The sequence below is a fragment of the Sabethes cyaneus genome, chromosome 2 (genome assembly GCF_943734655.1).
Source record: "Sabethes cyaneus chromosome 2, idSabCyanKW18_F2, whole genome shotgun sequence".
Lineage (NCBI taxonomy): Eukaryota > Metazoa > Arthropoda > Insecta > Diptera > Culicidae > Sabethes > Sabethes cyaneus.
Genome location: NC_071354.1, coordinates 99,650,104 through 99,938,461, shown reverse-complemented (window position 1 = coordinate 99,938,461; position 288,358 = coordinate 99,650,104). Strand labels below are relative to the sequence as shown.

General features: G+C 39.1%; 10 protein-coding genes and 1 long non-coding RNA gene across 15 annotated transcripts; 5 read left to right on the top strand and 6 right to left on the bottom strand.

Moving 5' to 3' along the window:
• Positions 1 to 39,171: 39,171 nt before the first annotated feature.
• LOC128735429 (dimethyladenosine transferase 1, mitochondrial) lies at positions 39,172 to 40,416 on the bottom strand. The gene is made up of 2 exons (XM_053829914.1): positions 40,307 to 40,416; positions 39,172 to 40,239 (listed from the first exon to the last, which is right to left on the bottom strand). The coding sequence occupies exon 2, from the start codon at positions 40,217 to 40,219 to the stop codon at positions 39,200 to 39,202; it is 1,020 nt and encodes a 339-aa protein (XP_053685889.1). The 5' UTR covers positions 40,220 to 40,239; positions 40,307 to 40,416; the 3' UTR covers positions 39,172 to 39,199.
• Positions 40,417 to 48,493: 8,077 nt separating this feature from the next.
• LOC128738966 (F-box only protein 25) lies at positions 48,494 to 87,511 on the top strand. 3 transcript variants are annotated; one of them, XM_053834475.1, is made up of 6 exons: positions 48,494 to 48,621; positions 54,065 to 54,597; positions 84,393 to 84,446; positions 84,512 to 84,935; positions 85,000 to 85,271; positions 85,339 to 87,511. In XM_053834475.1, exons 2-6 carry the CDS (start codon positions 54,494 to 54,496, stop codon positions 85,547 to 85,549), a joined length of 1,065 nt encoding a protein of 354 aa, XP_053690450.1. In that variant the 5' UTR covers positions 48,494 to 48,621; positions 54,065 to 54,493; the 3' UTR covers positions 85,550 to 87,511. The 3 variants fall into 3 exon arrangements, with proteins under 3 accessions (XP_053690450.1, XP_053690449.1, XP_053690448.1); XM_053834474.1 differs by having other exon boundaries at positions 48,494 to 48,793; positions 54,148 to 54,597; XM_053834473.1 differs by having other exon boundaries at positions 48,494 to 48,793.
• An 11,755-nt stretch (positions 87,512 to 99,266) lies between these two features.
• LOC128736967 (ribonucleases P/MRP protein subunit POP1) lies at positions 99,267 to 101,681 on the bottom strand. Its single transcript, XM_053831488.1, has one exon. The coding sequence runs from the start codon at positions 101,613 to 101,615 to the stop codon at positions 99,267 to 99,269; it is 2,349 nt and encodes a 782-aa protein (XP_053687463.1). The 5' UTR covers positions 101,616 to 101,681.
• Positions 101,682 to 106,451: 4,770 nt separating this feature from the next.
• Positions 106,452 to 109,643, top strand: LOC128738520 (acyl-protein thioesterase 2). 2 transcript variants are annotated; one of them, XR_008412120.1, is made up of 8 exons: positions 106,452 to 106,740; positions 106,832 to 106,863; positions 107,993 to 108,206; positions 108,264 to 108,437; positions 108,512 to 108,667; positions 108,727 to 108,789; positions 108,854 to 108,987; positions 109,054 to 109,643. XR_008412120.1 is itself a non-coding variant. In XM_053833726.1 (7 exons), exons 1-6 carry the CDS (start codon positions 106,690 to 106,692, stop codon positions 108,757 to 108,759), a joined length of 660 nt encoding a protein of 219 aa, XP_053689701.1. In that variant the 5' UTR covers positions 106,452 to 106,689; the 3' UTR covers positions 108,760 to 108,789; positions 108,854 to 109,641. The 2 variants fall into 2 exon arrangements, 1 of the variants encoding a protein (XP_053689701.1); XM_053833726.1 differs by having other exon boundaries at positions 108,854 to 109,641.
• A 6,297-nt stretch (positions 109,644 to 115,940) lies between these two features.
• Positions 115,941 to 117,250, top strand: LOC128733880 (uncharacterized). 2 transcript variants are annotated; one of them, XR_008411956.1, is made up of 5 exons: positions 115,941 to 116,044; positions 116,119 to 116,274; positions 116,334 to 116,396; positions 116,461 to 116,594; positions 116,661 to 117,250. It is a non-coding gene; the product is annotated as an uncharacterized LOC128733880 (long non-coding RNA). The 2 variants fall into 2 exon arrangements; XR_008411955.1 differs by having other exon boundaries at positions 116,461 to 117,248.
• Positions 117,251 to 141,091: 23,841 nt separating this feature from the next.
• Positions 141,092 to 142,611, bottom strand: LOC128737717 (zinc finger protein OZF-like). Its single transcript, XM_053832413.1, has 2 exons — positions 142,525 to 142,611; positions 141,092 to 142,465 (listed from the first exon to the last, which is right to left on the bottom strand). The coding sequence occupies exon 2, from the start codon at positions 142,463 to 142,465 to the stop codon at positions 141,104 to 141,106; it is 1,362 nt and encodes a 453-aa protein (XP_053688388.1). The 5' UTR covers positions 142,525 to 142,611; the 3' UTR covers positions 141,092 to 141,103.
• A 25,216-nt stretch (positions 142,612 to 167,827) lies between these two features.
• On the top strand, positions 167,828 to 245,270 carry LOC128734569 (ATP-binding cassette subfamily G member 4). The gene is made up of 9 exons (XM_053828833.1): positions 167,828 to 168,411; positions 216,847 to 216,953; positions 232,424 to 232,773; positions 233,036 to 233,165; positions 243,037 to 243,575; positions 243,633 to 244,037; positions 244,098 to 244,214; positions 244,282 to 244,538; positions 244,601 to 245,270. The coding sequence occupies exons 3-9, from the start codon at positions 232,713 to 232,715 to the stop codon at positions 244,940 to 244,942; spliced, it is 1,851 nt and encodes a 616-aa protein (XP_053684808.1). The 5' UTR covers positions 167,828 to 168,411; positions 216,847 to 216,953; positions 232,424 to 232,712; the 3' UTR covers positions 244,943 to 245,270.
• Positions 245,271 to 245,277: 7 nt separating this feature from the next.
• Positions 245,278 to 247,477, bottom strand: LOC128734568 (serine/threonine-protein kinase RIO1). Its single transcript, XM_053828832.1, has 2 exons — positions 245,948 to 247,477; positions 245,278 to 245,502 (listed from the first exon to the last, which is right to left on the bottom strand). Exons 1-2 carry the CDS (start codon positions 247,446 to 247,448, stop codon positions 245,288 to 245,290), a joined length of 1,716 nt encoding a protein of 571 aa, XP_053684807.1. The 5' UTR covers positions 247,449 to 247,477; the 3' UTR covers positions 245,278 to 245,287.
• Positions 247,478 to 250,244: 2,767 nt separating this feature from the next.
• Positions 250,245 to 251,541, top strand: LOC128737170 (DNA-directed RNA polymerase III subunit RPC8). Its single transcript, XM_053831744.1, has 2 exons — positions 250,245 to 250,572; positions 250,637 to 251,541. The coding sequence occupies exons 1-2, from the start codon at positions 250,462 to 250,464 to the stop codon at positions 251,207 to 251,209; spliced, it is 684 nt and encodes a 227-aa protein (XP_053687719.1). The 5' UTR covers positions 250,245 to 250,461; the 3' UTR covers positions 251,210 to 251,541.
• A 4,824-nt stretch (positions 251,542 to 256,365) lies between these two features.
• On the bottom strand, positions 256,366 to 284,177 carry LOC128737168 (F-box/LRR-repeat protein 16). Its single transcript, XM_053831742.1, has 5 exons — positions 283,347 to 284,177; positions 262,825 to 262,998; positions 262,597 to 262,714; positions 261,151 to 261,346; positions 256,366 to 256,663 (listed from the first exon to the last, which is right to left on the bottom strand). Exons 1-5 carry the CDS (start codon positions 284,175 to 284,177, stop codon positions 256,366 to 256,368), a joined length of 1,617 nt encoding a protein of 538 aa, XP_053687717.1.
• On the bottom strand, positions 269,557 to 270,306 carry LOC128737169 (gametocyte-specific factor 1 homolog). Its single transcript, XM_053831743.1, has one exon. The coding sequence runs from the start codon at positions 270,153 to 270,155 to the stop codon at positions 269,664 to 269,666; it is 492 nt and encodes a 163-aa protein (XP_053687718.1). The 5' UTR covers positions 270,156 to 270,306; the 3' UTR covers positions 269,557 to 269,663.
• Positions 284,178 to 288,358: the final 4,181 nt, after the last annotated feature.

The following is a 288,358-nucleotide window of genomic DNA, read 5'->3' as shown; positions in this document are numbered from 1 at the left end:
AGTGGGGTTCAGATTAAAAAGTGTTCAGATTAAAAATGGTCAAACGAACGGGGACCACGGTAGCGTAGCGCAAAGCACCGATAATGACAAAGACCTCCACCAATGGTCATAAGACGACCAGGCCTCGTGCTGAAATGTACAGATATAAGAATCAAGGTATTTTCACAGACGACTACGCGATGATCGAAAAGTAGAGCAGTTCTATTTCGAACCAGTGTAAGTGTAGTGTGAAGGAAGCAACTTCATTGATCCAGCAATCGACAGAGATGTATCCTCTTCATTGACCAGCGAAATACAGCGGCTGAAGAATCACAAAGCATCAGTAAAGGATGATATTGAACAGAACTTATCAAAAAAGGGTCGTACAGCAGATGATCTGCTATCTACATGAATTGGTTGTTATGATTTGGGATATGGAACGACCACCAGAAAAATACGAGGATGGGATTATCTGTCACACCTACAAGAAAGGCGACAAGCTGGGTTGTGAGAACTACCGAGCGATTGCCTCCTAAATGTTGCATACAAAGTGCTCTCGCGGATCATTTTTTACCGTCTGTTCCTGTTGCCAATATCCGAAATTTTTGTCATGCAGTAGGGGAAGGGCGGTAAAGACGGACACTGCAGGAAAGACGGACACTTGTCATATTTCATAAACAATAATTTTTTGAAGCAAATCAATGATGGGAAATGTTTCTATAGACTGAATGAACACTTTTGAAATAAACTGCCGATTTTTAGCAGCGCACCTGTCCAATTTATAAGAAAAACAAAGAAAAAATGCGGATATACGAAAACCGATGTAATTTTGTGTGTGAAGCAAATAGCTGGTAAATCGTTGAAAAACAACATATTCATGCTAAACCGACGACATTGTGTTAGTTTGATCCTTCACTGAATATCCATTGGAAGCCTGGTGAATTTTTGAATATTCAGTAAAAAGTTATTGAAGTTTGAAAAAATGGTATCCAAGTCGGGAAAGACGGGCACCCAACGGTAGGGAAAGACGGACACACACATTTTGAACCCATTTTGCCCAAAAACGATTTAACATTGCAAATACTTACATATTATATATGTACAAGTAACCAGAAGTCATATAACAGATGGAATGGGCCAACTTTTAGAAATGATTAATTCGTTACCAATTAAAATATTGAAGGGAACCATTTTATTTTCTCGCTCAAAGGGGGGATCGGGAAGGGGGTTTTCCCAAACCAATTCTTTCCTAAATACATGATGAAATATGTTAATCTTTCTTATTACTGATAATTCGACGACGTGTGACACCTTTTTGCGAGTGTCCGTCTTTCCCATATCAAGTGTCCGTCTTTCCCGCCCCTGCACAGAAACTCTGATTTGTACATAATGTTTATAATATTAAGAAAAGCATACATTTTGGAAGAAATTTTCTAGCACACGTTGTAACTTTATTAGACAGAGACTTAAAGGTTCAATTTGTATGAAAATTGCGATCAATACAGTTATAACTGAGTAGATATTGAGTCTCTACCTTAAGGTGTCCGTCTTTACCGCCCTTCCCCTAGATGCACCAGAAGTGGCACGAGTTCCGGGTCTCTACCCATCTCCTGTTAATTGATTTCAAAGCCACATATAGCCACATATACTTTTGAAAGTTATGTAAAATTTTGGACGAAACAAATTTCTGAGGAAGCTGACCAGACTTATCGATTTTCAATAAATCCAGTCAATTTATCTACTTCTCCGGTGAATCCTAGGAGTTGACTACCCTTGATGAAAATCGTACCTCTCGTTGCGGTGCCCGCTCGTCGGATAAAGCCTTAAAGAGCGATGTTAAATAACGTGCAGGTCTCAAAGGGGTTCGAGAGTATTCCCGGAGATGCGCACGAGACACATCACTTGATCCCATATGTAGATCTGATCAGTCGCGTCAGTTTATCCGGAAAACCGTGTTCGCGCATTATCTGCCATAGTTGGTCTCGATCGACTGTACCCTCCATGAAACCTGTCTGGTAATTTTCTACGAAATCTTGTGCAATCAGTGACAGCCGACGCAACAGGATTTGAGAAAGTACCTTGTAAGCAGCGTTAACCAGCCGTATGCCGCGATAGTTGCAGCAGTCAATCCGATCACCCTTTTTATAGATGGGACAGCCAGGCTTGTCCTGGCACCTCAGTCAAGCAAAATTCGAAAAAATTAAGTATGGTGCATTTATAGAGTAAGTTATTATCCATGAGATTGCTGAACTAAGTATTCTATCTTTAGTAATTACGGGGCGCTCTCAGTTCACACTGGCTGGTTTACCAAGGTGCGCTCCTAGTGTGAACTGGGAGTGCGCCGTAAATACTAAAGATAGAGCAATACTTAGTTCAGCAATCTTATGGATTTGACCAAACTCGTGATTTTAGTCATGACCTTGAAATGCGGTCAGGCATATATTAATATTTTTTTGAAACGATGATTCTACAATTGATGCAGGGACGGTAAGGGAAAGTAATGAAGAAGGATTTTTTAGGGAATGAAGGGGAAAGAGTGGAAAGGAAGGGGGGGTAATAGATAGCTATGCTTAACAAGTTGTCGTTGTGACTTCTATCTTTTGTCCAATGCTGGAAGGTGCATGGGTCGAACCAAGCTATAATCAGAGATTATAACCGGATTTGAACCAACAACACCTGCCAGGGCGTGTGGCTCGCTGGTACCCGTATACCTTTGAACCATAGAGAAAGAAGTCTGCACAACCCCCCTTATTAACCAACCACGCCCTGGCAGGTGTTGTGGGTTCAAATTCGGTTATAATCTCTGATTATAGCTTGGTTCGACCCATGCACCTTCCAGCATTGGACAAAAGATAGGAGTCACAACGACAACTTGTTAAGCATAGCTACCTATTACCCCCCCTTCCTTTCCACTCTTTCCCCTTCATTCCCTAAAAAATCCTTCTTGATTACTTTCCCTTACCGTCCGTGCATCAATTGTAGAATCATCGTTTCAAAAAAATATTAATCTTATGGATAATAATTTACTCTATAAATACCCGGTATGTAATATTTTTGAATTTTGCTTAGTTGAGGTGTTACAGTTAAAAAAAGCAAAATAAGTTCACTGAGTGCAGGACAAGCCTGGGGACAGCCACTCCTACCATCCATTCCTCCGGTAGTTTCTCTTCCTCTCAAATTTTGGAAATAACCAGGGTATGAAATGGGGAAGGCAAATGAGCGTCCAATATAGCTCTAGCCATCCCAAGCCCCTACCTAGCGCCTCCACGTGGCCATACCTGGTAATGCTCTATTGAGTAGCCAAGCTAGGAGGTGCGTTGCTGGGTGGTTCCCGGATGCCTGGTCTCAAAACCGCGGTTTTGGGCAGACGGCGGAGCCACACGGCCTAGCTAATAGGTAAGCCTAATAAGATATTTTAATTATTTTTTTCGTTTTAGCTTATGAAGCATCTCCTGCTATATAGTAAAAACTGGCCAAAACGAGTTTTAATACTGCACATGGATACCAGAATGAAAAATTAAATTAACTTTTAAAAATTAAAATTAAATAAGAAGCATTTATGGAACCCAAAGGATGCTACTCTATTCCATACGAAGGACTGCTGGTGAGATTGTTCTATTTTTATCATTTATACCACATTTCATCTTAATATCATATCATATATTAACAGTATTATTATTGATATCATAAATGTGGAAGGCTGGATGACGGAGTGGATTGCCAACCTGAATCCTTAAGGTCTGAAGCAAATATGGCACTTCTCAATTCAAAACAAACAAATCATCACGTGGGTTAAAGTTGGTATAGCGAAATTGATTATTACATGGAAGGATCCTAATGCTGGAAGGCGACTCTTATAACCCCGGAATGCGCACAAGTGCCTCTGCTTGTGGGTCCGCCCAATCCCTTTTGGCCCTTCTGTAACAGCATTAGTGTGAAATTCATTTGATAATCAAATTTGGATCTACTGTAATTCTACCCACATACATTGACAAGTCCTTGAAATGATGGTGGCTTTCCCCTACTACTACTACTACTACTACTACTACTACTCTCAAATTTTGGAAATAACCAAATGTAGAATCGTTGGCAGCGATTCTCGTCCATGTTTATAAAGCTCTGCTGGCAAATGGTTCTTACCAGCGGCTTTGATGGTCTTAAACAATCCGATTTTTCGTTTGATTTCTCTATGGTTAGGTACTTAAACATTTATATCTATCATGGGCACTCCTAGCCCTAGTTTAAGTTCCGTTTCACCACCTTATGCAACTTCGCCATTGACGTGTACATCGAAGAACTGCTTCCACCTTACACATGTTAGGTTTCGGTGTGTAATATCGCAACTACAAAGCTGTTTATATTCGTTTGGTTTTTGCGCGAATTAAGGAGGAAAATATTTTATGGAAAATATACACTGAATTCTTTCCGGTTTTCAGTTTCCAAAGGTTAAAATATCTGGAGGCCTAGTCCCCCCTGCACCCCCACTAGTTATGCCAATGGAATTATTTAGAACAACTAAGTATGTAATATTGCAAAACTCTTGATAAGTATACATATTTTAAGATATGAATTTCCATTTCTTATAATTTTGCCTTTAAATTGGAAATAGTTTAAAAAATCTTCGAAATAAAACTTTAATAAAGTTTTTATATAATCTAGAAACCAATATTTTATATGTTTTCTACTAATAACATATGGGTAGATATGCATCTGACTGGATGGTTTATTGTTACATGCCATTGATTGTTTGAATAAAACTTACCGGTAACCGTGCTGTGAGAAACCATATTTCTCCTGCTCTGTTCGTATAATTTTTGAAAAAAGTGAAAAAGTAGGTCTTATAGGTATTGATTGTTCTTCTACAAACCAAATATCCAGTAGAAACTTTCAAAAACTTTTCAAAACTAGTCAGTACTTTCCACTATCAAACCAAATTTGTTGAAATGGCAATTTATATTGCTGTAATAATATATTGAAGCAATCCGCTGCATGTGGCGGTAGATGCCCACCTACCACAATTTCTCTGATTTTTCCAATCAATTTATTTGGTTTTCGGTAGGTGACAAGCTTATGTTAGCGCCAAATTGTATAAAAAAATTAGCTCTTTTAGGGTTAGAATAACTGAGAAATTACGGAAGGTGGACAGCTCCACCCACCACCTGATTTGCTGGATCACTGTATATTATAAAACAATTTATATAATATATTTATAAATGTTTGTAGGCGTTTATTAGGAACCTGTGAATTGATTTGTTCCTCCCTATTTTGTCGTTGCTTGTCGATATTTTCAACGTAACGATGAACTACGCTTCTGTGCCATCAAGTCAATCATCCATTAGGACGCATCAACCGTCAAAAGATTTAACTAGTTAAACATCTAACAGCTGACAGTGTCATAATAATGAGATTATATTGTCACATGCAATGGTCTTGCGATCGAAATGCCACTAACAGTACTAACTACCTTCTCGACATCCGTAAATCTTGGTTTACAGAGTTTAACAGCACTCCCATTAACATGAACCCCTCGATACTGAACCCCAAACAACAATGGCCGTCCCATAGATTTTCAATGAGGTGATTTCCAGCCCAGTGTTTTTGACTCAATCACAGAAAAATGGCACTATGCTGGGGGGTCAGTACTAACCAATTCGTGAAAATTCTGGGAAAATTTTGTAATAATTTTGTTTGTCATATTTGTAATATATATTTCACCATCAATAAGTTTAAGGAATTTCCAATTGTTCTATTTGCCTCCTTGTTAGCTTAAAGTAGGTATGAGCTACGACAATGGCCTAACAAATCAACTCTGAATCACTCATACGCATACAAGCATTCATAACTTTTTGAAGAAGATCGTACTAAACATCGCCGTGCATTAATAAATACATTAATGTAGTAACAAGAGCATTCCTTATACAAGCGATTGTTTTGCAAACGGTGACTATTCCCTTTATTTTCCCTCCGTCTATAGATATAGGTTAGGTGATCATAAAAAAATTTTCAAAGTAAACATCACTGTTTGTTGTTACGCCTTTATAAAGCATCAGTCTCAAAAAACTAATCAAATGGAAATGAAAAATGCAGTTTGTCTGTATAATCATGGGAGAATATGTAGCAGCCAGCAAAGTATTGCATATGAATTTGCAAAAGATACAACGAAAACCCAATACAAATCGCGAAATCGGAAAATAATTCATCGGATGAGAGTATGCTTTTTACAGGCTCAGGTGCTGCTAGGTTCTGACTTATAGTCACAGTCATCAGGACAAAGAGCCAAAAAGGTTGTGGAAAAAAAACATTTGCCTATACGTCCCCGTTAAAAACCCGTCCCTAGCGCTGGGTTATGAATGAAGAGACTAAATCGGTACGCTACTTTGTGATGTATGTATGATGGATGTATGATGTATGCATGGAAACATTCACACACATTTATCACATGCTTGTTGAGACGCAGTTGAGATTGATGTGACATATTTCCTCATTTGATTGGAAAATATAAGCAGCACTGAAAGAAAGTTATTCAGATTAGGAAACAAACTAATCATTGAATTGCGTTGAAATAGCCTGCGTACGTAATTTTTAAATGTGAGATTAGAAAGCTTAAGATAAACTATTAATTTAGTTACATGATGCTAAGCTAATTAACACTAACCTATTAAATTCAATGGAAAGTAAACAAAATTCACTGCCACACCTAGTTAAACACAGTCAAATATTTTATTATTATACACTTAGTTCATAATCTATGTTAAAATAGCATTTGTCAATACACGTTTAATGGAGGAGCATGGTACATAGTAGGTAATATAAATGGTTGTATGTAGAATTTCGGTTTTCATTGAACTCTTCATAAACTCGTATAAATCAATCTGATAGCATGATCGAATTATTTTATGATGTGTTTTCACCACATCATTGTGAACAAATTTTAAGCAAAACACGTTGTATATCCCTTTAAGTCCGAGCCCTCACAATTGTGTAGGTGAGACATGACTACTTTTAAAAAATTTTCCTTTCCTTTCTAAACGTCGTACTTTTACATATCTCTTGTGTAAACATCGTAACACGTAACAAAATAGAAAATAGCTGAAAAGAAGTTTTCTTTTGTGTTTGGATTAATTATTGTCTAGTCTTCAAAATCTTGTGAAAACAGCAAAAAGTTTTATCTGTCGTATTTTCTTATTGGATCCGTATTTCGAAATTGCTTAGATAAAAAATTATTGGTAATAAGTATTTCTAATTGATGTAATTAAAAATTTACGCGAAATAACTTTTACAACTTACTTATGCACATTGTTTTTCATACCTACACAATTGTGTAGGTTCGGCCTTATTGCATACCTACTTTAACCTTTACGTTCCCGCCGGGACTTCAAAAATTAGTGTACTTGCCGTTACACCTTTGGGTCTATCTTTACTATTTTTTGATCGATTTTTATACAACTTGTCTTCAAAGAACCACCTTAGATTGATTGAATTTGCTAATATATTAGCAAATTTTGGATCCATTTTCCCAGAGATATTCCAGATCGCAGTGGGATTATTTTTTCACGTCATAAGTAACAGATGAAATAAAACGAAATTTGCTGCTGCCATCTCATTTTGAGTCAGTTAGAATGAATACATTATACTGTAGAGCATTCGTTCATGCTCCACACTACGGAACCTCCGTTTAGAGTACTACCAGAACCTAAAACTGGTCATTTATAAATTGTAAAATAATAAAGAAGTGTGGCAAATGATGTATTCAACTACGATATTTTCTAAGACAAATTCTTGGATCAACATTTGAATGTTTTAAGCCAATCTGGACGTTCCGGTATATCTGTTGTATTAAGATTAGTAAAAACTTAACTTGCAAAAAGTTGCGCGTATTTCGATAGCTACGTAGCGACCGTTCCGCTGCTTCAGAAGCTGAAGTTTATGAGCCTCGAAGCGATGATCTCGCTCTAAACTAAACGGGGTCAACCCTATTCAATTCTGTGGACTTCTTTACACAAAATAATTAGGTTGTTCATGTTTTGTTTTTTCAAAACCTGGCTTGGTATAGTCCAAAAAGGGTAAAAAATGTTAAAAATAGGGGAAAATGAGCAAAATGGAGCACTTCCCGATGACAAACAGGAAAGCGGTGGGCACCATGCGATTCTCCGGAAAATTTTACATAAGATCACCGACATTTTATCAGCCTGCAGGCCATATCTTAATTGCATCCGTTTTTTCGGCTCGTTTTTGCCCATAGTGCAATGGTATAAGATAAGGCCGAACCCACACAATTATGTAGGTTGCTAAATTTAGCAAACATTTATTGCAATGTGTAGAATACACTGGTTTTGGTATCTCGAGCGATAAAAAAAATTTATATTGATCCAAAAACCAAAACTATCGTAACTAAAACCCTCCGTTAAAGGGATATAGGAAAGAAAATAAAAATTTGAATTCGGAGTTGTCGGTTTCCTTAGAAAACCATAATTAACCGCAGAAATAATTTTTACTAATAAAATTCAAGCTGGAGTCATTTAATATCTAGACACAAAAAAACGGATCTATGTCGAAACCACGTGAAAAAAAAATGTAGAGAACACAAAATGAATTAAAAGATAAATAACGAAATTGTTGCGATTTGATTATCATGGAATCTCGAACTTTTCTTCAAATACCTGAGCGGTCATTTTGTTCGACCACCTCTTCATCTCTGTCGCAACACAAGTCACCTTCCACTCTTCTTTAAAATCTGTATGACAATTTTCAATATTTCTCAATTGGGCGAAATTGAGGGTGGATTGATGTCTTTTCTGAAGAAATCTACCCCGTACCCACGATACCACTACTGATTGTACTGTTTCTCCACAGTAGTGGCTTACCAAATCAGGCCAAAACTTTACAGGTCCTTTGTAAGCTTTTATGTATGGAAGAATACGTTTTCAGGCACTCCTGCTCCTCCAGGCACTATGGCTGGAAACCTGGATTTTTTGTTCGACGGTTTAATTACCTTGCCAGATCATATACTTTCTTGCGAATTTATCAGCAATAACGAATTTGAACTTTGCTGGGGACATCACCTCGATCAGTGGCTTTATAGAAGTTTTGTCAGCTGCTTATAGTTCAGTTTCACATATGTTTCGTCGTCAATGAGGAAGCATCGGGCGTCTTTGCTATGGTTGGCTTCAATTTGAAGTAGAACTCAATCGTATTCTTCTCGAGAACGTTGTCAGTAGACTCATCGTGGTCGCCTGCAACAAATATGACACCCTGCTGATGTAGACTTTCCGGGGGGTTTTGTCCAGGAAACGTTACGCCTTGTGATCCTGGGAATATCCAACGAACGTCTTCCTTCGGGACTTCTGGTTTTTCTTGTGCTGCTTCGGAATGTGTACCCAGACGCTAGTACTAAACACTCGGAAATTGCCAACGTCAAGTTTATGGCCACTCCACATTTCGTATGGCGTGACTGGAACTGATCTTGATGGTGTTATAGTTTCAAAATGCATTGCTCCAATCCGCAATCGAATGCACCGTAGGCACCGGCTCATATCGATCAGGTATCGGTTTCGTCGCTCTGCTACCTCGTCTTGCTGCGAACTTTAGGCCGCGATGTATTGCGCCTTGATGCTCTCTCGATGGTAAAACGATCGTAGCCTCTCGCTGCTGTATTCTCCTGCTTGGTCGGAGCGTAACGCTTTTGGTTAACAACTGAACTGAACTTTGGTCGCCGCTTCCGCTTTCTTTCTCAACAGTAGGTATACAACGTGCAGTACATCGAAAAGTCGTCGATAATCGTCATGAAGTACCGTAATCCTGTTACTAATGGTATCTTCACCGAACCGCACACGTCTGTATACAACAACTTCAGTAACGCTTTAGCGCTCGATTAGCGAACGAGTCGATCATTGCGAAAGATGTACGGGAGCTTTTGCCTTTGCTGCAACATTCGCAGGTTGCCTTTAATCCGCACTCGTGGATCTCCAATCCGGTGACTAAATCGTCCTTCTCCCTTCAGGAAATCGCGTTCAGGTCCCGGTGACCGCATTTCCGGCCAGAAGGGTGACCTCTTTCGGTTGCACCAGGTAGTAGAGGCCTCGTTTGAGCGTTGCTATGGTTTGATGTCACGCATCACCCGGCAACCGTAGATGTCGAAAATTACATTTGCATTTTTCTGCACCAGCGACGAAACAGACAAAAGGTTCATCGCAAAAGGTGTATAGAGTGCCTTGCTCACGGTCATCACGGTCCTTAATTTGGTCGTTGTAGCATTGAATCACGCCTGATCCTTTTCCTTCGACGAAAGCTCACTTCCCACCGACAAGTGTAATATGTTTCACCTCACTTTCGTGAAGCTCCGAGAAAAATTCTCGGCTTACAACGGTGTAGCTATTCGCTTCTGAGTCCACGATCCACGGCTCGTCTGCGCCGCGATCCTTGTGCCGGTTGTCCAGAAATGCAAACGAAACGAAATTGTACTTCACATCTTTCTTGGACGATGAAGGCTTTCCGAGTTTTCTAAGCTTCGGTTCCTTCTCGTTGTGCCGGGTAAATAACCGGTAATCCCTCAACATGTAACTAACTTTCTTGCCGGCGATTTCATTCTACCCTGTCCTGTCCGATTTTCATCGCCGAATCCGTTTAGATCCCTACCGTTTTGCGGCTTTGTCCAGAAGTTTTCGCTTAATAAATACCAGGATCAGGTCCTCATCCGACCGAGTCTCCAAAGCGGTAGTGGGGGTGTCGAACGACATTGAAAGACTCCACAAGATCTTCGCGACTATGATATTATCCCCCAGCTTTTGTCCGGCAAAACTTAAAGAATTTTGTTTATTCCTGTGCTAAGTTGTGGAATATACGGAATTGCGCGGTACGCGTATTGTTTTTGGCTGGACGGTGCAGTTGTAACTTACTTACTTACTTACTTAATCAGCTCCAGACCGTGGTTTCCTCTGCTGTACGAAGAAGTCGTCTCCATTCCACTCGACCCATGGCCGCAATTCGCCAGCCACGTAGTCTACGTAGGGTCCGCAGGTCTCGTTCCACTTGATCGATCCATCTTGCTCGCTGCGCGCCCCCCGTTTCGTTCCAGTCGGATCGTTATTGAGAACTTTTTTACCCGAGCAGTCGTCCGACATCCTCACGACATGCCCAGCCCATCGCAGGCGGCCGATTTTGGCGGTATGAGCGATGGGTGGTTCCCTAAGCAGCTGATGCAATTCATGGTTCATTCGCCTCCTCCACGTTCCGTCTTCCGCGCGCAACACCTTCCGTTCGAAAACATTAAGGGCGCGTTGGTCCTCCACGAGCATAGTCCATGTTTCATGGCCGTAAAGGACTACCGGTCTAATCAGCGTCTTGTAGATTGTTAACTTCGTGCGGTGGCGAATTTTGTTCGATCGCAGCGTCCTACGGAGTCCAAAGTAGGCACGATTTCCTGCCATAATGCGTCTTTGTATTTCTCTGCTGGTGTCGTTGTCTGCGGTAACCAGTGATCCCAGATACATGAACTCTTCTACCACCTCGATTTCATCACCGTCTAAATAAATCCGGGGAGGGAGGTCAGCATTCACTTCTCTAGAACCTCTTCCTTTCATGTATTTTGTTTTCGATACATTAATGACAAGTTCAATCCGTTTGGCTTCAGCTCTCAGTCCGATGTACGTTTCCGCCATCCTCTCAAAGGTGCGTGTAATGAACTCAACGTCGTCAGCGAAACCAAGAAGCTGGACGGACTTCGTGAATATCGTGCCACTCGTGTCTATACCCGCTCTTCTTATCACACCCTCCAAAGCGATGTTGAACAGCAAACATGAAAGCCCATCACCTTAACCCTCTTCAAGATCCAAAGAAATTCGAGACTGCCCCTGATACTCGAACAACACACATTACTCGATCCATCGTCGCCATGACCAATCGCGTTAGTTTATCCGGAAATCCGTAGTAGTGCATAATCTGCCATAGCTGATCTCGATCGATCGTGACGGTGCAGTTGTTATCTGTAGTAAATTTTGCTGTTGGATTTCTGCTTTGGCAACTTCATCGGATCGGGGTGGTGGTGGTGGTTCCAGCTGAGGAGTTACATTGCTGTTTTTAGTGCGGTTTAGCAATCTGTTGATCAATGTTGTCGGATATTTATTTTGACGTAGATGTTGGAAGATGACATGTTTTTGCTGGTCGTAGCTCGTGTTGGTGGTCATCTTGATGACGCGATTGATGAAATTAATTGCAACGTTGATTTTCATGTGCATAGGGTGGAACGAGCCGTAGTTAAGTAGACGGCCGGAGGCGATACTTTTAGAATACCATTCAGTGGTGATGTTTTGGTTTTCGTTGCAGATAACTAGTATATCTGAAAACAGTAGGCGGTTTTCGATTTCGTTTTTTACCATCGTAAAACTTAAAGTAAGTAAACGCAAAAACTGCGGGTACTTATTAATTGCTGCCTGCGATATATCGCTCGTGCCTGGTGACCTGACAACTGGATATTCAATGAGGAACTCCATCGTCAATGTCAGCAACGACCGATAGCAACAGAAATTCGTGAACGCAGGTGGAAATAGATCGGACACACCCTGAGGAAAGGAGCGTACGAGATCTGCAGAAACGCATTTGATTGGAATCTGCCAGAATAACGTAGATGAGGCAGACCAAAAGGCTCATAGCGATTCTGCTTAGCCAACGACATCCGAAAGCCATGGCGGGTAACCGTCGGCAATGGAGACCTTTGATTTCATCCCTTTGTTCTGCTTATAGTAATGGCTATAATTGTAGACAATACTGCTATGAGGGATAAGGTGGCCAAATTCAGACAAGCACGCATAAAAAATTAATATTTAACATGTCGCTCACTCAATAGCGATTATAGCAAAAAGAAATGCAGAGCGGAATACCGTATACACCAGATATCACAATAGACCAGTATTGGTCGAAGTGAGTTCACACAAGAAAAAAACAATTCTGGAGTACCACAAGTAAGTAACCTGGGTTCGTTACTATTGTCAATCTTTTTTAATGATATTTACTCGATTTTGTAGATAGATTCAATAGTATAGAGCCCTTATATAAACTACTGGATTACTGGGTTTGAAGCTGCCCAAAACAGGTTTATAAAATTCGTTCTGAGGCTGCTTCCGCGGAATAACCCGACGTGCCTGCTGCCGCACGAAGGCCGCTGTCGTTTGCTTGGAAAAGAAACCTTACACCATCGCTGAAATTAATCCAGAGCCATATTCGCAGCTAAACTATTGCTCGGAAATGACAATTCTCCGCAACTGGAGGTTGTACTTCCGACGGACGAAATTTGGGAAAAAAGATCCTATTTATGCTATTTGTGTCAGTGAATTTAACAGTGTACCAGACATGTGTACCAAGTGGTACCACGACTTTTCAGAATCCTCTTCAATTTTTCAGAAAAGACTAAAAAACTATAATTTGTTCAATTAGGTAGTACATATAACTTTCTAGATTTGATTGTTAGTCCGTCGCTAACGCTCGTATGCAAGCCGTTAAGCAAGCCGTGTAGTACTTGCATAGAAATGCATAAATATTCCTTTTAATTTTACTGTATTTTATGCAACTTATTTATCAAATTAAATAGGATTTTTGGTTGAAAAGGTTAAAAAGATTTTTCAAGTTAAAAACGTTGAAAAGGAAATATGCGTATCTGAGAAAGTCACATAAAATATAGTAGAATGAAAAAGAATTTCTTCCATTTTTTTCTCATTTATTTCGGAACTCGAAACTAAGACGCTCGAAAATAATTTATAATTATAAATGTATTGCCAAAGCCGCACAAGGATTCAATAACTGAGGCGGTAAAACACCGCCGGAAGCTACGATATACGAAATGTTAGCGTTGCGTCTTATCAATTCTCAACATTTGTGAATCGTGTGAACATTTTCGCAAATTTTTCTCCCTTTTACCTGTTTTTAAACCCCACTAGCTTTGTTTGCAGATTGCCGAATGCTCATTAATTAAAGCTTAATATAATTAATTAAAGTATAGCACCCTTGGCGAAAATCCGATTTGGTGCCTCCTCGTTTCCTCAATCAGTGTTGCTTCCAAGTTTTTCATTTTTTCGAGTTATACAATCATGCATGATTCGTATAGCATCCCTTATTCATCGTTATGGCAATGCAGGTAAGTATCATTGATTAATTTTGATACATTTTAAAACCAGCTCAGTTTTAAATTTGCCCTACTTTATCACATTGCAATAATTACAGTTCACTGATGATTGCAGTATTTATTAATCTTTTTCGAGCATTTGGATTGTGAACTAAATTATACAATAATTTTATTATTGTCAGTCATGACGCAATGGTTCAACCGGTAAATAAAGTATAAATCAAAGGTAAAGGCGCAGTCTGTTTCCATAAATGTTGAGTTAATGCAGTTCAAATTTTACAGAATGAATACTGACATGCCTGAATATAAATATTCATAGTGGAAACCTCCTGGATTTTATTTTAAACAAAATTTAAAAAAACGAAATATGTATTTGGTACTGTACAACAAGAGCATAGCATTATAGACTACTTCATGATTCAAAATTTTACACACCAGCACCGCATCATGCTGTTATCTTCCACCAATTTTCAATCACAATAAATCTCTCTACTACCCACCTCCATGAATCTTGCCGTGGATCACTAGAATCGTTAGTAGTTTATCACAACGGACTTGAGCTTCGGTAATAAATTTTACTGCGGCTCCACCTGCTTTTTCACTCGAGACTGTTCTGCTGGTCCCGAAATCACCGACCAACGCACTCTTTTCTGATCTGTTCTGAGCGGTGCAGTTACGCCGACTAGTTGCACTGGTGGCGGCCCGATTGCGACAAATCTTACAGATTTACAAATTTATTCATAGACTTTCCGCGTCATAAATTCATTCACTCGTGACGTGCCTTCCGGAAATCTGTAGTTTTTTTTTTGCTTTTTTTCTGAAATACTTTTTTTTCGCCTGGTTCAACAAGACTAGCAAGTGAGTGGTGGGTTTGGAGTGGACCTGTATAAAGATCCACTCGAGTTAACCTCTCAGAGCTGGTTTATTGTTAATCTAGCGAAAAAAAGTTTCAACGTTCCTTTTGTTTGCACAAAAATGCGCGCTTTTGAATGGGACTCTGGAAAAATAATAGTACTAAAGTGCTTGCTCACTACAATTTGATACGATGCTAACTTTTTCACACTATCGCACAGTCTATGCAAAAATATGTTGTGAAACTGTGATTCTGAGAACTTTTTGTTTTAGTTTCCGTGCGCGTACACTTTTCACACAATTTCCTCTAACTGTTGCTTTTTGTGACCCAATTCTACGAACTCTAGCTACCACCTGTGATCACCGACTGCAGCTCTATTTTTGTCACCTGTTTGGTTGAGATTACCAGAAAGGAGTGCTTGCCGCTCAAAAAGATCAGTTCCTTTTATTTCCTTTACATCCATCATCACCATTAGCCTCGTCCCTATCGGAGGGAATCGGCACCGTCGTTCGTAGAAGTCTTATTATCATCGTCATCGAAGCTGTATGCAACATTTTCATGCTGTATGCAACCTGAAAGAAGGCATGCTGCAAAGGATTTGTCACAAAAAATATTGTTGCACCTGTTGAAAATATTATTAGAGTATTCGTATTTACTCAGCACAGCATCAAAAAGACTATTCGTTACATTGATAACCAAGATTAATTATAACTTCGGCTATTAAATATGGGTTATCTCGGCACTCAAGAAGATAATTGTAACACTCAGCAACTGTGTTCAAACTACTTTTGGTGGACAAAATACATTTGATAAAGCGCATTGATAATTTGTCATGTCACAGCAACATAGCCGCGTTGGGAAAGCGTCTTGTTGCGTTGCATCACTGTTTGGTCCAAGTGAACTTCGTGTGGCAATGCGCAACAGCGCAACAGCCGAAAAAGCACGTGCTGCGACCGAAATCGTCATTCATTCGGTGGCGCGAAATCGTGCCGTTAATTCTTGATATCATCCTTCGTCTCCAGCATGTACGTCCACGTAGTACTAATATACAACAGCAACAGCACAATGACAAAACTCGTGGGTTGGCATATAGAAACCAACTCCACCTACTGCACTCCCACAATACATGCCACTCCTAGTGAGCTAATTTTGCTCATTCAGAAAAGGAAAATGTTAATAGCTTTTACAAAACATTTAATTGTAACATTTTATGCTAAACTTGCACAATTTTGAATTCTATATCTACATTCAAAAGCTTCAACATTATGTTTACTTAAGAAGGATAACATTTTTATACATTCAAGTAACAACTTTCACCGTATCGCAAATAATATAACAACGTTTATTCTCTAATGTGCGGCTTTACAGCGGAAAAAATTGCAGTTAAGGGAACATGAACGACTACAAATTTTGAAAAAATCATTATTTTTTTATTTCAGATTTCGATTCTTCAATCTTTTCCGCTTATTTTGATACTAACTTTGTAATGATCCGACCACAGGAAGTGGTCGAAAAACGATCATACACATAAGCATTCCAGTGCGGCGTGGAACAACTTCGGCGGAATAAAACGCCACTCCTGAAAAATCATGATTTTTAAACTTTATGTACCTTTTTCTCAGAAACTACACAACGTATTGGAACAAACTTTTTTTTTGTTGGTAGTAGCTTGGCAAAGACTTTTATAATTTTTCAGTTTCGTAAATAAAACACAGCTAGAGAAAAAAGAAAAAGAAGACAAAATTTTATTTTTTCAGGCATCTATTTCTCTTCTTTTCTACAAACGCCCCATACATCACTTTTTCAAATTTTGCTTGGCTGAGATGCAGTAATCAAAAGAGCAAAATCGAAGCGAAAAGTGTATGCCAAGCCTGACCGAAAATGAAAGAAGAAATCTCTCCGGATTATTGGCTTTAGCATGAAAACACGGACACGAATCGGAACATGGAATATACTGACCCTTGCCCAGCAGGGCAAGCTGGCTCAACTTGCAAGGGAAGCTAGCCGCCTGAAGCTTGAAATCCTGGGGCTGAGCGGGGTCCGCTGGCCGGGTACTGGCGAACACAGGACATCATCCGGGCAAGTCTTGCTCTACTCTGGCATACGAGGTGAAAATGCTACTCGAGAAAGAGGAGTTGGATTCCTACTGAGCCCAGGGGCATATGCGGCCCTGATGAAGTCGGAACCAATAAATGAGCGAATAATCGTTGCCAGATTCAGAACACGGGTTAGGAACCTTACGGCATCCAGTGCTATGCGCCAACAGATGCTGCCGACCTGCAGGAGAAAGAGAGTTTTTACAGCCAGCTGAACAGCGTGGTTGAGAAAATCCCGAAGGGGGACATCCAAATTCACATGGGCGACTTCAACGCGAAGATTGGCTCAAACAACGCGGACCTTAAACGCGTCATGGGACGCCATGGCCCAGGAGAGATGAGCGAAAACGGGGAGCTGTTTACAGAATTCTGTGGTAATAACGACATGGTCATTGGTGGATCGCTCTACCCCCATAGACCAGTACATAAAGTCACGTGGGTTTCCCGCGACGGTCGAACAGAAAACCAAATCGACCACATCTGCATCAGCCGGAAATGGCGAAGGAGCCTTCTTGATGTACGCAACAAACGCAGCGCTGACATTGCATCCGACCATCATCTTGTTATCCGTGTCCAACGACGAGAGGTGAAAGTTGGGTGCCGCTACGACGTCCGCCGATTGGAGAATCCTGAGGTGGAAAGGGCCTTTGTTGAACAACTTGAATCTCTAGCCTCGGAGTTGCCACCTGGTGGAACCGTCGAAGAGCAATGGACCGGCATCAAGAACGCCTTCATCACGACCAGTGATGAAACCCTCGGCAAAGCGCGCAGTGGGCGGAGGGAGTGGATTTCGGATGAAACTAGGAGGAAGATCGACGAGCGGAGAGAGGCGAAAGCCGACATTGAGCGAGCGCGGACCAGATCGGCTAAGACAGCTGCCCGTCAACGATACGCCGAACTGGAGAGGGCTGTTAAACGTGCTTGTAGGCGGGACAAGAGAACCTGGACTAACTCCCTAGCCGAACAAGGAGAAACCGCCGCCGCCAATGGTGATATTCGTTTGTTGTACGATATTTCTCGCCGCCTTAGTGGTGCCAGGATGAATACAAAGATGCCACTAAAGGACAGAGCTGGTCAGCTATTCACTGACCGTACAGAACAGCTTAAGCGATGAACTGAACATTTTGAACAACTCTTCCGAGTTTCAAATGTCAGAGACCAACAAAACCAGCAGCGTACGACGCCTACAGTTCGTCGAATAAATCGCGTGAACTCGGAGGCTCCATCGCTGGATGAAATTGTAGCAGCCATCAAGAGTATGAAATCCAATAGAGCGCCAGGGATAGATCGTATTTCAGCCGAAATGCTCAAAGCTGACCCATCTTTGTCAGCCCAGATGATGCATCAGCTTTTCAGCAATATTTGGGAAACCGAAACTTTTCCGGTGGACTGGATGCAGGGCATATTGGTCAAAGTCCCTAAGAAAGGAGAGCTAACGGAATGCGGTAACTGGCGTGACATCACGTTGCTCTGCATTACTCTCAAAGTACTCTGTAAGGTAATCCTCAACCGGATCCAGGAGAAGATCGACGCTACTCTCCGGCGGCAGTAAGCTGGATTCCGTGCTGGCCGATCATGTATAGACCATATCACAACGCTCCGCATTATATTGGAGCAGATCAACGAATTCCAGGACTCTCTTCTGCTGGTGTACGTTGACTTCGAAAAGGCGTTCGACCGACTCAATCACGAAAACATCTGGGGCGCAGTTAGGCGTAGAGGAGTTCCAGATAAGCTAGTCCATCTCATCGAGGCTCAGTACGAGGCGTTCTCGTGCAAGGTTTTGCACGACGGCGTCTTGTCCGACCCCATAAGGGTTACTGCTGGTGTGACAGGGCTGCATTTTATCACCGCTCCTGTTTCTCATCGTTATGGATGAGATATTAGTTGGAGCAATTGACAGTAGACCAAATCGAGGATTACCTTGAAATCCTCTAACGATGGAGCAGCTAAATGACCTCGACCTAGCCGACGACATTGTCTTGCTCGCACAACACCGAAACGACATGCAGAGCAAGTTAGATGACCTCTCCAAGAGCTCCCAAGCAGCAGGTCTCACAGTCAATGTAGCGAAAACTAAGTCTATGGTAGTGAACACTGACAATGCCACCAACTTCACAGTAGCGGGATAACAAGTTGAGCAGGTAGTCGCCTTTCAATATCTTGGTAGCCAAACAACGCCCGATGGTGGTACCAAGACTGATATAGCCACACGGATCAAGAAGGCCAGTCTGCGAAACATTTGGCGCTCAAACCAGATCACTCTACGTACGAAAACCCGAATCTTTAATTCAAACGTTAAATCCGTACTGCTGTATGCCTGCGAAATGTGGTGCGTCTCAGCGGAGACAACGCAAAAACTGCAGGTATTCATTAACCGGTGCCTGCGATACATTATTCGTGCCTAGTGGTCTGATAATTGGATATCCAATGAGGAACTCCATTGTCGGTGCCATCAACGGCCGATAGCCACAGAAATTCGTGAACGTAGGTGGAAGTGGATCGGACACACCTTGAGGAAAGGAGCGAACGAGGTTTGCAGAGAAGCACTCGACTGGAATCCACAAGGACAGCGTAGAAGAGGCAGACCCAGAGGCTCATGGCGACGGAGCTTAGCCAACGACATCCGGGCTGTAGACGAGAACCTGTCCTGGCGACAGGTAAAAGCCATGCAGTGGAGTCAGCAGCGGAGATCTCTGATTTCATCCCTTTGTTCTCCCGGACCGGCGGACATGGACACATAAGTAAGTAAGTAAAATGCATTGTCTCGATTCCAAAGGATGCCAAAAAGTCGGCAGCGATCTTCATACGAAGGCAGATTCAACGGATCTCTCCAGGGCAGGTGACGAAACTCGTAGGGTATGAACTTTATCTGCACCATTTCTAGTCCATTCTAGTGTGGAGTCTGGACCATTCTAGTAGTTCAATTAGCAAAAAATGGGTACCACACAACGGAATTCGTTTCGATAAATTAATCTGACAAGGGAGCAATAAAGTGATTTGAGGCATAGAGGATCGCGAAACTCATCAGCGGTTTTGAATCCCAGTTGACGGTTAGCCCGGGATATAGTGGTTCCTGAATGCCAGTTCATATTATCTGATAGCTATCTAGTTGATGTTTAAAATTAAGGCATGAAGATCAAAAAGCCACGCTTTTACCAGTTTTGAATTGTCTTTTGCAGTATGTCCTTTTCCTTTAGGTGGCTTGCCGTCCTAAGACAAAGCCTGTTGAACAACATTTCTCCATGTAACTCGGTTGAGGGCTACCGCTCTCCAATTCCTCGGACACCGAGTACTCTCCGCCAGATCTCGCTCCACCTGGTCTAACCATCTTGCTCGCTGCGCTCCTGGTCGTCTTGTTCCTACCGGATTTGAGGCGAACACCATCTTTGCAGGGTAGTTGTCCGGCATTCTTGCAACATGCCCTGCCCATCGCATCCGTCCAGCTTTAGCCACCTTCTGGATACTGGGTTCGCCATAGAGCTGTGCGAGTTCATGGTTCATCCTCCGCCTCCATACTCCGTTCTCCTGTACGCTGCCGAAGATCGTTCTTAGCACTCGTCGTTCGAAGACTCCGAGCACTCGTAGGTCCTCCTCGAGCATTATCCATGTTTCATGCCCGTAGAGAACAACCGGTCTAATAAGCGTCTTGTACAGGGTGCACTTTGTACGGAGACTTAGTCTGCTCGACCGCAATTGCTTGTGGAGCCCATAGTAAGCACGACTTCCGCTGATAATACGCCTCCGAATCTCACGGCTGGTATCATTGTCCGCCGTTACCAGTGAGTCAAGGTAGACAAATTCATCGACTACCTCAAACTCATCGCCGTCGATCAATATACTACTGCCCAAGCGGTGTCGTTCGGCCTCAGTACCGCTGGCCAGCATGTACTTTGTTTTAGACGTATTTACCTTTAATCCAATCTTTTCTGCTTCGCGCTTTAGTCTGGTGTACTGTTCAGCCACCGCCATAGATGTTCTGCCGATAATATCCATGTCATCGGCAAAGCAAACGAATTGACTAGATTTGTTGAATATCGTGCCCCGCGTGTTGATATCCGCTCGGTTCATAACACCTTGTAGCGCTATGTTGAACAGCAGGCATGAAAGACCATCACCTTGACGAAGCCCTCTGTGTGATTCGAATGAACTTGACAATCCACCCGAAATCCGAACACAGCACTGTGTACCATCCATCGTAGATTTAATCAGTTTGATGAGCTTCCTGGGGAAGCTGTTCTCGTCCATGATTTTCCATAGCTCTTTCCGGTCGATGGTATCATATGCGGCTTTGAAGTCAACGAATAAATGATGCGTGGGAACTCTGTATTCACGGCCCTTTTGGAGGATTTGCCGCAGTGTAAATATTTGATCCGTTGTAGACCGACCTTCAACGAAGCCGGCTTGATAAGTTCCTACAAATCTATTCGCAATTGGTGATAGACGGCGGAAAATGATTTGCAGTATGTATTGTCTTTTTATAAAAAAAAATCTGGACCCATCAACATCTCACCGTGCTCAACCAAACTTTCCTCCAGCATTTATCGTGATTTATGTTAACAGGAACTTCCGTTTGACAAAAAACGGTCCCCGAACCATCAATGTACCACCTAAGGGCAAAGTCCTTCGGAACGAAATGTAACGCCAAGACTGCTATGCTATCTTTGCGAAGATCACGCTATTAGTATTGCCTCCAAAGTCCATCAAGGTTGATTTTTTTCCATCCGCAAGACTCTACCATTCATCACGTTTTTCGATGCAGTCACATTTATTGCCCTATTTTATGTAACTTCCGACAACTGACCGGATTCTCTATTAGAGAGACTGCATCATGTTTGATTTTACCTTTTCTCCGAACGTAAGATACTTTACTCGACTATGCAGAAAATCCAATTTCACTATAAATTGAGCAAAGCTCAGCTGATATTAACTGGTTTAAAAATCAAAACAAATATCGTTCAAATGCTCCCTCAAGGCTACGGTGGGCCGGACACGTCGTAAGGATGCCGGACGACAGTGCGACGAAAATAATACTCTTCAACAACCCCACCGGCACCAGGAACAGGGGGGCCCAACGTGCACGATGGCTCGAACAGGTCGAAAGCGATTTGCGACTTCTGAGACGACTAGGGAATTGGCGACGAGTGGCCCAAGACCGAGTTGAATGGAGACGAGTGCTTAAAACAGCACGAGCCACCCCGGCTCTATGCTGCTGAAGAAGAAAAAGAAAGCTCCCTCAAATTAGCAGAATGATAAATCCGAAGGATGGCTAGTAAAATGCTAATATACCAAAAAAGGGTTTCATTGTTATTCCTTAGAAAATTCTAAAAATATTTACAGAAAATGTGGTGCTATTTGTGTTTCGCTGAGTGTATAAGGGCCCAGTGAAGGCCACATGTTCAAATTACTAGCTGATGGTTGCATTTCGATTGCAAACTTTTCACTGAATATCTAAATGTATTGTTTTACACACAGTATTTCCATAAAATTACAATAGGGATATTCATATAGCGAGTTATTTTTGCCAGAGCGTACATACTAAAAGTTTAACGCTGCTTTTATGTAAACGTACCAATAATGTGCCTTTGGATTATTATTATGGGGCTATCATAGTTACTTCAGCTATGATTTTCGCTCGAACACAGTAATTCTTGGAAACGAAAAGTTGATCGGTCGCACTACCATTTATCACAGACCACTAGACGAAACAAGCATTGACAACAACAGTCGTAAAGCAACAGTCGTTCGGCGCCGCTATCACATAATTCATGAGTCAATTTAAAGCATTTTAGCGAAAACCCCATTATTAACAAGACTGGCCTCCCTGTTATTTTTTCATATAAACGCCATGCGTCAGCATCAGCGACGCTTCTATTTGCGAAGGTGGTAAATTTTTCATGAGTGTTAGTAAACTCTTCAAAATTCTGTATTGGTGTTTGTTCGACTATGTTGGCATGGCTGTATGAATATTAGCACTCAGTCACACAGATGCATCCAGGGACCACCTTGGCCGGCAGAGCGTGCTATCATCCAGTGTCTTCCGAATATTGGCAAAGCTGCCAGTCTTCTTGTTATGGGGTCTTCGATTATAGCTAAATTTATTTATGACGAGCCGCTTTGTAAAGACTGCGCTAGATGACGCTAGCGTTCGGCAGCTAACATGCTGATTATCATCTAGTACTATTGCATCTTTTCTCGAAACAAGTGGTGGGTTACATCTATCAACACTCGGAACAGAACGAAAACAAGTCTGACATGATTTTTCCAACAAATATAAACTGTAAAAATCCAACGATGCTGGCACTCCAGAAGCGGCAATACTTGTCTATGAGCTCTATTGTATAAATAAATATTCATGGAAATCGAGGTGTATTGACACTAGAGAAAGGTTGGTATTCGCTATTTCTACTGAAAAAGCGAGCTGGTAAGTACAGTTTGGGCTAGATTATCCGGGGACTCAACTAACCTGGTATCAGCCACGTAGCCAGAGGTGGGGGCCAGGAGCCGTATCTTGGCTCCTAATACATTATATGCATATCTTACTGCTTATAAATATAATAAATTACAATACATTTAATGTATTGTAGTTCTAAACGAAAAAATATGCATATAAAACAGTTAAAATCAAAATTGGGCCCCCCCCCCTTCTGGCTACGTGGCTGCCTGGTATTCGATTATCCGAAGATTCGATAATTCGGGTTTTTAGACTAGATTATCCGCGTGAAAAAAAAACATTTTTTTTAAATAATTTATATTAAACACAAATGTCATAGTTTTCACGTTAGATAATGATTCTATCAAGACAGATACTTTTTTTTTTTTTGGAGTGGAGGGGAAAGAGCGGTAAGCAGGGATGCCACATATAATTCTGTGTTTTTTGTTGGAAAAATCTGAAAATCTGCACGGCGCGGAAAAATATCTGTGCAAAAATCTGTCCAATGCAAAACAATGAGAGTGAAAGAGATAGAGAGTCATTTTGCTGACTATTTCCGCCTCTTTCACTCTCATGTAAAAGCTCAAAAATCTGTTTAATCTGTGTAATTTGGCGAAAATCTGTATTCTATGCATACAGATTCTGTACAGGCGATTTCTTTCAAATATCTGTTAAACACAGAATAATCTGTGCATGTGGCAACCCTGGCGGTAAGGTGAGGGAAGGGGGTTGGTAGCTACGCTTAACAAGTAGTCGTTATGACTCCTACCTTTTGTCCAATGCTGGAATGTGCATGGGTCAAACCAAGCTATAACCTAAGATTATAACCGGATTTGAACCCACAACACCCGCCAGGGCATGTGGCTCGCTGGTACCCGTGTACCTATGAACTACAGAGGCGCTGGATAAAAGAAGACTGCAAAACCCACTTATCAAGGTAGCGACGCGTCTGGTTGGGTTTTAGACACAGATTGTGCCTCTTCCTCCGTCTACTGTAGATAACCACCGACCGAGAAGTTTAAATCTAACCAACCCCCCCCCCCTCACCTTCCCGCTCTTTCCAAACCACTGCAAAAAAAAATCATTACTTTCCCCTACCATCCCTCCATCAATTGTAGAACCACCGTTTCTAAAAAAAATATCAATATTAATGCCTGACCGCATTTCAAGGTCAAAGACTAACAACACGAGTGGTCTATATCAAAATAGCGGGAAAATACATTTTTCAATAATAAAAATATCAATAAAAATATTGGACAATGTGAATGACTCCTCTTTCAGGTTAAGCGATGTTTAATGCGTACGTATTCAGATTACCGGGGTTCATATTAAAAATGTTCAGATTTAAAAAGGCCACAAAAGCGAGGGTTCATGGTATTATGCGTAAGGCATCGAATCGACTACCCGTTAATTAGCCATCGTTCTAAAACAGAATAAAATCGATGCTAATTTATGGCAGTACTGGTGCGTAGAAAAGTGATTAAACTATAAAATTCATCTAACACACCACAGATAAATGTCTCCGATGTCTAAACCACCAGCTAATTAAATCAATCGAAGCGTAGGTTGCGGCGTACAACTTACTTCCATTGACTTCAATTGTGCCGATAAGCATCCATTTTGCTTCGGGAATGTCAAGACGAGCACCAAACTGTACAACTTTATGAAAACGACACTCTGTTACCATTAATGGGGGTATGGAAGGTCCCACATTCATAAAATTAATTTCATAAGTGGCAAGCACTAAACTGCTTTCCCATGTGTTGTAGGACTTACTTGATTGGATATGTTTTTGATTTAATTTTGTGTAAAATTTTAGCATGACAAGTTCTTCATTTGCGGCCAGAATGGTAATACTGTGCAGGATATATTTTTGCATTTTTTATTTTTAGATCATCCCAAATAATGTAAGATATGCATATTAACGTTTGTACATGTGCATATTTACCATCATTCGTGATGTGCTGATTAAGGCTTGAAACCAAAATTTAATGTCTTTTAGGGATTTTCGTCTGGTTCTTTCTGAGTCCGTGTATTTGACAACAATTACGCGAATTCATAAAATTGAACGATGGTAAAATAAAAAATAGATAATGGCTCTACTGGAAACGGCACAGATGAAAACAAGCTTAGGAAAATTCATTTAATGTGACATGATAAATCCTCGCTAACTGCCCTCCGATGAGAAACGTGTTTGGGTGGTAAATATGGAGCCACAAGTTTCTTCATTAAATGCATGCCTGATTAGAAAACATTTCCGTGTTAATCTGACTGTCAAAGCTATCACAGCAGCGATAAACTGGCATACCTACCTATCGGCATTGCAGCTGCAGGGCAAATTAATAACTTTCATTTAACAAGAATGGCTACACGATATTGTTAATGATTTAATATTCGTGGGCGGTGGCTACCCAAACCGGTTTTTCGTAAAGGTTATTTTTGACAACCTAAGTTATTTATTTATTTATTCGTCAAGCATTTGTAGACTACATACAATAATATTATTACAATGTTTACTTATATACCATACATTATTCCTACGGCTAAGTTTAATTTGGATTCTAGACATAGTGGTGTCAATTATTTCGCAATTTTAAAATATAATGACGCATCATGTTATTGGCTGGTCCATTTCTCGCATAATTGGTTTTATATGATTTTTCCATAAATATTTTTCGAGATCTAAGGTACGGACACGACGCATAAAAGTTTAATTGAGAAAGCAATTCTGCTGATTGGATGCGTTGAGAAATAATATCATTGAAAAAGTAAAGCATTGCATGTTCGCGACGTTCTTTAAGTGTTTGTATATGGATGAGCAGAGCATGCAACGTGCTTCATAAGATGGTAATGGAAATACTGTCCGGTTAAGTTTTCGAAGCGCGTATAGTAGAAATTGTTTCTGAACAGATTCAATGCGTCCTTCGTGTAACGCAGTGTGTGAGTGCCATACAATATGGCAATATTCCAGAATAGGTCTTACGTATGTAATGTATAATAATTTTATTGTGTACGGATACTTGAAATTGTGACTGAAGCGTTTGATAAAGCCCAGCATTCTATTTGCTTTGTTAATAATGGTATTGTAATGAACGCTGCGCGGGCGGCCAAGATGCGCAGTGCCACACGTCAGAACGTGGAAAGACACAAACAGAAGAAGATGCTGCGAAACCAAATCTTTCGGGAGAAAAAGCGCAACCTGGAAGAGCAGGAATATGCGGAGTTGGAGCGGCTGCATCGTTCTCAGGAAACGCGGAAGTTCTACCAGAAACTGAACGGATCCCGCAAAGGCTTTGTGCCGCGAGCCGAAATGTGTCGGGATAAGACTGGCAGTATTCTGACGGACGATCGTGAGGTGACGGATAGGTGGAAGCAGCACTTCGACGAACACCTGAATGGCGCCCAGGCGGAAAACCATGGCGGCGGGGAAAGCGATTTCGACGGTGCAGCAAACGGGGAAGAGGTGCCAGCCCCAACGATAGGCGAAGTTAAGGAGGCCATCATGCAGCTAAAGAACAACAAGTCAGCTGGAAAAGATGGCATCGGAGCGGAGCTTATTAAAATGGGACCAGAAAAGCTGGCCGTTTGTCTACACCGACTAATTGTTAGAATTTGGGATACGGAACAGCTACCGGAGGAGTGGAAAGATGGGGTTATCTGCCCGATCTATAAAAAGGGCGACAAGTTGGACTGTGAGAACTATCGAGCGATCACCGTTCTCAATGCCGCCTATAAAGTGCTGTCCCAAATCATTTTCCGCCGTCTATCACCAATTGCGAATAGATTTGTGGGAACTTATCAAGCCGGCTTCGTCGAAGGTCGGTCTACAACGGATCAAATATTTACACTGCGGCAAATCCTCCAAAAGGGCCGTGAATACAGAGTTCCCACGCATCATTTATTCGTTGACTTCAAAGCCGCATATGATACCATCGACCGGAAAGAGCTATGGAAAATCATGGACGAGAACAGCTTCCCCAGGAAGCTCATCAAACTGATTAAATCTACGATGGATGGTACGCAGTGCTGTGTTCGGATTTCGGGTGGATTGTCAAGTTCATTCGAATCACACAGAGGGCTTCGTCAAGGTGATGGTCTTTCATGCCTGCTGTTCAACATAGCGCTACAAGGTGTTATGAACCGAGCGGATATCAACACGCGGGGCACGATATTCAACAAATCTAGTCAATTCGTCTGCTTTGCCGATGACATGGATATTATCGGCAGGACATCTGTGGCGGTGGCTGAACAGTACACCAGACTAAAGCGCGAAGCAGAAAAGATTGGGTTAAAGGTAAATACGTCTAAAACAAAGTACATGCTGGCCAGCGGAACCGAGGCCGAACGACACCGCTTGGGCAGTAGTATATTGATCGACGGCGATGAGTTTGAGGTAGTCGATGAATTTGTCTACCTTGGCTCACTGGTAACGGCGGACAATGATACCAGCCGTGAGATTCGGAGGCGTATTATCAGCGGAAGTCGTGCTTACTATGGGCTCCACAAGCAATTGCGGTCGAGCAGACTAAGTCCCCGTACAAAGTGCACCCTGTACAAGACGCTTATTAGACCGGTTGTTCTCTACGGGCATGAAACATGGACAATGCTTGAGGAGGACCTGCGAGTGCTCGGAGTTTTCGAACGACGAGTGCTAAGAACGATCTTCGGCGGCGTACAGGAGAACGGAGTATGGAGGCGGAGGATGAACCATGAACTCGCACAGCTCTATGGCGAACCCAGTATCCAGAAGGTGGCTAAAGCTGGACGGATGCGATGGGCAGGGCATGTTGCAAGAATGCCGGACAACTGCCCTGCAAAGATGGTGTTCGCCTCAAATCCGGTAGGAACAAGACGACCAGGAGCGCAGCGAGCAAGATGGTTAGACCAGGTGGAGCGAGATCTGGCGGAGAGTACTCGGTGTCCGAGGAATTGGAGAGCGGTAGCCCTCAACCGAGTTACATGGAGAAATTTTGTTCAACAGGCTTTGTCTTAGGACGGCAAGCCACCTAAGTAAGTAAGTAAGTAAGTAAGTAAGTAATGATCTGTGAATGTTAGTTTTGAGTCTAAGATTATTCCTAGATCCCTTACAATTTTACATTTTGGTACAATACTGTTTCCTAAATATATGGCAATAGAGGGAGTCTGAATTTTCCTGCCAAATGCTATTGAGTTACATTTTTTTTACATGCAGGTTTAGTAAAGATTTGTTGCACCAAGTGTTGAATACATTGACTATATTCTGAAAAACTGCGACGTCATGGGCATTTTTCATTTCCATATATATTTTCATGTCGTCTGCATATTCAAGTACTTTTGAGCGGTTAAATATAAAGGAAATGTCATTTACGTGTAAAACGAAAAGAAGTGGCCCTAAGTGGGAACCTTGGAGACCCCCAGAGGTGACTTGGATAGGGTTCGAAAGGGCATTTTGAAACCGAACAATTTGTTTGCGTTCCGTTAAATATGACTGCCATTTCAAGAGTTCCGGTTCTATTCCAATTTTTGCTAATTTGAAGATTATCAATGGTATGCCTCCCAATTGGCCTCGAGGAATGACGCTGGCCTAATAAGCCAGTCGTCGTATGTTCAAAACCCGACTGGAAGAGGCTGTGAGAGTCAATAGGATCGTAGCAACTGGCCCTGCAATTGTCCTGCACTTTAACAGCTGGCTGCGAAGTCTGTCGTATAAACACAGAAGGGCAAGTTTCGATAACGGAATGTTGCACCTAGGCTTTGCTTTGCTTTGCAATGGTATGCCAATTCTGTCAAATGCCTCACTAAAGTCCATGTAAATAACTTCTACGTGGTTGTCATTATCCATTGCATTCAGAGTAAAAATTCCAGAGGATTTGAGGTAGCAGGGCGGCCTTTAAAGAAGCCGTGTTGCTGAGTTGTAATTCTGTGTTTTACTCGCTGAAATTTTTGTTCATTTACAATTGATTCAAATAGTTTAGGAATGCAAGAGATAATGGCAATTCCACGCTAGTTTCGGATGTCTGATTTTGTTCCTGATTTGAAGATAGTGACTAAATACGAAGATTTCTCCTTATTTCCTTATTTCTGGGAATTTTACATTTTTCTGAGACATGATAAATAGGCGTTGTAACGGTGTAGTAAGTTCTTCGGCCAGGCGGCCAGGAGAAATATGGGTGCTATTCCGTCAGGCTCAGGTCTTTTTGACAAATAGCACATGATTGTGAGGAACGTGCTGCTCGAGCCAAATATGCTGATAATAGCCAACGTAAAAAATGAACTACATATTTGAACTTATTCATAGTTTTTAATTCAAGATATTTTCACCATTGTAAGATTGAAAGTCAGCCAATGAGAAAAAAATATTTAAAAAAAATTCCATTCCGATTTCTTAGAAAATAGGAGACTTCGCTCTTTTCAAATGCTTTTTTTTTGTTCATATGTTCATTACAAAATTTTGTTAACGTATTCAAAAATATCGTTTCTAAATAAATAAATTTCCAAAATATAAAAAAATTTTAAATCCAGTTAAAAAGTTAAATTGTTTCTTTATCTAATAGGAGCACTATGATGAGATAATGAAAGAATAAGGTATTTTTGCATTACTAATGATGAAATTCCTCGTAATGTAGACTTTCTTAAGAATATATTTCAAATAGATAAATGGGAATAAAAGTTTTAATTATCGAATACACCGGATATGGTCTGATAGGAAAGATGATTACGTTGAATTCTATTTCTTTTAAGATGAAATTAATCGTCATCGGTTCTGCAAATTTCAAAAGCAGTTTTTTTTTGTTTGACACCAGCATTTTGTTCTTGAAGATATATTCGCTGTGTTCAGATTGGCAAGAAGAATACAGTGAATACATTTATATAAACAGAACCCCGCTTTTGGGCCCAAAAACTGCTTTCGAAATTGAGCTCTCCGACGAAAAGTTAATGAATGCTAGTTTCCCGTTAAGGCAAATATCTGATCTGAAGATCTGATAAAACTCAGTTTTTCCATTTAATAATTTCTTATGTTAGATACGGACAGCAGGGAAAAGCCCATAGCTGGTAATCATGCCACATAACATTCAAAATTTGCTATTCTCTATGGCAATAGCACAAAACCTACAAACCAGCAACATTTCATATTCATATGGTTCACTATGCAAGAATGACAAGCGTACATACGTCAACTCGATGAAATCGCGCTGAACGCGCTGATATGAACATAAATGACGACACATATGTTTGCATTTAGTTAAACTGGAATTGATGTAACACGTATAAATTTGGAAAACAGCAATTGACGACAGCGCTTAGACGGAAGCAACTGTAAATTTTTTGCAGGAAAAGGTCCTGACAACATAGCTGCTAAAATTTGCATGCAACTTGATTAATTTCATTTAGGGAAATCCGCACAGCCTTCATTCCACTGACTTGATCCGTTTTGTTCTTCGTTCATCGTCTGAAAATATTTCTCCAGTAGATGCTGCGCACTACAACAAAGAGCTGCACCCGTGGAAAACACTACCCCTACTGAAGAGGTGAATATAAAACTCTTTCTGTGTTAACGAAAGTGCTGCAAAAATCTATGGTAATCAGTGTAAGTAACGTAAAGTAAATACCATCACCCACCAACTGCAGCAAAGCAGCTTTTTTCACTAGAATGCAAACCAGGGCTCAATCCTGTCCCCAAATTGCCTCCACGTTTGGTTGCTGTCAACAAACAAATCTAGGAAAGGTTGTTTGCACATCTCCCATTCCGGACCGCTTTCTTTAACGGTCATTACAGTCACACAGAACTTATTTCATTTTTCCTCTTCTGAAGTGATAAATAAGTGATTCATAATACTAACTTAACACAATACAATAACTGCTAATTAAAACGTTCAAGTCATTTTGAAATGAAACTAGTTATATTGCGACATAATTTGAATCCAGACATAATTTATCATTTAAAACAAGTCAATATTCAACACTAACTCGAAAACATCTTTACAGCACTAATATATAATGGAGCTAAAAATGTTCTTTCCACTATTAACTCTGTTGTGCGACATGTTTAGATAACCTTCACCAAAATTGGTCAGCAATAAAACATCTCCAAACTAAAACCCTGCAAAGTTTTCGCATGCCATGTTGCGTGCGATAAAAACCGCCAACCCCGCCTGCCTTAGGTAAGGGTAGTCTCGTCGAAAGCAAACACGTGTCTGGCCAGATATGAGAGATGCACTGAGTTGCTAGGCTGCCACCGCCACACAGCATGCAGGAAAAAAACAGTTGTTCGCAGGATTGGAACGGAGGAGACTAATGTGGTTAAATTTATTCTAATAAATATAGTAATCTGTATGATAAATATTGTCATACCCTTGGAAGGATGGAGCCGCATCGAGCATAAAAACCGGTTTATGACGAATACCCGACTATAGCGAAAAGCCCATTTAAGGCCCAATTTGCGCACGGCAAGAGGGCAATACTTGTACCAAAATTACAACCAACAGATGTGTTATCCTTAAAACATAAATAACTTAGCATGCAATTCATTTTCTGCAAAAAAAAAGTTGAATGACTATTAGTACAGAAAAAAACATCTAGTAAAGATTTAGCCCCGGGGGCTGCGACCGATCCAATTCCTATGCTTATGCTTGTCAACAAACAAATCTAGAACATGCTTAGTTTGGCTATCTGTTCGTCGACTTCAGTTATTCAACACTTCCGACAATCAGCACCGAGCTACTCGGCAGCAAATTAAAAAAATCTCCAGTGAAAATGGACGCTACTTGGATCTTTGCTTCGCTAGTGTTCGCTATCAGGCTCCAGAGTATGCGTTGGCGCCTGCTCCACTCGTTAAGGATGCTCTCCATCATCCTCTGCTATGAGTTGCAATTCATCACCATACATCATATGCAAAATGACGCCATTGCCCGTTTATCATTATTTCAACTGTGCCGAGCCGATATGGACGCGATTCAAAGTCTAGTATCGATTGGGATGCAACTTTGGACGTACATATATCGTTGACCACCACGTGTCTAAAAAAATATTACGCATAGAGCATCTGCCTTGGACAAATACTTGGTTACTTCGTCTTAAATCCGAAAAAAAGGTTACTTTGAGGATTTCGTAGATTTCAGAGCAGCATACGATACAGTTCAACACGAAAAGATACGGCAGATAATGCACGAGTACGGTAATACGGACAAAGTGACGCGACTGATCAAAGCTACGAGTGTTATGCGTCGTGCGCGTTTCGGGGACACTCGAGTCCTTTCGAATCGCGCAGAGGGTTGCGGCAAGGGAATGCGCTGTCTTGTACGTTATTCAATATCGCTATTGAAGGTGTGATCTGGGAGCAGGCATCAAAACGAGAGGAACGATGCTCGGCAAAAGTAGTCAACTCTAAGCCTTCGCAAGCGACCTCGACATCATTACTAGAAACCTTGGGACGGCGGAGGCATTACTTTTTCCACCGCGAAACGCTTCGATCAAGGAGCATTCGCCGCCGCACAAAGCTGACGATGTACAAAATGCGAACAGACCGGTAGTCCTTTACGGACTAAAGATAAGCTTTGTTTACGGAAGACAAACGTGCACGTGCCGTATTTGAACGAAAGGTGTTGCGGACTATTTTTGTCGGAGTACAAACGGAGAGTGGCGGAGGCGGATGAATCATGAGCTACAGTCACTACTTGGAGGCCACTTGGGGGCGAGGGGGGGGGAAGGGGGGCTTGACCTAATCGTTACGATTGTGACGATTTGTGACGTGTTATTCGCAGAATTATAATTTAGACTTCATTTTAAGATATAACTATTGAAAACTTCTATAAAATTAACGTACTGATGGATTTTAAAACAAATAGTTAAATTTTTTGAATGATATCTTTTTTTAACATATATGTGTGCACAGTATTCATTTATTCTTCTAGTATGAACTCTCCATTAAGGCTTTACAGAATATGCGGTACACCACTGAAGACCTTCTATAATACCGTCCTGCCTAGAAGATTTTTGCAACCGCAAATAGCAGTCGCACAAACTCTTGAGGGACTACGGGGTGTTACCAGAGATGGCCAATGTTTCCCCTTGATGTTCGTACTGAACTCAATCGATAAACATAAACTCATACCGAAGTTCACGGCAGGTTTTAAGGTTCTTTCTCATAGCCTATACTGTCTCTTACTCAAAAGCTCCCTGTAGGATAGAGTTTGTACCACTTGCGAATCAAATTGTGCATCTAAAAAAGCAAAGCCGTGAGCTTAAACCGTCATTAGACATTACCCTTCTTTATCAACAGACTTCGCAGCCGGCTGATAGAGTACAAGAAAATTACGGGCCAGTGTAACGATCCTACTGACTCTATCTAGCATGCACCGCCTAGCCGAGATTCGAACATACGACGACTGGCTTGTTAGACCAGCATCGTACCTCGAAGCTAACTAGGCGGTTGATTAGCATCTAAGGTAATGTTGTATGATTGCAAAAAATATACAAAATGACAACATCTGGCAGAAAAGTTCTTCTAAAACGTGTTGCTGCAAGACGTCAGCAGGAAGTCCTGATTCTTTCAACTTTCATCATTGTGTAAGTGCTCATCATGTGCATTCTGTGTATTGGTATTGGTGTTAACTTTAGCCTTATATATAGGCTAACCGACGCGCAAGGTGTCGACTTGATGTCATTTGTTATTTGTTTACCGCGCGCGATGAAGGAGTACCGCAACGTCGTAGTAAAGTTTTTATCGAGATGTGAGCGACCCGGCGACATATTTCAGCGGTTGAAATCCCACGGGGTGGAGCGGAATTTCATCTATAACACCATTCGCCGGTACCGGGAGACGGGCTCGGCCAAGGACCGTGCTAGATCCGGGCGGCCGCGTTCGACGAGGACGCCAGCAGCCATCAAGGTGGTGAGGGAATGGGTTCGTCGAAAAACCGTAAAATTGGTCATGAAAACCACTATACGAACGTATAATAAAATTTGAAATTGTTACTTGGGAAGGCAAGTGCAATAAAAGAGGGGAAAATTTTGAAGGTCTTTCGAGGGGATGTTTCAAATTCGCGGAGAGAAATAGATGAAAAAATTTATTCAAAATGTGTAAAGTCTAACAAAATGAGCAAAATAAATTTTCTTGATTTGGGTATTCCGGGAAAATTTGGTCTTTCGTGATTCGGCCATTCGTGATTCGGTCTTTCGCGATTCGGCCTTTCGTGATTCGGCCTTCTGTAACTGTTGTTGGAATTCGGCCGTTTCGATTTCGGCCATTTGTGTTTCGGCCATTAAGTATATTTTGCCGTTTGTTATTTCGGCCATTTGTGTTTCGGCCATTCGTGATTCGGCCATTTGTGTTTCGGCCATTCGTAGGTAATCCGAAAACTGAACCGCTCGATCCGGAAGACCGCTGTTGATCTGGATGTGTCGATCGGGACTGCCCACATTAGAGATGGTCGGGTAGCGGAAAATTTGCCCGAAACCCGCACCCGTACCCGTACCCGCCGGGTTCGGGTATCGAAAAAAAATAATTTGCGGGTTCGGGTCGGGTACGGGTTCTTAATTTTTGTTTTTAAAACCGGGTACGGGTCGGGTCGGGTATCTCTATTGACCATATTTAACACTAAAGATGGTCGGATACCCGGGCCCGTCCCGTACCCGTCGGGTTGCGGTCGGGTTCGGGTATCAAAAATAATAAACTTGCGGGTTCGGGTCGGGTACGAGTTTTTAATTTTTTTCTTGATCGGGTACGGGTCGGGTTCGGGTATTCAAATTTTCATACCCGACCATCTTTAGCCTACATCATCATGGCGAAGGACCTGAGATGCAAGCCGTACAAGAAACGCAAGGTTCATGGGGTAACGGAGGCTACAACGAAGAAGAGGCTGGACAGAGCAAAAGTGATACTTTCACGGCACGCTGGTCAGGAGTTCGTGTTCGTGCCGACTTTTAACCGGACTGGAACCCGGACTTCAATTTTCGTTCCGATGTCGAACACTAAACAGGAGTATCCCAGGACTATCGCGGCATAACCAGCCTTTCAGCGTCGTGTAAGCTATTCGAAATAATAGTAAGCTCTGTTGTTCTTTCGCATACGAAAACGTGTATATCGGTTGACCAACACGGATTCATGCCAGGACGATCCGTTAGCACTAATCTGCTCGATTTCACGTCGACTTGCATCCTGCATCTAAAGCAGAAAGCTCAAATTGCTGTAATTTACACCGACTTAAAAACTGCGTTTGACCGAATAGACCATCGAATACTCGAAAACTGTCTCGACTTGGTGCATCACAACATTTTATAGAATGGCTGAGTTGCTATTTATGCGATCGAACACTTCGCGTACAGCTTAATTCATGCCTTTCCCATTCTCAAACAAATCGGGTGTACCACAAGGCAGTATAATGGGGCCATTGCTGTTCTCGCTGTACTTCAACGACGTGGCATTACTTTTTGGTGTTGGATGTAGGTTGGTGTACGCCGACGATCTGAAATTATTTCTAGCTGTACGATCCATTGAAGACTGTCGTAATTTGCAAAAACTTCTGGATATTTTTGTTAACTGGTGTCACAAGAACTGACTCACCGTTAGTACTGCAAAATGTCAGATTATGACTTTTCATCGTATTGTCAGCCCAATACTGTTTGAATACAACATTGATGGTCATGTTCTTAAAAGAGTCGAGCATGTCAACGATCTGGGTGTTGTTCTTGATGCAAAGCTTAATTTCAATATAAATCCCTCGTCTATCATCTCGAAGGCAACCCGACAACTAGCTTTTATCTCCAAAATTGGACGGGATTTTACTGCCTAAAAGCACTGTACTGCTCTCTGGTTAGACCACTGTTAGAAAATGCATGTCTCATTTGGACACTTTACCAACTTGCTTGGACTTTGAGGATTGAACGAGTGCAGAAGAGGTTTATTCGACTGGCATTACGTGATCTACCCTGGCATGATCCTGTGAACTTACTACGTTATCCTGATCGGTGTAAGCTTATTGCCCTTGATACACTTAAACGTCGGAGAAAAATCCAGCAAGCCATGTTTGTTGCCAAGACGCTGAATGGGGAAATCGATTCGCCGAGTATTCTTTCGTTGTTGGACTTTCGTGCTCCTCAGCGTTCGCTTCGTTCTGCTGGATTGCTACAATCTCGACTGCACCATACAACATTCGGTTTCAACGGACCTATCGCTGCGTGTATTCGTACGTTCACTTCAGTTGAGCACCTGTTCGAATTCGGTGAATCGTCGCATAAATTTTACCAAAAAAATTATAACTCTAGAATTTTATAGGCTGACCATGAATTTTAGTTGTATTATATGTATTTTAGTTAAGTGTGGTGATATTTGCACTATTGTAACTTATTTATGTATGTTCTGTGAAAAAGATGATGGGGTTTTTATGCCCACATGAGGATGGCCTCAATTAGGCTTTCCCCCGTCCAATTCAATCCATTGAGCCCATTCAGGTCGGATGGATATAAATAAATAATGAATAAATAAATAAATAAATAAATCCCTCGAACTAGCAAGTATTTTTTATGGGGCCTTGGGTTAAAATCACGGTAGAATTGAAAAGCCAAGGTTAATTAATTTAACAGAAAAAAGGTTTATTAATAAAAACGATCTTATCACATTGAAAGTACCTTTACGAATGAAAAATAAAATGGCTACCGCTGAAAGTTTCCGCTGCAGCTGCTCTGTTGCCACGTTTGCTTCGCATGTAGTTTGGTGGACACACATATGCACACTATGCGCAAAACGTAACAGGGATGCTATGAATGTTGCTTTTTCAATACTCCTCCTCAACATTTGTTGTCATCACGTGCAGCTAACCCCATCTCAGCAAATTTCTTTCGTCTGACAACACCAAGTGGTTTTGTTAGAATATCAGCTACCATGTGTTCCGACGGACAATATTTCAGCTTCAGCTCTCCGTCGTTGCATAAGTTCTTGACGTAATGTTCCCTCGTCTCCACATGCTTCGAACGCCGACTTGTTCGTTCCGTACTCACGTGGTCGCCGGAGCAGTTTGGCCGGATGCTAGACGTGCTCATCGACGAGCTCACGGGCCGCAAGCCCGTTGTCATTGGAGGAGACTTCAATGCTTGGGCTGTCGAATGGGGTAGCAGGTGCACTACCCCTAGGGGACAAAGCTTGCTGGACGTTTGCAACGACAGGACCTGACATAGCTTAGCTAGGGTCAGTAATGGGCTGATTGGGCAGCCCAGGCCCTAGGTGAAGGGTAGTAGCGGTATGAAGTGACAAGGGTGTTGTGTGAACCCACATACGCAACGGATAAGTCGGAGTGCTTAGGCACGTCCTCCCTCCTGAAGTAAAACCTAACGGTAGTTCCGGGAAGGGTTCAGGAATAGGCAGCAGGAGAGTTTTTAGTAGGTAGGTGCATGTTGGCACCTTGCGAATCCTATTTGGCACCGTGAGGGTGCTGTCTATGAAGATTTTCTCCCTGCATAAACAATATAAAAAAGGCCCTAGGGGAAGGGTAGTGGCGGTATGAAGTGACAAGGGCAGGGATGGAAGATCAGTGATTTTGATCAAATCTGTGAGTTATCGCCACACGCACAAATCATGATCCGTACAGATCATGACAAAGAGTGAATCTGATCGCTTCTATGATTTTGATCGCCAGAAGCGATTTTTTCCATCCCTGCCTATACACGGTATGGATAAGTCGAAGTGCTTGGGCACGTCCTCCCTCCTGAAGTAAAACCTAACAGTAGTTCCGGGAGGGGTTCAGGAATGGGCAGCAGGAGAGTTTCTAGTAGGTATGCGCAGGTAGGCACCTTGCGAATCCTATTCGGCACCGTGAAGGTGCTGCCTATGAAGATTTTCTCTCTGCATAAACAATATAAAAAAAGACAGACAGACAGACAGAAATCCATTTTTATAGGTATAGATTTGACACTATGATTTTACCTAAATAACATGTCCTTGAAACTTGTGTCAAACTTTTAAATGTAGAAAGACGAAATCTGCATGTTGGTGTACGAATTCTAGTTTGTATCACTGTAAACCTCTGTAAGACTTGACCCTTGTTTAACGACTGGTTTCGCAGCCAGTTATTGCACAGGAGAATTACGGGGCTAGTGCAACCACTGGCACCGGTCCGCAGCAGCACACCACCCAGTCGAAATTCGAACATATGACAACTGGCATGTTAGTCCAGCATCGTACCTCGAAGCTAACTGAACGACTTTTTTTTTATAAACACGAACACTCTTCCGGAATTACAGATTACCGAGAACTGTTGCGATTTGATTTTTTTTATTGATTAAAGAGATTAAAGAGATCTCTATGTTGCGATTTGATGACAACATTTAATTTGTTCAGGTATACCAAAACTAAATAAATATGTGCGAATCACATGCCACTAGAATCGTCAAAATTGGATGGAAATCGCCGAAGTTATGATATTCACCTTTATTCTACATTCCGATCAGAAATCATATTCTGACCTCCGATCAGCGTAGGTTATAGTATACAGTTTGATTCTGATCGAAACGAGAATAGGTATGCAGAATAGAGGTGAATATAAAGAAGTACACGAAAAATTCACTTAACTCAAAAATGGTGAAAGTTGAGCAGTTTTTAAGTAATTATTTTTACGAAATTTTCGGAATTTACGCGATGTTCACGCGTATTTCAAAACTTACGAGTTTACGCAAATTTTAGAATTTACGCTTACAATAAAAAAAGGCGTATCTTTTAATAATCACTAACTTTAATGCTACATGAAATAAGTTTTTTACAAATCTTCATCATTATTTTTCTGTGCTCGATAGTTATAGTTCTCGATCTCCGGATTCGCCCGCACTAGTTGTTCATATGCTCCAGCAATTCTCAAACACTCGTCCGTCGAAAGCTGAAAGGGTCGTGCCAATGGATCAACGTCCGCTATTCGGAAAGTAAGCTCCGTTAGTTCTTCTCGCAGCGGTGGCGGATACAGATTAGACACGCCTCGTCTACAATATTTCTGTCTCATTGAGAAAATGTGGCGCACAACTTTCTCCACGATATCAAAGTGGATGGTGGTAAGCGGTGTTTTCAACGGAATAATAGAAACAACTCCAACATCCACGTCTGGCTTAGGGACGAAAGCTTTTCCCGGAATAAGAAACTTTAGTTCGGCGCGACTCCAGATTTGATTCATAACTGAAAGACGGCACCTATTCTGGGCTGAAATCGGCGCTATTATTCGCTCAGCAACTTCCTTTTGAAAAGTAAGAGTCATACTGCTTCTTCCGAATGACCAAGCTCCAGTTTTTAGACTGATATCCCGAAGCCAATTAATAAGTAAACGAGTTGAAATGGCAAACGGTAAATTGCCAATAAGATGAACTGGTGCACGTTTGTCATTCCAGTCGAATCTAGGACAGTCTGGAAATGCAGTTTCTGTTTGATACTGTAGTATGTCTCCACGAACGATGTCCATCTGCATAAAACCGTTTGAAACTTCCGATAAAAGCTCCAGGGTTGGTAGAAAACGTCTATCTTTCTCAACCACCACCAAGTGGCGTGGAAATTTTTTAATAATGGATCTGGTTATTCCACCAGGGCCCGGTCCAACTTCGAGTACATACCCATCAGTTATATTTCCTGCTGCTCGAACAATTTTGTTTGTCAAACGTTCATCCATAAGAAAGTTCTGGGAAAGTTGTTTGATAGCACGGAGTTTGTACAAACGCACCAGATCGCGGATAGTTGGTAAGGGCGGAAGCCGCGCACCTGCTCTAACTGCTGAATTGAGAACGGCAGATGAAGTCATATTGAATTAAACAAAAAAAACTGGAATTTGAGAAAAAAATACGCATTTAAGAAGCCGGAAAACTCAAAATCGATTGTCAATACTTACAGTCGGTTATTATATTTGAAAGGTTAGATTTATCAAAATGACACTATTGCTTCTCCGGGACTTCTACTTTAAGTGGTTCTTCAAAATCGTCCAAGAACTTTTCCTGCTTCACAGATAGCATAGAATAAAGGTAAATTCCAAGTACAGTGCCACCCAAAGTAAAGGCAGTGATTTTATTATTTCGTCTCATGCGCTGCAATTTTTCCACCCGCTGCAGGTTCTGTTTTTCGATAAGTCGCATAAAATCAATTTCTGATTGCTTAAGCTTTCTGCTGCTGTCACTGATTTTAAAGTCGTGCTTCTCAGGTCCGCTAGACATTGTAAACTTTGCACTCACAGTAATGCTGAAACAACTCGTTTAATTACGAAACTTCGTTTGCTTTACATTGACGGAAACGTCTCCAGCTCCAGTTGGTTCGGTTCCGATCGTCTCTGATATTTTCCTGCGATTTCCTTTTCTGAAGTAAGTGAATGTTGGAGAGTGAGAAAACTGTGACATAACACACAATGTGAGCGGAAAATCTCATGTAGTCATGTCAGTTTCAAGGAATTTCTCAAGGGGATTCCAACAGCTGTGATTACAACGCACCACAGCAAAAAATAATTTTAATTAAAACCATACGGGGTGAAGTGGCTATCAAACTCGTACATTTTCGATGTCCCACGCATATATAGGTACCAAACTGATAATTTTAAAAGGTACCAAAAAATTTACTGGGAATTCCCCTTTACCGTGGACCACTTGAAAGTTGCTCTCTTTACTCCTACATGAGAAAGAGATAGCAACGCACCATAAAGCATTGCACGCAGATGTCAGTGCGTTTTTTTCGTCCCAGGTTTGACAGTGTTGTGGGGTTTATTTTGATTACTTATTCGCAAGACCCAGAAGCAACAAACTGCAAAAATAACAAAAATATATGTTGTGCAGAACTGATATCACTTTTCTGCTTCGGAAAAGTCGGGCATTTCCGGTTTCCGCAAACAAGTGGTACGAATTACAAGAAATAAACCCACTAGCAATAAAATTAGGTTACAAAGGGAATCAAAACAAAACACACAAAAACGTCAAACCAGAGTTGAGGTTAAGCACCGTGCAAAGGTTTATGCCCTTGATTGAAACCACCCCATCGACATCTCTATAACGAGCTGCAGTGAACGTCAGCGACAGCATGTCCTGGGCTCAAAATTTGACAGCGGGCCCAAATCTGACTGCAGGCAGTTGAGTGAAACGCAGTGCTGACATGCTATCTCATTTTCGCACACACGAGATATTGGCAGCGAAAACATGTTGCCTGCCGATGGGGTGATTGAAACAAAAGGTTTCCAGCAAAGATCTGTGTTTCCAGTAAAGCGTTTAGTACGTATACCCGGAAAAAAATAACACGAAGATAAAAATTATGGTAACAGTAGGATACAAAATACAGTAAAAACCACCCCATTGGCAAGCAACCATGTTTTCGCTGCCAACATCTCGAGTGTGCGAAAATGAGATAGCACGTCAGCACTGCGTTTCACTCAACTGCCAGCAGTCTTATTTGGCCCCGCTGTCAAATTTTGAGCCCAGGACATGCTGTCGCTGACGTTCACTGCAGCTCGTTATAGAGATGTCGATGGGGTGGTAAAAACAATAAAAAAATTTATCGCCCGAAAAGATAACCAAACTATCAAATATATTGTTGTCCACCATAACTTTCATAGTTTTCAGAGATTCTACCACAAAAATGACGGGTCTTAAAGTATCTTAACAATAAAAAAAAATCTAGCTTTTCGCTAACAAAAATTTTCATTTACAGTAAAAATCATCGTTTTTTTATGGTAATTTTTTCAGACGATGACTTACTGTAAATAAAAATTTTTGTAAGCGAAAAACTAGATTTTTTTATTGTTAAGATACTTGATAGTTTGGTTATCTTTTCGGATGATAAATTTTGTATTTTGTATCCTACTGTTACTATATTTTTTATCTTCGTGTTATGCCCAGATAACACAAAATCGTAATAGAAAGTTCATAATAAATCGTTTTCATGTCAATTTCACATTGGAATTGTATAATAATTAGAGTATGTCAAATCGAAGTGAATAATAAATTGTTTTGCAGTCGTGCGTGCCTTCATATACAATTCATGACTGTGAATTATAAAGTAGTATAGACGATTGCAATATTTGATTGTATCTTAATCATATATTCAGGAGTATTTAGTTGCGTGTTAAAAAAATTACGCAAAAAAGAATTACAAATAATTGTCAAAGCTTTCGCACGTATATCGCCTCCACTTTGGTACATATATGTTCTTATATGGCGTGAAATATCCAGCTTTCCACGAGCGATAATGGCGGATATTGAGCACAAGTGGGCACAATCTTTTAACATTCATTGGAGGAGCGTCGAGTTCGCCCTGACGGAGTTACTATGGAAACATCCATGATTGTTTGTTGTTCGAGTGTAACAATGTAAACATTGTTTAATTTTGCAGATCAGCTGAAGTGGAACATAATTGAAGATTGAACGAACAACATGTGTTATGGATTGAGTCCGAGGATGACGATATGGGCTTTGGCTTTTTCGATTAGAAATCTGTCGGGTTTCTCACTTGCGTGGCATTCGCGTGTTATACCATCTTTTAATTTCTTTCTTGCAACTGGTTCATGTTTGCAGTTTGGGTCAATCGTATCTATTCGCCCTGGATTTGTCACAACAGGTCCTCATGGTGATATAGGATCGAAAGTGAAACGCGACCCAGTTTCTGTTCTACTTATTGAGGATGAATAAGCATAAAAATATGAACATCTATTTGCCCAAATTAAAAAAAAAGTGTTTGCGGTTAAAAGGTTTAACTGTAATAAAGGTAAGTCTTGCATTGACATATGCATAAGCAAAATTTGATGCATAGTGATTTTCATTATAGCAGTGAAATCACCTGAAGCATAATCTGCTGACCGTTGCCGCCGTTCCGAGAATCCGAGCAAATTTGCGGCTGCTGCTGCTCCGGTCGCTGCCACCAAGGAGGAAAAGATCAAAGAATCCGAGTCCGAGGATGAAAATATGGGCTTTGGCTTTTTCGATTAGAAATCTGTCGGGTTTCTCATTTGTGGCATTCGCGTGTTATACCATCTTTTAATTTCTATTCTTGCAACTGATTCATGTTTGCAGTTTGGGTCAATCGTATCTATTCGCCCTGGATTTGTCACAACATGTCCTCATGGTGATATACGATCGAGTGAAACGCGACCCAGTTTCTGTTTTACCTATTGAGGATGAATAAGCATAAAAATATGAACATCGATATATATTTGCACAAATTAAAAAATCCCAGATGCAATTAGCTATAATCCTGGTATATTCCATTTTTACCAGAAGGCAAATAGGCACGTTGTAAATTATATAGATTCAGGTGCTATGGTCGAAAATCGAGCCATCGTTTCTGTCTACCTAATCTTACAACTTGGCGCCAGTATTCTACCGCATCGTCAACTTCTGGGTCATGTTATTGGAAAATGAAGAAAATTACAAACTATAGTACATATTCTGTATATATGACCTAAAAAAGTAAAATAAAAATGACTTTCAAGAAATCATTTCTAGTTATTTTTGAAACATGTCCTTATGGAACACCTAACAGCATCTGAATTGAGATATCGCACAATTTGGCATAAAAACTGGATATATTGAAGATCTGAGACCAGTGAAAGACACCATTTGGTCGGTGTTAAGTCAGACCGAACCAAGTGACAAAATTCTGATTTCGAGAAAAACGCGTTCAAAGTTTGCTGCTCTGTATGGTTTAAGGCTATCAATCGTTCGAAATCATCTCATGACTCCGGCTGTTTGCAACATTTATCTAGTCTGATTAGATTAAAATGTAGCTAAGAAAATTCTTGATCGTTTGCAATCATTAACTCATTTTTTAATATTTTGTGACTTGGTCCGGTCTGATTTAACACCGACCATTTAATCCTATCATTCGTCTTGTTTTAAACTAGTCTACTCATGATAAAATATATAATGTACTGATATGTAGAAGATATTCAACTGAAAAGATTGTTGCTTGTTGGGTATTATAGTTTACTCATCTAATGATGGAAGGACACAGATTTACTAACGCACATGAAACTACTACACACATATGAAGCACATTTTCACCATTATGCTCGTGATTTAAAAAGGTGATTGGTATCGGGCCGTAAAGGACTCCGAATTTTCCACGGAGGGTTCCTATAAAGCGTTCAACTTCATTGCGTACAGAAGCTAACGCCCGGGTCTTCTCGACAGCGACTGCGCTTAACTGTTTTCGACTACTTGAAGAGTCAGGTACTCTCAAGATCGCTCCCTTATCTTCAATCGCTTTTTGAACAGTAAATCCACGATCGGCCAAAATTATATCATTTTCTTCAATATAGTCTAGGTAGCCGCAGGTTTCCGTTATGTATTTATCCGATGACCGTCCAGAAAAGGGTTTCGAGACATAGGAAACTGTTCCAAAGGGAGTTATACTAACGAGGATTTTCGCGGTATAGTGATGTTTGTAGTTCGAAAACATTTTTATGGCTGCATCTTTCATGCCAGGTTTTTCTGTATAAATTTCAAAGCAATCTATTATGGAGGTGATAATTTCGTTTGGAAAAACCCTTAAAGATTTTAGCGGGGAATTACTTTTCAAAAGCTCTTTTGATGGCCATTTTATGAGTATTTTCAATTTCTGGTATAACGAAACCAATCCCGAGTAGAAATATTTTGCAGCTGTGGTCACGCAAACATTGTATAAATACGCCAAAGTTTGAAAGCACAAATTCAACCGCAGCTTCATCAACACTAAAATATAAGTTTGTTTCTTCGATAGTATATTTGATGCAGTGAATATTCCGTTTTTAACAAACTCGAAGACAATTTTCAATACCGTGTAATTTGGTAAACCCGTGAAATGTCGTGCTTTCTTGTCGTTTCCTTCAAAATACTTCAAATCGAACCGAAATCCTGGCAGCTTAGTACGCTCACTTTCTAACAACATTATAAGTTTTGCTATTTGCCTATCTTTTTCGGCGATTGTACGATGGAGAGTTTCGATTTGATCATCTTTCAACAACTCGACCTGAGTTTCTTGATGATGCATTGACTTTCTAGTTGCAGCGTGTTCATCAATGATTTCGAAATGTTCTGCGCGTAGAAAATGATTGTAATACGTGTAACGGTGTAATACCTCGTGTAATACGGTTACGGCAGTCCCGCAAACAAGGTAGTGGGTGGTGCTGTACGCCTACGGCGATTTCTTAGTTGCCCATTAACCAATAAAGTGGATTGCTGGTACATTATTAGTATTTGTTATAATCTAGTCAACTATCAAAAATCAACCTTATTGGTTATTAAACAGCTGAGATATTGCGTTGGGCGTAGAGCACCACCCATCGCCTTATTTGGGGGACTCTTGTAATTCATGTGAGAAATGTTTTAAAAAATTGTTACCTAAAAGCTCGTCATGTAAATTTTCTTCAAGCGGTAGATCGTCAGCCATCAAATTTTGCGATTCGTTATCTTGTACACTATTGTCTGCAAAAACAACATCTAGTGCAGCACAGTTTTCAGAATTTTCATGTGACATGATGGTTTGGAGTGAATTTTCGGATAATTCCACATCCTCGACGTCATAGCCAAACTCTTCGTATTCATTTTCATCTTCAGTATTTCTGAATTTTTGATATTATGCAGAAAACTTTCAATTAACTAAAAAATAAAAAAACAGTTCTGAATACTCAAATAAATGCAGCTATTCAGTAAACGATGGCTCGATTTTCGACCATAGCACCTGAATCTATATAATTTACAACGTGCCTATTTGCCTTCTGGAAAAAATGGAATATACCAGGATTATAGCTAATTGCATCTGGGATTTTTTAATTTGTGCAAATATATATCGATGTTCATATTTTTATGCTTATTCATCCTCAATAAGTAAAACAGAAACTGGGTCGCGTTTCACTCGATCGTATATCACCATGAGGACATGTTGTGACAAATCCAGGGCGAATAGATACGATTGACCCAAACTGCAAACATGAACCAGTTGCAAGAATAGAAATTAAAAGATGGTATAACACGCGAATGCCACGCAAATGAGAAACCCGACAGATTTCTAATCGAAAAAGCCAAAGCCCATATCGTCATCCTCGGACTCAATCCATAACACATGTTGTTCGTTCAATCTTCAACTATGTTCCACTTCAGCTGATCTGCAAAATTAAAAAATGTTTACATTGTTACACTCGAACAACAAACAATCATGGATGTTTCCATAGTAACTCCGTCAGGGCGAACTCGACGCTCCTCCAACGAATGTCAAAAGATTGTGCCCACTTGTGCTCAATATCCGCCATTATCGCTCGTGGAAAGCTGGATAACTTTTTCGTTCAGATATGATTTCGTATATCTCAGTTGCAATCGAGATATACAAACCAAATGGTTTACTGGGTGGTTATTTTTTTCCGGGTATATACACTTAAACGCTTTACTGGAAACACAGATCTGTGCTGGAAACCTCCATAAATCTTCATCAATTATAGAACCATCGTTTCAAAAACTATTATTATTTCCGGGCATTTAAGTGCTCACGTACACAATAACAATGAAGGGTAGAAATGTCAACTTGACGTAAACAGAGTTGCCAAAAGTTTGTTAATATTTTCCGAAGGTTGCACGCACTAGCCGCCATGAATCACGCGAAAGGGTTGTTGATAGAAATGAAATCCTTTGTTCAACTCTTAAACATCTAAATCTGGTGAATTTGTCAAGTTTTGGCTTCATAACCCAAACAACCAAAAATTCGAATTTCACTTAAAGCCTAGTATCCAGCTGAAAAGAAAATAGCTCAAGAAAAAATCCTGGTATTTACCGAAGAAATTTTGACAACTGCAAGGCAAGCAATTATCTGTCATTTTTTCTTGTGGTAATAATTGCGCCGGATATTATTCCGTACGGAAAAGTGACGTTTCAATTCACTGGCATGTAAAACTGCGCCATCTGAGAGTAAAACAATATTTCTTGTGAGGTGCATACTGGTAGAGAAATCGCAAACGGAAAATCTTTTCTTCAGCATTTCTTGGCCTATCTTTTTGCCCATTTCTTTTCAGGTCGATACTAGGCTTAAGGAACGAACTTGGAAGTTCATATTTGGTTCAAATTTAGTTCCGTGGAACTTTTTTGCTAAATAACAAAACACTACATTTGTAAACCGAACTATATTCTCAAAAAAGTACAGTTAATGTTCGTAGCAAAGTTGAAAGTTCAGTATGCAATTTGAAAGTAACCAAGAGTTCGGCCAATGGTGTCTAAGGAAGGTTAACAAGCTTTATGTCTATAAATCTATTGAAATTGTTAAGCCGAGTGCAATAAAAACTATAAAAACTTTTCGTTTCTCCTCGCGCCGTATGTTTTTTTACCGGTGAAAATCAAACAAACGTGCAAAATATACAAACAGCAATAACAAATGGATCTCCAAAGCGTGCATAAGGTAAATGTCAGCAACCTCATAACTTACTAAGTAGCTTCACTTATACGTAATTAACCGAACCTCAAAGCTGCCTTGATTTCGCTGCATAAAACGCTAAGCAGCTTTTAAAAAAACTTTGTCAAAACTTTATAAAATAGCCCTTTTAGTTCTATTTTTATACTTTCTACCTTCTACCTACTCCTAACTTTTGTAAATTCGTTTCATGCAATTAAGATAGACCAAATAAAAAACTTCAATCATCACCTGAACCTGAATTAATTCAAATCTGGATAGACATAGAGCTTTCTGACAGCTCAAGCACCCATACTAGCGAACACAAAATTTGCGTGTATACATAATATTTGCCTCATTTTGGGGGAGAGCTGATGCCTGTTTGCCTCATTTTCAAGCACCAACACACACATAAATGGAAAGGTCTATAAAGCTTGTTTACCTTTCTTAAACACCTTTATCCAAACTCTTACTCGCAGTTTCAAACTGTCCAGTGATGTCCAGTGAGGTGCAAAAAGCGGAATAATTTCTTATGTAATTTCCCGGTTTTTGGTGCGTTGTAATCTCACTTGTCAAAGGCCCCTTGTAATTCCGAAAAAAATCGCAAAACATCGAAAATATCGCACACAGGCAAATGCAAAATGACAACAAAGCAACTCGAGCTCAGTCAGTCGTCGCGAGCAGCTGAGAGCGAGTATACAGTGAGGTTTTTGCTGTGAATTTAGTGTTGTGAAGTTGCAATGCAATTACAGAAAAAAGAGCACTAAGAGCAGAGTATTTTTATTGGTTTTATTACCTATTGGTATTGCAGCAGTAAAGAAAATAGTACGGAAAACAAGAACCAGCTGAGGAAAAAATAGCTTGTGCAAAGTGTGGAAAATTTTGCGTCTTCCCTTTTTTCGCTGAATCCAGTCGTGCTAAAACAGATTTCGGTCATTGGCATCAAAAAGTTGTGCGAGTGTAAATCTGAAAATTGCTTCACTGGTGCTACCAAAAGGTAAAAGGAGACCGTAGCATAGTGTCGATTTCAGATGGCTGTAGAAGCCATTTTTAAATTTAAATTCGCAGTATAAAGGCAAGAAAATCATGAAGAATTGCAACGTTGAAATGTACAATATCTAATCGACGAATATAATTTGTACGCTATTGTAGAGTGCGGGTGAAATATCGCACATTGTACATTTACCTAGTTGAAAAGTGACAAAGCAATATACCTACTTCCATGTTTCCTAAATCAGCTGATTGTATCAACAAAGCAAAATAACATAAAACTTTTCTGAGCAACAATTAGCAGCAGTGAATCAGTGTAGGGCATCGCAGAGCCATTTTTCATGTTATATATTGGAACTTACATAATTAGTACCTAAGCGTTATTCCAAATAGAAATTGCAAATCTACAGTTTGGTTTTCGTAAAGTCGAGAATGAGCATTTGTGGCTCGGACGGAACGTTCCGCATATAAGTCTGGCATTGTTTGACACGTTTTCATGTTAATATAATTTATTTTTGCATGATTTATCTTTGTTGAAGACTTTGCCTGTTTTTCTTAAAAAGGAATAACCAGATGCCTATTGCATATTATTTCTAAATTTTTGATGTTTTACAAAAAAAATAAGCTCTCTAGACAATAAATTGAGGTCTCTTTGTTGCTCAAACCATAAAACCTCAAAAAAAACACAAATGTTTTTGCAATTAGAAAAAATAAGCTTTAGCCCGATTTTTCTAAAAATCTCATTAAAATACGTTTCATCGTTTAAAATTATCAAAATTGGTTCAGCGGTTAAAAAGTTATAATTTTTTTTAAAAATCAGTAGAGTTGTATTGTAGCTGCTATAAAACTTCGAACAAGAAAACTTTAACGACTTTGACCTTTGATCCAGTATATGTAGCGTATCTTCGGCGGAATTTTTCGTTATATTCCAGGCAATAAATGCGCCGAAGACGCCAAACGATTGAATTAATTAGTCTTATTTATATTGACATATGTAATAGCGGAAATTCGCCAACATTTATAGACTACATTCGTGATGGAGTTCTTGATCCTTCGGTCTACACTACAGTGGCCTTTTGTCAGAAAAGATTGTAAAATGGTATGTTTCTGATAAAGAATCACTGTTCGACCGCAAGCATATTAAGTTTAATTATTGTTGTTGCAGTTGAAAAGCGTAATAATCGACGTGCGACATTCGGTTTTATTCTTGTTCTGTATATCACGAGATATTTTGGAAATATACCTGAAAAATAAAAAGGGAATTTTATTTTCGCTGGATAATCGACACCCTAATAAATCGACGCTAGTGTGACAATGCAATCACTCTCCTAGGCAATTGACAGAGGTGGGCATAATTCCGCTAATCCGCTAACAGCTAATTAGCTCAGCTAACATTTTGGTTAGCGGTTAGCGTTTTCGCTAATTTTTATAACCGTTAGCGTTTTTCTTAGCTTCCGCTAAATTTGTATACCGCTAAATAAACCGCTAACTTTTTTTTGCAGAAGGAAAATTTGTAAGAAATATCGCACAGGCTTCGGTCGAAGGATTCCAAATTCCAAACTTTTGTATGTACTTTACCAGCCAAGAGCCGGGGTGGCTCTTGCCGTATCAAGAATTCCTCTCCATTGTACTTCTGGGTCCTAGGCTACTCGTTTCCAATTTGTTACGCGTCTCGGCACATGCAAGTTGGCTTCAACCTGGTCAAACCATCTAACTCGTTTGGCCCCTCTATTCCTGTTGCCGGTGGAGCTCTTGAAGAGAACGGATTTTACGTTCGGTATCCTTGCGATGTGGCCGGCCCACCGTAGTCTCCCAACTTTTTCCCAAATAGTGACTACAACTCATAAGTCTATGCCACTCTCCGATATCCGTTTGTACTCCGCCAAAAATAGTCCGCAACATCTTTCGTTCAAATACGGCAAGTGCACTTCCGTAAACAAAGTTGTTGTCTCAAGTCCGTAGAGGACTACTTTTGAACGCGGACTCAAATAAATCGATATTTAAAAACTTCGAGGCCTCTTACATTCACTGAAAACATCAAGGGAGATTTTCCGATTTTCTCGGACATCACTCGTTTTATAAATGCATAAGTGCTCGGCCAAATTTCAACGCAATAAATTTTTCACAACAACCAAGGAAAATTATTATCTACAAAATATTTTTTTACAAATTTTCTACCTTCTGATTCTGATTCCTTTTATTTTGATTTCATTGTATTTTTACTAAAAACTTGAAGTTTTATTACTAGATGCGCCACTACTGGTACGGTATAAATAACTTTTTATTAAGCAATCCAGAGAAAATATTATTTGGAAAGCATTTACATAAATTTTCACAGCAATGGAAAACTCCAATAAAAAATCGAGGAATCTATGTCATGGAACATGGAAATGTTTTGTACCCTTTTAATGTGATAATATGCGAAGTGATAATGTTCTTTAAACATTTGTCATGAATGCCTGCAATTCTTTGCACGGAATTATCTCAAGAATTTTTTCTTAGACCTTTGAAACAAAAATTTTCTTTTATTGCCGAAATCAGCGCTTATCGAAGTAATGCTGATACTACAGTGCTAACAAATTTAGCTGTTAGCGGTTAGCGTTAGCTTCCGCTAAATTGTTGGTTGATTTAGCGGTTAGCGGTTATCGAAGCTAACGTTCTGATTTAGCGGATTAGCTGTTAGCGAAGCTAAAATTTCGGTTAGCGGTGCCCACCTCTGGCAATTGACCAGTAGGAATAAAGTAACTAAGGTTCTACATCAAATTTAGTTGACCCGGTTTTTGCCGATTTGAAATAGAAACTGCTGTACATATACTCTGCAACTATGGAGCATTATTCAATCAAAGAATGTCAATATTATTGAGGGTTATTAGAGCCCCTCGAAATTTGGCAAAGCGATCCTGATAGGGCATTAGACTTTAAAAAAGGTGTCGAGCCTAACTTGAAACGTGTGTTATGTCAACCAGTGCCCATAATTGTAACAGAATATCTAACTAGCACCAATTTAAATATTATGACCCATAACAATATACCTCATCAATGGACGCAGTTGCAGAGGTGGGCACCGCTAATCAGCTAATCGCTAACCTTTTAGCCAGCGAGTAGTGCGTTCGCTAGGCTTTAAATGTGTTAGCGCTTTCATTAGTTTGCTATGTATAAGTTAAAGTGCACTAAATAAACTACTAGCCGCTAATTTTTTAAAATAATAGCAAAAATAATTGTGCGATTTTTTGCAAATTGATAAAGTTGGTCGCTGCTGTTCGCGTTGCGAGTAAATATAGTTCATTCATGACTAGTTGTACTATTTCAAAAAATTAGTGGCTGGTAGTTTATTTAGTAGTACTTATATTTATCGGACACTAATAGAAGCGCTAGCACATTTAAAACTTTGCAAACGCGCTACTCGCTAGCTGAGATGTTAGCGGTTAGCTGATTAGCGGTGCCTACCTCTGCGCAGTTGCAATGTGGCTCTACAGGAAAGGAAAAAGTACTTTTATGAGCGATAACGCTCTTTTACAATTACAAGTTGCCCAATAGCCTTTCGGTGTGCTGGTGGCCGACCAAATAAAACAAAACAATTACAAGTTTTTTTGCAATTACAGTATTTACCATAAAGAAAACTAGAGACAAACTCGAAAAATGTCTCTAGCATAAAATTAAGAATGCTGCTGCCAAAAAATTAGAAAATTCAAACCTTGAAAACAGAATTATTAAATAATTAATGGCAACAATAAAGAAGTGTGTACAATTGTATCGCCTGTACTTGACAAATTAGGAAATTGTGTAGAAAATGATTTAAATTATCTGAACGAAAATTTTAAAACAGAGAAAAACTCATTTTCTTTGCGTTAATCCGCAGACTGCGGTTTTATTTACAATGGTCGAGAAACAAACTGCTTCCGTTCCGTTCGAGCATGTTTTGATTAGCTGCAACCGTTATAGCACGAAAATTGCTTCACTGTAGTCAGATGATTGACTCAGACCGTGCAAACAGAGCTGTAGAGGCAATCAATCTGATGTATGTGTTAACAAAAACACTTCCTTCTTTTAGTCAATGTACCTTAAACGACAAATGTAAAATATGGCTCAATATTTGGCAATATTTCAGAAAATCGCTCAAATGCTGGCCACCTTTTGTTATGCTCATACAGGTCGGACTCGATTATATATGATTCGATTATATACAATTTTAGACTCAATTATATATAGTCAAAAAAAAATTTGCTCCGATTTTCTTAAATCTCGCTCTATTTTATCTTTTTTGAAGATAATTACGCCCGTAATTTTTTATTTGGCCCCTAGGGTGGCTCTTTCTGAGTTAGTATGGCTCCAAAAATGCGATTATTACCTTCCTTCCTTGATAACTTTTGAACCACTGGACCGACGTCCAGTCGAGGCAGCAAATCCTAAAATTTTCTTCAAACGAACAAATCAAACAAAAACACACACCTAAATTTCGATAGAATTTTTAATAGAATCACTAAAATTTACTGCGTAAATACTAAGACATAACAAAAACAATATTCAATTTAAGATAAGTCATTTGATGGTTTGCTCACGCGTTCGTCGGTATATTGAAGGTGAATCGAACCTTTATTCATTTATTTATTTATATCAAAAAATCCTGTAGAGTAAGGACTTCTCCTTTTTAATTTCTACAATCGGTGTTTCATTGACCACATATTTAATAACTATTTCATTCCTATATGGGCTGTCTCGTCAAATAAAATGAATAAATATAAAATAAAATGAATTGATAACATTTATTAGGTCAGGTTAGTATGTTACCTGATTTATAAAATAAACCTCTTTCACTCTTCACATTGTTTTTATTGAGAACGTCAATTGATTGTATCGCAGTCGAAGTTCAACTTAAAAATTCAACTTATCGAAAATTAAATTTGCTTCAAAAAGCACATTAATTTTTTCCACTAGGTGTCTAAGATAGATTTTGCAAATCGAGCTCTGTTACTTTCCTTATTACGCGCAAATACAGTCTGTGTACGAGCACTGCACTTTCGAAAGAACTTGCTCTAGTAAAGCAGCAACTAGTATAGGTAAATGGATCATTAACGCACTCACATAGTACATGCTCTATATTTAAACTTGATCCCCTTTCTTAATTTGACTCTTTTGCGATTGAGTACGACAGTATTTTAGAAAAGGGAAAGCTTTAGTAGGTACTATCTGAGACAGTACTATAGATTTATTTCATAATCAATATTGTAAAAGCAGGCGAAGATCCTTCAAATACTGAACCAGTCTACTGTACTTACAGCATAGACACCACTTCTTCGACATAACCAACCAGTGGTATTGAATAGTGTATCATAGGCACCGCGTAAAATTTCCCAATCATAGCTTTCTTAAGAAATCAAACGAATTGAAGAGAGAAAATCCCAACACCACCGGTCGGTGCAAAAATCAATCAGGAAGCAATCATAGTGTGAAAAACGAAAATAAAATACATCGTCCTCGAGTGAAAGAGTTTTTCTCTAATCTCAAACCACACGTGTAAGATAGTAGGTGAAGTGAAGATAAAGGCGAAGAAAACATACGGCTCAAGTGAGTTTGCTATTTTGGCGGAGCGCGTGATCTGTGCCCTTTCAGACAGCGTGCATTAATCATCTCGCCTGCAAAAGTTTACCGTCCATCGTGAAAAGTGTAAACGGTACACGGTACTTGCGCGAATCCAGAAAGCAATAATATGCCATTCATCTCCAAAGATTGGCGCTCGCCCGGTGAAGCCTGGGTGAAAACCGAAGAAGGTTGGGAAAAGCTGAAAGTTCTGGAATGTGTCAAACGGAAAAGGTAAGTTAAAAAACAGATACTTGGGGTTTCAACCAAAAGCGTAATTATAAATATCGGGTGACAACTAAAATTTTGCATTTTTTTTCTCAAGCTGTCAAAAAAAGGCAAAAAGATACATGAAGAAGATCTGATCTACCGAAATTAAAGATACATTATCCATTGTCGAAAAAAAATTAGTGTACATTTGAAAACGGTCCGTAATTGGCTGTTCGGCGAAGCTTTCGTTTGACGTCGAAACAGGAGCATTGTACGGCCGTCATGTCAACTTTGCGAATGCATCTCTTGATTCTACCAATCAACTTTTTGCAATTCGTGGTTCTCCAGTTATTTTTGTACACCAAGGAACTCAAAATCCCGAAGAAATCTTTGATTGGGTGAACTGAGACAGATTTTTCGGGTCGTGGTTTTTGGGTAAAAATGGGATCGAATGGGTATTCAGGAACGATTATGTTTTTTTACCGTAATGCGATGATGCTTTATCCGGCAAAAACACGTATTGTCCATCTGCATGATGTTTTGTAGAAACGGGATCAAAATTTTCTTCAAACATTCGTCTTCTGCATCTTAATTGATAGCCAAACCAGAGGGCTTATTGTTGAAAAAACGAGAAAGAGAGCGATGTCCTTCTGCGTCCATAATTTTGGCTGGTCTTCCACTACCTTGCTTGCGAATAGTTGTTGCGCATCTTGAGATGGTAAACAGTCGAAGCCGCAACATATTCGCTTTTTAAATGTTGTACCGTATACTTTCTGCCGAGATTTCTGTGACAGTTCGTAGAAGTGTACAACGCACTCTCGAAATGCTTCTTGTTTAGACGTCATTTTAAGCAAAACAAGGCAAGCATAAACAAAGCAAATAGTATCCAGCTTTTTACGAGCCATAATGGCGGACGTGTTCGTAATATTTGAACGGCATCTTTGACATGTCACTAATACATCGCACGTCTTGTTTCCGCGCGTTCACGGTAAAACTAAAGGAATGTACGAAAAGAAAACGTGCGATGTATTAGGGAAATGTCAAAAATGCTGTTAAAATATTACGAACACGTCCGCCATTATGGCTCGTAAAAAGCTGGATAGGGCTTTTGCTACACACACATGCAAGACATCTGTTGGGCACACATTGCATGTTTTCCTATTCGATGCAGCAAAAACGTGCTGGATAAAATTATCATTTTTTCTAAAATTATTTATCATTTTAAAGCAACTAATAGTCAAAGTAACCGACAAATGTTCCCTGAAATATATGCTGACTTTTGGTAACTAGGGTTTCGTGAATTCGCGTTAAATCGGTGTCCCAAATATACTGTTTTTTTGTAGCAATATGCGGCATAGGCCAAGTTAAAAATAACGGAATATAAAATTGGTTTTAGCATAATAAATTGCTTTCTTAGCCGAAAGCAACTGCTGGCTATTGATATTTGTTTAATTTTATCACGCTAACTTAGGTCATAGTTATCCCTACGATAAAACTGAACCTTGTCGTGGTGTAGGGCTTTTTAACTAATCAGTAAATGAACAGCGGTCACGTTTACTTCTGAATGTGGGTATATATCAAAATACTTTTGTGATTTCAAGTGGGACTCGGGGTAAAAATTTACCAAATGTGATTGTTGCGTTGTTCAGAAAGTGCTTTTATTCCGCTTAAGAATAAGGCCAGCATGGGGATCTCTGACAATAGATGAAGTTTTCTGGGATTCATCCTTATTTATCACAACTGTCACAAATATCTCCGAAAAATGTCGGATTGATTGAGTTGGTCGGGGGCTTAGGGTTAGTAAGGGGATCTAAGCGGGATACCAGATCCGATTGGATGCCGAAGGACCACTCTAATGATTACGGGTAATAGCACTTCCTAGGTAGCAGATGGGAAAATTAGGTCAATTCGTTTCGCGTGTTCGAGTTTCGGCTAGGTGGTGCTGCTAGATAGAGTAGGATTTTTGCACTGGCCCCGTGGCTGTCCTGAGCTCTGATGGCCGTCCGCGGGCTCTGTCGATGGGAAGGGGTCGAGTCTTAAAGAGACGTTTAAGCCCAGAGCTTTACAGCACTTTGGTCTCGAGGGTTGGAAGGCGGGCGAGTCTCTATATTTTGAAGCTTCTGTCGACTACCGCGAACGTCCAGCTTGTGCTGCGCTCAATTTGCTTTGTATCGTGGGAATGCACTGTGAATACTAAGGTGATGAAAGATTAAATTTGCCCTGATAAGTTGATAACCACTAATGCTCCGAAATTTGTTTTACCTATTGGTTCATTTGTGGTTGTTTGTGTTGGAAAACTGAAAGCGGGCGCGCGGTTGAAGACCGGTGTCAGGCGGGGCTGACGAATTCTCCACTTCTTCACTATACCACATATTGCAACTCGAGTGGTACAAAAAGTCCAAAGCACATTTACAAATTCGATCTATTATTTTTCTTCTCATCATCATCATTATCATCATCATCGTCATCATCATCATTATATTTAAAATATGACATTCCGGCCTTTGGCAGAGAGATCTTAGAGTCAGTTCGTGGAGTCCGCGCAGGGCCGAAACGCCTCCGCCTGTGGGTATAGGCGTGACGGCTATGCTTGGGGCTCTACCTGTGTTTTAGTGGGCGCCAGTACCTGTCTCGTCAGGTAGAACTGATGTTTGAGGTCTCCCTGACACTTTGTTGACAACACAAAAGGGCCCAGCGCAGAGTTTTATACGCTATTAAGCGACCAGTTGGATAACCCGAAAAAAAGGAAAAAAAAAGGCTAACTTAGGTCATAGTTACATTTTTGATCATTGCTGCCGCGTCTTAGCTTATTTGTTGAAAATATTTTTTTTATTTAATAAACAGATATATTACCTTGCCATATGTATGAAGCAATTTGTAATTTCTGTTTTAAATGAAGAAAATAAATCATTTAAAAAATTTTGCTCTTTCCAGCCCATGTGTTTTATATGGAGCTGTCACTTTTGCCTGCCCAACAAATCTCCAATACAAATGCACTCTGCAAACACCCTATTGACTAAAAGAGGAAAGAGAAAGCTATCACATACATACTCTCATTTCTCTCTAAGCTCGTTTGTTGTGGGGTATAGGGGGGGGGGCTCAAAAAAATTTCAAAATTTTAGTTGTCACCCGTTATTCATTTTATTTCGTGTATTGAAATAAACGAAATTCGTACAAAAACAAGCCAAAAATTATGAAGCTGCAAACCAACTCTGTAGTTGAACTTTGTTAAAACAACTACGTATTTACTTTTAAAAGGTGTTTTGGCTTTTACGCCCTCTGCGTAGTTTTTCGCTATAATCCACAGAATTAATGCCCAAAGACACCAAAACAAGTCAACGTAAAATAATTTTTTTATCAGCGTTTGTGCACTTTTTCCCGCACCTCTAAATGCGCATTACTCCATATTAAGCTGTTTTTTTAATCAGCATCAAAAATCAGCATTGAAATATCGTTTGAGGAAATTTATATATGAGCTAATATAGAAAAATAAAATTATTTAATTGAACACGACTAAAATTATTTTGAGTTAAAGAAGAGCTATACTAAATCAGCGAATCAGCACATGTTAAGCAATGTACTGCGTATTATCATAGAGCCATGAACGGAAATGGGCGCTAGCACAAGTTTTCATTTCTATATGAATAAAGACATAAAAACCTGTAACAAAATTCACGACACAAAAGCGGCTCAAAAATACATATTAAATCAATTTTTAAAAATTTAAATAAAATTTTTAAAACAGATTTTGTTTTCGACATACTAACGAGTTAGTAAATTTAGCATTTTGAAGACCAGGTTTGATGTTTTCCACTTCTATAGAGCAATACGAAGAAGCGTTCTTTGTTTGGTGAAAATCTTTAGCTTTGGCTGTGACGGAGCTACACAACAAAAGAGCGGTTGCCCAAGCGACGTGTGCCACCTCCACCTCCCACCGCGCACCTCCTATTCAAATCACGACCTCTCTAACCCATCGCGTACAACCGTGGTATTAAGATTGTCGCACAAGATAGGTACGATTGTAGGTACAATTATTATTGTTATTGATTACATGAGTTTATTCAATAGAATAACTTTCGATCATTTATCAGATGTCAACGTTTATTTAGAGCACCTGAATATGACGCATGTTGATTACCTTGTTTTAGTGTAGACGAAACATCAATAAAACTGTAATTGCGTATATATTATTGGGAGCGGGAGAAACAAGTACCTACTTGAACTAGAGCCATGAGAGCAAACGTGAACGAGTGAGATTGTAAACAAAGCACAGCTGAGTAAGACATTTGCCTTCTAACGGGAAAATGCTCACGTTAACATGCCTCTGGTACGATACTCTCGGTCTAGCCGAAGGTACACAAACAAAAACATATGATTATGAATTTTGCGTGTCGCCCCTATATTAGACTCGCTGTCCTATGGGTTTATGTAATGATTTTAACTTCGCAAACGAACAGGTAAAAATTGGCTTATTTTACATTTTGCTCAAGGTGAAATTAGTCATCATCAACTCTGCAAATTTCAAAAGCAGTATATATTTCTGTTTGAAACAAAAATTGTTTACATGAAAATATATTCGCTGTGTTCAGACTGACAAGAAGAATGCAGTGAATACATTTCTATAAACAGACTGATTCCAAAAACTGATCCGAAATTGGGTTCGCCGACGAAAAGTTAATGACTGCTAGTTTCAGGTTAAGTTAATCGCATTTCAGAAAAAAGAATCGTGATATCCGGAGTGATTCGCGATTGGGGCTCAACTAACAAATTGTAAATTGACCAAACTCGTGACTTTAGTCATGACCTTGAAATGCGGTCAGGCATATATTAATATTTATTTTGAAACGATGATTCTACAATTGATGAAGGGACGGTAAGGGAAAGTAATGAAGAAGGATTTTTTCGGGAATGAAGGGGAAGGGTGGAAAGGAAGGGGGGGGGGGGGGGGTAATAGGTAGCTATGGTTAACAAGTTGTCGTTGTGACTCCTATCTTTTGTCCAATGCTGGAAGGTGCATGGGTCGAACCAAGTTGTAATCAGAGATTATAACCGGATTTGAACCCACAACACCTGCCAGGGCGTGTCGCTCACTGGTACCCGTGTACCTTTGAACCACAGAGGCGCTGGACAAAAGAAGTCTGCACAACCCCCCTTATTAACCATAGCGCGACATGGGTTGTTCTATTTTTAGACACACAATGTGCCTCTTCCTACACCTACTGTAGAAACCACCGACCGAGAAGTTTTAGTCTAACGTCTTTTTACTTTCAGGACGACGACACTATGCAGGCCCTTACGACTTGCAAGGTACTGCGTGTGACGCTGTTCGTCCGAAAGCGTGTTAGTCCGCGTTTCTCAGCGCGGTTCTTCGGAGAAAGGCTCCGTTCCTATGAAAATTGACCAAACTCGTGACTTTAGTCATGACCTTGAAATGCGGTCAGGCATATATTAATATTTATTTTGAAACGATGATTCTACAATTGATGAAGGGACGGTAAGGGAAAGTAATGAAGAAGGATTTTTTCGGGAATGAAGGGGAAGGGTGGAAAGGAAGGGGGGGGGGGTAATAGGTAGCTATGGTTAACAAGTTGTCGTTGTGACTCCTATCTTTTGTCCAATGCTGGAAGGTGCATGGGTCGAACCAAGTTGTAATCAGAGATTATAACCGGATTTGAACCCACAACACCTGCCAGGGCGTGTCGCTCACTGGTACCCGTGTACCTTTGAACCACAGAGGCGCTGGACAAAAGAAGTCTGCACAACCCCCCTTATTAACCATAGCGCGACATGGGTTGTTCTATTTTTAGACACACAATGTGCCTCTTCCTACACCTACTGTACACGCAGTACCTTGCAAGTCGTAAGGGCCTGCATAGTGTCGTCGTCCTGAAAGTAAAAAGACGTTAGACTAAAACTTCTCGGTCGGTGGTTTCTACAGTAGGTGTAGGAAGAGGCACATTGTGTGTCTAAAAATAGAACAACCCATGTCGCGCTATGGTTAATAAGGGGGGTTGTGCAGACTTCTTTTGTCCAGCGCCTCTGTGGTTCAAAGGTACACGGGTACCAGTGAGCGACACGCCCTGGCAGGTGTTGTGGGTTCAAATCCGGTTATAATCTCTGATTACAACTTGGTTCGACCCATGCACCTTCCAGCATTGGACAAAAGATAGGAGTCACAACGACAACTTGTTAACCATAGCTACCTATTACCCCCCCCCCCCTTCCTTTCCACCCTTCCCCTTCATTCCCGAAAAAATCCTTCTTCATTACTTTCCCTTACCGTCCCTTCATCAATTGTAGAATCATCGTTTCAAAATAAATATTAATATATGCCTGACCGCATTTCAAGGTCATGACTAAAGTCACGAGTTTGGTCAATTTTCATAGGAACGGAGCCTTTCTCCGAAGAACCGCGCTGAGAAACGCGGACTAACACGCTTTCGGACGAACAGCGTCACACGCAGTACCTTGCAAGTCGTAAGGGCCTGCATAGTGTCGTCGTCCTGAAAGTAAAAAGACGTTAGACTAAAACTTCTCGGTCGGTGGTTTCTACAGTAGGTGTAGGAAGAGGCACATTGTGTGTCTAAAAATAGAACAACCCATGTCGCGCTATGGTTAATAAGGGGGGTTGTGCAGACTTCTTTTGTCCAGCGCCTCTGTGGTTCAAAGGTACACGGGTACCAGTGAGCGACACGCCCTGGCAGGTGTTGTGGGTTCAAATCCGGTTATAATCTCTGATTACAACTTGGTTCGACCCATGCACCTTCCAGCATTGGACAAAAGATAGGAGTCACAACGACAACTTGTTAACCATAGCTACCTATTACCCCCCCCCCCCCCCCCCCCTTCCTTTCCACCCTTCCCCTTCATTCCCGAAAAAATCCTTCTTCATTACTTTCCCTTACCGTCCCTTCATCAATTGTAGAATCATCGTTTCAAAATAAATATTAACAAATTGTAAACAAATCGTTTTATTACACCATCAGCCTTAAAAAGACTGATAATATGCTTGGCAAGAATCCTCTCTTCTGTTTGGATCGTTAGAATTATTTAAAACAAGTTTTTAGTGATGGGCGATAGAATTGTTTAATCAAAACAAAAGACAATTTGCAGTTTAGCCCCTTTCATTGTTATGAAGTAACAGGCTCATTTACAAATTGTTTTGTAAACAGGCGGTAGTAAAGAGCGAAACTTCGTTATTTTCAAAACACCGGCGCATTGTAAACAGGCGAAACTAAATAAAAAATCAAAACAAGGCGAAACAGGGCTGGGCGAATCTCATTGTCAAAATGCTTTGAGGCTCATTCCAAGGAATTCAACTATAAAACTTTGATTTTGAGCTCGGATGCACAAATTTTATGCAGTATTGTTGTGAAATTATAAGATTGACTTATTCTACACCAATTTATGTCTTTAAACTTGATTTTTGTAACTTTTATTTAAATTATGACTTGAAAATGTACTGGCAAATTATCACAGTGATATTCCTCATTGTTTACACTTTCCTAGTTGCGCCCTTATCGCGAATCACTCCGGATATTATTATTTGTTATTTTGTGCTATTTGGGAGGAGCGTTGGATATGGGATTTTCTTTCTAAATTATATAGGTTTGGACTGACGGATCTCAGAATTTCGAGAAATTTTGTATATGGGCATTGTTTCGGACTTATAAACGAAAAAAATATTTAAAAAACCCGATTTAATCCACCTAGTGGTGAAAGGAACCTTTGTTATACGGTCTTACTTGCTATTTGAAATAGAAATCGACACGTCTTCGGAACATAATTCATCTATTGGTTATCGTTGCGTAGTGCGTTGATTTACATAAAAATTTTGAAAATTGAATAAGTTTACAAAATTTTAACAAAATAGGAACACTTAAATTTTGATAGATCCTTTGTTCATGAAATTGCCGAGTAAGGATAAGTAAGTTGTTATTAATCTGAGTAAGTGCAAATAAAAGTAAGTTGTAAGTGGAAATCTTATCCTTTAGCATATACGTTGTCTAGCAAAGGTCTAGTTTATAGGTTTTTGAACTATGCATAGTTTCCTGTAATGCCATTCTATTTGACTCACATCAATAGAGTTTTCTTGAATAATTTTCACAAATTTTTATTAACTCACGCTGTTGTATTTTATACAACACGTGTAGGTTTTCAACGCCATATTGTTATAAAGTTACAAATCGTTGTTTAACTAACGTATATTCTTCAACAAACTTATTGTGAGCAAAATATCATAATTATTCAATGTATTAATAATTTAAATTGTTGGGAAAATTTATGCAGCAAAACTATCAGCAAATGTAAAATGCTTAAAATTTATCCGTCTGCTGGTAGTCGAGTAATGCGGAGTCAAAATTAGGGTATTTTTTATAATCAAAGTTCCACAGATCCTAAACAAGCAAACATAGAGGTATAGTCTTTTCAGCAAAGTTGTGTATTTTTACTATTTGTACAATTTTATAGTACATGAAAAAGTCATACAACAATTACAAAAAGAGCGAAAATAGAAAAACTGATTTTACAAATTCATATACAATAAATAAGATATTTCTATCTTCGCTGCAGAGATAGAAGGTTACTGTCTTTAGCAAAATTTCTTGTAATAATATGCTCTATAGCTTTGCAGAACACATCAATGTGTTATATTGACACTGAAGAAAAATAATTTTTTTATTTCACTTTTAGGGGGATTAATCAAAATTTAAATTCCACCAAACGATAGAGCTTTCAATTTCAAGAAACTCTTCTAAAGGTTCGATAAACCTAAAACCAAGTTTTCCCAGTCAAAACTCTAGTGCACACGTTTTCTTTGGTTTGGGGCTATTGTGCGCGCGAGTAACTGTGTTACAAAAGTTGGCGCGAGTGTTCGAGGGGTAATATCTTTTAACCGGTAAAACCAATTCTTATGCAATTTTGCATATATATTCGTAGTATCAAAACCTCTCGTTTGATATTAAAATATTTCAAATTAGGTAAATTATCTTGGTTTAAATCATTATAAATTATTGTTAATTTTGGTGTGGTGTATACGGTTGCTCATAACTTTCAAATTAAACGTCCAATCAAAAAACCATTCAATAGTGATCTATTAGGATATATTACCTTTCCAATGAGACTAAGAGCGCATAAATCGGTTTGGCCATCTCTAAGAAACAGGCGATAATTATTACCTTGTCAAAACAGGTTTTTCAAGCATAACTTTTAAACTACTTGTTTGTTTTCAATTGAAAATTGCTGAACAATTTAGCTTTAATAAGGGCTTTTATTTGATACTAAGATCGTTGAAATCGGTCATGTAGTTCCGAAGAAACCCGTGTCACGTATTTTTCACATTTTTGCTTATAACTTTTAAACGAAACGTCGTATCACGAAACAACTCAATAGTGATCTACTAGACAATAACACCTTTCAAACAAAAGTAATAGCGAACCATTCGGTTCAGCCATCTCTGAGAAACAGGCGATAGAAAAAATCATTACATACATACACACACACACACACACACACAGACATTGCTCAAATCGTCGAACCCTATCGATTGGTATATGTGACTTGGCCCTCCGGGCCTTGGATCAATTTCGTGTTTTTCGACCAATTTTTAAACCTTTGTTATAGTATAACAAAGGTAAAAATTCTATTTTTCCAGAAAAGTTAACGGAAAATTTTTCGATTTCTGCTTGCCACCATCCCCCATGGTAGAGCGATAGCTTCGACATATACCATTTGATTTCCATTGACCTCTAATACCTCTAAGATGTCTGCATTGAAGCTTATCAAACTCTTCCATCTTTTCCAGCACTCATCGCAAATAGTCTTCCTCGAATCCATTCATTTTTTTGTCATCGATTTTGATAAATAGCTCACATCAATACTCGTACATCAGCATGCCATTTACTTCGCTTAGTCAGCGTAGGTAAGTGCCTCCTTATCCATGTTTCCCAAAGGTCTTAAATCGGAATAGGACCTGGCACCAGCAATTTTACATTAGTTTCACTCATATCAACGCTAAAATCGCCACGCGTCCTGTTCTTTCGAATCCAGATCTAGTTAATGGTAGGATATTAACAGTGGTTTTAGCTTCAAAAACAATAGGTCACTCACCGCGGTGTTAATTAGTAGACCAAGGAATAGTAAGCTATTCTTTGCCCGAACTAGGTGTCCTGAAAAACCATTAACTTCTTACTTCTAACGGCAGAGAGGTGGCTCTTGCCGTAACAAGAATTCCTCTCCACTGTACTCGGTCCTGGGCTACTCGTCGTCAATCCGTTGAGTGTCTCGACATACGCAAGGCTTCTATCTGGTCGAACCATCTACCACGTTGGGGCCCTCTATTCCTTGTGCCGGTGGGGTTCTTGAAGAGAACGTATTACACTGCACAGTTGTCCGGCATCCTTGCGACGTGGCCGGCCCACCGTAATCTCCCAACTTTTGCCTGGCGTACGATAGAATTTCTCCAAGTAGTGCCCGCAAATCGTGATTCATACGTCTACGCTATCCGCTTGTATTCCGAGAAACATAGTCCACAACACCTTTCGTTCAAATACGGAAAGTGCACGTATTTCTTCCGTAAGCAAAGTTACTGTCTCAAGTCCGTAGAGGACTACCGGTCTGATTAGCGTTTTGTACATCGTCAGCTTTGTGCGGCGACGAATGCTCCTTGATCGAAGCGTCTTACGGAGGGAAAAGTAGACTCGTTAATAGATTTATTATTTACGCGTCGGAAGGACCACGATAATCGACCCCAGTGCCTGGTCGAACCACTGGGGACTATCCGGGGCAGAACTCCGAAGGCTTCTTTTTATGACTAGCTCGAGCGTGAGGTCTGGAGGTTAAAGGTCGGCTCTGCGACAATATGTGACCAATCGGAAGTCCAAACACGGTCTTTCAAACAAACTTTTTATTAAACTTACTGAGTGTGCAGTACACTACAGGTATGTATGCTGGGCCGGCCGGCTAATGCTGGATCTAATGCTCAATCTGGCGAAGGTGGCGTCTGGTGGGTTTGCGATCTGATTCTCGCAGCGTGGCTGCTGCTGTCGTTTATACTGGCAAGGTCTAATAGTCAATCTTGGCCTACGCTGCCGCTGCTCATTCGATACAATGTCCGGGGCCAAAATCCTGGCCTAGCTTGATTTCCCGCTGGAACTCGGTTCGATTGGAAAGGACAGCGGATTGTCAGCCACGCGGTTAACTTCCAGCTAATGGACATTGATTGTTTTAGCCTTAATTTTTTTATCTTCCTTTATCACTTTAGCTTTCTTCACTCGTATTTCGCTTCTATCTTCGATACGTTATCTTTCCGTTTTTTTTCTTTAGTAAGGCCATTGCAAATTATTTTTAAAGTTTTTGTCACTCCGCCTTGGAAATTGGCTTGAAAAATCGGGGGGCAAAAAAATAATTTGTAGGATATGAGTTAAATTTTTCTTATAAAATCAATTCCGATCCGTGGGCTATACAGCCTGAAAAACTCGAAAAATAAGTGTACGAGCTGAGTTAACGCTCCTAGCACGAAACAGAAATGGAAATTCAAACAATGAAATTTCCAAAAATCGTCCAAAAAAATTTTCTTTCGTTTTTGTATTTTTTTCGTAGATTTTTCACGAAAAATAATAACTTACACTCAAAATAAATTTCACGTCGAAATCATAGGAAAAGTTATGTGAATATTTTCCATCCAACTTTTCCTGTAATATTTACGTGCTTTTTAGGTAGTTCGCACGCATACTAATGCGTTAACGTGAAAATCAGATAGATGTTATTATTTTTTCCAATAACAATCACGTAAACCTTGTAGAGAAATTTACGTGATTTTTCACGTGGAAAGGACGTGTGGATTATTTTGAGTGTATATATTAAATTTGCTGTAGTACGGACGATTATTACGTATCGACAATGTTTATCTATAGGAAGCTTCCTAGCCTAGGCTACATCATCTACATGGGAGATAGAACCATAAACATGACGAGACGCGTTTTCATAATCGTTTCGTCTCTGCGTTTATAGAAGAACTGGGGGTAAAATGAACACCCTAAGCAGTTTTTCCGTTTTCTCTTTCAAAAGTCAGCCAAATGACGGATGCGTCGCATAAATTGAAAGTGTCCACTCATATTCTAAATGGAAAAATATATGAATGTGCCAAAAACAACGATTTTCTATAAAATTTCTTGAATTTTCGCCGACACCAAATTCAAGGCTACACTTTTTTGTGTGGGTAAAATGAACACCTGGTGGGGGCAAAATGAGCATACCATGGGGAAAAATGAACATACAGTAAATGTGATTAAATATTGTATCAAAACGCTACGCGTTCAACAAAAAATGTAAATTTTTAAACATTTGCCACCAGCATCTGTATTTTTTACAAATAAAAGAAAGGTTTATTATTGAAAAGCAAATATATTAATCAGTCAATTCTTTTGCATAACAGAAACATAACAAAAGAGCATATTGGAAAACATATAATGAAATGAAATAAACAATTCGGTTAGTTCTTACATATGAGGCAACGAAAACCAGCACTGTCGCAACATTTAGCGTGGAACCAATTCAAACAGGACAAGCATTTCTTCCAACCACAACCATCAATCGATGCGGAAAATATATCCCCGCATAGTTCACATAGAGTGTCTATGCTACTAAACGGCTTCGAGCATCTGTTTTGAGCATATGAGTCAACTTTAACGGTAACTGAAAGATATGGTTTACTAACTGAAACCTTGCTAATACAGTAATGGTTACCTGGCAGATCAAATGAAACATTCGTAGAATCCATAGTGCCATCCATTGTATTTTCCGATTTACACTTTCGTTTTGTCACTCTTGGAACAGACATCTCCGGCAAAGGTAAAATATCAAATGGTGTGATGTTGAATGAGGAGTTTTGAGTATCTAAGTCAACTTATATGGTTTACTAACTAGTACTTTGTGAACATAATCAGGATTACCTGGCAGCGGAGCAAGCGAAACATTCGAAGAAACTATAGCTTTTACTTCATCTACTTTCATCATTGATATGTTAACAGTTTTTGTCTCTCAGTAACTGTGGATGGAGCAAAGTCATCGTCACTAAAGACATCTCTGCTGTATGGCCAAATACCACATTTACGAAACCCGTTTGTTGCGATACTGGCAGAAGCGGCTTTTAGAAAAGCGATACCCATCAGTTCGGACACGTCGTAGAGGCCAATCATTCGTCCAGGGTATTGGCGCATAAAGTTCTCGGAAGCGCTTGCATAAAAATTTTTGAACGGTCCCGTAAAAGTGACATCCAAAGGCTGCATTTTGTTACTACAATGTGGGGGTAGCACGAGCACGGTAACAAAATTAGCTTTTTCCGCAAATGCCAAATTTTTTGTGTGGGAGCTGTGACCGTCAATGATAAGAAGTGCAGGGTTGTCCTTCGACGGATTTACATTTTCGAGGAAGTGGTCAAACCAATCGAGAAAGATCTCGCAAGTCATGTATCCAGAAGGATGACAGAAGAATTTAGTACCATTCGGAGCTCCTTTTTCAGGGCATCATGCATGTGCACTCGGGGAAAAATCATATAGGGCTACACATACTGCCCTGTCGCGGACATGCACATGACGACAGTTGTTAACATTCCTCTCTCGCCTGATGTTATTGACCCTACCTGCTTTTTGCCTTTCTTAGCAGCAATTTTCATCTTTTTCGGGGGAACCTACGATTAACAATTTGTCATTATTGAATGTTCCAATAGAATAGATTATTGAATTTACCGTGCTTATCCCCGTTTCATCCGCATTAAAAATGCGTGCCGGGGGAAACTGCTTGCTATTCAATGTGTCACCGAGAATGTCGTAAAAAGCATTCACGGAAACTTTATTGAAGCCTCTCGCGCGAGCCGCAGATGTAGCTTCAGGTTTCCGAAAGGATAAACTATCATTCCGTCTAAGGAAACCTTCCAGCCAATCCCTTCCAGCCATCTTCAGTTTCTGACTGAAGGGATGGGGCAAGCCGTTTCGCTCTGCCAATTCATACGCCAATTTTTTCACATCCTTCATATTAATCCCATAGAACCGAGATTCCAAATCCAGCAAATGTTTGATGAGCTCTGTTTCTTGATCGGCGGAGAACACAGGTTGTTTTGATCCCAGGCATTTTTTCTTCTCCGGTGAAGTTATCCACCTGGCGAACGTGATTCTTGGGATCTGGAATTTAGTAGATGCAGCTTTTACAGACATTCCAGGCGCAACAGCATGTTTAGCTGCTGCCATTATTGTGTCTGTCCACATTTGTCTCTGCGTTTTTCTTTTATATACTCGAGGCATCTAAAAACAAATCGTCATTAAGCGAACTGTTCATTTTATCCCCAAAAGATAGGTGGTTTTCAATTGTTTATTTTAAACAAATAATTGTAATAAATACTTACAATTCTTGACAGATCCGTAGAGAAACGTAGAAAGAGCAAAACTGAACAATCTAATCAATTTGAATTGAATTGACACGTTGAAAAAGCTTATTCTTATTTCTTTGTGATCGCCTTGCTCCCCAGGGAGGGACGACAGTTAAATCCACCATCTGTTTACTGTGATTTCGATTACTTTATGTTTAGAAAAAGAAGCAACAAAACCTCCTCGTCCCAATAGGTCGAAGATTCTTTACGACATTTAGACTTATACTAATTTGATATCTGTATTTGGGAAGTATGCCAGAAAGAGTTATAAAGTCCTCTCGTCCTAACAAGATTTCTTAGGACTGCGACAAACCTAGTCCAGTTTGATGTCCTGAGAGTAAACAATTTTGGTAAAGTATAAAACCACCCATTTTATTCAACATAGTTTATTTTTGAACATTAACATTGAATCTAGTCCAAATTGATGTCATGAAGGTGAAACGTCACAGAAAAGTGAGCAGCAATCCATTCCTTTTGCCAGATTGTATCCACATTCGCGCATATGAAGTTGCTAATATTGGTTTGGTTTTTGCGTGAGAAAAAAATGAAGGAAGTATTTTTGATTTTGTTTTCGTGTAAGTGCGAAAAGGATCAAAAATCTCTTTAGCTTTCGCAGTCGCGAATAGGTACTGTGAGAATTTTTTCGGAACTGCTGTCTTACAAGCACACACGGCTGAAGGGATATTTGTGCAAGTGAAGTAACGCAGCAATTCTCAAAGGGGGGAAATCGGCGACTCTTTTACCCGTGAATAGTTTTGAATGTTTCAATCGCTGCTTTGCGTCAGTTAGTTGCCTGCAATTCTTTACTATTCAATAGTCAAGCATTAATTTCTTTCGAAAATGATGGAGAAGACAAGGCAGAAGGGATCCGTAGTGGTGCTAATGTTTATTTGATCGTCAACTCAGTATAAAGCAGTAAGGTACAAAACATTTTGCAACGGCACGCTGTTATCGTTTGTAGACACCCCTAGGATAACTTCCGTTATGTTTCCTTCTATTGTATCGCTATTGAGATGCCCATCGAAGAACGGTTTCCACCTATCTACCTCTTCGCGCTCGTTTGTGACCAGGTTTCTCCTCCTCGTTCCTACTACTACTCATTCCGCGCTCATCGATACTTGCCCAAATTCGAACCAATCATTTTGTGCACTCGAAGTTATTTCACGTAGCCTCGTGGTTGCGGCCTCATTGACGGCCATATCGAAGCATCCAGCTCCACAGCGGAAGATAGAACTTCATTCAGTACGCGCGTAGTTCTCGGCAACTTGTTGGTTGCCTAGCTGCCGAATATTAAACGAAAAGAGTGGCTTTGTCGCGACGTTACTTTTACTTAAGTGGCTTGCCGTCCTAAGACAAAGCCTGTTGAACAAGGTTTCTCCAGTTAATTCGGTTGTGGGCCACCGCTCTCCAATTCCTCGGACACCGAGTACTCTGCCAGATCTCCGTGCTCGAGTGCTCCACCTGGTCTAACCATCTTTGTAGGGTAGTTGTCCGGCATTCTTGCAACATGCCCTGCCCGTCGTATCCGTCCAGCTTTAGCATTCGTTTGGATACTGGGTTCGCCATAGAGCTGTGCGAATTCATGGTGCATCCTTCGCCTCCATACTCCGTTCTCCTGTACACCCGAAGATCGTTCTTAGTACTCGTCTTTCGAAAACTCCGCAATCGCAGGTCTTGGTCCACGTTTTATTCCCGTAGAAAACAACCGGTCTAATTAGTGTCTTGTACAGAGCACAATTTGTACGGGGGCTTAGTCTGTTCGACCGTAATTGTTTGTGAAGCTCAGTTAAATACGATTTTCGCTAATAAAACGCCTCCGAATCTCACGGCTGGTATCATTGTCCGCTGTTACCAGTGAGCCAAGGTAGACAAATTCGCCGACTACTTCAAACTGATCGCCATCGATCCTTATACTACTACCCAAGCGGCGTCAATCGGCCTCGGTTCCGCTGGCCAGCATGTACTTTGTTTTAAACGTATTTACCTTTAACCCAATCTTTTCTGCTTTGCGCTTTAGTCTGGTGTACTGTTCAGCCACCGCCATAGATGCTCTACCGATAATATCCATGTCATGGGTAAAACAGACGAATTAACGGATCGAGCCCCGCTTGTTGATATCCACTCGGTTCATAACACCTTGCAGCAGGCATGAGAGACCGTAAACTCAACGAAGCCCTCTGTGTGATTCGAATGAACGTGGCAATCCACCCAGTTGCGGTAACTGACTATGCACCAAAATTCCGATAGCTGTTACTTACAGCTTCAAAGCTGTAATTTTATCTATGTTTATATTTAGCAATTACAAATTAAGGTTAATACTCACATTTTAGTGCAATATAATAAGTTTCGATGACAATAGGTAATTGTATTGTTTGCGCAATCGGTAGATCTAAGTAGGTTATAATGCATGTTAGTTAATAGTATACAAATTAATATATTAAGGCTTACAAATTCCGAATCACATAAACTATTATTGTATAAACTAAATATGAAACTGGTATGTTAAACTGACTCATATAATATAATAAGCAAAACTAATTTTAGATGATTAAATTAACAATTATAACTCGCTCGTAACAATTCTCGATTTCTGGTGTCTATTCTCGAACGTAATCAGGCAGAAATTGATTTTGGTTTCCACTTTTAACGGTTGGTGTTCTTGACGCGATCTGTCATTCAGTCGAGGGAATGCCCGATAGCACCATCATTCACTGACGACCCAGTGGTTGTTACACACCCGCAATCCGAACATACCACTGTGTACCATCCATCGCAGATTGAATCAGTTTGATGAGCTTCCTGGGGAAGCTGAAGTCAACGAACAAATGAATACCGTCGATAGTTTTGAGTACACATGTATTGCTACTAGGTAATGATCGGAGTCGATATCCGCACCCCGTAGAAAGCGTATGTTGGTGATGTTTGACAAAAACTGGTCATCAAGTAGAATATGGTCGATTTGGTTTAATGTTCGATGATCAGGTGATCTCCAGATGGCTTTGTGGATATCGATGCGCAGGCTATGAAATTTTCAGTAAGAATTTCTAGCGAAACTTTTGCTTTCATTGCTGCATCATCGGACGACAAATGCTTACTGGGCTACCCAGTATGTAGTATGTAGTTGTAGAAACGGCGTCTTATTCTCAACATATACATCCTCTCGTTGATTGCCTTCCAGTCCATCATGTGATCATGCATCATCATTACTAAGCCCGTTGCCAGCTCGTTGGTCGTTTTATCGCTCTGGTAAAATTGGGCTTTGCCTCCGCGGATCCTCCACACCTTCTCGCGTTTGGCAGCTTCATCCCAGCTGCAGCTAGCTAAATGGGGCCCGAACTTCACGGGACCTTCGTGTGATCGAATGAATGTCAAAATTATTTTCTGAAGACACTTTACATTCTGAAGCTGTCCGTTCATAGTTGCTCCAGTGATTAAAACCTTTGTTTTCTTTCCACAACTACAAACTGCCTTGCCAAATAATCAACAGCGAACGAATTTATGTGCGAAGACACACAGATTCGCCGAACTGTGTTCTGCACCACAGAGAACCTTTTGCCAAATTACGTCCACAGATCCTAGGATTATTTCGGAAAATACACTAAAATTCACAAACATACAAACATTTCCGATAGAAACATTATAGCATTATAATCGGCCCAGCTGTTGCTGAAAAACTCGTAGTTATTTAGTAACCACACACATGCACATACGCACAGGCATTTGCTCAATTTGCGAAAGTGAGTCAATTTTGTTTTGCGGGCCCTATTTAGTAATCTCACTTTTGGGGCGAAATTATATTTGCTATGTAGCTCCGTGAAGAAGGCAATAATGCGGTAAAAGGCTGCAATTTTTTACATCGACATTGAGTTTTACTTTACTACATCCTGTGTAATTCCCTAGCCAAATTTCCATGACCTTAGAAAAGGGGTCAAATGACGTAAGGGGTTATTAGGTCAAAGTCAGCTACATAGTTGTACCAGTTTTCAGTCACAATATGTTACATGCAGCCAGTAGTTGTCAGAGAGCAGCAAAAGAAGGAAGTACAGCGATGAAAATGTTGCACCAGCAAATAGGTCAAGGAACTAGATTGCAGCACTGTTAGAATCGATTCCACCTGCAGCAACCGGGATGTAAATCTGTCGTTTGTAATATTCTCCATTTTCTACGTTAAGTAATATTCCATTTTTCCACTAATTTTGAGAAAAGTAGGTACATTAAATTTTTCGTATTGTCTGTGAACAAACGTAGAAATGCTTTTGCTTAATTTCCTAGCTGTTTCGTTGTATAACCGCGTCAACCGAGAGAAGTAAATTGAAATTTCACCATACCGACCGGTGCCGGTGGCTCCCAAGTTCATTTTCAACTGCTTTGTTTCGCTCCGTTGAAACGTGCGCCAGCAATCGAAGTGGCCCCAACAATAATAGTGGAAAACGTTTTCTGTTTCTTTTCGATGTGCAAAGATTGGCATGGCCATGGATATATATATATATAATATATTATTGCCTCAATAGAGCAATCATCAAGTGAACACAAATATATCTCCGAAAGATGTGTGTTTTTCGTCCGAAGAAGTGTGAACTGGAGTTGCAAAACTTTTTCTTTTATTATTCGCCTCAAATTTTTTATCACATGGTTACCACAGATCTATTGTCTATGAGACAAAGTTTAAAATCTACTAACTGAACTGTACAAGTAAGGTTTATTATGTGTAGACATAAGACAAACAAACAACACGATTATATCGAACTGAAATGCTAACGTCCCGTAAACCTTTATGATCACCACTGGTATACGGTCGTCTCATGGGGTGAAGTGGATTGGTACTATCTACATTAAGGTATTGCGATGTGAATGTGGTTAAAAAACGCCGGCTGAAAACCGTAACATGCTTGCGAAGAAAAACGAAAGCATCAAATGAGTAAGCTGCATCCAACCGGAACGAACTATGGTTTCGGGAAATAGTACCAGTAGCTTACAATGGTCCGGAAGAAACCACGGCCCTCTGCGCTGCTCTATACTGTTGCACAATACGTTTAGGAAACTTTGAACGCAGTTTAATAACTATCTGAAAACATTAAAATGGGATTAATTAAATTTCAATTTCAATTTGGCTCTGTAGCTGTATTTTTAAACGATGAGAAAAATTGTGAAAATTCTAAACAATAAACTAATTCGGGTCTTATCACGCAAAGCTTATGGGCTACATACTGTTTTCGGAACCTGACATTCTGACCTTTTTTCGACAGATTGTGCAGCTGAAGGGCGAACACGAAATTTTTGCAACACTGTAATTTTACTACCAATTCTCTTGTATATATCGGGTGAAAACGAAATTTGTAGGGCAGTTTTATGCGTTAACCAGTTCAATTTACATAAATTGGATCAGTTATTAGAAGTTGTTTGGTAAAATACACGGCACTTTCGCATGAAGCCGTCTTTAAGAGTTTGTACAGACCTATCTGATAACTTTTTCTCATTTTGTTCCACTTTAGAATGTCCTGTTTCTGAGTTCACCATGGCCCAATAGGTTTTAATCGAACATGTCTGTAGACACAAACTACACCAAATTAGCCTCATACTATCCCAACATAACATGGAAGACATAACACACCGAAATCCAGCTAAAATAATATATTCTATTGTGTTGCTCCAATAATGGCAAAAAACGTTTTGAAAATTTTACTAATTCCACTTTTGTAACGAAAATTTCACTTGAGGGGGTGAGAAGGAAAGGGGTGTAAGTGTCAAAATTGAAAAAATCGAGATAATGGTAGGAAACGATACTTTGAGCATGGTTTTATGCATGCTAGAAAATTCACGTCAAAATTTTACCGTTTAATGACTTTTTTTAGAATCATTAAAAAAACAGCAAAATAAAAGTTGGTTTTCACTTGGAAGGAAAGGGGTGTAAGTGCACTATCTGAGCAATTCTAGCTCAACTAACAAAACGGTTTGTCTCGAATATTTTTTATTGGGATGAAATTTTGCTGATATGTTGGACGCAACGCAAGGATTCATTTTCCATGAAACATAATTATTTTCGTCAGGAGTAACTTTTCAAAAAGACGTATTTATTAATAAGATTTTTTTTTTCAAAATATATCTTGAAAACTACTTACTTGTTAAAAATGACGTCAACGGAAACGTTGAAGGAAATTAAGTGTATTTTCGAAAAACAAACACTGAGATTTTTAAACAAACACTGAAATTTTTAAACAAACACTGAGAATTTTTAATCAGGCAAATCAGGGTTACATACAATTAGAGTTCTAGGAAAATCGATGTCTAACAATGTTTCCTTTTCCGAAAAAAGCGATTTCTTAGATTACTAAGATCATGAGCTGTGAGTAGCGCAAGATACAGCCCACACAAGTACATTACGTGTACGCTGTCGCCACGCAGTGAGACACTTCTGTACTATTTTCCCTACTATCAGCAAGGCTGCTATTACCAAAAACCGTTTTCCCGAAGAAAGTAATATTTTTAGTTACTCATATCATGATATATAACGTATACGCATATACGCTAGCCCCACCAATAACAAAGTTCTGAACTATTTTTCATACCATCTTGAAGGTGACAATCACTTGTATAAACTTCTCGAAGACCACTACTTTCAAGGTAATCAGAAGCGTAAGTTACAGTTACAGCGTATACTTTAATATTACATATACGGTAGCGCCACGTAGTGAGGCAATTCTTCACTATTTTCTATACCATCTGCAAGGCTGCTATTACTCAAACAACTTTCTCTAAGAAAGTAATACCTTAGGCTACATGGATTATAAGCTATAGCAAATAAAATGAGGTCTCATATACACTAGCGCTGCACGTTGAGAATATTCTGAATTATTTTCAATGTCAGAAAATCCTGAACTACTGCCGCCTGCCCGCTAACCTACCTTTCAATGAAGACGATTGTAATATGATTCCAAGATTTGCACTTGCACCCTTTTTACTCCAAGTAGTAATTCCCTATAATCGCTTGGAATGAAAGGGGTACAAGTGCATAACTGAGAAGGAAAGGGGTGTAAGTGCAAATAACATTTTCAAAACTATCTTATAAGTCCCGAAAATCAAAGTGGTTTTCCAAGATTTCAATAGAATTTAATAAAGTAAAGCTAACACAACCATAATGCGTCATTAGTTTTCTATTACATAATCTGACGAATTTTTTAGACGATGTTAACTTTGGATATGATTTTCTCGAAATTTACTTTTTGTCACTTACACCCCTTTCCTTCTGACCCACTCACTTGAGATATTTCATTGTGAATTTCGACATTTTCTTGTTTTTGAAACGATATTCTACTTTGAACTTATCTTTTCCAGTGTAAAAAAACTCCACTGCTGTCCTGGGATATGTTGGAAGTCAGCTTTGACGTATGTTTCATCACCCATCACACAGCAGATGTATTTAGTCAATATCTCTGTGTATGCATTGCATTTAATGAATCCATCTTTTGGCTCGATTTTTTAGATGTAGCTTTGTGAAACGCTGAGCGCGTTAGCAAAAACAGTGTTGAAATATTGGGATTGCTGGTGAAGTTAGCCTTGACCATTCTCCTCATCTTCCTGTAAGCTGCTACTAGTTTCCTTCCAGATCTAATGTCAATCGGTCCTTGAATACATATTGTCAATTGATTTTTCAACACTTTTGAAATGGTTGATTTGCAGATCTTCAGTTTTTTTAAAAACACGATGGGATAGTTCCGGATTTACCATATGAGCATAGATATTGAAAAATGTACGGTTAAGTCACTAAACAAGTATGACAATTGGGATTAAGAGGGGAGCAAACAGTGCAGGAGTGCCCGTGCCACCACGGACCAGATTTTCGCGCTTCGGCAAGTGTTGCAGAAATGTCGCGAATACAACGTGCCCACGCATCATTTATTCATCGACTTCAAATCGGCGTACGACACGATCGATCGAGATCAACTATGGCAGATTATGCACTACTACGGATTTCCTACTACGGACGATGGATCGAGTAATGTGTGTTGTTCGAGTATCAGGGGCAGTCTCGAGTCCCTTTGGATCTCGAAGAGGGTTACGGCAAGGTGATGGGCTTTCATGTTTGCTGTTTAACATCGCTTTGGAGGGTGTGATAAGAAGAGCGGGTATAGACACGAGTGGCACGATATTCACGTAGTCCGTCCAGCTTATTGGTTTCGCTGACGACGTTGACATCATTACACGTACCTTTGAGAGGATGGCGAAAACGTACATCGGACTGAAAGCTGAAGTCAAACGGATTGGACTTGTCATTAATGTATCGAAAACAAAATACATGAAAGGAAGAGGTTCTAGAGAAGTGAATGCTGACCTCCCTCCCCGGATTCATTTAGACGGTGATGAAATCGAGGTGGTAGAAGAGTTCGTGTATCTGGGCTCACTGGTTACCGCAGACAACGACACCAGCAGAGAAATACAAAGACGCATTATGGCAGGAAATCGTGCCTACTTTGGACTCAGTAGAACGCTGCGATCGAACAAAATTCGCCACCGCACGAAGTTAACAATCTACAAGACGCTGATTAGACCGGTAGTCCTTTACGGCCATGAGACATGGACTATGCTCGTGGAGGACCAACGCGCCCTTAGTGTTTTCGAACGGAAGGTGTTGCGCACCATCTACAGCGGAGTGCAGATGGAAGACGGAACGTGGAGGAGGCGAATGAACCATGAATTGCATCAGCTGCTTAGGGAACCACCCATCGCTCACACCGCAAAAATCGGTCACCTGCGATGGGCTGGGCTTGTCGTGAGGATGTCGGACGACTGCCCGGTTAAAAAAGTTCTCAATAACGATCCGACTGGAACGAGACGGCTGGGCGCGCATCGAGCAAGATGGATCGATCAAGTGGAAGGCGACCTGCGGACCCTACGTAGACTACGTGGCTGGCGAATTGCGGCCATGGACCGAGTGGAATGGAGACGACTTCTTCGTACAGCAGAGGAAACCACGGCCTGGAGCTGATTAAGTAAGTAAAGAGTGCAGGAGAGGATCCAGCAGTTTGGAATTTGATATTGTTGATATTATTCTTACTGGAAACAGCTTCAGTGAGGGGCCCAGCTTATGCCAAAATTGAATCGTGTGGATTACTTCATTTTTTCACGAGTCTCTACTTTACTCGTTTCTACCTTCGCCCGAACAAAACCCACAAGTGGAACCAAAATTGGTATGGGTTTTTGGAGTTAGGATTTTTTTCTATGGTTGTTTGAAACCCCTCGCTCTTTAAAAGGGGGCTCCGATATAAATGAAATACAAATTTTTGCATAACACAAAAATAAATCAAGTAAATTTTACACGTGACACAGTGGGCCGAAATCCAAAAAAGCAGGCAAAAATGTCAAAACGACCTCCTAGAGCATAAGTGTCTTTTGCAAAGTTGGTTGAAATTTGTTATTTGTTATTTATTTCTATAATTCATCCGACACAAATGTCTTAATGAATAATGTTGTTGATTGGAAAAAGCCGCCTTGAAATGGATACATGGCAGTTTTTAAGTCGGCACAAAAACCCAACATCTTTTCGTAAAAAGACTCTATGGTTAACAAAACTAAACACTAAATACATAATTATATTAAAAACATTAACAAAAGACTACAGAAAATCAAAACTAAAATTTAAGGCATGTTCAGACCGATTGTATGCTATAGCTAGTCGACGAATAGGTTCATGCTGACCGTAGTTTATGCGATGCGCGTTCAACCGCAGCAGACGTTGATGGCGTTGTGGACGAAGAGGGCAATGTAGTTGAAGCATTGAAAGAATGGTTGGGCAGTCGTAGCTTCCATCGAGAATCTTATGAGCCGTTTGAGCCATGATGTCTTTACGTCGTTGTTCAAGGGATTTAATTCCTATCAGGAGCCAAAGGTCAGCATAAGAAATACTCAGGAGATCTAAGTGATATCATTCAACTGGTGCATAACCGTTAAATTTTTGGTTACTCTTCAATAAAGATTATTGCAAGAATATAATACTAATTTTTCGTTACGCTTTTCAGTAATGGCTGCGTCGATTTGATTACTTTCAGTTGTATTTTAAAGGTACTGAAAGATTAAAAAACATTGAACTTTCATTTAAAAGGATAGTCATCCAATAATTTACCTTACTTGCTTACTTACAATAATTGTTTAGTAATTTTTTTATTGAAAAACTTTTTAACATTTCTGCGGCTCATTCGATTTTCTCAGATCATTTGACTCAACAATTTGAGTGCAGAATAATTACATTGCAGCTATTTATTATTAAATAAGTTTTCAAAAATACGAACGGTTTCAGAAATACGAAAAAAAGTTCATTCAATTCAAAATAGACACTGATGAAGCCTGCGAATGCGTGTCTGTCTGAATAATAAATTCTGTATTGTATGTATGTATGGGGGTAGCCTCCATCACCTCAAGGGTTTCCCATTGTATGCAAGTAGAATTGCTGCAGAATCGAATTTATCTACCCAGCAACTTTCATGTCAATGCTGTTCGTGAAGGACCAAAAGGGGTTGGGTGGATCTATAAGCAATGTCGCTTATATGATTCCACGGGAATATAAGACACTCCTTCCAGCATAGACCTCCGGTTTCTAGATACATAACTTCGCCGTGCAAACTTATTTTGCGTGATGATTTGTGTGCTAGAAGGGCGCGTCAAAATCCTCTCCGACCTTATGTGACTTGGGCTGGTTACCACATCCCTCATCCAGTCTTCGATTCATTTGGTACCCTGATGCTCCCTCCCCTCCCTTTTAATGATGTATATGTAAATGTATTAAATATTGAGTAATATGAATATACTATATATTCTACACTTGTTTATGTATCGCAGTCATATACTAATTAATAAACTATATTTTAAAAGTGCAATCAATTGTATAAAACTCTACACTGTATTATTAACCGAATTGGCCAGTCTGCGACTGTGTAAGGTTCAAAACGGACAGCACACAAGAAAGACATAGCCACACATCAGTCTTTAGCTTAAAAAAACAAACAGTCAAACCACTACTTATCTAAGCACTCGTCGGATCGGAACGTCTTCTGTCCACTCTACACGACACATCAGACCATAAACATGTGGAGCATGGTACCCGTACACACTAACTGCATGGTGGTCTCTTATTCCCACCACTAGCAAGCAAAAACACGAAAAAACGAACGGCGATGATCCGGTTTATTCGCCAGCGGCTTCAACGGCAAGTAGCACAACGAGATGCAAACACGGAAAGCACGAAACTATGTGCTAGCTACCAAAAAAATCAACAAGCCTCAACTGCTTCACTAACACACATGCCCTTTGCATTCGAAACACATTATTACACGACCTGCCGAAACGAAAATTTTCTTGCGCTCTGTAAAGACGCACATAACTGAGCGGGCAATGTCATTGCTTGAATACACAGACATGCATAACCAACAAAGAAAAAGCTGAAATAGCTTGCTTCGGAATCGCACTTTTCATCACAATTAGCCCAAAACATCACTCATTCTGATCTGCGGAGTATAAACTCGTCGTTAATCACTCTTGGATCTTCGAATTCCAACTAAAGGCACTCGCGTACATTAAATCACAGTGAAAACTACTGATCTTTCGATTCTGCGTCTCGCGAAAACGCACAAGCGTCCGATCTCTCTGCTTTCCCATACCGAACTGCTGTCTGAATAATAAATTCTGTACCTAAAAAAATTAATTTCTATCTGTCTGTCTGTATGTTGCGTATAGACTCGGAAACTACTGAACTGATCGGCGTGAAAATTTGTATGCAGGGGTTGTTGAGGCCTTGGAAGGTTTTTATGATGGATAGAAACCCCTCCCCCTAAGAGGGAGGGGGCTCCCATACAAATGAAAGAAATTTCTGCATAACTCGAGAACTAATCAAGCAAATGTAACCAAATTGGGCATGTAAGGGTTTTTGGAGGTAGGATTGTTTCTATGATGATTTGAGACCCCTCCATTCTCTGGAAGAGGGGGGAAGGGGTGGCTATCATACAAATAAAACAGAAATTTTCGCATAAATCAAAAAGTAATCGAACTCGAGAAATTTCTAACTCTTTCATAAAACATTAGTCAATAACAAGACCACCAAAACCATCTTTTGAATACTTATGAGTATTTTTTAAATAAAATATTAGTTTTAGACCTTGTACATCCTTATCGTAAAATGGTCTTCAATCTAAAATATGAAAGTTTGTTAAGACTATGTCACCTGCAAATCCTGTTGAAATGAGCTTTTGCCTCAGCTGTGCCTTAGAGACGCGTCGTTCTGATTCCAGGAATGTGGCACTGGTATCAATCGACGAAGTGTACCCAGTATCCATCCAATGTAACTCTCCAGGTATGTATTGTATTTCCCGTCAAGTCGCTTCAGACCTAGAAAGAAGCTTGGTTCTCCTAAATCGGCAATGTCGAAATGCTCAATGCTCAATGCTTTCGTCACACGGTCGATCTCCGAAGAATCCTGGCACGCGACAAGCATGTCGTCGACATACACGAGCAGATTCACATCGAGCCGTCGAAAGAACAGGTTACGTTGAGATGCCACCGCTAACAAAACTCAGAGGGTGGTTTACTTGATCACGAGGGCAAAGGTCTCTTCGAAATCCTCCCCGCACGTATGCGTATATCCCCGGGATACTAGTCGAGCTTATGCTTGATGATATTGTAGGCCGCACCTCTTTTGATCTTATAAATCTACCTGCAGCCGACCATCTCGCGACCGAGTGGCAGTTCAGTGAGCTCCCATGTATCATTTCGATCGTGGGACTCGCGCTCCTCCTTCATCGCAATTAGCCATTCCACTTTGTCCGGTCCAAACAATGCTGCTTCCAAGGTTTGCGGCTTATAATCTACGGCTTGATTATAGAAGTTTTAATTAATCAATCGACTAGGGGAAATCTCCTTATTGTTTTGTGACGATCGACGAAAAATTTCTCCTGGTTCAAATCCCTCCAAATCAGGTTCCGTCTCAGTAGAACTATGGAACGAATTGCTATCATTGGTTTCACCCTCTGGCTCCGCAGTTCCTTCTTCCGGTTCCTCGATTATTTGTTTATTGACGACGTCTTTGGCGAAGATAGGTACTTGCAAAGGCATTTGAAAACATGTTCGTATCAGATGGAAGCTCCTCGTGAGTACCACTAGACAACTCAAGGAACTTAGCGTCCCTACTTATAGTAATACGGTTCGTCTTGGACTCCAGAAAACGATAGGCTTTCCTTCCATCGGCATACTCGACCAACATCAGCTTCTTTGCTTTCAGATCCAGCTTATATGTTTTTTTCGTCCGGTATGTAAACATACGCTTTAGTCCTGTCGGTCAGTTTGGCTTCTTCCCCCACCAGCGTTCGTACGGCGTAGCTTCGATCGCAGCAAGTTTTGTAGGAAATTTGCAGTCAACACTTCTTCGCCCCTGTAGACCAGCTTCCACCAAAAGACATCGCATCATCTCTTGCAAACTGCGATTCTTCTGCTCAGCTGTCTCCGCCCGTGTTGGGGACCGTGCGAGGCTGCCTGCTCCAGTCGAATTCCATTCGTCGCCAAGGATCTTTTCAGTATATTGACGGAATACTCTCCGCCTGCATCTGAGCGGATCACTTTCGAATATTCGACGATCTCTCCAGTAGCCTCCGATTTGTTCGTTAGCAGGTATAGAATGCAATATCGGCTATTATCGTCCACCATCGTAATTATAAACGGTTTCCTCTTGGCGTCGCCAATTCCTAAGGCCCACATAAGTCGGTATGAACCAGGTCTCCGACAGCGCTGGATGTGAATTGTCTTAAAAACGGTGCACGACACATTTTTCTTTCAAAGCACACTCCGCAACCAGCTTTTACTCCGCATTCCTGTATGTTTAGGCCAGTTCCGAGGCCCTCTCGGGCAATCCTCTCCATAGCCATCGCGATGGCCTAGACGACGATGTTACACAAGAATACAATTCGGATCGTGACCTGTCGTCACCGTGAATGCCCTTTGAACAAAGGATCTCAGTCGATAAAATTTGTCACATCTTTCAGCATGAAGCAAAACTTTCCTGTTCTTCTGAACTTCGCAACCGGTTTTATTGAACAAGACAGAGCATCCTTCGTCGATCTCTTCTTCATTGGCTTATTGACAGAAGATTTCATTTCAACGCTGGAACATGATAAACCTGCTTGACGGTCACAGGTACCTCCTTACCATTTTCACTCAGCGAACGCAATCTGCTCGAAGCAACACCTACCACTGCGATTTGGTTTCCATCCGCAAGGTCAATCGTAGAACGCATTCCGCCACATTTTCCAGAAGCAGTGCGTCACTGGTAATATGCGATGTGGCTCCCGAGTGTATACACCACACAACGTCATCGCAATGGTCGGTCAGCAGACTAGCACCCTGACACACCTCGTCGGCTTCCTCTTTTTCGACTACTATGTTAGCCTTCTGATTTTCCTGATCCTGATTTCCTGATCTCGGTTTCCTTTTTCTTGTCGTACTCCAGTTTCTCGGCATCTCTTGATGCTTTTATTACCTCTGCCAAGTGTTCTTTAGTTCGTGTTTCCAGATTCCTTCTAGTCTGGCCGATGTAAACCTTCTCGCAATGTGGGCAACTAATTTCATAAATCCCGGATTTTCTTTGTTCTTCAACCGGGTCTTTAGTTGATTCCAACTTATTTTTGATCTGGTTGTTTCGGCTCGTGTAGACTTGATCAATTTCAAATTTCCTCATTTTCCGACGGAGAGGGCGTATAATGTTTCCGTCCTATTCTACTGCCACTCTCTTAAGTTCTGGTGTTATTGGTGTAAGTGTTGTGAGTGATTTTTGTATGCTATTCTTCTTTTTTTGGAAATAATGTTGTGGATGGTCGTTTCTTCATATCCGTTTAGTTTTGCAATTTCAAGAATGTCTGTTAGTTCTTTTTGTTTCCCTAGCTCACTTAACGGTAATGTTTCCTTCCTATGTATCATGTGATGGAAAGCTGCCATTTTGTGTTGGTGGAAGTGGTTAGATGAGCTAGGTATAACTCGTTTGGTATTTGTTGGTTTCCTGTAAATTTCAATTTCTGTTTCTGTGCTTTCAATTTGTCTTATTACTACGACATCCAAGAAAGGAAGTTTTCCGTCTTTTAGTAACTTTTATCAAAACTGTATTCTTTACAGCTCCATCAAACCAATGATACTAGCTTTTGGCATGTATTTGTACACTTTCTTTTTTCTTCAAGACTTAAACCGGTTCCCAAAACTACCGAAATTAATACAAAAGGTTCAAATTTTATGTCAATTCAAAACAATATGCATCATAATAACCCAGTTTCTAGTTTAAGATAAAAAATTTTCCCTTGATAGAATAATAGATAAGATTATTATTATTGATACTGAGTGACCGATATTTTCCCTTTTCTTTTCACATTTTCAGATGTATATCTGAATGCAGCAGCTCTAGTGATATCGAGAACGATATTGAAAATAGGTAATGCCAGGAAGTACTGCTATTCCAAATTCGATCCAATCAATGTATCTTATATTTTATTTCAGCGACGTAGAAATACCACCACACTGTCATATCACGCTAAAGTGCACCCGAGAAATTGCCGGTTTCAACGGTTTGGGCGAAGCCGTTCGACGGTTAGACTTCCGCAGCTCCGTTCGAGATGGACGTCGTTTCAACTATGTATGTGCCCTATTGCGGCATCTAGTTTCCGGCAAAGGAATCACTAGTCTTCCCGGTGGGGCTCAACGACTGCTGTTGCAAATGTTGGAAGAAGTAGCAACATACGTTAGTGAATCCCAGCAGAACATTAACGTGTTGCGTGGCCTTGTGCAGCAATTGCGTTCACTTGTGAATCAAGAGAATCAGAAATGTTGGGGCAAACCACTGGGGAGCCAGAGTCTTTGGGAAGGGCATGTGCAAACAATTCAAAGGATTCAGAATATTGCTAGTCAAATACAAATTAAAGAGGTTTGATTGAGAACGCAGGAAAACATTCGGTACACAATGTATTAATGCGTTTGTTTCGTTTTAGCCTGGTCCAAATATTCGCCCAAAGCTACATGATCTGCCAGAAGAATGTGTTCGGGAAATTATTCTTAGGTTAACCGATTATAAGGACCTTGATGCTTCTGCATCGGCCTGGTCGCTGATGGCAGCACTGATCTCCGAACAGCGAGTGTGGAGGGAACTTTCCCATTATCACTTTACGAAACAACAAATACATGTTATTTTAGATAAAATGTGTCTCCAGGATACAAAGGAACGCCATCGAAATTGGCAAGCCATTTACCACGCTCTAAGAAAGTGAGTGTCATGTTCGAAATCTTTTTCGTTCTGTTATTCATTTTATTTATCTGTATTTTAATTTTAGAACATACGGTGTTCCCGAAGAACTGCAATATGCTGAAATTTTAGCCTTCTGTCGTCTATGTCGATGCCTTTTTTGGCCATCGGCCGGTCATCCTTGTATTGTTGATCAATATCCGGATATCCGACAGCGTATCCGGGAAGCTGGCAACGATGATAACACTGAGACACAACCTGTGCCACCGGCTCAATTCCTTAAATATTTCTCCTTGTAACTTTCAAATTTCGAAACACTGTTGCGTAATTTATTAATTGTGGCAAATTGAGCAAACATCTATCTGACGGAGATATAATCGAAACTAAAAAAAAACATGGAATTGAAGTTTATAGGAGATATATTCAGCTTGCCAATTATCAGCAGCGTGAGATAAGCGTTCGAGTTCAAGGTTTTATAGTTGACCGAGCCGAAACATCACAAAACATACAATAACCATTACATACTACACGATTTTATGGGCAAAAGAAAAGTATATTTTCAATATATGGTTTTATGGATGGTGCTCAAACGATGCTGGTCTCAAAGAAAATTTACTGTCAATGACATTTATCGATTATGGATATCCAATTTGAACGCCACAACGAATTTGTTATTTACAGAATCTATTGTCTGAGAGATATGCTACTAATCAGATCAGTAATGCTACTAATGTATTTACACTATTTAAATGCATACCAATATGCAATACATATGATAATTACTCATTAGAATTTACCTTTTTATCGATTTGATTTTAAGAGTTGTTCCTAACACGTCTCGGAAACCGCAATAAACATCGAACGGTTCGATGGTAGTTGTTTTAGTTGTAGCAACCCGAATGATCACTGTGTTTTTTTACTTTTAAAATTAAATATTAGAAAGTAAAATGTCAGCTTAAAAATAAAAAATACTTTTTATGTGTTTTAAATTTACTGTATGGATGAAACAGGGTAACATTTTTTAATGCAAACATATTTCTCATTTTGATCGTGAGATTGTTAAAAACGGATAGAATTTAGTATACATAATACGGCTCTTAGACGATTTCATCACGCCTGAAAATATTTTAGCTGCATTTTTATATCACGATCATTTCTTGTGCATTTTACATTTCCCCAAAAATAAAGTATTTCTGTAGAAACTAAAACAACGCAACCAACATTAACCGTTCGAAAGTTTGTGATATACAATACTGTCAACACCATGCAACCTTTCAAGCGACAAAGGACATGGTTTAACCGTAAAGTTTAACAAAATTTTCTATCAATTTCAGTTCTGTAGTGAGAAATCGAACTGGTGAAATGTTTCAATTTATAAGTACATCTTAATAAGCAAAATATGTGATAAATATAACATGGAAAATCTCTCCAAATCAAACACGTACTAAAGTCAATATCGGCAGCACAACAAAGTTATAACCACTAATTTGTGCTTCCGATATATAATTTTTCTAATCATAACTATTAGAACAAATATTGCTGCTCTCCTTTTTTGGATGTTATTTTACTACTCTACTTTATATCTCTATTCAAGACTTCAAATAAAAACTGTGTATTTATAATCGTTACGACGAAAGATCGTCAAGCTTGGTCACAACTGAAGCTTTTCGGATAGTAATGAAACAGTGAGGGCTAAAGCCAGGTAAACCACGATAAATTCTTTTGTGCTAGTTAGTTTACACATAAAAAAAAACAATTATGTAAAAAAGTTCCTTTATGTAACACCGAGAAAACTGTGTCGAGAATCCAGTAGTCGCACAGCGAGTTCAATGTTGTACTATCTCTGTGCTTTTATAGTTATGAGTCAAGCAAGATATATGCATTATTTCTTTGATTTCAGTTCACAATTTAATTCCTACGCGTGAACAACTTTGCACTAATTAACTAAGTGTCCAGCACACACATAACCACCAAAACATGTTTTGTGTATTATAGAACTAGTAGAACAAAAAAAAACAAAAATTCATATACCAATACAAAATCGGTTGCGCAATCAACAGGCCCCAATCGTAGAATTCCTAACCGTTTGCAATGATTACCAATTTAGGAATGAGGACAGCTAAAACATGGCAGGCTAAAAATTGCTATAACTAATCGAAGCACAGAACACTATGTTGAAGCAGCAAAAATTAAAAAAAAACGAAAAAGAGATTAATATTAATAATATACATACTATGTATTTCATATACGAAAAAACATCAAAGGATAAAATTATATTTTAAATATAAAACCGGCACTAGTCTTTCATATTATCCGAACAAAATGAAACAATTTGTATTTATTCTGACTTTCTAGGCTTTTTACCCTTAAGCACTAGTTAGACTACAGCTATAAAAAGCACTGACTTAAATAAATTCTAAATACAACAAAACTTAGCACTTTATAATTGACCTCTGTAGTACAGGCTAAGTCTTCGTCGTAACATATTCGGTATTATATCCAAGGTTATAATATTTTAAAGCTCGTTATACTCGTTCATGAACCTACATAACGCTTCATGCCGCCAATAATTTCTGCTTCGTAGAGGAGGTTTAAAAGTTCTGCGCCGACAAGGGACAGCGGGGCTGCTGTTCTGTTAGGCTCACTTTGTCACTCAACACTTTACTTCTTACTCGACTAAATAATATTTTGACAAAGAAGACAAAATCCGTTATTTTGTGTTCGGCAGTCACGGTGTCATCTAGATCGACAAGTATACAAAGCTTCTCATATAGAGGGAATTGATCATCGTTGTTTCGTACCTAGTTTCTCAAAGCGAATCTTACGATTCTTTTCTGAATGGCTTCCAGTCGATTGATTTGATAGGATAGGTACTTTTAAAGTCCAGTTTGGACCGAACTAAGCCAGCAAGCGAGTAGAGCATGTGGATCGTTAAGTTCGCGACGAAATCGACGCACTAGTGTAAACATCTGCAAACATTCCTTAAGGAGAAACCGAAAATGGCTCGAATGGCTGGACAAATGGCTACCGTTCGATGCAAGTACTATTTTGTGCCTTAAAATGCATATGTATTGGCAGAGCACGTAATAGGTGCTCCCAGTACTGTTAGAATCTCCTAAATCTTGTCATTCCATTTATCGACCCGGTATATACCAACAGACACTCAGCAAAACATAATTGCTAATGGAAAATAAATTCAACGGCTCATATAGATCATTACGTGTCTATAAAAAGTATAGGGTAGAGAATTGGTTAATAGATATTTGGTTGCGCACATATGTCGTTGCATTAGCGCTTTCCGACATCACCATGGTCTCAAAGTTTCGCCACATCAATGAGCTTTTAAAGAGCTTTCTGCTTTTGCCTCATCGATAAGCGTAGAGAATGTAAACAGCTGACTAGCAATCAAACACTCGCCTTCAATGCAAACGATGCAAAGGATTGCTACTGCAAATCTTAGATGAATCGAAATGTCTTGATAAAGAAAATGAACCATATTTCGGGATGTTCGTAATCGGTGCGGTTGGCTGCGGATCAGCTGTGTTTATGTTTGCAAGCTCTGCCATTTGACATATATTAATGCAACATTCAAATAAACGTTTGGGTTTTCAACGAACACATGAGATGTACAGTACAGTGTGTGTCGCTCTAGCACAATAACGTTAGCCACTTTCGGTGTCTCCTTAAATAATTTATTGAAGTCCCGTATCATGGTCGCGGGATATCTGTTTCTTCGTAGCTTTACTTCAATACAATTGGCACTGATCTCTTAGTAAACGTCAAAAAAGCAAAGCCATGGATATAAACGACCTTAAGAACATGACCCTTCTTTATCAAAAGACTTCGCAGCCGGCTGTTAGAGTACAGGACAGTTACTGTGCTAGTTCAAAAATCCTACTGACTATCTAGTAGCGCCTAGTAAACATCAAGACAGAGCATTTTCCGGGATTTACTAACAACCCACAGCCAGTGCAGAATCTGCCGAAGTTAATCTTCTTGCAGGACAAAACATTCTTTGACGGTCTTTACTGAACAGTTTGAAATCATCGGCGTATACCAAAATATTTGCTCTGTCGATGTTCCAGCCTTCATCACTAGTACGAAAAGCGACGGACCTAGATAGCTTTTTTTTTTTTTTTTTTTGTATGCCAGAAGGGCATTGGGTTAAAAGGCCACTGCGACAGTCTTAATGATCGTCTTTTGTGGCAGGCCCCGATTGCTGTACACAGTTTACGGATCGCTCATACCCATTGATGGAGTTGAGCGGAATAGTTGTAATCCTGTGCCCCAATTCGGTACTACATGGTTTATAAAGCCAATGACCGTTTTGGGATTTAGGCTCCATACCTGATATGGAGTAAGAAGGAAACTTCCTAAGAAGTTGTGCCTTGATAATGCAAGAGCTCCGCAATAGCAGAGCAGATGCGCTGAACTTTCAGGTTCAGAGTTACAAAAGCGGCAGGTGTCAGATGATACCTTGCCGATATTCTTTAAATGATAAAGAGCGGGGCTGTGTCCTGTTAGGAGTCCCGTGATCGTACGTAGTTCACTACGAGTTAAATGGAGTAGTTTTTTAGCTACTGCAGGGTTTGGGTAGATAAACTGTTTAGCTTGTCTACAACCCTGTGTTTGATTCCAACGGGATGCTATTTCTAGCTTTTCCCATGTCATCAGTTCGCCTTTCACGGCGGATGTGGAGGTGCCCAGAAACGGTTCAGGACCAATAAATTGCTGAGCTGATCCTTGTCTTGCTAGGTTGTCAGCAAATTCATTGCCCTCGATTCCGCAGTGACCGGGCACCCAAAGTAATAAAACTTTGTTTTGGCGGGAGAGTTCCCTCAATGCTGTGCTGCACTCCCAAACTAATTTGGACACGCATTTGGCGGACTTGAGAGCCAGTAGTGCTGCTTGGCTGTCCGTGAAGATACCGATTTTCGCATGCCTGTGCTTTCGTTTCAAGCATATTGTCGCACAGATGTATATGGCATATACTTCTGCTTGAAAAACGGTGGGCCACTTTCCTAATGAGATAGTTTCCCTGATGCCGGGTCCGTAGACTCCGGAGCCTGTGCAGGCCCCCATTTTTGAACCATCTGTAAAAAAACAGATAGTTCCAGATGGAAGATCTGGCCCTCCATTATTCCACATTGAGCGATCTGTTTCAATCACCTCATATGGAACGTCCATATTGGGCCTGGCTTCCATGCAGTCAGAGACTGAAGTTACTAAGGGTGTCAGATTGAATTCCCGAAGTATGCGAAGATGACCGATTTGGTCACCTTCGAGTATGGTTTTACTCCTTTGCAACCGTAGTGCGCCGAGCTCTGCTTCCTTCTTCACATGAAGATGCAAAGGCAGTAAGCATAGCATTGCCTCCATGGCTGCAGTAGGTGTTGTACGCATGGCACTGGTAACTGTAAGACAGGCCAGGCGCTGAACTTTGTTTAGTTTGGCTTGGGCTGTCACCTCATTCACCTTTGGCCACCATACGACTGCAGCATAGGTTATCCTAGGCCGTGCAATAGTAGTATATGACCAGAAGGCTAGTTGAGGTTTCAATCCCCAGGTTTTGCCAAACAGTGACCTGCATGCCCAGATAGCCGAAGTTGCTTTCTTAACAGCATAATCTAGGTGGGCAGCCCAGTTCAGTTTTTTATCGAGAATTATTCCGAGGTGTTTGACTTCATTACTGAAGCCCAGTCTGACACCATTCAGTATAGGCGGAGTAATGGTATGTTTCCTTCGCCTAGTGAATGGTATAACGACTGTTTTGGTGGGATTTACATTAAGTCCCTCTTGTGAGCACCATAACATGGTGGTGTTTAGAGCTCCTTGCAAGCGACTTGACAGTACTGCGTCAAACTTTCCTCTGACGATAAGTACAACGTCGTCGGCGTAAGCAATGGTCTCATAACCAAGCTGTGACAGCTTGTGAAGGAGTGCGTCGGCCACCAGTGACCAGAGCAGGGGGGAGAGAACTCCTCCCTGTGGACATCCTTTGATCACCGAAATCGTGACCTACGTATCTCCCAATGATGCTGTAATTTGTCTGCTCGAGAGCATTGCTTGAATCCAGCTCATTGTAGTGTGGTCGATTCTCTTTTGACAGAGAGCCGTATTAATTGACGCAAAGGACGTGTTATCGAAAGCGCCTTCAATATCAAGAAAAGCACAAAGTGCCGTCTCTTGATATTTGAGCGATTTCTCAATTAACGTCACTAAGCAGTGCAGTGCGGTTTCCGTAGATTTACCGTGTTGGTATGCATGTTGATTTACATGTAACGGAGAGTTTTTTAAAAACTCATTGCGGATATAGTTATCCGTGATTTTCTCCATCAGCTTAAGAAGCGTTGAAGTCAGACTTATCGGTCTGAAAGCCTTAAGCATGGTTTTGTCTTTTTTGCCAGCCTTAGGTATGAACACAACCCTTACTTTCCGCCAATTCTCTGGGATATACCCCAAAGTGAAACTGGCTCGAAAGAGGTTGATGAGCTCGGACATTATAACACCGTCCAGATAGCTTCCTTGTGGCACATTTGAGTTCACGATGAACGACTGTGAAACTTCGCCGTGAATTTTCCCATACTGCGTTCTGCATATTAAAAATGAGCTTAACGTATATATCAGGATTAAGGGGGGACCCTACTCTGGAAGGTAGAAAAATAATAGATTTTCGGATGCTGGAAGTGAAGTTAAGTGTTGGGGTATTTGTTATTGGTTATTTGGTTATTGGTTAAGGAATATTTGAAGATATTTTTTTGTATTTTTCGGATACCCGAATAGTAATTATTATGCTGGTATACGTGCCGGGAACGGACGGAGTATCGGAGAACGGATTTTAAGAATGATTTAAAAGCTTTAGGTCAATACCTAAATTGTCACGTAGCGGTTTTTGAAAATTCAAAAAATTACCAAAATGGCGGCCATTTTTCCAAAAGAAAGCTGTTTTTTAATCAAAAATTAAGAGCTCATAAAAATTGAAAAATTGAGATCTGAAAAAACGGCTACGTAACAATTTAGATAATTCATTTTTACATGCTGAAAAAAAAATTTCAGCTGAATCGGACCACTAGATTCTGAGATACACGTACCGCCAGCTGAAAGAACAAGGTTTCGAGAAAAACGCGTTTAAAGTTTCGTACAGCAATGTTCTTCCCTTGAGGTGAGACACCACAGTTTTCGGCGTAACTTTTCAACTAGATCAGATATCAGATAACCCTTTTGGCATGACATTTCTGAAGGTATAAGGCTCTCGAAAATGTAAAAAAATAAAATTCGATTTTTTCGATTTTCCAGAGTAGGGTCCCTCCTTAAATGCGAAATTTTCCACAAAGATGAAAAATAACCAGTACGAAAGGAAGAGTTGAATAGAATGTCTAAATGTTTACAATTTCTTGAACTAGTTCAGCTATCATGGTCACGAATCGTAACGTTATCAGCACCTGCTGATCTGTTTTTATCTAAGCTAAGTATATGCATTTTAATGGGATTTCATCTTCTGAAATAATATTGCGATCAGGTAACGTGTTGCTTTGACATAACTTTGGAAAAATTAATGAATTATCGCGAGAAAGAAAAGCGCTCTGCCTTGAAAGAGGTCGCAACCGCGGCGTTAGATGAAGAAAACTCGAGTGCACGAAATGGCTGGTTCGTTGGGGAATGCCAGCAAACAACGGTAAGCAAAAAATTTTGGAAAAACTATTTAATTATTACCACTAGGGAGATTTCGGCCAAGCATCGATGTGCGCGGAATCAGTTGATCTCGATCCTGAAAAAGAAAAAACGCCAGCACAGAGATCATGAAGACTTGAAACAACTATTCCGGGCTAAACGCGCAAGTTCTATGAGAAGGTGGTGGTGCTCAACTGCTACAGTACTGCAACCATTCAACAAGCCAAAAACCTTGCTAACGAAAATGGTCATTTTCTCGATTTATGTTTTGCTAGTGTTCAAGTTAAGGCTCCCTAAATAGCGATGGCTCCATCTCTGCTTGTTAAGGACGTTCTACATCACACAGTCTTGCTGGCAACTATCCGTCAACAAAAACATCATTTGAATTTATTTATTTCTTTACTTTTTTCCATCCATCCAATCATAACGTAACTATCGCAACACCGGCAGTCTTTTGCGATTTCGCCCGCACAGATTGCAGTGAATCCAAAGGATTGACCAGCATTATTTGGGAGGACGTTGTTAACTCCGCCGCAATAACATTCTCATATTCTAAATTAGGCGTGGTACACAAATTACGTAACGCAAAAAATCCGGATTTTTTACCCTCTCCCTCCCCTATGTAACAATAAGTAACGCTTGGCATAACCCCCCCATTAAATTACGTAACGTTGGCACAACCCCCTCCCCCCTTGACATTGAAACAAATTCACATAAATCGGATAATTTTTTATATTAATGAATTGAACAAAATCATGTCAAAAACTACGATCATGCACTGATCCATGTTGAGGTCAATTGGTTTTCAACCATAACATTGTGTCGCCAGCAATAAATTGGACTTCCGGAAAAACGTCAAGCGATTTTTCTTCCGTACCATACACTAAACCTAGCGTCGGAAGTAGTGCGCTATAGCAAATGAGACGTGCTATACAGCGCACTACTTCCGACATTAGGTTTAATGTACGGTACGGAAGAAAAATCGTTTGCCATTTTTTGGAAGTGCAATTTTGTCCTGGATACTCAATATTTGGAAATGTTGTAGGATCGTCTTCATCAGCTACAAACTAGAATTTTAAATTTGAATCTCCATCAGTTTAAATCAATTCACTGTTTCACACCATCAACACGTCCTTTCTTCGTTTTGCAGCTGTTTTTTGGTATTCATAATTTTGTTACGTAACTATTCTTCGGACTCCCCCTCCCCCCTATGTAACAAAAAGTAACGCAAACTGGACCCCCCTCCCTCCCCTCCAAGCGTTACGTAATTTGTGTACGAAGCCTTACACGATGGATCGTCATATTCCAAAAATAATCATGCCCGTTCAGAAGCAGATACCCAGGGTAAACGGTACGTTACGGAGTCTGAAATCTGAGAGGAAGGCTGCTCTCGAGAAATTCTCGATATGTAGAACTTTACCTCTCCGTAACCACTATCTATTAATCAACACACGTTACAAACGATTGAATTGCTGCTGCTTTGTAAGCTACCTGCGATACGTCGGAAGTAGAGTGACAAGAAATCCAACATCCTTTTGGAAACATGTCATCGAATACTTGACAAGGGGTCAGTCCCGACGTAGTGGTTAGCATTCACGCCTCTCACGCCGAGGACCCGGGTTCAAATTCCAACCCCGCAGAAGTCACGAATGACCCAAAACTGGTTAAAGTGACTATAATCGAAACAAAAAAAATAGTTAGCAGCATGTTCCTGGGTAGTGAAACTGTGAGTAACGTAGAACAGATTTCCCAACTGTTCGAATTAAAATTCTACAGTTGTATTTATTGACAAAAGATTGACAAGAGCGTAGCCGTCCAGTACATTCCTGTACTTAAAGCAAAGCCTTGGGTATAACCGTCTTTAGACATCACCCTTCTTTATCGCCACACTTCGGAACCGGTTATTAATAGAGTTATAGGTCGGGTGAGAGCAATGACGTGAGGTGAGGTGACTGTGAGAATAGGGCCCAACAATTACGAGCTTCAGGTCGCTAGCTTCCCTTGCAAGTTGAGCCAGCTTGCCCTGCTGGGCAAGGGTCATTATATTCCATGTTCCGATTCGTGTCCGTGTTTTCATGCTAAAGGTCGCTGCCAATAATCCAGAGAGATTTCTTCTTTCATTTTCGGTAACTTTTTTGTGTTCCGGTACAGTAGGCTGTTAATCTAAGGTCCTTATCCCGCTGATGGGGCGCCATCTTAATGTGGGCGGGAGCCACTGTGCCCCCTTTCCTGTTAGCATACGACAACCGAAGTTCCGTACCCCAGCCGGCACCTCGTGGAGGTAGGAATAGGAGTTAATGAACAGAGGTTATGGAATGCCTTGGGCTTAAACGTCTTTCTAAGATTTGACCCTTCTTTATCGACAGACTTCACAGCCGGCTATTAGAGTACAGGACAGTTACGGGGCTGCTGCAACAATACTACCGACTCTATCTAGCAGCACCCCGTAACTGATATTCGAACACTGAACTGGAATCAGCCAGTACAGCACAGAAGAGGCAGACCCTGAGGATCATGACGGCGCAGCTTAGCCAACGACATCCGGGTTATACACGAAAACCTGTTCTAGCGATAGGACAAAGCCATGGCGGGTAACCGTTGGCAGTGGAGATCTCTGATTGTATTCCTTTGTTCTGCCAGCCCGACAGACATGGACACATAAGTAAATTATCTCTCATCGGCGTCTAGAAGTAAACATCGCCTATTTGACCTCAAGATCTTTCACTACTTGCTCTGGGATTCCTCATGGCAGTCATCTTGGACATTTAGTTTTCTTCGTCTACTTCAGTTATGCCAATTTTCCGCTTAAAAGTTCGCAGCTATCTTTTGCTGATGATCTTAAGCTGTATATAAAAGTAAAGAAAGTAGAACTACATGCTGCTTTCTTCGACAAACAACTTCATACAACTTTATGAAATCGTTACATTCTCGACGAAATTAAATCCTTTCGTCTTCGATTGCGCGTTATCAGATGTGTCCTTACGCAGCGAAAACTATGGGGATACTCTTTGACTGAGATTTATTATGCGCCTCACCAAGGACTTCTACAACATCTATTGTCTCACAGCTCTCTACTGTTCACTAGTCCGGTCCAATCTTGAGTACTAAGCTCCAGTGTGGAGTCCTTCCCAAGAAACATTTTTGAATTTGTACAATTGGAAGCAGAAAGATGTGCTCTGAGGCTTGATAAACTTAAAAATGTTTCATCGGATCATTCTGGTCACATGAGCATTCTGAATTACTTTAAAATAGGGCCTGTGTTAAGTATGAATGGAGGTTGGATGAAACCTGAGGATAACTGTGACACTCCCTACAAAGTGTGCGAAACATCGGCTCAAAGATATTTTTCACTGATGGCTCAAAAATTGGTTCAAAAACTGGTGCTGGAATCTATGGCCCTGGAACAAAAATATCAGTGGCATTAGAAATTGAATAATTGTGTTTCAATTGAATAATTGTGTTTCAATTGAATAATTGAATGTGTAAATGTTTGCTTGAGGAGGAAATATACACATGCAAATGTTTGCATCTTCTCTGATAGTCAAGCAGCACTAAAGGCACTAAGTGCTTGTAAATGTGTGAAGTCGCTTTTTACGCGGTTATTTTTATACGACTATTTTTACGCGAATTTCGGAATTTACGCGGTTTTTTATGCGATTTTTGGAATTTGCGCGGGACGTATCCTTCGCGTAAAAAGCGACTTGAGTGTAGTTTGGGATTGCATTCTTTCTTTGCGACGTCTATGAAGGCAATGAAATAGCAGACGACTTAGCAAAGGAAGGCTCTAACTGACAATTTATTGGTCCGGGGGCTTTTTGCGGAATATCAAATTGCACAATAAATATAGAACTTAGACGCTGGGAAGAACAAAAAGTGACAACCAATTGGATGGTAGTTTAAGGATGGCAGTCATAGGATGTAACCAGTCCAAAAGATTTATAACTCCAAATGCAAAAACCACCAAAAAGCTCATAGAGCTCAATAAGCGAGCTCTTTGTACATACACTGGCCTAGTAACTGGGCACTGTCCGAGTAGATATCATTTTAAAAACATTGGTCGGGTTGGTAATGATATCTGTCGCTTTTGCAATCTTGAAAGTGAAACTTCGGAATATCTGTTATGCAGTTGTGGTGCGTTAAATACGAGCAGATTAAAATTTCTCGACTAGGGTTGTTTATCTCCCGGTGAGCTTTGGTCTGCTAGTCCCGGGAAGGTTATTGGTTTCATAAATCATATCATACCTGACTGGGAACGTATAGCGGCGAATTGCCAATCACTTGTATAATGGGGTTGGTTTGCCTGACACGTACCGTGCAAGCACCATATTCAAAACAGTGCCTAATTCTGAACAGTTGCAAATTTTTCTTAAATATTGACAGAACTCTAGCTATTTAAACCATTTTAATAATATGAAATCATCAGATGTAGTGATTAAATTGTTTAAATAGCTTGAATTTTGTCAATATTTATCAAAAATTTGCAACTGTACGGAATAAGGCACTGTTTTGAATATGGTGCTTGCACGGTACAGCAAATAGGGAATATACTACAAAAGTTCAATTCAATGGACAAAGTAGTCTAAGTCCCCCCTAAAAAAATAAAAAGGTACATTTTTGTTGTATAGTAGCTTATCAAGCGCTTGTTCCATTGATTTTAGGTATAAATAGTTGAATGAGCTACTCTTAACAAAAATGTTTGTTGGGTTACTACCAAAATAGAGTTGGCCGAATCTAGTCGATACAGCACAGATTCATCCGTTTCGCTCTGTGGAGATTGCCATGAAGCCGCAGATTCATTGCTCTTGAACCCTTTAATACTCTTCGCGATGTGATCAGAGCAATAGCTGTTGCCGATATACTGACTTCGAGAGTGGATTGCGCGTTTACTGTTGCTAACCTCAACATACACGCGCAAAGTCGCACTTTAGAGTCTAGACAATGGTCTTTTCCTGCGCGTGCCGCTTGCCGCATCGGCGAACCAATTACAGCAGCTTTAGGGTGATCACCGGTTCGCAACGCCACTTCTATTGCTTTAAATCAGGCTTCGACTTCAACGTTAGCCGTGTGAGGTACAGCAAACACGATTCCTGACACTCTTCATTTTCATCTTCAGTATTGCTTCATTATCATCCAGTATTTCAATACTGGACGAACCCGAGGATAACTTGTGGCACTCAGCTCTTTTGTGATGAACTGAAGTCCATTGTCCATTGTAGCATGCATGCTGAAACTGCGACAGGCTATCATGGGACTTAATGAAAGGCAAAATCCGCCTGGTGAGGCACCTACCCTGTGTATCTCCGAATTCTTATCCGTCAAAAAACACTGGTTTTCAACGGATGCCAATGAAACAGATCCCTTGCCAAGTTATGACCTTTTATCACGAATCCATCTCCAAAACCAATCTCGAATCTGCTACGAGGCCTACCGCGAGCAAGAGCATGAAGAATTTAACCTCTGGGTTTGGCTGAAATCGGCCTTCCCTGAAGCTTATTCATCATGGAGTCAGGCACATGCATCGCGTTTCGTCACCACCTGGTCGCACAGCCCATGAGGCCGGATTCTAAGGCCCTATTCTCACAGTCACCTCACCTCACCTTACTTCTCTCACGCGCCCTATTGCCACAGTCACCTCACCTCACCTAACGGCTCCCCGTTTGATTTGTACAGTCACCCAGGTGAGCAGGGTCACCTAGGTGACTGTGAGAATCGCAAATTGTCACCTCGCCTGAAAAATTTAGGTGAGGTGACTGTGAGAAGAGTGCCCCACGTTACCTTTAAACTGCGAAAAATATATACCGAGCAGAACTGTTTGCAAATAATACGCTGCCAAAAGCTAGCATCCACGGCCACTGGGAGTGCCGCTATCGCCAAAATGAAGTGCCAAATTTCTAAATGATCCCATCTTTACTACCGAACCGATTTAGCAAATAAGCCATTCAACATGTCCCGCATTCATCAAAAAAAAAAAAAATCTGGTCACTTTACACTAGCTCATATATTTTAGGTATGCGTATCAGTAGAATCAGAAGGCATATTGACATTTTTATACAAATAAAATGAACCAATCTTATCGAAAAGAATATACACCGAAGTTTGAAGTTCTCAATAACGTTATAACAGAAACAGACGGAACGAAGCGCATAAAAAGATAGTAGCGGCTGGAAAGATTAATGAGTAGCAACAATTTATTTTCGAACAATTCCAGACTAGACTGTTATTCGGGTCGAAATATTCGACCGACCGCACTTTTGATGCAACTCTATTTAAAATTACAGAATTTCGGAAAAAATACATTCACAATTCAATAAAGAAAAACGAATTTTATTCACTTTATCTAAAATATTATAATTCTAATCTAACCTTCAAAGTTGCAAATCGGTAGCATCTGGTTTTAGTGCCACGAATGAGCACCTTAAACGAACCCTTCGTGCAAACTTTGAACAATTTCTCGAGTCCTCGAGAGCCTATATAACCAACGGCAGTTACCTTTCCTTCAGTTAAACTGAAACTAGACTGGGTGACATAGCCTATGCACTCGCGACTGCACTGGTTTCGGATTGAGGCTGGAACGGACGGTAACCAAAGTTCTTTCATTTTGGCGAGTTGTTGCTGGATGAGGTTGCGGTTCTGAGGTTTTGCTATTCGAACTAAGGTTCCTGGTTGTTTCCTTTGGCGGATTTTTTTCTCGCGTATCCTGCGATTTCGTAGTCGCTTTAGCTGGCGTAGGTGTATTTTGCGAAGCTGTTGTCGTTCTTTTTGAACGGGATCTTTCCGAAGAGGTTCTACAAAAACAGGACTATTGTCGTTGACTTGTTTTTGGTTCTTATTTTGCCTGAAGTCTTGTCTGTGGGGCAAGCAAATAAGCGCATTGTCGCCAGGATTACCACGTGCTTTGACGGTTAAAAACACGGGTACCAAACAATTAGATGGCAAATTTGCTGATTTGATATTGTATTTTCTACTCAGAGAAAGCTGAATTTTATTCAGACTCTCCTGATCGCGCAAAATATAAAAATTAACATTTTTAGTAGTAGTCCATTCCGATATCAGCTGGGACCAGTGGCACTGAAAGGGAGAAGCAATAGCTAGCTTTTTGTAATTCACCCGACAATTATGTGGGCGAGAAAAATACTTATCTAATTTTTTATTATATTCCAAATCGGCCTCGCTCCGTCCTAGAACTGTATCTGGTACCCTGCTGGTATCTGTTCCAGTTTCTAACGCTTGCATATCAAATTCTTTCAAACCAGCAGGTTTTGCACCCCAAAGAATCAACGTTTGCCATATAGCGAGACCATAACCAGCTGGAGCTATGAGGTCCCAACCTGCTCCGTAGCCAAGCCGTTTGAACTCACCATCTTGTGAACCAGGATTTTGCAATAACAATATGGGAATCGGTTGGATATTTTCTTCAAAGGCACATCGCTCGCCAGGAACTAAACAATGACGCTCTCTAAGTTGATTCAGTTCGTGCATTGTTTGCATTTCTTCGGCTATTTTGTCTCGAATCTCCATATCCCATAAAGGCGAACACGCAGTTTGCACGGTACAGTAAGGATGCGAAAATTGGGATGCCACAGATGTAGATGGAAGCGCCTTTGTTCGTTTGTTGGGTCGATTTAGGCGAGGATCTTCGACTATTAAACCGATAACAGTACCCGGACTTAACTCACCACTAGAAGTTATATTTTTAACTTTATCCCAATAGGCAAAGTGTTTAGAAATAATTTCTTTATTATTGGAACATTGCACCCAATCAGAAAACCAGGTGCTAGATTTAGTAGAATCTGATATTTGACATACTTTAAGCGCATTGCTTAACGTGACATGAGAAAGCGGGCCTGTCAGTCGGAAACAATTAAGCGTGTCTTTTAACTCTAAGACAACAACTCCAAGTGAACTATTCTCGTATTTTGGGATTCTTATAATCCTTTTATTGGTTACATTATCCACATTAGACTCATTTCCATGTACATCCATGGTTTGCGAACTTTTAAGATCAAACGCATCAATTAGGCTTTCCACTAGCCTGCGGTAATTAATAGGATGAGAAAATATCCATAGTGTCCTTTTATCTTCACTCTCGTTGGCTTTCCATACGAATCTCACTTTACCCATGCACTGGAAAGGATATTGATTCCTTTCATAGAACCAAACATAACCCGATCTTTTACCGGCAAGGAATGCTTTTGCAGCTATCGTCAGTCCTATTTTCTCGCTGCAGAATTGTTTTAATCTATCCTTTAGCAGCGATTCTTCGCCCTGAATTTCGACGCAACCATAGTAAGAAATGTCCTGCAGTAAACAATGGTTGGAAGTTGCCCTATAGCAAGCCCGGTAGTTTTTCGCGGTTGCCGTGTACGGTATTTTGTAACCCCATTTAGATAACATATGAAAACGTTTGGCGTGCCAAATGTGTGTCTCTAGCCAAACGTTTGTCCTTTTGCGACGCTCATACTCTTTCGACAGAACATTCGCCTTTCTCCGGTATTTCCGCGATGGTCGTTTCTTTTTCTCCGGTAAACCACTTTTATTGAATTGAGCTAAGTGAATAGCGCGGAATTTTCGAGGTAGTCGTTTTGGGTTGTAGGTCATGGCACGACGCCGCATGTGCAGTGGCAGTGATTGGTGCATTAACTTGGTTTGTTTTTCACAGTTGGCCAAGGTCCGCAGCATGGTTTTCATTTCCATTAACCGTTCCTCATTGAATTTGTTCGAATCAACTTCATTTGGAAGCTGAATTGGGCCGGTAAGGGCTGCATCATTACACGGAGAATCGAAGGCCATCGCTGAAATAAGCACCCAAATTTTGAGATCAGTTTAATTTTGTCTATTTTTAAATTATTACTTACCTATGTTTACGAATTTAGAACGTGCGTCGCGCGTGTTGTATTTATTCAAAACATTCAAAATAAAAAATGTTCGAGCAAAACCAGGAATGCCAGATTTATGAAAAGAGATTTGCAACTGCCCGAAAACCGAGCAACACTACTCGAATTTCGAATAAAATTTGACTAGGAGCAGTTCAAATATTACGTAACACCATTTTAACGATCCACCACCGCCTAGGGGTTTCCAGTAAGGCGTATAAGTGCGTAGTAATCAGAGATTACTTTTGTAATCATTTACGAATTAATTAGGTAATCAATGGTAATCAGTAGAGTAATCAATGATAATCTTAAGTAATCATTGGTAATCATGATTAATTTATAGTAATCACAAGAGATTGATTACTGGTAATCAGAGGTAATCAGTAAAGTAATCAAAAGTAACTTTTTTCGAAGTTGCGTAGTAATCATTGCTGTTGGAAACCCCTTCCCCACCCCCTTGTAACAATTCTAGATAGAATTAACAAAAGGGCGAATGTCGCAAATGTAAACAAAACGGGTGAGAGTTATTTTTTGCTGGGCCAGCATAGGAAAATCAACCCTCACTCGGTTTGTTTACGCTTACGCTTACGCTAAACAAACAAACACACTTAATCGGTTCGGTAAAATTTTACCGAAATCTAAACAGCAGAACGTTCGGTAAATTTTTTTATTGCGCCAAACATTATTAATGATCTGTAAACGTCGATTGGCACCATCGAAATTTTTACCGAACGTTCAGCTGTTTAGATTTCGGGAAAATTTTACCGAATTCGGTGCTTTTTGTTAAGTGTGTAATTTTTAAGTGTGTAAACTTTTGTTAAGTGTGTAAACTAAGGTGCAGAGTCGAACCAAGCTGTAATCTGAGATTACAACCGGATTCGAACCCGAATCTCAGATTACAGCTTGGTTCGACTCATGCACCTTTCAGTATTGGACAAAAGGTAGGAGTCAAAATGACTACTTGTCAAGCATAGCTACCAATAACCCCCCCCCCCCTCCTTCCTTGCCGCTCTTCCCCACCTTCACCAAAAATTTTCATTTCTTTCCCTACCGTCCCTTCATCAATTGTAGAACCATCGTTTCAAAAAATATTAATATATATGTATGACCGCATTTCAAGGTCAAGACTAAAAACTTGAGATTAGTCTATAATCTATATGGCAGTTCACACAAAAATATAATTTGTAAGTCATATACCTTTTATGGGCTGCCTCATAATAAATAAGGGATTTTCTTTTGTTGTTTATGTTTAAATATATAAATATAATGTTTTATGTAACATGAAAAGTATGTGTTCAGGTCCTATAATTGTTAGGTTTAAAATTTTATAAGTGTAGACAGACATACAACTGTACATACTTAAAAATTATCGCTGGACTCCAGCAAAATTTTGCTGGATTTGGCCGGGCTGTAAGATTAGCAATCCATCCAGCAAAAACATAATCGCTAGTTTTACCAGCAAAACAAAATGTCAAAACTTTACTGTATTTTCAGCAAACCGGATTGATATTTAATAAGCGATCAGAAAACCTTTTTTTTTGCTTTCTTTATTTGACATATTGTTGCGGTAGAAACCGCAGGGCAGGCAACGCTGTCACTGTCACAAAGTGATGCGCGCGGGCAGTCCTATTTGATTTGCAACCTTTGCAACAAGCCAGCGGTGATTGCTGAAAGCCGACGGAAGTGAAAAAAGTAAACGAAAAGAACTACTAAATACAGGGTAAGTCGCTTAGAACATTGTTGCAGGCTCTATTTAGGGAACAGCTAACCTCATTGATTACAATTGCGGTACATTCATTTCACAGTTCATGGCACACACTGGCCCACCTTTTTGACATTTAAATTTTGAAATGTTTGAAATTGGCAGCCTGATACTGATCACTCCTGGCAGCCTGGGATACTGATCACTCGGTAAACGCAAATGATATCGAATTGTCAAAATATACTGAGAACTTCGGCAAAATATGCTGACTCATTCGGCAGGTTTTCAACGAGATCTGGCAAACTTTAGCTACGCGTTCGGTGCTTTTTTGACGAGATCTGGTAAAACATGCCGACACACTCGGTAGCTTTTTACCGAGATCCGTTGTATTTTTAAATTAAGTTTGCCGATTTTGTCAGTTAATTTTGCTGAATGATCAGTATTATTTACTGCCGATATTCGGAAAAAACTAAAACCACTTGTTCGAAAATAGCAAAAATTATTATTATAAAACAGGGAAAAGCAAAACTTTGAACAAAATAATAAATAAACAGTATGATTAACCGAATAGTAAATACCGAATGCAATGGACTGAACTCGACATTCAAAATCGTGTGACCGACGCTTTCTTTTCTGACCTACGACGAACACATCTAGTGCTTCTTCTATCATTTCGACCTCGAGCTCCGTAACATCGTGCACAAAATGTTGGGGCTGCCAACCTCTCGAACCATTTTACTTTGCATCATCCAATAAAATATCATAAAACTCCTACCAAATAGATTCCACAGCATCGCTTCGGAAATCATTTCCTCGAGTAGATGGTACACGCAACTGTTATACACTTCAACGCATGTAATAATAACGGAATAATTATTATCGCTTAGCCGCTAACCTCGGACGGTGCGACCGATGTCTTCGACGCCAGCTCCGGATCGGTGTCCTGTCGCTTCATTCGATTCATTCGCGAGTGCAGCTCGGCCTGCCGCATGGCATCCGTTTCCGACAGGATGACAAACCCGTTTAACCGGACCGGCTTGAAAACGAACTTTTTCGTCCGATTATCCGAGATGGTACGAAACAGGGTATCGAAACAGCGCGGCATTATGCCGCGGTACTGAATATCCCCGGTCATGGTATACGTTTTCCCATTGCCTGTTACTCCATAGGTGAAGAGCAGCCCATTCTTCATACGGATCAGCGCTTCAATCAACGGTTGAGCCACCGTCGAGTACAGTTCGTGCTGCGTTGCGCCCGATTCGAATGCGTACCGAAACAGGTACATATTAGGGTGGGTGTGAAATCTTATAGTTGATCACAATTTCGGGCGGTATTAAGACAACCATATTGTGAGCGGCCTCCCGCAGACAGGAAAGATCAGATTCGCACGGTAATGGAAATGGATCAGATTCACACGGTGCTGGTTTTCAAATATTCTGAAAAAAGTCTATTATAATAAGTACAAAAAACTTAATAAATATACTTCCAAATTTCTTACGCACCTTTACACGACGAAAACGAAATCGCTAGCGAAATGCCAAACAAAAATATTGAAATGCGCTGACTGACGAAGTGACGAACGAGAAAAACGTTTGACATTTCTCGCTGTCATGTTGCCGCCAAAAAAACTGGCGCAACAAAAAAATATTCCATGCATTTGCCGATTTATGGCAAAGCAAGTTGCTGTTTTACCGAGAAATGGTATTTGTTATTGCTGATTCCGGAAAAATAAAGAAAACCGGAATATTCGTCACATTTTATTAACGATTATCGGCATTTCGAAAATAATTACTGAAGTACGTGAAACCAAATTGCCGAGATGATGTAAAATGTTATTTTTTAACGAGATATCGTTAAAAATAATTTTTACCGTTGAATTCGGCATAAAATTTTACCGAGAGCAAAAATCAAAATTAAGTGTGCACCCCAGCGGCACAGTAAAGTACAGACTGAACAAAATTTCTATGAATGAGCTGAACGGAATGTTCTCAGTGCCTTACCCTTGATCAAAACCCGTTCCATCAGCGATGCGAGCGCCACGTAGCGGGAGCATTACTACATACATTCAATATGGCGGCTTTGGGTTTTACACAACCCGCGAGATTAAGACGAATGTCTGTTCTCTGTGCTTTCAAACTGAATATGGGTCATCACTCTAGCATCACAACTATACTGACATCATTGTATGACACCGTACATCAATATCACACGCATACATTCTTTCAGATGTTTGCGATCACTAACACTTATAAGCAGTAGTAACTCCCTTAGGATAAGAGATGGCGTTAGTAGTATCATCCTTTGCTGTGTATATTCGAACCTCCTTCTATGCCCAGTCTTGAGTTCTGATGGAGTCTTCGGGTACAACGCTGGTACAATTGTCGACCAACATTTGAAAAGGGCGGATAAGCCAATTGTCGACAATTCTAGATAGAATTAACAAAGGGCGTATGTCGCAAATGTAAACAAAACGGGTGAGAGTTATTTTTTGCTGGACCAGCGTATACGAAAATCAACCCTGACTCGATTTGTTTACGCTTGCGACATTCGCCCTTTTGTTAGTTCTAACTTCAATTGTATGTCTGTTTCTGGCACCCCGCTGTCACAAATGTCATTCCCATACATTTTTCGTGTAGCCAACATCTCATCTAGCCCACAACAAACTTTGCCTCGGACAAAATGTATTTGTGAGTAGCCCGCTCTAACTTCAGCCTCGGATGAATCAGTATTGGTAAGCTCCCGAACAAAGTTGCTTTTTTGCTTTTTTTCTTTTTGTGTCGGACGTGTAGGAAGCGTAAAAAGATGTTAGCTACTTCTTTACCCTTCAGTTTCATACGCCTGGTTTCTGGTATCACGCATTTATCTACCCCTCGATTCGGGCTGCTGCTGACAGTTGGTGGTCATCATTCATGAGTTTTGTCATTGTCTGTCAGATTGCCAGTGAGCTTCAGCAGCTTAATGGGCTTAACGCAGTGAGAAAAAAATTATAGATTGATTCGCTTTGCACTTTGCAGTGTGCGGATTAAAAGTAAGCAAATAGCAAAGAAAACTGTCGAGAAACTTGATTACTGTTTTACTGTGCGACGTGGTTTAGCTTACGGTAACTTGAAGTTAGTAAACCATTGATTATTATTCCTACAAGAAAAGCAGAATACCGTTACAAAGTAGTGATTAGGCTTGTGAAAAACATACAATGGCAGCAGCTCCTGTGATTATCCAATCCGCCGCAAAGCATACATCTACGGTAAATTGTTTGAATTAAGTGTAACAAACTCCTAACCGTTCAACGCACCTATTCGATCTCTAATAAAGTACTTTTTTTTATCTTTAAATAGCTAATTTTTCTCCACGGGTTGGGTGATACCGGGTGAGTGTTGATTCCCTATTTACAACCCTTTTTTGTTATCGCTTCCGCTTGGTGAAAATCGGGGTTTATATTGTAACCACTGCAACGCGGAAGTCTAAGTCTACATGTGTATATCATGGAATTACATAATTTTATGTAGTGTTAGTTGATCTGCTTGGACTTTCTCCGGACGAGGAAAAGTCGAAACCAAAGAGGTGAAAAAAATGATTGAACTGTACGGTGACCTTAAAAATCAATAATTTTTTTTCATTAGCACCGTATAAAAGTTTAACTAAATAGATTTATAACGTCATTTTATCTACCGTCTTTGCAAATCCCTATTTTAAAAGAATCATGTGTTAGTTTGGAAGATTTAGTTGGAAAAAGTATCACTTGTAAATATTAAGGTCATTTTTGCAAGCATTAACCTTGACCATGAAAAACAAGCATGGCTAGTTTTTTTTTTGCTTTGTTAGATTGTTCTTTTGTAAATGTCACTGTGCATTAAAAAGCAAAATAAATTTTAATGGCATGCCGCGCATTTTAAATTCTAAGATTCGACAATTTTTTAATTTATTCAAAGTGTATGTAGGTACTAATAACGGGCACTTATATCACAATCGCGGTATAATATTGTTTACTAATAATGCCGGCCGAGCACGTATTAGAATATTCATACACAATTTAACCTTATCGGTCCTCCGGTAGCACTACTGAACCACAACATTGTTTGAACAGTGTTTATGTAAATTCAACTAACGAATGCTTTTGGTAATTTGGTTAATTTTTTATTCATAAATTTATTGTGCTTCTTTTCCATGTTGGATATTTATCGTCTGTACAGGATTATAGTCAGTTCGCATAAGCTGACAAAAAATGTAGTGCCGCAATCGATTTTTTAACACGATGTGGCTATAACGAAATGCGAAAGTGAAATTTTCTTTTCTCATTTCGACATATTTTTTCTATTGTGAATTGCGCCCACCTAGTTGGCGAACATTACAATGCAATAATTGACAACATGCATTCTCAGAATTTAATAAAACCGCGGTTATAATCATACAGAACAATTGAATTACTATCCTTATCAATTCTAGTATTAAAAATTGCATTTTGACTTAATGTTTTCTTTTAAATGTTTACCGAACAGCCATGGCTGGGCTACGACAATGGGCATGATTCGCACACCGGATATGAAGGTCATCTGCCCAACGGCACCAACCATGCCAGTAACACTTAACGCCGGATTTCGTATGCCGTCCTGGTTTGATTTAAAAACCCTAGACATCGGTGGTCCCGAGGACGAAGAAGGCATCAAAAAGGCTGCCAAAAATGTGCATGAAATGATCCAGGGAGAGATTCGAGTAGGAAATTACTATCTAAAATGTGTATTTTTATCGTTTAAACATTTGTTCTTACAGGCCGGTATTTCAGCCAACCGGATCTTGCTGGGGGGATTTTCTCAGGGTGGAGCTCTGGCCCTCTACGCTGCACTCACATTTACGGAACCCTTAGCAGGAGTAATGGCATTGTCATGCTGGTTGCCGTTGCATAAAAATTTTCCTGGAATTTTAAAGTGTCCAGATTCGGTCCCCGTAAGTATTGTTATTGCCTAACACATTGATGTTGTATGCTTATATCCAATGGCCAATCGATTGTTCAAATTCAGATACTCCAATGTCACGGTGATTGTGATCCAGTTGTTCCATACAAATTCGGTCAATTATCGTCCAGTGTGTTAAAAACGTTTATGAAGCATTCACAGTTCCAGTCCTATAGAGGGTTGTCACATTCCTCATCTGACGCTGAAGTAGAAGATATGAAGGTAACTAAAGATAATACACGATTTGTCCGTCCGTTGCTAATATTTATATTTTCTTTCAGAAATTTATCGAAAAGCACGTTCCTCGTCAGTGAATAAGCTACCAGCTAACATTCGAAACAAGTGTATAAAGCATATAAAACATGAAAACCATTCGGAACCAACCTATTTTTCTTATTATTTTTGCAGCATCCAGTCTGAACGAAACCAACAACTGTAACCATCTTTGCAATTTTGGAGCATCTCTAATATAATATGTTAATCGGCTTGAGTTCATCAGAGTGACAGTTTTTCATACATATTAATCACTTATTACTAAAACGGTCAGCACATGCAAGCTGTCACTACTACATAATAAAATAGGTTCTGTAATACAAACCTTTTTGCAGACTAAAAAAATCGCAGTGGCTACAAATCACCTATGACAATGATTAAAGCAAAACAATAAGTATTCCAAACGTTTTGAAAACTATCTGTTGAGATTGCACTTCGTATAGTGAGGAGGCTAAAAAAGTAATAATTGCATCCTGTATAACCGAGTCCTCAGTATTTGGAATTAGGGCAAACAAATCAAAGAATAATATTTTAATTTGTATTCGTACTACCTCTAATCAATCGAAAATAGCTAACCAAACAGTTTCAACTGAACTGCTTGCAATTAGATGCCATTACTAAATAGTCAAATTTATTTTGGTAGAAAAAAAAAACAAATAAAACATACAATGAGCAGCAAAAGTTCTTTTGGCTACAGCATGTCAAATGGTTTAAAGTTTTGTTTAACGAGAGAATTTTTAATAAATTGTATCAAAATCTTGATGGCGAACGAATTCAAATCTTAGAAAAAATAATCAATATTAAATCTACTGCTGCGTTGCGACAAAATGCGAAGACCATTGCGGTATTGATGGAGCATGAAATTGTAAAGAGAATGAAATATATATATTTTAGTTTAATTAGATCAACTTCAGGTAAAAAGTTACACATTCGAAATTCATCGAGCATACTCATATAATTACTGTTTACATGTTTACTGTTTCACATAAGCACCTTTCAACACATTTGATTTGGCCTCAACGGTCTTAAATATGCAAATCACGGATTTCACGCGATTTGGATTTGCGCGGAACGTATCCTTTGCGTAAAAAGTGTATTACTTTTCCTTCCCAAGTACTGAACAAAATTACAAGTAGTGATCAAAACGCACCTCACAGAATCGTTACGTAAGTCGTACTAGTATAAACAACTTTGAACAATTTCTTCGTTTGCTCGCATTTTCGAGGATTTTACTACGACGCTCAAAAATAATTTATAGACTACTAATTAATGCTGGATATTTTCTATATATTTCATCCCACCTAGTTGACACACTGCCAGCTTTCTGCAATTGGTCATAAATTTCTTTAACTGGTCGTACATTCATGACTACTTCCGGCAGGTGTTTCGGTTTTTACTCGGGATGATTCTTTACCAGACGTGTTTTGAACAGATGATTTGTAAGAAAGCACGGTTACACATCGGACATACGTAGTTTTTCTCCTGCTTGTGTACGGCACGTTGATGAAGTCGTAACGATCGCACTATTTTGTAGGACTTATTACACAAATCCCCGGCACTAGTCTGAGTCTCGGCACTATAAGATGGCAGCCCCATCGCGAGACTCGGTAGTGTTGCCCCAGTACGGCTACACACCTAAATAAACTTAAACTAACAACATTCAAGCATATTCGGAGTGGAATATTCGGCATCGACCTAGGCAACGGAATAAGGACGACGAATGGAGACTCGGAACTTGGAACTGCAGATCGCTAAATTTCGCAGGTTGCGAGCGGGTGCTGATTGAACAGCTGGAACCCCGCAAACTTGGCATCGTAGCTCTGCAGGAAATCTGTTGCAAAGGAGAGAAGGTATGGAAGATCCGTGGCGGAAAGGCCCAGTTTTACCAGAGCGGTGGCGCTAACAACGAACTTGGAACGGGCTTTGTAGGGCTGGGCAGAATGCAGGATCGCGTGATTGATTGGAAGGCGATCAACGAGAGAATGTGTGTATTGAGGATAAAGGGCCGTTTCTTCAATTATAGCATCATTAACGTGCACTGCCCGCACGAAGGTAGACCCGACGATGAGAAAGAAGCCTTCTTCCGAGGAGTTAGGTGCTTCAAACCTCGAAGACGGTTGAAGCAGAATACGCTCGGCCATCGGAGGCCGCTACCGCGGCACTAGGTATTGAGCCTCGGAGTACACAAAATGATTGGTTTGATGGGGAATGCCAACAAGCGGTGGAGGAGAAAAAAATGCTTGGAAAAATTATCTAAGTATTGCCACTAGAGAGAACCTGGCCAAGTACCGACGGGCTAGGAACAAGTTGACCACGATCCTGAGGAGAAAAAAGCGCCAAAAGGAGGACAGAGATCGTGAAGAATTGGAGCAACTATTCCGAGCTAATGACACGCGCAAGTTTTATGAGAAGGTGAACCAAACTCGGAAGGGCTACACACCGAAACCTGACATGTGTAGGGACGAGGGAGGGAATCTAAAAGTCTTGGCATATCACTGAGGTGCAACACCAATATGTAAGTGTATTTCTTACACTGCGGAGATCGATACAGTCGCACCGGCGCGCAAAAAACAAACGCTTGCTTAAAGGGATTAGCAAACAAAGTGTACAGCTGTGTATGCGTGAAACAACAGCGGTGCAATTTAGAATCACACACCCAACAAATACGCCACTCAAGAGCCCGTATGTTTCTCTCACCACAAATCGCACTGGTGTGCACTACTCTGCAGAGCTTTCACTGGCGCTTCGTTTTCGATGCAGCAGAGCATTCACATTCTGTCTCTGCAGAAAAAATTCAGGTTGTCTGTATGGTGTGCAGTCAATTTGACCGCAAAATTCAAATTGCCATATCTCAGTCAAAACTTAGAAAGGTATTTTAATAGACTGTTTGCATAATTTTTGTACCCAGGTGCCACGACCGCGATAACCATTTCTTTATAAACAATTAATTAAGGACGATAAAAAACTTTGCTATTTTGCTAGATTTTTTTCTAATTCAGGGTGTAAATCAAATTGTATCGCCGATAGAAGTATGACGTTATGCTGATTTTTGTAAGTTTAAAGTTTTCTCGCGCGCCTATAAAATACAGTGGAATTTCGATTTTGGCTCGGACCGATTTTGGCAACAAAAGTATTCGTTTTTGGCAACAAGATGCTTCCAAAGATATGCTTAAATATCAATCAATTTGCGCATGCATGTTCAAAATGACCCAAAATGATGACATCAGTAAGTGCATGAAAAAACAATTGTAGTTGTGGAATGTTTTGAAAGGTAATATTCTTATGGACGTAGGACTACGTCTTACCGCAGGGTGTCAAAAACTTGCTTGCGTCGGCTTGATAGCTTTCGTCGGATTTTTTTAGTATAAAATGGTTGCAATCGTAAAAAATCATTTATGTATTAACTAGTTTTGACCCACTTTTATTAAATTTTTCAATAGGTTTGCACTTCCAAAAAGATGCTGAAATATTTATCAGTTTCCGCATACATGTTCGAAAGGACGAAAAATGATGCCCTCAATATATTCTTGAAAATATTTTGTGGTTATAGAGTGTTTCAAATAATATTTTTATTGCCGTAGGACTACGTCTTACTCCAATAGCTCTCGAATAGTTACAATCGTAGAAAAATCGTTGATTATTAATATTTAGTCAATTTCTAACGCATTTATATTCAATTTTTTCATATCAAAAATGGATGTCATCTTTGGCATAGGCATAGGTGACACGCATTTGTTGTCAAATTCTGAATCCCACTGTATTGTCGTACAAAGTTATTGAATATTTACGGAGCCCACCAAAAGGCGGTGGGGAGCACCAGATAGAGAGTTAAAGAAACACGAAGGCTCTGATTTAATCTATCTAATGTAAGAATTTTTATTATGCCACGAATTTCATAAATAAAAATGTAGGATATTGAACTATTATTTTATTTTTATCAAAATCAATATATACGAATAATTGCAATTGCTAATGTTCTCCTATTTTATTGAGTTACCGAAAAATTTTTTAGAAAGTGAGATCTTTGAAATAGTTTCAATTTAAATCTTATAATTAAATAAGAACAACTCACAAATCGTTCAATCTTCTACGCATACTTGATATGATGATATATAGGTACAAGTCGTACAAGAATGACAACAAGCCAGTCGTCGTTTTTTCGAGGAGACTGTTAGAAAGCAATTTTTGGAGCATTGAGATCTCGTAGTCTCAACTCTAAGCCCAATGGAATCGGTATGGTATCTCGATCAATTGAATTATTGTTTGTAGGGTGCTAAAATGATTCAAGTTTGAATAAAAATTTCTGTACTAACTTCTGAACGAAACTTGTCGTCCGAAAGGCATGTAATAATCTATAATAACCAGAAAGCTAAGCCATCTGTAAAAAAAGATTTGGCACTCCTAAAATAATCAATTTTTTTAAATTTAAACAACTATACTTTTAGATAACTATTAATAATAAAAACTTGAGTATTTTTATTCACAGAATTGCTATAAGATCCCATGCACTAATATGCATTTGATTTAATTTTACAGTACTTTCAGTTGCAGTTGGCAGTACTTTCTTTCCAAAATGTCATAAAAGTATTTTTCACATTTAAGGAATAACTTGCACCGATACTTACATAACTGATATTTTTAACAGTTATAACAGTGTATAATGAAATAAATTACAAATTGCATAAACTGTTAGTTAGGACTCGGTCATTCGGGTGAAAAAAAAAATTTAAATGGGTTTTTTGAAATGTGTTTACGTTCAGAACGTGACTAACATTATAAAAAAAAATTTCATCCGAATAATCGAGTCCGTTCTGTAATAATCAAATTAAAGTAATGAAATAAATGATGCAACAATTATTTCTAATTTTTAGAACTATAAATGAGACATTCGTTTATATATTTTTCTCAGCTGAAACATTGGAATGATTTGCTTGTACAGTGGACTCTCGGAAAAGTTAACTCTCTAAAAAGTTAATTGTTCAGAAAAGTTAAGCGAATATTAACTCGCATGCAACACTCTAAAAAGTTAATTTTTGGCTTAACTTTTCTGAGAGTTTGAATTTATTGGTTGTCTAAAGCGTTTATTCATACAGGAATGTTACGGGCACATAAAACCTAATAAACAATAAAACCTACGATAAAACTGAACCTTGTCGTGGTGTAGGGCTTTTTAACTAATCAGTAAATGAACAGCGGTCACGTTTACTTCTGAATGTGGGTATATATCAAAATACTTTTGTGATTTCAAGTGGGACTCGGGGTAAAAATTTACCAAATGTGATTGTTGCGTTGTTCAGAAAGTGCTTTTATTCCGTTTAAGAATAAGGCCAGTATGGGGATCTCTGACAATAGATGAAGTTTTCTGGGATTCATCCTTATTTATCACAACTGTCACAAATATCTCCGAAAAATGTCGGATTGATTGAGTTGGTCGGGGGCTTAGGGTTAGTAAGGGGATGTAAGCGGGATACCAGATCCGATTGGATGCCGAAGGACCACTCTGTAATGATTACGGGTAATAGCACTTCTTAGGTAGCAGATGGGAAAATTAGGTCAATTCGTGTCGCGTGTTCGAGTTTCGGCTAGGCGGTGCTGCTAGATAGAGTAGGATTTTTGCACTGGCCCCGTGGCTGTTCTGAGCTCTGATGGCCGCCCGCGGGCTCGATGGGAAGGGGTCGAGTCTTAAAGAGACGTTTAAGCCCAGAGCTTTACAGCACTTTGGTCTCGAGGGTTGGAAGGCGGGCGAGTCTCTATATTTTGAAGCTTCTGTCGACTACCGCGAACGTCCAGCTTGTGCTGCGCTCAATTTACTTTGTATCGTGGGAATGCACTGTGAATACTAAGGGGATGAAAGATTAAATTTGCCCTGATAAGTTGATAACCACTAATGCTCCGAAATTTGTCTTACCTATTGGTTCATTTGTGGTTGTTTGTGTTGGAAAACTGAAAGCGGGCGCGCGGTTGAAGACCGGTGTCAGGCGGGGCTGACGAATTCTCCACTTCTTCACTATACCACATATTGCAACTCGAGTGGTACAAAAAGTCCAAAGCACATTTACAAATTCGATCTATTATTTTTCTTCTCATCATCATCGTCATCATTATCATTATATTTAAAATATGACATTCCGGCCTTTGGCAGAGAGATCTTAGAGTCAGTTCGTGGAGTCCGCGCAGGGCCGAAAAGCCTCCGCCTGCGGGTATAGGCGTGACGGCTATGCTTGGGGCTCTACCTGTGTTTTAGTGGGCGCCAGTGCCTGTCTCGTCAGGTAGAATTGATGTTTGAGGTCTCCCTGACACTTTGTTGACAACACAAAAGGGCCCAGCGCAGAGTTTTATACGCTATTAAGCGACCAGTTGGATAACCCGAAAAAAAGGAAAAAAAAGGAATGTTACGGGCACATAGTTACTTCGGGACTTTTGATAACATATTGGAAAAGCGCAAACTCAAATTGTATTTTAAATGCAAAATAAATTAACAGCAGGGAACAAACAATAAGCGCGAACATTGTCAAAACGTTGTCGTAGACTACAAAAAATCAAAAGTAAACTAGTATAACCGACTATTTTAAATTTACTGAAAGGAACTAAGTATTATTTCATAATATCTTGCTCTCTTTACATTACAACTTTCAAATACTTAAAAATGTGTATCCGAGAATATACTTTTCGCTTTTGTATTTATCATTTTCAAAGACTCTTAGGACTACTCAGAAAAGTTAATATTTCGGAAATCGACCGGAAATATTTAATCGACCCATTCCCCAATCGATTGACTTTTCTGAGAGTCCACTGTATAACCTTTATGCATGCATTGTTAAATTTGATGTGTAGGCTATTCATTTTATAAATCCATAGTTTGTTTCAAATTTGGCTTCTGCGTATTTAAAATTGTCAAATGTTGCTACAAAACACGACTGATTTATTAAATGCATCAATAAGGTATACCATTCAACAACGCTTAGAGGACTATCAAATTGCAGTTTTTGCTTGCTTGCTTATTTCGCAGAAGTACTCACTGCGGTGCGATCACAGCAGAGTTATTCTCCCTCGTTATTCCGCACACTGGTGATTCAAAGCAAGGGTGTGTGTTGAAAGTAGGCAATCCAAACTTCAGTGCACATGCGGGACGTTAGAAAGTGGTGTATACGCCATCGCACGCTCTGCTGTCGCTAGGAATGGAAGTGTGTGGTGATTTTTGCGCGCGCCTCTTGCATACACTGAGGGGAATGCCAAGACTGCTTAGCAGGAGTAATGGCATTGTCATGCTGGTTGCCGTTGCATAAAAATTTTCCTGGAATTTTAAAGTGTCCAGATTCGGTCCCCGTAAGTATTGTTATTGCCTAACACATTGATGTTGTATGCTTATATCCAATGGCCAATCGATTGTTCAAATTCAGATACTCCAATGTCACGGTGATTGTGATCCAGTTGTTCCATACAAATTCGGTCAATTATCGTCCAGTGTGTTAAAAACGTTTATGAAGCATTCACAGTTCCAGTCCTATAGAGGGTTGTCACATTCCTCATCTGACGCTGAAGTAGAAGATATGAAGGTAACTAAAGATAATACACGATTTGTCCGTCCGTTGCTAATATTTATATTTTCTTTTAGAAATTTATCGAAAAGCACGTTCCTCGTCAGTGAATAAGCTACCAGCTAACATTCGAAACAAGTGTATAAAGCATATAAAACATGAAAACCATTCGGAACCAACCTATTTTTCTTATTATTTTTGCAGCATCCAGTCTGAACGAAACCAACAACTGTAACCATCTTTGCAATTTTGGAGCATCTCTAATATAATATGTTAATCGGCTTGAGTTCATCAGAGTGACAGTTTTTCATACATATTAATCACTTATTACTAAAACGGTCAGCACATGCAAGCTGTCACTACTACATAATAAAATAGGTTCTGTAATACAAACCTTTTTGCAGACTAAAAAAATCGCAGTGGCTACAAATCACCTATGACAATGATTAAAGCAAAACAATAAGTATTCCAAACGTTTTGAAAACTATCTGTTGAGATTGCACTTCGTATAGTGAGGAGGCTAAAAAAGTAATAATTGCATCCTGTATAACCGAGTCCTCAGTATTTGGAATTAGGGCAAACAAATCAAAGAATAATATTTTAATTTGTATTCGTACTACCTCTAATCAATCGAAAATAGCTAACCAAACAGTTTCAACTGAACTGCTTGCAATTAGATGCCATTACTAAATAGTCAAATTTATTTTGGTAGAAAAAAAAAACAAATAAAACATACAATGAGCAGCAAAAGTTCTTTTGGCTACAGCATGTCAAATGGTTTAAAGTTTTGTTTAACGAGAGAATTTTTAATAAATTGTATCAAAATCTTGATGGCGAACGAATTCAAATCTTAGAAAAAATAATCAATATTAAATCTACTGCTGCGTTGCGACAAAATGCGAAGACCATTGCGGTATTGATGGAGCATGAAATTGTAAAGAGAATGAAATATATATATTTTAGTTTAATTAGATCAACTTCAGGTAAAAAGTTACACATTCGAAATTCATCGAGCATACTCATATAATTACTGTTTACATGTTTACTGTTTCACATAAGCACCTTTCAACACATTTGATTTGGCCTCAACGGTCTTAAATATGCAAATCACGGATTTCACGCGATTTGGATTTGCGCGGAACGTATCCTTTGCGTAAAAAGTGTATTACTTTTCCTTCCCAAGTACTGAACAAAATTACAAGTAGTAATCAAAACGCACCTCACAGAATCGTTACGTAAGTCGTACTAGTATAAACAACTTTGAACAATTTCTTCGTTTGCTCGCATTTTCGAGGATTTTACTACGACGCTCAAAAATAATTTATAGACTACTAATTAATGCTGGATATTTTCTATATATTTCATCCCACCTAGTTGACACACTGCCAGCTTTCTGCAATTGGTCATAAATTTCTTTAACTGGTCGTACATTCATGACTACTTCCGGCAGGTGTTTCGGTTTTTACTCGGGATGATTCTTTACCAGACGTGTTTTGAACAGATGATTTGTAAGAAAGCACGGTTACACATCGGACATACGTAGTTTTTCTCCTGCTTGTGTACGGCACGTTGATGAAGTCGTAACGATCGCACTATTTTGTAGGACTTATTACACAAATCCCCGGCACTAGTCTGAGTCTCGGCACTATAAGATGGCAGCCCCATCGCGAGACTCGGTAGTGTTGCCCCAGTACGGCTACACACCTAAATAAACTTAAACTAACAACATTCAAGCATATTCGGAGTGGAATATTCGGCATCGACCTAGGCAACGGAATAAGGACGACGAATGGAGACTCGGAACTTGGAACTGCAGATCGCTAAATTTCGCAGGTTGCGAGCGGGTGCTGATTGAACAGCTGGAACCCCGCAAACTTGGCATCGTAGCTCTGCAGGAAATCTGTTGCAAAGGAGAGAAGGTATGGAAGATCCGTGGCGGAAAGGCCCAGTTTTACCAGAGCGGTGGCGCTAACAACGAACTTGGAACGGGCTTTGTAGGGCTGGGCAGAATGCAGGATCGCGTGATTGATTGGAAGGCGATCAACGAGAGAATGTGTGTATTGAGGATAAAGGGCCGTTTCTTCAATTATAGCATCATTAACGTGCACTGCCCGCACGAAGGTAGACCCGACGATGAGAAAGAAGCCTTCTTCCGAGGAGTTAGGTGCTTCAAACCTCGAAGACGGTTGAAGCAGAATACGCTCGGCCATCGGAGGCCGCTACCGCGGCACTAGGTATTGAGCCTCGGAGTACACAAAATGATTGGTTTGATGGGGAATGCCAACAAGCGGTGGAGGAGAAAAAAATGCTTGGAAAAATTATCTAAGTATTGCCACTAGAGAGAACCTGGCCAAGTACCGACGGGCTAGGAACAAGTTGACCACGATCCTGAGGAGAAAAAAGCGCCAAAAGGAGGACAGAGATCGTGAAGAATTGGAGCAACTATTCCGAGCTAATGACACGCGCAAGTTTTATGAGAAGGTGAACCAAACTCGGAAGGGCTACACACCGAAACCTGACATGTGTAGGGACGAGGGAGGGAATCTAATTACAAACGAGCGCGAGGTGGTCGACAGGTGAAAGCAGTTCTTCGATGAACACCTCAATGGCGAAGTCGCAGAAGGAGGCGGAACGGAAATTAACCTAGGAGCGCCCATGGAAGATAGTGATGTCCTAGCACCTGATCTCCAAGAAGTCAAACGAGAAATCAGGTTGCTGAAGACCAATAAAGCCGCTGGGAAGGACCGCCTACCGGCAGAGCTTTATAAACATGGCGGAGAAACGCTAGCAAAGGCTCTACACTGGGTTATTTCGAGGATTTGGGAGGAGGAAAAGCTACCGGAGGAATGGATGGAAGGAGTGGTTTGTCCCATCTACAAAAAGGGTGATCGGCTAGACTGCTGCAACTATCGCGGTATTACGCTGGTAAATGCAGCCTACAAGGTACTTTCCAAGATCCTGTTACGCCGGCTGTCACCGATAGCACAAGGTTTCGTAGGGAATTATCAGGCGGGTTTCATGGGGGCTCGCGCAACTACGGACCAAATTTTTACTATCCGACAGATCTTGCAGAAATGTCGGGAGTACAACGTGCCGACGCATCACATCTTTATTGATTTCAAAGCAGCATACGATACAGTCGATCGAGACAAGCTATGGCAGATAATGCACGAATACGGTTTTCCGGACAAACTGACGCGACTGATCAGAGCTACATTGGATCGAGTGATGTGTTTCGTACGCATCTCTGGGACACTCTCGAGTCCCTTCGAGACGCGACGAGGGTTGAGACAAGGTGACGGTCTATCCTGCATGCTGTTCAACATCGCTCTTGAGGGGGCGATCCGACGAGCGGGCATCGAAACGAGGCACGATTTTTACCAAGAGTAGCCAACTTCTAGGCTTTGCAGGTGACTTCGATATCATTGCCAGGAACTTTGCGACGGCGGAGGCAATCTACGCCAGACTGAAAGCGGAGTCTAGGAGAATTGGGCTAAAAATAAATGCGTCGAAGACCAAATACATGAAAGGAAGAGGCTCAAAGGAAACAAATGTGCGCCTCCCACGGACGGTAACCGTTGACGGCGACGAACTAGAAGTGGTAGAAGAGTTCGTGTATTTGGGATCGCTGGTGACCGCGGACAACAACACTAGTAAGGAGATCCAGCGGCGCATCCAAGCGGGAAATCGGGCCTACTTTGCCCTTCGTAAAACGCTACGATCAGGAAGCATACGCCGCCGTACGAAGCTAACAATGTGCAAAACCATTATTAGACCGGTAGTTCTCTATGGACTTGAAGCCGTGACGCTGCTTACGGAGGACATACGCGCCCTTGCCGTGTTTGAGCGGAATGTGCTGCGGACGATATTTGGCGGAGTACAAACTGAAAGCGGAGAATGGCGGAGGCGTATGAATCACGAGCTACAGGCACTGCTTGGGGAGACTCCCATCGTACATCTAGCGAAAGTTAGCAGGCTACGGTGGGCCGGACACGTCGTAAGGATGCCGGATGACTGTGCGACGAAAATAGTCCTCTTCAACAACCCCACCGGCACCAGGAACAGGGGGGCCCAATGTGCACGATGGCTCGACCAGGTCGAGAGCGATTTGCGACTTCTGAGACGACTAGGAAATTGGCGACGAGTGGCCCAAGACCGAGTTGAATGGAGACGAGTGCTTGAAACAGCACGAGCCACCCCGGCTCTATGCTGATGAAGAAGAAGAAGAAGTATTACACAAATCACAATTACTTTTTCTAGATGCGCTATGCGAAGCCATGTGCTCTTTCAGTGCACGTTTACATGTAAAACTCCGACTGCATAGATCACAGGACTACGGTGTTTCTCCAGTGTGACGTTGTACATGATTGGAGTATTGGGAATAATTTCGGGATTTTGCACCGCAATACTCGCAAATGTATAGCGTTTTTCGCCGGTGTGCTGACGGGAGGCCCAATGCAGGAATTTTTTCTGACAAAAGTGACATGTATATCGTTTTTCATTAGTATGAATACGTTTATGATATTGCAAGTTGTCTTTCAATGTAAAACTCGTATTGGTCACACTCAAAAGTTTGACGAGCGATTCTATCTAGATGAGTTTCTCTGTGTTTGGGTAACCAACAAGGTTTTACACGTTTCCCACAGTCCGGACATTGGCTGGTATTGAAGCTAAGTTCTTCTTTCTCATTGGCGAAAAAATCCTCATCTTCATTATTCGATTCGGAATCTTGATGAGTATCCATATACTCTTCTACATCACATTCTGAGTCCTTTAATTCTACACATTTACCTTTATCATCTACCTTCCTAAGATCGTTGTCGGCCAATTGGTGAGTCGCAATAACTCGAGATTCATCTACTTCGGTACAGTTGTTTTGTTCACTATTTCCTGCGTTGGACACTCTTAAGACTTCGACCTTATCGTTTCTTCATTATCTTCTTGATATGATTTTAATAAAAGCTGCAAAAATTTCTCTGAACGATTGCTCTTTCTTATAAACTCATAAGCTGCAATAAGTTGAGCTTCGCAGTTATTACAAATTCGTTTGGAAAAAAAAACTTTGTATGCGATGATGCAACTGCTGTTCCGGGTCTGACATCAAAATATTGAGCTGATACAAACTTATAAATGTCTAAATAACTTTGGACATTGGGACAAACTGTAGGAAGGCACAGGTCACTGAGTAATCTTCTTTTAAGTACTTCTTGCAAACAAACACGGCAAGTTTGAAGAGAATTGAAAAATTACATCTAAAATAATCGAGCACTTACATTAAAGTTGAATGAATTATTGAGAGAACCTACCTTTACAAGATTCACATAAAAAACAAAGCGTTTAAATTACAGTCAGCCTGTTACAGCTGTAATGTTGACTATTTTAACGCAGGTTCGAATCCCAACTGGAAATGTTTTTGCTATTAGTCAATAGAAACGTACCACTAGTCCCGTAACCGTCCTGTACGCTACCATCTGACTGGTGACTGCGGAGTATGTCGAACAAAAAACAGAAGGTCAAATTCGTCAAACTCCGTCATAATGTAACACGGAGCGAGGACCGAGGATCTAGCTTTGTTTGTTGACATCCATATATCGAGATTGCAAAAGGCAAACTGGCATCATACAAACAAAGTGACAGCGAGGCAGAGATGCCAGATTGGCCCTACAAAAAAGTCTGAAACTGCTCGAAATCCGATCTAAAAATTTCCGGTAAATTCGCATTATTAGAGTACACTCAAAATAATCTACACGTCTTTTCCACGTGGAAAATCACGTAAATTTGTCTACACACTGAGAAAAAAACCATGGTAACGCGAAACATGTACCCATGGTTATCTTAACTATATTGCAATATTGTAGTGCCTACCATGATTTTTGTCAACTTGAGAAGTTTCGTGGTTAAAACTACTATAACAACAAGCAAATCGCTCACTATTTCAGTGGTTAAATAGACTTTTTTCTCATACTTCTAATGACAATATTTTTACAGCTTGATATAACAATATTGAATTTTCAACAGGACCATGAAATTGGTGAATTTGCTAACTGCAAGAATATCATGGTAGTTTTAACATTTTTAGGAGTTATCGTAATCGGATAAGTTTAGTGGTTTTGAACTCACTATGAAAATATGTCGCGTTGACAATTTTATAGTTGTTTTACCTTTTTTTTGTCAATCAAAGTCGCCATTTTGGAAAATACAGAATACACGTGTTATGTTTACAGGTTTAAGTTCGGCTAATTATTCTTTAAAAATTAGGTGAGTTTTCAAACATTTAACAAGAAAAAACGTTGTGTTTCTTTATGTTACTATTAAATATAAAAAATCAGTAAATCATCTTGGAACATCAGTGTCTTAAAACAACCTTTTCATGTTTTAGGGAGGATTTGGATACTGACTTTTGTCTTTTATCAGATGTAATTACAAATGGTAGTCTACGAAAAGACGGAGGCGGAAGCACTTAGACTCGCACTTAGAGCACAGAGATGGCGAAGACGATTGTATTCATCTGCCCATGGAAGAAGCGACCGAACCCGATCCGGAAGCCGTGATCAGAAAAATTTGGACGTGCGCACGTCAACTTGAACTTGGACTAGGTAAGCCCAAATCCATTTACTGATCGAACGACTAACGCAGATAATAAAACTTTGATATTATGTATTGTTATATTATTTCATGTATCTTTAACTAATCAATTATTACAACTACAATGGAAGATAGTTTTTTTAAACTGTAGACCATACGTTGATTAATCAATTAATTTATCTAATCGAATAACAAAGAAAACACAAAGTGGTTTTATTAATCGATTAGTAAAAGTGATTAGTTAACGATTAATCGATAAAGAAGTAAGACATTTGCACGATTTCGCCAGTTTTCCGTGTTTACAATATTAATCGGTCGGTCGGAAAGTTATTAAAGTAGGTCGGTCAGTTATTAAGACCGGAAATGCCGGAAATAAATTACATTATTGTCTGTTTAACTTGAACTCCGGCCGGCAGAAGCAGGATAGCGTTTTTTCTCCGCATATAGCTTTTTTCGTGGGTGCACTCGCTCTAAATTATTCAATGATTGTTCGGAAAGTGTCCTTTTGTTGCGGAACGGAAATAATACGATTTATCCTATGAGTAAGAACTGTGTGGACGCAATCCGTGATCCGAGCTGATTGGACCGGTTGGTCATTCCTCCGATTAATGTATTGCGGCAGCATGTGTTGGCCCACTTCGAATAAAGATTCGTCAAAATCTAGAAAAAGGTGCATCTGTATCTAGTTCTAATGCTAATGGGGGATCGGTCGGTTCAGACTTGAATTCAGTCGACCTGTCAACATTTGCGTGATCACAAATACTATTATTGGCAATCGACCGGTTAGCATTCAAGAAATTATGCATCGTAGTGTGGATCGTGAGAGTATAATCAATATATATAGAATGCCAGTGTCGCTGCAGTGCGCGTGGTAAACATCACACATGTTCAGATAATGTATTTACATTATATATGCAAATGTGTGTGTGCCTGAGATTCATCAAAAGGGGAATCTCATTGTCAAACTTTGACAACCAGTTTAAAATTTCAAATATGGCTGCCAAGTAATGTGATTGGAAACTTCGCTTGCTTCAAATTTCTGAAAAAATCGGTGCAAAAGGGAACAGTTGTGGGATTCTATTCATCCGGACGAAAAGAAAAAGAACGTTTAAAACCATTTCACTGGCATAAAAACACAACGGAGAACGGACTGATGACAGCACCAACCAGCGCACAGATAAAGAACAGATAAATAACAATGAGCAACTATGACAATGAAGTTCCCGATTCACAGACTTGATACAGATTGTTAGCATCATGTTTACCACAATGAGTCCTATAGAAAAACAGCGACACTGGCATTCTATATATATTGATTCTACTATCGTGAGCTTTGAGTTTAAACAGTGCTCCCCTTCCACCGAGAAGCAAAGCGACACTGGGAGGATTACTGCCAGTTTATTGGCCGCCCATAGGATCCGCCAATGACAATATGACAAGGACACAATGAGCAGTTTGAATCCTCTGCAGCCACAAAAAAGCTTAAACGAAACTTACTTTTCAAATCCAAACAAACGGCGTTGCAGATTGTGCAACTTTTGTGCGAGATTTTAGTTCAACCACATCTAAGACAACTACTGAATACAAAGGATGCTCAAGGACAAACTTCATTTATGATGGCCGTTACCTGCCGCGCTGGAAACATAGTTTTAATGCTATTCTCAGATTAAGCTAATGAAGATGTCAACATTTCCGACTTAATTATATTCCCGTTAGGTAGGCCTGCTTAATCAGTCCCTTTGGGGACCTTATGCTGTAATGACGCTCTTTCACCTGGCCAGGTTCTATCATACTAATTAAGACATTTTCGAATTTCGCACTTGCGGTCTAATACAATATTTTTGCTGTTGAACTGTATGCGCGAAAGATTGTCACAAGGGACACGATTGTAAACTGAAACGAACATCCCCAACATTGTGATGGTTTGGAAAAATGCAAATGAAAGCGCTAATTGCAGGCAATCAAATCAAACGTTACGAATTGCTCTGTATAATTGCCACCGATACGGTTTTTTTTTGTGAAACCGAGAAACTTAACTCCTGTTGAGAATCAACCCTGGGAACGTTCATAATCTTGAGGATTGCTTGACTGCAATCAGGTCCCAGGGCTGGTCTGTATCTTTACATATGTAGATGAAAGATGCACACTATCCTGGACAGCCGTCAAAGGTTACATATTATACCGGGATGTTGAATCTAAACATACTGTCGATAATTGTAAGCGATAGGCACCATACAATTGTCCTAGCGCTATCAAAACATCAGTATTCTGTCTAGATTTGAACCCTTTTGAACATCTTTTTAAATAATTTCATTTCTATAATGAGAAATCATTCGATTTCATATTAAAATGACTTAGACCGAGCTCTTGTACAAAAATGGTCAGCAATTCACAGAGGGATATTTGAAAAATAGTTAATTTTATCCCAAACAGATTAAAACAGGTCATCAACCCAGATAACACAAAATCGTAATAGAAAGTTCACATTAAATCGTTTTCATGTCAATTTCACATTGGAATTGTATAATGATTAGAGTATGTCAAATCGAAGTGAACAATAAGTTGTTTTGCAGTCGTGCGTGTCTTCATATGCAATTCATGACTGTGAATTATAAAGCAGGATAGATAATTGCAATATTTGATTATATCTTAATCATATATTCAGGAGTATTTAGTTGCGTGTTATAAAAACTGCGCAAAATAGAATTACAAATAGTTGTCAAAATTTTCGTACGTATATCGCCTCCACTTTGGTACATATATGTTCTTATATGGCGTGAAATATAATTTTTTCGTTCAGATATGATTTCGTATACCACAGTTGCAATCGAGATATACAAACCAAATGGTTTACTGGGAATGGTCCAACAAGGTAGTAGTTGAGCGAGAAAGGACATTTGTTTCAACTAATAGTTAACTGTCCGAATACTTTTTTGTCTGAATTTTTAGCCAATTCAAACTATATGTACTCTATCTTCAAAACGCAAAGCTTTTCCCCGAATTTTTGTTGTGCATCTAAATATGCTTTAGTTAAACATTGTTTTAAAAAATATGTATTAACATTCTTTGCAAAAATACTGCGCAAAATTACTAAAAGAAAAATTTATGCGCTGCGGTCCAAATACTTTTTTGGTTGACTGTAGTCCTTCAGTCGTATCCCCGTGCCAAATTGATTGCGGAACGACCCATTTGCGATTCAGGTAAAAAGTTAGAGAACAGTCTTGGAAATGCATTAATATTTTTTATTTTAACAGGAAATGTGTATCCGATATAAATGGAAATTGATCGAAGCGGCTGGCCCTGCAATTATCCTATACTCTAACAGCTGGCTGCAAAGTCTATCACTTACAGCGACAGGATTCTACTGCGTTGTGCCCCCGGGAGATGTTTTTAATTTATTCGGTCACAATAACCAATGATCGTCATTGGATGTGCCATCATGATAAAAGTTTTTAGAACAGCAACTGCAAGGGCACGACAGCTTTAAGAGGTAAGTATTGCTGTAAGTTAGTTTAGCACATGTCTATAATCGCTTCTTACTCCGAATAGGATAACGTGAAGTCTGCCGCATTCGATCAATGTTTAGGCAGTTGAAACTAATAGTCAGTGGTTTCACTTCAGTATATTCCAGCTGAATACGCCGGATTTAACCGGCTCTGCCGCGGGCGGAACATCGCAAATTATGGTTGTGACTCGGAATGCATATAAAACAAGAATGCTTATAGAAAACAATTCCAAAATGTAAAATATCTGTTAAAATTATAGGTAATACATATTGACATAAACGATGGTTTGTTATTCGGATTGTGAGATAATGAAAAATCCGTCTAAAATATTTTTATGACCATTCACATTATACTTACTCCGAATGAATCAAATGAATCTTTTGCAATAAATGAATGTAGTGACTTGCAAGCATACTTGCAAATGCACCACATTCATTTATTGCAAAAGATTCATTTGATTCATTCGGAGTAAGTATAACGTGAATAATCATAAAAACTATAAAATTTATAGTTGAGATGACTACACTCATGGTTATTTCAACAATAGTTAATAACGTCATTTTTACCACGAAATTGTCACGACAACCAGCTTGTCCCGTTCATTGCGTGTTTAAGATGACTATTTTCTTGTCAGCAATACCATACAAAACCTGGTCATGATAACAAAACCATTATTATGATGACAATTGTATAGTTTTAAATTATAGTTGTCCCAACCATGCATGGTCATTTTTACCATAAAATTGTCACTGCTACCAGGCAGTTCCGTTTGCTTTTAGTCCAAGATGACTATTTTCTTGTCAGTAAAACCATACAAAAAGAGGTTAAGATAACTAAAGCATTGTAATGATGACAATTTTATGGTATACAGATTAAAGTTATGCCTACTATGCGTGGTCATCCGTACCATGCGTGCATTGTCCAAGCTTATAGTCGAAATAACCATGAAAATGTTGTCTAGACCAGTTTTCCCAGTCGGTTGAAAACCACCCTACTTTTCTGGTCAAGCTTGCCCCTAAAATGGTAGAATTTACCATGAAATTTTTCTGTGTGCAGGGATTTACGTGACTTTCAGGTGATTGTTATTGGAAAAAATAATAACATCTATCTGATTTTCACGTTAACGCATTAGTATGCGTGCGAACTACCTGAAAATCACGTAAATAGTACAGGAAAAGCTGGGTGGAAAATATTCACATAACTTTTCAGGTAACTTCGACGTGAAATATATTTTGAGTGTATATCTGCCAGTATTGGACTACAATATTTCATTTCTACAGTTTCTACAGCAGGAAGTACTAAACATATTATGCCTTTGACCAACCTCGAGTTTTTAGTCTTGAACTTGAAATGCGGGCAAACATATTTTTATTAATATTTTTTGAAACGATGGTTCTACGCTTACCAAGTCGTCGTTGTGACTCCTACACTGAGAAAAAAACCATGGTAATGCGAAACATGTATGCATGGTCATCTTATTGCGCTCTTCACACTCAATTGGACTGCACAGTTATTAAGTGCAACCTTCAAAACTGTGATGAAAAGTGTGCTACTGATAATATCGCTAGTAATCTTATATCGATAATACCATCAAACTTTATCGTCACGGAAGAATATCGAAAAGTGGAGGGTTTAAAGTGAAATCTTCTTCTTGGCTTGTTAATATTTTAACATTTTTGTTCTATTTCTTACGTATTTTTGTTTATACTGCCATATTATCGTTATTAATTATTAACGATAACAAAACTTTATCAATAATCGTTATAGATTTTGACCGACATTTCCCATCATTACAACTCTCCCATCTGAGCTGACATTTGATTTAGCAGTGGCGCCAGTACCAGTTGTAGGAAAAGCAAATAGTATTTAATTTTTCATTTATTTCATATATGCTGCATATTTATTCAAGTTATAAATTATGCGTGGAATTATGTATTTAGAAACTATTTTTATATTATTCTTAGCGTCGATAACAACTCTACGTGAGCATTAGAATTTAAATAGAAATCAACCAAGATTCATGGTTTTTTCCCACGAAATTTTGGCAACATTTCTCACCTACAAAATGTGTGACTGGACAAGTGTGTTCAAAATCCAACTTTCAATGCAAAGAGCAATAACTATATTGCAATATTGTAGCGCTTACCATGATTATTGTCAACTTGAGGAGTTTCGTGGTTAAAACTACTATGACAACAAGCAAATCGCTGACTATTTCCGTGGTTAAATTGACTTTTCTCTCATACTTCTAATGACAATATTTTTGCAGCTTGATATAACAATATTGAATTGTCAACAGGACCATAAAATTGGTAACTTACTAACTGTAAGAATATCATGGTAGTTTTAACATTTTTATGGGTTATCGTAACAGTATAAGTTTAGTGCTTTTCAACCGACTATGGAAACGCGTTTCTTGATGACAATTTTATGTTTATTTTGCCCTTTTTCTTTCTGTCATTTGAAACCGCACCGCCATTACGAAAAATTTGAGTCACGAGTGATGTGCTTAGTTGTGAGTTTTTTTGTTTTTATTAAAATTTTTTTGATATTATGAACAGTTTGTTAGTGCAAAACAAATAATAAAAAAAATCTAATCTTTAAGTGACAAATTGTATTAAATTATTTTCTGTGTACGTGAAAACAGGTTGAATTATTTTACTGTGTAGTGTACTAACAAAAACAAACTGCTAAACTGTCATGGTATAATCGGTGTTATTTATAGCTTGTCTGTTTTATTTTTTTAATTGCGGATGGTGCTGGACTTCCGCTCTAAACAGTTCAATCGGTGGTTTAGACGTGTCCGTGAAGTGTTTTTGGATAAAACGCGAAATGATGTCCAAATATTTCCATTTAACTTGACTGCGGCGAGGGAGCTGCGGGATAGACTGTTGGAAACGTATATTTGGAACTGTATTGTCAATTGCAAGGAAAATTGTACCACCCAAAGTACGATATCGCTCATAAAAGTACTATTTTGCATTAAATCGTTTCGGTATCTTCGGCGCACTTATTGCTTGGAAGATAACGAAAAAGTGCGCCGAAGACACCGAAACGATTTAATGCAAAATAGCACTTTTATGAGCGATATCGCACTTTGGATGGTACAATTTTCCTTGCAATTGACAATAATAAAGGCAATTTATATATCCTATCTGCATGCAGACCATCATCTATAGGTAGTATTCGATATTTTTTGATTGTATGAATTATTGGTATTATCTTTTCTTTAATATTCGTCAGGTATATTTGGATTACTACACATGAGACGCAAACTACTAGGAGCAAATTGTGATAAATAACTTTTTTAGGAAATGTACTGGCTAAGCTATGGCTTTACGATTGCCAATTGCAATCCTTGAGCGTAAAATATACCCTTGTGAATTAGTCAATGACCTGGTGAGTAACGGTTGAAAATTTAATAGTCATAATTTAATTGAAATGTTTTATACAGATCGAGTAATCCTTAAGCGACAAACATGCTCTTGAGTTAGGCCTTAGAGAGATCGCAATATGTGGAGGCGCGAGTGGAAAAGCACTATCGCAAGCGATTGAGCAGAGAATCATTACTGAACATAGATTGCAAATTGCATCAAAAGTTGCGAAACACAAGAATCTTGCAGACAGGTATGCATTTAATGTTTTTATTGTATTAGCTATTAATATGCTTTGATTTCAAATTCTCTTTTATAAAAATTATTCAATCTGAGCAATTACTTTAGATACATTAATTTCTCTTCCATGAGTAGGTGGTTTGTTGAGTCCTTCAGCAACCGCCAGTTTTAGTTTCATGTATAGCATGTAACCTAACCTAATAACCCAATAACCAACACTCTCTACTTTTAAAAGCCGCAATTACCGTCACCGAGAAAAATTGGAATAATGCGAACGATTGCCATGTCCCCATTATACTATATCTGCTCGATTTTTCGTACTTCTGAGCGATAACACTGATCTTGAATAACTGTCAAGAATTGCGTTATGAAACTCCCTCTTCTGTTGAGTACTCTTACCACTGCGTCCATTATTTTGAACTATTGTGCTATGCCCCGTTTATTTCTTTTACTGTACGCTTCAAGCTTACCTATCACTTGTTAAGTAAGTAATAGGCTCGTAGCTGGAGCGAGACAGGTACCAATCAGGGATGACTTGGTTTTTGAACGTTGTTACCTTGATCGGCGACGCAAAGCAGATCTCCCTTGGCTCTGGTAGACCATTTTTGGGATACTGCACTCTACGTCCTATTAGTGCTCCACAATTGCAGAGCAAGTGTTCCGAGGTATCACGCTCGGCATTACACAAGCGACAAATGTTATCTTGGACGAAACCGAGATTCCGAAGATGGTATTTACTCGCACAATGTCCTGTCACAAGACCGGTAAGCGTGCTGAGATTTCTTGATGTCAACTTTTGAGTAACCCTAATACACGGCGTTATAATTTTTTTGATTGTTTGAGGGATTGTACGGCCATCCAATTGGCCATGCCTGTTCGGCTCTCCCGTTGTGTCAGCTCACTTTTCAGCACACAGTCAGGGATGCAGCGAAATGGATTTGGAACCGTGAATGGAGGGTTAGATCCACATCTGGCTGGTTCGTCTGCAAGTTCATTCCACTCTATAGCGCAATGACCAGGAACCTAGTACAATTTTACCGAGTTCACTTGGCTTAGTTGCCGTAAGAAGCAATTGCAATCCCAGATAATTTTTGAAAAGCACTTAAAAACTTTAAAGGCTTTTAGTGCCGCTCCCATACCAATGAAACACAAATTTCCTCGTAACTCGTGAACTAATCAAGCAAGTGGAACAAAATATGACATATGGGTGTTTTTGGAGACAAGAATGTTTTCTATGATGAATTGAAACCTTTCCCCGCTTCAGGAGAGGGGGCTCCTATACAAATGAAATACAAATTTCCTTATAACTCGAGAACTAGTTAATCAAATGGAACCATATTTGGCATGTGGGTGTTTTTGGAGGCATGAATTTTTTCTATGATGAAATTGGACCCCTCTCGGTTTTTAGGAGGGGGGGGCTCCCATGCAAATGAAATACAAATTTCCTTATAACTCGAGAAGTAATCAAGCAAATGGAACCAAATTTGGCATGTGGGGGGGTTTTGGAGCCAGCATTCTTTTAATGATGGTTTGAGACCCCTCACCCCTGTGGTAGGGGGATAAGGACTCTCATAATAAAACAGAAATTTTTGCGTGACTCAAAAACTAATCGAATTCGAGCAATTTTAGATTCTTTCATAAAACATTAATCTTGTTATTGATTAACCACCAAAAACTATCAATAGTAACATTAGATAATTCAGCGTGCGACGGCCACACGCCGCGAGTGTTGCCGGCGACCTGCAGTCGGAAGCGCCGGCCACTGTGAGGGGTAGCCCCCCGTAGAGATTACCTCTATCTAGGTTTATTTATTTTCCTAGATCTACTGACCTCTATTACTTTCCTTCAGTTGGGTCACCCCTGCGAAATGGTACTTTCTACGAAAAGATTTTCCGTGAAATGGTACATCCCGCGTAAGGTTTTTCGCGAAATAGTATTTTGCGAAACTCTATATTCCGCGTTATAGTCAACCGAGAATTGGTATTCCGCAAAATGGTATTCGGCTAAATGGTTTGCAATGATGGCGAATATCTAAATGCTATCCGCTTTATTTTATCAGGCTAAGCAATGGGGGAAGTTTGTCGGGTCAGCTAGTTTGTTATATACTACAAAGTTTTAAATAAACATGTATTTTGTTCTACCAGCTCAATAGGGGCAAGATGGGTTAGACTGAAAAAGACTTGTGTGGCACTCTATGTTTGTCCATATATCTATATTTTTGAGTTTATTTATTGTTGTTATTAAATAAGTTTTTAGCTGGCCCGGCATATATTTTATCCACAAAACAGTTAATGCGGCAAAAGGGTAGTTTTCCGACATTTCACTTTTTGTCTGATATAACTTTTATTTTGTTTCGTTTTATTTATTTTGGTTATTTTTGGATTTATATTATTAGTGATTTATCTAAATAAATGATAAGCTGCTTAAAATTGAATTCGTAGAAAAACGCATCGGGTACTTTCCTTAGGTGACCCGTCTTGCTCCACCTGACCCTATATTCTATTATAGCTGTTATCGCTGCCTGGACGACTGTGGGCCAGTCTCCCATAGCTACAGATATTCTTGTTCTGGGACCGTACACTCCAGCACCCATTTTGACTTCCATTTTTGACCTGTCGGTATAGAACTTGATTGAACCACTGTGGAAGCTAGGTCCCTCCCCAACTCATACCGAACGTGAGGGTTCGTTTAATGTGTATGGGATGTCATAGTTGGTTCTAGCTTCCATCCAATCACTATTCATTTCCGCAGCTGGACCGACAAACAGGTAGAAGATTCAGGATACTCAAGTGACCGGTTTTATCTCCGTCGAGTATTGTCTTCAATCGTTTAAGTGTTAGGACACTTTTCTTAGCCTCTAACTGAACATGTTGGTTCAGGGATAGTAAGTGGAGGATAGCTTCTAGAACCTTTGAAAGTGTGCTTTTCATTGCTCCAGTTACGGCCATGCATGGTAATCGTTGAAGTTTGTTCAAATTTTTAATAGCTGTGGCTTTTATTAGTTTTTGGCCACCATACCTACGAGGCATAAGCTATCTTAGGTCTCACAACGGCGGTATAGACCCACATCACCATTTTTGGTTTGAGGACCCATTTTTTTCCTACCAGTCTAGAACATACCCATAAGGCAGTCTGTCTTGCTAATTATTAAATCTAAGTGTGCGTGCCAAGATAGTTTAGCGTATAGGATTACTCCTGAGCAGGGATGAAAAAAAATCGCTTCTAGCGATTAAGATCATAGAAGCGATCAGATTCAGATTCATTGACATCACTAGTTGTAAGCGACAAACACTTTGTTGCGGTCCGTACAGATTATGACAAACCTCATGTCAGATCATATTCATTGCATGATTGCGTTGAGAAATATAACAGATACAGACGATTGGTTGTGTGCATCGTATGAATCACAATACAAACAACATGTGTGACCTTTTTTCTCGCAGCTAGGTTAGATGTAACACTGTGATCGACTGCTGAGACTGTTTAGAGAACAAAATCTTGTGATCAACGCTAAAGATTCACTATTTGTCATGATCTGTACGGATCGTGATCTGTGCGTGTGGCGATAACTAACAGATTTTATCAAAATCACTGATCTTCCATCCCTGCTCCTGAGACGAGACTCTACATTTAATTTCTTCCTTAAGGTGTAGAGATTGTAATTTCAGTTTCTTCTTCCTAGTGAAACAACACAAACAATTGTTGTTATAGAGGGATTGATGCCCAGGCCTTCTTTACTACACCAAGGCCCTCTGCATTCTATCCGATATCACGTCGTCGAATTTTCAAAGAACCATGATGACCAAATCATCAGCAAAACCCACAAATTCGAAACCTTTTGCCTCTTAGCTTCTCACAAGATCAGGTCCAAGACTTCCTGCCTCATAGCATTCATGAATGTAGGTTCATTGTTTTTATTAGCAATGTCGATATTGTTTAACGAGAGAAATTCTAAAAGGCACTCATCTCGATTGTTGATGTCGGTGCCAGCGAGGTGGTGTGGCTGTCAAATCACATACATTGTCCATGTCCCACTCATTGGTTTTAATACCTTTGGTGCTGGGACCTACTTAAAGGTTGATTCGTTTTAAAACAACTGAAATTAATTAGAAAGCAGTTAAACGTAGCCTTTTAGTTATAATTTAACTATTATTAGCTGTTATTTTCGATACGCTGGCTAGTTCCAAATTGTCGCCATTCATGGATGTTTAGTCCGCAAAATTTTGACAATTTCACACCCCTGGTCGGTGCTTCCCCACAAAATGCGATAGCGTTGGCATCGCAGCCGATAATACAGTCTTTGTTGACTTCTATGCAGAATTTGACGAACGCCGCAACCTCTTGAGTTGCAACCTTAGGAACGTCTCCAGGAAAATGGGGCGATGCTACGATAATATCGGATTTCCCTTGGCGATTGATACCTCAACTCTGATCGCCACTATGTCTCGTTTGATGAACTCTGTAATGGGCAAACAATTAATGTTTGCGTTGGCCAAGACAGCAGCTCTCGGAGGATCATATTTGTCATCATAGAAGAACTTACATGTTCTTGTTTGAATACCTTGTATTCTTCCTTTGTAGACCCAGGGCTCTTGAATCAGGGGTGGTATTGCGATTTTCGTTTCGAGTGATTTTAGTTCGTTTCGCCCATTCATTTAACGTGGTCGAAACGAACCAAAATCACTCGAAACGAGAATCGCAATGTCACCCCAGGGCCAGGTCCACACCGTGTTCGATAAACCTCCTGAAAATTACGCCCGGAACAGCTTTCGCAAGTGGAAGGTTTATCTGCACTGTATTTTTGTGATTTTTCCGCTCACTGGCATTTAGGAGAGACGGAATTACCGGAGGTTTGGCCTCATGGAGGCCGTAGTTTTCTTACTACCAGTAGCCGAACACACTTTGGATCGAGGGGGAGCTGGCTTCGTGTGGTCTCGCCTTTCCCACGTATATTACCGGAGTTTCCTAGAGACCACTTTTTTGGTTCCGCTCGAGGTTTCCACTCCTAGCGCCGAGGTTGCGACCCCGTTGACGGCCGAGCGTATCATACTCCACCCGTTTTCGAGGGTCGAAGCATCTAGCTTTAAGCGCACGTGTACTGCTATTAGGTAATTGTCCGAGTCGGTATCCGTACCCCGTAGGGAGTGTACGTTGGTGATATTCGAGAAAAACCGGCCCTCGATGTGAATATGGTCGATTTGGTTCGAAGTTCATTGGTCAGGTGATCTCCAGGTGGCTTTTTGGATATCTTTGTGGGAAAAGAAAGTGCTTCTGATCACCATCGCTGGTGATCATGCATCGCTGGCCGTTGTCGTTCGTATCGGTGTGCAGGCTATGGGACCCGATCACCGGTCTATACATTGCTTCCCTGCCGACCTGGGCGTTCATATCGCCGATGACGATCTTGATGTCCTGTCGTGTGCAGCTGTCGTACGTTGCCTGCAGCTGCACATAGAACGCTTCCTTCTCGTCGTCGGGTCTACCTTCGTATGGACAATGCTCGTTTATGATGGTGTAGTTGAAGAAACGGCCTTTTATCCTCAACACACACATCCTCTCGTTGATCGCTTTCCAGTCCATTACGTGATCCTGCATTTTTCCCAATACTACGAAGCCCGTTCCCAGCTCGTCGATCGCTCCACCGCTCTGGAAAAATTTGGCTTTACCGCCACGGATCCTCCACACCTTCTCGCCTTTGCGACAGATCTCTTGCAGTGCCGCGATAAAAATGTGAGCCAAAATATTTAGGGGGATGGGCCAAGGCCGCCAGGCCCCCCTGGCTACGTGGCTGCTCCCACCATTATTATTACGGCAGATAAAATAAAGCTAATAGTATTTAAATATTCACCGTGATTATATAACATTTCGCCGAATTTTCACGGAATAGAGGTTTTCCGTCAGATCATACCCCTTCTTTTCTTATTTTTTCTCGAAAGTACTCCCAATACGAGTGATAATGGTGCAAAAATATATTTTTTTCGTTGACTCTAGAATTTACTACGATTTTTCAAACAATGTAAATTGCAAGAATGGTGAGTTTCTTTTCACCAAATCACGAATGTTGAGTTTTAAAAAATTCGTTTCGGCTGCACTGTTTATTAAAATTTTCAGATTTTCTGGCAGCATTGCACAACAGATATTGACATATGTGTATCAGCGGTTGAGTGAAAAGGACAAAACGAATGAAGCTAATGATTACCTTCTTTTTCGTTTCGTGCGTTGCTTGCCACAAGAGTAAAGAGTGGCATAAATGGTTTCGAAGTGGTGAAAATAGAGGACACTGGTACAAAAAGGCATGTAATACATCCGAGAAGTGACGGGTTGAAATATACGTATTTTAGTTTTTCATTTTTACAGTAGTTAGAGGTTTTAATAAAGAAAGTTTTATATGGGTATAATTTCTAAGAGTCAAAACCGAACATTTAGTGGAAAAAAAAAATTTGACGGAAAACCTCTATTGGTTCTCGAGATATGTAAAATTTGGGTTTTATTTGTATGGGAGCCACCCTGTGTAGTATAGTAAAATATTTATAAACTCTATTATCCGTTGATCTAGTAAACATAGATTCTTGGATATGCTATTTAATATACATACTGGGAAGTACAAACTTTACAACTGGGCGGCACAGACGTATTTTCATTAGCAGCACTAGCTAGTACAATAAGAACCTTCCCTGGCCCTAAAAACCGCATACAAATTTTCACTCCGATCGGTTTAGTAGTTTCCTAGTCTATAAGGCACATGCAGAACAGACAAAATTCATTTTTCTGTGTACCCAACAAACATTTTTGTTTAATAGTATACCTTATTAAAACCATTGTATAGCTAATACCGAGTAGCAAACGCCTGATAAGTTGTTATATAACAAAAATATTTGTTGGGTACAATATTTTCTTTTTCTTTATATTTTCCGCAACATATTTTTAAGAAAATTTGCATCTGTTACTTGCTTCCGAAATATCGAACATAACCGGATTGCAGCTCTTTACAAAAACTAGGAATGAGCCAACACCATCCAGCAATCACAACATTTAGCCTCTATTGTGCGAACGGTATTGTTGCCGGGTCCAAGATCCACGTCATAGATCTTCTTAATTCGTCGTAAATACAATACAATGATCACGGTTTGCTCACCAACAGATGTTTTATATCGGAATCCACAGGCCAGTGAAACTTTTTATTTTATTAGGCCAGTGAAAAAAAAAGAATCAATCCAAAGTTTTAACTCCATACCGTACGGACTACAGGAAGCACCATTTGTGCTTTAGGTAAAGAAATAGAAAAATCATCTTTTATTATCTTCAAATACACCATAATAACTCTTTTTAGGACCAGCAATGAACTCGATTAGGACTGTTTCAAACGGTTGAGGCTAATATGTTGTTTTCCAGGTACAGTGTTTTACTGGATATTTCAGCAAAAAAAACAGAAGTAAATACGTTTCGACAGAGGAAAGCGGCAATATAGTAGACCGACAGGAATCAAAAGTTAGTACATATTTTTCCTGACCGGTAGAGTGGCAGGTGCGGAACAAGCGTAGCATCCAGATGATCAGACAAACCAGTTCGAACATCCTGCCACACGTACAAACAAAAAGCAGGTTCTGGAACTGCCAACGATGGCTGATTCGTGTCGGGAATTGAGGATTACACTTTCGGTACCTTCAGTCGAATCATTCAAAATGACATCCTATGTAACACCAGCTAGACCAGTGATGGCCAAACTGCGGCTCTTGAATTTGGCCTTTGCGGCCCGCGAACTGGTTTGATAGATGGCGGACGGACACTATAGGTTGAATTTATTAATGTCAGAAGTCATTTAGGGCCGCGGATCTATTGGGGAGATCTGATTTAGCCCGCAATATGCTTGTACCGTGGCCACCACTGAGCTAGACCATCGTCAAACTATTTCCGTCAGCAGACACTGGAGCACAATAGACTTCTAAAACCGATCAGAGTCACAATAGAGGTTTTCCGTCAGATCATACCCCTCCTTTTCTTATTTTTTCTCAAAAGTACTCCCAATACGAGTGACAATGGTGCAAAAATATATTTTTTTCGTTGACTGTAGAATTTACTACGATTTTTTAAACAATGCAAATTGCAAGAATGTTGAGTTTCTTTTCACCAAATCACGAATGTTGAGTTTTAAAAAATTCGTTTCGGCTGCACTGTTTATCAAAATTTTCAGATTTTCTGGCAGCATTGCATAACAGTTTTTGACATACGTGTATCAGCGATAGAGTGAAAAGGATAAAACGAATGAAAAGCTAATGATTACCTTCTTTTTCATTTCGTTTGTTGCTTGCCACAAGAGTAAAGAGTGGCACAAATGGTTTCGAAGTGGTGAAAATAGAGGACACTGGTACAAAAAGGCATGTAAGACATCCGAGAAGTGACCGGTTGAAATATACGTATTTTAGTTTTTCATTTTTACAGTAGTTAGAGGCTTTAATAAAGAAAGTTTTATATGGGTATCATTTCTAAGAGTCAAAACCGAACATTTAGTGAAAAAAAAATTTTTGACGGAAAACCTCTATTAGCAACTCCGAGACTTTGAAATATTTCAATCGTAAAATCTACTTCTACCAGCAGTTATGACGTCCTCCCAAGCAACCAAAAGTTCGAATATTACTTGACACGCGAACTCGAAAGTTCATAATTAGTTCATATTCAGTTCCGTGGAACTTTCACGCTGATTAGTAGTGTATATCAAGTATATGTGGAACTAAATGCTTTAAGAAGTGCTGCGAGTACTTCATAGATACTTCAAAGCTATTAGGATGCTACATGAAGTTCTGAAGTAACTTTAGTTGCTAACAAGTTCTGCGTGTTGCTTTTTTGTTTATATTTCTGGTGATCAAACCAGCAGAACCTGAAACTATTGGAGATTAATTTTTATTTCACTTGAATAAATTTAATCCTCGCACATTTCTAATTACAAATATAAATTAGAATGTAATGCTCTTCATTATTGTGTTGTGTAGCATATGCTGTCGGTATCTCACTACTACAGTTAATTGCCTGGTTCCAAACTTTATGTTCTATAATTAACTCGCGCTGCATAAAGCTGCTGCAAGTTCTAAATTGAACAAGACAGCTTGAAAGTTCGGTTAATTACTTAAAAGTGACGCTGCTTAGCAAGTTATAGATTGATATACATAAAGCTGTTTAACCCTTGTTAGACACCATTATTCGAACTCTTGGTTACTTGGGCTACTTGATCGGAAGATTTCGGCCGGCCTTTAAACTACCCCGAAACTACGGCATATCCAACGAACGAACGAAGTGAGTATTTAATTTTTGTCGTATTTCAATGTTTATTCAATTTTGTTCATTTCCCAGTCCCAATAACCGATGATCGTCATTGGATGTGCCATCATGATAAGGATTTTTAGAGTAGTAGCTACACGGGCTCGACAACTTTGAGGTAAATATTGGTATGTGTTAGTTTAGCACACGTCTAAAACCGCTTCTCATCCCAAATAGGATAACGTGAAGTCTATGCCACATTCGATTAATGTTCAGGCAGTTCAAACTAATAGGTAGCCAGTGGTTTCACTTCAATATATTCCAGCTAAATATGCCAGATCTGACCGGCTCTGCTACAGGCTGAACATCGCAAATTGTGGTTTTAGCCGCGGATGAATCTATACTCGGAATGCAGGTAACCACAGTCAGCAAACCTACACTGCAGAGCCACACCAAAAACGTACGTAAAATTCCTGTTAAAATTATAGTAATCTACGATATATATGTATAGACATAACCGATTGTTTGTTATTTGGATTGTGAAATAATGAGAAATCCGTCTAATTTATTTATATATTACCGTTCACATTATGCTTACTTCGAAAGAATCATATGAATCTTTTGCAATAATTGAATGTGGTGCATCTGCAAGTATACTTGAAAGTTTCTCTGCAAGTATACCTGCAGGTGCACCACATTCATTTATTGCAAAAGATTCGTTTGATTCATTCGGAGTAAGTATAACGTGAATGATCATAAAAACTATAAAATTTATAGTTGAGATGACTACGTTCATGGTTATTTCAACAATAGTTAATAACGTCATTTTTACCACGAAATTGTCACGACAACCAACTCGTCCCGTTCATTGCGTGTTTAAGATGACTATTTTCTTGTCAGCAATATCATACAAAACCTGGTCATGATAACAAAACCATTGTCATGATGACAATTGTATAGTTTTAAATTATAGTTGTCCCAACCATACATGGTCATTTTTACCATAAAATTGTCACTGCAACCAGCTAGTTCCGTTTATTTTTTTGTCCAAGATGACTATTTTCTTGTCAGTAAAACTATACAAAAAGTGGTTAAGATAACTAAAGCATTGTAATGATGACAATTTTATGGTATACAGATTATAGTTATGCCTACTATGCGTGGTCAACCGTACCATGCGTCCATTGTTCAAGCTTATTGTCGAAATAACCATGAAAATGTTGTCAAGACCAGTTTTTCCAGTCGGTTGAAAACCACCATACTTTTCTGGTCAAGCTTACCCCTAAAATGGTAGAATTTACCATGAAATTTTTCTGTGTGTACCTTTTGTCCAATGCTGGAAGGTGCATGGGTCGAACCAAGCTATAATCAGAGATTATAACCGGATTCGAACCCACAGCACCCGCCAGGGCGTGTGGCTCGCTGGTACTTGAACCATAGAGGCGCTGGGGGTTTAAAAATAATCTGCGAAAATCGGCACACTTTTTTAGGAAGTCTGTGAAAGTTTAAAGAGCTTCGAACAAAAAACTGTACCAATGCAATAAAAGTCATGAAAACTGCAAATATCTGCAAATTTATATGCAAGACGATTCCAAAAATCTGGAATTTGCAGACAAATCTATTTTTGATTTTGTTGACACGCAAGTTCTGGCAGTTCGGCATGCGTTTTCGTGTAAGAGCGAACAGGCTTAAAAATCTTTTACTCTCGTAGTCGCGAATACTGTGCAAATTTTTTGCGTGTCTTTTTTGTGCCTACAATTCGAGCAGTTATGATTGCTGTCTAATTTACACTGAGAAAAGTTGTATCACAGTTTTTTAGTTTTGAATTACGGTAAACAAAATAAATAATCCCGTATATTTACATGTTTTATCCAAAGTTTTTATTACATCTCAAACACTACCGGTTCTCTTTAATTGTTCATTGATTTTTTTGACTGCCCGTACGTTTACTACAGTTCCCGGCGGGGGCGGCTCATACTGGGGATGGGTTTTTAAGAGATGTGTTTTCAACAGATGATTTTGTGAAAAGGCACGATTACATACCGGGCATACGTAGTTTTTCTGTTGCTCGTGTGTGGTACGTTGATGAAGCCGTAACGTTTTGGCTGTTTTATATGACTTTTTGCACAAATCACAATGGAAGTTTTTCGAATCGCTATGCGAAGCCATGTGTAGTTTCAGGCTGTTGCTGGTTATAAAACTTCGATCGCAAAGATGACACGGGTACGGTGTTACTCCAGTGTGTCGTCGAATGTGAATGGAATAGTGGGACGAATTTCGAAATTTTGCGCCACAATACTCGCACGTGTAGCGTTTTTCTCCGGTGTGGTGACTAGCAATGTGATACCGGCGGGAAGCCCAATGTAAGAATTGCTGTTGACAAAACTGGCAGGTATATCGTTTTTCATTAGTATGAATGCGCTTATGTTTGCTCAAATTTTCTTTTAGAGTGAAACGGACCTTGCACTGGTCACACTCAAAGCTTTTTTGTCGAATTCCTTTGTCCATATGAGTTTCTCTGTGTTTAGACAAGTAATGTGTGTATACCGTTTTACCACAATCCAGACATTGGCTGGTTTTGGATTTAGGCTCTTGTGTTTCAGTTGCATAAAAATCCTCACATTCATCATTCGTATCGGATTCTTGAGGGACATCCATGAACTCTTCTAAATCACATTCTGCCTCTTCCATTTCTATAGGTTTATCTTTATTATCTATCTTCTTGATCTCGTTTTTGGCAGATTGGGGAGTCATGATTACTTGAATAGCTGCACTATCAAAATGCTCGATCTGTTGTACCCTCATTTGATATTCGTCTGTTTCAACGTAGTTTTCTTTACCATGTTCTACAGTTGATTCTTCTACTGGTTCCGAGAAAGGTTCTTCCTTAACCTTATTGACCGTCTCTTGAAGATTATCGTCATACAAACTTAGTATGTGGTATAAAACCTTTTCTGAACGGTTACTTTTTTTTATAAACTCATAAGCTACAATCAATTGAGCTTCGCAATTGTTACAAATACATTTTGGAAAAAAGTTTCCATCTGCAGTTTCAATAGCGCTGGTTCCATTTGAGGAATGTTGAGTATGAGTATTAACAAGGGCTACTAACGTGTAAATATCCAAATAACTCTGCCTCTTTGATTCTTTGGCGTTGGGACAACTTGAAGCATAGGTATCACTTAGCAACTTTCCTTCAAATCCCTTTTTTAAGCATACACGGCAAGATTGAGGAGAAATGGAAAACTCCATCTGAAAATAAAAACAAACTTTAATCTCTCGAAAATAAATAAATGAAAGGAAGAACTCACTGCAGCTTCACGATCATAAAAGCGAAACTCACGAAACAAAACAAAAACATGTAAATTTCTTTCGCTAATTGTAACCAGGGTGCCAGATATTTTGAAAGCTTATTGTACAAATATAAAAACAATAAAAATATTGATAACTTGGTTGATGAGCAAATCGTAATCTGAACTATACTGAAAGCAGTGAAAATGTAGCAAACCATTATGGATAACAAGCTTAAGGAACCAGTAGGAACTCAATGTTTGCGGTTTGCAGATAATTCGGTGTATCAAATTTTAATATCTATATTTATATGAAAAACAACGGTTTGGCAACCGCAATCTAAACACTGTAAACAAAACTGTCTACGTATAGTAATGAGATATATACAGGTGTGGCGATGCAGGTAACGTGGGTTAGTTACAGAGACTGTAGATTATAGAGGCGCCGAGACATTCAAAAACCGCAAAATTTTGAACGAAAGCGGAGAGTTACCTTTATTTATGATGGTACTCCGTTTGTTTCAAAATTTAGCGGATTTTGAGTGTCTCGGCGCCTCTGTAATCTACAGTCTCTGTATAGGGTTAGTGCCAGAGCTACCATAAATACAGATATTTGTGCATGCATAAATTTGGGACCGTACCGATCTGATGTTTTAAATTACATATTTAAATATGTTATGGAGTACTTTAAAATTCAAGAACATTAGTAGAGCCAGAAATCACAACTGAAATAATTGATTGGTCCCAAATTTATGCATGCTCAAATATCTGTATTTGTGGCAGCTATCGTATGGTTAGTGCAATCCAAGTAACATTTTTGTTGTATAATAGTTTATCAAGCACTTGTTCCACGGGAACTAGCTGTATAATAGTTTAATAAGCTATTATACAGCAAAAATGTTACTTGGGAATGAAAGAACTTCACACAGTGCACAGTGGGCATTTTTTTGTCCTTTATCAAAATATCTCTAAATATCACTGTGCTACATTCGATCTTTAAATGTCAAAGGAAATATATTTGTGTGGGTATTCCAATGATGTGGTTGGTGCTCACGGCACGAGTGTGTTTTTAGTAATATGTAGTCCCATCTTGTGCAGGCCTTGAGAAGATATCTATTTTGCCTAATTATCCCTAAAAACCATAGTAAAAGCACAGACAAACAGACATAAACACTCGTTTTCCATTCCAGCCAAAGAGTACCGTCCTATTAACATATTGCACACGTTAGAGAAAATTTTAGCACTTGTTGTCAAAGGCCAGCTTATGAGTTACTTAAATTATAATCATTTGCTAATTCCAGAACAATCAGTTCCAGAGCTAATTCCAGGGTTATGGAGAGGGACACTCTTGTGAATCTGTATTAAATCTGGTACTAGCAAAATGGAAAGAAAAAATCGAAGCTAAAGAAACTATTCTTTGTTGGTGGGGCGATATTGAACACACGCCGCCACTGAATAACCAAGGTATATATATATATATATATATATGTAATGAACATTGATGTACCTCCTGAATTCGTACTTTGGTTTTTAATAAAGCGTAAATGTCTAACTAGCTCCGCGCGTGTTTTTCTCCTTTGCGTGATATATTCATATTTTCTGTCGATAATATATTCCGCTGCGTAACTCGGATGTGTAGCACGGTATTCTACAGGTCATAGGCCCAGATATACGAGTGAAGGAAAGATTGTTTTTGACCGCGGAGGTGTATCTAGTTTAGAATTTGTTTTGTTCGGTAAAAGTGATTTAGCATTTGGCGTCGGTCGGCACGGCACGAACAAAGATAACGGTTTTCTTTTGTTCGCCGCGTGTGTGTGTTGTATTAACAGCATCGTTGGATTCATTTTTTTTTTCACCCGAGCAGAGAGTAACGTTTCGTTGTGTGTGTTGTTCTGCCTTGGAGGTAGAAATGGCGGAAAAATTGTTATTTTCCCGTCTAAACAACCGCAACTACTCTACGTGGCGAATGAGAATGGAAATGCTGTTAAAAAGGGACGAATGGTGGTTTGCTGTTGGGGAAGATAAACCCGAACCGGTAACTGCAGCCTGGAACACCGCGGACCAGAAGGCGTTGGCGACTATCGTGCTGTCGATTGAGGATAGTCAGCTTAATTTGGTGAAAACGGCCAACACAGCCAAGGATGCTTGGAATCAACTTAAGACATACCATGAAAAAGCAACAATGACGTTACGGGTATCGTTGCTTAAGCGTATTTGCAGTCTTGATTTCGCAGACGGTAGTGAAATGGAAAATCACATTTTCGAATTGGAGGAATTGTTCGATCAACTCCAATGCGCCGGTCTGCCACTTGAGGATCCACTGAAGATTGCACTGATTTATCGTAGTCTTCCCGAGTCGTATAATGGATTTGTTACGTCAATGGAGAGTCGGCCGGATGTCGATCAAACCATTGAGTTGGTGAAGCAAAAGCTGCTAGATGAGCATCAACGGCGAATGGAATATTCGGGAAAAAGTGACGAAAAAGCAATGAAGTTGCAGCATAATAAAGGACGTAAAGGAAAAGTGTGCTTTCACTGTCGCAAACCCGGACATTTTAAATGAAATTGTCGGGTGTTGCAGGAGGAACAGAAAAGTGAAAAAGAATCGAAAATGGGCACTGTAAGTGCACCACGTAAAGTGAAGCAAGTGATTGAAACTAACAGCCCGATTTGTTTTACCGTCGGAGAAGGCCGACGAAGCGGTAGTTGGTACGTGGATAGTGGTTGCTCTAGTCACATGACCAATGATAGAGCATTTTTCGAAGAAATAAACGAAGAAGTAAGAATCGAAGTGTTGCTTGCCGATGGATCAGCTACGAGATCAGCGGGGGTCTGTAGTGGAGTCGCAAAGTGTGTCGATGATGACGGCAACGTGAATAAGATTGTCTTCAACGAAGTGCTATATTTGCCGAATTTGGACAGTGGACTGCTATCCGTCAGAAAACTGACCCAAAAGGGACTGAAAGTGGAGTTTGGAGCGTCGAAGTGTTCTATAATCGATGAAAAAGAAAAAGTGGTTGCCGTGGCTATCCTGAGTGGAAATCTGTACCAGTTGCAGGTGGCTGAAGCAGCAAAAGTCGGGAACGAGTCACAGCACACGGAAGAGTGTCAGCATACCTGGCACAGGCGCTTTGGACATCGTGATCCAGCAGTGTTGGACAGAATAAAATCGGAGAATCTCGCCGATGAATTCCACGTTACGGACTGCGGTATCAGGCAAGTGTGTGAGCACTGTCTTCAAGGTAAGCTCACTAGAAATTCATTTCCTAAGGCTACTGTAAATAAATCTGAGCATATTTTGGAATTGGTACACACAGATGTGTGCGGCCCTATGAAAACTGTTACCCCGGGAGGCTGTCGTTATTTGATGACGCTAATAGACGACTTTAGCCGTTATACTGTCGTATGTTTGTTGCGAAACAAATCAGATGCTGCAGGATGCATTAAGCGATATGTTGCCCATGTTGAGACTAGATTCGGTAGAACGCCATGTGTAATCAGATCTAATGGAGGGAGAGAATACGTGAACCAAGAGCTTAAAGAGTTTTATGAGGCAAAAGGTATCCAAGCTCAGTTTACGGCAGCATACTCACCGCAGCAAAATGGAGTTGCTGAGCGCAAGAACAGAACTTTGCAGGAAATGGTAACTTGTATGTTGCTGGATGCAGGCCTTGATAAAAAGTATTGGGGTGAGGCGATAATGACAGCATGTTATGTACAGAACCGTTTACCATCGCGATCAGTATCCGGTACTCCCTTCGAAAAGTGGTTTGGAAGAAAGCCTTCGTTCAAACATTTTAGAGTGTTTGGCAGCTCAGCCTACGTTCACATTCCAGATGTCAAACGACAGAAGCTGGATGAGAAAGCGCACAAGTTGATTTTTGTTGGGTTCTGTGATGATCGTAAAACCTACAGGTTTGTCGATACTGATACCGATAGAATAACGATAAGTCGTGATGCTCGTTTTATTGAACTTAAAAACGGTTCGATGATGGCTGATAGTTCAAGTACGCCAAAATATAGCGAGATTGATGCAGTTGATTTGATAACACCGGAACGTAAGCAGTCCTGCTCGCGCTCGTCGCAGGAGGAGAAAATGGACTTGGTAAACCTCGAAGAAGCAGTTTCTGGGGAGAACCGTCAAAGAGCGGTTCGAAGTACGCGAGGCTTTATGCCACAACGTTTCAAGGACTACAAGGTGAATGTTGCGATGGCAGTTGAGCAAGAGCCTGATAATTTCGAAGATGCTATGGAGGGTTCTGAGCAGGAGCTTTGGCGAGCGGCAATGAAGGAGGAGTATGACTCATTTGTTCGAAACGAAACGTGGAAACTTGTGGAGTTACCCGCAGGACGTCAACCGATTGGATGCAAATGGGTGTTCAAGAAGAAAGAGGATTCTTTTGGCAACATAACTCGTTTTAAAGCACGCCTGGTCGCGCAGGGGTTTTCGCGAAGGCAAGGTGTAGACTACGACACAGTGTTCGCACCAGTAGCTACCCAGAGTACGCTAAGTATCTTGTTAACAATAGCTGGACATTATCGAATGACGGTACGGCATATAGACGTTAAAACGGCTTACCTCAATGGTCGCTTACAGGAAGAAATCTACATGCAGCAACCTAAGGGCTTTGTGAAACCTGGAAGCGAGAAGCTAGGGTGTAAGCTGGAGCGCAGTCTTTACGGCCTGAAACAGGCAGCAAAGGTGTGGAATGGGTTCAAATCCGGTTATAATCTCTGATTACAGCTTGGTTCGACCCATGCACCTTCCAGCATTGGACAAAAGATAGGAGTCACAACGACAACTTGTTAAGCATAGCTACCTATTACCCCCCCCCCCTCCTTTCCACCCTTCCCCTTCATTCCCGGAAAAAAAATCCTTCTTCATTACTTTCCCTTACTGTCCCTTCATCAATTGTAGAACCATTGTTTCAAAAAAATAGTCACAGTCGGATTTTTGTCTCTTTACCAAAGTTTTGTCTAGCGGAGTTCGTGTTTACCTATTGATATACGTTGATGATATGTTGCTGGTTAGCGTCGATGCTAACGAAATTGGAAGGATCGAAGAAGCATTAAAGAATCTAGGATATCTCAACGCTTGGGAATGCATCGCATTTTCTAGGTCTACGTGTCACAAGGAATACGGATGGTTTCTTTTGTTTGGATCAAGAAGCATATATCAGGAAAATTGCTGATGCAAATGGTTTGCTGAACAGTAAGGGATCAAAGATACCAATCGATGTCGGATACTACAGAAATCGTCAGGGGAGTAGACAATTACCAGTAACAAGCGGTATCATAGTCTTGTTGGAGCATTACTCTATGTATCGGTGAACACACGACCGGATGTAGCCGCAAGTGTATCTATTTTGGCCAGACATGTGAGTGACCCGTTAGAAGCAGACTGGACCGAGTTGAAAAGAGTTGTGAAGTATTTAGCTAGTACGAGCAAACTGAAGCTGAATTTAGTGTCAAACCGAACAGAACCAATGAAGCTGTATGGTAGCTGTGATGCTGATTGGGCTAGCGACTGTTCTGTCAGGAGATCAACCTCGGGATTCTTGTTCCAGTTAGGACAGGCTTCGGTGTGTTGGGCGAGCAGAAAGCAGTCAAGTGTTCCTCTTTCAAGCATGGAGGCTGAGTATATTGCTATGTCTGAAGCTTCTAGAGAGCTGATCTGGTTAAGAAGGCTTCTGCAAGAAATGGGTGAAGAGCAGTACAGTCCGACAATCATCTTCGAGGACAACAAAGGTTGCATTAGTTTTACTGAAATCGAGCGTGTATCAAGGCAGTCGAAGCATATCGACACACGTAAACATTTTACGCGCGATATGGTTGACAAAGGAGTTTTGCAGTTGTAGTATCGGCCAACAGAGGACATGACAGCTGACATTCTGACCAAACCGGTTGGAGGCTTGAAGCAGAAAAAGTTCGCAGATGCCATGGGTCTCTATGAAGATGCCAGTGGCAGTGTTTATGATCGATAAGTGGTGTTCCAAAATCGAGGAGGAGTGTTGGTGGGGCGATATTGAACACACGCCGCCACTGAATAACCAAGAGAGGTATATATATGTAATGAACATTGATGTACCTTCTGAATTCGATATATACTTTGGTTTTTAATAAAGCGTAAATGTCTAACTAGCTCCGCGCGTGTTTTTCTCCAGGCTTGCTGATTATCGCGAAAGCGCTTTACTCTCTTTGTTAGTTATTCTCCAGAGAGTTACACGACCTGTGAAAAAAAGCTTCTCAGATCAGCTTCGATCAGCTTTGCGGTTGAAGCTATTCGGCATATTTCGTTTTTTCATGTTCTTCGTTCTGCTCTGAATTATCGCCTGTATGGCAGGCAACAAGTACTGCTCACTCATGAACTACGGGTTAATGCGTTTCACAAAGCAGTCTTCAGCTAAAGAAGCGTTCAATAGTGAGCGATATCATCTACATTCTTCATGAAGAATATTTTTTGGTTCTTCCTCGCGAATGAATGAATGATTTTAGGAAACAAGGGAAACCAGTTATTCATGTTGAATGGCAAAATTCGTTGTGATGGTAAACAGAATCAGAAGATTTGTTGCATTGCGGGTAGATAAACCTAAAACTTTTCCTCTTAATTCTATTATTTGGTCGGCGTTAAGTCAAACCGAAGACCGAACCAAGTAACAAAACTTTGATTTCGAGAAAAACCCCTTTCAAAGTTTGCTGCTCTGTATGGTTTATAGCTATGAATCGTTCGAAATCTTCTCATAACTCTGGCTGTTTGCAATATTTATGTAGTCTGATTAGTGTATAATGTAGCTTAGAAATTTCTTGATCGTTTGCTGTCATTAACTCATTTTATTAAATGTTGCGACTTGGTGCAGTCTGATTTAACACCGATCATTTATAAATCGTAGAATTAAAAGGAAAATTCAGTTTTTTTTCATTCTGCATAATCTTCTTCGACGAACTGTAGGTCTAATTATAACGATAAATAAGACATTGTAACAAACCTTAAGTAACTTTGTTCATCTTTATACAGAATATGGCTATAGTTATAGGCTATAGCTATAGGCTGTGAAATATGAGGGTCGACGAAGCTTGATGGTATTATCAGCTGCTACGCTTACTTTTTACTATTAAATTAAGGTTTCGCGGTCGAAAAACAAAAGAAAAAATGATTTTTTTTCGTTATGTTAAGCAAATTTGATAGACGCTGCTCATGTAACATTACGTTTTTAGCTTCGTATACCTTTATCTCAAAAACTAAACAAAGTGTTGAATAATTGTTTGACAGACGTTTGAAGAAAATGTTTATAATTTGTGAGCTTTGGCCAGAAAATACAACCTACTACCTGTAAAGGAACTCAGGATCCAGGTTCGCAGGTGATAAACCATTCTGTGTAGTTTATTAATAAAAAAATCTGAGTCAAATGATACCTGGCATTCGTCCCACAGGCCTTCTTTCGATTTTCGGTTTTCCGAGTGATTCCTATACATTTATACTATATTTTCATATACATAGTAGAAAGGCAAAAACTCAAAAAATGCAAAAATGCAAAATAATAAATTTATATCTAGAAAAATGTATTTCTGTCTGTCTGTGTGTTCCTATATGCATGTATGGTACTTTCCGCGAAATGGTATTCCGCGTTATGGTCAACCGAGAATTGCTTTTCCGCTAAATGGTGTTCATCGAAATATTATACAATCACGGCAAATATTTTAATGCTATCAGCTTTATTTTTTTTTCGGATTATAAATTATAAGTTATAAATTAAACTATAAATGTATTACATAGATTAGACTATAATAAAAAGTTATAAGTGTAAATTATATACAAAAATGAAGTAAAGCATTTACAACGATTTAAAGTGAAACGCCCTTAACCCACCAAATGTCGGGGATGGGCACTAGAGGGTTAACTAATAGAATATATTTTAAATAGTTACAGCTGTATTAAAATTGCTTTGAAATATGCTTTAAGTATTTTATCTGAGGTTACATATTTTTTATGCATATAAAGACAGTTCTTCATAACTAACATTCTCGGTGACCATAAAGATGTATTATCGACTGTATTATCAAATTTGCGTATAGAATTTACTCTATGCGGTGGTACACTCGACTTTTGAATTGCTTTTCTTGTCTCATTTGATCAATTTTACTTTTTATTTCATGCTATGAACTGGTCGGTGTTAAATTGAACCGGACCAGTTAAAATGAGTTAATGACAGCTAACGATCAAGAATTTTCTAAGCTAAATTTTATTCTAATCAGACTACATAAATGTTGCAAACAGCCAGAGTTATAAGATGATTTCGAACGATCTGTGTATATGTCTGTGTATAAACCATACAGAGCGAAGTTTGCGCGTTTTTCAAAATCAGAGTTTTGTCCATTAATTCGGTCTGACTTAACACCAGCCAACTGTCTTCCTAATTTTTAAAATAACTGTCAATAATATTGCTACAGTTAGTGAAAAAATTAAGTCAGCTCTAATTCGTAACAGAAAATTTATCGATCTCTTCAAATTTTAGTAACATTTGTAATTGGATGATATTAGACAACATTATGGAAAAACTGACGCAATTTGAGAAAAATTCAGCCGTTACACGCTTTTTATTCATCAGACTTCGCAGCCAGCTATTAGAGTACAGAACAATTGCAAGGCTAGTGCTACGATATTACGGCCTCCCCCAGTCAAGGTTTGAACATGCGACGACGGGTTTGTTAGACCACTGCCATAGCACGTAGCCAACTGGAAGGCTTTTGTTATGTATTGTATTAAAATTCTGAAACTGACTATATTTTTCCAATTATAGTCTTATTCTATTCAATAATTAAGTATAATATTAACCTTTCCTTCTTTGGAAATTTCAAAAGCATAATTGTTTTCAATAGTTTATAATTATGCTTGTTGTTTTAAATTTTCTATACTAACGAATAAAAGTTTAGTCCTCCAAACAAAATTTCAAAAACCTATACAGTGAACTCTCGGAAAAGTTAATCGATTGGGGAATGGGTCGATTAACTTTTCCGAACTATTAACCTTTAAAACGAATTGAAGAGCTCGTTGGTAGCTATCATAAAAAAAATTACAAGGTATACAGCCCTAAGAGTTGTACGAAAGGATGACGTAGGACTATATCAGATAATCAGATCAAAGACTAATGTGAACTGCATTTCTGGCATATGTATGTTTATAAGAATCTGTGAGTGCCATTGTTTAAGTGAATGTTTAAAAGAACAGAGCGAAATATTCAGATTCAATTCTTCATTGAATGCAATGGTGGAGCTTTTCGCTTGTTACATAGCAGAAAATATGGCACATATGCAAAAATTTCTGTTTTATTTGTATGAGAGTCCTTATCCTCCTACCACAGGGGTGAGGGGTCTCAAACCATCATAAAATAAATTGAAGTCTCCAAACCCCGCACATGCTAAATTTGGTTCCATTTGCTTGATTAGTTCTATAGAGTTACGAGGAAATTTGTATTTCATTTGTATGGGAGACCCTCCCCCCCGCCCATCTTAGAAGAAGAAGGGGTCTCAGTACACCATAGAAAAACATCTTGCCTCCAAAAACCCCCACAGGCCAATTTTGGTTTCTTTTACTTGATTAGTTCTAGAGTTATGAGGAAATTTGTATATTATTTGTATGGGAGCCCCCCTTCTTAAAGAGGGGAAGGGTTTCAATTTAGCATAGAAAAAAATCTTGCCTTCTGAAACCCCTACATGCCAAATTTGGTTCCATTTGCTTGATTAGTTCTCGAGTTTTGAGGAAATTTGTGTTTCATTTGGATAGGAGCCCCATCTCCTACGTCCTCCTTAAAATTGCTCTCTCGCCCACCTATAAAATTGCTGGTCATTTTATCTATCTAACAACATATATATTGTTCAGTTTCGTTCAGTAGTTTAGTAGTTATTAACATTTGAAATCTTTCATTCAAACGTTACACTTTCGTTTGTGCTACCCAGTCCCAGTATAGTAAACAAAGACGTAGTCCTACGTCAAAAATTGGTAAAAATGTGTCTAATTATAGACGTCTATCCCCTGTGTTTTAAAATTTTAGTTATCAATGGTTTTATTTAAATAAAAATAATTCAAGAATGTGCTAGGTGCAATAGTGATATTTCTCTTCCTGGGGTGCGTAAACATTTCTTAGCGTCACCCAGTTAATTTATTTTATCAACACCTTTATTAATTTCAAATATATTCATATGGTTAGGAAAATATATCACATAGATGATCATTTTTTCAGTCCTCTATGAATATATGTAAAATATCAGTAACTACGGAAACAATATGAAATTGAATGAGATAAATAATTGTTTGTCCAGTGCAAGTCTTTGTTGATTGCAAGAACGCAAAATTTGTTTGAAATTTGTATAGGAAAACTAGTTCTTGCTATTTTAATTCTACGAGTAACTATTTGTATAAACCAGCTACAGATCAAACCGATTTTGGCACGTTTCACGGATTATTTTTAAACGACCGTATTCGAAAATCAGTTTGATTCTTTTTGAAAAACAAAACTGACATCTCAGAATATTTCTTCGCGGCCGACCTGGCAATTCTGAAGGCTTAGCGGACAATTCCCGGTTCGGTTTGGCGAATTCTGCGCGAAGTTACAAGCACACGTACATGCATCACAAATACACACATACTCATACACATACATGCAAGCACACATACATACATCAATACATACAATCGACACTTGATAGATGTTTTGGTTATCCACGTTTTGACGGTTTTATACACGTTCCTAAGTATTCAAGTTTAAATATAGTTTATTTTCGTTTGATAGGTTTAAACAGAACAGTTTTCAAATAACGTTTACTTATATACTTATATAAAATTCAATAGTGATCTTTCATTTGTCACCAAGATCATCCAAATCTATCTACCGACTCTGAGAAAAGTGAGTGCAAACCGTTTATAAGTACACACATACGTACACTCGCGCATACGCACACTCACACATACATACATACACATATCTTATAAGATTTCCAAAAATAAAATACGGAAACAGTTTGCTTTTACATTTTATCCGTTATCTGCAGCCAACTAAACTAAGCTATTAATCATCGCCTCGGTGATAAATTTTTGTTCGCTTCTTCATGAAGATCGAAGCATTCGAAGAAGAGTGAAGAATATCATGTACGCTTCGTACCGCAAACGGACCGAAGGCGAAGAATAGAGAGCGCAAAGATAAAACACAAATATTCGGCCTATGCATTACTCTCTTGCAAGTCGCATCGCTGCAAGCTTTCTAGTGTTATTATTATCTTCATTCTGGAGCAGTGAGGCGTTATTGAATCTTCGAATGCGTTCCTGCTTGAAGACTAAAAATAGGCGTTATGATGCGATTATCAGCAAGCCTGTTTTTCTCCTTTGCGTGATATATTCATATTTTCTGTCGATAATATATTCCGCTGCGTAACTCGGATGTGTAGTACGGTATTCTACATTCTTGCTGTATTTTTGGATCTAAAACGCGCGTTTGATGCAATCTCTAGGCCCTTAATGTTACAAGCCCTGAAGCTATTTGGTATTGTAGGGAAGGCATATAAATGGTTTGAAAGCTATTTATTAATATTTTTTGAAACGATGGTTCTACAATTGATGAAGGGACATAAAAAAAATAAAAAAATATTAATATATATGTATGACCGCATTTCAAGGTCAAGACTAAAAACTTGAGATTAAGCTATTTATGTAACAGAACTTAGAAAACTCGCTTTGATAATTTGAATGCTGATACCCTTGGCAACACACTTGGTGTACCGCATGGAACTGTATTGGAGCCCCTTTTGTTCATTATTTATATAAATGACATGAAACGAGTTTTACGGCTCTGCGACATAAATTTGTTTGCGGACGACACTGTTCTATTCATTGCGGCTAAGGACCCTAATAAAATTGTCACACATTTTATCCAAGATTTACATTATCTCTCGATTTGGTTAAAATTTAAACAGCTTAAGCTCAACATTAACATTTGATTATTTCAGATAACTCTAAGCCAGATGTAAACGTTGAAATTGATTGTGAGACTATTGATCGCGTAAATGAACTAAAGTATCTTGGAGTAATCATTGATGACAAGTTAACCTTTAAGTCTCACATTGATAATGTCATCAAAAAATGTCGAAAAAGTGCGGTGTCTTGTGCCGTTTAAAAAATGAATTGACGATTAGTAGTATAGTAAAATTCTTTTATATAAGTCAATCATTTCACCACATAGATTTTTGTTCATCCATCCTGTTCCTTGCAAACGATACACAAATATTAAAGTTGCAGCGCTTGCAAAATAAAGTTATGCGATTAATTTTAAGATGTAATAGATACGCTTCCTCATATATTATGCTGGACGCATTGCAATAGCTTTCTGTGAAAAAAAGAGTTCATTTTTTGACAATGATGTTTCTACATAAAATTCTTAATGGGATGCTACCTCGATATTTGTGTGATCGAATTGAAAGAGGAAGAGATTTGCATTCGTACAACATTAGAAACGCGGAAGATGCAAGAACACCACATTTTTTGTTTGGAAGATCACAGAACTCTGTGTTGTACAAAGGAATATTTTTTTTCAATTCGATGCCCAGACAAAATAAACGGGTATGAGGTGGGACCATCATCATCATCAGGAGAATTATGCAAAGAGCTCGTACGGGCGAAGACAGGGCAGAATGCCGAGTAGCACTTGTTGCTGCACGCGCAGCGCTTAAGAGTGGGATAAAAGCTAGCAAGCGAGCATGCTTTGAAAGGTTATGTGCTAGTGTCAGTGCAAACCCGTGGGGTGATGCCTGCAGGGTCGTATTGGCAAAGACCAAGGGCGTGATGGCACCCGCAGAGCGATCGCCAGAGATGCTGGAGCGGATCATCTTTCCGCACCACGAGCCAAGGCCCTGGCCCCAGGCCGCTGAGTAGCGTCCCACGAACGACGTTCCAGTATCTCAGACCATAGCGTAAGATGGTCGGCCTCCCAGCCGAACATCCAAAGTAACGTGGGCAACGGCGGTTTAGAGGTCGGAGAGGAAGCGACGGTTACGAACGAGGAACTCATTGAGATTGCTAAATCCCTATAGGGTAGCAAGGTGCCGCACAGTAGCGCAAATCAGAACAAAACTGCGACAAAACTAATAAAGTTGGTAAAGTATCATGGAACTTACATATTTTATTTATAAATTTGAACCAAATTGACTACTAATACTAAAAGTTTTCAAATATTTAAAAAATCAATAATTAGGGTAGCGGTTAACCCTCTGGGTTAAAACCACTCTAATAAAAAAATAATAATTAGGGTGTCTCTAAAATAATTTTCTAAGAAAAGTTTTTTAACTACTTGAACTATTACTTTCATTATGTGTTTTTTGCATTGGGATGATTAAGATTAGTAGTAATGACCTTGTAACACTTAGCAATCCATGACGTTGAGCCACATTTAAAAATAAATTTGAAATTTTAAAAATAACACTTTCTCCAGCGAATAATCATGTTTATTCACTAAAATTTGAATATAATTGAATCACTACATTTTTGCTGATGTGGTACTTACGTTTAGCTGCTAAATCCTCAAGGATTTACTTGAAAAAACATTTATAATAGTATTGATAGCGATAATTACTGGGCGAAATTGCTTTAAAACACATGGTTCAATAAAATTTAATATTTCAAGTCTTTGCGCAAATCTGCGCAAAATGCGGATATAATTTTGGGAAAGTAGACTGAATTCTACAAATAATCTAAAAAATGACGATTACCTTCCGTTCCCAAAAAAATATGCTCAACTTTGAAAATGAGAGGTCACATGTATGTCACTATTTTGAGATTTGAAGTAAAAATATTTTAGAGTGTACTTCATTTTCGTCAATGTGCAAAATAAGGGGCTAACCCAAGCTTTAACACTTCGTCATACATGACGTTCCACAACACCGGGCCCAGCATGGAACCTTGCGGAACCCCTGCGGTGATTGGAACGCACTTCTGCCCCTCCTGCGCGTTGTCTTAGTGATAGACAAGACGGCATCCACCGTAGATTTGCCTTTTCAAAAGCCGAATTGGTTTCTTGACAGATCGTTTGTACCAGTACCAGTTTGTATCAGTTTACTGTACGAGGCTATTAAGGATAACCCATTCCCGGTAGGGATTGATTGTCGACTTGTCGACATCACCTTGGAAGTCTACGGTGAATCTATCAGAGAGGTGGAGTTGACGACTGCCCACTCTATAAGCATTGTTGAAGATTGGATGCGCTCCAGGAAACTGTAGTTAGCGAATTAAAAACAAAGGTTATCGTGGTGAGCAACCGCAAGTCGGTGCAGCAAGCAAATATCAACGTGGGAGACTGCACTATTTTGTCAACGCGGTCCTTAAAACTCCTGGGAGTCATGATCGACGACAAGCAAAAGTTCGGGAGCCACGTTGACTATGCCTGCAAGAACGCTTTCACATCTATTTCGGCATTGTCTCGTATGATGTCTAAAAGCTCTGCGATCTATGGCAGCAAGCGAAGGACGTGGTCCGGTCCATACTTAGGTATGGCGGGCCGGTGTGGTCATCGGCGTTAGGAACCAAAAGCTACCTTGGTAAACTGGAAAGTACATATCATCTCATGTGCTTGAGAGTGGCGATTGCGTATCGCACAGTTTCACATGATGGAATCTGCGTCTTAGCGGGTATGATGCCAATAGGCATCATCATCAGCTAGGACGTAGAGTGCTTCAAGCAACGTGGAACTAGAGGCATACGGAGTTTCACAAGATCGGTCTCGATGATCACATTGGAGCGGGCATGGTCTAATTCCTCAAAAGGCCGTTGGACACATCGACTTATCCCGGAAGTATCCGGGTGGGTCGACAGGCGCCACGGCGAAATCAACTTCCACCTGACACAAATTCTGTCAGGGCTTGGTTGTTTAGACAGTATCGGCACAAGCACGGGCACGCGGAGTTCCTCGCGTGTCCCGAATGCGTGGATGTAGACAGGGATGCTACATATAATTCTGTGTTTTTTGTTGGAAAAATCGGGCCATCTGTACATCTGGGAAAAATATCTGTGCAAAAATCTGTCCAATGCAAAACAAAGAGAGTGAAAGAGATGGAGAATCATTTGCTGACTATTTCCGTCTCTTCACTCTAATTGTAAAAGCTCAAAAATCTGTTAAATCTGTATATTTTATGAAACGAAAATCTGTATTCTATGCACACAGATTCTGTACAGGCGATTTCTTTCAAATATCTATTAAACACAGAATAATCTGTGCATGCGGTAACCCTGGATGTAGATGAAATTGCAGAACATGCTTTCTTCATATGCCCTCGTTTCGTGGGCACGAACAGCAACATGATGGCTGTGAGCGAACAAGACACTATTCCGGATAATTTAGTCCAAAGTATGTGTCCTAGCTTGGACGTCTGGGGAGCCGTCAACACGGCGGCTACCCGGATTGTACTTGAGCTACAAAACCGCTGAAGAGCCGATCAACGGCGAGTAAATAGCCTAACTACCATAGTCCAGTAGTTATCTAAGAGGGTGCGTTAAGCACAATAGCCCCTCCCTGAAGTAATACCGATATAGGTGGTGCCAGAGCGGATTGAGGCTGGAGACTCGAGTAGGGTTTAGTGGGTCGGGATCCTCACGCCTCATTAGAGGGGTCGGGATTACCACCCCAAACACTACCTGATTTGTCTTCTTCTCAGGTGTCTGATAGTACAGTATCTTCCCAGGTGCTGAGCAAATTTCCCTACTCGTAAAAAAACGTAAGTTTGGAGTCGAGTACGATGCCAATGTGGTATACCCTCCGGAGAGTATTCCCGTCTATGGTGTAGTCGAAGATAATTGGGCTCTGGATGCGGTGAAATCTGGCTTTAGTTTTCATAACGTCATATAATCAACTCTTTAGCATGGATTATGCAACCTTTTGAAAACTAATGCCAGAAATGTGATTACTTCACATTATGCTATGCTCACAATCAAGTAATTCAACTTCCACCAGTTCACGAAGACGTCTAGTAATCCTTGCAGCCGGTGACAATCGTTGATGGAACGCACGGCAAGAAACAATTTGAGGTCGTCAGCGTAGATAAATGGGTATCCGGCTTCAAGGAGTATAACCACGTCGTTGAGAAATAGTATGAAGTGTAAAGACAGATGAAACGGCGGATTCTAGTTTGACTTGCAAGACTCTGTCACATAAATATGAACCAATCTACGACAATAGCCGTTGTGACGCCACAAGTCGTTGAAGTTTTCGTTGAAGGATGCGGTGGTCGATACGGTCAAATGCAGCTTTCAAGTTAGTGTATACTGCATCTAATTGTGCTCTTTCCTCAAGTAGCACAATGCACGAGGAGGTGAAATCGAATAGGTTAGTTGAGACCGATCACCCAGGCAAGAACCCGTATTGGTAGATGGATATATGATCGGTGTTAATTCAGCCCGTACCAAGTGAGAAAATTCTGATTTCGAGAAAAACATAGTCAAAGTTTGCCACCCTGTGATGTTTGTAGCTATCAATCGTTCGTAATCATGTAATCTGATTAGAGTAATATGCAGTTTAGGAAATCCTTGATCGACTGCTGTCATTAACTCTTTTTTTTATTTTGCGACTTGGTTCGGTCTAACTTAACACCGACCATATAGTTTTTCGTACGATTGAGAATTTCGCTGCTCACGATAATTTCGAAAAACTTGGAGGCAGCAGACAAGCTTGTGATACCTCTATAGTTCCGTACATTTCGGCGATCACCACTCTTATGGACGGGAACACAGGGGCGGACTGGGAGCCAAAGGACCCACCGGGCCTTTGAGATTAGGGGCCCAGTTTGCAATATTATCATGATAGTGAATGAACACAAAAACATCTACTCAAAAGACATCAGCGTCACAAGGACAGTAAATCGAATGAATATGGGCTCTATTTTGTAAGTCATGTCGTGCAACTCGACTCGACTCAGGCATTGTCGAGTGTCGAGTATCGGGAGAACGGGCAGCATAGCGGCTCGATGCTCGAACAAAACAAATTCAGTCGTTATTAGGACCGAGTTACCAGCTTTTAGCGTGTGCGTCATATTAGCGGTTCACGGTACTTTAGTTTGGACGCATTTTTCTTCAACCCAATCTTCGTTACTTTGAGTTTTAGTTTGTTCAGCCACCACCACAGATGTTGTTCTATCGACAATATCCATTACATTGGCAAAGCAGACGAACTAACTGCTGAAGATTGTGCCTGTGTGTTGCTCCTTTCATAACAGCCTGTAGCGGCATGTTGAACAGCCCACATGAGGGACCATCACGTTGATAAAGTCTCCTGCGAGGTTAGAATGGCCATGATTTTACGGTCGATGGTATCATACGCAACTTTGAAATCAATAAAATAATTGTGCCTTGAATTCTGTATTCATGGACTTTTTGGACGATCTGCTGCAGCGTGAATATTTGATTCTTTACTGACCGTCCTTCAGCGAACCCAGAAGAGCACTTTCCACATTCTGATGAGTGCCACTGTGCATCTTTGCCACCAATGCAACGTTTTCCTCATCATTTCTGCAGATTTTAAGTTATAGGGTTAATTACATGCAAAATTGCAAGTATCGAATAAGCTGATTTTATAAATGATAGGATGTCAACAGTTCAATATAAATGAGTAACTTACTGCGTCTACATGTCAAAACAAAACAGTTCATAGTGCAGGCGATTCCCGTGCCGAGTTATAGCTATCCCTGGGATTAAACTCTTGGATTCTCCTATAAGAATCCTGCTTGTATAAGCAAGGTGTTCTGTGCGAATCCTCTGCAGAATTTCTTCACACGATTCCAATGTAAGGAATGCCCGAGGCTCTGCGTGAATCTTTTTGGTTCGTCCTGGTAGAGCTGCGGAAAAAAGAACCCACCGTCTAAAAACACCAATACGAAGAGCACGTACTCGCCAGTCCAGAAGAGAAGTTCGCCAGCAGCGATACACGGAGTTTCTACAAAACGGTCAGGTGCAAGAATTTTGCCATGCCTGTGATGTGCAATGATAGTGCTGGCAAAGTTCTTACTGACAAAACGACGGTAGCAGCCAGGTGGAAGAGTATTTCCAGACGCTGTTGAATAGAGAAGTAAACACGAAGATCAGCAGGTACAGGATAAGAATTTTGAGCGACGGCCAAGCTGTGGAGCCACCAACACAGGAGGAGGTCAAAAGAGCAATCAGTGAGCTGAAAAACGGTAAAGCTGCTGTAAAGGATGGTATCCTGGCTGAACTCCTAAAAGCGGGGAGCCAGCAGCTGTTCGAAACAATTCGCCACCTCATTGTCAGGAGCAGAATATGGAAGAAAAATAAATATCGGAGGAGTGGTTGATTGGCCTCATTTCCCATAATATTAAAAACGGACATCGACTTGAGAGTAAAAATTATCGAGGCATTACGCTGCTCAATTTTGCCTACAAGGTGCTCTCGCTATCCTGTGTTTTAGACTGAGTCCGTTAGCTGAGTTCTTCGTCCGCGAGTATCAAGCTGGTTTTCATGAGGGTCGCTTGACGATGGATCAGATATTTACCCTGCGTCTAGTAACTGACGAGTTCCGGGAGCACAACTTGCAAACTCATCATATTTTTATGGATTTCAAGGCGGCATACGATTCAGTCAAACGAAATGAGCTGTGACAGTTAACGCTAGGACATGGTTTTCCCACAAAACTAGTTACGTCGATTCGTGTAACGCTGGATGAGTAAAAATTACAAGTCAGAATAGCAGGTAAGACCTCACGTGCTTTTTAATTTTTGCGGATGACGTCGATATCACCGAAATCAAAAGTAGAGCAGCGAAAGAAGCTTTTAGGCCATGTATTGAGAAATAGGGACCTACCATTAACACCGCCAAAACGAACTACATGGCGTGGAAATCCAAATGGTGTTGATGTCGAAGAGAAACTGAATATATTTTGATATGCTCGTGACATGTGACAACGATGTAAGTCGCAAAATAAAACGACTAATTGCAGCTGCGAATTGGCCATTACGCAGGCATTAAATTTTGTAACTTAAGTCCCGTAGCTTGCAAATTCGCATAAAACTGACGCTCTAGAGAACGCTAATCCTCTCGGTGGCCCTTTACGGACATGAATCATGGACGCTAAAAGAAGCTGATCGACAAATGCTAGGGGTTTTAGCGTAAAATTTTGCAAAATCCAAAATGGAGTGTAGCGCAGACGCATGAACCACGAGCTGTATTAAGAATGCAAATATGCAAATATGCTGTTATAATGAAGATAGTACAGTGTGGCAGTCTGCGCTGAGCTGGTCACGTGTCTAGAATGCCTGACGAAAGAGTAGCCAAAATTATTTTAAGCAGAGAATCAAGAAGAGGCCGTAGACTTCGGAATAGACATCGCACTGATAGATGTGCGCTATCGAGGATGATGCACGTTCAGCTGGTGTTCGAGGGGTTTCAAGAAAGGTAACCCAGGATTGAGTACTGGAAGACCATAATTCATTCGGCGCAGGATCGATAACGGACCGTCGCCACTGAAGTAAACTAAGTATGAAGCTTAAGCCGACAATTAAATATTTATGAGTAGTCAAATGGGTATGAAATGGAGAGAGTTACCTGGAAGGAGCGTCAAACATAGCTCTGGCTCTCTCAAGCTCCCACCTGGCGCCTCCACGCAGATCTAAATCAAATGATGACGGTCGATGGCCTTACCCGGAAATGCTTCATGTACTTACTGAAGCAGCTAAGCTAGGAGGTGCGAACTAGAGCGCCTGTTCTCCAGGTGAGGGGCGGCTCACACAGCGTCTGTCTCGTAACGGGCGGCTGAATATGAAATGCTGTATCCCGCAAGCTATACCTAAGATGGCAGACCCATCAGCGGGATGTAGGTATCGCGACCCCGGTGAGGTAGTATACCGAAAACTCAATTACCACGAACAACGAACAAAGAAATTCAGGACGGAACAATCGGTATAGGACACGGCAAGGGACAAGGAAACGATTAAGGGATAACGATTGGAAACTTGGTACCTGGAATGTCCGAACTCTCCATGAACCGGCACGGGCTGGCTTGCTTGCTCGAGAGCTGCATCAACTCGGAGTGGAGATCGCTGCTATTCAGGAAGTTCGGTGGCCAAATTCCGGAGAAAGGGAGTTCCGTGCAGTAGACCCTATTGCAGGCACTTCTTTTAAGTACCACATCTACTACAGTGGCGGTAAGAAAGCTGAACATGGAGTCGGTTTCGTAGTGTTGGGAAAACAAAAGCAACGAGTTATCCGGTGGAGGCCCGTAGATGACCGTATATGCGTGTTGAGGATTAAGGGCAAATTCTTCAACTATAGCCTAATCAACTTATACGCACCGACAAATGATAAATCCGATGATGCTAAAGACGAGTTTTACGACAAGCTTGAGAGGACCTATGGAGAGTGCCCAAAACACGACGTGAAAATCATCATCGGAGATGCAAACGCGCAGATCGGGAGGGAGGAATTCTTCCGTCCAGTTATTGGAAGACATAGCCTGCATCTGTCGACCAATGATAACGGTCTGAGGCTCATAAATTTTGCCGCGGCCAGAGGGATGGCCATCTGTAGCACCTACTTTCCACGTTTGAATATTCGGAAACAAACCTGGAGGCATCCAAATGGAGACTCTAGCTCTCAGATCGATCATGTCTTGATTGACGGTCGACACTTTTCGGATGTTATCGATGTACGGTCTTTTCGTGGACCAAATATCGACTCTGACCACTATCTCGTAGTGAGTAAGATTCGCGCTAGGCTGTCGAACACGGCGAAAGCTCGCACTGAAAGGACGCTGCGTTTCAACATCCAGCGGTTAACGGCAGACGGCGTTGCAGTGGAGTACGCCAGGAAGCTTGACCAGCGAATCGCAGAACAGCAGGTAGAAGAAGAAGATATAAATGGGCTGTGGAGGAACATCCATGGTGCCATCCAAACAACAGCGAGAGAGGTGGTAGGCACGACGCGTGGAAGACAGCGTAACAGCTGGTTTGATGCCGAATGCCAGAGAGTGACAGACGAAAAGAACCAGGCCAGGAGTCGCATGCTCACTGCGGCAACGCGTCAAAACAGAGAGAGATACAGAGAGACTAGAGCTGCGGAAAAAAGAATCCATCGTCTAAAGAAACGCGAGTACGAGGAGCACGTGCTTGCCGGCGCAGAGGAGCGATACGCCAGCAACGACACACGGAGTTTCTATAAAACGGTGAGAAGCAGGAATTTTGCCATGCCTGTGATGTGCAATGATAGTGCTGGCAACCTGCTTACCGACAAAACGGCGGTAGCAGCCATGTGGAAGGAGCACTTCCAGACACTATTGAATGGAGAGGTAAATGAGGAGATCAGCAGGGACAGGTTAGAAATTGTAAGCGATGGTCAAGCTGTGGAGCCACCAACACAGGAAGAGGTTAAGAAGGCAATCAGTGAGCTGAAAAACGGTAAGGCTGCTGGGAAGGACGGTATCCCGGCTGAACTTCTAAAAGCGGGGAGCGAGCGGCTGTACGAAGCAATCCACCGGATCATTGTCAGGATCTGGGAGGAAGAACAAATGCCGGAGGAGTGGTTGGATGGCCTCATTTGTCCAATTTTCAAAAAGGGACATCGAATGGAGTGTAAAAACTATCGAGGAATTACATTGCTCAATTCTGCCTACAAGGTGCTTTCCCGTATCCTGTTCTGCAGACTGAGACCGTTAGCGGAGTCCTTCGTCGGCGAGTACCAAGCGGGTTTTCGTGAGGGTCGCTCCACGACGGATCAGATGTTTACCCTGCGCCAGTTGCTAGACAAGTTCCGGGAGTACAACTTGCAGACACACCATCTGTTTGTGGATTTTAAAGCGGCGTACGATTCAGTTAAACGAAATGAGCTGTGGCAGATAATGCTAGAACATGGTTTTCCGACGAAACTAGTTACGCTGATTCGTGCGACGCTGGATGGATCCAAATCATGCGTTAGAATAGCGGGTGAGACCTCAGCTGCTTTCGTGACGTTGGATGGACTGAAGCAAGGGGACGCACTCTCTAACCTGCTATTCAACATTGCCTTGGAAGGTGCATTACGAAGAGCAAACGTGGAAAGGAATGGAACTATCATCACGAAATCTCACATGCTTCTTGGTTTTGCGGATGACGTCGATATCATCGGAATCAACCGTAGAGCAGTAGAAGAGGCCTTTAGGCCCTTTAAAAGGGAAGCAGCGAGATTGGGACTTACCATTAATACCGCCAAAACGAAGTACATGGTTGCTGGTAGGGAACGTGGGAGCTCAAGTGGTGTTGGTGCCGAGGTGGAGTTAGATGGGGAACGATATGAAGTAGTGGAGGAATTTATATACCTTGGTACACTCGTGACATGTGACAACGATGTAAGCCGCGAAGTGAAACGACGAGTTGCAGCCGCGAATCGGGCTTTCTACGGATTACGTAGCCAGCTGAAGTCCCGTAGTTTGCAAATTCGCACAAAACTGGCGCTCTACAGAACACTAATCCTCCCGGTGGCCCTTTACGGACACGAATCATGGACGCTAAAGGAAGCTGATCGGCGAGTGCTTGGGGTTTTTGAGCGTAAAATTCTGCGATCTATACTTGGTGGCAAAATGGAAAATGGAGTGTGGCGCAGACGCATGAATCACGAGCTGTACCAAGTATACAAATATGCTGATATAGTGAAGGTAGTACAATGTGGCAGGCTGCGGTGGGCTGGACACGTGGCCAGAATGCCCGATGAAAGAGTAGCCAAAACTATTTTCAGCAGAGAACCAGGAAGAGGCCGTAGACTCCGAGGCAGACCCCGCACCCGGTGGGTGTGTGCTGTCGAAGACGATGCACGTTCAGCTGGTGTTCGTGGGGATTGGAGAACGGCAGCCCAGGACCGACGGTACTGGAGGACTATAATTCGTTCGGCGCAGGATCGGTAACGGACCGTTGCCACTAAAGTAAGTAAGTAAGAGTAGTCAAATAACTCCGGATGAAATACTAATTCTACTTTTAAATACTCAAAATTGAAGCTGGTAATATTTTCGGAGCTTAGACCCCAACAGCTCAACTTAAATGATTTCATGAATCATGGGGCCCCAGTAATCGAACATTCGTGAGTCATAGAAAAAGTGTAATTGAAATAGAAATTTTGGTTTAAGGTTCGGGGCCCCAATAGTCTCATTTGAAGCTGAATTTTCATCATCCTTCGGGAACGTTTATCGCAGCCGATTCAGCTTCAGCATTTGCCCAATTCATCCCTAAATAGATAGTAGAACCTGATAAAAGCGATTAAAACTACCTCATATGCAAGAGAATAAACTCGAATAGCACCAATTCATTTTGAATACGTTCAAAAAAACCTTTGTTATAGTATAACAAAGGTAAAATTTTTTTTTTTTCAAAAAAATTGTAGAACACTATTTTAACGACTTTACTGAGTATAGTAACTATATATCTCATACTATAATTGCGAGATATAGGGTAATGTCGTTAGCGTCGGGCCACTGTTATGTTTGGGCCACCACGATTTTTTCACTTTTAGAAACTCGTGATATCTACACGCAAAATAAACTACACATTCTTTCCACGTGAAAAATCACGTAAATTTCTCTACAGGGAGTTACGTGACTTTCAGTTGAACATTATTGGAAAATACAATAACATCTATCTGATTTCTACGTAAATGCATGCATACTAATGCAAACTATGTTAAATTCTCGTAAATTCGACGTGAAAATTATTTTGAGTGTATGTACAAACATTGTAAAACTTCTTACTGTGACAGCTAACTTTTCATAATATTGTGAGTTTCAATCGTCTATTCAAAACATGCCTACTGAATTCAGTGATTGAATCTTACAAGAAAAGTTTTCCAGGTGCAATCTACTTTTCTTCAAGAAATGATTCATGAAATGCAATTATCGAGATAAATATTGAAAAAGTATTGAGTACTCTATGCTTCATATGAAGACTATAGAAAAATCCCGTCCAATAAGGTTTTTGGGTTAGGAGGGTATACAAAAGGCGAAATATACAAAAGCTCATATTGTGAAGGTCGGGCCACTTGTGTAGTCATTTGGGCCACCATAATTTTAAGCGCAGAAGCACAATATTCGCTATAGAACGTCAGCCACGTGAAATGTGATAAGATAAAGCAAAATTAATACGATGAAAACCTAGACTGTTGTTGTTTTTTTCATTGTAGTAGTATACTTCGGAAAAGGCGATTGTAGTTATATAATTTTATAAGATCGTCAAAATTTTGCAAAAATGTAATTAAAAATAAGGTATTTGTACTAATATGGGTTGTTTTTCATGGAATTAATTTTTTTCGTGTCTCTATATAGAATTTCAATACGTATTTCTTGAATTTTCAGTGGTGGCCCAACCTATACAATATGGTCCGAGTTTGACAACATTTTTTGCCTTCACGTAAATGCCTATAACTTTATTATTTTTCAAGCAATCAGTTCAGAATTTTCCAAAAAAATACCTTAGTCTTAGACCTTTGCAACGATGTATTTAGATTTCCGAAACTCATTTTAAAACGGAAGTTATGGACAAACATCAATAGGGTGGCCCAGCCACGACGACATTCCCCTAATGATTTGTTTAACAAGGACACTTAAAAGTCAATTCTGCACAATAACTTTGCATCCAATTCATTTATTGCTTTCAACTGTTCCTCAAAGTTATTCAGTATGTCAAAATACACATTTTTTCTGAAGACTTTTTTCATTAAATAAATATATGACATGGAAGCGGTTTATGAACATATTTGCATTTTTAGAAGCAGCCTCCGGTTTTTAAAACCACTCTTGTATCAATAGACGTCAGTAATTATCGATACAGTTTACTTTCATATTCGGTTATTGACTTCGCACCATGTAAACTGGTCTTGAGTTTCTCACTTGCCATTCTAGTCGATTCCACATAGGTTCGTCGTGTCACGTCGTGGACACGGCGTAGTGAAATCGTAAATCAGGGTCGAATCCACTGGCCCTTTATCTGTGGCTCCTTTGGTCCGCCTCTGGCTTTGTCGGTTGTTCGTATGATACAGCAAACCTTACTAATTCAATTTTAATAATTTATTGAAGACGCAAGTCATACAGCACTGGCCGTATAGACCGGAAAGTGGCAATTGCTACATCAGCAGAGATGTTCAGATTCGCTGTAATTCTGCACGGCGTTCTGTTCTCTTTTGCCTTCTTCACGTGCTACTTGTAGAGACGACGACGACGCGCGGCGACCTCCGCGCCAACTATCGTGTGCATGCATTCTACGTCTCGCAGCTCGTTGTATCCGCACCGCCATCCAACCGGCGAGACCGAGCTAGTGCAGTGCAGTGTGGGTTCTCGATTAGTTCGGTCGCGTTTTTCGTCAGCTGGCTCTGGCTGTAAGGTTTCAATTTACGCGCGTGCTCAGCGGTTCATCGCGTTGCTTGCCCGTGAATGTGTTACAATTACCCGTGCGTCTTCTCACTAGTTTCTGTTTTGGTAGAATGTTCCGTTTCGTGTTATTTTCAGAGGTGGCCTTTTCCGGTTGTGTACGTTTGAACTGCATAAGCAATTGAATTTTTAGCACACTATTTGCGGTTGCTTCTACGTGGTTACTGGTTAGGTGTTTATAAAAAACCGCGTTTTGAGCCGAATCATCAACGTTAAGTCACCGTTCTTAACAGAGTTTAAAGTTCACTAGAAGAAAATGTAAATTGTTCGAAGAGTACATCTGATGTTCTTGAATGACTCAGCACTATAAATATTTTTGAATAGTACAACAATTGTGGAAGTTTCAGTTCGTGCTTATATTGGGAAAAAAACAATTAAGAAACTGTGTGCTACCTGGCGCTGATCCAGCACTAACGATAACTAGTTCTCGGAAGAGATAGTACACATTCAAGGAACTGCGCTGGGGTCTGCTGTGATCATGTCATCCCGTTAGGTATGTTTTTCATAATAATGGACGTAAACAATAAACACTGAAAAGTCGTGCTTGGTTCAACGTAGAAATGATTTGAATAACATTCTGCGTAAATTCCGAAAAAAAAGTTGGCTTGTCGAATAAATTAACAAATTCCTGAATATATTTGAAATTACAGTGTGTATAGTAATCCGTAAATTGAGATATGGTGATTTATAATTCAAGAACGTCACCAATAATGGACCGGATGGGCGCCGTTTAGTGTTTTTGGAACATGTTTTTTGAATGCGTAAAATTAATTCAGGGTTGGTAAGGTAATATTTAATAGATAGATGTTAAATTAAGAGTATTGTGTTATTTAAAAAAAAATACATGAGTATAAGAAGGTCAGTACGACTCAGTGTGAGTAGTGCTCTTAAGTATAGCATATTTCTAATTTAGTTGAGAGTAATCATTTTTTTAATGTAATTGAAGGTAATTATTGTTAGTAGCATTTATTAATAAATTATTTTAACAACAGTTGATGCAATTCAACCGTGGCAGGCGATTTAAAACGCTTTGGTAATGTATTTTAGTTCACAATGCAATAGTGCGGAAAAATAATAAACCCTGCAATCGTCAGTGAGGTAAAAATCAACCAGCGTGGCAATGTGACAATTCTGGCACGACTCTAAGCTAAGCTGGCTTCAAAATGTAGCGAAATTAATCAATCAAACATCTTCAAACTTTGTAATTACTAGTTAATTAAAATCCGCGTAATTTACAAAAGCAGTTTATGTGGTTTATGTGCAAGGGACTCATTTTTAAACTCAATGCAAAATTAAGATTCTAATTGCGAAAACCTATGATTCAGATGCTTGACGTCTAATTTCCTACCATTAGTTGGATCTAAGCTACAAAAACAACTTCCGATTCAGTAAACCGGATGAACGCTTGGGTCAATCCCTTGCTCGCAACCTGATCGATATAACGTTAAAACCTTAGCTTTCGAAGACTTTGGTGGCTCCTCAGTCGTATTCATATTTCTGTTCGCAGATTATATTCATCATCAATTGCAGTTCACTCATCATCACAGCACATCTTGTAGGCGACAGACAGATAACTCTGGCAAACTAAGCATATATTAAAAATTAATAATATTGTTTGGAATTCGAGTACTGTATTCAAATGGTTTAAAAGCTATTTCCCTAACAGAACTCAAAGAACTACTGTTAATGATTTTGTATCTAGTCCAGTGTGTAACAATCTTAGTGTTCCCCAGTGAAGTATACTGGGGCCCCTTTTTTGACGTAGAATTACATCTTACCACAGGGTGTCAATCCAAAATTTAGATTCAACCCAGCGTCACGAAAGAATGAAAGATTTTGAACGCTAATAGCTCTGCCAATTGTGAATGGATTTTCATGGTTTATATACCGATCGACTCATAAAAGATATAGCAATTATGTGATTTCTATATTCTATTGTAACATATTTTTCAATCACTAATTAGTAAAAATTACCGAATAGTTTCAAGGTCAAATTATCCCATACATTTTCTTTGTGATCGCCTTGCGCCACAGGCAGGGACGACAGTTAAATATACCATCTGTTAACTGTGATTTCGATTACATTATGTTTAGAAAAAAAGCAATAAAATCCCCTCGTCCCAATAGGTCGAAGATTCTTTACGACGTTTAGATTTATACTAATTTGAAATCTGTGCTTGGGAAGTATGTCAGAAGGAGTGATAAAGTTCTCTCGTTCTAACTAGATTTTTTAGGACTGCGACAAACCTAGTCCAGTTTGATGTCCTGAAAGTAAACAATTTTGTTAAAGCATAAAACCACCCCTTCTTTCCAACTTAGTTTATTTTTAAACATTGAATCCAGTCCAAATTGATGTCCTGAAGGTGAAACGTCACAGGAAAGTGAGCAGCAATCCGTTCCTTTTACCAGATTGTGTCCACATTCGCGACTACGAAGTTGCTAATATTTGTTTGGTTTTTGCGTGAGAAAACATTTTTGCTTTTGTTTTCACGCAAGTTTTGAAAATGGGGTTTCGTGTAAGTGCTAACAAGATTTAAACCCTCTTTAGCTTTCGCAGTCGCGAATACTGCAAGAATTTTTTCGGAATTTTTGTCTTACAAGAAAACATGACTGAAGGGATATTTGTGCATGTGAAATAACGCAGCAATTCTCAAAGTGAAGAAAATCGGCGATTTTTTTATCCGAGAATAGTTTTGAATGTTTCAATTGGTGCTTTGCATCAGTTAGTTGTCTGCAATTCTTTACTATTCAATAATCAAGCATTAATTTCTTTCGAAAATGATGGACAAGACAAGGCAGGAGGACCCGTAGTGATGTTAAGGTGAAATTAGCAGTCATCGATTCTGCCAATTTCAAAAGCAGTTGTTTTGTTTGAAACAAACATTCTATTTATAAAAATATATTCACTGTGTTCAGATTGGCAAGAAGAATGCAGTTTTTACATTTTTACAAACAGAACCCCGCTTTTGGGCCCAAAAACTGCATCCGAAATTGGGCTCTCCGACGAAAAGTCAATGATTGCTAATTTCCCGTTAATGTTTATTTGACCGTCAACTCAGTATAAGACAGCAAGGTACAAAACGTTTTGCAAGCAACTTTAACTTACTTTGTAACCTTCAATCATTAAAATGAATAAAACGATCTGAAAAATTATCGACATGCAAAAATTTGGATTTCTCAACCTGTAGCACAGTCAAGTCATTTTAACATATCAATTTTTTGATATCATCCAAATACGTATATATGTGAAGTTCGTTAATAGCTGGGTGCGTGACGGAGATACGGTTCGTTAATTGGGTGTTAGGGTGTAACTAGCGAAATTCTAAAAAAACTTTTACCTATAACAGTTTATGCTTCATTCATGAAGTCACATAGTACTTTTTTAAATTTTGGTTACAAAATAGCCTTTGCTTACTTTGAGAAAAAATGAAGTATAGTAAAGGATGTCCACGTTAAAATTGCAACACACAAAATTTATTCGCATAATTTAAGTTTTTATCCGATTTTGATGACAACTTTCAGGGCATCAAATGAAACAATTAAACTTAGTTGTAGTGTCTTTATTTTATTAAAATTCGCCTCCGTATCCGAATGCCCATACTTTGGGTTTAACCCCACCCATGAAATTTTGCACAACCTCAAAATCGACATGTTTGGCATGGTACAAGGTCCATGCTTCCTTTATTTCATCAACTGTTTTGACTACTTTAGGATGTTTCAGATGATTCAGCTTCAATAGCCCAGTATTTCTCGATTGGTCGCAGCACGACCGGTGTATTTGAGGGATTATGATCTTTAGGCACTAAATTGACATTATGTGCCTTAAGCCACTCCAGCACGGCCTTTGCGTAATGGCATGAAGCCAAGTTCTACCAGGAGATCGTAGGACAGTTGTGAGACTTCAGATGAGGAAGAACTCGCTTTCTGTTTAACAGAAGACATCTTCTGTTTTCAGTGGTTTTCTGGAACATACTTTGCAGTGAAATACTGGTTCCCCGGAATTTGGTTGGCGTCCGATTTCACGTAGATAACGTCATCAATAACGCAGCAATGAGGTTTCGTAAGCATTTGAATGTATAACTTCTGGGCACGGCAATTCGCAGCCTTTTGGGCCTTCTGTACCTTGAACGTACATAATTCAGCTCGAGTTTTGGCCTTTTGTACGAGAATTTTGCTGAGATTCAGTTGTTGGTGTTAGTTGGCCCCAACTACAGGGGTTTGATCTTTAACAGTATACGGACGCCTTTTTTCTCCACATTATGACTCACGATCACGGTCACAGTCACGGTTCTTCAAACCGTTTTATAACACGAAAAACTGTATAATTCGAAATTACCGTGATTTATACCGATCGCACGCCCAGCAAACAATTTGGTTTGATATCTAGGTTGCAACTGAGAGATACGAAATCATATCCGCACGAAAAAGTTATATTTCACGCCACATAACATATACGTACCAAAGTGGAGGCAATATACGTGCAAAATTTTTGACAATCATTTGTAATTCTATCTTGCATTCTACATAACAGTTTTTGGAACACGCAACTTAATATTCCTCAATATGCAATCAAGATATAACTAAAAATTTAAAAAAAAATCAACTATACTGCTATATAATTTACAGCCATAAGTTGTATATGACGACACGCACAACTACAAAACAATTTATTATACACTTCGCTTTGACCTACTCTAATCATTATGCAATTCCAATGTTAAACTAACATGTATACGACTTAATGAGGATTTTCTATTACGATCTTGTGTTATGTGGGCGATGTGATAGATTTTTGTTTTCGATGTACTTGTGCAGATTTTTCGCAAACGAGTTGTTCTTTCGACTCAATTTTTCATATCTTTGCGCACCTGATAAACACTTTGGGCTTTCTCCATGTAAAGTTTCAATTAATTTTACCCAACAATTCAAAAGTTAAAGCAATTTGAGTGTGATGCAATTTTATCATGCAGGTTGTCTGGTTGAAAGTCGCAAAATTCTCATGATTCAACCAGCGTTGACGTATCTTTTACATTTTATGGCCGTAAGATAACTTTTATAGGTGTAACAAAACCTCCGATTTGTTTAGAACCTCCAAAAAGGCTACTTTATTTTTAAGTGAATGAAGTGGCCCCAATGTGTACACTCCAGTGAGTCACAAAGCGCTGTACTATGTATGTAGGCAGTAGAATTTTTCTCAAGGTTTAGACAGAGTAAGCGATTTTATGATTCTTTAACACGAAATGAGATACATATTTGTGCAAACGATGTGCATATTTATTTCAATATGTAAGGTAGTAGACCCAACCCACCGACACATCACCATTTTTCTCTGACTGAAACTAAAAAGTCAAAAACACTGGACAGGAAATTACTTCATAGAAAACCTATGGAACGGCCATTTTTCTTTGGGGCTCAGTATCGAGGAGTTCATCTTAATAGAGGTACTGCCAAACTCTGTACCCCAAGATAAAGATGTCGAGCAGCTGGATAGCCGTCATGCCATGCCTAAGTACCATTTTTTTGTTCATCTTTGTCATATTTAAAGCAGATAAAGGACTTTTGTTTTTTGAAAAATAGTGATTTTCTTATAATATCTTTTGTCGATAACGAGGAGATAATCCATAAGTATTTATGTTAGGTAATAGCACAGACAAACAGACGAGACAGTTGCGTTAATTCTATCGTTCATGCAAATACCACCATGCACTCAAAATCGCATGCTTAACAATATGGTCACACCGCAGCGCTTGAATATTGCTAAAGTTTATAATCCTCATGCATGACAGAGGATTCAGTGTGCTAGTAAGATATGTAAAGACGGTGCTTTCTCAAGGATTTTCTTTTATGTGTCATGTCAGTTTGTTAGTGGTAATAATTTGAAATTATTATGAGCGTAGTCAGACAAAAAAATCGTGCGGACGTGGGTTTGTTTACCAAAAAACTTGAGCTTAGGCCTGGGCTCGGGCGTGGGCTCGGACTTGGGTTCGGGCTTGGCTTGGGATTACGATTCGGATTGGGCTTGGAGTTGAACTTCAACTTGAATATAAATTTAGTTTTGAATTTAGACTTAGAGGTGGACATAACCATAACTATGCGATAAATGTCCGGTCTCTGTTCTTCCAGCCGAGTGCAAGATGATGCAGAATCAGAAAATCGCCCAAAGCGATATCTTAGTAGTCAATTAATCGATTGAGTTGATTTTTGGTACATTGTTAGTATCTCGTATAACCTAGTCAACTACCTTAAATCAACTTTACTTGTTGGACAACTGAGATATCGCGTTGGGCATACAGCACCACCCATCGCCTTATTCGGGGGATTTCTGTAACCGAAAAAATTTAATATTGCAAGAATTTGCAATACACGTTAATCATTTTTTAATGTAATAATAAGAAGATTAACCTGTACAAAAAAATAAAAATAATGTGTTTCCTGTAACATGTTTCTTCGGTGCCCATAAAACGTAAGATATTTATAAATTTATCCAATTCTGGCAGGAAATTATTCTTGTATTAATAAGTAAATAGTATACAAGTTTTCTCCTCATTTCACATCCGAAACATAGTCATACATCAGGCTTCGACGGAAACCAGATGCACTATTTTATTACGGTAGGCCGGCAAATAGCAAACAAAACCTGCTTGTTTGATTCAACTTTCATGCCATTAGCCCATCAGCTTTGAGAAAATATCAGATTCTGATTTTACTTGCAGAACAGCAATTACACATTATTCCGTTAGATGCAATCTTGTATTGCCATCCTGAGCGCCGCCGGCCGCAGTCTGGCGCAGCGACTACGTGTCTAAACGAATCGAATATGTGCATGTGCAATCATTGTTGTGTGCATATTCTCATGGTACTACACGTCTCAGATCAATCTGCATACCTGTGCGTCATTTTATTAGAGATAATTAACTAAAGCGAAAAATTCATGAGCGCTTGCATTCATGGTTGAATGAAAGAAACAGCTGTTTGCTAAGCATCGATTTTTTTTTTGTTTGAACTGGGGGCTGGTAATAGGAAATATAAAGGTGCGTCATTATTAATTAATTGGAGTGAACGAAACGGATTAGAATCATGTGCTTAGAACTTTCCGTGAATTTATTACTGTGTACATACACTCAGGCGTTCGTTTCCTTATTGTTGAGCACCTATGTGTTCAGCATTCACGGTACAGTATGAACAGTATTTACTCGTATTGAGTGGCGAACTGGCAATCGAACCCCGTGTGAACGCAAACGGATTCCTGTTCTAAGCTGACAGTTTTTCCATAATAAAAATAGTGCAGACTCACTAATTCACAAAGGAGGAACTGCTTGCACTAAATTGCAGAATTTGCATATATGATTCGAGTGACCTTCAGTTTTCAGGAGGTATCGATTTTCTTAGTCGATTGCTGGTTAGTTCATGTGAAGCAGATAGGCCAGTAAAATATATGGATCATAGAATGGTGGATCAATAATGCTCGAATGCTAGGCATTCTGAGATGATGTATTAATAGGTACAAGTTCAGATTTTTTACGTATGAATAGAGTATGGTGGTGATAACCATCAGTTATTTAATCTATCATGGTATTTTTTCTGTATTTCACACTTCCTTGTTTTCAAGCATCACTTTTTTGAAGCAATCATATTAAGTCAGCGAAACGTTATTATCTCTGTTGGAGTTTTGCCCTTTTTCTTTTATGTTTCTACGACTTTCCAATACCAATCTTGCTCCTACAGCCGGTCCTATGCGGATACTAGTTATAATTTGCCCTTCGATAATCACACCTCGAGGGGGTACCATTCTTACAACTTGCCATGCCACGAGGCTTTATTGTTGGTAATAAGCAATACAAGGTAATATGACATGTCCTTCAGTGGGAAATCATTTTTTTTGTAGGACAATGACGATTCAAGTAGGTATAATAACTAGGGAGTATTTGTATTCATATGAAACATATGAAATTATTAAAAAAAATCTGTACTCGACAACTATTTTTTGCAGTGAAATGATGTCTAGGAACAAGTTTTAGATAAGTTGTAGATCTATTGATCCGATGTTAAGGTTCAAACACACGTCACTGATTTCTGGGAGGACGTGAAAAAATTCGCTGTCACGTTTTTGCCTTTCTACTATATAAATATATAGTATAAAGGTATAGAAATCACTTGGAAAACCGGAAATGGAAAGAAGGTCCTGCGGGCCGAATGTTATATACCATTCGACTCAGTTTCGAAAACTGAGCATTTTCTGTGTGTGTGTATGTATGTGTGTGTGTGTGTGTGTATGTGTGTGTGTGTGTGTGTGTATGTGACGCTTTTAATCTCACTCGCTTTTCTCGGAGATGGCTGGACCGATTTTAATGTTCTTAGTGTCAAATGAAAGGTCTAGGTGTCCCATTGGTCGCTATTGAATTTCATACTGATCGGACTTTTAGTTCAAAAGTTATGTATAAAAATACGAAAAATATGGGACTTCATTATCTCATAGGTCTCTTAACCGATTTGAACAAAATTGATTGCATATGAAAGAGGAGCCTTGCAAACCCTTAACTTCCAAATTTCATGACGATTGGACTTGTAGTTTGAAAGTTACATAAAGAAATGTGAAACAATAGTATTTAAAACATATTTATGTAACATATAAGCATTAATTTAATGAAAAACATCACACATTTTATTATTATTTGAAAATTACTGCTGAGATCTATCAAACGAAACCAAGTTATTTAAAATCGGACGGTTCATTCAAAAATTATTCAAACTTTAACACTTAAGCACCGTATATTAAACCGTTAAAACGTGTGAAATCAAAACATATCAATCAAATGTTGATTGTATTCAATGTAAGAGATGTGTGTGATGTATGTATGTATATATGTATGTATGTATGTATGTATGTATGTATGCATGTATGTATGTATGTATGTATGTATGTATGTATGTGTGTATGTATGTATGTATGTATGTGATGACAATTTGCAATTTTAAAATTTGCAATGAAATTCAAGAAAAGTGAGAAACATGTCAATTGTCTGAAGTTTTTGAAGCCTCTTAGTGGAATACGAACTCTGAAATTAAAGAAAAGAAAAAACTTTTACCGACTAAATTCCACTATTTAATATTTATTTGCGACAGATACGTATACGCTTTGAAATAAGACACTGATGAAGCCTGCACGTCGTAGGTGAACTACGTATCTGTTGCAAATAAATATTAAATAGTGGGATTCAATCGAAAAGTTTTTTCTTTTCTTTGATTTCAGATTTCAATTGTCATTTTCTTCACTTGCTGTTACTCACAATTGTACAAGAAAAGCAAAAAGCGAAGAAAAGCAGTTTATTTAAGCATGTAGGTATAGGGGTGTCTAGAATCAAAAATACTAGTGAATTGATTTTTCCAAATAAATTTGTACAAATTCCAAACAAATTCTGCGCATCAATAGATGCTCTTTTCAATCAATAGATACTAGAGCTTAGAAATGTTATATGAAAAATAGGAAGTAAACGTTGCACGGTAGACATTTTGTAAGATTTGTTTTCGTTAGTGATATTTTAAAGGACAGATGTCATGTTTTAATAAATAAATCAAAAAAAGACAAGCACTGGGAATCATATCGATCGTATTTCCCATTCTCAAGCATGTTTATGGCGCAGCTTTGGCACTATTTTTCGACCTCATCTTGTTTTCCTAACCCTCTAACATTGTAAAAACGATGCGATCAAGCTAATGACTATCTTTTCATGAAAGTACATTCAAAAGAAGCTTAAGTTTTGATTTTCATGCAAAAATAATTATCTGAAGGAGCGCTAGCTAAGAAATAGTTCCATTTCTCGTTTTCATATCTAATGCTCTATTCAGTAATTTTTTTTTAATTCAGATATATTGCAAAATTGAAGCCAAGCAAACCAATAGTAAAATTTTGAGATCAATCATTTTGTTGTAGATATCCTTTTTCTTCAAAAGCGAAATATAATAATAATTTTTCTGAACTCTTGTTTTTCAAAGATGCTAACTTTTGAATGGATGGTATCAATATCAAAATATCAAAAAATCTGCTATGAACAAATACTTCATATTGTCAATTCAAAACAAGTTTCGTATGTGGCTCTGAAGCCCGATAGTTAAGGCCGTCTGTAGACCCGTTAGAGGGTTAATTTCTAATTTTCTATACATATTCATTCAAGTCTGTAAAAATTATCTTTTGTGTTTACATTATTTTTCTATAAATATTATAAAACTAAATAAGGTGTTCATCAAGTAACATAAATGACGCTTACATGTATTTACGCACCCAAGGAAAGAAAATATAATTCTACACAATACGTTGTGAATTTTACTGGCAAATAAAGATTTTGAGGAATACGGAACGGATATTTAAAAATATAGTCTAATATAACATCTATACATCTACAATTAAGTTCCTGAGAAATTAAATAATGATTATTGTGGCAGTAGAAAGGCTAGGTCACGCCGCTAGGTGGATTAATTCGGGTTTTTCATATATTTTTCTATAGAAATATGTCGTTATAAGACAGTTTTGTACTTATTCCATGGATCATCAATCTGGACCAGCTGAGTGAATTCCGAAGAACTGGACAATACCGTTAACTTTATCAATGTGCCTTCGTAGATAAACTTTCGCTTCCGTATACTTCTACATATTTTTATATCGGCCCGTGTTACGAATAAATGTTTCCGTACCAGACCGGTTGTGAAAGTGTGTTATAAGGATTAGGTGCCATTCCTGCTCTAATACCATGACCTTTGTGACAATCGTAGAGCGAAGATTTGGACCCAATATCCAATGCTATGAGCATTACGACCGTGATCAAGGATATCAGATCGAATTTCGGTCACCACCCAGAAGCACTACCACCCCTGCATGAACCAATTTGAGAATTTATCGGGAACAGTTGGTATACCATCGCACATAGGAATATTTGAGCCGAAAAGTTGGTCAAAAGTATTGTTAATCATTTTTAGTAGAGTAAACAAGCGGTATTGAGTGAAAAATAGTATCATTAGTTCTATGAAGCAATTTTTTATGGAATTATGTTTGTATCTACCTAGTAGTGTAGCACGACTGATATTGCTTTTACTGATAGTTGAAGAATGGAAACTTTTTAGAAATTGTGTGAATAATGGGAGAGATATATATGAGAGAGAGGTAAGATAGAGAGAGCGGTGCGAGGGAGAGCGATGAGAGGGAGAGGTGAGAAAGACAGGTGTGTACTAGAGAGAGAGGTGAGAAATAGAAGTGTGTGGAGAGCTGTGGAGAGAGAGAGATAGAGCGAGAGAGGTGAGATCTTAAACACTTGCCTTCGTTTTCCTGCGCGTGCTTCTCTCTCGGTCCATTATTGAATCCCTTCGATGGGTGACCCTCCGGAAATTATCACAGGAAAACCTAATCCAGATCCAGGATGTACTTATTCTTCTTACAAAACAGACCCTTTGAATGATAACACGCTTATCGAATGATTTGCGTAATGAAGAGACTCAAAGCATGCGCAAATTTGATAGAAATTAAAGAAATTTGGCGATTTTCTCTTTTAATACCTAGAATTTCTTATTAAATTACTTTATAGAGCATTCCTCTGGTGTCTCACAAGCACAATGACATAAAATTTATCTTTCAAATGCTTGAAATTTCATGACAGTATAATTTATCATAAGAAAAATGCTGCAAAATTGAATATTTCATCATTTAGTAAAGAGTTTTTATTGCATGAAATTGCAAAAAGTTGCAAGAATTTCACTTACAACGCTCTTCCTGGGACTCTAAGCTATCAAATGGCATCAAAGATTGTGATGAGAAAAGCTGCGAACATAAACTAATATCACTTTAAAGTAGCAACATATTTGAGCTAATTTGTTGTAATAAATATTGCTCGCTTGTCATCATTATATTCAATGCAATCTAAAATCTATATCAACAAATAATTGTAAAATCTTTGAGTTTCAAAAGCCTTTTTACAGCTGGTCGATAGGATATATATAGCCTTAGAAATGTGAAAGGCAACATCCTTACCTACATGAGCGAAAATATATGGCCCATTTTTACTTGAAGTTTGACAGCTCTATGCAAACATAAACTTTCTAGTTAATAGATGCAAGTAATTTTTTTACATAAAAGCGCTGCCGGTCAGCGGGCGATGGATTGTATCACACACACACACACACACACACACACACACACACACACACACACACACACACACACACACACACACACACACACACACACACACACACACACACACACACACACACACACACACACACACACACACACACACACACACACACACACACACACACACACACACACACACACACACACACACACACACACACACACACACACACACACACACACACACACACACACACACACACACACACACACACACACACACACACACACACACACACACACACACACACACACACACACACACACACACACACACACACACACACACACACACACACACACACACACACACACACACACACACACACACACACACACACACACACACACACACACACACACACACACACACACACACACACACACACACACACACACACACACACACACACACACACACACACACACACACACACACACACACACACACAAGTTTGACAGCTCTATGCAAGATGTAAACAAGACAAATGGTTTCAAAATTAACGTTACATTGTGTGATAGGTATCTGGGAAGACATCGAGGTTTAATTGGAGGGGATTGAACGAGTAGTTGAAACTCCTCGTTTTGACCAGCTTTTTGGTCCAAATATCCGCTGCAGTTCAAGCAATGGTAACGTCCAGTACTAAAGTTGAAGCAGTTATTTAGTGTCTTACAGATAAGAAATGATGGTATGATCGTTCTTTTTATTCATTTAACATTTTATAAAACTTTATAAACATACTATTTTTATAGAATTAATCTTCAATTATAGTTTTGTGGTGCTGTGTAGTTGGGAAGTTTAACCTGTTTTCAGAGAGCGAAAAAGGCGCTAGAACGTTGGCCAAAAGCTGCCGGGCTTTTGGTCTAAATGCCATAAGTTCATCCCCGAGGGTACGGAGTATCATTAACCCCCAACGAAGCAAAGTTAAGTCCCAAACACAATGCATACGGATTTTACTACTTTGCGGTAATTTGACAGTTTTTACATGGGTATTCTGTCAAATTTCCGCAACGTAGTAAAATCCGTATGCATTGTGTCTGGGCCTTTACAGTTAGTCAGAAACGGTTGCTACGAGACGTCCCCGTTTCTTCTTCCCCTGTTGATTTTGAAATGCATCTATGTATGAATAACTTATTCACACAAGATACATTTCGAATAATCGTCTTCGCGGCAATACTTCACAGTTGGCCTGGCCGATTAAACATTTGCAATATATTTCTGATATTATGCAAATGTTAATACAGACAAGAAATAATTTTAAATATTTCTATGATTAGAAACAATTAAAATTATTTCCAGGAATCCTTAATTGTGGCTGTGAGGGTATTAATAAGAATAAGAAATAAGAAACACGCGTCACTGTTTTTTGGGATTTCAAAAGCAGTTTTTCTGCTCAAAAGAAAAGATATATTCAAGAAAATGCAGAACACAATGACAGACACAAAGAACACAATGATAAGTCCTCGACGAACTTGAGACTGTAATTTTTCTTACAGTACACGTACCTGTTTATACCGTACCGTTTTATACCTTTCCGAAAGGTGTTGCGAACTATTTTTGACGGAGTACAGACGGTAAGTGAAGGATGACGGAGGCATACATAACACGAGCTTCAGACACTACTTGGAGAAATTTCTATCGTGCACCTGGCGATAGTCGACAGGCTATGGTGGGCCGGCTGCGTCACAAGAATGCCGAACTACTGTGCAATGAAATCTGTTTTCTCCAAGAACCACACAGGCATAACGGGGCTCAATGTGCTAGAATGCTAGATGACTCAACCCAGAGCCGACTTGCGTATGTCGTGACGCTCAACGAATTGGCGACGAGCAGCAACGAGGACTCGCACAACATCGAGTACGAGTACAGCGGATAAAATTTCTTGACACAGCGCGAGCCACCCCGGCTCTAAGCTGCTAGAAGACGAAGAAGAAATGGAAACACGTAATTGAAGGCAAAATTACATATACGTTGCACGTTGAAAAACTCGAACGTCGTATCAAAATGAATTTTAATCTGATAGGCGTCAAAAGTTTAAAAAGTCAAAATATAATCATTATGTTATGTCCGATACAGTTGAACGCGGGCAGCTATGGCAGATAATGCACGAGTACGGTTTTCTGGACAAACTGATGCGGCTGATCAAAGCTACGTGTGCTTTTGGGACACTCTCGAGACCATTCGAATCGCGCATAGGGTTGCAGCAAGGAAATGGACTATCCTGTATGTTATTCAATATCGCTATTGAAGGTGTGATGCGGTGAGCGGGCATCGAAACGAGCGGACTTCAGCGAGAGTAGCCAACTCCTAGCTAGCCTTCGCAGTCGACCTCGACATCATTACTAGAAACCTTGGGACGGCGGAGGCAATCTACGCCAGACTAAAAACGGACCAAATCGTCGAAAAACAAATATATGGTAGAAAGATGCTCCAGAGAAAGCAACGTTTACCTCCTACGGACAGTGACTATTGACGGCGATGAACTGGAAGTGGCTGATGAGTTCATATAATTGAGATCTTTGGTCGCCACCGACAATAATACCAGTAAGGAGATCCAACGACGTATTCAAGCTGGAAATTGTGTCTACTTTTCCCTCCGCAAGACGCTTCGATCAAAGAGCATACGCCGCCGCACAAAGCTGATGATGTACGAAACGCTAATCAGACCGGTAGTTCTTTACGGACTTGAGACAGTAACTTTGCTTCCGGAAGACATACGTGCACTTGCCGTATGTGAACGAAAGGTGTTGCGGACTATTTTTTGCGGAGTACAAATGGAAAGCGGAGAGTGGCGGAGGCGTATGAATCACGAGCTGCAGGCACTGCTTGGAGAGATTCCCATCGTACACCTGGTGAAATATAAGAGACTACGGTGGGCTGGCCACGTTGCAAGTATGCTTGACGACTGTGCAGTGAAATCCGTTCTCTTCAAAAACCAGGAATAGAGACACCGGTACCAGGAATAGAGGGGCCCAACATATTAGATAGCCAGGTTGAAGCCAACTCGCATGTGTTAAGACGCGAAACCAATTGGCGACGAGTAGCCCAGGACCGAGTACAATGGACAAGAATTCTTGGTACGGCAAGAGCCATCGCGGCTCTCGACTGGTAAAGTAAGTAAGTATGTCCTTTTATTGTTATCAGGGACCACCCTACCCAAGTAACAATCTGGGTTTTATTACTCTCTTATGATGGCATTTAAGACCAAAATTGGTCATGAAAACCGCCATCAGAGTACAATAAAACTCACAGTGCGTAATACACACATATAATGTTTTGAAATAATATAACTGTAAGTAGTTTGGTAAACGTTACGGATAGATTCGGTAGCCTTTTCGATAAAATGCCCTATGGACCACATGTTCTGCGTATGTCGAAAAAACTACGACCATTGAGCAAAAAAATTGTAACATACGTGCATGTGATTTGAAACTTCTGAGATGATTGGGAAATTAGCGACGATTGGCCTAAGATCCAATTGGATGAAGACGACTGGTTGAAACAGCACGAGCCACCACGGCTCTAGGCTGCTGACGACGACGTATGTAACGTTCCGTAACTTTGAGGAATTTTCCATCTCCAAAAAAACCCAAACTTTAACGATCTTGCGTATGCCCTTCGTGCACTCGTATCTCATGGGTAACGCGGCGCTCCACCGTGCTTCGACTGTCAGACTCTCAGAACGCTAGAACTGTCCATTGCGTCAGTTGCGTAAAATCACAGAGAACAGACATCCAAGCATAAGATCCCCACTTGGATAAAACCTTTGATTGTGCCTAGAGTACCGACCTGAAAAGAAATTGGCGAAAAGATAGGCCAATAAATGCGAAAGAAAAGATTTTCCGTTCGCGATTTCTTTACCAATATGCACCTCAGAAGAAATATTATTTCACCTTCAGATGGCGCAGTTTTACATGCAAGCGAATTGAAACATCACTTTTCCGTACGGAGTGATACCTGACGCATTATTACCACAAGAAATAATGACAAGTAGTTGCTTGCCTTACAGTTGTCAAAAATTCTTCGGTAAATTGCAGGATTTTTTCTTGAAACATTTTGAGCTGTAGAGTCAGTAAAGTGGCTCTAGACGGCAAGAGAGTTTACTAACTTGTCATAGTGTTGGTAAAGCCATTCTATTATAGCTAATGCTAATTAAAAGCTAATGCTTATTATAGTCCATAGGCACTAGCGCCAGAGGCAAATTGTGGTCAGTTTGCAAGTCAGCTAGTCTAGAAAAGAACCATTTAATTGGAAAACAATAGTGGTGATGACGCGAGTGTATTGGTATGGTATTTTATTTAAGAATTTCCGAAAAAATGTTTCTGAATCTGTCTGTCCTATCTGTTCTCTGTGGTAAAACTGCAAATCACGGTTATCTATTTAAAATGTCTTGTCATCCGAAAAGAGATTGGAAATCTAATTTCAAATTTCACTTTAATGATTTAAAAGTTGCACTTAAATTAAAAAGTTCTAACGTGCTAATATTTACAACTTATTTACAACTTGTGCTTAATCTAAAGTAAGTCCTTTGAAATCTTGAAGTATGTAAGTTAAAATTAAAGCTAAAAATGTACAATCTATAGGTTAGAGTTAGCGATTTCTGCTCAGGAAAAAGATAATAGCTTACCAAGTCTATATGTTCTCATACGTAGGTAATTTAATATATGTCAATTAAAAATGTACATTCAGCTAAATGTTGCGCTTATACGAATATAGTTGTTAGAACGATCTAAGTTCTAGCTCGGCATCCTCGAAGGTTAAATTCCTGTTAACATTAAAAGGCGCACAAACGTACGTTTACAAATACCCTGTAATTATATCAAAAACAATTAGATTGTTATTATAGAAAATTTGTAATCGCGTTGCGCGAAATAAACGGATTAAAATTGCGGAAAACTGTTTTCTTATTGCATCGGCAACAAACGACATTGCGACAGTAATAAATCAAGTCCAATTGAACTGAAATTTTGCACAGGATTTTTATTTTCACTAGCACCATTATAATCATTTGTTGACTAAATTGTGGCAAAGTTAGTCAAAATAAAAACGAAAATGAGAGAAAAGTTGAGGCTAATGATAAATTCACAAAGTTATAATTACTGTAAAATATAATACTGAAATATTGAATCAAATGAGAGATCTAAAATGTAAATACTTGGAGACAAAGTTAAAAGTAGTCAAGAACCCACGAAAGATCAACCTAAAATTGAAACTAGATAAAATATGAAGCCAAACTTGATTTTTTATCAATTTTGCCTTCATGTACAACAATTTGAATAAAATTAAAACAAATTTAAAATCATTTAAACTGAACCAAATTTTGACTACAAAAAATTCAGTACAATGGAAAAAGCTGATCTACATCATGCTGCTAAAATTTGTTACCCATCTTCTTTCGAAATCGTAAAAGGCCGCTGGTTAAAACTGATTTTTATACAAAAAAATTCAAGAATCAATGTAATCATGAGTAAGTTTCTATTTTATTTTTAGTTTCACTGAAACTAGCTCAAGCTTCCTTCCTCAAAGGCTTCACAGTCGAGCAAAATTACCAAGTCAATTAGTTATTTAGAATAAATTTTGCAAGGAAAACCGACTTCATTTCAGCAGATGTAGATATTGAAGCCTTGTCATTAAAATACCATTATTGCATATGCAGTCTCACCGATACGGTTCTGTTCCCATTAAGGCGTGCAAACGGATTTTCACTTTTCTATACCATGTCCTTCCAAAGCAAACACCTTCAACGCACTGCATATGTCGGTCGTGTTATAAATTGCAAAGCGCTAATCCGTTATTAGCAAATAATGCTGACCTTCGCGTCATCTCTGCCATGCTAGTATGCAAGCAGTGCATTAGATTATTATTTTCATTGCCACCACCGAGTCGGACTGCGATCGAATATAATTGATAAATCAATCTTCCCACATTCAGCCCTTTGGAAGGGACTCGCTGTCATACAGGCAGTCCTGTTATACATTGATAAGAAATATTCATAAAGACGTTATATAAAACAATGCAAAAGTTTAATATGTGTCATACTTCCTTACTGGTGCCAACAATGTCATAGCTAGCAGATTTTTCAATTTTACAAAACAAATACAAGTAAATATTTCATACAAAACAATATTCTAAAAAAAAAACAAATACAATCCACTCTGCTCATAGTTTTTCAAGTTTTTTTGCATTGAATGTATCCGATCTGAAGATGTGAAAAAATAAATGCTAGCACCCAGTAGTGCGTATCAATCTTCCGGGTGCACAAATTGAGGTCACTGAATGGAACCATGACACAACCGAGTATCGCACAGAATATCGCAGTTCGGCGCAGTTCTGATGAAAAACAACGACTGTTTGCGGTTGTTAGTCAACGGAACGGTTTTCTAAGCGCTACAGTAACACATTGACTGTCGCACAACTGATCCATTAGCGGGTAGGTAGGTATGTAAATGATATTTAGAATTTCAAATCGTATAGCAGCTCTTTTATTCTGAATTTTCACCTATTGAGTGTATCACTTTTGTGTTTCGTAACGTTTTGATGATTCCGGGACAACAGTTTTATTTTCAAGCTATGTATTAGGTTTCATTGTACCTGTTTACTTTTTAACAGTTGACGATTTTATAGTTCAATTATCATATTTTATCACTTTTCGTGTTAAGTTAAAAAATTGTATGAGTTTTATTTTAGTGTTAGTCATCTAAAGACAAGTCTGTTTTAGAAAACTGCTGATGACATCATAACTGGGCGGTATTGTGTTATCACAGTACAGTACTGAGTGTACATGCTCCGATATCTTCAATTCTACAGTTCTACAATAATAAAATGGAAAATTGGGTCAACTACGCCGATGTAAAGATTTGCATTTTCCGTTTGCTTCGATAAAGTATTTGAATATGCCTCACTAGACTGAGGCATCAGGGCACATGGCCGGGTTCTCGGTTTAACGCGTTTTGAAATAAATATTTGATAAAGTGAACTACACGTTGTATTTATGTTTGCCTTAGAAAATGCAGTGAAAGTCGCAGAATGAAAATGAAACTCAACCAAACTAAATGCATGCACACTATTTCCAAGAAGGGTTCGAGGTGAAAGGTTTTACCTTCGCTCGACATTGCCCCGTACAGTGGAATTGATAGTCCGAGAAAGCGAACAAAGTCCATTTCAAACCAACGCAACAAATCAGTGAGAAACCTCTCAACAGTCATCGTTAGCTGATGCACTTTTTATGGTGACAATAATAACAAAGAATGACAGGCACAGTTGTTCTAGAAACAATGTTACGTTTGATGAAAACTTCGAGTGTTTCATTATCTAAATTTACTAATTCAAATTAGTTGCGAAATTTCGAACAAGCTAGTCCTTTTTTAAGCTTATGTACATCATCTGATGCATTGATGAGTTGCTCCTGAAGAAAATGAATGGGCTGTTATGGTAACTGCTACTCGGATCCCATTCGAAAATAAATAACTTGTCTTTATAATTGAATTAACAAGGAGAATGGAATATATGTGATATGACGCGTCAAAGCAACACCCGGTGAGGTCTGGAGCGGAACACTGCTTAAATGAATTGTAAAATTGAAGCAATAAAGAATCAGTACCCGAAGGTTAATTGATTTTCTATCGATATGGGCACCTGATTCTCGAAAACGTTTTCCTGTCTACAGCACGAGAAACTATACTCCTGACTACAAAACTGAATCTGTGATATTTACAATCTTCTTTAAACTGTGGATGCATCGGATCTCAGTAGCGTCACTTGAAGGTACTCGTTTTATAGCACAATGGCACACCGGTAGTTGTATGTATAATATATGTAAGCGTAGATTATGCAAATTGAGCGTGAACTACACGTCTTGGGTGACAGTAGGTATATCATTGTTAACGCCTATGCTGCCAATAGCCACTCAATATCTTTGGATGATAAAATAACTCGTTATTAGATTTCCCGTATAGGTGGTGAATCACGATCGAAACGTGATGCAGCATTAAATCAAATTAGGTGTACGTACGTTTCTCTCGTGTAGTGGAAGTGCAGGTGGAAGAAACCTTTGTTGTACAATCACTTCATTCTAGTTTACCAACTTGAATTCTGAAAGATAGCACTCAACAACTTGGCGTGTTATCACACATGTTATGTAGGTACTAGGTTTGAAAGGAACTTATAAAACCTTGATTTGGAGATTAATGGTATGTTAAGACTATAATGTGTATAATAAGGCTTGTTCGCGACAAAATTGGACACCTCAATTTTGCAATAAAACAAGTTTGCTAGAAGTTTAATCCATGAAACATTTTTACATCATTTATGTGTGTATCGTTAATAATTATCAAACAAATTAACATTACTTATTTGGTCTGCATGAAACATTGGCGAACTTTGGAGTTTACACTTGCCATGGGGTCAGTGCAGTCTTGTTGGCAACCAATTTAGCTGCGTTTGTCCAAGATTTTCGAAATTTATCTATAGTTGTTGCTTGTTGTTAGTGCTGGGACAACTGTCTCTTCACCAAAGCCCAATACCGCGCGAGGGGGCGTAACTCTGGACAGTTAGGTGAATCCGCCTCCTTCGGCACAATATAGACTCCATTAGCATCATACCATTCCAAAACATTTTTGGCGTAGTGACAGGATGTCAAATCAGGCCAAAACAGCGAGGGTACATCATGGCTGTGTAGTTTCTGCAGGCATTCTTCACGGTATATTTCCTTGTTAACCGTTCCCGTAGTGATGTAACTCTTGCTTGCTCGACCACGATAAAGCTTACGAGCGTGTGTTTTGACCGTCGTATTTTGCTTATCATTACGGTTTGGCACAGTCCTCACCTTGAAAGACTTCATGCCTTGTCGTTGCTTAGAAGTGTGCACGAATGTTGGCGACATTTTTGTTTTAGGAGCAATGGTACGTACAGAAAGATCTGGTCTCCTTCGTAATATTTGTCTAGGATCCAGACATAGTTGGTTCCCATTGTAGCTTGTTTCGACCCCCGCGAACCCCCCAGCTTAAGTTAAAAGGGCCGTTATACAGCCTTTTTTTTGATTATAGTAACTTTAACAGTTTAGGTGTGGGGTTGGGATTTGAACCCGGGTCCTCGGCGTGAATGCTAACCACTACGCCGGGATTGCTCCCTACAGACTTAATAAGCGTTACCTCTGTAGTGTAGTAGGCCAAGCAGGGTAGTAGGCGAGAGAATTATAAATGTCACTTTTCTCCAAACACTGATCAAGAGTAGCCGTACTTTTATCAAGCACTACATTGGCGACGAGGATTGAAAAACTCAGAAATTTTGGAAAGGAGAGGAGAATATCAAAGGTATTTATTCTTTAAAAATAAGAATTGTGACAATTAGTAAATTTCCATTTCTGGTCCATTACTCTGAATTAATGTAGAGAAATGGAAACTAATTCTTGCTCAACTATGAAGTTGATATTGTAGACTATATTCTCGGGTATTCTTAACAAAACGTTTATTGACACACTTCTTGAAGACTAATGACTAACTTTAGAACAAACGTCATCCTTTTATATACCTCTGCTCTACACTCTGCCTACTACTACTCCTACAATATCAAATGACCAGTATAGGGAATAATAATTCCGGTCTGCTGGAATATGGCGCAAAGAAATCGAGTTCCGATCCACATAATGTTAAAGCGAAGGGAAATTTGATTTCCGGTCCGCTAATTAAGTGCAGGGAAGCATGGTTCCGGTCCACTGAGATGGCAACAACCGACGAAGGGAATTTTAATTCCGGTCCGTTGAAGTATTTTACAATGAAGGGAATGTGAATTTCGGTTCAATGTAATGAAATATGCAATGAAGGGAACGACGATTCCGGTCCATTGCGTAAAGCGTGTAGTGAAGATGTAGGAAAGTTACATCTTCCGGTCCACCGAAAATAAATAACGAACCTAATTCCCATTTATTTAGCACACAGAAAAAAAGGAATAAAGGAAGTATTTTCTCTGGTTTATTCCAGAGAAAAAGTTTTAGTTGAAACATTTGTTAGGAAAATTAAATAGTTGCATAGCAACATGTATTGAGTATCTAGCAACATAAGAACAAGTTCGCAGCGAAATATGGTTGCTACTTTGTTGTGATAAAAACAACACTTTCTTCGCTCAGCTCAGTGATCATGCTATATAAAATAAACACGTATGTTATTTTATAATAATGCATATTAATATATATAAAAATTGTAGCTCACGTACATTACGCCATTCTGCGAAATCGGCGACGGTTGTACAAGCAGAAGATTGGAAAATTTATTGTGTACTTCGCATTTAAAAAGAGATTCGGATCATAATGTAATCTTCTATATAAAAATGGATTTCTGTCTGTCTGTCTGTCGGGATGTTCCTTATAGAATCAAAAACTACTGAACCAATCGGCGTGAAAATTTGCATGTAGAGGTTTTTGGGTCCAGGAAAGGTTTTAGTGATGGTTAGAGACCCCTCCCCCCACTAAGAGGGGGAGGGGCTTCCGTACAAATGAAATACAAATTTCCTCATAACTCGAGAACTAATCAAGCAAATGGAACAAAATTTGGCATGTGAAAGTTTTCGAGGGCAACAATATTTTCTATGGTGAATTGAGACCCCTCTCCTCTTTAGAAAGCGAGTTATGACTTATCTCCTTTTTAAGAGGGGGGGGGAGCTTCTACACAAATGAATTACAAACTTGCTCATAATTCGAGAACTAATCAAGCAAATGGAACCAAATTTGGCATGTGGGAGATTTTGGAGTCTTGAATTTATTTTATGATAGTTAGAGACCTCTCACCCCTGTGGTAGGGGGATATGGACTCTCATATAAATAAAACAGAATTTTTTACGAAACTCAAAAACTAATCGAACTCGAGAAATTCGAGACTCTTCCATAAAACATTAGTCAATAACAAGACCACAAAAGCTATCTATAGTAACACTAGATCATTCAGGACGAGACGGCCGCGAGTGCTGACGGTGACCCGCCGTCGGAAGCACCGCCCAGTGCACTATGGGCCAGAAATTAAAATTTCGGGAGACATATATTTGCGGTTAAACGGAATGTCTCAGCTCAATGTGGTCTTTGGCAACTTTTTGAATGAAAAAATGGTGCATCTTTTGAAGGGGTCGTCCAATATTTAGGTGTTACTTTAACAATAATTTAAGTAATAACTTTTTGAGTAAACTTTTTTTAACCTTTTTGGTTTCAAAATATTAAAGATAAATCAATTTCAAGTATTTTTCCTGAAGAAATCAAACTTCTACCTTTTACCCATTTTCAGTAATAGACCTTTGTTTATAAACGACCCCACAAATCACATTTCTTCTTGTAACATGTTTATTTCAACAGACAGCTCAATGTGATGTTCTAGAGAACATTTTGCACATAAAAGAGGAATATTTTTGCTGAAGACTGTTTTGCTTTTTCTGCATTAATTAATAAGATATAACTGTTTTTAGGTTAAAAACTGTCTTAAACTGTGGTTAAAAAATTTTTGAAAAATTTGTCTAACTTTAAAATTAAAAAAAAGAATGTCCATCGATAGCGCTTCGACAGATTTTGGGGCATAATTTAAGCTATCTTTGAAAAAAAAAATTAAATGGAAATGGAAAATGAGTTCTTGCGTGATATCCAACACATCAGGAAATGTGTTTGAGTCAAAAATGGCATTTTTTCAGTGTTTTGAGCTGGAATTGCTCTATATTATGAGTTAGGGTCATTCCACGCGAAATGTCCGAAACCCAAGTTATCGACCTTCACCAAATGTTTATTATCTTATGCCACTTATCACAAGAATCGTAGTCGTAGCTTGACATTGTGATACCCTTGACGAAGACCCGACTGTAAGGGTATATTTTCCTATGCTAGTCCAGCAAGGAATAGCACTCACTCGATTTGTTTACATTTGGGACTTGGGCCCTTTTCAATTGTTGGTCTTCAGTTGGCACTCCTCATTTCTTCTTTCCAAGTTTTTCATCCTTTCTAGTTATGCAGTCATCCATGATTGAATTGAACTAAATTTCTATTATTATGCGGTTTGGTTGACTATTGTCGGTAAAATGAATAGACTTATACTTAAACTGCGTACCATTTCTGCTTACTGTTGTTCAGCTATCGTCTGACGCATTATACACGTTTAAGTCAATATGTAGACCGTTGTTTTTTAACTTTCCCAAGTGGGTTGGCTTTCGTTCCAACTAACTAGTCTGTTTAAACTATTCTCTAATAGTGAACTACATTCCACTTGAATCGGTAATACACGATACACCAGATTACATACCTCACTGCAACTTGATGGCAACCCACGGCCAGCTCGTATTAACATAATAAGATTGTTTGATCAATGAGTCGTTTCTACACAACGTTGCCACCGATAATTTGCGGAATATAATAGCTGAATGCATAAATTATCTGCCTCTCAAAGATGAGTTTACAAAACGTGTGGTTTTTGAAGAAAACTCCTCATAACTTCCACTTCACGTTTTGCATAATTTTTCTGCATGAATGGTTATCAAAACAATACGGTTTTACACGTTAGTGTTCTGATGACGCTTTCGACGCCTTTTGAAATAACGTCCATCACCATTCAAGAATAATTCAGTTTAGTTTTGATCCATAGGTACCCTCAATTGATCAACCGGGTACAAATATATTCAAGCCGAGTTTTTCGAGCTCTAGAATCGGCCTGTTCCTTTTGAAATATCGTTGGTAAATATTCGTCATTTATACAGTTTTTTGTAAATTGAAACGTTTATATAAATAAAATTGTATTTATAACCAGATACTCCGACTGCTGGAATTTTGTTGGATTTTTGGTCAGTTAATCAAGGATTAAACCGGTTCGACCTGTATTCCTCAAAAATTTAACCTTCAATTATTTCGTATTAAAAACGTAAGAGAATGTATAGTCCCAGTAACGTTAATTACAGGAACAATATAAAAATCTTTGCATGTATTATCAAAATAGCACAATTTCTAGATTTTTGTTCACTTTCAGCAAACATAACTCGATAATGGTAGAGCTTTGTAAATAAGATTAAATACATACCTATAAAAATGGATTTCTGTCTGTCTGTCGGTATGTTCCTTATAGCATCTAAAACTACTGAACCGACCGGCGTGAAAATTTGCATGTAGGGGTGTTTGGGACCGATGAAGGTTCTTATGATGGTTAGAGACCCCTCCACCACTAAGAGGGGGGGCTCCCATACACAACTCGAGAACTAACCAGGAAAATGGAACGAAATTTGACTTGTGGGTATTTCTGGAGATAATTTTTCTATGGTGCATTGACACGCCTCCCCTCTTTAGAAGGGGAATTGTGACCCTTGCCTTCTTTAGGAGGGGAATTGTGACCCCTCACCTTTTTAGGAGAGGAATTTTGACCCCTCCCCTTTTTAGGAGGGGGGGGGGGGCTCGTATACAAATGAAATACAAATTTCCTCATAACTCGAGAACTAATCAAGCAAATGGAACCAAATTTGGCATGTGAAGATTTTTGGAGGTAGGAATTCTTGTAACCGTTAGGTTACAAGTGCACGTTGTGGCATCCGCCACAATAATGTAACCAACAACTTTGAGTGGAAAAGTTCCGTTTATACCCCTCCCGGTTAACATTGTTGCATAACATTAACCAGATTGTTACGTAACTCTGTTATGATGTGACGTTGAAGTTACGTAACCTGAGAGTAACATGATGGTTGAAATTTCCCACTTTTTTACATAACATTGTTACATTACAATGTAACATTGCGGTAATGTTTATGATGTGAGGTTGTAGTTACGTAACCTGAGAGTAACAGGATGGTTGAAATTTCCTACTTTTTTACATAACATTGGTACATTACAATGTAACATTGCGATAATGTTTATGTAACTTTGCAATAACATTAAAGCAATGTAACGTTACGTTACATTATTGCGATTGTTATGTAACAATCCTATTATTTCTGTTACGTAACAATATAAATGTTTTTGTAACGTCTCAAAAAATACTTAACTGTGACACCTCAATAATACTTGCCACCAGAATGTATGTACAGCCTCGAAAATACTATGCGAATTGACTAACTGCTAGCAAGTGCACTTAAAAGCTGATCATAAACTCACGCAGTTTACGATTAGCTTGCAAGCGCATTTACTAGCAGCTACATAGTCAATTCACCTAGTATTTTCGAGACTTTGCATATATTCAGGCCTCCGTCACCAATCTTTGTTCCTTAAATAATCGACAAATAAAAAGTACATCTAGATTCCAAATCATTCATTGCGGAGTTTCCACCTATTTAGAGTCCCACGCGAAAATTATTAGCGTGGTTATTTTCTGCGTTTACCACAGATATTTACAATTTAGCAATTTAAACCATCAGTTGGTCGTTATTGCCTCCTCACTGCATCTCTCCTTGCTTGACAAGCATAGTTTCAGTGTATTTAGTAGGTACAGGGTAATTATTATTAAAAAACGTATTTGCGTTGGACTCGTAAAATTTCTGCAAGGTACAATATTATTCGATTCCTTTTAATTCATGTAGGGTAGATGCTCGAGTAGTTGTGGTAGTACCTATAGTGGTGGAAACTTTAAATATTCCGTTATTTTTGCAGATTTTGGTACAATTTGACAAGTATCGATATACCAGTACCAGTTTCATTTGGTAAGTATCAAACGTCACACGCAGTGCCTTTGCCTTGTAAGTCGCAAGGGCCTGCATAGTGTCGTCGTCCCGCCAGTAAAAACAAAGTTAGATTAAACTTCTCAGTCGGTGGTTCTACAGTTGACGAAGGAAGAGGCACAGTTGGTGTCTAAAAATAACCCAACCCATGTCGCTAGCTTAATAAGGGGGTGTTCAACACTGAAAGTAACACAATGTTGCTGTTTAGTAACACAGAAGTAACATTGTAATGTTACAAGGTTATCAAAATTTGACGTAACATTTAAGTAAAAAAATGGTAGCATAGTTACGTTAAAATGTTACCTGTAGGTTATGTAACAATAACATTAAGTTTGTTACATTACAAACTTAATGTTCTTGTTACATAACCTACAGGTAACATTTTAACGTAACTATGCTACCATTTTTTTTATTTAAATGTTACGTCAAATTTTGATAACTTTTAACATTATACAAGGAAACTTTATATAGTAATTACCCGATCAACACTGAAAGTAACACAATGTTGCTGTTAAGTAACATTGTAATGTTACAAAGTTATCAAAATTTGACGTAACATTTAAATAAAAAAATAGTAGCATTGTTACATTAAAATGTTACCTGTAGGTTATGTAGCAATAACATTAAATGTGTAACATTACAACTTTTATCAAAATTTGACGTAACATTTAAATGAAAAAATGGTAGCATTGTTACGTTAAAATGTTACCTGTAGGTTATGTTACAAGAACATTAAGTTTGTAATGTAACAAACTTAATGTTATTATTACATAACCTACAGGTAACCTTTTAACGTAACAATGCTACCATTTTTTCATTTAAATGTTACGTCAAATTTTGATAACTTTGTTATATTACAATGTTGCTTCTGTGTTACATAACAGCAACATTGTGTTACATTCAGTGTTGACCGGGCTAATTCCCTCCCGTGTGTTAGATGGACTCGGTGAGTGATGATCATCGGCGTTGTACTAAACGGGTGAGTCACACACCGAGCAGTCTCACATTCAGCCAGAGATGACACCTATACTAGTGAGTGTGAGGCATATCGCATATCAGACGTCACTGATGGTTAAGCAAGAGAAGCTTTACCAAGTGGACGCAGGCAAAGTATCGCTCTCAGCGATGCTCGGGTTTTACATTGTCTCGTCTCACAATTTTCGTTAAGTTTAGCATATAAATACTCGGTGCAGATCATGCACAGTTTTTCGATCTGTGAAAACTAGCACAGATAATGGAAGTGCGCGTCGGAGTATTTTATGGTGAGAAGTTTGTATCTGAAAAGTGGTGCAATTTCTAATCAATTTGTGTGTTTGTACTTTCAAATTACAGCTTACTATTTAAAACGGTTAAAACTTAAAGATAATACGTGCAATTAAAACAGTTTACAGTAAAATCATCAGTACGGTTAGTAGTCATATAGTACGTTCATTGTGAGATAAAATGATAAAAGCTTTATTCATTATTTAGTTGAAACAATGAAGAAGAAAAGCTAATTGTTATCGTCGATAATCGTAATATTGTTATTTTGTATAAAGCTATAGTGTAAGAAAAAGGTAATTGCATTATTGTAACATAGTATGTAACTTAGTTATGCGGTATGGGTAAAAGGGTAAAGCGTTGGTTTGACCACCCAAGGAGCAAAACGGCAGCAGTTAAAAGAGCAGGTGTGGAATAAGAGTTGCGTGGTAGCATCCGGTGCTGAATAAGCGAATTTGCTGTAGTACGTGTTGTTTAAACGTTATATCCCACATTTTTCCTAGCTTCTAATCAACATCTACATGTTGTTATTTAAGTGTGGAACGAGAGTCGAATAGGCATTGTGCAAACGTATCAGCAGCACAGCTAAGAGCAGGTGTGGAATACCGGTCGCTTAAAAGCTACCGTATCAGCTAAGAGCAATTGTGGAGAAAAAGTAGAATAAGAGTGGAATAAGCATTGTGCAAACGTTTCAGCAGTATTACAGAAAGCACGTGTGGAATAGTAGTGGAATAAGGATGGAATAAACGTGGCGCAAACGTATCAGCAGCATTGCTGACAGCACGTGCAGAATAAAAGTGGAATAAATGTTGCGCAAACGAATCAGCAGCATTGCTGAGAGCAACTGTGGAATAGTGATGGAATAAGGGTCGAATGAAAGTTGCGCAAACGTATCTGCTGCATTGTTGAGAGCAAGTGTGAAATATGTGTCGATTAATCGTCGTACAAACGTATCAGTAGCACCACCAAGAGCAGGTGTGGAATAAATAGTGCTTGATGGCAGTCAATAACACCAATAACTTGAATGACACTTTATACTTTACACTTTATAATTTATATAAATAAATTTATATTAGGTACACTTTATTTCTTTTTTTTTTACAGATTAAGAATAGAAAAAAATTGCATTACCACTTTTAGCAGAGACAAGTCTTTGCTGGTCGTGGCAATCCTTTTATTTGTTGTTGTCTGGACGGTATGTATCTTCTCCCTCGGCGTGTCGTTATCCCTCGTCCAAGGCAACCAGCTCTGCTTGACGCTTTGCGAGTTACTCACAATAGATTTGCTCAGCGAGATGAATTGCGTCGGGCTAAAGCCGCCAGAATTGTTATGGTCGGGTGGCATAGTGGCGATACCACCACTACTGGTAGCGCCGTACCGTAATCGCGTGACCAGCTCCCGCTGCCGGTGCGCAAAAACCCCACTTCTGCTCGTGCCGTCAACTGCTGCTTTTTGTTTTTTAGATGAAAAAAACTAAATCCGATCCGATGACAAAAATACGTAGCGTTTAGCTCAGGAAGCAGTACTATCTGCTTAAACTAATGACGGGGTGACAATTCAAAGTACAAAGTACTATTCCTCTGCGGTACTGGCACGAACCACTTCTGCTGTTAACTAATCACTGCTGCTGCTAACTAATAACATCACTGCTAACTAACTGAAGAATCGCACACAATGTTCGCAGCTAGCCGAAAGTTCTGGATTTCCAGTTTCCAGTGAATTTCACTCAGTAGCACCGCTCACCGTCGTCAATATTCAAGAGAAAAAAAACTTTGCGTTGTGAGTGTGTTATGTTGCTTGTATTGCTGCGGTACAAGCGAAATACTTTAGCACAAATAGTTTATTAAATGTTTAACATGTGCAGAATAAATACTTCTAAAGCAATCTTGTACAGCAGATGCCAAACATGATTTAAGAAACTACTCTTCAGCGCTTAAATGTATTTTAGCCCCTTTTTGTTCCACGCTTGACAAACTTAACCTGGTAAATCCACATCGGTTAAAAACTCGGCGCCTGTCATCTGTCAGATTATCTCAGATGTGTTCGTCGATGGCTTCCGATCGTCAGGATGTAAGTTCGAATCCGGATGAATGAAAAAAGTATAATGGCAGGCTTGATAAATTTTGAGTCAACCAACGATTTCCTACTAAGTCTCTCATTAAATTATAAAAATACGAATACAAAAGTGAACATGAAAATAACGAAACCCACAAAATAGAATAACAGTAGCTACTTCCTGCATATTTTATTCTTTTTGCTTATCTAAATATTGAACTGCTGTGGAATAAACGTAGCTTAAGTGTCATTAGCAGCAGTTTAATAAACATCTCTATGCGTACTGAATAAACGTTTTACTATACGTTGATTAACAGTCATACAAACGCATCTTCCACGTCCATATTCAGCACTGTGCTGTTTAAATTCTCCAAAACCAACTGTATAAGCATTGAACAGAGGTGTTTAGATATACTTTAAAAGCAGCTATACAGCATGTGCTGAATAAAAGCTGTCGGTGAAACGTTTAATAAGCAAAAATTGTTCCTTGGGCATGTCACTAATGGAACGGTACAGGTCCACCGGACCTTTTTCTTTTTATCGTTTATCTTTTTACGAGATTTTCATCGGCACTGTGAGCACAGCACCGACGTACATCGATATTCAGCCATCTTGTGGACAGCCTAGTTCTCGACTTCGGTTATCACGCCTGACGGATCATTATTGTGAGCGAAAGTCGCTTTAGCTTCAACGACGAGTTTCGGAGGTGGCTAGGTTAGCGGCTATTGATTGCAACTACCGAGTGTTGCGTTCCGTTTTAGCAGGTTTTTCGTGAAAACCGCTACAACCGTCGATGGCTATGTGCAAAGGTCATCACCATTGTCGGCTGCTTTCAACGTACCGTACATACGTCTTCCAGTTCATCGGTATTCAGTGCACACATCGATTAAACTGACATACCGGCTATAACCTGTCGTCTGGCACATCCACCATTACGTACACCAATATCTGGTGTCTTCTCCGTTCAGTGCATCTACATCCAGTACCTGTATCATCCAAGTATATGTCACATCAGGTGTATCTGTAATACATCATCATGTGTACCCGGCGTACGGGTTATGCCGCGTCCAACTTCGAGATCCAGTGCTCTTACCGTTCAGTGCATCCATCGTCAAGTGCACGCTTCGTTTAGTGACAACAACATTCATCGGCGATGGCTAAAATCAGCCATGGCATTGAAGCAGCTACGTTCCGAAAAAAAACCCAGCAATAATACCCAAAAACCGCAAGTAGACTATATATAAAACCCTATGAGCTCAAAATGTAAAAATTAGAATAAAAGGTAGAATGTAAGGTACACATTAGCTAGTTGTATTCAAGTGCTGCCCGCAAATTCATAGATATTGCACCTTTTTGCTATTCGCGTCTCGGACTCAAAAAGGAAGTCTCAAGGCTTCGATCAGGCTAGTTTCGCAAATCGAGATTGTGCATTAGCGCCTTTGAGCAAAGTCTTGTGAGATTCCGCTTCGTAATCCGTCACCTTGGTAGTCATCAGTGAATGACACGGGGACCTCCTCATGAAAGTAAGTAGTCAGGATGGTGAAATGAGATTGCCGTTAACACATTGAATTTCTCCCTTTGCTGTTTTCCTATCCTGGTTTCCCGCTGAGTAGTCGTAGGTTACATTCTTTCTATTGTGAATTAGGACCCCTCCCCATTTTAGGAAGGGGGCTCCCATACAAATGAAATACAAATTTCTTCATAACTCCAGAACTAATCAAGCAAATGAAACCAAATTTGGCATGTGGGGGATTTTGTAGGCAGGATTTTTTTATGATGGTTTGAGACCCCTCACCCCTGTGGTAGGGGAATAAGGCCTCTCATATATACAAAACAGAAATTTTTGCGTAACTCGAAAACTAATCGAACTCGAGAAATTTTAGACTCTTCCATAAAACATAACAGACAATAACAAGACCACCAAAAACTATCTGCAGCCCCCCGCAGAAATCACCTCTGCACTCCTCTGTCTAGGTTTATTTGTTTTCCTAGGTCTACTGACCTCTATTACTTTCCTTCAGTTGGAACGAGCGGCAACGAGTAAGGAGAGGATCACCCCGAGGATCGAAATGGTACTTTTCACGAAAAGGTTTTCCGTGAAATGGTACATTCCGCGTAAGGTTTTTCGCGAAATGTTATACAATCACGGCGAATATTTAAGTGCTATCCGCTTTATTTTATCTAGCTAAGTAACGGGGGAATTGTTTTCTATTTTACTGTGAGGAAAAATTGAAAATTTGTAAATTAAACTACCCATGCTTTCATAGTGACTTAACTGCCAAAATAAATTATCTAAGGTTGAGCTCCTCAGAAACTTGCTAAACCCGAGATTGTGACAGATTCACGATTTATGTACAACACATTGACTGAAGTTTTTGGAGCGTCTTAGTAGAATACGAAACCTGTAAATTAAATAAAAACAGAGCTTATCCAATTTAATTCTACTATGTATATTTTATTCTTGGCAGATACGTACTTCGCCTACGACTTGCAGCCTTCCTCGGTGTCAGTTCGAAAACAGACACTGAGGAAGCCTGCAAGTCGTAGGCGAAATACGGATCTGTCAAGAATAAAATATACATAGTAGAATTAACTTGGATAAGCTTTTTTTATTTAATTTCTAGGTACAACACATTTTAATTTGAGGCAATACGAAGTTTGGCGGATCAGATAGTATAAAATAAATATTGGCCTTTTTATTCTATTTCCGCAGATAGTTTGCAAAGTTAAAAAAAGTTTAATTAAAAAGTAAAATAAGCCATTAATACAGTAAATGCATATACATCGCAGATGGTTATTGATTATTTTTTGCTACATATGTCCATTTAAGGCTACTTCATTGGAAACTCTCACAATTGATTTATAGAGTACTTCATATGATTAGCAGAGTCGAATGGCATATGTAACTCACTAATGTGCTTGAGTAATGGCGTGTGTGGTACACATTTCAGTAATAACTAAATTGATTGTTTTTCACTTCGCATAAAAGTTGTGAGAATTTCGTTGCGAGGCACAATAAGTTATTTTTCGCTGTCTAGCCACTCATAACTATACTATTCACGCAATGTATTTTTAAACTAATCGAAAGCCAGTCACCAAGCGAAGCTTTGGCAAGCAATGAACCCTTAAAAGACCCTGAAAGGTTAGTGCTAGTCTTAAGATGTGTGTTGCAAGTACATGTAACTTAATATTGAATTTTTCCTATATTGAAAAAAATATCGATCTATCAAATATATGTATGTATCCATTTCGGATAATCATAAAACACAAATTCTGTTCGTTTGGTGGCTCCAAACAGAATCAGAATGACGTTAATGTTGTATAAATAGAATTGATATAATCTTAAACCATCAATTATAACTTGCTGTTGACGGAAATCCATTGAAATATCAATTTCAATCTAAATAAACAGTCAATCAAATGTCTTTACGTCTACTAATTTGCGTCATTGCCAAGCATTGGCACTAAAACTTATCCTTCTTTTTTTCAAATAGAATTTGTGGTCGATTTTCGGTGCACAGGATGATTCCATTGACCTTGAACATCCCTCTCCGTCATATGTTGATTATACGACAGCTAGTTTATTAAGCCAACCTTTCAGATCCTAACCAGATACAGCCAGTGAGTCATTAAATATGAAAATATTTTAGAATCAGGGCAGCTCCGGCGCCATCAAAGAAGTGTTGTATCGCAGTTGTCAACAAAGACTCCAAATGTCTAATAAATAATTTTTAATTTTTTTCGTACGTATTTTCGAGAGGAAAACAAATGAATTAGGTTTGAAATACCTATTTTTATGTCTGTATCAGAGTTTCAAGTAATTAAAATAGTTTATTCTTCATTATTTCTGTTGCACTGTGCTTTTACGTGCGAGCAGAACCGGCCCTGCTTAGAAGTCTCAGAGCTATTAACGTGTAAAACATTTTATTTGGATGATTTTCGTTTCGCTGCGTTAATTTGCTATTGTATTGGATGCTTTCCGATTTTTTTTATTGCCGTTCGTAATGCCTCACGATGGCTCACAGAAAAATTAATGATGGAAACTTGATTAATTTGAAGGTAGATTCCTTTGATATTGTGCTTCGTGTTGTTCCCTCGCGGTTAAGAATTTCTGACAGTTTTTGTCTTCCTCATTAAGAAACGCTATTATTTCGTTTATTGAAACGCAAACTTTATAGGCGATTAGATTATAACATAACAATAAAATAGATTTCAAAAACTGAGTAACATTTAATTATGCTAATATTTTTAATAATATAACAAATTCCACTCAGCTATTATTAGTTGAAGCATCCCAGATTTATAAAATGTTCACTGTTAGGTGAATTGAACTTGATATTTGTTTTCACATCGTCTCGCGAATTGTTTTTTATCAAAACAGGCAGTTCCATGCGATGCTTTTTATGTTGTTTCTTTTCGCTATTTCGTGAAATGACTAAGCAATATTTGCCAATTCACTTTACGACTGTTCTCCGGCACCGTTCTATTTATCGTTATATTTTTTGATCTAATATAAAAAAATACTCATTTATTTACTATTATGATTACCGTGATAGTAGGTAAATAGAAAAATTCGCTTCTTCGAGTTGTTTATCAAAGGTATCTCATAGCTGACGACGTTTGAGTGCATAGACAGAACTTGCTACATAAATGTGAAACAAATCAAACGCGATTCGATCCGATAATGAACAATATCTGCTACTATTTACAACAAAAGGATATAAATGTTTCTGCTACTGTCCTCGTTGCAAATTGCATTAGTGAATGAAACCAAAAAAACGGTGATAAGTTTTTAAAATATGCAATCATATACAGTATGGGCCATTCCACGATGTCTTGTGCCGTATCAATACCTCGACTCTCCACACACTTCGAAAAACTACAAGGTATACAGCCCTAAGGGTTGTACAAAAGGGTGCGTAGGGGTCAGTCCCGGCGTGGTGGTTAGCATTCACGCCTCTCACGCCGAGGACCCGGGTTCAAATCCCAGCCCCGCAGAAGTCACGAATGACTTAAGCTGTTAAAGTGACTATGATCTAACAAAAAAAAGGGTGACGTAGGCCAATGTTAACATTATATTGTAATAACTGTTAATATTTGGCAGGGCAGTCTTCGGAGAAATTTTCAAGACTGAAGTTTGTTGTTTTCCCGACGTTTCGACACTTTGTTGGTTTCTTTTTAAGGGGTATTATCATTTAGTCTTTTGTTCTGTTTTTAGTAGTGCACATATTACGGTCATGGAGGGTAGTATGTCAAATTATTAGAGCAAGGACTAATACAGACTGCATTTCTGGCATGTGTATGTTCATAATCGTATCGTATTCTATCGCATCCAGCTTGGCTCATTAAAACAGTGAGCAGATGCGCTACGGAAACCGCTCGTAAGTTCAGATTTTCGTTTGTTTCTTGTTGGTGTTTGAATTAGCCAAAATTTCGTCCCGAAAGACATATAATTATCATGACATTCGAGCTCTTAGTAAATGTTTCAAGATAAATCAATCAGCCTTGGTGACCTTCAGCATCAAGTAATAATTGAAGATAAAATTGAATTTTCTTTCAGCTGAAAATATCTCTTCGATGTATCAGCAACAGCAAAAAATTGTTTTAGGAAATTTTACAGTGTTATAGCTTAGTAGTTTGAAGGGAACGCCACCAAAGCAACATATATCTAGTGTTTTAGGTACGATAAACTAAACATTTTTACAAGAAAGTTATATTTGTAATTATAAATACGAATTGCAGATTACGAAAAATTTTATTTTACCTTCATTTAATGTGTTGGTGGCCCTTAGTAGGGTCATTGGTTACAAATAACATCGAAGCCAAAGCAAGTTCAGCGCAAATATCGGATGTCTTTCCCTTTTGGCATGAATGGCAACCAGAGGAGTGGCCTGGGTGTCAAACTACACTACACTACTACATTGTCCATGTCCCACCCATTGATTTTGGTACTTTTGGTTCTGGTACCTACTTACTGATGAACCAGACCGGAACCCGGACTTCAATTTTCGTTCCGATGTCGAACACTATTATGGAGGTCCGTAATCCCACTTTTTAGTGATAGAGGCCGCCTTGAACCTGACGTTTCAGTAAACAAATTTAATTGACCAAACTCGTGTTTTAGTCTTTTGACCTTGAAATGCGGTCAGGCATTCAAAAAATATTAAACAAATTTAATCCTTTAATAATTTAATGTCGTTGGACTATTTCTAGATATAGAGATATATCTATTTGAAGGTGGCATATTTGATTGAAAAATTACTACTAGTTATAAACCAAAGATGTTGAATACTTACACTAACAAATGTTGACAAAATTAAATAAAAATCTTCCACTTCCACCATACAGTGAATCAAGTTGGACTTTGCTATACCTCAAAGTTAAACGCGATTTACTCTACAAAAACGCTCGGAAACAATTGTTCTACCTAGTTATTGCAGGTTTCACGATTTCAGCTAATCGGTTGCTCATAAGGTTGATCGAGACTGCAATAGGTTCCAACCAAAACTCGTAATATTTTTATTACTAACCAAGTGGAAAATCTAGAGAGAATGTCTGAAGGCTACAAATGGCATCGGTAAATTTTGATATAGAAAAAGATCATAAAGCTATAATAGCAGTTCACAATAGGGCATTATATCGTTACGCCACGGGAAACAAAGCCAAATCAAATCTTTAGCCGCGATAGATGCAATTATATAATCATCAAGATACACTCGTAGTTGATACTTGACTGACATGACGTCCATTTGTTTCCTCTTGAATCAGAGCAGGTAGGTATGTGCAGCGTCGTTGGCACGACTACCCCCGCCAAGCGCACTAGCGTTTGGGGACGCCAAAAAGGGGGTGTGGTTGGATAAAGGGCGCTATACGAATCATTCATAACTGGATAACTCGAGAGGATAATGAAATTAAAAGAAATGCCGAATCAAGAAACGATGGGGCGCCAAATCGGGTCTTCAGTCACCAAGGGCGTTACAATAATGTCTTGCTACGGCTCTGCGTTTGTGCCAGTGAACTTGTTGACAAGCCTCGCTTAGAATGAATGAAAACAATAGACACCGTTAAACTTGTTGGAACAAAGACTTGATTCTCCGCAATATTGCCACTTCTAGATGCATAAGTATGTATTTATACGATGTTGACGCTAATTTACGGTACATGTGTAGAAAATGACGGAAACCTAAAGTAACAAAGTTAATACGTGCGTTTTTATCGACGATTGATTCTCAGTTTCTATCTAACCGTACCAACTGAACAGCTGATTCAATGTTTATTTTTCGAAATTTAATTATACAGTAGGATTTCAAATATGTTGCTAAAATCGAGACCCTTTTTTGATATGCAAAAAATGACTGTAAATGCGTTAGAAATTGACTAAATATTTTGAAACAACGATTGCAACCATTTTATGTATAAAAAGTCCGCCAAGAGCTGTCCGTCCGGTTCAAATAAGTTTTTGGCAACCTTTGGTAAACCGTAGTCCTACGGCAGTAAAAATACTATTGTTCGAAACATTCTGTAACCGCAAACTTTTTTTCATGAACACATTGAGGGCATCATTTTTTCGTCATTTAAAGCATGTATGCGGAAACTTGCTGATATCATATTTTTGTTGCCAAAATCGAGGCATGCCAAAATCGAACCATGCCAAATTCGAAATCCCACTGTAATGCATTTAACAGTCCAAAGTAGCACCACCGAACTTGGAACGATTTTCTGATGGTTTCTTCGTACTTTGTATTGATTCATTTTCACTACCTACTTAGATTTTCATTTCGAATCGTAATGTTTGGTAAGTAGTGCCAAATCAAATCAGTAGTGCTAAATCACTTTATTTTAACGTGTTATTTTTTAAACGTGCACGAATGTGTTTATTAACTCTGTTCATTTTGAGCTTGATTTGACCGTTCAATTAGTGTTTTTGACTCCATCCAACGCGTTTGTACATAACACTATCTATAGTAATTAGTATTTTGGTTTGCTGATCACTGTCGCTGGCTATGAAGTCGGTTGGATATATTTATTGACTGCTGCCAAAGGAATTAGTGTGTCATTTTCGACGATCGTGTCACTCACCTAGGCATCTCTAGACTACCAAGTTCATCTTAATTTTTATCGCTCGGCTGCAATCTCGAAAACACCACAAGCAGCAAAAGTAACCATATGTAATATAGTCCAAAAACGCTTAATAATTTAAAAAAATACTTTATTTGATAATATTTTCAGGACATTTATTTTTAACAACATTTTTACAAAATGTCAATGGCACTAAGCAAATACGTCATGGTAATCATTCAAACATTAGTTCTCAGTGAAAACATCTCTCTATGCTTGTAAGGGTTAAGCAGCAATGCACAAATGTCGTCCGAGATGCAAGATAAAAAACGGTATATTTTTGCATAAGCTGCATCTATAGGATGAGAAACATATGCGATCGTAAGAATAGATATTCGAAGCCGTTCAAATATCACCGCTGCACGCGCAAAAGTTCAAACGCGGTTTCCTCGAAACTGGTTTTTCCAAATTAAACTATCAGCATACGAGTATTTCTTGCTCGACCTAAAATTATTCTCTATTAATAGGTTTTTGTCTTTTTCAGAGAATGGTACCAAAATCACTAAAAAATCAGACTGTTCAACGGAGTTTAAAAGGGTCGACCGTTCGTGGTATACCATTCAATCCGGTCGTCTTCCGTTCGACAAGCCATGGTTATTACTCTGAAGTTTCGATCACTTTTCAGACAGATTGTTAGACAAATTTCACGGTTTTAGCTGTAATTGAAAGATATCCAGCTTTTTACGAGCCATAATGGCGGACATGTTCGTAATATTTGAACAGCATTTTTGACATTTCCCTAATACATCGCACGTTTTCTTTCCGTACATTCCTTTAGTTTTACAGTGAACGTGCGGAAAGAAAACGTTTGATGTATTAGGAAAATGTCAAAAATGCTGTTCGAATATTACGAACACGTTCGCCATTATGGCTCGTAAAAAGCTGGATAGGAAGCTGCTCTATAGGTCCTTTTTACACTTCATTGAACTTCATTACTACTTCTAAAACCATATTCATCACGCAAGACAAGTTTGCACGGCGAAGTTATGTAGGTATCTAGAAACCGGAGGTCTATGCTGGAAGAAGTGTGTTACACTCAAAATATTGTGCACATAACCAATTGTAAATTTCCATATGAAAATCCATATGATTATCAAGTGCCACATATAAGCACAATCCGCCCAGCAGTGCACATAAAAATTATACGCCTATGAATAGTATATGCAATTTTTCGCGCACACATAAATTATAACTGTTTGGCACATAAAGTTCATTTAGTGGGCACACTGCAAAAATCTATGTGTGGGACACATAGAAACTATATGAAAGGTTTTCTCAGTATATATTGTGCTTTGCAGCTGTACCTGGATTAATCCAGATTATTTTCTCTAATGCCAATGTATATGACAAAACAAAACAGCAACATTGCAGTTGTCACTCTTTCTCTTTCTCACTCACAGCATTCGCATTGTAGCACTTTTTGTACCAGTCGCACTTTTAGACTGCGGTGTCCAGTTAGATGCAAAATGCGGGACATTTCCGTGGAATCATGTAAGCGACATTGCTTATAGATCCACCCAACCCCTTTTGGTCCTTCACGAACAGCGTTGACATGAAAGTTGCTAGGTAGATAAATTCGATTCTGTAGTAATTCTACTTGCATACAATGGGAAACCCTTGAGGTGATGGTGGCTAACCCCAGACATACATACACATTGTATCATTTACTTAAAGCTTAGCGATTTTAGTAATTTAGGAATAATGCTTAAAATTACTTTTCGTGTACCGCCCAGTTAGCTTCGAGGTAAGATGCTGGTTGAATTTATGTACAATACAGATGCACCTTACTAGGCTATTAGAAATTACATTGTTTTAGCGGTACTAATCTGGAGTCGCAACCTGAATTGCAGTGACGCTCGGCTGCGCATGCTCGTGAACCGTCAATGGCGAAGAAACGTTAACTTAGTGTGGTCTGTGTGCTGTACTCATTCGTGAAAATAAGAAGAGTTTTTCAAATCTTACTTTTGTTATGTTCTGTTTCATTTGCTATGCATTCCAATTGTTATTTCGTTAGAAAATGTAGGTATACACGTAGGTGATATCCTTCGCAGACAATAAATTAAAGTCCAAAGATTCTCAAACTTAAAAAATTCTTAATTTCTTAATTCTTAATTTAAAAAAAAAATAGAACGGTTGAGGTAACAAACCATGTATTTATTTTGTTTTACACGTCATCACGCACTTCACTGTTTAAAAAAAATTACATTCCCTTTAATTAAATCAGATTTATTTACGAAGCAACTATTGATTTTTCTGCGGATATTCCGAGAATGGTGCATCATAATGTAAATAGGGTACGAGAGGATATTTTCAGCCCATTAAGCGGTAGCCTAAACAATGTTCAGGAATTACGTTGAAACTATATTCATTCGAGACAAGATTTTTATACCAGTTGATAGAATAATATTTACTGAATATCGGCGTGTATTTCGGTCTTAGTGAAACGCTGCTGAATTTGAGTTATTGTCGCGAGAAATGATGAAGTCGCTGCGGCTAAATTGGGCCCATTTTCTATAGTGGTGTCTATGTTTTTTAAATCCGACCGGCCGAAATAGCCTACACAGGGATTAGATGCTTTTCAAAAACAGATCAAAAGAGAGACCGATGGATAACGTGTCGGTATTGCCTAGATACCGGCTCATTGAAGATAACTAGTTTTGCAGTGACAACAGCTTGCCGCTGGTACTAGTGTATCATAGAATCGTACTCGTAATTGCATATACTTTAGCACCAGAAGCAAGTGGTTGTCACTCAGATACTAATTATGTCAACACCATAGAAGAGTTTCAGGAGCAACTGCATCACACCTTGGTAGTAGTGTAAATAAAGCACCATATGCTGAAATTAAAAGCAAAATGCTGCAGATTGCTAGTGAATCGAAACTGATTTATATTTTCATTTCAGAGGGGAATTTTTGTGTTCTTCCATGATGAAAAGAAATAGAATTGTTCTGTGGCATCATATTCACAGCTGTTTAGTTACTAGAATAAGTAAACGTGATCATAATTGCGTGTTTTCCAAATCATCAACAAGAGCGGATACGCGTAAGCGATTGCTGCTGGTTTTTTCAGCTTGATTAGGTGCCAGTGGCAAAACAGTGGTTTTGATGTTAATTGAATAAAATTTAGCAAATTACTTACATTTTTATGTAAATAGTTATAACACATTAAAGCTTATGAGTGCTACATTCGTTTAGGTGTTGTTATATAGCGGCAACGTTTTTATTTGAGAAAGCACAGCGAAAAAATGTGATGTAGGCCGAATTTAGTAGCGTGCTGGAAATACCCTCCCGTACCCTAGTACGAATATGTTCTGATGCGCAAAAGTAGCGACTCCAGAATTAAATGCATTAAAAAACGAAAAATGCCATCCGCTAACACAGAGAATGTTGTAGAACCAGTTCCCACAAGCCCACTTGAAATTGCATGCAGCTTTATAGCTGGCCCAGCTGGCGGCAAGCGGCAAGTGTCTATGCATTTCTTGATAGAAAAAAAACCTATGTTGAGTTGTTTTAATGTCTCGGCCAACATTACGACATAATGATTTTCTTGGTGGGCTACGTACTCGCAATGTTTTGCTGTGCGCGAATTGTGTGCAGCTAAACATCGTTGATAGGTTGGTCATATGTTTACCGTTGTACGTTGGTAATTTTTTATATATTCCCATTTAGAAATTTAGACTTGGGACGGTTATTCAAATAACTTAATTTCGCAGTTTTATATAGAGTACGCAGGTTTCAAAATTTCAAAGTAAATGAAAATGATTCAAATTATCAAGGCACTACTGTAACATGAACAGTTATAACGGATGAACCGGTTTCTTAGATTCGAATGGAGATCCTAAGTAAAGAGTTGTTCTAAGCAAAAGTGCTTTGAAGATAGTTTGTAAAATTTCAATCTAATTATACTCAAAATGTAGACGTTTTGTCATTACATGGACTGACAATTAGTTTATCTAGTAAAATGGATGTTAACTCTATTATCTTTATCTTTGCCGGTCTTGATCAAATTGCAAACGTCGCAGTGTGGTGAATTGGTAGCGTTGCAGCTGCCATTGAGTGGATAATTTCTTACTGCGGGGTTTCTGCTTCATCTTGATTGCCAGTGGTGCCCGGCAAGAACTGTAAATTCTAAGACTCCGATTGATGTTTTCTAAAGGAAACACGAAAGAATCGTGCACGAACTTTTAAGCCTACAGGTTGGATTCGAAAACCCACCCGATCCAAGGTCAGATGTATTGAGAAACATAAGATTGGTTCTTTTAGATTTTTAATTGGTTAGTAGGTTTATGCTCTTGATGATAATTTACTTCGATACCAGTAGAGTTTGTTTTTTACCTTATTCTTTTTATACTTGTGTAGAAAAAGGCAGTTTCAAGTCTTTGAAACTTTTTGTTGCGATGCAATCAAAGACAGCACGAAAGGAATCATCCACCATCGCCGGTCTGACGTCCAATGAATAATTCTTACTGCGAAGGCTCTTTGTTTGCCCTTCACCATATAAAATAAAATAAATCATTATCGACAATTTACGAGATATACTTATCGGATTCAACACATGTGTCTGACAATAAATAAACAGTTTATTAGATCATGTTCATTCCTTTACAATATTAGCATATTAAGATACACAGCTCAAGCAAGTGGGTGTTTGTTCATAAGTTGTTTCTTGCCCATATCAATGCAATAGATTGGCAAAAAAGTTGGCTGACATCAAGGAATGCAATTTTGTTAGAAGCAACTTTGATGCGCTTCAGATTTCTCTACTCACAATTGACTGGGAATCGACTGCGGGACAAACTGGCTTTTATTATCGCAAATAAACCGTAAACCTTTTAATTTGTTGTTTTAATTTGACGAAATTGTCTATTGTGGGGAGTTGCATATGAGGTATATTGCCATAGCCATTAAATCCCAAGTAGCTCAGCTCAGCTTCACAGTCAAACACACACACACTCACATACACACACACACACACACACACTCACATACACACAAACACACACACACACACTCACATACACACACATACACACACACTCATACACACACACTCACATACACACACATACACACACACTCATACACACACACTCATACTCACACACACTCATACACACACACACACACACACACACACACACACACACACACACACACACACACACACACACACACACACACACACACACACACACACACACACACACACACACACACACACACACACACACACACACACACACACACACACACACACACACACACACACACACACACACACACACACACACACACACACACACACACACACACACACACACATACACACACGTACACACACATACACACACATACACACACATACACACACATACACACACACACATACACACACATACACACACATACACACACACACACACATTTTATCTGCAAATCGCTCTTCAAGTGTTTTCAACTCGACTCCGGTTAGCTAGATACAGGTAGAAAAACCACTTCGTTACGTCTCCAGAAATGTGATAAACTTTTGTAGCTTTAGTTTCTTTTGACAAAGATGTACTTGAGTTGAGGCAATAAAAAAGTTGAAACCCTCTACATCAACTGGTCCAGCCGGTATTCCCGCAGTTATATTGAAAAGATGTACGATTATGCGATCTGTTCTTCCAGGAATAATATTCAACCAGGTTTTGTCTGAAGCAATATGTCCTGTTTTTGGGAAAAAATCAGTTATTATTCCTTTGAACACAGAAAAAGGCAAGCAACACGATGTAATTAATTATAGAGGAATTACTTCTCTCTGCGCGAATTGGAAACTATCATTTAATAAACGAAAAATATTTTTTGAAACGGTGGTTCTACAATTGATGAACGGTAGGGATAAGCTATGAAAATTTTTTGGAATGGAGGGGAAAGAGTAGGAGTCACAACGACTACTTGATAAGCTTAGCTACCAATTACCCCCCCCCCCCCCTCACCTTTCCGCTCTTTCCCCTCCATTACAAAAAGTTTCCCCTACCGTCCTTTCATCAATTGCAAAACCACCGTTTCTAAAAATATATTTTTACCTTTGTTATACTATATAACAAAGGTTTAGAAATTGGTCGAAAAACACGAAATTGATCCGAGGCCCGTAGGGCCGAATCACATATACCAATCGATAGAGCTCGACGAACTGAGCAATGTCTGTGTGTGTGTGTGTATGTGTGTATGTGTGTATGTGTGTATGTGTGTATGTGCAGCTCATTTTCTATCGCCTGTTTCTCGAAGATGGCTGAACCGATTTGATCGCTTTTACTTTTGTTTGAAAGGTATTATTGTCTAGTATATCACTATTGAATTGCTTTGCGGTCCGACGTTTCGTTTAAAAGTTATAAGCAAAAATGTGAAAACTACGTGACACGCGTTTCTCCTGAACTACGCAACCAATTTTAACGATCTTAGTACCAAACGAAAGCTCTTGGTGTTACTAAACTTTTTACCAAGTTTTATTGAAAACGGACAAGCAGTTTAAAAGTTAGCCTTAAAAACCATTTTTGATAAGGTTCAAATGATCGCCTGTTTCTCAGAGATGGCCAAGCCGATTTATGCGCTATTAGTTTTATTTGGCAGGTAATATAGCCGGATAGATCACTATTGAATGGTTTTTGGATTGGACGTTTAATTTGAAAGTTATGAGCAATCGTATACACCACACCAAAATTAACAATAATTTACAATGATTTTAACCAAGATAATTTACCTAATTTCAATTATTTTAATATCAAACGAGAGGTTTTGACACTACGAATATATATGCAAAATTTCAGAAGAATTGGTTTTACCGGTCAAAAGATATCAATCCTCAAACGCTCGCGCCAACTTTTGCAACACAGTTACTCGCGCGCACAATAACCCAAAACCAAAGAAAACGTGTGCACTAGAGTTTTGACTAGGAAAACTTGTTTTTAAGTTTATCGAACCTTTGGAAGAGTTTCTTGAAATTGAATGCTCTATCATCTGGTGCAATTTAAATTTGGGTTAATCCCCCTAAAAGTGAAAAAAAATTTTTTTTCAGTTTCAATATAACACATTGATATGTTCTGCAAAGTTTTAGAGCCTATTATTACAAGAAATTTTGCTGAAGACTGTAACCTGAGATAGAAGCGAAGACAGAGAAATCTTATTTATTGTTTCTGTATTTGTAAAATCAGTTTTTCTATTTTAGCTCTTTTTGTAATTGTTGTATGACTTTTTCATGTGTTACAAAGTTATACAAATAGTAAAAATACACAACTTTGCTGAAAATAGTATACCTCTATGTTTGCTTGTTTAGGAACTGTAGAAGTTTGATTATAAAATACCCTGATTTTAACCCCGAATTACTCGACTACCAACTGACGGATACATTTTAAACATTTTACATTTGCTGATAGTTTTGCTACATACAGACATCATTTTTCCATATGAAGTAACGTGAAAAAATTCCAGTTTGGGGCCAATAGCGGTACACCCACGGTTGCCAGTATGCCAGATAAATCTGGATTTTGCCAGATTTTTGATTGCGCGCCAGACCAACAGACAAAGCTTAAAACCTTCCAGATATTTGGCACTGTGCCAGATTTTCGATTATCCGTCTTGCAAAAAGGTCATCACTTCTAATTTTGGACAAAATTTTGCATCTACGGGGAGCAAAACGAGCAAGATTTTTTCAGGAAAACGCCTCCCCGTCGGACTAATTTACCACCAGATTTTTGCCAGACACTTTTATTCGTGTTCGCCAGATTTTTGGGAAAACCAGGCAACCTTGGGTACACCTCACATGCTGCTTGCTTCGTTTCTGTGCTCTCGGTTTATGCTGATCTATTTTCCTAACAATTTAAAGTATTATTGCATTGAATAATTCAGACATTTTGCTGAACATTTTTTTGAAGAATATACGTTAGTTGAACTCCGATTGGTAAATATGGCATTCAAAAACCTACACATGTTATTCAGTATACAACAGCGTGAGTAACCGAAGGTTAATAAAAATTGATGAAATTTTTTCAAGAAAACCTTATTGATGCATAGTTATGCATAGTTCAAAAACCTATAAACTAGACCTTTACTACGCAATGTATATGTTAAAGAATAATATTTCTTCTTACAACTTACTTTTACTTGCACTTACCCACATTAGTAACAACTTACTCAGCAATTTCATAAGAAAAAGAACTATCAAAATTTGTAAGTGCTACTATTTTGTTCAAATTTTGTAAGCTTATTCAATTTCCAAAATTTTTATGTAAACCAACGCACAATGCAACGTTAACTAATAGATGAATTATGTTCCGAAGACGTGTCGATTTCTATCTCAAATAGTAAGTAAGACCGTATAACAAAGGTTCCTTTCACCAATAGGTGGATTAAATCAGGTTTTTTGTTTAGATTATAGTCACTTTAACCAGTTTTGGGTCATTCGTGACTTCTGCGGGGTTGGGATTTGAACCCGGGTCCTCGGCGTGAGAGGTGTGAATGCTAACCACTACGCCGGGACTGACCCCTCTAAAAATATTAATATATATGCTTGACCGCATTTCAAGGTCAAGACTAAAAAACAAACACGAGGTTGGAAAAATAGATGTTTCATTGTCGAAAGTAAAAAGTTTTCAAAGATTTTCTTTTGGCAATACATCATATTCACCGGTCTTTAGAACGCTATAATTCCAAATTTTGAAACACAACTATTAGACAAAATTTATTTAAAAGTTGTTATTCAAAGTATTTTAAAACGCTTTGCCGATTATGTAAACCCTTTTTTTATTCTATACTAGCTGACCCGACAAACTTCGTATTGCCACAAATTAACCTGTGTTGTACATAAATCATGAATCTCGGATGATCTTTGTCACAATCTCGAGTTTTGCAAGCCCCCCAATGGGCGGCGCTTCCGACGGCGGGTCACCGGCAACACTCGCGACCGTCTCGTCCTGAATGATCTAGTGTTACTATAGATAGTTTTTGTGGACTTGTATTGACTAATGTTTTATGGAAGAGTCTCGAATTTCTCGAGTTCGATTAGTTTTTGAGTTTCGCAAAAATTTCTGTTTTATTTGTATGAGAGTCCATATCCCCCTACCACAGGGGTGAGGTCTCTAACTATCGTAAAATAAATTCAAGACTCCAAAATCTCCCACATGCCAAATTTGGTTCCATTTGCTTGATTAGTTCTCAAGTTATAAGGAAATTTGAATTTCATTTGTATGGGAGCTCCCCTCTTAAAAGGGGAAGGGGTCGTAATTCACCATAGAAAAAATTTCTGCCATCTAAAACTCCCACATGCCAAATTTGGTTCCATTTGATTGATTAGTTCTCGAGATAAGAGGAAATTTGAATTTCATTTGTATAGGAGCCCCCCCTCCTAAAGTGGGTAGGGGTCCCAATTCATCATAGAAAAAATTTTTGTCTCCAAAAACACCCACGTACCAAATTTGGTTCCATTTGCTTGATTAGTTCTCGAGTTATGAGGAAATTTGTATTTCGTTTGTATAGGAGCCCCCCCCTCTTGAAGTTGGGAGGGGTCCTAATTCACCATAGAAAATATTCTTGCCCTCGAAAACTTTCATATGCCAAATTTGGTTTCATTTGCTTGAATAGCTCTCGAGTTATGAGGAAATTTGTATTTCATTTGTATAGGAGCCTCCCCTCCTAAAGTGAGGAGGGGTCCTAGTTCATCATAGAAAAAATTTTTGTCTCCAAAAACACCCACATGTCAAATTTGGTTCCATTTACTTGATTAGTTCTCGAGTTATGAGGAAATTTGTATTTCGTTTGTATAGGAGCCCCCCCTCTTAAAGTGGGGAGGGGTTCTAACTCACCATAGAAAATATTCATGCCTTAGAAAACTTTCACATGCCAAATTTGGTTCCATTTGCTTGATTAATTCTCGAGTTATGAGGAAATTTGCATTTCATTTGTATAGGAGCCCCCCTTCCTAAAGTGGGGAGGGGTCCCAATTCATCATAGAAAAAAAATTTATCTCCAAAAACACCCACGTGCCAAATTTTGTTCCATTTGCTTGATTAGTTCTTGAGTTATGAGGAAATTTGTATTTAGTTTGTATAGGAGCCCCCCACATTAAAGTTGGGAGGGCTCCTTATTCACCATAGAAAATATTCTTGCCCTCGAAAACTTTCACATGCCAAATTTTGTTCCATTTTCTTGATTAGTTCTTCAGTTATGAGGAAATTTGTATTTCATGTGTATAGGATCCCCCCTCCTAAAACGGGGAGGGGTCCCAATTCATCATAGAAAAAATTTTTGTCTCCAAAAACACCCAAATGCCAAATTTGGTTCCATTTGCTTAATTACTTCTCGAGTTATGAGGAAAATTGTGTTTCTTTGGTACAGGAGCCCCCCCTCTTAAAGTGAGGAGGGGTCCTAATTTACTATGGAAAGTATTCTTGCCCTCGAAAACCTTCACATGCCAAATTTGGTTCCATTTGCTTGATTAGTTCTCGAGTTATGAGGAAATTTGTATGGAAGCCCCCCCTTTTAAAGAGGACATCGTAGAAACAAACAGATCAAGTCAATAATTTTTTTTCGTGTGAATATCCAGTTGAGGAATGGTCTGCAGTCAATCTATCATACTTAATATAAAATGTCTATTAAAATATTTTTGTCTTTTTCCTCTTTACAGGTTTCAGATTTCAGAGAATAACAACAATTTGCTGAATAATTTGTAATGCTGTTTGCTTGAATTGTATTTGGATGATAAAAACTCTTCAACTTCACAAAATATTACGTGTGAGTATGTGTAGCATAAGAAAAAGTAATTACTGGCTTTTCCTATTTTGCAAAACATTATTGAAGGCGCCCTAATCTTGTATATTTCTTTGTGGATATCCGAGTGGTAGTTCGAAGAATAAGTTTTCCACTTCTGTTGGGTACTCTTACCACTGGGTCCAGTGTTTTGAACTATTGTGGTATGCCCTGTTTATTACTTTTACTGTACGCTTCAAGCTGACCTATCACTTCTTGAGGAAATGATAGGGTGGTAGCTGGAGCGAGACAAATGCCAATCAGAGGTGACTTGGTTTTTGAACCTTGTTACTCTGATCGGCGACACAGACTATATCTCCCCTTTTTGAGATATTGCAGTCTGCGTGCTATTTGTGCTCCACAATTGCAGAGCAAGTGTTCCGAGGTTAAATATCATCTTGTACGAAATCGAAATTCCGAACATGATATGTCCTATCACAATACTGGTAAGCGTGCTAATATCTGTCTTAGACTCAGCAACTTTTGAGTAACCTTAATACTCGACGTCATGACTGTTCGGCTCTCCCATTGCTTCAGCTCACTCTTCAGAGTTGGAGCCACCTCGTCTGTCGACTCACTACGAGTCGGTGAGGATAGACGAGGAACAGGGCTGGGTGTTCCTCCCCTATTCTCCTCTCCACCTCCTTCGTTTCTTTGTTTTACGGTAGAGAGAGCATGCTCGGTAAGAAATGGCCCACTGCATCAGACCGGCTTGATGCAGCAAGGACAAATTACTGTGGAGGCCACCCTGGTACTTCACAGGCTCCGTTGCGGCAGAGAATTCATAGAACCTCCTCCACCAATCATCCCTCGGCACGGGTCGCGTCACACCTTGGGTTAGGGGTTTATCCATTCAAGTCTTTACGTGATAGCCATGGATTACGGCTATTCTCCTTTTAGAGGCTTTGGACCCTCTGCTTTGGTTCTAGTAGTCATACCTTCTACAGAGAACCGTTATTGCAGGCGGCGAGTTCACACTCAGCATTCGCATGAGTGCCTCCTTCCCTGTCCGTATACGACCCTAGTTTCCACCGGTTGTCCGAATTCCACTAAGGAACGTATCCTGGATGGTACTACGAGGAGGTAGGGATAGGAGTTGCTGAAATAAGAGGATGTGGACCTCCGTGGAATCTGTTTTACAGATGTATTATTCAACCATTTAGTACCCAAGAATAAGTTGGGCATTGCTATACCACAGCATGGGTGATTTCATATCATGTGACCGTATCGGCCGGTTGCAAACAATTCAAATTAGCGTTGAAGGTTGACTACCACATACTTCTAATTTTAAAAATGCCATTTGTATTTAAACTTTAACGGCAAACATTTTAAGAATTACAAATCGGAAATCGGAGCGCGTTTTAAATTTCAAAGTTCAAATCTGTTAACAAGGTTTGATTGCACATCAAAAATCTCATTTAAAATAAGTATATGTATCACTAAACCTATCCGTAAAATGAAGTCTGAATATCTAAAAAACTGTGTGACAGATTTGTCAACCTGCACAATACTGAGGAAAAGTAAATGTGTAGTTTATATTTTTTTTAATATTTTCCCGTATGTTTGAAATGGAATTACGCATAAAATATCACAGAAGAAAAATAAAAACACAAAAATATAGATCTTTAGCATGTAGTTTGATAGTGTATTTTCTTTTTTATTTTCATCTTCTGGTTAAATAATTGTTGATTTCCTACACTATTAAATGAATTTACCTATCCAACATATTGGATTTAATTAAAACTAGGTTAAAACTACTCAAAATGCCCCTAAAGTGTACAAACTTGAGTAGAAGTAGAAAATTTTGAGTAGAAAATATAAGTTCAACTTTAAGTTCTTTAAAAGTGTGTTCACAAATATACCTCCTTTTCATACGCCCATCGAACATTGAAAATAGCTGACCGACATAGCGCATCACTAGAGTGACTATATACAGAGCGACGACATGTCATCCCAAATGTATGCAATGCGAATTTTCTTTCTCTTTCCTGCATACGCTTTGGATTGGTAGTCTGCTCGATTGGAATGACACTGACAGATAATTGTCATTCCAATTTTGACATTGTCGCCACTCTATATATAGTCACTCGACGCATCACAACATGTATCAACCACACCTGATTGTTTCCGTCGAAGATGTGGAAAGAGCACTTTTGTCAGTAGATTCCTCAAATGGTGCCGGCCTTGATAGTTAGCCACCCTCGTTCACGTCCCTACGTCCCTCGCTTCGTTCGTGTCAATAATCTTCAATTGGTCACTAGTGGCGTATTGCCAACGGTGTGGAAGTTAGTATCAATTACCCCAATACACAAGGCTGGAAATATCCACGATATTGAAAACTATTGCGGAATTTCAATTTTAAATTGTCTCCCTAAGGTTCTTGAAAAGATAGTCTACGCTGTTATGTACCATGCAGTGCGGCCAATAATTTATGAACATCAAGACGGTTTTATGAACAAAAGCTTTTCAACCACGAATTTCATAGTATTCATCAACTCGCTAATCAAGAGTATTCTATATAGGAGAAGACAGGTTGATGTAGTATACATTGACTTTAGCAAAGCAGTCAACAAAATTCCACACGCACTCGCAGTTGAAAACCTGATGTGCTTGGGCTTACTAAGCTAGACGACACAGTGGATCCAATCTTATCTTACTGAACGCTCCGCTTTTGTCAGTATTGTCAAAGGTGTTAATTCGATTTGTTTCGAAATACCATCTGCCGCAAGTATCGTTCCTCTTTTACGAGAAAAAATTAGCCGATACATTTCAACTACAAACTTAATGTAATTCCAATTCACCGAGTGGAACAAGTCAAAGATCTCGATGTGTTGCTTGATGTTAAGCTACACGTTTCATTAATTGTTACCAAAGCTTCTAGACAACTAGTGTTGATTATGCGAATGACACGTGACTTCAATAGCATTGAATGTTTGGTAGCGCTCTACGGGTCACTGGTTCGAGTGTCCCTAAAATAGTGTTCTGTAGTATGGATCCCTCACTACAATAAAGCTATCTACCGCATCAAAATCATCCAGCGTCGCTTCTTTTCCTACGCTCTTCGAAGGCTTCCATGGCGACAGCCAATGAACAATACTCGATACTTTTCGTCGGACTAATTACAGTGCCAATAGCGCTATCTCTGGTCTACAGCATTCGTTCAAACGAGTTTCGGCAGTATTCGATTTTAATTTATCACAACGAGTGCTACCTGCCACGTTCGAGTTTTGTCTCTATTTTTCGACGATTTATGCATTAGATATTGAGATCCATTAGGGCAAGTTTTGCCTGTTGGTAATAATAAATAAAGTAAATCTGGCGTGCCCCAAGGCAGCCATCTACGGCTGCCGATCACTGCTAAGGTCTTCGCAATACTTGGATTCGTGAAAAGAAACCCCAGCGCGTTCCAGGATATATACGCGCTTGAATCGTTACACTGTACACTTGTCCACATCATTCTGGAGTACGCCGTTGTTGTGTGGGCACCATATTATGCTGTGCATGCACGAGTACGGTTTTCAGGACAAGCTGTCGCGGCTGATCAAAGTTATATAGGAGCGAGAGATGTGTTGCGTGCACGTTTCGGGGACACTCTCGGGTTCTTTCGTTTCGCGTAAAGGGTTGCGGCAAGGGATGAACTATCGTGTATGTTATTCAATATCGCTATTGAAGGTGTGATCCAGTGAGCGGCCATCGAAACGAGAGGAACGATCTTCAGCCAGAATAGCCAACTCGTAGCCTTCGCAGATAAACTCTAGATCATTACTGGAAACTTTGGGACGGCGGAGACAATCTACACCAGACTAAAAACGGAGGATAGGGTCACAAATAAATGCGCTGAAAGCCAAATATATGGTAGCAAGAGGCCCCAGAGAAAGCAACGCTTGCCTCCTTACTATTAACGGGATGAACTGGAAGTAGTAGATAAATTCGTTTATTTGGGATATGGTCACCGTTTATAATAATACGAGTAAGGAGATTCAACGACGCATTCACGATGGAAATCAAGCCTACTTTTTCCTCCGCAAGACGCTTCGATCAAGAAGCGATCGCCACCGCACAAAGCTGGCGATGTCGAAAACGCTAATCAAACGGGTAGTCCTCTACGGACTTAAGACAGCAACTTTGCCTACGGAAGACATACGTGCACATAGTTGCACGAGTTATAGCCACTACTCGAAGAGATTTCCATCGTACACCTGGCGAAACTTTTTTCTTGCTTCTGTGCCAACCTGGCGAAAGTTGGGAGACTACGACGGACCGACCACATCGCAAGGATGCCAGACGACTGTGTAGTGGAATCCGTTCTGTTCAAGAACCCCACCGGCACCAGGAATAGAGGCGCCCAACGTGGCTCGGCCAGGTTGAAGCCGACTTGCGTGCGTCAAGACGCGCAACGAATTGGCGACGGGGAGGACCGACTACAACAGAGAGGAATTCTGGATACGGCAAGAGCCACCCCGGCTCTCGGCTGGTAAAGTAAGTAATATCAACAGGGTAGAGGCCATTCAAAAGATTTTCTTTGAGATATGCTCTTAAACCCCAAGATTTGTGCCTGTCTGCAAAACTACTCAGGATCTGAGTCTGTACACTTTAAGGACTTTTTAGCCGTATTACCAAGTTTTAGCTCAATCGAATCTTTTTGTACGTAATTTTTTTAAGAGTGTAGACAAATCTGGACGTACATAAAACACCGGATTCTCTATGACATCCCTAGGGAATAATCAATTGACGGCTCATTGAAATGTGTAACTCAATGTGATGTAATGCAATGCAAATATAGTAATGATTAACGTCGCTTGGGGTGCACCACGGTTTTACAGTTGACTTCCCATCACGCGATAATTGTGTACGCAAGTGTGCAGTTTATTACAATGGCAAGCAACTTAATGATCGTCTCCGTCCGCAGTCAATCTAGTCGCGGTGTGATGATTTTCAGTTTTCTCGCTTTTAATATAACAACAGATATTATCTAATGTATATGAATGCCACACAGTAATAGCAGCATTTATTACGAAAGCGATCGGAATTCTCTAGCAACTGCAACTAGAGCATGAATAAAAACATAGTGATATGATCTGTTCGTGAACAATTCATGTTTCCTTCCAATGAAACAAGGTCACGCCGAAGGTTTGATAACAGATTATAAAGGAATATGTTCTGTATCAGTTTATTCAAACATCCTAGTAATTAGGTGTGTTCAAAGTATTAAAGGCTTAATCTAGATAAGCTTACTTAACATCGATTACTTTTTTAATATTATTTACTAAAGTCCGATTAGTAGCAGGTCTAACGAATAAAGCCTAGAGAATCTAAATAATGGTTATTAACAGTAAACAATGTCTGCATGTACTACATAAAAAACCATAATTTGTTAACTTACATAGACAAATATTATGGACATGCTAGATTTACATATGGTGGTTGGAAAACAGCATGACAGGCTTGAATTTATTATAGCTGAAAATAAAAATCAGGCTGAAACGAGCCAATATAGTCTCTAAGTTGATAAACATTTCCTCTTACCAGCTTGAATGTATTTTTCGTTCCTAAGTTTATAAACTGAACAAACAATAGAAAATAAAAAAAACTATACTGTCTGTCCAATATTTCGTAAACCCTTGTAGAAATTTTTGAACCGTTCTGAAACTGTACGTTATTTTTGATAAACTCCTTTTCTCGGTGAATCACGATGAAAAATTAAATGCTAATTAATAGAGCGTGTAGTTCTTGCGCTTCAGGTTTGTAACCTAATGCTGGATAAATTATTCTTGGGGAATCCTAGCCGTAATTACAACTGGACTAATAACCAGTCTGGTAATCTGTTGGATTTTTGCTCGAAAAAGTCCAGCAATTTGGTACATGCATCCGATTTTACTATATAAACACAGTCACCCCAAGAAACATATTTGTTGCACAATAGCTTAACAAGTGCACTATGGTCGAAAAAGCAAACATTCAAAACAAAAATCAATATCTCGAAAACTATTTGCTCTACAGATTTTATATGTTCAGAAGATTTCGTTTATAAGTTCACTTTTGCTCGCTACAAAAATTTTAACTTTTTATTCTTGTGATATAGAGCAATATTTCCTACCACAAAGTTGTAGATAATTTAATTTCTTTGAAAAAACGAAAATTGTATCTCGTCTGGGTATTTTTCTAGATTGCGTCAGGGTGGGTCTTGAAAAATTAGTTTTTTTGTTCTAACGTTTTGATTTGAAAACCAATTCGATAACTGTGTTCGGATGACTTTTAGGACGTAAAATGATATATTTTTTGCAGCCACTAGGTAGTTGCTAACTATTGTCTGAAGAAAGTTATAGAAGTTTTTGTTCAAAAATATTATAGTTTTCCACGACATCTCATACTTCCGTTGGTACATATTTTCAAAATCAGGATGCATGGTCTAAAAGTACGTATCTGAATCTACAAAATCCATGTAATGACATTTTTCCACTCTTCTCCTGTTCTGTATGCATTGTGCATTGAAAAAGTGAGTATTTTTACATTTATATGACAGCTTTCACGCCAGCTACTCTTAAACAAAAATGCGTTCTTAGAATGAGACGCACTAGGACACGTGCTCTATGTACTATCTATTTAATATTTATTGTCATCTAAAAAGTAGGATACAGGTTACTGGTACAGTTTAACGGCATTATTAGAGAAACTGAGTCATTAAAACATAAACAGCAGTTAGTAACAGTACACACTAAAGAAGATTAGTAGTACGAATTAGTAGTACTAATCGAAGTTTCGGTTTTTAAAAAATATCCAATTCGACTAGTCACATATAAACTTAATCAGGGACTATTCATATACTACGTATATGTATAAATTCGTAGCCCACATATTGTTAATTTTGAATTAAAAAATTGGTGTATGCAGTTATCGTTCGTGCTTGTCAAGTAAGATGACTCGTCTAGATTGAATTGCACAAAAATCCTATCAGATAATGCGATAATTTTCAATATCTGTTGAGAAATTACTGTTCACAATTTGAGAGTTTTATTTCATCCTCGTAATTTTTTATAAAACGTAGTCCCAGCAAACAAATTAAAAAAACTCCACGTGAAACGTTTTGCAATAAACCTGGTCTCGTGAGTTTTCCTTGAATTGATCTCACGTTGACTGATTTCGACCGTTGTTGGTTTCGTTCCCATTGAACCGACGTCGAACGCGCGTCTCCGATGCCACCAATATTGCATTCGCGCTATGCCGTCGCCATCGTGCCAAAATTCTACAATAGAAAACTCGAGCCATTACCCCATCGCCATCGGAGCCATCGTAAACTGATTCATTCACTTAGAGCCACACCGATCGGTACGGTCGGTCTTCCCGAACGGTCACAATATCCACAGAAATGTAACGAGGCAATGATAGTTGGGGGTAGTCGGTAACGGAAGGGTCGGTTTCAATAGGTAGTTTAATAACAGTGCAAAATAAATCGAAGGTGGGAAATTTTAGTAAAATGCTCAATAAGTGTTTTCTTGACACTAATTAATACGTGTGCTGACCCTGAGGCGTGTGTTGGAGAAATCTCATTGTTTCTGAACAGTGACAATTCCATGAATCACAACTTGTGGAAAATCACTATGCATTAGGCTCTCGTAAGTCAATGTCATTAAAGCTATTTGTAAAAAATCTATAAGTAATGAGTGCAATCAATTCATGTACCAGGTTAAGATATGAATTACGAAAAATATCAGGCGACTACAGTCCTTAAAGAATAAAGTCCTAGGTCATACATAAAACAAAGGGAACTGAGGTGATCTAGGTCAAACAGAGGTTTTCAAAGAAAGGCTAAAAAGGGGTCCCGCAGTTTTAAGATCGCAAACTGACAACAGCTATAGGGCTGGGTTCAGGAGATCCGGGACTCAAGCCTGCAGTTACCTACTTATGGCGGTCATAAACTTAAATTGAAAGCTTCACTTCAAGCTCCTTCAAGCATCGAATAGATCATCAATCGTGTTTTTACTAACTAAGCTGAGTATATGTGCTCCTCTGTTCAGCAACCGTAAAATAAAGCGGCAGGCACGAACGCCATAAAAAAGCAAGAAAAACTTTCTTGTAGGCATTCCGTTCACCGCCGCCAACCTGTTCACGTTCGAGTAACTACAGACCCACCGCTATAGAGCCCAAGTTCAAGTCGTAAGCAGGCAACCCGCAGCTGCTGCAATGGTTGTTGATTGATCTTGAACTTAAACTTGAACTTATGGACGCATCTTTTTAATACGAATCGCGCAGTTAATAAGTATCGCAGTACAAAGTATTGTAAAAACTAACAACAACAAATAAAAAATTGGTTAGGAAATATAATTTTTCAGAAGAACAGATTTATGGCACTTTTGATTTATTTTAAATCAAAAACAAATGTGGCGGTAAATGAAAAGAATAATATAATTACAGCTGAAATGTTAAACTATTGCGAGTACTTTCTGTTCGGCATTATTTCAGTTAACTTTCTATTTTAAAAATATATGCCTAGGCAATCCGGAAACTTTGAACGGACACAAATTGGACTGAATTTTATAAATTGTAAATTTCAGTTTAACCTGCATACATTTTGCAGATTGGCCCTTTTGAAAAGTTGGTGCCGATTTATCCGATTACCGATTAATCCGTGAGCGTTGTCTGCACTAAGCGATTAATTCAACTTTTCGTGCAAGTAGTATTCGATTAAAAAACACTCGAATATTTCTTTTATTCCATTAATTCTAATTAATTCCATTAATCGAACGATTGTGAACGATTAACAGGCTTTATTCGGGAATTATTCACAATCATAAGATTCCCTTTGAATTATTCGATTAATTAATTTAATCGTGCTGGAAGTATTTGATTGAAAATTATTCCAATATTTTTTTTGTTACAGTAATATTCCGATTTTGTTAGCCCCATGTTGAATTTAGAGCTGGCAAAATGGAGAAACTGAAAAAATCGGGAATTTTTTTTTCGAAATTCAAGACTTAAGACCTTGCAATATCGCGGACTGTTAGAACTGTTTAATTTCTGGTAGAAATTAAATTTTATCTCTCAATTGATCAACCAAGCGCAAGCTAATCAATCGGGCACAGGTGTACTGATTTGGACCCCCGTACAATGTACAATGGACCCCCGTTCGTTTGAACCGTTTGAACGACTCCTCATGCAAACTAACGGGGTTAGCTTTTAATTTGAACAACTGGTAACCCTAAATATGCTGGAACTTGTGTGAACTGGCTACCCTGCACTTTGTTATTGTTTTGATGGTTTGATACTGTTGGTAGTTGCAAGTGAATATTTCATTCTCCGATCGGATTTCTACCATAATCGTTGGGAAAACGCAAAGTGAAACAGTTTGAACACGCAAGTTCAGTACAAACGAATCGTGTTTATGTGCATTGTCTGCATAAGCAAATGATGTCATATTGAGAATGACATTCGATCCATTTTTAATTTGCACGTCGTGCAAACCAACGGGGTTCAAATTAGAAAGTGTTCAGATTAAAAACTTGTATTTCATTTGTATGGGAGCCCCCTCCTAAACAGGGGAGGGGTCCTAATTCATAAGAAAAAAATCTTGCCTCCTGAAACCCCCACATGTCAAATTTGGGTCCATTTGTTTGATTAGTTCTCGAGATAAAAGGAAATTTGTGTTTCATTTGTATCGGAGCCTCCCCTCTTAGGGAAGGGGGATCTCTAACTATCATAAGAACCTTCCCCTACCCCTATATGCAAGTTTGCACGCCGATCGGTTTTCGATTCTACAAGGAAAATAGCAACAGACAGACAGAAATCAATTTTTACAGGTATAGAAGATTTAAAAAAAAGTGGTGTTAAATGAAAAAAAAAATAGTTCCAGCTAAAATGTTAAACTATTGCGAGTATTTTCTGTTCGGCATTATTCAACGGCATTAGTTAACTTTCTATTTTAAACATATGTACCTATTTACTAGGCGATCCGGCAAACTTCGTACGGCCACAAATTGGACTCAATGTTATAAATTGTAAATTTCAGTTGAACTAAGAGAGCTGCTGCTTTTTAGAAAAACAAGCGTTCTCAAGGTATAAGTTAAGATTTGCAGGGTTTTGAAGAGTCCAGCGTTTGGTATAGTCGATAAAAGACCTGCTCAAAGGTTCTATAATGTTTCCAGGGTGATGTTTTCCTAAAAACATCCATTTGTTTCCATTGCTATTGATTGAACCTGTTGTTATAATCAACACAAAATATGTGCTAGAGTAAGCGAAAACTTGCACAGGATTGAAAAACTAAATCCCTTACCCTAGTGATGTCCGAAATTTTCATTTATTCGATTACCAATCAATCGGTGCCTGCACTAATCGATTAATTCAAGTATTCGTGCTAGTAGTATTCGATTAAAAAATACTCGAATATTTCTTTTAATTCCTTTAATTCCAATTAATTACATTAATCGAACGATTATAAATGATTAACGAGCATTATTCGAGGATAATTCACAGTCATAAGATTTCATTTGAACTATTCGAATTCAATTGAATTGGACATGAATTCAATTACTCGTGCTGGTTCATCCAAAAATGCCGTTACAAAATCAGATCACTATTAAAGCACAACGGGCAACTCTATAATTAAAATGAAACACAATTCGTGAGCAATTATGCAGTAATGCAGTATTGTAACGCTATATAGTTGAACGTGTAGTTGAATCCAATTCCTGCGAGCCGTTATGTTGAACCATTGTTTAATAGCTCAAAAATACGATTATGGTCAGTTTGTTCTGCCATGCCCAATACGATAGAGCTACTAGTGAAACTATCATAAAAAATAGTTACGTTATACCAACCATAACGCTTTATTGTTTGACATATAGTTGCAGATTTGCTTAATTATATCTACTCTGCCTTCCCAGAGTCAACTAACATCGTTTATGAATCTTCAGAATGTGAACAAACAGTTTGCTCCCTCATAAGCCATGTTAATGGACTTTCTTTTTGGGTCCTCTTGGTTTAATCCTTTCCAGTTTTATTTTAAAGCTTTACCGATATAAATATTATGTAATTAAGCTGAAAATATTCGGTAGTACATCTAAAAAATGTATCAAGATAGGAAGTTTTGTTTTGAAACACTTTATTTATATTAGATCCCACTTACCCCAGGTGCTTTGAAATGCCACCCTTATTTCGACCCATATATTTAACACCGTTTGTCAAATTATAGAACTATTTTTCAGGTGTAACTTGTTAATATAATAGGTGTAACTTGTTAATATATACCTAGTGTCAGAAAAACATGTACTTTTACGAAAGCTTGCGACCAAACTATCATACATAGAAAGGTGCGTCCAACTTGCAACGCAAATTGCAAAATGACGTCGAAATTAAAAGTTAAATTTTGGCGTTTTGAAAGCCAATTATAATTAAACTATAATTTTAATGTATGCGTTGGATTTGTATCTTCCATTTCTAGAAAGGTTAGGTTGGATAAAATGAGGTCGAAGAGAATTATGAGTCGTTCCCACTTACCCCGTATTCCCACTTGCCCCGGGGTACCTTATATTTTACTTTATTATTATTATATATTACTAGCTGACCCGACAAACTTCGTATTGCCACAAATTAACCTGTGTTGTACATAAATCATGAATCTCGGATGATCTTTGTCACAATCTCGAGTTTTGCAAGTTTCTGAGGAGTTCAACCTTAGATGATTCATTTTGGCAGTTACGTAACTATGAAAGCATCCCAGGTAACCAATAAGCATCACCAATGCTATTCAAATGCAGGCCAATAATATACAGCTGGCAAAATATACAACTACTTTACTGATAACCTTCTTATAGTGCTGACAATGCTAATTTACAGCTAATTACCGACACGAAGAATTTGAATACAATTTTGGATGCCAATTTACAACACCTATGCAGTCAAAAAGCTAATATACAACAACGTGCATTATAAAACGCCTGATACGCTGATTTGCTGCTTATGTTAATGCTTATTAGTTACCAGGAATGGGTAGTTTAATATACAAATTTGCAATTTTCCCTCACACTAAAGTAGAAAACAGCTCCCCTGTCCCCTCATTGCATAGCCAGAAAGTGGATAGTAATTCACCATGATTGTGCAACATTTCGCCGAATATCATTTTGCGAAAAACCTTAAGCGGAATGTACCATTTCACGGAAAAATTTTTTGTGGGAAGTACTATTTCGCGATCCTCTTCTTACTCGCTGTCGCTCGTTCCAGGAAACCCAGGTAGACCTAGGAAAACAAATAAACCTAGACAGTAGTGATTTCTGCGGGGAGTTGCCACTGGAGTCCCCCCAGTGGGCGGCGCTTCCGACGGCGGGTCACCGGCAACACTCGCGGCCGTCTCGTCCTGAATGATCTAGTGTTACTATAGATAGTTTTTGTGGTCTTATTATTGACTAATGTTTTATGGAAGAGTCTCGAATTTCTCGAGTTCGATTAGCTTTTGAGTTTCGCAAAAAATTCTGTTTTATTTCTGTTTTATTTTATGAGAGTCCATATCCCCCTACCACGGGGGTGAGAGGTCTCTATCATAAAATAAATTCGCCAAATTTGGTTCCATTTGCTTGATTAGTTCTCGAAATAAGAGGAAATTTGCATTTCATTTGTATGGAAGCCCACCCTCTTAAAGGGGAGATGGGTCATAACTCGCTTTCTAAAGAGGAGAGGGGTCTCAATTCACCATAGAAAAAAATCTTGCCTCCAAAACCACTTACGTGTCAAATTTGATTCCATTTGGTTGATTAATTCTTGAGTTATGAGGAAATTTGTATTATCATTTGTATAGGAGCCGCCCCCCTCCTAAAGTGGATAGGGGTCCTAATTCACCATAGAAAATATTCTTGCCTACAAAAACACCCACATGCTAAATTTGGTTCCATTTGCTTGGTTAGTTCTAGAGTTATGAGGAAATTTGTATTTCGTTATATTTCCCTCCTAAAAAGGTCCTAATTCATCATAGAAATAATAGTTGCCTCCAAAAACACCCACATGCCAAATATGGTTCCATTTGCTTGATTAGTTCTCGAATTATGAGGAAATTTGTATTTAATTTGTGTAGAAGTCCCCCTCTTAAAGTGGGGAGGGGTCCTAATTCACCATAGAAAATATTTTTGTCTCCAAAAACCTCCACATGCCAAATTTGGTTCCATTTGCTTGATTAGTTCTCGAGTTATGAGGAAATTTGTATTTCGTTTGTATAGGAGCCCCCCTCTCAAAGTGGGTAGTAGTCCTAATTCACCATAGAAAATATTCTTGTCCTCGAAAACCTTCACATGCCAAATTTGGTTCCATTTGCTTGATTAGTTCTCGAGTTATGCAGAAATTTGTGTTTCATTTGTATGGGAGCCCCCCTCTTAGTAGGGGGAGGGGTCTCTAACCATCACTAAAACCTTTCCTGGCCCCAAAAACCTCTACATGCAAATTTTCACGCCGATTGGTTTAGTAGTTTTTGATTCTATAAGGAACATCCCGAAAGAAATCCATTTTTATCCGTGTTTGATTGGAGGAAATATGCACCTTCCACATATTTGGCACCATTTTGATTTAAGACTCATTTTTAAGAAGGGCATATTTATTGTCATGTGTATTATGTTTAATAGTCTTTTAAACATGTGTATTATCTCGAAAACTATCGATTGTTAAAAAATTGTTGTTGTTGCTATTAGTTTTTATTAAAACTTTTTAAACGCAAGTCGTTCATTCGAGTCCTGTTCAAAAATTATGTCAAATGAAAAGTTGAAAAAATTGATTTCCAAAAATGAAAAAATATGCACTGAAAATCTTTTACCAGTTTTTAAAAAATTTGAAAATTAAAATATCAAAAATATATCATTCTTGAAAATTTTAAGATTTTTTGGAAAAACCTTTTAAAAGTTATTCTGAGATGATTCAACTTCCATGACGGACATCGTAGAACGACTTTTTTCTAACCAGGGATTTTTTAAATAATATATGAATTTTTAATACAAATAACAGTTCTTTATGTCATTTACAACAAAATTGGTCATAATAATTATTTTTAAACACGTCTTTATCATTTTTGATATTTTGATGTTAAGTTTTATTTTCAAAACTAGTAAAAGATTTTTTTAGTACATATTTTTTCATGTTTAGAAATCAATTTTCTACGAATTTTCCTTTGACATAATTTCTGAACAATCGATAGTTTTGAGATTCAATCTTTCAAACATAATTCACATGTACATAAATACGGTCTTGAATTAAAATAATGCCAAAACCTATGGAAGGTGCATATTTCCTCCTATCAAATACGTTGGTAAAGTTTCATCAGAGAGAGAATCAGAAATCAGAGCGGTAGGTACGTTTCAGATTTCAGTTTTTTTGGGAAACGATTTGGCGTGGAATGATGCATAACAAATCCGGACCATCATACTCTGCAGTAATCAGGTTTACGATCAACACAGTTTGCGATGGTCTTCGACGCTGATCTAATGTTTTTATGCCCAACAGACGATGATCGTCTTGTTCCTACTAAATTTTCAGCAAACACCGTCGTCGCTAGATAACTGTTTCGGCATTCTTGCAACATGCCCTGCCCATCGCATTCGTTCAGCCACCTTTTGCATGCTGAATACCCACAGAGCTGCACGAATTCATTTCCTGTACACCACCGAAGATCGTTCTTAGCACTCGTTTTTCGAATTTTCCGAGCGCTAACAGGTCCCGAACATTGTCCCCTTTTCGTGGCCGTAGAAAATAAGTGTAGAGAATACATTTTGTACGTGTGCTTAGTTTGACCGACCGCTATGGCTTGTGGAACCCACAGTAAGCACAACTTTCGCCGATAATACGCGTTCGGGTATCATAAAGTCACATTGATGTTATTATCCACCGAACCCACCGTCATTACCTCGCACTTATCGACTATCAATTAAGTACTACCTGACTAGTACAGTTTATACAATTTTTAAATCTATACTCTTCTGGACAGCACAAAATTGACACGAGACCTGGTGTATAAAATAATCATTATTTTAATTAAAAAACTGAAATAATTACGATCGTCATTATCGATATAACAATGAAACTATCTATAGATAGCTGGATTAAATAGAATTAAATTTTTTACGGTTCCCTCGAGATTACTGTTAAACAATGTATTCTTGTAGTATGTAATACAGTTTTCTATACTATATCACTAAAAGTGGTATTGTGCAATAACGGTGAAAAAAGGACATTAGAGATGACTGACTAAACGTTTTTTGCATTAATTAACTGGGAAATGTTGCTTCATGCCGGAACCGCGATAGTAGTCATCAGTCTAGGAACTTTTTATTCCAATTAATTGAAAAAGTCATAGGCGGTGCTGGAGCTGGGCTCGACTCACTTGATTGATGACGCAAATAATTACACCGAAGTCATAAGTGAAGCCGCACCATAAGCAAATTCACGGCATGAAACTGAAGTTAGTTTCGTTTTGTTGTTTATAATTGCAGCATGCCAGAGAGCAGCACCAGCAGTTGACAAAGAGAAAGGTGAATCCATTGCGAGAAGCGAGACAACCATCGAAAGTTGAACTAAATGTCTGATACAAAATCATTCCGAGACGAGAGTACCAAACCGTTGCAGAGAAAGGTTTATTGACGTCGGTCCAAGGCACCGCAACACATTGCCCTTTCATACCGGTTGAAGGTGCAGTAAAGCAGAGCTTGTCAAAGTAAAAAGTACTTCAAGGCTGCACTTGCTGGTTTTTCTACTACACGCTGTGCATTCTCGGTGCCAAGAATGGCGAAAGACGTGGAGTTCCAAGAGATAGTGTATACGGTCAATGTCCGGAGGAGTTTCAGTGAGTATATATTGAGACCCACTATTTGTCGTTGGTATGCTAAAGCGATTCAATTACATCGTGCACGCTTCAACCAATAAAATTATCGGCAATTTAAACCTCATATGGAGCTGACGAGCACACCGACGACAATATCATTAAATATGTATCTCGCTTGAGAAGCGTTGCGATGTTCACACACCTTTCCGTAAATACAAGAACTGAAAAAGATCAAATCTCTTATATACCTCTCATTTGACCTGCTTTCACCTTTCATTTCCAGTTAGCGAAAGCCGAAAACGAACTATTGTGAAGGGAGTGAGTGGCGTTTTTCGGCATGGACAATTATCAGCTATAATGGGTCCTTCGGGTGCTGGCAAAAGCAGTCTACTGAACGCCATTTCCGGCTACCGGTAAGTTTAATATACGCACCTTTACTAAATATAGTTAGTCCACAACGCGATCATATGTGAGTAAATAAAATTTTCCATTTTATTCACCGCGCGAAACGGTCGATGCAAAATGCATGTCGATCTTTACTGCGTATGCGCTGTGTATTTAAGGGATTTGTACCTTAGTAGACTGTAGCTGTATGCTACAGCTGTTGTAGATTTAGTGTAGTGCTGAATACTATTTCCATATTTTATAGTACATAATGAAATAGTGCAAATTAACAGTAGATTAATGGCTGTTAGATATACAACATGACGGAAGATGAACCTCGTGCTTAGAACATTGACCGCCGCCTCGGGCTGATTCGTTGTTACGGCTGGATCATTTGCATATATCTATCGCTTACTAGACATCTTTAAGCTGCTCAATCATAGCTGCAGGTCAAAGCAGTGGCTTGTATATGAATTAAGCCGTTTGCTTACTCATTATCAATGCGGAGAACCAGACATTTATCTAGTAATCGACATAGATCTAGTGATTGATCTATTTTATATTTTAGCCTACTTCTAAATTCAGCCTATGTAGGGTAGGGAACCTATTTTAAGCAGTATTAGTGGATCACTGATTGTTTTTCCTTATTATAAGCGATGGGTCTTCTAAGTGGGAGATATCAGGTTACTAATCTTCTTGTTAACCTTAGTTCTTGAAGCTGTTACCACAGACTAACAGACGTAACACTGGAGCCTCATTCCATCGTCAATAAAAACGATCATTTCAAATTTTCGGTTAAGCCAAGACTCAAACAACAGTCGCTGCGCGAGAACGCCAGTCGCATGCGCTGGCGCTGTTGTCAGATAATACACAAGTAAATTTATAGCATTGCTAAATTTATAGCAACTTACTCTGCGTAGCGCGAAGACTGCACCAGGTGATGCTAGTGTTTTTTCCATGTTTTAGGGGTGTCAATGAAACGATGTTTTGTTAGAAAATTTGTTCGAGGTTTTACGTCTGTTAGTCTGTGCTGTTACCACCGAAAGTCATTATTATTAAGCTACACTTCTAATTTTCTACATTAGGAATTGACGCACTGGTACTAATTTTAATCAGGTGGAACACAATTTTTTTCAATCATTTTCAGGTACTTTCTTAAACAGTTGTGAATTTTACTTATGTATTGCAAACTTATCCCAAATTATCACTTATAAATTTGCGACAATGACGTCAACTGATGCAAGCGCTCATTTCGTCATGGTGTACTAAAATATGGTATGTTAAAACTGAGCTTGACTTTAAAAATGCTATAATCCAGTACTCAAAGTAGCGGGGTAATGATTCTCTTTAGCAGCAATGAGGTGGTTGTTGTTTGTTTGTTTGTTTATTATTAATGAGGTGGTGATCCTCTTCGGCAGTTGAAAAAATGTAAGTTTCTTGAAAACAATGTTTAATTCATCATATTTTTGTCAAAAATTGTGTTTGTATGAATTACATCTATAGTTAAGTGATTCAAGATGTTGTTCTTATCAAGAGATTCCAAAAATATGAACAAAAACCTGCATTTTAAGCTTATTTATTTTCAACTGATTAAAATAGGCGACCTCTAATTAGGCTTATGTCGTGCTCCGGAAATAATCTCAACTCTCGGCGTATTACCGATTTGCTCTCTCTCTCTCTCTCTCTCTCTCTCTCTCTCTCGGATGTTACCTTCTCCTACAAGCGACGAGTTTTGCTACTTTGGCAATGCTTTGTTCTGGCCCCAAATGAGCATCAGTTTTGTTTCATCTTTTTTTCTACCGGAACACTACCCAAAGCATACTCTCAATGTCACGGAACAAATCGTTTCAGTCCATATAATTCGCTACCCGATGTTTTCTTTGAAAAGCAGAACAAATAGTCTCTAGTCTCCAGTGTGTGAAGGTTTTCTTAGCTCTGCTTGTAGTTGTGCTTTTTCTGCGCAAGATGAGTGGTTGTAATAGAAAAGAATTTTTATGCATCATTCAGAAACAGAGCAAACGGTTAAACAGAAAACAAAAGCATTTGGTCGTTGAGTCTGAAAGACATGAAATAGTCACCAATCGCTACTTTATCACGTGCCAATGTTTTTAATTATTCGACATGACATATTTTACTGATACTGAAATGTCCCTCTATAGGAATCGGTTTCGGATTGATAATGCCCCCTGGATCCAAATGGCACGCACCATGGCTTGTAGCTGCAGCAAAGTAGCAGATATGACCACAGTTGATGATTTGTTAGAAAAATCAACATGTTTCAAACAAATTTCAAATATTCAGCAAAAATTCCCGAATTTGGTAAAAAAATATTATAGGACAAACAATTACGGCCGTTTCAGTAAATTTTCGGTTACTAAAAATGCAAAAAAAAACCCTTAGAAACATTTTGCGCATTAAATATTGCCTTTTCAAAACAATACATCGTCAGTTATTATTAACAAAGCTATTAACATTAAAATCTCACTAAATCATTAAAATCATTGAAGAATCACAGATGTGATATGTTGTCAGGGAAGCCAATTGGTCACAGTATGGCGTCAACGGGACAAACGCGTCAAGTATCGATCCTGAACAACCCAATAAGAATCTAAGACTCTTGGATTCTACCAAACTGGGAGCGGTCAAAAGGCAAAAGCCGCTTATCCTAGATTTCCTGTTTTTTTTTAGAAGATTCCAAGCAAAGTTGTTCCGGAACTTGACAACCTGAAGCCAAAAGAAATGCTTAAGGATTACAAAAATTTGCTGATGAAATACGATCGCGTCGTTATGGATAATGAGCCAGTTGACAGATTCCTGGACTAGAATTTTAAACCTCGTTCGATTAGCAGAGGATAATGGTAATGTGCCGACCCCTACAATAGGTGAAAAGATCGAATATGAAGTTTCAAGCAGCTCAAGAACAACAAAGCAGCTGGCAAAGATGGCATCACCGCGGAGCTTATCAAGACGGGCCCGGATAGGTTGGCTACCTGTCGGCAGCTGATAGTCAGAATCTGAGAAACAAAACAGCTATCGGAGAAGTGGAAGGAGGGAGTAATGTCCAATATACAATAAGGGCGACAAGTTGGAATGTGAGAACTATCGAGCGATCATCATTCTCAACGCAATGACCGTCCTATAAAGTACGTTCTCAGATCATCTTTCGACGTCTATCGCCGCTAACAGGTAGTTTTGTGGGAAGTTATCAAGCCGGTTTTGTGGCCGGGCGATCGACAACGGACCAAATCTTTGTGCTGCAACAGATCCTCCAAAAGTGTCGCGAATACCGAATCTCTACGCACCACCTTTTCGTAGATTTCAAGACCGCCTATGATCGACCGTGAAGGGCTGTGGAAAATCATGGACGAAAACGGCTTTCCCGAGAAGCTTATTAGAATGATTAAGGTCACGATGAATGGTGTTCGATGCGCGGTATCAAACCCATTTGAAACAAACAGGGGACTTTGACAGAGCGGTAGTATTTAGGTGTTTTGAAACGTGTGGAGCACGATCTTCAATAAATCTAGCCAATTTATGTGTTTCGCTGATGACGTGGACATTGTCGGAAGGACGTTCCAGGCGGTTACTGAGCAGTATATAAACTGAAATGTGAAGCAGTTGGATTAGTTGTGAATATGTCTAAAACCAAGGACCTGTTAGCAGGAGAAACCGAGCGCGATCGAGCTCGCATAAGCAATAGTGTGATAGTCGACGGGGACGACTTTGAGGCGGTGGACGAATGTGGTTAACAACTGCAGCAGAGAAATACGCATATGTATTCTTGCCAGAAGTCGTACTTACTACGGACTCCACAAGACCCTAAGATCTAGTAAACTTCATCCTCGTACCAAATGCACCATGTACAAAATGCTAATAAGACTGGTAGTCCTCTACGGGCACGAAACGTGGACAGTGCCCGACGGGGACTTGAAAACACTGGCCGTTTTTCGCCGAATCCAGTATCCATAAAGTTGCTAAAGCTGGAAGGGTACAATGGGCGGTACAATCCGGTTGGGATTAGACGCATAGGTGCACAGCGTGCTCGATGGTTAAACCAAATGGAGCGTGACCTGGAAAGTGTGGGACTATCGAGAAATTGGAAACGGAAAATCATGGACCGAGTTTTTTGGTGGCACATTATTATGCAGATCAAATGCTGAGGGACATCGTAAGTATGTGAGTTGATTAACAGAGTGACCCGGAGAACATTGCAAAATACAAGAGTTCCTAAAAAAGTTTCTCGTGTGACATCTGCGAACTCAAAGCCAACGCGTTTGTAATTTCTAAATCCTTGAACTGGAGAATTTGTTAAAAGCAGTGTTTTTTGGAAGATGTTGTTGTCCAAGATTCTGGAGGTAAATTAGGACTAGCTTGGTAAAACATCACTATTCAAATTCGTTCATCTATGCAAAGAAACTCTCTCAATCAAACATATTTTAACCACTTGTCCAAAGTTCACGACATTGAGAAAGGAATTGGAAATTCCAGGTCTCATTGCACTGAGAGATAATTTGAGTGACATTAACCGAGTTTTAAAATTCTTAAAACAATCTAATATATACGATTCCATTTGAGTTAACTTATTTTAGAAATATAAGGATAGGTTAAGTTATTTAGGCTAGAAAGACTATAATTCCCTTTAAAATGAATTGTTTTAGTATTAAGATTTTTAGTGTAAAATGTGCAATTGAAAACTATCGTTTGTATTTTTTTGTCATCAACGGCCTATATAGCCTCTTGATGCGCTGATGGCCGTCCAATAAAAATAAATAAAAAATAAAAAAAATCAAATTCGTTCAAACAGTGATACAGTGACAATGGCGTCACTGCGGTTGGTAATGGTTATTAATGGTAATTGTCGGATAAATGTATAGCTATTAGGCTCACTTCAGGGTTTCAGTATCATTTAAAAATCAAAATTATAAAGTTCATCCTGAAACCATTGTTCGTATCGAGGGGCAAGACACTGTCGAAAATATATTACTTTCCCAATAATACCGTTTCCACTCATAAATATAACCTAAAGCCCTATAAAGGTATTCATTTATAGGGCTTTAATAGGGCCTAATATATTAATATATGATAATATTATGAAGTATGTTACCCCTCGGTTCGTATCTATTAAATTACAAAATAGAACAGCAATGGTGGGGTATTCATGTAGCGCTTGCTATGTTCCGTATACGACGTATTGCATATTTATACTTCCGCTATTCACATATTAGTTCCATCTCCATAGAAACTAAGACTGTTCTGCGAATAGCGGCAGTATATACACGGAGACGGAATACACCGTTTACGCAAAATAACAAGCGCTACGTGAATACCCCTATTGTTTCGTTGTGACGTCCTGCTTAAGTTGTAAAGCATGTAATTAGAAGCGGATGCAGCCTCTATAGCTCAAGAAGATAGTTTATTCGTCTTTCGTATGCATTTCTATAATACTACCTGAACATGTATTAACAGTAATCCATAACGGACACAATCCTATTAAAACTTCCACATACCTACATCTATCAATCAAATCTAACGAGTGATCGCGTTCCAGTCACGCGACCAGAGAATACAGGTACAGCATGTTTGTCTTGGACAATGTCAATTGCGCTGCGCATGAGTGCACTATCGGAAAATATTGCTTTATGAAGTTTTCCTATGTAGTCACGCATTGACTAAATAATTACCACCTTCGGAAATAGCAGTTAACAAGTTCCCTAGGCGTCAAGTTGCATTGCTGCCGCGCGATTACAGTGATCGATGACGGAGTCGCATGACCTGATGAGAAAATTAACAGTGTCTGATAGTAAATAGACGTTATGACCGGCGTTTACACGCAGCATTAGTCTAACAGCTACATTACATCAAAGGTTAGTGACCTCTACACCTGTGCTACTACGCTATTATTATTGTAATTTTTCCTGATGCCCGGGTACGTAAATCTATAGGAAGTTTTCGCAATCACGGTTGTACGGTCATGCTTTCCTTATAGTGTCAACTGCTGCTTTAATAGCTTATTGCTTTCAAAACATTTTTCGCAAAAAAAAACAGCTAACAATTCAATAGAACAACATGTTATGTGCGGCGTTTACATCGGGACCTAATCGGTTAATGTTTGCTATTTCCTCCACGAACAATAAAGAGAAACTGTCTATTAAAAGTTTTATCACGATTTAACTGCACTTGCACTAGGACCGACATTGATGAACTTCAATCTCTGTTCGGTAGGCGTGTACGAGTCGTTAAATAGTCAATGATACAAAGTGCAGTCACTGCCACTCGTATCTCTTGAAACATATGGGTACGGTAGTAAGTTGACTTACTGTTTATGATTATAAATGTTTTCATGCTATGATATCATATTATTAACCTGCACCCCCAAATGGGTTGTTTGTTTCTGATATCAGACAAAGTGATTGAACAAGGAATTGAATGCAATCCTCTCACATCTATGACCCTTTGGGTTAAAACCATTCTAAAAAAATCCTCTCACAGTTCACCATAATGTTGTTTTGAGTTCTCAGATCTTTAAATTGATTCGACTGACAATTGCATTTTCTTTTTTTCATTTTTTACTCATAAAGCTTGGTAAAAAGTTAATCTGGACGCATAGAACAAACTATAATTGGGGATTGAAGTGAAGATAAGAACCCATAAATGACAGGATTGCAGTATTTTTATTCAGCTTCAAGTTTTGCATTATTATCTTATCTTATCTTATCTCACACTAACGCAGCCAATACTTGAAGGCATCCTGGAAAATGCCGATTGCTTAAATCGGTCATTTTTCTTGTCAACGGCCAGGCCAACTGCGCAGCATGTACCGCAGAGAGAATTCCAAAGAATTAAGTGGAATTAAAAATGATACTTAATTCCATTCAACTCATTGAAATCAAGGGGAAGGAAGAAAGCGTGGACCTCCCGTACCAAACGCTTCCCTTGAAGATATTGATTAATTTACAGATTACAAATTGTAGTCGTTGGGAGTATCTTTGCTAATAAAGGTTAAGTGATACACCGGACCCTCGGGGATGAACTTATGGCATTAACCATAGTCTGGCTGCAATAGGCCAAGGTTATAGCGCCTTTTTGTCGCTCTCTGAAAATTGAAAAATTCCGTCTACCTGGCATCATTTTAATTACTTAGTAAAAGAATAAAATTTAGAAATAATAAAATATATGAATGCAGGAAAATCAAATAGATAAACGAGTGAAGTTATGAAACGACCTCACCGGTATTTGTTTCTTCGTCCATTCCATTAAATCCCGCCACTGAACAGCATCTTCGATTAAACCTGAAACAGTCCAAAGTCCCATTCGAAAGCCAAGTTTTGGGTGCCTCCTCAGCTTCAAGTTTTGCATTATTAGGTACATAATTGCATTTCTCTGGTTCTGAATCAGCATGCCCAGGTAACAATTCTAAAGCCACTTGGTTTTACTTGAGTTTTATAAAGGATTTATTGCGGTGTTAATCATTACCTCTGGTTTTATTGTGGTATTGCGCAACACCAAGAGGATACGAGTCCAAACACACTTATAGCTAGCTATAAAACCATAATAAAACTGTTAAAGCAAATTTATTGTGGTTGCTTATATTACCACGTTAAAACTTGTTGGTTGCACCAAGTCTTTTATAAACTTGCCATAAGTGGGGCGTAGCAATACAAAATGGCGCACCAATCAAAATTGATCTTATCGCGGTTGCTTGTCAAACCGCAATGAATCTGTTAGTTTTATAGAGCTATTAAATCGGTAGCACCCTGACCAAACAATTTTTTTGCTGCTATTATGAAGAATACCGCAGTTCAACACCAAAATCATTTTTGTATGCGAGGCTATATTGCCATATTATAGTATTTTGTTTTAGCTCGCAAACCAAAATTCATCAAAGCAAAGTGTTTTGCCGAAAAAAGGTTATTATCAATCGGTTTTCCAGCCACAGGAAGCAACTAAAATGATTTTGCTAGAAATTGAGATTGACAAACTGAATATATTTATTTTGTCAAAACAACCAGTTTTCGAAAATTGCAAAATTTTAGTGGCGCGTTGATTTTATCCACCTACCGTTTCAACATGTACGATGAAATTAAATGCGCACATGCTGCAAATCAACGAAATTGCTTAAAATTTAATAAATATTCTATAGGATATTTTATTATGGTCGCTATGGCTGTACCTAAACCAAATCGATAAGAATAATCTGACAGCAAAACTATAACTTTGCTGCTCACGCTTGCATTTTCAAGTTGATAATACTGGCGAACTTATTTAGCTTTCACCAGAGACGAAAAACGAAAAGCTTTATTAAATTATGGCGATGGCTGTCAAGCAGCGAAAACTTAACCGGTTTTATTGCTGCTTTCAGCAGAGCGTGATACGACTACTTGAGCTTATGACCTGATTCTTATAGCGGTTATGAAAACCTTCTGAAGAGTGGGCCACTTAGTCAGAAGGCAGTTTTATAGCGGTCATTAGAAAGTTCTGGTGGAGCTCATACTTTTATTAGCGGTTTTATGAAATTTGTCATGAAAACAGCTATACGAACGTAATAAAACTTGGAATTGTTACTTGGGATGTTTCTTCCACTTTATACGCATTTCGTTAGAACTGTAGTTTTTAAATGAATCGAAACTGCGGACGATTTGAAGGGTTCCTTTCTTTTGGCACAAGAGGGACATTATTTGCTGCATACCACTCTAACACCATTTCAGAGTAGTGACAACTAGCTGAATCAGGCTTCCTAGCCGTTAATTTTTCCTTTATGTTCACGAATAAATGGCAAAATTCGATTTTTCCCTACATTCACTCGATGTCATTCTTGAGGAAGATATGAAAGAGTCAGTTTTCAGTCCACCGATACATAGTCCTTGCCATATCATGACTTGCCTGGTAGGGTAATTTGGGGGAATTTGGACACCCTAAGCAAATCACCAAAATCTGTGCATTAAAACTCAAAAAAGTTGAATCATATAGGGTATGGGATTTAGTTTTCGACCCTGTGCTAGTTTTCGCACCATTGTTGAAACATTCACTAAATAAATTCCTAAAGAAAAGGTAGAGGAAAGCAATTATTTAGAATATTGTCAAGGTTATTACTTTGCCAGAGATTTTTCAATACCCCACCCAAATTTGAGTATGTATGTCCAAATAATCAAGGTTTTTAAGCTGGAACTGGAGTTCGAGTGAGTGTTTTCTTTTCGTCTATAGTGAAAACATATGCGGAATTAAAAATGCCATGAATTGTGTATATTAGGACACTGAATTCTTGCATAAAACGAAATAAAATGGATAACCTTTGCGCAGTCAATTGAGCAGATTTCTAATTTTATTTCATCTGTTACTTATGACGTCAAAAAAATCCCACCGCGATCTGGAATATCTCCGGGAAAATGGAACCATAATTTACCAGCATATTTTTCCATTAATGGTCAATCTAATGTGATTCTTTTAAGACTACTTAGTTGCATAAAAATCGATTTAAAATTAGTGGAGATAGAGCCAAAAGTGTAACTGAAAGTAACTTCATTTTTGATGTCGAGGACGTAAAGGTTAATGTGCCTCAGGGCAGTAATATGAGGCCTTTGCTTTGCCTGAAATATCCTCAATGACGGGTAAAGGCGAAGCCTAGACGCTACATTCCGTTATCGAAACTTGACGTTCTGTTTTTATATAACAGACTTCGTAGCTAGCTGTTAGAGTACAGAACAATTGCAGGGCCAGTTGGCCAGCTACGATCCTATTGACTCTAACAGCTTCTCCCAGCCAAGATTCGAACATGTTGTATTCCGCAATCAATTCAAATTAATGAATCGGTTCATTGTTAACTTATGTAACATATATTATTTTTAATTTTAATACATCGGATATTGTTCTATACTCAGTTCGATCTTTTTTGCCTTTTTTCAGTAAATCTGGCGTCGAGGGTGCCGTACATTTAAACAGAAAAGCATCCTGCTATATTACGCAAGAGGATCACCATCAGCCACTATTGACTGTAGAGGAACTAATGCACATTGCCTGCCAGCTGAAAATCAAGGGAAAATCTAACTACGATGAAATAATAACTCAAGTATTGTCCGACCTTAATCTAAACCATCGGCGAAACATAACTGCAGACAAATTGAGTGGAGGAGAGCGAAAACGACTGTCTATAGCACTAGAAATGGTCGCCAATCCATCGATTTTTTTCCTGGATGAGCCTACTAGTGGCCTGGATGAGGTCACCGCTGCTACTTGCGTTCGATTGTTCCGAGATCTTGCCAAGCAGGGACGGACCGTAGTATGTACGATCCATCAGCCGTCGGCTAGTATCTTTGCCCTATTCGATCACATTTACGTAATCGCCCGAGGGCAATGTGTGTTCCAGGGTAGTCCAAAAGCTGTCGTTCCGTTCCTGTCCCACATGCACATTGAATGCCCACGTCACTACAATCCAGCTGATTTCAGTATTTTCTCTAATAGACAAACTTTGGGCTTATTATAAGTAATCCGTATCTTTCTAGTTATCGAGGTTTGTGATAGTGAGTCCTCGGAAATCATTCCAGCTTTAAGTGAGGCGATGCAGAATGGCAAAGCTATATGCACCAGGTCCAATACTGTCATGGCTGCAGCCGGCACCACCGGCTCAACACTGGTTGTAAACGAGGAGCCTAGTTCCCTGGAGCCTGTTAGCGATTTTGTGATAAAACCCACTGTCACCTCAATGATTCTCGAGCAACAACGGCCAAAAGTATCAACTATAGTGCAGAAAATGAAACAAATCACACGGTTTTTCCACAGCCCGCACGCTGTGTCGGGTTTCGTTCAGTTTTGGGTACTGTTCCGACTGATGTGGACTAAAATAATGCGAAACAGAACGGTGCTTTGGATACAGTTTTTACATCACGTGATTTGTGCGGCTTTCATAGGTATGTTAAGATTTCTGTTCGTTCAATAGCAAATGACCAAAATAACTGCTTCTTCTTTAGGACTGATATTTCTGAATGCGGCCAACGATGGAGCACGAATGTTTGACCACCTCAAGTTTTGTCTAGGAGTATGCTTTTTCTTTTGCTATACGCAGGTTATGGTTCCAATATTAAGTTGTAAGTAAACTTATATGTCCGCTCGGGTCAGCATTGAGTAAACTATTTTTATGTTGTCGACATGCAGATCCTCGCGAAGTCAAACTAGTGAAAAAGGAATGCTTCAACCGCTGGTATGGCTTGTTTCCTTATTACTTAGCATTAACGCTATCCCGACTGCCTGTACAGATTTTTCTGAATATAATCTTCACGATGGTAGTATACTGGCTGGCTGGTCTACCAGCTGAGTTGTTCCGTTACGTACTATTCACGATCGTCGGAATGATAGTTTCACTTTGCGCCGAAGGATTCGGTTTAATGATCGGAGCCACCTTCAATGTGATGGTGAGTAATGCATACACTATATTAAATTCTGAATTGTTTAGTAATAATTTACTTTTTTTTAGAATGGATCCGCTATTGGGCCACTTACGATAGCCCCGTTCCTTGGGTTGGCGATCTATGGATTTGACTTTGCTCCACAAATTCCGGCATTAATGCAGTGGTTAATGCGAGCATCGTTCATCCGCGGCGGCGTTGTCTCAGTTGTGCTGGTCGTGTTCGGTTACAATCGCCAGCGTTTGGATTGCAATGATATGTACTGCCACTTCGATGATCCAAAAGTATTGTTGCATTACGTACGGATAGATAACACAACATTACTGTTCGAGTTGAGCATTCTGACCGCAATGACACTCTTCTACCGATTGTTGTGCTATCTCAGCCTACGAAGACGATTTTACAAATGAGGACAAAAATAGGAGTGAACACAACGAATAGACAGAAAAATGTGATCAATTAATTTTAGGTTTACAGAAAATAGTTATGGAAATTTTTGGAACATTTTTACTCGGGTTATGATTAAGAAAACTGAACTCTAGCAATAGCATTAGTTTAACATTCCAGGGGCAAAATGAATGCATGAAGATTTCCAACTGTCTCTTTTATTAAGAGGAAGTAACCTTCCAGGATCCTATCAAACCAAATATATGAAAAATTAAAAACCAATATATTCAGAGTAGTTTTTGTACTTAAAAGAGAAGGATATTTCTTTATTTGACACTAATAAAAACTATTACCTGAATGTGTCTGTTTTATTTCTTTGCTTTCATTTTCTCTTTACGTTTCTTCACGTGCTTTTTCACTTTGGTTTCGCGTTTTTCGGCTTTCTCGAGCTTAACGGCTTTCTTGCGAGAACGGCGCTCCTCCGACGTTTCATTCTTTAACCGTACAGCAGGTGTTTTGATTTTCTCTTCGTTCTCCTCAACATCACTATTTGATTCTTCCGCCGACGATGATGTATTGTTTTCTAAATAAAAAAGCAACATTGTTAGTTAAATTGTATTAATTAAATTGTAGATTCGCTGTAGCGTAATTAAGCGCATTTAATAATCTTAGCCTTATCAGATTTGTTAGCGCGATTATTAGAAAAAACATCACATTGAATGTTTAAATTTACAATTTGTTGAAAGAAAGGCCATTCTTTGGGGACGTTGGGGATTGGGGACTGCATCTCCTGTCTAGTCCAAAGTTTTGAGCCATTCAACCCTTGTTATATCACTGGACTCGTCTTTGCTCGCGCCAAATTTTCTAACAACATACGTTTGTAACATTGATTGTATTACTTTCTAAAGCGAAATGTTCTTACTTGAATGCATGCTTAATTTTCAAATTTCCTTATAGCAATAGTTTAAAACAAATTCCGTTGAATGTATTGTAATGCAAACTACAGTCGTAGTGTCATTCGTATTTACCTTGATCTAACTCAGCTTTGGGTATTAATAAAATTTCCGGTTTTTCCGCCACTTGCAAGTTTGCGTCCAATCCAGTAATCGTTTTATAAACTAGATCTGATTTGTTCTTCTCTTCAAATATGTCTCGCTCAACGTCGTAGACATCGTGTAATGTTTTAGGAATGAAAATTTGCTTGAAAACCGCATCTTCTAGCTTTTGCTGTTCTGTGAACTCATCAAAGCTACGATTGGCAATTTTATCCGAAATTTTTTCCAAACATTCTTCCATGTTGGCTTCGGTTATAATTGGATCGGTAACAAAATCAAACAGTTCTTTCACTGTCATTGTAGAAACATCCTTTTTACGGAAGAATTCAGTAATATTCGTACAATCTTTCCTTAGAAACTCCAACGCATGTGGATGTTCGTGCTCAACGGATTGTGATACGTCAATTATAACGATCTTACCTTCGTGATAAAGGATATTAAACTCGGACAAATCGGCATGAACCAGCTTACACTTGTTATACATAGTCCACATCATTTCAACAGCATCCCGATACAACTCTCTTGCCTTTGAGCAACTCAACTCCACATCTTTTAATTTGGGTGCTGGCCATCCATCTTGACCGATGAACTGCATTAGAAGTACGTGACTTCGAAGTAGAACAGGCTCCGGAACGGGCAAACCACACTTTTTCATTCGCACCAAATTTCGCATTTCTTTTTCCGCCCAGGTACGCACCATCTTTCTTGGATTATGTTTACTGTAGCCATGACGGAAACGGAACTCTCCCGTAACGTACTTATCGCGATCTTTAAATATCAAAATAGACGTTTTGAATACCTTTATGGCATAATCCATTCCAATTTTCGAGGTAGCGTGATAAACGTTAGCCTCTTTACCGGTTGATATGCAACCATTAATTTCGCATATCATTTCACGACTCAGCAGTTTGAACAAAATTATCCTTGTCCTGGGATCCATCACCTGTTCCGCTGTTGCACGATCCCGCTTATCCTTGCTCCGCAAGCGTTCATTGTCTGCTTTCCTTTGCGTTTCAATTAGAGTATTCTTTGCGTGCATAGGAAGGGCCAGCGGTCCCTCATACTTTTCCACATTGATTTTATTAGTGAACTTTTTGAACAGCGCATCCGCAGGTTGAAAATTAGACACTTTTTGACTGCTACTCTGCACATTGGAATGCGACTGTTGAACATTGGCGACCTGATTCTTTTTCAAGTTGTCAACATCCAAATAATAAGAATCTTCATCGCAATAATCACTTATGTCCTCGCTGCTTTCCTGTTCATCAGAATCATGTCCTTGAACACGAGTTCCTCCGAAGATCGCATTCGCAATAGCAACCTCAGTTGTTACATTTGCATCTCTTTGCAAATCTGAAACTTCAGGCGGAGGTGATTTAACAAGCCTAATTATACTAAGTGATTCTGTAGTATCGTCCAACGCATCCTCGAACTGGGCGAAACTCATTTCAACATTCAGACTTTTCAATGGCATGAAAACTAAAGGCTTTCACTAGGCACTAAATAAACTCACATTCAACAACACTATTTTTGAATTACTTGACAAATCACACGTGGTTTCATTCATAAATGATTGTTTTTATGTAGAATCAGAATGCAAAAGCAAAATGAAAAATAGCAAAACAGTTTTAAAACTAGTACTTCGCAGAGCTGCCGGTTATTTTTTTCTTAATGTGCCGTGCAGCAATTTTACATGTCTGTAAAGCATTGTACGCAGATGTCAGTGCGTTTTTTTCAGTGGGGATCTATTGCTATCAAATTCCACGCTCAAAATATATTTCACGTCGAAGTTACCTGAAAAGTTATGTGAATATTTTCCACCCAGCTTTTCGTGTACTATTTACGTGATTTTCAGGTGATTCGCACGCATACTAATGGCACAGACAAACAGACATAACACTCGTTTTCCATTCATCGTACCGATTAAACCGTCATTTCAAATTTGGGCTTAGTTGGGAATGTCTCCGTTTTGGTCAAAGTGGCGCTTTTTGACGAAAGAAGGGGAATTCCCCATAAAAAATACTTGCTACTTCGAGGGACACCCATATTGCTATTTGATATTTGGGAATGTCGATCATAGATGGTGCTAGTGTTCAGGCTAAATGTGAGGTACGATAATTTTTGTTGATTTTTCTTCCAAGAGTTATGTCTGTTTGTCTGTGCTAATGGGTTAACGTGAAAATCAGATAGATGTTATTATTTTTTCCAATAACAATCACCTGAAAGTCACGTAAATCCCTGTAGAGAAATTTACGTGATTTTTCACGTGGATAGGACGTGTGGATTATTTTGAGTGCATACATGTGTGCGTTACCGCAGATGGTGTTTGGTCCATGACGTTTGTACTGTCATGGACCAAACGGCGTGTGATTGATTTCGAGCCAAGGGACTCGCAACTCTATTTTTGTCTGCTGCAGTTGATAGAAACTCAAACCCAAACACGCAGCGCAATTGTCGTTTGTATTGTTTTGATCCCGATACCTAATGGATTTATCTGCTTTTTAGCGTAAATAAAACAAACTAATAAACTTTTCGGAAGCTACATATACAGGTAAGAGCAGCAAATCGGTAAGAAAAAAAGTAGCAAAAGCGGCATTCAAAATTATGGTCACCTGCCTGCCCCTTCACATGTGAGTTTCACAATTCCTTACCGATAGATCCCCCCTGGGTTTTTTCATCTCATCCCAGGTTTGACAGTGTTGTGGGGTTTGTTTTGATTACTTATTCGCAAGACCCAGAAGCAAAAAACTGCAAAAATGACAAAAATATATGTTGTGCAGAACTGCAAGTAGTACGAATTACAAGTAATGAAACCACTAGCAATAAAATTAGGTTACAAAGGGAATCACAACAAAACACACAAAAACATCAAACCAGAGTTGAGGTTACTGTGTTACCTGACTCATAACGCACCCCTATTTCCGAAATTCTAAAATCTCTCTTGCTTTTATTTTTGGAGTAAACATGTAATTTATTATTTTATATGGTTGATATTTGTATGCTCTATTCAAATTTATGATCAATTAAACGAAAAACCACAAAGTTTGTGAGTTACGAGACACTCCCCCGTATATAACGTATATTCGTTATGATTCAGGTAACACAGTACGCACCGTGCAAAGGTTTATAGAAAGCCTATAGAAATACTCACACAGGGGTGTGAAATTGTCAAAATTTTGCGGAGTAAACATTCCATGGATGGCGACCATTTGGAACCAGCCGGCGTATCAAAAATAACAGCTAATAATTGAGATTGCTGACAGCTACCGTACGCACACTAGTCGCGTAGTTCCATGACGTTTTTCAAACTGGGAAAAAATAAACCTATCTATAGTTAAATTATAACTAAAAGCACTGCCAAAAGGTTGTGTTTAACTGCTTTCTAATTAGTTTCAGTTGTTTTAAAACGAATCAACCTTTAAGTAGGTCCCAGTACCAAAGGTTACCAAAACCAATGAAGTAATTTGCAATTTCGTCACTAACGAGAATGATATTAGCTAAGGCTCGTTTATGTAGGAGTGAGAGGGGAGCAACGAGTGGAGGAGAGGATCCGGCAGTTTAAAATTTGATGTTGTTGATATTATTCCTACTGCAAACAGCCTTAGCGAGGGCCCCAGCTTATGTCAAAAAATCTTTATATGTGTGCGTGGTGGAATACTTCATGAGTGGGACATATAGACAATGTATGTGATTTGACCAAGGGCATGGTGTGTGGCTATCTCTTTCTCATGTAGGAGTGATGAGAGCAACTTTCAAATGGTTCTCCGTAAAGCGAAATTCCCAGCAATTTTTTGGTACCTGTCCAAATTAACAGTTTGGTACCTATGCGTGGGACATCGAAATTTCGAAAATGTATAATGATTTTGACAGTCACCCGTAGGATTTGACAGCCTTGTGTGTAGAACGCGTCACTCAAAATAATCCGCACATAACTAATGGAAAATTTCCATATGAAGATCCTTATGATTAAATATTATGTGCCACATATAAACACAATCCGCCCAGAAGTACGCATGAAAATTATATACATATGAATAGTATGTGCAAATTTTAAAGGTAAATTGTAAAAACACGTAAATGGTAACTGTTTGGCACATAAACTTCATTTGCAGGGCACATGGAAAAAATCTATGTGTGAAACACATACGGAAAGTTTTCTCAGTGTATAGAACGTGTAGAAGCCAGAACTAGAAGCAATCTAGTACATTCATTCGGTTTGTCAAGTTTGAAAGCAACAAGGCAAATCGGCAAAATTAGGCGAACTGCCAAAGTTTGATTTTAATTTTAAATCATCGTTTCCTCCACGATTAATTTAAAATAATTGTAATTAAATCGTACCTCATTTATTGTGAATAGAGTGGATACGCGAAGCAAGCGTAACCAAAATAAAAATGAAAAATATATAGTAATACCTAGTTATAGTTAAATAATCCTAAATTAGTGTGATGCAGGCTTTGCTTCAATAGACGTGCATCTAAATTAGCAACATGTTTGTGCTAGCCGAACTGAAGGATAACGTGCGGATTGCTCCTGAGCTATTCAACCTAAAGTTACCCGAAGCTATTAAGGATGAGGTTAATAGGAAGCTAGCCAATAAAGTAGTAAAACCAACTTAGTACATAGTATTTGCCCAAATTTTTACCTTTTCTGAATTCATCGTAGGTACTTTTGAACGTTGGGCTTTGCATTGCTCTGAAGGACATAATAAAACTGGGTGATTCTATTATTCTTCCGGGTGATGGTGCTTCTCATACGGAAGTTCACTTCCGCTACATAGTGTTTCGACCGATGATTGGGGATGTTATAACGGGAAAAATCCGTAGTTGCAGCCGGGAGGGCGTGCACGTTACATTAGGATTTTTTGATGATATTCTAATACCACCGTCAGCGTTGCAGCATCCTTCGCGCTTTGAAGAAGCTGAACAGGCATGGGTCTGGGAGTATCCTCTAGAAGATGGCAAAAAACATGATCTCTACATGGACATTGGTGAAAACATAAAATTTCGTGTTTCCGGAGAGGTATTTGAGGAAAGTTCTCCTATCGGACCACCTGATCAGGAGGCCTCTAGCACCAGCACAACAACGACGGATGTGAATAAAACTCCATACCGAATCATTGCTGCTATTAATGAGTCCGGGTTGGGACTATTGTCTTGGTGGGTAACGCAAAACCAAGAAGAAGGCGACGAGGAGCAGGAAGCAGAGGAAGAAGAGGAGATGGATGAAGACGAATAAAACGACTTGAATATTTTTTGTTCAATGTCTGCATTCTGAGTTCATAGTTTTGATTTTTTATTATGTAATAGTTATTATAATATAGCGCTATTTGTTACATTTCTTGGAAATTTTTATCTCTCAGTTTCACTCTAACGTTTTTAATGACAAAAAGACGCATATGAGAACAATCATCCTGATTCTTTACTTTTCATGTTACTTGTCTATAGAGGCAGGGTAAAGCTCTTAACGGCATTTGATCGGATACGAAAGGAGACAAGCATTGACAATGTGATGAAGGATACAGCATGGATCTATGTGAATATGTTGTGTCGTAAGACCTACGATAAGTGTTAGAAACGATTTTTCACAAAATGACGATCGAACGTGTCCTAAGAGGCTTGAAAAATCAGTCAGACTTGGGCGGTCTTTCTTAGTTGCAACTTTGGTTTGAAGTTAGAATAGGCATTTACTACTAATTTATAGATTAGTCTTGCATATTATTAGGTTTACGATAGTAACTAGTGCACGACGCTTTTATTTTCCTAAAGGATCGCTTTGCTGGCAAAGAATAAATGTCAGAAGACTATTAAAGTTTGCTTCTGCTTACGTGTATTTATTTGGTTTAATAGTACTCTACATACGTTCAACAACTGGCGCTTACAGTTTAATATATTTACAACAAATTCTGCGTCTTCAACATTTCACAATTATTCGTAACAATTTTTGTTTTTTTTATTTATAACCTATTCATAATATTTCTAGTTAATTTAACGTACTTTTCGTAGTTTTTGTCTTTTAGAAAACATAAGTACTCAAAATGAATTTACAATTTCGTATTTTCTAGACTTACTGCAATTGCACTGTTACCTATCCAGACTCAAAGTTCAAATATCCTAATCTTATTTATTAGGTTGCCTAAAAACTCATTTGTTGTTTTACAATTTCATCAGTTGTTTTGCCAATTGTTTCAAGTAGTATAAAAGGAAACCATTTTTAAGCTTAAAGTATAATGAAGATATTGCACATAATATAGCCCAAAAATACTAGTACAAATTGCTTTGAATCACGAATCATTCCTTTTGGTCGAATGAATGTTGTGAGAAATAACTCTCTGCTCAATATTCCAAATGCTGTTAGACCGAAATTGTAGAAAGTAATAATTCTGATTAGGAAGTACAATACAGGTAATTTGATTTGTCCAAATGTAAAACTGAAAGAATATCCTTCGTTCATTCTAAGGTGCAGCCGAACCTCCCAAACTTATTTATATTTCTTTTTGTGAATATTCAATGCCACAACGACGTACATCTTTCGAATTTATTTAGTTGAATATTATAGATGGACGCCAATCACGTTTTATTCAATCGATATCAACACTACTAATCATCCATCGCTTTTTAAATCCTTCTTTTTCCATTTTTTTTTTCAGCAGAGCATAGATTCGTAGACTTGAATATTAATAAGGCTCATTACCTGCAGTGAACCAAGTAACAAAGTTAGCAGCAGAAATTTGCGCGGGTTTTCACGTCTTATAGTTTTTTCACAAAAAAATCTGAATCCGATTTTTCAAGATTTCAAACATGCAAATAATTAACAAATCATTTCATTTCACAAAACCTATTAGTAAAATTTTCAGTGTTTTAATATTCTAAAATGTTAAATATTTTTTATGCGGCAAATTCATGATCTTCTAATTAATAAATTTGAAACTATCGAATTTATGCACTTTCGAGAAATAGGTACTTAAGAAATTCATAAACCTACCTGGTTAACAATGGTTTTATACATTATCAGTGCCATACGGCGGCGCATGTTTCTTGATAACAGCGTTTTGCAAAAGGCAAAGCAGATCGGATTTCCTGCGTGAATGTATCGCTAGTATCTCCTTACTTGTGTTGATACCCTCAGTCACCAGCGACCCTAGTTATACGAACTCATCTACCACCGCTAGTTCGTTACCGTCAACGATTGCTGTTCATGGGAGACAGGCTAGCTTTCATGTATTAGGTCTTCCACGCATTTATTTTTGGTCCAATAAAGCCTCTTAGTTGACCTCAAGGAACGACGTTGCTCAAACAAGCTAGTCGTTGTAAGTTGAAATCTCGACTGGAAAAGACAGTAAGAGTCAATAGCACCGTAGCAATAACTAGCCCTGGAAATGTCCTGTACTTTAACAGCGAGCTACGAAGTCTGTCAAATGAATAGCAGAAGGTCAAGTTTCGAATGCGAAACGTAGCACCAAGGCACCAATACTCCTGACCTCCACTTTCAGTCTGGCGCGGATTATCTCCGTCGCCATAAAGTTGCTGGCTAGAATATCAAAGTCATCTGGGAAGCCTGTCTAGCAGTTGGCTGCCTTTGCTGAAAATCATGCCTCTCGATTCGACGCCCACTCGTCGGGTCTCCGGCACGTGAAATTGAAAACGTGCAGGATAAGTAATCACCCAGACCACGTTGATTCTCGAAGGAACTGGAGCCCGAGTTGCGATTACTTACATGACCAGCCGAGAGCCGGGGTGGCTCTTGCCGCATCAAGAATTCCTCTCCGTTGTACTCGGTCCTGTGCTATTCGTCGCCAATTTGTTGCGCGTCTCAACATACGCCCTGGTCGACCATCTCTACTCCAGGTGCCGGTGGGGTTCTTGAAGAGAACGGAGTTCACTGCACAGTCGTCCGGCATCCTTGTGACGTAACTGGCCCACCGTAGTCTCCCAACTTTCGCCAGGTGTACGATGGGAATCTCTTCAAGTAGTGCCTGCAACTCGTGGTTCATACACCTACGTCACTCTCCGCTATCCGTTTGTACTCCGCCAAAAATAGTCCGCAACATCTTTTGTTCAAATAAGGCAAGTGCACGAATGTCTTCTGTAAGCAAAGTTACTGTCTACATAGTCCATAGGGGACTACCGGTCTGGTTAGCGTTTTGTACATCATCATCTTTATGCGGCGGCGGTGTGCCGAGACGCGCACGAAACACAACACTGGATCCAATATTCTGATGAAACGGGTCAGTTTGTTCGAAAGACCGAGTTTGTGCATTATCTGCCGTATCTGGTCTCGATCGACTGTGACAGCCGGTGCAACAGAAACTTTGTATGCGGCATTTATCAGCATGATGACGCGATAATTGGCGCCGATCCCCCTTTTGGTAGATAGGACAAACAACTTCTTCTATCCACTCCTTCGAAAGTGGCTCGGCCTTCAGCGTTCTGATTTCTCTGAACTTTCGTTTGGCCTCCTTTGGCAATTTCGCCATCGAGGACTTCATCGATCGTCTACAACTGTGCCATGAGCTAAAACACGAGCCAGACTTTCGACGTATTAAAAGGAAGTGACTCTAAATCGCGGTGATAAGCCAAACAAGACGACCAAAACATGATCCTGGACCCTGTACATGCCTACGAAGTTCCTTTGCGTGGCGATGGACGACGAAATCTTTGTCAAGGCATACTTCAAACAGCTTCCTGGAGTTTTATACGGCAACCGGAATGGGAGAAGTGGCAGATAGCATATGAAATTGCCGAAGTTTGTTGAGAAATATCTGTTTCAGTAGGGTATGTAAGACACGTTGTTGAGCCGATCAATTTTATTAAAAAAGTAATTAATTGCTCTTTGAAAATCCATGGTTTCCATTCTATGTGAAGGACCAAACACTTTCCATAGCAATTAGGATGCTTTTCTATTCATAATAATTAATGAAAATAAAAACAATAGCTGGGGTCAGTCCCGGCGTAGTGGTTAGCATTCACGCCTCTCACGCCGAGGACTCAGGTTCAAATCCCAACCGCGCAGAAGTCACGTATAACCCAAAACTGGTTAAAGTGACTATAATCTAAACAAAAAAAACTAAGAAAAACAATTGCATTTGGTGGAATTTTGTGGAAAATATTCACGGAAATTTGTCTTGACGTGATAATCATTTTGAGTGTAGACGCAATTCGTCATGTTAAACGTTTATTCGGAATCTGTAATAAATGTGGAAAGCAAGATTTTGGTACCTACTTGTGACTATCAAGACCAAAAAGAAACATTTGTAACCAAGTTAACTTGTCAGTTATATTTAAAAGTATGCCATACCATATTGAGTTTTTCAAAAAGTCGCACAGTCAGTGGTAACCTAAAAGCTAAAAATTATGAACACAATTTCTAACGAAGTCACCAAATCCGCACAATTTAGATTAATGATATAAAAAATAAACTTTTTAATTTAATAGTTGACCTAATAGATTTTGTCAATAGCACAACCAGAAAGTGGATTATTCAGAAAATACATAGATAATGGAACAAGATTCATGTGTTCAGCAAAACACAACACATATACTTAACACGTTTTAATATCTATATAGTTGCTTCGTTTTTTATGGTTTTAGCGAATTTTTCTCGTGACTAGTACACAGTGAAGAATGAGCATGATGTACGGATATTCTTTCCCAGTGCGATTGGTTTAACTTATAAATTACATTTATGACGTATGTCAATGATATAAAAAAATCGGAAATTATTAGCTGTGCTAAGCCTCAAATAGATGTATTTAAACGATTTAAACCAAATTATGACAAATCGATGTTATTACCAAATAATTTGTCTGATTGTAATCCTTATGAAGTACAAAATTACACATAAATACAAAATCACGTTATTCAGGCAAGCAGACGCTTTTCAACGACCTGAAATTAGCGAGTTATGAGTATCATAACTCCTTTGAAATGACCCGAAACGAAAAGATTCGGCTCCAAAGAACGTTCTGTTTTGACATCATTTGACTGTCACAGTATTACATAGAAGCAGAATCTTTTCGGTCTAAGTAATTTTGAAGCTAAAAGACTGACAATTTTTCAAAAAAGACCGCTAGTTTCTAATCTTATTTTTTGAACATAAAAATACAATACTCTTCGAGCTGAACTCCCTCGTGATACTTGTAAAGTTTTTTTTCTTCTTGAGTATTTGCATTTTATCCAAGTTTTGCACTTGTTTCATTTTTTATCATCTTACTTATTTACTTCAGGTAAAGTTACTTACTCTTTGCTAATCTTCACACAAATTTTGCAGTCTAGTGATCATCAAATAGCTACATGCGTGAGAATCCATCTTTTTACAGAAGGTTAAACGTAACAAAAAGAACCATAGGAGAAACAACAGGAACCACCAATTGTGTTACCATATATCCTATCCAATTATTCGATCAGCAAACAGCGCGGCAGATGTTCTCTTAGATAGTCGAAAAGTTCCTGGGACGCTCCTGGACAGTTCGTCAGCTCCAGCTCTTGCAAAAGACGCAGCTGAATTAGGCTCGACAAGCCGGACGATGTAAGCAGTGGGCAGCCGGCCAAGGAAAGCACCGTGAGATTACGCATGGAGCACAGGTGTTGCAAACCGAAGTCACGGATTTGCGTACACCAGCGTAGAAATAGGGCCGACAGCGACAGCATTGTCGAAATATACCCGACGCCGATGTCGGTTATGTGAACGCAGCTGAAACGGGAATAAGAAAAATTAGAGTTTTTAAGCGTTACTGGAACATTTTGTCTCATTTTTACAGTATTTATGAATGAATGCTCGAAATTTCTCATATCTGAGTGTGCTTACAAATAAATAACGAAACAATGTTTCTTTCTTGATGCATTTGTAGCATTTAATTTAAGCTAATTAGATGTCATCACCTTCAATTTGCAGTCCTTTGTAATTGAATTGTTGCGAAAATGACTGAACATAATTGGTTTATGTTATGGAGAAGGCATGCAATAACTAAAGCTAGACATTGCCATCGGGCGAGTGCTCAAAAACAGGGCGAAAGGCTGTTTCGTGCTTTTTACGTTGCCCGCCGCCTGTCCCTAAACGAAATGTTTCTCTTAAAATGAGTATCACTCTTGTTCTTAGTTTTCGTTACAAGTGGTTACAAGTAATTTATGCACAAAAAATAGTGTAACCTCTAAAGCACGAGACGAAAGAAGCTGGTTTTGATAGGTTTGTTCTGCTTCGCTTTGCCGTGCGATGGTCATAATTGAATCGCAGAAGAGTGCCCTTCACGGTTGAACTGCTAATTTTTAAGTTCGCCTTCATTATCATTTATTTAGACCTGAGAGTTAGTAGGAAAAACGTTGTGCTAACGTATTTTTTGTTTGTGATTTTAATTGAATCCGGTAGTTTGTAAAAGCATTCCTCTTTTGGTAAAAACGCAGCTATAAAGTTTGTAAATCTAGTAAATATAAGTTTGTAAATATCTTCAATAGCCCCTTTTTGAAAGTTTTTAAAGTAAAAAAGCAAAGTCATGGGTTTAAACGTCCTGTCGAGAACTTGACCCTTCTTTATCGACAGACTTCGCAGCCGGCTATTAGAGTATAGGACAATTACGGGGCTAGTGCAACGATCCTACTGATTCTATATTTAGCAGCACCTCCCAGCCGAGATTCGAACATACAACGACTGGCTTGTTAGGCCAGCATCGTACCTTAAAGCAAACTGGGCGGCCAAAAAGTTATAGTAAAGTAATAGCACAGACAAACAGACGGGACACTCGCATTAATTCCATCATCCAATCAAAAACTACTCATTTTTCAAAAAAGCATGTTTCGCAACATGGCCACACCGCGGCGCGCAGGTGTTGCTTCGAGTTTTCAGTATAAAGCCATACAAATGTAAAACTCCTACAGCATGAAACCCTGCAAATGCAAGCTACTCCGCAACATGCATAACAGAGGGTGCTAGTGTGCAAGCAAAATGTGTAGGACGATAGTTTTTAAAGGATTTTCTTCTATGTGTCGTGTCAGTTCGTCAGTGGTAATAGTTACTAGTTACTATAGTCGCAGCTCAGGAAACAGAACAAAACATGTTCAGACGGAACGAAACAACATTAGCTAGGAAAGCAGATTACTTTTCGAAAACAATTATATGTTTGAAGAATTTATATTGCCCCTTTTATGACTATTTAGACTACTGTGATAATCATTTAATGCAACGTACCGCATTTTCCACAGTTAACCTGACACTAGAGTGGCTTTTAGTTTGATCTACTAATAAGTTTGTCTTCTTTTTCCTTCTTCCCCTTCTTTTTCACTTCATTTTCTTTGAGCGAAATCGTGTGCGAGATTCGACTGTGATAATCGTGTAAATCGGGGTAGTCTAAATAGGGGCAAATGTCGCAATACCTACGCAATTTTATTTTTTGCAAACCCTATGCCTATCACAAATTTTATTAATTAAGTGACTGGGAAACATTAGAGGAAAATTCGTTCGAAATAAATAGGCGTGTGGTCAATTGGACAGCCTCGTAGCGTGCGGCGGCTGACTAGACTGGCCAAGGCTAACTGAGCTAGCTCTTGGGGGCGCATTACTGCATTTCAGTAGAGCATTAGCAATAACATATGCATTAAAAAACTGGACTAATTTTCGCAATTGTTTATGCCACGTTGTCGCTGGTGAAAATAGTCAAACAACTACGCTCGATCCTTTGTTCGTACAATGCTAGCTCCGTAGCGAAGAATCCGCTGAATAGAGCCAATCTGGCAATTTGTTATTTATTTATAGAAATTCATTCGACACAATATTGTCTTGATGAACACTAATATATAATAGTTGTAAACAATTCAAAAGTTACATATTCTTACAGATACTTTTACACAAAACTTAAATAGCACCCAGCTATCGTCTCTGCAGGAGTCGTCTTTTAAAAGTGTCTATGGTGATGTCAAAATCGAACAGCTCGTACACGGTGTTGAATTGAGCTGCCATGTATCTTATCGGACTAAACTGACCGTAGATAACTCTCCGAGCGTCAAGACGCAGAAAATTCTTAGTAGTACGAAGAGCCTTTTCCGGAGCGTATAGATTCAGCTGTTCCAGGATAGGCGGACAGTCAATATGCACGATCAGGAGCTTAGCAACAAGTCCTAGCAATTTGCACCGTGTGTCATATGGAGGCAAGTCCGGCGGGTTGCTCCAGGGTAGCATCCGAAGAGCATAACGGATGCACTTTTTTGTACTGCTTCAATCCTCGTAATTCATCTAGCTTGAAACGAATACCAGACTATTGAGCAGGTCTCGAATAATGATCGTACCAATGCGTAGTATAGTGAACGAAGACAAAACGGATCGCTGAATGCGAGTTGCCTGTTAGCTTTTGAGATGATCTCTTCAAAGGGCAAACAAAAGGAGAGAGCACAATCAAGATTCACTCCCAGGTCACGAATATGATTAACCCGTTGCAGCGCATGACCCAGAATAGAGTAATTAAAGGTAATCGGGTTTAGTTTGCGGTAAAACGAGATAACACTGCATTTGAAGACACTGCTTGTTAACAAATTATTCGTACACCACGCCTCAAATAGGGCAACCAGCTGCTGCAATCTCAAAGAGTCAAGTGTGGTTTTTACTGGCAGGTATATCTTAACATCGTCCACGTAAAACAGACGACATCCGGCAGGCAGCAGTATACAGAGCTCGTTAATGAACAGTGTAAAAAGCAAAGGGCCCAAGTTACTTCCTTGTGGAACCCCTGATAGATTACAAAATATAGATTACAGTTCCGATTCTATCGGACCGATTTTGACGCATAAACTACGGTCAGTGAGGTAAGACCTCGTCCATCTGATGAAGGTAACATAAATTCCAAGTTTCTCCATCCAATTCAACAATATCGCGTGGTCAACACGATCGAAGGTAACTTTTGAGTTCTACTTGCGCTTTTTCCTCCATGATATTTAAATAGAACGAAATAAACTGCGTTAGATCTTCTAGGGAAAAATCCATACTGATCAATGTATAAGTACTGAGAATTGCACACAAAAAGTGCGTCGTGGACTATGATTTCCAGCACTTTCGAGCAGGCACAAAGTGTTGTGAATTGAACGGAAGCTTGCTTCCGGCCACCCGACAATGCTGCGCGGCCGTAACGTGCAGCACAAGTTGAAGATGAAGACCGAAAGCAAGGTGGTCTCATCGTTGCTCGCCTTGGGCCGGGAGCTCGGAGCAACCGGGTACACGGGGAAGAAGTAATTGGCCAAAATGACCATTTTTATGCGGAAGTGTTAGTCGATGCCAGAGAACGACTGTAGGCGCTGATGAAAAACATCTTTTCAGCGAAGCACGGTGTCGCGGTCATAACAGGCAACGAAAACTACTCGACGGTGGACGTTAACGTCTGGTGAGGACTAAGTACTTTACGTTCCCACCAAGAAAGTAAACGATGACGTCATTAATATCTTCCCAAAGAAGACCCGCTTGTGGCTGACGATCAGCGAAAAGAGAATATTCAAGCCGCTGTGGTTTCGTTCGGGGTTTACGGTGAACGAGGAAATACGAAGATACAATACGAAGTACCTACCGGAAGTTGCCACCTTCATCAAGAAGTATTGCGCAAAGGATGTGGTCTTTTGGCCAGACCTGGCCTTGACCCATCATGCCAAGAGATTACTAGAGGAGATGAACCGGCTGAAGATAAACATTATACCGACGATCACCAACCCTCCCAAGTGGTCAAATCTTCCGACAAAAAAACCCTCCCAATAGGCCGTATGAATAAAAGAGTTAGAGCAAATGCTCCCATACGTTTATTCATACGGCCTAATGTCTCCCAACTGCTAGCAATAGAAAATTTTTAGGCGAAGCTCAAACGCAGCATTTACTCCAACAATTTTGTGGCCAAAACGGAGAATGTCGACGTTTAACTTTTGATCGGCCATAGCGAAGATTCCGGCGAATATTCTGGGTTAATAAACGTAGGATTTGTTTCATTGAATTATCTTTTGTATTTTTTTCCATCGCCATTGAAAATTAGTCCATTTTTTCATACATACGTTAAGTGCAGCGAAGTATTGAATAAAAGGCGAATGCGAAACAATGATAAACTTGCAAGGAACACTGAACTAGGTAACAAGGGGCGCCAGATTGGATTTCCGCCAAGAGCGCCACAATCACCCGCTACGACTCTGCCGAGTGGTAATCATCGTGTTCTCACAACTTACCGATCAAGGGTCAGCTCCTCCAGCTGGTTCAGATCACAGGCAATATACTCGAGTGCGGCGTCCGTTATCCGTGGACACCAGGATAGGTCGAGGGCTCGAAGTTTCTGCAAGTTTTCAGCTATCAGCTCCACTCCATCGTCTGTTACTTTACTACACCCCGATAGCGATAATACTGTTAAATGGGGTAACGAATGCACTGCAATGATAGGAACAGAAAATTCTATGTATAAAACTGTGATGTATTTTATTGAACCAGTTTACAAGGTTGTTGTCATCTCAATAGGATTCGAAAGTATGAAGCACGGCTGGCGAGCCTGTGATATGCGACAATGATAATTGGAAAACTAAAACTATGAATGCCATCACTTGTTTTACATGTACAAAACCGAAATACCTACCTAACTGAATATTGACTGAATTTGGCATATGAAAAAACGTATTACTTGTGTTGCTCATTGGAAATTTTGTTCAATCCACTAAACTGAAGTTGTGTATGGCAATGTATTCATTCCATAAACAATGCTTACGTGGAAAAGTTTCATACATACGTTCATACGTTCAAAAAAAATCATCACATCCGTAGCATGATAAAATATATCATCGCACTTTTTGCGTCATATTCATGTGAATCCGTAGTAGTTACTCAAACAAAGCAGAAAATTTAGTGAATTTACATTCTACAATTAAATACGCGACATTTCGCACGAATTACAAGCGCACAAAAAAACCAACGAGATAGTTCAGAGCTTTTTGCTCGGAAAAGTCATTCCGTAAGCAACTTTTAAAATGTATTGTTTTAGCACTTTTTCTCTCGGGCATTGTAAAAAATCCAAAAAAGACATATAGTGATGTTTCTGTAGAATATTATAGAGGGATGAAAGAATTGACGCCAGCCAATGTGACGCCCACAGTTACGGTCTTGTCTGGATAGATGCCGTTGTTTTGCAGTATAATGGCAACGTTCCAAGAGCGAAGCGCGGAATGTTTTCTTTTATATGGGGAGCGCATCTTTCAGATCATTTTGTCTACATCTCACCGGCTGGCCGCCCAAAATATCATAGAAGATGAAAATTTTCGTAAACAAAAGGAAAAATTCCAACCGTTCTTATGTGATATAGTATAATTTTGTTTGCTTTTTTCATGAGGGAAATGCTATCGTTTCGCTTGAAAAATCGGCTCTTAGCAAAAAATAATTTAGTAAAATGAAAATATATTTCTAATTTGTTTGAAGTTTGTTATTTAATTCTACCAATTTTGTGTTTATTTTATTCAATGATTATAGCAACTGAATTGGAATTGGATTGGATTGGACTAGCAATCTACAAATGATATTTTATTACGTAATTTGAAAAACATTTGATTGTCTAACTAGGATGCCTATGGAGATTTTTTTGGCCGGGTATGGAACATCATAAAAAAGTCGTTTTTGGTAAATTACATACTCACCAATATTCACGACTCCATGATTCGTTAGTTCCCAACATGACTGTAACCGTAAGATGCTTAGGCTGTGACTTTGCTTTGGCGAAAAGTACCCAAGCGCTGCGTCAGTCACATGATAAGCCTGGAAATATGGAAAGCAAAAAAAAACATAGTTTGTTATAGCTATACCACAGTAAAAACCGATTTCTAGGTAACATAAATAGTTTTGCGCATTATTTTGTATATACTGACCTGCAACGAAAACTCGTACAGTGAAGGCAACAGTTGTGCTACAGCTCCGACCGCTTCGTCGGCCACATTAATGCAATCCGCCAGAGAAAGTGACACTATTCGTGGCGTTAGGCAAGCCCACAGACCAGCTTCGGTGATTTCATTGCATCCTGCAAGCTCTAGTTCGAATAGTGACTGCAAATAGCGAAAAAAAAATACAAAGTCTAACATGAGAATCCTTAATGCATACTAGCGTAGAACATTAATTAGTTGTCGTAGGTATATATAAAAAGAGGGGGAAATATATCTGCACCGTGCAAATGTTGCACCAAAATGGAAATATCAATTATTAAAGATTTTTAGTAAATTTCTCTTTTTTACTTTTATTTCGTAATGGATCTGTACAAGAAATGCGTTGGATATGGTTGGATTGAATTGTTTGATTTTTGACGTCAACTGTCTCAATGAATTTCGTTTGTCATTCATTACATGCAGGCATCCCACAATGTTTATATAATCATTAAACAAATCTATTCTATAGAATAAGCAATCTCTAATTTCTCCAGTGGGGTAGCAAAAGTAACCACTCCAGTAAAATATGTATGTACAATACAATGTAATTATGAAAGCGATTTATCATTTCTGCTGAAAGCTTTGAGCATAAGAATGAAACAGTTGTTTTGAAACTAAATGATGATAAATTGAATGCTTTTTTGAGCATATTTATGAGCCCTTACCGACTACCAAGCTTCCGATGAGAAGCCTCTTGCTTAGTTTGGTTTATTTATTATCTGTTACTTGTAAGTTAATCCCTTTTAAGGGGCTATATACAGTTAGGAGGCTTAAAAAGTGAATTTTTCCAGAGAAAACCTTTTAACTGATTAAAGTGAAAATTTGTATACATGTTACTGTAGGTTTTGGCTGTATTTTAACATATTTTGTTATTTAAAAGTTATTTAAATAGATGCCATCGACTATAGCCCATAATAGTTGATCTCCTGGAATTCTTCCAAAATAAGGCGTCTTGCGGTGAGCACGATATCTTGACCTGAATCATCGAAAATCGAAAAACTAAAAAAGAATCGGTGATAAAATAAAAGCAAAGCCTAGGTGCTACATTCCATTAGTGAAACTTGACCTTCTGTTTTTATACGACAGACTTCGCAGCCAGCTGTTAGAGTACAGGACAATTGCAAGGCCAGTTGCTACGATCCTATTGACTCTAACAAGCCTCTCCCAGCCGAGATTCGAACATACGACAATTGGCTTATTATGCCAGCGTCATACCTCGAAGCCAACTGGGAGGTTGGTGATAAAATATATTATCTAAAGACTGATCGAAGGATTTAGCAATGTAATCATTTTTGACGAAATGACGGCTTGTTAAACATAAAAAATCGATTTTTGGCATAAATTTTACTCTTAAATTGTCCATATAATAAGAAATATGAACCAGTGAAACAAAAACCTTCGTCCTATCCAACACAAATTATTAAAAATATCAGCATTTTTATGACACACAATGCAAAACTAGTTATTCCCTAATATTTTAGTTAGTTGTCTATCATACGCGATCAATCAAAGTGAGCTGAGATCCATTTAAATGCTTTTTATCATTAAAGAAGTCGTACCAGCCAAATTTCCTACGTGCCAATTTTCGTGCGACGAAGAAGACAATGTCGACTAATCGTTTTAATTTCCGTCATTCATAAATGAAAATAACTCACGCAAGGCATTGTCGGTATTTTACAGCCAGGAAAACTTGCCTGACCTGCAGAAATTTTGCAGAATAACGTTTTGTCATGCCGTCCTACACAAATACATGCGCGTTAGCTTCGTAAACGTTGTTGTGATTTTTAGTTCGGACGATGAAAAATTTTGATGGACGGATTTTAAAACGGTACGACGAATTTTAGAAATAAAGTCAGTTGCGTAATTTCAATAATATGCTTTAATAGTCGCTTTTCAGTGATTTCAAAGTTCACGGATCGGAAGGTAAGTGTGTTTTAGTCAAATCAGCACAAGAACTTCTGGAGTATTCATTAAATCCATCCAACGAATGATGAAAATTAGAATGGCTTTAGTTAGTACGACGGGAATTAGAAAAAAACCCTATTTGCCGGATTGGCAAAAAATTTTTGTGTGCATACTTAAATATATGTACACTACGATCATGAAATAAACAGAAAATCGATTTTTCGAAAATTCTGACTGTATATAACCCCTTAAAATAATCACTCATTTAACTACTAATTATCAAATTTTATCTACAGTTCCAAAATTCGAGGCAGCCTGTCTTGAAACTAAGTTCCGAAAATAAACGCTTGCTGTTGTAGGCATCATATTCCAATTTACTGTATCTCTGACGAACATTGAGCTTCGTTGTTCAACGGATAACAGTAGGGGGCCCTACTCTGGAAAGTCGAAAAACAATGGACTTCCGTAAATTTTTTTCGAATGTTGAAATTAAAGTTAAATGTTGGGGTATTCTGGTTTTCTGGCTATTGGTTAAGGTAACGGAGTATCGGAGAACGGATTTCAAGGATGATTTTGAAGCCTTAGGCCCTTAGGTCAATACCTAAATTGTTACGTAGCGGTTTTTGAAAATTCGAAAAATTACCAAAATGGCGCCAATTTTTGCAAAAGAAAGTTGTTTTGACGTAGGACTACGTCTTTGTTTACTATACTGGGACTGGGTAGCACTTTGTGAAAGCGAAAATAGAAGTGTAACGTTTGAATGAAAGATTTCAAATGGTAATAAGGCCATTGCAAATCATATTTAAAATTTTTGTCACCCCCCCCCCCCCCTTGGAAATTGGCTTGAAAAATCGGAGGGCAAAAAATAATTTGTATGATATGAGTCATATTTCTTTTTATAAAATCAATTGTCTGTGGGCTCTGCAGTCTGAAAAACTCGAAAAATGAGTCTCCGAGTTGAATTAACGCTTCTAGTACGAAACAGAAATGGAAATTCGAACAATGGAATTTCCGAAAATCGTCCAAAAAAATTTTCCTTCGTTTTTGTCTTATTTCGTATATTTTTGCATAGAAAATAATAACGTATGTATTATAAGCAAGAATAGATTCGGTTTTCACGTTTAAACCTGAAATAAAAATTCTTAAAATCCATGTTTTTTTTTGCTCGATTAAAAAAGTCACTTTGTTTTTTATTCGCCCCCCCCCCTTCAGTGGCCGAACACCGGAAGGACAAAAACTTTATAAAATATTTGTAATGGCCTAACTACTAAACTACTGAACGAAACTGAACAATTTATATGTCGTTGGATAGGTAAAATGATCAGCAATTCTATAGAGGAGATTAGAGAGAAATTTTAAGGTGGGCGTAAGAAGGGGCGCTTCTATACAAATGAAACAAAAATTTCCTCAAAACTCGAGAACTAATCATGCAACTGGAACCAAATTTGGCATGTGGGGGTTTTTGGAAGCATGAATTTATTTTATGACATTGACACGTCAATCTTGAATTTTGCAAATTTCTGGGGATTTCATGGGTGTTTAATTTACAAATTTTCCTCGCAGTAATGTAGAAAATAACTCCCCCCATTGCTTAGCCTGATAAAATAAAGCGGATAGCATTTATATATTCGTTAGAAACCATTTCGCCGAATACCATTTTGCGGAACACCAATTCTCGGTTGACCATAACGCGGAATATAGAGTTTCGCAGAATACCATTTCGCGAAAAACTTTACGCGGGATGTACCATTTCACGGAAAATCTTTTCGTAGAAAGACCATTTCGCAGGGGTGACCCAACTGAAGGAAAGTAATAGAGGTCAGTAGATCTAGAAAAATAAATAAACCTAGATAAAGGTGATCTTTACGGGGGGCTGCTCCCAGCAGTGACCGGCGCTTCCGACGACGGCGGTAGCCGGCAATACTCACGGCCTGTGGCCGTCTCGCGCTAAATTATCTAATGTAACTATTGATAGTTTTTGGTGGTCTTGTATTGATAATTGATGTTTTATGAAAGAGTCTAAAATTTCTCGAGTTCGATTAGTTGTTGAGTCACGCAAAAATTTCTGTTTTATTTGTATTAGAGTCCTTATCCCCCTACCACAGGGGTGAGGCTGACTATCATTAAAAAAAATTCCTGCCTCCAAAACCCCCCACATGCCAACTTTGGTTCCATTTGCTTGATTACTTCTCGAGTTATGAGGAAATTTGTATTTCATTTGTATGGAAGCCCCCCCTCTTAAAAGGGAGAGGGGTCATTATTCCCCTCCTAAAGAGAGGAGGGGTCTCAATTCATCATAGAAAAAAAATTGCCTGCAAAAACACGCACATGCTAAATTTGGTTCCATTTGCTTAATTAGTTCTGGAGTTATGAGGAAATTTGTATTTCATTTGTATGGGAACCCCCCCTCCTAAAAAGGTAAGGGGTCTCAATTCATCATAGAAAAAATCATGCCTCCAAAATCACCAACATGTAAAATTTTGTTCCATTTGCTTGAATAGTTCTCGAGTTATGCAGAAATTTGTGTTTCATTTGTATGGGAGCCCCCCTCTTAGTGGGGGGAGGAGTCTCTAACCATCATAAGAACCTTCCCTGGCCCCAAAAACCCCTATATGCAAATTTTCACGCCGCTCGGTTCAGTAGTTTTCGATTCTATAAGAAACATTCGGGCAGACAGACAGAAATCCATTTTTATAGTTATAGATTTGTATGGAAGCCCCCCCTCTCAGTGGGGGGAGGGATCTATAACCATCATAGGAACCTTCCCTAGCACCAAAAACCCCTACATGCAAATTTTCACTCCGATCGGTTCAGTAGTTTTCGTTTCTATAAGGAACATAGAGTAGACAGAAATCCATTTTATAGGCATAGATGGGAGTCCCCCCTCTTAGTGGAGGGAGGGGTCTTTTGCCATCGAGAGAACCTTCCCTAGCCTCAAAAACCCCTACATTTAAATTTTCACGCCGATCGGTGTAGTAGTTTTCGATTCTATGAGGAACATAGGGACAGACAGACAGAAATCCATTTTTATAGGTATAGATTTTTATGATTTTTGAATTAACGCGTTTTTTTGATAATTTTTTAATTAACACGGTTTTTTATGACGATTTTTGAATTAACGCGATTTTTTACATCATTTTTCGAATTACCGCGGTTTTCAGTGATTTTAAATTCGAGCGGTTTTTTGGTGGTTTTGAATTAACACGGTTTTTTATGTCGATTTTTGAATTAACACGGTTTATTTTATGACGATTTTTGAATTAACGCGGTTTTTTTACAACAGTTTTCGCATTATTTTAAGCGGTTTTATTTTACACAGCACGTATCCCCCGTGTAAAAGAAGGCTCGAGTGTAGTCTAGTCAAAGTAGCAGTTCGAGCTGGCCTAGTCAGCACCGAAAAACGGGTGTTTATTAATTTTGCCACACACATAGCTCAGCCTTAACCAACCGTCTATTTGTCCACCAATGGATTTGTAATTGCATGATAAAGGTAGAAATATAAATGTTTAGTGTAACAAAATCACAGAGTTCACTTTATCTACATTATTATAGCTCAATATTAACTGCGAGTTCTTCGAAATAAAAAATTGTTCTCAAAGCTATTATTAGCTTCTCTTTCGAACGTATGTAACGGTTTTCCGTTTACTAGTTGATTCGTAAATTCTCTTTGAAGTGATTTAATCGGAACGGACGGCGTCTGCAGCTGGCTTATGCAATTTGTCAAAAACTTCCGTCTGCAGTGGCTAATATTAGCGAATTCACTTGTATACATTCCGCAACGGCAGATTGTGCTAGAGCCAGGGCGTTAGCACCTCCCCCGCGACAGAAGCTTAATCGGGTCGCATGTGAGTAAATTTTAGCACGACATCAGCTGATTTACTACTGGTAGAGTTACCGCAATACGATTTTTGCTGTTTTCGTTCAGTCTTAGAGTAAAACAAGACATCGTAGATTGATGATGATTAAATTAATTAAATTTTATTGTTCAACGAAAAAAATAAACAACTTCACGTAAATGTATTCTATATAATATAGAAGGTGAGCAAAATTTCCCTAATTCGCTAATAACTAAGTAGATGAATTAATTTTCAAACGTCGATTGGTGATCAATATTAGTTTTCGCTTTGAACAGATTACCATTAGTTAAAGGATCTATAAATAAATAAATAATAAATAAAATAAGATTACTATTAGCAAATATTTTGGAGATATTTACATGAATTTTGTTTAAGTAGAGTTGTAAATATCTGAGAAAACAGAACATTGTAGTGTAACTGTTGCAAATTCTAGGACTCAACTGTTAACAAATAGAAGCGAAATATCTTGTTGTGGTTGCCGATTTGTAATATTTCCCTCATTTCGACAAATTCTTTTGTAATGAAATAATTCCGTATTTAACCTAACGTGCATACACCCTTACATTTAGTAGTTGTATTACCGAAATAAAAGTCAGTGTGTGTGTGCGTATTGGTCAACCGAAAAATGATAACTTTGGATTCCTTTTCCTTATCTATACAGCACTTATCACTTCACTGCAAAGCGATAGATTCTGTGTTCATTGGTTATGCAAGCATGTAGCTCAGGTAGAGAAACAAATAAAAGCTAGCGAAAGAAGGGCGATGGCGACCGATGGCGCAATATTTTTCTTCACTATTTGTTTCGTTTTCGTCTACACTGGCATTCATAAGAGTGATCCGCACAGATGGAAATTTCTTTTGTTGAACCAAATAAAAAAAAATTATTTTTTTTAGAAAACAATTTTATTTTACAACCTTTACAGCATAAACATTCTTTATTTTCTATATATTTTACACGATATTTGATTAACCTCATGCGTTTTTAATCACGAACTTAATTACAATACCAGCATAGATTAGATAGTTCTAATCGGTCAATTTTAAATCTTGCAACCTCAGACGTTCGCTTTCGTAGAAAGCCTTTTTCTCTGATGGAGTTTTAAGGGTGGCTTTCCGGATCACTTTTGCTTTTGCACAGTATACTTCAGGATTATACGCTGGTGCATCCATGTTATCCCAGCACTCTTCATTCACATTATTGTTGTGAGACACTGACGAGCCTGTTGGTGGCCTAGTGTTATAAACTAAATCGGCAGGGGACGGAACATTTGCTGCCGAAGTAGATATTGGGTATTTATACGTATCCAATACACCTCGATCTTTGCATTCCGCTACATGAATCTTTAGGTCGTCTGCTGCCACTCGATGAGTCCCGTTGAAGGGGCACGTAATAAATTTCATATTCCGGTGATTTTTCTGGCATTTGAAAAGATGTTTTGACATTGCATGTGCCTGAACCCGGTGAGCTTTCTCGAAGGGACACTGCAGAAGCTCGTCATATCCAAGTGGCGTTGTCATCTTTTGTATATACGTTTCACTTTATCTTTTGTATTCTGACTGCTTTGCAACTTGAGAAACTTTCATAAACTAAGCAGAGCTTCAATTTTAGAGGTTTTTGCAACAAAAATCTGCTTCATCACAACATTAGCGCTTGTTTGTCACTTCACAATCGATCGTCTGTTCAGTCATCAGTGTTGAAGTTTTGCTTTGCTTGCCTGCCATGCGCATGCGCACTGCTTAGTTGACCCTTTCGGACCTGATTGTTTCAGCTAGCAAAGCATCAAAGACAAGAAACCAGCAATGTACAGCACCGCCCCGCTAATCGGACAGATTCATTGCTAGAATTTCAATTTGTTTAACACTAGATATACCAGACCAGTCATTTTGACTGGTCGTGCAATTTCAATTTGAAATTTCTACAACATTTGATTTTAGAAACGATGTTATGACTTTTGTAGCTATAAGTAGAGAATACATTTTATGAACTTAATGTTACTTTATATATATTAGTAATAAATATAATTTTTGTTTTTGCCATTTATACCAGCACCAGTCAAAATGATTGGTGCAAGATTCTATGAAGAAATGTTGCATTTCGGAAGAACGGTGAGTCCGAAGCATGAAATTATTCAGTGAAATGCCGTTCCCAATGGTTCTTGGTCATTTTTGTAGAGTTTTGTCGAGAGTCGGTCCTTTTCGGCGGTTCTATTCTTCAGCTGATCGATTTCTCGCCGGATCTCTTTGAGATCGGAAGTCGAAACGCCCTTAGGCTCTCATACGTTGACTTTTGCTCCATTTCCTTTTGCTATATCAGCAATTGAGATCTCTATCAAAGAACTGCTTCCACTCACCAACCACTATGCGTTCGTTTGTGGCCAAGTTTCCCTGCTCGTTCCTACACATATCAGTCCTCGGTGTTAGAGTGACTATATACAGAGTGGCGACAAGTCATCCCAAATGTATGCAATGCGGGTTTTCCAAGGTTTTTCTTTCTCTTTCCTGCATACGTGTTGGATAAGTCATCTGCTCGATTGGAATGACACTGACAGATAATTATCATTCCAATTTTGACATTGTCGCCACTATGTATATAGTCACTCTACTCGGTGTGTATCTTTTACGAGATCGGTTCATCTTCTCATAGAACTTGCGCATCTCACTAGCCTGAAACAGTGGTTCTAGCTCTCCTTCTGACGTTTTGCGGCCTCACTGATGGACGAACGAATCCTGCTACATTTATCTTCGAGGGTCGAAACACCTGACCACAGGAGAAGGCGCATAGTATGCGCGTAGTTCTCATCACATTCCGAGTTGTCTAATTATCATTTGTTTAACTGAAGGTGACTTTGTCGTGAGGTATATACCGTCGATGATTTTGAGCGCACGTGTACTGCTACTAGGTAATGATCTGAGTCGATATCCGTACCCCGTAGGGAGCGTACGTTGGTGATGTTCGAGAAAACCCGACCTTCGATGAGAATATGGTCGATTAGGTTCACTGTTAGTTGGTCAGGTGATCTCCTGGTGGTTTTGTAGATCTATGGGGGGAAAGAATGTGTTTCTGATCCCCAGGCCTCGGGAAGCTGCAAAGTTGATGCATCGCTATACATTGCTTCCCTGTCGATCTGATCGTTCATGTCCCCAATGACGATGAGCACTCGAGCAGCTATCGTATGTTGCCTCCAGCTGGACATAGAACGCTTTTTTCTCGTCGTCGGGTCTACCTTCGTGTGGACAGTGCACGTTTATGATGGTGAAGTTGAAAAAGCGGCCTGTTATCCTCAACACACATATCCTTTCCCGATCCTGCATTCTGCCCATTACTACGAAGCCCGTTCCCAGCTCGTTGGTTGCTCCACCGTTCTGGCAAAATTGGGCCTTGCCGCCACGGATCCCCCAAACCTTCCCGCCTTTGCGACAGATCTCCTGTAGTGCCACAATGTCGAACTTTTGCGGTTCTAACTGAACGAGCAACATTCTGTCGCCATCCACGAAATTTGGTTTTACAGCTCCAGGTAGGAAGCATCAATTCCAAATCCTTGTTTCATCGCCTGTCCATGCTAAATGTTTCGAGTTGAATTTTCTAGATTTTTCGTAATATTTTAGATATAAAAGGCTTGCTTACTAGGGCTATGCTGCCGAGTCTCATGATGGGACTGCCATCGTATAGTGCTGAGACAAGACAGTGCCTCCTTGCCTGTCGGTATACGACCTTAGTTACCACCAGGGTTGGTTACCACATCTCCGCTAAGATTGCTCGTATTCCGGCTGGTAGGGTAATCAACCTATTTTGGACCCCATCTGTAGCTGTACGTAATTTGGACACTTACAGCAAAATCAAATGAAAGTGTCCAAATTATGTACAGCTTCAGATGAGGTCCAAAACAGGTTGGTTACCCTACCACGAGGAGGTGGAGGTAGAAGTTGCTGGATAAGAGGCTAAGGACCACTATAGGGTTTGTGTTGCACATTATTCAGTCGTTCACCAACCGGTTCTTATCCACCAGTCATTTTGACTGGTTTTGGTATAAATAGGTATATTTAAAATGCTGGTATATCTAGTGTTAAAAAGACATAAACGACTAAAAGTTTTGGAGAAACCATTTTTTTATTTCAAATTTATTTTCAAATTTTACAGTCGTTCCTGCTTATTTTGATACTAATTTTGTAATGATCCGACCACTGGAATTGATCGATAAACTATCATACACATAAGCATTCCAGCATAAGGAGCCGAATCAAAACGAACAAGATGAAAAACGTATAGTCGACCGTTTCGTCGAGCAACAGTTGTTTGTATGGAATGTGTTTGCCTTGATTAAATCATCAGGATCCTAATAAAAAAAGGATTTCTAATCATCTTGAATATTACGAATTATACCTTTTTAATAACTATACTAACTAAACTATATTTCTAAAACTTCACTAAAAACTAAACTTCATAATATCTACAGATAATGGCCATATGTCATATGACCCCGGAGTTATTCCGGAGTTCCTTGGGGGACCGTGATATGGCTTTGTTAGATAAAGTTGCCAAATATTTAAAATTTGTTTGAAATCTGTTGATTTTTGTAAACATATCATCGACTGTGGACATATCAATTACTTTGCCGCAGTTACGAGCCATGGTGCCCTGTGATTTTTGGGTACAAATGGGATCGAACGGGTATTCAGGAACCACAGAACAGGAGTGGAAGTCCGAACGATTCGGCGATCAAAACTGGTAACAGTATTTTTTGGTTTTTCTTTTTCTTTGGGAAGGTTTTCACATAGAAGCGAATAACAGCAATATAAGCAGAACGCTCGCTGTCAATCGTATAGCAGCTTTCACATGCTTTCGTGTGCATTCGGATGCGTTCGTGTGTTTTCGTGGAGAAAAGTGACTCGCTACCGCCAAGTTCGCTGGTATCTGTAGAAAGTAGCGTATACGTGTTTGGATTTCTACTTCCACTTCTGTTCTGTGATGTATCTTTAATTTCGGTAAATCAGATCTTCTTCATGTATCTTTGGAAAAAAAATCCAAAATTTTAGTTGTCACCAGTTATTTTCCGCAATCTGTACCCACTAGCCGCCACTGGGTATGCGAAAAGGTGAATAGGCCACTATGACTCGCCGGCATTGCGTAATACTTGACACATATACAGAATACACTAGATTGAATTATCTGACAGCAAAATCAGATTTTTTTTCCTGGCTATATATTTACGATTTAACGAAACAAATTGGCTGATCTACTATCTTCCCTGAAATATTAATTGCACGGCAAAAAACGTGCGCCGCTCCACAAGTGGACTTAAAATTGCATTTGTAACTCAACTTGAAATTAGACTAGACATTAGTGTATAATATTTATTTGAAATTGGGCTTAAAATGGAACTAGAAATTGGACTTCATTCAAACTGAACTTGAAATAGGACTAGGACTTATAATTGCATAGTAAATTAGACTTGAAATGAAAGTAAAATTGGAATTAAGTTAAAATGGAATTTAGAGCTTAACCGGGATATGGAATTGGACTTAAATTGCAATTGAAATTGCACTTTATATTAGAGGGCGATGCCACTACACTTTAAAACATTAGCTTTCCATCAATCGGTTGTTAGCATTACGATTTAGTTAGAGAAGGTGGGCAGAAATCAGTAGGGGAAATGTGTATAATGGCCCTCAGAATAAATGGATATATCTCTGTTAAGCTTCCTCAAACTAACGTTACAACTACGAGTGTATGTTGGTATTTGAGCTGAAAACCAATTGCAATTGTTTATTTCATTTAGTATTGTGGATTAAATATGTTAGGAATTATTTAATAAAGGCACCTAAATGTTGTGTTTCTCGTCTGCGCGGGGTAAAATGCCTCACCCGCAGTATAATATGCCCAATGCGGTAATTTGAGTATTTTTACCAGTGATAGACCAACGCTATTTTGTAGAAAGTTAAACTATTCCCATTGTTTTCAAAATATCGTATTTTTATATAAGATAAACCTAGTTTCGTCTTCTGGGGCACTTTTACTTTTCTGCATGGGACACAATATACTGTAGCTGTGGCATTTTGCACCGCGTAGTTGAATTACCTGGAATTTGGACGTTGGTAATAAATTATTCCCACCACGGTTACTCTGTAATGCTAATTGAGTTGAATAATGGCGATTAACTTCAACATACCGTTTTCTTTGGCAGGGATGTCTTTTTGAAGCTCACTATACGCAATCGAATCGCAACAACTAATTATTTACAGATTTTGACAAGAAAATAGGAACGAATGGAAACGACCCAAAAAGTTACATCGGAAGCTGCTCAAAAACAAATTCATTTTTGTTTTGTTTTTTTTACAGCAGGTGACAACTGTCATCCTTGTATTGTAGGCTGGCTCAATCAAATACTATGATTTCTGGGTGGTTTCGTATTTTAATTTCGCTTGTTTCGACAAAAACTAAGAGGGGGTGGGCAAATTGGCCAAGGGGGGCACGTTGTACACAATTCCCCTGAGTAAATTATGCTCTTGTTCAACTCACTTTGTTCGCCACATAATAAAATTCATTTACATTTATAAATAGACACCAAGCCTCGAAACCTCAGAAAGGATTTCAAGGGCTGTTGAGACTATCTATTGGATGCATAACGGTTTTGTATGACAGAAGGTTTCAACTATTCAAACAAAGCAGATGACAATTTAGAGCCAAAATAGCATGAGTTTAGGTATTACATTAATTGCAGTTTATGCTTGAATTTGAGTGCAACGGCCAATCTGGCATTAGTTTTCAAAAGATCGCATAATGCACGCAAAAGGATTGATTATGCGACCTTCTGAAAACTAAAGCCAGCAATGTACAACCTAATGGTTCTGCGAAAAACAGTTTCTTTACTCTGGACATGTTTGAAAACTACATTTTTGTGCATAGAAAACGACTTCACCAGCCTTCTATGCGAATGTAGTGTCTGTACCCGCAAGGACAGTATTGTTTGCTGAAAGAGCCTATTGTGTGCTTTACGGCGTCTCACGGTAAACATTTGTGTAATTTTAAACGCACGGTTCGCGGTAGTCAGGTAGATGCACATCACGACAAGAGTCAGGTAATATACATACGGGTCTCGTGGTCCTATCTTCGTTCATCTGTTGTGCATATTCTGCGTAAAAGTATCCTTTAATGACAGGATGTTCTCTAGTGTGCGGAAACAGATCTACCCTGGTAGGTACTTAATTGGCTTTCAGAAGGCAAAACGGTTTGTTTGCGTACTTGGGATGAGCTTGTAAAAAAGGCTGGCCGGAATGAAGAGATGTCGACTGACATTTCACGTTTAGGTACGTAGAATCTATATGCATACATCGTTGAATGACATAAATTTTATGCTCCTCAGCATTTCGTTGAAAACTGATGACTTAGACTAGCTATTACCCATCTTCAGTGACGGATAAAGTATTAAGGACATCGGAATGAAAATAATGAAGTCGTATTTTTAACTCAATAAAATTAATCATTAATATAAATGATGATGATTGGTTACAAATCTGATCGAATCTGAACGCTTTTGAGTGTGCCACAGAAATTTGTCCAACCACCGCAGAGCAATTTTCTGCCATACGTTGCTTAGTCTACAAATCTATCCACTAGATTTTTTTTATAATAATATCACGCTGTCTGGCACAACCGTATCAAAATTTGCCGACAAAAACGTTACCAGGTTATAATACCTTTGTCTTTGCAATGCTCGTTTCCCGACTACATTAGTCTCGTCAATCGACCGCCTCGTAAAGTTTCGAGAAGTGATCCGACGAAATACGACTTGATAATATGCCAAAAATGCAATCATTGCCATAAATCACACACGCTGATGGTTTTATTTCAACTCCCATGATACTCTACAACCAACAACTATCATGCTATATCATGATCTAGCACTATGTCCGCCTTAGATTTGGCTGTCTATGCATTATTGGTTTGTGAGAAAATCACATATTCGATTTAGTTCTACTAAGCTGAACAAATGCAACAACGATGGCAACGAATTTAGACAAAAAGAATCTTTACTAAAAATTAGATGAAAGAAGCAGTTATGTGATTTATTTCGAAATGTGATTCAGCAAACACTGTTAGATAGATATTACTTTTTATTTGGTCTTCCTTTTTCATACCTACAGCTGCAACAGTTTTGTTGGTCACACAGTCTGGTCCTCTGCACCTAGTAAGAGTAAGTACAGTTCCGATCTAAACTAGACTTGAAGACAGACTAGATGAGTTAGCCCATTCCATATATGTATTATGAAAGCAACAAGATAGCTTCTTCGAATTTACTTGTCTATTGATTTATTTATTTACAGGAAAATAACATAAGATTTGAACTCTCTAAAATTACTACACTTAGCATATGCATGCTTATCGCTTTTGTGTATATATGAATACTCTTTAATTGTCACGTAACAAACAAGTTCTTCGAAATATTTTTCATGAGTCGCCAATTTTCATGCCATGCAATGTGAACAGTATTAACCGAAACTCTCATCCAGTTTGCAATAAACTTTTATTTTTATTAAAAAAAAATCTGTGCCCGCATATTTCAAACTGGGTGTATTTAGAGGGATAATGTTTAGTGTTGATGTAAATTAATATTGTGATTCTAAGCTATCAGTAAACCCTTTGAATAATTATAGCTGAATCAGCAAATATTTTGAATTGCGCAACGATCTCGAAGATAAATAAATAAAGCAAAAATGTCAAAAGGAAAATTTGAAAATAAAACCAAAAACAAGCTTCAATACATTAGACAACAGATTTTTCACATATAATCTGTTGTGTATATTTGGTACCCTTATTGTGACGCTATTGTACTTGAAACATCATTATTTTGAGCACACTTGATCCACTTATGCCGATTCTACTAGCATTGCGAAGCAAAACAAGGACAGGGAAAAATATTCAACGAGTACGTTTGATGTTCCCATTTATAAGTGGCGCTTAACAGTTTTTTATTACTATAACAACCCGAATTAATCCACCTAGCGGCATGACCTGGCTCTTCTACTAGAGCATTTTTTTATTTCTTAGTATCTGAATATGGATCTATAATTCAGTTAGCCATACTTGTAAACTTCAATTTACTGCGAGCAACTATTGTATTTTCCTTACTAGACTCCAGAATGGATATATGCAGTAAATCAATAATTCAAAAACCACAAACATGTCCGATTGTATTTTTATACATAACTTTGAACTACAAGTCCGATCAGTATGAAATTCAATAGTGACCTATGGGACACCTAGACCTTTCATTTTTGACACTAAGAACATTAAAATCGGTCTAGCACAACTCCGAGAAAAGTGAATGAGATTGAAAGCGTCACATACACACATACGCACAAACGCGCGCGCACACACGCACATATACACGCGCGCACACACACGCACACACCCACTCACACACACTCACAACCTTCACTTCACTCGGTTTGTTTACATTTTGCATATTGGCTCTCTTCAAATGTTGTTCGAGATTTAGGCGTTGGCGGAAATAGTGCCTATTTCTAAAGGGGGGTGGAGAAGGGGTCTCTATTGTCAGGTGTCTGGTGCCGAATATGAAATTTTTCGATGCGACCGTGGGCCCAGAAACAGTCGGAAGTTAACGGACGGCGGCATACTTGTCACGGTTAATATTGCTGAGGCTTGTTTATGTAGGAGTGAGAGGGGAGCCAAGAGTGAAGAAGAGGATCCGGGTGTTTGGAATTTGTTATTGCTGATATTATTCCTACTGCAAACAGTTTCAGCGAGGGCCCCAGTTTATGTCAAAATTTGATCGTGCAAAAAACTCTATGAGTTCTATTGTGTGGTTGTTAGTGTACTGAGGTACATAAAGATGAAACGGTACTGAATCCAAACATGGCCGGAAAAATGGCGCCCATGTGTGGGCATATCCTCATATTGGCGCCATCTTTCCGGCCATGTTTGAATTCAGTACCATTTCACCTTAACTAGGGCAAAATTACTGTTGCATTTGTTTCTGTCTGAGGGATAATAACCATCCTATCGCACGCTGCCTTTGAAGCGGATGACACTCTGGCAGATCAAAAAATAATGGATTTTCGTAAATTTTTTTCGGATGCTGTAATTAAAGTTTAGTGTTGGGGTGTTTTGGTTATTGGTTAACGTATATTGAAAGATGTATTTTATATTTTTTGGGTGCCAAAATAGTTATTATTATGCTGGTGGCAGCTGGGCGCGTGGATGCTCTCTAGAAAACAGTACCATCTTGCTGATGGTACATGCCGGGAACCAACGTCATTTGTAAGGATGGTTTTGTAGCTTTAGGTCATTACCTAAATTGTTACATAGCGGTTTTTGAAAATACGAAAAATTACCAAAATGGCGGCAATTTATTCAAAAGAACGGCGTTTTTTTTATCAAAAATCGCCATTAATATTTTTTGAAACGATGGTTCTACAATTGATGAAGGGACGGTAGAGGAAAGAAAATGAAAATTTTTGGGTCAAGGAGGGGAAGAGCGGAAAGGAAGGGGTGGGGGGTATTGGTAGCTACGCTTGACAAGTAGTCATTTTGACTCCTACCTTTTGTCCAATGCTGGAAGGTGCATGAGTCGAACCAAGCTGTAATCTGAGATTATAACCGGATTCGAACCCACAACACCCACCAGGGCATGTGGTTCGCTGGTACTTGTACCTTTGGCTACACAGTGTAAATTCCACACAGGAATACCCTGCGGTTAGTGAACTTGATACATAACAGGGGGTTCGATTGCTGTCAAAATCCTTACAAGTGTGCTTTACCGCAGCTGGTATATTTTTTTTAACGAGTAGGGAAATCTGCTCAGTACCTTAGAAGATACGGTACTATCAGACAACTCAGACAAGATTCAGTTGGGAGTGGGGTTTGGTATCCCGACCCCCCTAATGGGGCATGAGGACCTAGACCCATAAAACCCTACTTGAGTCTCCAGCCTAAATCCGCAGCTGGTATTTGATCCATGACATTTGTACTGTCACCGGACCAAGCGGCTTACGATTGATTTCGAACCAGGGGACTCGCAACTCTACACTCAAGTCTTTTTTTACACGGTTTGTTTTTTTTTCGATTACTCGGAAACGGTGCAGTTAAGGAACTATTTACAATCTATGTGAGGAATGTCGAGCTACTCCCAAAGGTATTGAGAAATAAATGAATGGTCTCTAAGTTACCCCGTTTTTAATACTCAAAAAACCAAACCGTGTAAAAAAGTACTTGAGTGTATTCCTAGTTGACAGCAACTCAATTCCAACCCAGCAGCGCAGTTGTCGTTTGTGTGGTTTTGATCCCGGTAATGCATTTATCTTCTTTTTTGTTTTAAATAAAACAAAACTAAGTAACTTTTTGGAAGTTACATGTACAGGCAGGAGCATCAGGTCGGTAAAAAAAGCAGCAAGAGCGGCATTTGAAATCATGGTCACCTGCCTGCCCCTTCACGTGTGAGTTTCATAATTCCTTACCGATAGATCCCCCTGATTCACAGCCACACCTGCTCAATACTGTTCCGTTGATCATTTTCAAACAGTTTTACTTTCAGTTTCTTATTGCTGTTGCAGTTGAAAACCGTAATAATCGACGTGCGACATTCGGTTTTATTCTTGTTCTGTGTGTCGCAACTACGTCGCACGTGGTGCGCTGTACAGCGCATCAATGTGCGATCACAAGCTTGCTGCTCATCACAAGTGATACACGCATAGTCCATCGAAGCTGTTGGTTCAAATCGAGTCGGTTGGACTCAGTGAAGACTAATATTATTATAAAACGCGAACCTAGAGGAGACAAGATTCAGTTGCGCGGGTGCAGTGAAACTGGAAATCGCCGGCCTGTGCATATTAGGGTCATCAGCAAGGTTTGTACTAGACACCATTTTCCCAAAACAATCTATTCGCTAGTTGTACCAAGCGACGCAAGCTGCACGGGAGGATTTTGAGCTCAGATATACGAGCGTGGTGATGGAGTGATCGCTAATAGCTCTTCCAATTTGTAACGGATTTTGATGGTTCGCATACCATTCGATTCATAAAAGATGCAGATGCATAATTTTATAGCTTTCTTGAAAAGTGTTTTATAATTGCTACATAGTGAAAATGAACGGAAACTTTTAAGTAAACATTTTCTCATACATTTTCCGTGTGACAGCTTTGCTTTCCAGGCACGGACGACGATCACGTTCACCAAGCTTGTGTTTGTGGCTGCTACTGCTGCTTCAAGACAGAGAGGTAGCGGTTGCATAGTGATACCTTCTTAACATGTAAAGGCTATTGAAATGACACAAAAAGAAAAGTAAAGCCAGTATGGTGATTCATTCGCTGCTCGACTTGCGAGTATTTGCGAGACTTGCGAGATTACAGTAACGTTCAGTGTTGAAAAATTCATAGCAGCAAAAAACTCAATGAGATTTCAAGCACCATGAAATTTCAACCTTGATCAGAAGCGCCGAACTCACATATGAATTTCTCTCGCTATTATATGCGATGTCTCTGTTGCTATGCGATGTGAACCAATTTCAGCTGGGAGCATTTTGCTTACTTCTTCCACAGCTGGCATTTCATACAACGAACCAGAGAGCGAAAGAGAATTAACCGCCAGAGAAAACATCAGTTGCGAAAAAAGCTAGCACACATTCATGAATGAAGATGGCAAACAAATTGGCAAAATTTACATCTTTCATTCGCGGGAATCGACATTTTCTTGACTAGTAAGTAAAAAGCCTAAAAAGAATTAAATAAACATGTAGTTTAAATATGTGTTTTAGTTTAACTTTACGATTTATTTAGAGATTCATTCTCTTACGCTCAGTTACAGTTACGTATTGCACGAGAGAATGCCTATGCTGTTCAACAACGAATTTGTATGTATAGGTGTATAGCTCCGGGTAGCAGTTGAAGCAAAGCAGAATATGGTCAAGTGGGAAGAAATATGTGTGAGTTTTGTGCTTCTTGATGAGTTTTGAAATTTCGAGTTTTTAACATTACTGGCAACGTTCTACTGCGATTTAAACCACCAGTGGTAATCCGACTTAGGTATCGTCGTTTGGAAATTTATTGTACAAGCTTCACTTTCAATCGTGTTTTTTGCTTGCTACAAAGCAAAGCAAATCCTATGTGCTCCATTCTGATTTGGAAACTTGATCTTCTGTTTTAATACGACAGACTTCGCAGCCAGCTGTTAGAATGCAGGACAATTGTAGGGCTAGTGCAATGATTCTGTTGACTCTATCAGCCTCTTCCAGTTGAGTATCTAACATGAGACGTCTGGCTTGTTCGACAAGTGTCGTACTCGAGGCCAACTAAGAGGCTAATGTAAATCAATTTTCGTGCCTTGATGGTTGCAACCGCGGGATGAGAGAGCAGACAAGAGCGTATATGTTTAGATGGCAAAGAATAGAATTACATGGCATCTGCACGACAAGTTTACTTTTTGATAATTGTCAGCGCGAACAAACGTGAAGCCAGATCAAGAAATAGCTCTTATTAATACCTATAACATATTAACTTAACGCTTAACGTCAATATGGTGTGAAAGGTTTTCTTTAATATTCAAGGTTTCTTCGCAAAAACCCCATCTAACTTAGTTCTACGCTTGCTACGCGATTGTGTCTGAAACACACCCTTTCTGATTTTTATGTTAGTAAAAGCAATTGATTTTTTTCCAAATTTATCTACTTTCCAAATATATCTACCAAAAATTTTCGACGGGTTAGATAAAATTGGTAAACCACTGTATTCGTTGTTTAAATACCTACACCTAAAAATATAAAGTGTCTTCACAAAAATTGTAGAACACACTAAAATGAGCAACTTTGTTGAATGCAATATCTCTCTATCTCTAACTGTTGGCGAAATATAATGATTTGTTTGAAACAAGAGCTTAAAATCAGGCTTCATTCTTGGTTTTTCGCTCAGTAGATGCTCATTTGACTGCAGCGCCTCAACTAAACAGAATTCGAACAAGCAGTGTAAAGGGCAGTTGTAGAGCTAATTATTATCTACATTATTGTTGAAGAAAGTATAGTTCTATCAAATGTTCTACAAAATTGTTTAGTATGTTAGCAAAGTAAAGCCTAGGTGCTACATTCCGTGACCGAAACTTGACCTTCTGTTTTTATACGACAGACTTCGCAGCCAGCTGTTAGAGTACAGGACAATTGCAGGGCCTCTAACAGCCTCTCCCAACCGAGATTCGAACATACGACTGGCTTATTAGGCCAGCGTCATACCTCGAAGCCAACTGGGAGATTCCCTTCGGTATGTTAAAATACACATTATCACTGAAGACTGTCATGACAGTGTATATTTAATGAACAATAAATTACTCTATCAAAAATCAACACAATTTTCAATTGATTTTTTCCGGGTTTCCTACGAAGTGCTGTTGGTCAAGTTTTTGTTTTTTGTAGATAAAATATAGTATTTTCTTTTGAAAGTTGTTTACTTTGTTTTCTTGCGAGAATTATCCGTTTTCTCGTAGTTAAGCAAAAAAATCGAATTGCATTATGGAAAAATGGCCAAAAGTCGAAAGAATTAGAAAACATTGTTGGTTTCTTTTCTGTTTATGTATGGAAATAAATTGTACGGGTAGAAAATTCTTTCAATCTAAAATTATTTCTCATCCTGCGGGGAAGAAACGATACATGATGATAACACAATTCGGTATTATAAAAGTGGAAAAACGTGCACTCTTTCTTTACTCACCTGCAAGTGATCTAGTAGCGCCTCCAGCCCGCGATCGCTAATGGACGAGCAACGTAGGCTTAGCGAGTGAACATGCTTCGAGGCGAGAGGAAACGAATGAACCAAATCCAGTGCATCCTCATCGGTGGCCCCCATAAGGGAAACGGCATGGAAACTGCGTCGAATTAGTGAGTTATAAAGTTTTACCCTATCCTGATTTGTGATCTGTCGCAGTTCGCGACACTGTAAAACGGGTACTAAGCCACTCCAGTAGCGTGGCGAGCGATAAAGCATATCACGCCACTTTTGACAGACTTGCGCCAAAGTGCAACGTTCAAAGGAGGAAAAATAAAGGAAGAAACGATTCAGGAACCGTTCGTCTAATAGTAACTGTTCAATAGTAAGAATCTGTGGCGGTGGTGGGGTGGCCGCCAACATTTTACCACTGTGCACACTTGAAGATCCGTGATGATTTATTATGCTGGTGCCGCTATGGTGCTGATGGTGATGAGAAATTTTTCGTATAGTTTGCGGTGTATTCGACTGCGATTTGCTGCTGGAAGATATTTTCCCACTATTTGGGACACTGTTAGTTGCAGAATTTCCGGATATCCTGGATGGTTTCTCTGGTGCGTTTCCTGAATTTGCCGATTGAGCGGAGTTGTTACTGCTAGAGCCACCACAGAGCACATTTGTGACTCGTTCCATTACGCTTGTTTTCTCTCCTGATTTACCACTTCCGCTACCATGATGATGCTTTGAACGCAGGCCAAGGCCATTGATACGTTTCGAAAGCTCAGCTGAAGCACGCTCCACCACTCCTTGTGCCGATATAGAGGACATTTTAAGCATGCAGACTACCCTCCGCCTAAACCCGCTTGTGTCGAGCTTCGATAGCACTTTTTTGTGCAGGCTCCAGGATAGTCCCCAAAACTATTGAACTAAATTTCAAACTCAACACAAATATACTTTCATCGATTTTCCTCTTTTTTTTTATTACACTTTTCTCTCACTTTTATGCACGATTATGCTGCGGTGAACAAAAGAACTTATGCAACAATATCCGCACTGCCTTCACTTGGGGTCAGATTTTACCACCCTCCCCTGTTATTCCAATCATTGATTCGCTTGTACCTCTATGAAGAATCCTTTCCAAAACTACACCATATCATCTATCATTAGGTTTCTAGTGGAAAGCTTTTTCTTCCATCAATCAAGCACAAAAAGCCTGTTAGTTGGCTTTCACCACACTAAATGCTGATAAATAAACAACTTTTACCACATACACTGGCTAAGGGTAATCAACTAGAAGAAAATTTTCCTCCCGAAGCAAGCCGACGTCTCTTTTTGTCGAAATTCACTACGTTTTCATGCTTTGCACTCCACACGCCTCGAACGCCACTGTCTGTCTGTATGCTCTGCTGTGCCCTTTCAGTCGGGTTATCCTGCGAAAGAGAAGGAAAACAGGCGGAACATTTGAGTCCTTGTTCGGTGATTGAGAAAATGCTACATGTTTTCCACGTTGTGCAACGGCATAACACCACTACCAATGCGTGTGACAGCAGCAGTTAACAGGCTGCCAGGCAGCACCAACAATATAATCGATACATCCGTAGTTCCGATTCTCATGTTCAGGCCAAGCGAATTGTTTTTTCCGTTTTTCCTGTACATCAGTATCTTTATTATTTTTTGTATTTTTGTAACCAAACCGCCAGTAAAGTGCCAAATTTTCGTAGAATTACCAGTGACTATTAGTCACAAACTTAAAATATGTTGATATTCTGTACGAATCCTTGGAAATATTATCACTGTTTACGAAAAAAAATCAATCTAGGACAACTTATTTGATTTTTGAGACCAGCCGTATTTATAATTTTTTGTTATCAATCGATCGTTGTAAATATTTTACTAGCAATCCCTTTACACATATTTTTGTTTGGGATTCACTGATACGCAAATTATTTAATTAAATGATTCAGACAGTCTATATGGGACTTTATAATTTACTATTGAATGAAAAACAAAACAGATATGTACATCAGCTGCTTATATCTTAAATTTTTAGAAACTGATCAAAAATCGAACAGAAGGCCTCTACAATTCACTTAAGTATCGTCCTAAATGACGTAACCGGACATTCGATGATATTCAAACGGATATCTTTTCTTAGGTAACTTTTAAATTAACGGTATTTTACAAACTATATATTAATCATTTTTTGTTTTCATAAACAACACAGAAAAAATATCCATGAATGGTAAATTTTTAAAACACCTCAATTAAGTTTGAAATTTCCCAGCCTATTTGACGCAATTCGCACTTATACTAGTTCATTCAACTCCGCTTGTCATAATGTTCCGCGTAGCAGAATGAAAAAGCCTCCACAAAATGAAAAATCAATGGTTTTTCTTGTGTCTACGTTTATCACTTTTCCATCCACAATCGCGCTCATAAATTTTCCTTTCACCGAACGCGCGCGGAATAGATTCGGTAAAATACCGGAAAATCCACTCGTGAATCCGCGAAAGCAACTGCCGCTCGCTATCAGCGTCCGCACGGGGCTACTCCTGGCAACTAGGAAGCTCGAAGGTACACTGAGCTGCACCATCCCAGAGCGACCGAGTCCACTCTCAAATATTTGGAAACAATTCGAAAAATTTATTTATACACTCTCTACCTCCCCGGCTCGGTACTTCCACCCCAAAAGAATACCGTTGAAAAAGTCTGTCAGTTTAAACACCTATTCTGCACAACCATTCAGTGTTAGTGGACCGCCATCAAAAACAACGTTTCATTCCGAAGTGCTCAGCTTTACCCGTTCGCGGTTACGACTTACGATTACGAGTGACAAAACCACACATGCACAGTGATGCGTACATACTACGGACGCCAAAATACGGTTCGCTTTCTTCCTGTAAGAAAAGCTCTATCTTCGTTACACCAGAAATGGCGAAATCTGTGCATCAAAAATACATGTTCCTCCTCTCTTGATTAGCCTAGATAAGCTACGAAGCCTATCCTTGGCTTTTAATATTTCCCAAGTGTTGCAACAGAAAAATAAGGTTTCAAGGCAATGCAGAATTATCCTTCACAAAAGCTTCAGTTTTTGAAAATATCTATCAATTATGTTCTTGTAAAAAAAATATTGCAGCGAATACATTTGCAAAAACAAAATTTTTATGTCCCATATCCAGTACGATTTGAACATTTTTGGGCTTGAGATAATTTCAATCCTACACAACAGATCTTCAAACACAAGCAAAGATCACAAAACTTTTGAGAAGCATTTTATATGTCTGATATATAAAATTTAGTCTGAGGGTTACAATCACCCTGCTAAATGAATCCACACACAAGTTTTATTTAATATACACCTTCACCTCAGCTGTGCGACGAAGTGAGAAAATTTTGCAAAACACAAGTGTGTGGACAAAACATACCTATCTAACAGCGAGTGGAAAACCATGCACGCGACAACTTCTCTTTCCGTCAACAAAATAGTAGCATCTTATAAGCGAATCAACCTAAGCGTAGTATTTTGTTACACTTACGGTCACTTATTTTTCCGCGTCGAGTTGAGTCGAAATTATATTTTATAAAATAATTGTCACCTATGTAGGACCGTGATCTTTTTTCGAGCGAATGAAGTGAATTGTTTTGATTTTCTCAAACACCGAAAGACTAGATTTTTGACTTTTCAGTATTAAAATATTATACGATTATAATATATTACTTGAGTTGATACTAAGATGCTGGAGAAAACTTGTAAGACACGGTATAAAAACCTATAGTCAGGATCACGTAAAGTAAAGTTTCATTGATTTTTGATATTACCATAAAACAAAGTGAAATTTGCCCACAGTAAAAATACCAAAATAAATTTTTTAAATTTTTCAGTTGTTAATATCTGTTTTCATCTAGGTACCTGACCTGATAAAAAACTAACAAATCGAAAACAGTTTTTAGCTATTAAGGGTGCTCATAGTACTTTACAATCAATTGCCATTGGAGTTTCGCAAGGAAGTAACATAGGTCCTCTATTATTATGTTGAACATTCATTAACGATAGTGAAAATTTACAGCTTCAAGGTATACCAAAACTTTTCGCGGCACTGTTCTACTCTCGCACTAATGTTCAGTCCATAGTAAATGTAAAACACATTGAATCAGTTTTATTAACTCTCATTGAATTTTTTAAACACCGTGAACGCAGGTAATTCCGATAAGTACCTAATTCCGATCGCTCAACCAAAGTAGCTGATTTTTTAAGATTGAACTAAAATTCATAGTTCAAGGATAAGCTCTTTAACTACAGTTTTTGATTCAATCTTCTAAACATCGACTACTTTAGCTGAGAGATCGGAATTACCTGCGTTCACAATACTTTTCCATTCGTCGTGTAAAAAATCTGTCAACATCCTGATCCACTCAGCGGCAATTTGAATATTGAAAAAGTTGTATCTTTGGAGTACTTAGGACTGCATTTAGTCTCTTGTCTGTCTTGGGCACACATATTAAGCATGTGTCAAGCAAAACTTCATCGCTATATGGGCTGATGAAAAGAGTTTGCTGCTTCGAGCAGCATAAATCATTTCCTAAATTTTATTTTGCGTGTATCTATTCAATATTTTAATAATTGGTCATTGTCTGGGATCACGCTAAATCGAAACCTAAAAAGATCTAAACCTTGCAAAATAGATGTGTAAAATAATTCTTCAATTCGCCACACTTATTCTCATACGTTTTATGCAACTTAAGATCACAACATTAGCCCCATTTTAAGATTGCGCGATTCTCAGACCATCATTTTTGTATAACTACGTCACACAACCGAAACTTTCATAGTAATATTGTACTAATGACCAGGCGTAACTATTCCCATACTAGACACTCGAATGAATTACTGAGAAACAGAGCATCCACCAACTTAAGTCTACAACGGATCACTAATTGTGGCCCTTGAAAGTTTAATTTACTTCCAAATGGACTAAAATCAATAACAAACAGTGTTATTACGAAAAGCAAGCTGAACC

What these genes read in the sequence shown, in the direction of transcription:
- LOC128735429 (XM_053829914.1), bottom strand. Translation starts at nt 40,219, where the DNA reads ATGACTTCATCTGCCGTTCTCAATTCAGCAGTTAGAGCAGGTGCGCGG.
- LOC128738966 (XM_053834475.1), top strand. Translation starts at nt 54,494, where the DNA reads ATGCCATTCATCTCCAAAGATTGGCGCTCGCCCGGTGAAGCCTGGGTG. An exon ending in GAATGTGTCAAACGGAAAAG is followed by an intron (nt 54,598 to 84,392) that starts GTAAGTTAAAAA and finishes TCACATTTTCAG; the next exon opens with ATGTATATCTGAATGCAGCA. An exon ending in GAGAACGATATTGAAAATAG is followed by an intron (nt 84,447 to 84,511) that starts GTAATGCCAGGA and finishes ATTTTATTTCAG; the next exon opens with CGACGTAGAAATACCACCAC.
- LOC128736967 (XM_053831488.1), bottom strand. Translation starts at nt 101,615, where the DNA reads ATGGAAATGAAAACCATGCTGCGGACCTTGGCCAACTGTGAAAAACAA.
- LOC128738520 (XM_053833726.1), top strand. Translation starts at nt 106,690, where the DNA reads ATGGCAGCAGCTCCTGTGATTATCCAATCCGCCGCAAAGCATACATCT. An exon ending in CCGCAAAGCATACATCTACG is followed by an intron (nt 106,741 to 106,831) that starts GTAAATTGTTTG and finishes ATCTTTAAATAG; the next exon opens with CTAATTTTTCTCCACGGGTT. An exon ending in CACGGGTTGGGTGATACCGG is followed by an intron (nt 106,864 to 107,992) that starts GTGAGTGTTGAT and finishes TTTACCGAACAG; the next exon opens with CCATGGCTGGGCTACGACAA.
- LOC128737717 (XM_053832413.1), bottom strand. Translation starts at nt 142,465, where the DNA reads ATGGAGTTTTCCATTTCTCCTCAATCTTGCCGTGTATGCTTAAAAAAG.
- LOC128734569 (XM_053828833.1), top strand. Translation starts at nt 232,713, where the DNA reads ATGGCGAAAGACGTGGAGTTCCAAGAGATAGTGTATACGGTCAATGTC. An exon ending in AACGCCATTTCCGGCTACCG is followed by an intron (nt 233,166 to 243,036) that starts GTAAGTTTAATA and finishes GCCTTTTTTCAG; the next exon opens with TAAATCTGGCGTCGAGGGTG. An exon ending in GATTTGTGCGGCTTTCATAG is followed by an intron (nt 244,038 to 244,097) that starts GTATGTTAAGAT and finishes CTTCTTCTTTAG; the next exon opens with GACTGATATTTCTGAATGCG.
- LOC128734568 (XM_053828832.1), bottom strand. Translation starts at nt 247,448, where the DNA reads ATGCCATTGAAAAGTCTGAATGTTGAAATGAGTTTCGCCCAGTTCGAG. An exon ending in CAAAGCTGAGTTAGATCAAG is followed by an intron (nt 245,503 to 245,947) that starts GTAAATACGAAT and finishes TTTTTTATTTAG; the next exon opens with AAAACAATACATCATCGTCG.
- LOC128737170 (XM_053831744.1), top strand. Translation starts at nt 250,462, where the DNA reads ATGTTTGTGCTAGCCGAACTGAAGGATAACGTGCGGATTGCTCCTGAG. An exon ending in ATAGGAAGCTAGCCAATAAA is followed by an intron (nt 250,573 to 250,636) that starts GTAGTAAAACCA and finishes AATTCATCGTAG; the next exon opens with GTACTTTTGAACGTTGGGCT.
- LOC128737169 (XM_053831743.1), bottom strand. Translation starts at nt 270,155, where the DNA reads ATGACAACGCCACTTGGATATGACGAGCTTCTGCAGTGTCCCTTCGAG.
- LOC128737168 (XM_053831742.1), bottom strand. Translation starts at nt 284,177, where the DNA reads ATGCTTAAAATGTCCTCTATATCGGCACAAGGAGTGGTGGAGCGTGCT. An exon ending in CGCTACTAGATCACTTGCAG is followed by an intron (nt 262,999 to 283,346) that starts GTGAGTAAAGAA and finishes CGCTATTTGCAG; the next exon opens with TCACTATTCGAACTAGAGCT. An exon ending in TCATGGAGTCGTGAATATTG is followed by an intron (nt 261,347 to 262,596) that starts GTGAGTATGTAA and finishes CTATCATTGCAG; the next exon opens with TGCATTCGTTACCCCATTTA.